The following is a 288,358-nucleotide window of genomic DNA, read 5'->3' as shown; positions in this document are numbered from 1 at the left end:
GGTTCTTTACTTCTATAGTGGTGAGGCCAAGGAAAACTAAAAGACCTTGTAAAATATTTTCACACACATGTGCAAAGATACCCTGGGACAACTAAGAGCTGTCTACTTAGCACACTTGTATGGGTTGGCACAGAATGACTCAGCAGAGGTTTAAATCCAGTTTGTTATATCCCAGCTGACAGCCCCAATCAGTAGGCTATCATCTATAAGCTAGTTGGTCGGTCTCCTGTGTGTTTCTCTCCTGTCTCATATCAATGTGGTCCTTGGTTTTCCTCCTACCCAGGCAGTCTAATCTCTGACACATGGCAAGAGGATTTCCATGTTAGTTTTTTTTTGTGCACACACACACACACACACACACACACACACACACACAAACACACACACACACACACACACACACACACACACACAAGTTCTACCAAGATTTAAAATGGAGTAGTTTTAATCTGTTTCAGGCTCTTCCCAGTTCCTGACTCCAGGGTGACTGGCTAGGCCTAACGCTCCACTGGAGTAATTTGCCTCCCTTTACTTGGACTTAGATACTTCATTTTCGATGATTGTTAGCAGCAAGTCTATTGGAAGATCTGTAGCCTAATCTTTCTGTCATCTCAGAGCAGTCCCACTTGTAAGTAAGTAATATAAGTATTTTAAAACAAAGTATTATTTTATAATTTTTTTTCAATAAAATAATATTCCAGGTGAGTGTCAAGTCACTGAAATTAAACTCTGCAGAAAAAAATCTATTAAAAATTTAGAAGTGATTTTGTGATATAAGATTATTCTAAAATATCATCTTCCCATTAAGGATTCTGATTTTATGGAACTGGGGTTTTTTTACATTAATATGTATGGTAAAAAACATATTGATGGATGTTTGTGTTTTTCTGCAGAGTCATGCGAGGTGAACATGCTGAACCATGCAAAGAAGGAGCAGGAGTTATGCTGCTGATCCTAAGTTTTTTAACCACCATTGCAATGCTCCTTCTTAGCCAAATAGGTCCAGCTGGACTGATCACTCTGGGAGCTTTCAGCTTTGCCTCTGAAAGAAAAATACATTTATGATAGCATCCCAGCTTGGTTTAATTTTCTGGATTTTAGGTATTATTTAAAGTGAGGATTATTCCAATAAACCACTGTGCTCCCACTAAACTAAGTTATAAAATTTCTCTGGGGAGGATGGAAGGCCACTTCAGAAAACCCATCTTCAAAGTCCTTGTCTTTTCTCACATGCATCTAAGATGGGTGGAACCTCAACCCTTACCTCCTTAGTTTAAGAACATCCTTGCCAGTATGAGCTCTTGGTTACCTGGCAAGCATTCCTTCTACTAGGATGAGAGCTGACTGCGCTGTAACTAACTGGACACTTCCATTTATCTCTTCATGTTGGATCAGCATGTTAAAGTGAAGGCTAAATGTTTAAAGGCAGTAAAGTTAAAAGTGGCATTTAATCAACCTGTGGAATTTTTTTGCTGTGGGACATGGAGGTAAACAGTTTGAGAGTCAGGGAAGGATTAAGCACTTGAATAGGAATAATACCTGCAGTTAACTTGGGAGGTTAAAGCACTATGAGGTTTATCGGTTCTTTTGCTTCTGGGCGTAAACTGCCATCTCAGTTTGTGCAAGAACTCCTTTCTTCTCTCTCTTACCGCTTGGAGCCATTTGTGAGATGCTTTCACAGGGTGTGGGGCACCTTGTGAGTTGATGCTGGAGGGGAGGACAGCAAACCAGAATGGTCAATAGCTCTACTGTGGAACAGGGGCTGCTGAGCTGGGTTTGATCCCCCACTTCTGAGGGATTCCACGGCTGGTGTGGGAGTCAAACAGAGTAGCCAGTGGGATGCCTTTTATTAAATCTTGTGTGCAGGAATTGTCAAGGCTGGGAAGTGATTTGTCATCCAGTGACCACATGGCCACTTTTCCATACAAAAAAGAAGCCCTCCATTAGGTGTGTGTCTTCTGACACATAAATGTATTAAAAGGAATTAAATCCTCCTGTCTTTTGGTGTGAGATCACACTTATCTGCACATTCTTTTTCTGTCTTTTTGGAAAAGAAAAGCTAGAAGGTTGCTTGAAAATTTCTGCCTTTTAAAAACTTTTCCTGTAATGTCTCTTCACAGACAGAGATTATACATGTGCATGTTATGGCTAGAAGTAAATGCACAGGCATTAACTACAGCAGCAGGTGTTTGGGGAATTGTTCACCTCTCTAATATTTGCACAACACCATTTAAACAATTAGCTGTTCACCCTCCAGGCCATGGGGTTTATAACATGGAACAGTTTACAGCAAGGGTGGTTCTGACTGGAAATGGCACCAATTAGATGAGGGGTTTTGTTCTCAGACTCAAAGATTAAGATTAAAGCTTTAAATGCCTGGTTGTACCGCAGTGGAACTTTGGATTTAGACTGCAAAACTATGTTTAGGCTGCTGGAGAGCAGAGAGACAGTACTGTTGGCAAAGATGTTACATTAGAAAACAGAGTTAAGAGTGGCTCTCTTTAGGCAGAGATGTGATGTCTTCAGATAGGCTTGCAGGAGCACATGATGGTCTTATCTCACAGTTTTTAAAAAAGGAGAACATTCTGACTCCTTCAAATGATTAAAGTAACCATGGCTGTTATTAAGAGGTCTGCTGAACTCAAACAAAGCAAGTGGTGCTTTTCCCTGAGTTGGCCACAAGGACCCAGCCAAGGTGTTAGATATGCTGGTCTCAAAGACCGAGATAAAGGGTTGGAGAACCCAAATTAAATACTTCTTTTACTCCTAAACTCCTGCAAATTTCTGTACTCCATTTGCAAGTTTATTCTTAAAGAGGGAAAGATGTTGGAGATTCCATGAAATACATGTTATCTCCCTAATGATCTGGATGTCTACATAGGTAGATACTAGGTTCTTTCACGTGCACTACTGGATTCTTGGCTGGAGGCAACAGGACAAGCACTACCTAACTGCATGTGAAGTACTACCTGGAAATTTAATATATGGATCTACTGACTTTACCAATCCTTTGAGGGACCATCCCTTTAAGACTAAATGTCCTGAGGTGAGTTGATCAATGGGACAGAGCACTACTAGTTTACAAAAAGACAGTAATTCTTTAATTTTACAAGCTCTGTTGCCAAGTTACCGTAGTCAGAGCCCTGAGTGCACCAAAAGCCCTTCGTTACCCTGACCAGCCTCACACAGGGCCTCCATCCATGCAGCCCTGCCCATTACCCCATGAGCTCTATTAAGATCAGTCCTGGGCCCCTGGAGTGCCTGGAAGATGTTGCAGATGTGCCTTTCTTTTGCTATCCCAAGTTTCTGACTAGATTTCCAAGGTGGACATAAGGCCTCTATTGTAGCCCTATTTCTGATCATGTCTCTGCTCTGAGCTACATCGTTGGTAGTCTTGTCTCTGGTTCTGTCTCGTCTTGACTAATTGGCTTGGCTTCCTGGAAGGATGCCAGACCATGTAGGTAGTTGCCTTCTCCAACTCTGTTTCCAGAGACTGTTGTGTTAGTAAACATGGAATAATCCAAAGTACATTTGGCATTGTGCTATAGCTGTGAGGATATTACCTGGCATAGTCAAAGTCAGGGAAAAAGGGAGCGAGAGAATTGCAGCTGTGGGGATGTGCTGGTTAATGTACTGTAGACTAATTTACTCATTGTGATCCACCCAATGGCATCCAGCTTCATTGTGCCTATGCCTCTTGTTCAGACATGCAGCTAAACAATGTCCTGATTCTAGCTCTGTGCCAGAAGGACAGCTTATAAACCCTTCTCAGACAATGCACGACCTCCTTCTTCCTTCCCGTGAAACCTCCCGAGGCTTAGTATGTGCGGGGGTGGTGGAAAAAGGGAGGGAGAAGAGGAGGAAGGGTGAAAGGAGCAAATATCCATTGCCAGCCATTCCCGGCGGAGAAAAAGGCTGTGATAGTAAATGATGCATTTTATGGCAGAGAGGAAATGCCTTCATCCCATGAGCTGTGGCTGCTTATGAGCAGGCTGGCCAGGGTTCTGGCTACCTGCGGAGGAGGGGGTAGGTCCCTGGCTGTATTGGGCCAGATGAGAAATCTGCACGTTGGGAGGTGTTGTCCCTGGTGGATGTAAAATACTTACAGGTGCTTCCTGCTGCCTGACTCCAGCTCCAGCTCTTATGTCAGGAGAGCTGTGAGCAGATGATGTAGTTGTGTCTGGAAGTTCTCAGATGGCAGATCACCCCTTAGAGACTGTCACAGCAAGCATGGATCAGCACTGTGAGCTGAGTCTGGAGCTGTGGAAGATTGGGAACTATAACAGGCTGTACTTTTCTTACCTGGAGAAAAAAACCCAACACAGTCAAGGAATGGTTGCAGGGTTGTTGTTTTTTGTGGAATTTCTTGCTGTTATCCTTTCATGTTATCTGAAATGCACTTTGAGCCTTGTCTTGAAATCAAAGTTTTTGACACTCATTTGGATACATGCCCAAGGGATGGTCTAAAAGCTCTACAGGAAAGATCTGTCAAGATAGCTCTTATGAAGTCTGAAGAAAAAGAGGCTTATATCAGGTTTAGCAAAGTTTCTAAGCAGAACTCTAACTCTTTTGCAAGGAAGAACATTTTCTCTAAGCCATCAGGGATTTTTATTTTTCTTTTTCTCAGTTTTCTTCTTCGTTCTATTTATAGCCTGCTCTAGTTTAATTTTTCTTGGCCATCAGACAAGTAAGCAAGACTTTTCTCTGCTGATCTGAAGGTAGAGTTTGTTTATGCGTATACAAGATCTGTAATTACACAGCAGTGTGATTCCCCACAAAACACCCCCTAGCCTCCACTCCCCAGATTCATATAGGACTTTTTTTCTGCACACTTTCAGAGTTTCTAGACAAAGCTATTTTGTGTATATATGATTGTCCCTCCCATCTGAACCATTCCCTCACAAAAAAGAAACCAAAAAGAAAGAAAGAAAAAAAAAAAAAGATGGGGCAGCTGGGAAATATTAGGCTAAGGCAGATCACATTTCAAAACACTGATCTAAAAATAACAATTCTGATTTCCCCTTCCCCCTCTTTCTCCCCCTCCCCTTTCCCTTCTCAATGTAATTCATATACTCTCAAGAAAATTTGCATCCTGTAAATACATGCTCCGTGTAGCACTTCAGTGAGATTGATTCTATTTACAATACACAGTCATGATTTAAAAAAAAATTCAGAATTGGGATAAGAGCAACCCTGAGACTATTGTGACTTGTGCAGCTTGATCTGGTGCTGTAGGTACATACACACGCATGCCTCTGTGGATTAATAAGCCCAGAATTCATGTCCCTTTCAGTTTATGTCAAGAATCAGATATTTTTATGGATTTCACATTAATTATTAATTTTTTTGACTTCGCTAACTTCTGTCTCCCAAAGGACAGTTCCTACTGAGGTTTGTGGCCCTACCCTTCTTGTATGTAGGAGAGAGGTTTGCATTTGTGTGAATTAGATTGGAGGGTTTGGATTGTTTTGGGGTTTGGTTTTGTTTTGAAGTTTCATTGGTGTTTTCAAAAGCAAAGAAGAATTTTGCACCTTTTTGAGTGCCACTCTGCTGCAGGTAAAGAATGTAACAGCTTTTGAGAGTGCAGCTAGAGCCAATAATAATTTGACTGACATGTCTTGGCACAGAAATGCCTGTTAAAACTCACTCTGTCCTTTCAAGATGGAGATTTTAATGCTGGGCACTTGTTTGAGCTGAAAATTCACCTCTTTATAGATCCAAAGAGCCTACATCCATGCTTATTTCAGGATTTAGGCTGAAGAAAGATTCTCAGAAGGATTTAATATTTCTATTGATGATAGAATAAATCCTTCAGTGTCATGGAGTTTCCAAGCCATGGAAGTTTCCGAGCCCAGTACACACTGCAAACATGTTTCCCTATGTAATGCACTGTACTTTCCTATGTAGGACCCCAAAGATTCCTTGGAAAACTGCAGTGGACAATCGACTATGATAACCTGGTAACAGTTTTAGGAAAGCATATATTTAGTTTGGAGAATTTTTAGGAAACATATCAATTCTCAGTAGGGGTTAAACTGTGGATTCTAGGTATTACAAAGTTCATAATGGGAAAAATGTCTTCAAACATTTGATGGGCTTAATTTTAATGGCAAATAAACCAGCTGTATTTGGAAAAGTTCGACAATATATATACTCATATTTCACAGACAGGCAGCTTCTTTGATTTTATGTAAGATATGCACGTTTTAAAAACATTGCAAAGTCAAATCACTGATACTCTTTCCATGGATTTGAGAGAGTTCCAGTAGGTGGGAGGTTAGCTCTCCTACCTAGACTGCCAGTAACCAGAAGAGGTTTTTTAAAGAGCTGTTTATTACATGGTATGGTAGAATAAATTTTTTCAATACAACCCCCTGTCTCCTGCAGTTTGTAGTGCTAACACAGGTTTGTGGTGCCTGCTGGAATCTGCCTGGATTTTAAGTCAGAATTTTGAAAAAACACTATCTGTTTCCCTCTTTAACACACAGTGGAATAAAAGCTTCCATTAGCATTTAGAAAATTCTGCATGTGTGAGAGACCATGACATTTGTTTGACAGAGAATCCTGTGTTGACTTTCTGCAGAACTAAAGATAATTTGTCACAGAAAGTACTGTCTGTGTGTAAGCAAATGTCTATGTGTGGGCATGGATATGATAAAGAGATTGATATCCCAAGTACTCTTACTGCTTTAATTATCTGCTCTGTGGCTGTAGCTTTTTACCTGTAATTGATCAATAGCATTTTGTCTGTGGAGACAGGACAAGGGGCAATGACTTGGAGTTGGAGCACAGGAAGTTCCGCACCAATATGGGGAAGAACTTTTTCACAGTGAGGGTGACAGAGCCCTGGGACAGGCTGCCCAGTGGGGTGTGGAGTCTCCTTCTCTGGAGATATTCAAGACCCGTCTGGATGTCTATCTGTGCAATCCGTCCTAGGGAACCTGCTTTGGCAGGGGGGTTGGACTTGATGATCTCTTGAGGTTCCTTCCAATCCCTACAATTTTGTGATTCTGTGTTCTTAATTCTGAATTGTATGCCTTCTCCAAGTGCTTTCCAATACGATGTCAAGCAGGATGAATAAATCCCAGTATCTACAACACCACCGTGCTATTTTTCAGAATCCAGACGTGTAGAGATCTGGGGTGAAATCTTCCTGTTCTGGATCAGTCTCTACTACAAAACTCTCAAGGCAGATCCACAATGACGCTATGGTCAACAATCAGATCTTTGTAGGTCTCCAGAAAATTGTGGTCTCCCTCAAAACTGTGCAACAGCTTTTATTCATCTCTCTGCTGGGATTACTCAGGAGAGCCCACTTTTAGTATCCTTTTTTAAGAACTGAGCTGAGCTGGCTAAGTTAGCTGTCTCTCTGGACTACTTGTATAGGAAAGGATGACAGGATTGTCCTGAGGCTGACACAAGGGAGGCATAACTATGTCCAGCAGCACCTGTAGAAGGGTCCCTGGGGAGCTGGGATCAGGTAGTACAATGGCTGCTGTTAGTATCAAAATCCCATGTACATGTGGACTTATCGATTCTCTGTGGAGCCTACTGAAGACTTTGATTTCTCACAGTGGGAGATGCTGTTTTGGTGGCTGTAATTTGGAATCATAAATGGTTAGGCATGAAAGACAGCATGGAAAAACCTCTTTGAATAGGGAACCTGGACTTTCTACAGCCCCCCAATTAGTCAAAACCCACGTTTATGTATCAGAGAAGAGTAATTGTTCTCCCACAGCAGCCCACGGGAGCAGCAGTAGCCGAATGCAAGATACCTCTCTGCTCTGCAATTTGCAGTGCTGTACAATATCTGCATAAAGAACAGTGAAAGTCTTTGTGATTTCCAAGAATTTGGTTACTCTTTCACGTCATTTTAGTTCTAGTTGCACTTTGTCATTTCTGCATGTATAAAATATTATTTTTTCTAAAGTAAAAACAACTTTTGAATTTCATTGTGCCTAAACAAGCATCCCTTGAGGAAAATATTATCTTACTTTTCCTGTCCAGTACACAATTTAAATAGTTTACAGATAAGTAGGTGTACTGAATACTGTACAGATTTATTTGGATTAGAAATCTTGCTTGTTGGGTGTGTAGTTTTTAAAAATACTTATTTGAATGAGCAAAAAGTGTATTTATATAAGAAAAGGAGGAAAATACAATTAGGCTGAATTAAGAAAAAACTGCATTAAGATGACACATAAAACATAGCTTATGATTTCTTTCAAAGAAGTCAGGTCATATTACTCCTAAAACAACCTGATCTTCAGGTTGTTTTGTCTGTGGGGTCTCAGATGCTCCAGTTCAGTCATTCCACACTGGTTCTAACTGTCGCACTGATACTCTATTGAGAGTTTCACAGCGTAGGTGAGAGTATATCCTGATACATGTTTTCAGGGAAGATACTAGAAACCCGTTAGCATAACGTCTCTCTGCGTTTCAGCAGCATGACCACTTTTTCCATTGGTCATTGTTCTGTGGTTGTGTTGGGAACCACCATTTTACAGTAAAGGGAGTAGAAGCTGTGAGTCCATACCCAGCATCTTCCTTGTTTCAAGCATGAAAGGGTGAGCTCATCCAGGTGTATCTCACTGCAGTATCAAAGGGCATATCTGAACGGGTCACACAGGGCTTCCATTTGCAGTCAGGGTCAAGTCAGTATAATTAGCGGTGCCTGGAGCATAACCTATTTCAACTGAAGCCAGACAACCAAAATGGCATTGGCTTAGCAAGGTTTAGAATAGAATAGAATAGAACAGAATAGAATAGAATACAATAGAATAGAATACAATAGAATAGAATAGAAAATAGAGTAACTTCAGTTTGAAGGGATTTGCAAGATCATGTAGTCCAAACAAATGGGTCTCTAAAAGCGTTACTAAAAGTGTTGCACTATTTATCAAGGGAGCTCAGAGTTACTCATTTGGCTATGGAACGAAATCTACTGCGCAAAGATTGAAAGTGGGGGGAGATGAGCCCCACCTAAACTCTAGTGCCATTGATAGGCATAGTGAATGTGAATTTCAAAGTTCAGCGTCTACATATCTCCCTAATATAGAGCATATACTAGCAAAAATAGAGTTGATAGCATTTATTGTGACAGCTGATGCTGATGACAACTTCCATTGAAAGGATGACTCATCTACAAGTTTTTTTTAGAGTGGCTAGGTTATATGTACTGAAAGTCCTGTGAGGATTTTAATTCTGCATTTCATCCATGACAAGGAAAAAAGCAGGCATGTTGAGATTATGAAGAAGCAAAAAGGAAACCTGAAGGTTTCCCAGGTTCTGTGAAACAGTCAGATGCCCTAAGAAACCAGGCAACATAGATATATAGACTCAGTGTTAGGAATCTGTTTTCTAAAGCAACAGAAGGAATATGCAGGTGGCTTTTCTAGTACTGCTGCTGTGATAGAGGCAGCTGCAGGGCAGGTCTGTTGGGATGACTCTGCCTTCCTGAGAAGAGAGAAAGAAAATGTGTGCTTTCTGATAGGAGCAGGTGGTAGAGGAAGACATCCTCAAGACACCCTAATTTTAGGATCAGAAATCCATAATGAAACTCGCCAAATATCAGCCAGCATGGAGACCTTTACCTTTGCTAAAACACCTGTTGGTTATTCAGAAATGAACTATATCCTGGGTGCTGATTTCTCCCCATTATTATTTCTGTGGTTTCAAAGACTTCACTTTCCCTGTGGCAGTGTGTGCTAGAGGCTGGAGCACATCTCTCCACTGTCCCTCCAGAGACGTACCTCTCTCTAGCAAAAAAATAAAAAAAAAAAGAAAAAAAAAGAAAACACTGAACCTTCTTTCTTCCACACTAAAAGACCTTTGTCCCAAACCACACATGTAGATTTTAAACAGAAAATAATATGAAAGCACAGTGCTTCCTTTATAGCAGACCTTATGTGCCTTATGCAGCTTTCTGAGTTCCTGTGTCCATGGATTTATGATGTGCTCTACACTTTCCACATTCTCAGTGTTGTTTTCCCACATTTGAAGGAGAAATGATCAAGAGATTTGTGCTGGAGTGAAATTTATTCTGTCTTAAGCTGTGTAAAGGTTCCAAATTCACCACAGCATGGAAAATAGAAATGCTGTAAGCATCTTGGGCCCTTCCCAGGCATGCAGACACCGTGCCTTCTGTAGAAATGAACATTACATTCTTGTAATTACTGTTCTTGTCAGAACTGCTTTTGCTTCTAATAGATCAGGTAAATATGAACTGAGCATATGTTACAATGCCCAGGGGTCGTTTCTGCATGGGAAAATAGCCCCCGACCCAAAGGAAAGGTGTGCTCCTCTGCAGAAGGGGGAAGTTGAATGGCCTTTCTGGTCATTTAGAGTGAATTACAGGGGTGGTCCATCAGCACTCTAAGGGGATCCTTTGCTTTGGGGTAGAAGAGCTGTAATTTAGTATTTTTAAAATGCATGTTAGGGTTGTGGTAAACAGGGTCACACCGTCCACCTTCCTCTGCCTGTGCGAGAAAACTGTGAGTTACCATCAGGGTTCAGGTGCTGAAGCCTCCGTCCTGCTGTGCAGACACCCTGGTAAGGCCCCCACTGCTGCAGCAATTCCTAACAACAACGCTGCCAGACTTGCCTCCATACTGCTCATGGAGAAACCACCTTCCCACCTCCACAGCAACCTCGAGTATTTCTTGGAAATATTGGTCATTACAGCTGTGGTCCTGTCCCTGCCATTGAGGAATACTCTTAATTCTGCTGAAATTCCTCAGTGGTTTGCCAACTGCCCTTTCCATGGAACAAACAAACAAGACAGAAAAAACCAACCCCAACCCACAAGCAGAAGTAAAGAATTAATTTCTTCTTACTCCAAGATTAACATAACAAATCCGCAGAAATAAAAGTAAAACAAAACCACACTTAAAATTGCCCTTTACTTAGATCACCTATTAACCACCTATTAACCAGCTGTCAAGACACTTAGGTAGCTGGGATCAGTCCTTACTCAAAATTCCTGGGCATTACTTATATAGAAAGGAACTGAGAGTGGATGAGGAACTTCTCCTTATATATCTATTTGGTCCTTGGGCAAGTAGCTCCAGCTTGAAAAGCCTTTTGTAATTCATAACTTAATTAGGATGCCAATTTTTGACAGTGCTATTAAAAGATTACTGACCTCCTCTGCCTAATTTTAGAAATATTGATGTCTCTTTGGCATGGCTAGGTAGATCTATTTTCTGATCAGAGAATAAACATAACTTGTTAATGACTGTGCTAGCGCTTAACAGGCTACAGATCTATTTATAGTAATGATGGAAATCTTCCTGCCTGGAATTGTTGAACATGCACCGGTGTTCAGACATTTGTGTATGACCAGTGTATGCAAAAGCCTGTAATTTAAAGCAGCATATAAATTGATAACCATAGTTCATTCTCATTTCTGTGTTTGCATAATGCGAATAATTCATCATTATCTCTCAAATCCAGTTGGATCCAGAGGGATATTGGATTTGTAGCTTAGAGATTGGATATTGGAAGGATATTGTGATTTGAGGCCTAATATTTTCCCCTTTCTAATCCATTCCTTTTGGGTTTTGTTATTCTGCGGGGATTTTTAGACTTCAGTTACTGGCAGCTGCAGTGCAGAGCATTCAGTTCAATATAATCCAGCCAGCTTGGAGGCAAGGGCTAGATGAGCACCTCCCTGGCTATGTTTTTATTCTAACACATATTAAAGTTAATAAGCTGGTGAGATATTGAAGAAACTTTTATTCCAAATACAGGTTTACGTTGTCAGCTGGTCACCACGTTAACTGATAAACTTTTCTTACTGTGTCTTCACTGCACCCTAAAGTTTCCCTGAAGCAGAAACAAAGCCTGGAAATCAGACCGTCAACCCCCTTCCATCCCACTGAAGTGTGGGACTTTCAAACCTTCATGGAGCAACTCGTAGTGTCATAGGGAAAAAGCATCATTCTTGTGAACCTTAGTTGCTTTGATCTTTCCTTAGCAAAGAGCCGTGACAGGCTATGCTTGAATTGTCAGTCAGTGCAGGCTCTGCTCTATTGCTCTCAAACTGAGCAGTGCTATATTTCTCTCTCTCCCCTGATTTCTTGCTCCCAAAGCCAGCAGAAGCTGCAGAGACAGCACATTTGGCTCCCTCCGGAAGGATGTTAGTGCTTTGTTTGGTTTGAATCTCTCACCTCACCCTCTGGCCAATGAACAATCATCATGGGCAGACTCCGAAGGGAATTTTCTCGAGGTCTTCTTGAAGGAAAGATGATGGCAGTGATCTGGCAAGGGGCAAGGGGGTAGTCATACCTCAGAAACCAACGTGGCTCTACCACACCTACCCACAAAAAGAAATAATAATAACATGAATGGTAAAATTAGGGTCGGAAATAAGTAGTGCAATGCTATGACCACAAGTACAGCACAAAAGTGAGCCAGAGAAACTGGCATGGTAACAAAATGCTCTGGGATCTGCGGAGAAGGGAAAGAGACCTTGGAACACATCAGGAAGGTAAGGTCAACTGGAAAAAAAGTGTATTTTATTATCAGTTATTCTAGTCCCTTGCAGTAGATGGCACTGTGGAATTCCCATGGACCACTATGGTTTATGAGACTGAAGCAGGAGTAATTTTACAATATTTTCCTCTTTAAGGGATGTGATCAAGGATATTAAAAGTAAAAATCGAGCTAATAAGAACTGATAGAAAACAACATAGAAAATGTGCATTTCAACTAAACCCATCCACATACAAACACCCCAAAAATATTAAAGGTGACTAGTTTTAAAAGCAGAAACTGAATAAGCAGGGTTTTTTTAACCTGTTGCACAGGTCCTCAGACACTGTATGGGTCTAAGCGATTTGTATATAGAACAGAAACGGAATTCAGATCAACACAAGGCAGCATTAAAAATCAAGTTCCTTTCTCTATTTTGGCTAATGATTTTTAAACAGCAGAAGCAGGTAAAGCTGGGCAAAACTACTCCGTGATGGGTTTCTAACTCCACCACAATGCTGAAGGGTTAGTCCCATGGGGTTCTGGAGCCCTAGAAAACATCACCTGATAGTAGGGTTTTCCAGAGCTCAGACAGACTTGGCAGCTCCACTTGTTGATGTAAGACGCAACTTTCAGTAGACTTTGAATTTTTTGAATTCCAATAATTGCAATTGATGCATCTTCTATATCACAGGTCTGGCTCAATGCACATGATTATGTGTGCATTTTGTTTTATCCACATTGACTAGTAGATACAGGGAATAAGGAATCTGTCTGAGGTTGGCTTTTTCCTAATAACCCAGTGACCTCCTGAGTGGTTTGTTTTGGTATGTCATTGCAATAATGCCCCCTGCAAATGTACCTCTTCATGCATGAATGTTATAATTGTGCTTGCAAATCAAGGACATGTAATTGCCGTAACATTTTCAAAAACTAAGGTTCAATGCAGATTTTTTTTTTATTTTTGTTAAGTCTAATCAATCTGGTTTTAAAGATCTATACAACAGATTTCCTGCAATGTCCTTAAGAATCTTTTCTGTAACTTTTTTTTTTTAATCAAAATAAAATGTGACCTTCTAAAACAAAACCAAAACAACTGTCCTGGTTCTAGCCAGGCTAGAGTCAACTTCCCCAAGCAGCCAGCACAGGTGAGCTGAGTTAGCCTGAGCTGTTTTCCATACTACCTGACATCACTTCCCCATAAAAGCAGCTGGTTGGGGAAGGGCATGGGCTGGGTGTTTTCAGGATGGTCTGAGTGTGGCTGGGATTGGTTGATTAGTGCTCTGTAATTGTTGGGTCAGTAAGGCACTCTGTGCTAGCACTGGGTGTGAGTGTAATTGGCCATTATTGCCATTAGTGTTGATATGTTTGCTATTGGAGATCACAATCTCTACCCCAAGGAACTTGTCATGTTAGAGCAAACAACACGGCACTTATGTACAGATACATATGCACAAGATTCCACTTCTGAGAAAATTGGAGAGCTTTATGAGGATGATTCAGGGCCTTTTGTATCAGTCATATTATAAATGAATAGATTACTGTGGTAAGGCCTTTCAGAGTTGGAGCTTTCAGAAGCGTGCAGGTGATCAAGCATACTCCATCTCCTGGTGTTTTATAGCTCAGAAGATGGTATTCTGCTTGAGAAACTGACCAGTCAAAGAGTTGTGGTAAATGGAGCTACATCCAGATGTGGTGTTCCCCAGGGGCCAGTACTGGGGCCAGTTTTGTTCAATATCTTTATCAATGACCTGGATGAAGGGATTGAATGTCCCCTCAGTAAGTTCACAGATGATACCAAGCTGGAAGTGTCAATCTGCTTGAAGATAGGGAGGCACTTCAGAGGGATCTGAACTGACTGGGTTGAGACCAACGGGATGAGATTTAACAAGGCTGAGTGCAGAGTCCCGCACCTGGGACATAATGACCCTGTGCAGGGCTACAGGCCTGGGGAAGAGTGGCTGGAAAGCTGCCTAGTGGAGAAGGACACGGGGGTGTTGATTGACTGCCGACTGAATACGAGCCAGCAGTGTGCCCAGGTGGCCAAGAAGGCTAATGGCATCTTGGCTTATATCAGAAACAGCGTGGCCAGCAGGTCCAGGGACATGATTGTACCACTGTACTCAGCATCAGTGAGGCAGCTCCTCAAATACTGAGTTCAGATTTGGGCCCCTCACTACAAGAAAGATATCGAAGTCCTAGAGCATGTCCAGAGAGGGGCAACCAGGGTGGTGAAGGGGCTGGAGGACAAACCTTATGATGAGTGACTGAAGGAACTGGGGCTGTTTATCCTGAAGAAGAGGAGGCTGAGGGGGGACCTTAACACCAACTACAATTACCTGAAAGGAGGTTGTAAAGAGATGGGTATTGATCTCTTTTCCCAAGTGACAGGTGATAGGACAAAGGGGAATGGACTCAAGCTGTGCCAGGTCAAGTTCAGATCAGATATTAGGCAAAAGTCTTTCACTGAAAGGGTTATCGGGCACTGGAACAGGCTGCCCAGGGAGGTGGTTGAGTCACAATCCCAGGATGTATTTAAAAGACAGGTAGATGAGGTGCTTACGTTATGGTTTAGTACTGGAAAGGTACGGTTGGACTTGGTGATCTCAAAGGTCTTTTCCAACCTAGTGATTCTATGATAAAGGAGGAAGCACAGGTGCTAAGTTTTTTTGGCCAGATCAATTAAACCTTGGGTGCCTTGGCTGAATAAAATAAACAAACAATAAAATCAAACCAAACAAACAGAAAACCAAGGGCAAGAAAACTCAGTGTACCTTTGCAAAACTCATATTCTACTTCAACAAGTGCAGCTGGAAAAGGATGAATAGACTGATCGTTGCTTTTTAAGGAAACCATCATCTGTCTGTCTGAAATCTCTCTCCATGCTGTAATAGCTATTAACAGGATCCCTTACTGTAAACACTATTTTTCCATCTTTATTTCTCTTTCGTATATTTTGTATATATAGAAGTTCTGGTATATAATTAGCTTTAGTCTATCCTGAGATACTTGACCACTTTTTCGTACTAGTTATGTGACCAGGCAATTGATGGAGCAATAGAAAGATTTCTTTCTCCCCATTCCCTTTTTTTTTAAGGAATGTTCACCACAGGACCAAGGGCAACTCCTTTGGCAAGTTTGCCTGTGCTTTCTGAATATTTATTTAGTATCATTGTTTAGTACTGGATTCTCTGATTAATCTTCAGTGACATTAACTTCAAGAAAAAATTACACAGCTTCAAAAAGTGTGTGGGCAAATTCATGGCAGAAAAATCTACTAAGACTATTAAATACAAAACCAGAAAGTCCCTAAACTGCAAATTGCTGGAAGTTGGAAGAGTGTTCCAAGGAAGTATCACTGTATCTTTTGCTTATAATTTTCCCTGGGCATCTGCTTTTGGCCAGCGCTGGAGACAGGGTACTGAGCCAGACGGATCTTTGGTCTGACTCAGTACTGCTACAACTTAACAGAAGTGTCATGAGAGAGACATGACAGATGCAGAGATGCAGGTGAAGAAGTGCTTTTGTCTAGGTAGCTAATATTTTTTCTTTCTTTTATTATTTTTTCCTTTTTTTTCTTTTTTCACAAGTCATTAATACGCTACACTTTGCTGTGAGAAGCCATTTAACTTCAGTCATTGTTTTGCCAGCTCTGGCCTTTACAAATTCAACCTAACTGCAAATGTTGTGGGGAAAGAGAAATCTCTCTATCCCTGGAGGAATTAAAGCTCTCAGTGAGAATTCACTGGTCTGATCCTTTGTGTAACCACAGTGTTGTTGCTGAGCTCCTGCTCTCTATTAGCCTCCCGTGCAGTCTAGGGTTTAACTTGGCAGAACTCAAGGTTTTCAGAGAAATTGGTTCAGCTCTTTAACCATCGTGTTTACCAGCCCACATGCAAAATCCCTAAATATCAAGTCACGGATACTTTGAAAGCACATGAAAATCCATGACTCACATGACAGCTGTGACAAAAATGCAGTCTTTCTTACTCCCCTCTTGTTTATGGTCTTTCAGCCAACTTCCAGCTTGACAGTATAGAAGTTCAAGTCAGTTTTCAAATAAATGAGTAAAGTTCAATAGTGCTATCTTGAAGTCTCTGCTAAAACTCATTGTGTTCACTGTGTTCACTGTATCTGCAGCTCTTTTAAAATACAGAATAATATTTTTTTTTTTTAAAAAAGGTATTGTTTGCCTGAAAAGACTTCTTTTTTACATTTATTGCATGTTTGTCGTTTTAAGACTTCTTTTTGCATGTCTGGCACTCAGGTATTTATACATAAATATTTTAACATTCTTTCTTTTAAATACATTAATATGAATGTCAACCACTGCTAAAAGGGAGAAGTCTTCAATCAGTTGTGTGATGGTGGATTAAAAGAAAATTGCAAGGGCTGTCGACATTTGTAAAAAGCTTGAGAATATGTCAGTTCATGAGCAAAATCAATAAACACAGATTTTAAGATCTCACACAGTTACTGGACTGTCACTTTAATTTGGCATCAGTCTATGCAGCCAAAATGGGGCATCTCTGCCTTCCTCCCCTCCATCTCATCCTTACCCACCTCTTTTTTCTGCCCCTGCTGTGCTGGCACTAGCTCTAATCTTCAGCCTGATGTTTCTGCCACATGACCCCATAAACTCTAGCTGTGGAACAAGGATGCACGTGGGCAGGACTGTTCCTCTGGCACAGCAAAAACCAGCATCTAATTAAAGTGGGCACGTTACCATGACCCCAGTCCTTGGCTCTTCCATCAAGTATTGTGTTCTGAACAGTTTATCTGGGTTGTCTGTGTTTCAGCTGAGGAAGGTTATACAGGGGAGGAGGCAGACTTGAACCAGCCTCACAGTACCTGCTCTGAGGTTAAGCTGAAGGCTCTGGTTGCCCCTCCAGATGGTAGGTAGCTGTGGAGTACATACAGCACAAGCATGTTGTGCTTCTGTACTGATGCCATCACCAAAACAAGCAATTTGCTTATATCTGCAGTCAATTAAACACTTAAATGGCTGCCAAGGAGCATTATTTGGACAATAATCTAATCTTAACAAGGCCAGTTGCAGCTTTTATCTGGAAAGGGGATGAGGGCAGAAAGTGAAGGCCTCCTAGTACATGCTGTGATGGGAGGTTATAGCTGTGGGCCATTGCCTTCTCTCTTCTTGACTTCCACTAACTTAACAAATGCTCAACAGGGAAGAAATAGGAGCAGTGAACTCTCAGCAGGTTTACCAGCCACAAGAAAGCAAGGATGGTGAGGAAGAGGAAGCTTGTCTGGATGTTGCTGTTAATTCACAATCCAGGAGGAGAAGAGCAGAACTGCTGTTGCTATGAGTTCCTTAAACTGAAGCACAGTCTTGCACAAAGGAAAGATGAAACATGGCTCCTGGTGGTAACTCCAAACCTTTCCACCTGTGTCAACTCCAGCTTTGTCTAGCAGCTTTTGTTTTGAGCTCCTCATCTGGAAGCAGCAACATGACTGAATCTTACCCAGAAACAACTGTTAGATGAGCTGGGCGTTCAAATGCAGCCCAAAGCATTGCAGAAGCCTCCCCAAGCTCACACAAACACGTACATTAAAAAAATTACAAGGCAGGTGGTCAAATGAAAGCCTACATGCTCCTGTGAAATAGATCTGCTGTGAGGGGGAAGGAATCATCCAAGCTCTCAGAGGATTAAATTACTCAGTTGAGCTCAGTCTCAACAATAGTAGCAATAGTCATGATTGTCCCCTGCCTCTGACACAGGACAGTTAATAGTATCTCATGAATAGCACCATAAAAGACAGTTATAACTTTGGAGGCATGAATATGGTCTACAACAAGCTTTCAGCAAGCCAAGTGACAGAATCCATCCTGATGAATGAATGAATGGATTGAAATGTGATAGTCTAGAAAGTATAAAACCTGCTTTCCCTTGAAAGGGAAAGACTTGACATCAGAAGATACTTAGCAAGAAACAAACTAGGAACCATACTTCTTACTCCTGATTCACCTACTAGCCTCTAAATGTTGAGGATGTTTTTTCTGAGCATTTGCACTTTTGTTCTAATAATGGGTTGAAATTTTATATCCTGTTAATTGGCAACTTCCTTCCTTCCTCTCTGTTTAAATAGCACTATTGATTTTATTTTATACCTTTCTCATTACCTTTCCTAATTACTTCAAAGTGTAGCTATTATCAATCTGCTTGCTAGTTAACTTGCGTCTGCAACCAGTAATGACTGCTGGGTGGTGCCTTCAAGGAACAGGTGGTGGCTATCTTTTCTTGTCATTTCTGTATTTACCCTTGCTTTTTGCCACAGTTTCCAACTTCACTTATTGTATTCTTACTAAAGGGTCTTGCAATGTCGTTTTGGATATTGTACCTCCAAGAGTGATGCTTCCCAGTTTCTGGGTTTTGAATTTATTTACCCTCTTTTTTGGATTGCTGTAGTTTTCTTCCTCTTATGACTTCTTTTCTACATCATTTTGTGTCTTGTTGGAATGTTCTTATCTGCAAGAGAAATGGAGGCAGAATGCAATTCTCCTGTTTCCATTCCAATATATTTTTTTAGAATCATATCTTTGAGCAATCCCTCTTGAAGACCTGTTGGCTTGTTCTGGGTTTGCCTTTTTTTGTTTTAGAGAAATTGTAACCTGTTGGGCCTTAATTATAATGACTCCAAGATTCTCCAGCTGCCTTGGATTTTACTGTTTCCTCTTGCTATATTTCTTCCACTGCTCCACCTCTTCTTTGCCTCCAACTCTTCTGCTCTTCTTCTGATGAACTGAATTAAAACTTTCACTAGCAGAAATTATGGTGTGCAGCTGTGCACACCATTTGCTGATTCCAGATTCTTTCCCTCTGTTTATGCTTTCCACACAGATTGTTACTGCCACTGGAAAAACAAATTAAATAAAACTGGCACCCGGCTTACTGGTGAGACTAGCAGTAAATAAGCTGGGGAATGTTGGATCTGTGTGATAGTCTTAAGAAAATGAAATTAAATAAAAAGTCCACCTGCAATGAATCATTTAGCACAAATGCCTAGAAAGTATCACGAAGGTGAGGCATCCCAGAAGGGGGTGACTGCAGGTTGATTTTTGTTGAGCCTAGTAAACTTTGGTGTCTTCTCCAGGTTAGGGAACTAGCAGGTTGGTTTGGAGGCCCCAGGAAAGATAACTTTTTCTTTCTAAAAGGGCAGGATTTCTAGTAAAGGATTTACTTCCATTCTCCGATTCTCAGTAAACCGTTTTGCTTGCTTATTAGTTAATGAGTATGGAGAATAAGGGGAAACATTCCCTACTTGGTGTTAAGATGCACATATGGCTCTACTGAGATATTTCAAGTCTGGAACCTAACTGGCAAAATGTTGGGTATCTTCCAATGCGTGTCGCCAGCTGCATGTGAATATGCATCCCTGAAATGCTAGCATTTGGCAGCCATCAAGATCTGCAAATATTAAAGTATTCATTCTTGGATCTACCTATATGTTTATAACTTGCCTCCCCCAACTGTGTGTGAGAGTCCAAAACCAAAGAATCCCCAAATACCCTTTATATGCTCTCTGGCTCTCACTCCCACACACATTCGTACGTGCATGTGCATGTATGCATAGTTATTAGTCAAAAATACATGCAGACATACACAGAAAACAAGGCAGAAAGGAAAGCTGCTCTTGAAGGAGCATCAGTTGCAAGATGTAGCCTTCGCTGCTTCATTTTTCTTCTTTTATTTGACAGCAGACATTTCATGTTTCTCTTGCTTTTGTAAAGTATTCTGTGCTGAATATGAAGTTACCAGAAACTTGTGGAGGGCAACAGGGTGGATTAAGGGCACATCAGAAACTGGTCTGAAAGAGAGACTATGGGATGGAAAGGAAGCTGCAGGTTAAAAAGGGGGCCTCTAAAGGGCAGAAAAAACAGTTTGTATAGCTCTTTGGATTCTTATTCCAAATGAACTTGCAAACCTCTTCTCCTGTGGGTCCAGCCAAGTGATTTCAGCCATTGCAAGTGATGATTGCTGTGCATACCTCTGTCGCAGAGGCAGCAGGCATCACTGGAGAAACGTGGGATTTAACAGCTGGCTGGGGGAAGGGTGAAAGGAGTCGAAAATGACCCCCTACATTTGAAGGGCGTGATGTTTCTTGCCTTGTCCCCCTCGCCCCCGCCATGCTTCCTTCCCTCCCTCCTACACACACATTAATAAAGCAAAGAAGGATTTCAAGCTATGCAGTTCTTGGAAATAGGTTGGAGAGCCGGCAGTGCTGTAACCGATGTGTGATTCTCCTTTTAGGAACGAGTCCCATGTGCTGGGTACAGGGCTGAGGAGTAAAAACCTCCCTGCCAGCCAGGGCAGAGGCGTAGTGTCTGCAGCCTTCAGTTAACATTCTCCTGGTGCTGGGAAAAATGGTATTTCTGAAAGGAAAATGGCACTATCTATTTAAGATGTAAGGTAACTTTGATTTCACAAAAGCTGCCCTTAAGCGCAGCATGGAGCAGGGAGGCTCTGAGCAGGGCAGGACTCTTCAGAGTCAGATCGAAGGTGGTAAACACATAGAGGAGATAAAAGTTTGGGATTCTTTGGAGGGAATCCCAGTGAGAATTTAAGCTTTTGATGTGGACACAAGCCTCGTCTCCTGCCTTGCTTCTGCAGCCAGTGCCTCCAAGTTCCAGTAAAGTCAGACTGGAGATGCAGTCTCTCCTCTCACCCTTTCAGCCCCGCCGCCACCACCACCACCACCACAAACGGGTGGCTAGTGCATTGAAGGTCCTGCTTTCATCTGACTCGTTCTCCTTTTCTGTCACAGTGACCTCCAGTGGTTCTCTTCATTTATGTCCTGCATGCTGCATCCTGGAGAAACTGGTCGCTTGGGGTTTTTTTGGGTTTTGTTTTTTTTTTTTTCGATCTTCTCTTTTAAACAACCACAGAGCAAAACCTGTTGAAAGGAAGAAATGAGAACACATCAGTTTTTTAATCAGACTATTGTTGCTCATGTAGGCACCGGATTCCTCCTCGCCGAACGTGCAGGAAAGGCGTGCATCTGTGAGACTGGTGAAATAATTAGCTGGTGAAACAGAACCATTATTTGTGACTATTAAATGAATGAGTAAAACTGTTCTGAGATCTGCCAAAATGTTCACATAGAAAAATCAGACTGCTCAAGGGGAGGGAGGGGGTGAGAGGCTTGGAAAAACTGATTTGCTCAAGTTTGAAGCAGGTCAGGGAAGACTGGGGGAGGGGAAGAGACTAACTTCATCTCTGAGGTGGTCCCACTTTCAAGAACTTTGTGAGCCCTCTTTCTGGAAGTGGTTCTCTTTATACATTCAGACTTGGCTGGCAGCGGTCACCTTGCTTGGCCTTCCCTTATTTAAAGAAACAGCTGCATATGTCAGTGTTTTTGTTGCTATTACTTTGTACCTTGTGCCAGAAGCTCTGAAGCTATAAGCCTGCTCACCCTATATGTGCAGCATATAAATCTGTACTTTTAAAGAGGGCTGATGGGACAGTCCTGGAGGATGAGGATGAAAGGGAAGGGCATCAGAAGCTAGGACTGAGGCACCTCTCTTTGCAAAGAAGAAACAGATAATTATAGACTGGAAGAGGAATTGTGTTGAAAACAAGTTAAACACTTTCAAACTCCGAGAGGCCCTTGGGAATGTTTTTCTGCAGGCAAAACTAACAGTGAACTCAATGCAAAATTTGCCCAATTAAGGGCATTTGAATATAACCCTAGAGCATCCTTCTCCCTACATGTCTAAGACCAACAAAAAAAGTCAGAAGTCTGGGTGTTAAAGAAAATGACTATGAATGAATTTGTAGTTTGTTGTTGAAAATAGCATCAGGAAAATTTACACTTAAATTTTATTGCTTGGAAGCACCTGTGGTGTTTGCTTCAGTTCTGAGATAGCTATGCATCTGATCTACTGTGAGATCTTCCTCCTTCTTGCTAGCCCTGTTTAGTAGCAGAAGAGAAAATATTGGTGAAATGCAGGATGACTCCCAAGAATCCAGTGTGGGATCAGCCTCTGGATTATGTGCTAGCTACTAATAATTTTTTTCCAGTTGGATGAAGAACCTGCCTTTGGACAAGCCGAGTCTGCCTGCCTACGAGGCAGATGATGGGAGGGTGAGCGCAGCCTGCAGCACAAGGTCTGATGCGTGTGTGCTGGTCCCGAGGATAGCTCCTGCTAACATCAACAAAAGATCTGCGGGGTGTTTATAGTGCACCCAGGCAAGCATTCCTTTCACAATACCTAACAGACATTGTATATACCACTGTAGATTGTTCCATATAATCCTACCTAGGCTCTGACAAATAAGACCTCAGCGCCGACTGCTCTTTCCCAGCTTCAGGCGAATTGCCAGCATGCTCCTTTTCCTCTTAATGTGTTAAAATCACCTAGGATGAGCCTCACATTGTCCTGAGGTCTTTTTTTTTTTCTTTCAGAGAATTTTAGATTAGATCCTTGTAATTGTTTTCATTATACATGCATATGTTCTTACTACAATGCTGTTTAAATAATAACATGTGCAGCAAATTATTCATTTAAGTGTGTTCTAAATTTACTGGTGATTTTGGACTGTGAGACAAACTCTTGTTATGTCTGTCTCTGTTGGTCGCTGGCTGCTGGCTTTTTTTATAAGTGTAACTATTAATGGTCCCAGTGGGTTGATCTTTGCCTGATAAAAATGTCTCTTAAATGGATTAAATATAAATGACAGATCATCTGTCATTAGAGCTGCTCAACTCTGAGTATTTACCCCGTGTCATCTTATCATTATCTGAATAACTCGAATACAGTCATAGTGATTGTGATATATTTATTTAAAGTTTTCGTTCTACTGCCAATAGGGAGCCTCTGAAAATGAGCAAAGCTGAGAGCTCTGGATCTGCTTAGCCCTATGGAGTCCTGATGTGAGAGTAAGAGCAATGTAAAAATAAAATAAAATAAAATAAAAAAAAACAGTGGATGTCAGCTGCATTTCATTAACATAGATAACATTTTCTGTATCTTATTTCATGATCTGGTGTTTCAAATATAAACAAATCTACTCTGTCCCGTAAGGAACTTCCTGTAGCAATTGCACAACAGCTAGGCTACTTGAGAAGAGACCTTTTAAAGAACAGCCTCTAGTCATCTTTCACACTTAAAGAACCCCAAAGTTTTGGCAAATTTTTGTACTGATGCCAGTTCCTCACAGTATATCACTTAGAACTGACTGTCACCCAAGAGATTATCAGTAATTCTGTCCTGTAGTGCCCAGTTGTACTGAGACATGAGGCCTCAAATATTCCCAGCCACTGCTGGTGGATTTGGCCTGTTTTTGCCAGGAATACATGGGCTTTGCAGAGTCTGTGCTTTATCATGCTTTTCCTGCATGCAAGTCACAAGTCCAGCAAACATGGAGGACCTATCTGTGAGAGGTGCTTGCAATATTGAGCACTCGTGTATGTAACAACCCCTCTGTGGTCAAGGAGACCATGCAATCGTTGCTTCCTTATTGACTGCAAGCAATCATGTGGGACTCCTTGGTGTGTTAGACTCAAACTGCTTGAGGCAGTAGAGCAAGCCTCGTCAACCCAAGGCACATTTAAGGAAACTTCTCAGTGTTGTTAGGAAACTTGTCCTTCATCTCTTGTGATTTCATACGTGTGAGTGGAATGTCATCACTACGCAATGAGAAGACTCATCATTAGCCCCAAAAGCACGAGAAGTCTATTTTGTCGTATGAAAAATTTGTTAAGTCTATGTGTTTTCCTGGTAAATCTCTCTAGGTTATTACTGGAATGGGAACTGGGGTGATACAAAAGGTAGAAAGGAAAAGGATATATTTACAGACATTTCTTGCCTGCTGACATTGAAAACTGTAGACATTTTAGGTGGGTACAGCAAAGCATTAAATCTTCCCTGTGTCATCTCAGAACTGCAAAAGCAGACTGACCTAAAAACCTGACTGAGGAATTGGTTACTAATACCCCCAGTTCCCATGTTCATGGATATGAGTACCTGCCTGGATGAGAGGAACCTTGAGGCAGTGAGCATTTCACACTGAAGGTTAATCCAGTTGCAGGACTGAATTATTGGCAAAGTGGTATACAACCAGGTTGGGGTTTTTTTTGTTTTGGTTTGTTGTTTTGGTTTGTTGGGTTTGTGGGTTGTTTGGGGTTTTTTTTGGTTGATTGGGGGGTTTTTGTTTGTTTGTTTGTTTTAATTGGATAAAGAATTGATCTTATTTGGGCCAGAGTTTAGCTGCACTCTGACATGCTTGTGTGCTTCCACATCTTTTCAGCTACTAGAGGGTCAAAGAGGGCAAGAATAATTTTCTGAACACAGGTAAAGTGACTAAAAGTGTGAAAACTTGAAATACATCAGAAAAGATCTTCTTTACTCCTCTAGGTTAGTGATATAATGGAAAATTATGACACATACTGGAGAACTCAGACTACAAGGTGGGATTTTTTTTTTCCTTTTGTCTTCCTCTAGTTTACTATTGAAGTGATCCAAATTTTATAAAATGTAGTTCTAATGGCAGTAATCCACACACATTCCTCCTGCCTCTAACATGCTTGTACATGCACACAAACGGCATGGCAAGAAAGGCCATTCCAGTTCCTTTCTGCTTAACGAAGGATTTCCCAAAGTGAATAAGTAGAGATTACCTTGCATTTCCAGTGGGAGAAAAATATCTTCAAATTTTCTGAGTTTTCCTTAGGAGAAGCTTGTACACAACACAGAGTGGTCTTGAAAGTACTCTCTAATGTCCAAACATGTATTCTAGTGTAGCAGTGCAAACGGTGAGGTGTAGAGGATGCTCACCTGCATTGTCAGAGAGCAGGATCCAGCTGTTGGAAAAGGACAGTGCATGGCAAATGCGTTACAAACCACTCTGTTGGACCGCTAACTCATTTGGAAGGAGGGGCATGGAGAGGGTTAGGTCATAGATATTTTCCACAGTAAATTAGTTAGCATTAACTATAGGAAAAAATTATTTTAGTTGTGAGGAGAAGAGTCCAGGAAACCAATTAAAATACTGGATTCTAAGTGGTATATATTAAAAGAATTGTGTGGGAAGTTGTGTACGTAATGTCCACTGAGGCCAATGTCTAGAGAGGTATCATGGTGGATGGCTAATGAGAAATGGACTGTCAGCATGGTCGTCTTTATCTGGGTGAACACTGAAATCTGTGACTCACTATCCGATGAACGTATTCATAGCCTGAAAGAACAGAGATAATCAACCATGCAAAATAATAATAATAATTAAGCCCCAAGCCCAACCCCAAGCAGGGCAGGTAATGTTTTGCCTTTCTGCACCAAGATGGACAGGTCTGAACCCTATTTTGTGTAATAACTGTGATAAAGAAGTAAAATCAATTATCCTAATGCTCCTGATGTTAAAATTGGAGGTGAATACACATGTCTCTTTCCCTGCATTGTTCTTGAAGCCCTTGGAAGAAGCTCGTGGTGGTCTTAGTAGAGCCCACCATCAATTTCTAATGAAATTGATGCTCATGTGACCTGGTTACTCATGCTGGTGGTTTCCTTTTTATAATAGGAGGTATGGTGGTGTGGTGCTTAGGAGATAGTTTGTCCTTCCTCTACTTGTATCTATTCTGTAATTAAATAAAGAACTTCAGACTCCTGAGAAAATTTTCCATCACCTTTTCTATGCATTATATTATGACCAAATAACAAAGTGCTTTAAACTCTCAAAGACTGTAACTAAATACAGCCAGCATTCCCCCACTCTCTGAATTGCTGCAAGAGAGCCAAATTCTCTATGGTGGCTCAGGAGATCAAGGGCACTTACTCATAAGTGAACACGCATGCTTACTACACTGTGGGTGCGTTGTGTGGGAATAGTGCTGTCCACATGTTGAGATGGTGAAGTCCTAAAACTAAGCCAAGTAGTTACTGTGCCTGAAATCCCTTCCTTGAGAGCATAGAGTCATTTCACAGTATAGGCGTAAACTACATTGGCTTTTTTTGAGTGTGTGTCTGTGTGTCTTGAAAGCCAAATGAATGTCTGTGTTTATGAAGGACCACGAAACAAACTCTGTGAGTGGAACTCCAATGTCAGTGAGCTACCACTGCCAAGTGAACAGAGCCTTAAAAAGCCTGTTACTGAGGTCCAGCACAGGGTAGCTGCTGTGAAGAGCTGTCATCATTTGATGTCTCTTAAAAGCTTTTAAGTTCTGTAGTAAACATGGTGACTACTTTAAAACCAGAGCAGCAGTGGGGTGCCAAATATAAGTTCCCCGTGGAGGTCTTGGGTAGTAACAAAGTTTCTGACTGTGTTAGCTGGGTCTGAGAGGCAGGACAGCTGCTCCGTGCATTTCTGAGGTATCCCACCATCTCCTAGTATGACATCCTGGCTTCAATTCTCCGCAATTCTGACTCATCTTTGACCTCTCAAGCTGAAAACTTGTCAACTGGTTTTTAGAAAATTTCAGGCAAAATAGACATATCATTTTTAAACCCAAGACAAGGAAAACACATTGTTTTGTCCATGTTAAGAATATTCTGGAATTTCTTCTGAAAAGTGTTATATTGAAGTGCACCCTCTGCATTAGGAATGTTCTTTTATCACCCTAAAGAACATCTGTACATGTTGTAACCCTCTGGAAAAACACACTCTTTGAATAAAGGCTCCTTTATCAGCAAAAGCCTTTATCACCAAGCATGACTGGATTTAGAGTGCACATCCCTTACTAAACCCCCAAAGGCACCCGGCCACCTTCCAGCTCCCACGTTGCACCAGGAGTGCAGACCCCGCTGTCTGAGCAGGTTTCTGCTCAGATGCTATGGGGGAAAATGGCTGCCTGCTTAGCCAGGAGATTGGGAAAAGGTGCTGGGATAGGGTGAACACTGAGGAGGAAGCCTCCCTGCTCTGTTGTGATTGGTTTTCCTGCTGGCAGCTGGGTAGGGAGTTGAAGAAGCTGGTGTGGGTGCTGAGGGGACAGCATAAACCAGCAGAACTAAAAGTGGGACAAAGCTTGGAGAATGTGAGGTCTGGGAATAGCTGGACAAGAGGAAGGAAGGTGGAGTGTTACTGGGGATGGTGAACACCAGGAGAAATAGAGCTGAAAGGACTTCTAGGAGTGTGGAGAGGGAAGGAGAAGTGAGGAGAGGGACAGTGACATAAATGGGGGGAGCAGAGACTGAGCCATGGAGAGCACAGGGCTGGTTTTGGTTTCAACAGAGGAAAAGGAGTGAGACATGGAGGGGGAGGCAACAGTGGAGAAAGGGAGAGGGAAGAGAAGATAGGTGGCAGAAGAACTGCAACACCTGATCATGTCATTCTAGCCCTGACTATAATGTGGGAACAAAGAAGACAAATGAAAGTTGAGAGAGTACCCTTTCTTCTGGTATTTCTACATTCTCAGAGTCCCTCCTTACCCATAAGACTGCCCGTGTTAAGCATGTTTAGGTGTGTACAAGTGTCACGTAGAATATCAAGTGGCCAGACATGCATGAATGTAAAAGCATAATCTTCCAAAAGGTCATACAATGCATAGATAGAAGCCCTAGCACCATTTTTTTCCTTCCCTGAATAACTCATACCTTACATTTGACATCATCTATGAGGATAAATCCTGATTACTGCAACGTCTCTGAGACAAGCTGAATCATTGGATTGATTCATGCCTGAGAAACTGAAATGTCTGGAAGATTTTGCCCCCCCGAAGTTAGGAAAGCAAATCTGCTCAAGTTTGTCTCAGATATTTTAATTTTTTTCCTGCAAAGCTGAGTGCTCAAAACAACTTCCATCCAGCTTTGCAGAGTTAAATCCAATGGTCTGCAGCAGTGACTTCCAAAATGTAGTCTGTGAACCACAGGACCCATAGACAACTTTTATAATGCCTGTGCAAAGATCTTGAAGGAAACAGCACCTTTGCTTAAATTTGCCACAATTGCAATTTTTACATATAGAAATTAGGGAAAAAATTGCAAGTTCTTAATGAACAGTGTAAAGACATAGGGGAGGTCAGAGGCATTTCAAAATTAGACCTCTTCTTAGGAAGTGGCCAGTTCTACAGAGCCAGGACTTAACATTTGGGTGTATGGTTTTGGTTTGCACTATTTGGGTCCCCTGTCTGACAAGGATCATCCTTTCTGATGAAGATAAATTGTCCCTGACCACTGCAGCTTTAGGTTTTAGTTCCAGCTGGGATACGCTGGTAATCCTGAGGTACAAAATCGTCTTCTGAATATATTGCAGTTAACTTCAGTTGTATAAATCCAAGCATTAGCTGGATACTATAAATAGGATGTGCAAGGACGCCAAGTTGAAAATGTGCAGGAACCATGCCTTTTTTCTTTAATGCAACCCCGAAGTTGTGCTACATTTCAGCATGTGTAATATTTTTCATCTGAAAAGGAAATGATATGTGTGTGCTTTGTGGCTGGAGTAATTAACTGGACATAATGAAGCGTTGAATTTCACACTTTAGAGAAGTGGATTGGGAGGATGGCTAAGTTTTTTGTTAAATGTTTTTGCTTTCAGTGCTTTCTTGGAGGTAGTTTTCTGCAAGATTGGGTAGAAAGCAGAAATACATCTGCTTTATATTATATGATGGCTGTACTTTGGCAATGGAAAAAGATGGCACTTGAAAAAAAAAAGGAAAGAAGAAAAAAGAAAAGCTTGGCAACTACAGAATGGAGCAACAATTACAAGAACTATCTTAAAATTCCCAGGATTTGTAATTTATTTTTCCACGCTTTCATTTTTTTTCTAATGTTGCTGATGTTAAAGGAGTGAGACGGAGGAAATTCAGTAGGACTTTACAAAGTACAGATATCTCCGTGAAACAATCTCTTTCATTCAGGTTGCCCCCACAGCAGCTGCTGTGATTAACATGTGGGTGGTAGCAAAAGGGATCGGAAGCAGGACTCGTATGTTAACTTCAAAAAAAAAGTGCTAGGAGATCTGTTGTGGGTTTTTTCCCTGTTGTTTTCTGCAGCCAGTGACCAAGAAGTAATGAAGATGGTCTCCCCTCCCCTAATGTGCAATTTTCTATGCGTGTAAGGCAGAAATAAAATTAATACAGATGTTTTTCAGAAACAGCCCTGTGGTGGGAAAAGTTATTCAAGCAATGCAAGAAAGATGTGTCACCTTCTGCGGTTTCCATTTTTTCCTTTTCTTTATGTATTCACCCAGGAAATACCCCCCTTTTTTTCCCCTTTCTCATACTAACATAAGGTGGCCCCAAAGTACAAATAGCTGAGACTCTGCTCATGTATTAGACATTTCCATCTTTGAGTAAAATTAGTGGGAGCTGAGGACACTGAGTGTCTATTTTTGAACAAGACTATGGGATGTGACATGCGAGCAACTTCCAAGAGTGTAGTAAGTGATGCATCCCTTGGGGCTGCTTTTCATATCCTCTCGCTTGGAGAGTACAACACTTCAGTTTTCACAGGGCTGGGGGGCTGGAAATGTTGGGAACCGTGTTTTTGCTGCAGTGGGGTCTGAGATACCTGACAGTACCCCCAGGTTGTTAAGCAACTTAGCCGACTTCAAATAGAGCACTGGAACAAAATATATTCCGAGTGATTTTTAAGTGAAAGCTAATGTGAAAATGTGGGAGTTTGAACCAATGTAAACACATTAAATTTAAAATGATTTTCAAATGTAGTAAAGAAAAAAAAACAGCGTTCCTGCTCTTGAAATTCCTAGAGGACACATTTTTCCTTCTGAGTCATGATTTAATTAGATTATATTTTATTATACATTCTTTACAAATTTTAAAATACTGCTATTATACATGCACAAAGGAAAATCAGTTTGAACAATTGTATATAGGCATCCATTGAAGTCAACCACAAAACAGGAACAGTTTATGTCAGTTATCAATGTACTCGATATGTATATCTAAAGTGCATTATGTTACAAAAAATATAGAAAGTCAGCAGCACCAAGATACGTTCACAAAATAAATACACCAGTCAACAAAATAAATTATGGTAAATGTGACAATAATAATTGTCTTAGCCTTAGCAAAAAAAAAAAAAAGAAAAAAAAAAGGAGGAAAATTCACAATAACCAAATGTGCAGTTTCAGAGAGCAATGGGGGAAAAAGGTTTTATTCTGAGCATTTACAATATTTACAGGTAATAAATATTTTAATACTTCCCATATGTTCACTATTACAGAATACTGCAATATGTCTTCCAAAAATCTCTTGCTGAAAATATCAGCGCCTCCTGCAATGAAAAAAAGAACAGAAAAAACAGAAAAATTAATTTTCATTTCAAATACATAGACATAACATTAATAGCAAGAGCACCACAGACTATAACAAGCGTGAATTTCTAAGAAACATCTGCAGTAATAGGGCCTCTTTAACAATGCTAAGGTTTTAGCCATCCTTTCAAGACCTCTGCTATCATTTCCTTCAATGCATCTCAGCTAACAGTACAAAGACCTACAGCTCATTACAACACTGAGGCCGTCAACTCCACTCTATGGTACACTCAGGGAAATAGGAAGGGGCTTTGGTTTTCTTTAGAGCCTTACGCAAGACCATCCCTGAGTGCTACAGGCAGAAAAATCATACCAACCTAGAGTAAAAGTACCAAATTCTAAAAAGAAAATAACACAGTTGGAGAAATGAGAATTTTGTATTGAAGATAAGAAAGTTGTTGTTGAACACACAGATAATCAAGCCCCTGCTGTCTTAAACACTTTTGGACTTCTGATTAAAACAGTCCCATGGGGCTTACTTGGTCTATCTTTCCCATGGATAGTCCACCGGTTAGAACGGGACCTGTTCATCTAAGAGGTAAATGTTCCTACGTTGGCATGTATACAAGTACTTGCAGCACTCATGCAATAAAGGCTGCTTGGGTCTTAAACTGAGCAGACCCTTGATAGCGTCTCTTTAATGAATGAAATGAGAGTTGAAGAGATGGGTCCTGATAGAAAATGAGCATCACGTTAAGCAATGACTCCTGTGGCATTCAAAGCTGAAACAGTCAGCTGCATACAGGCCTAAGGTCTGGGAGTTTTCTCAGGGATGCTGGGAGCCTGGTGTGAGTTCTGCACTCCTCCCTTCCTGGTGAACGCATGAGGACAAAAGCAGAGCCTGCTCCTATCCTGCCAGAATATTACCTTTACTATAACATTATTTTAAGTTGCTCCTTAGCAGCGCTGCGGGAAATGCTAAAGGGTTGGGCTTCTTTCCCTTCTGTCCCTGTGAATGGCACATTTCTGCAATGCACTTTGGTTCCCCAGGAGACAGCTACAGGGTGGAATGTGAAGCTATAAGATGGAACGTGATTTGCTGTGTTGCTGGACTGATCGCTGAAGCTGTGGGTAGTAGCATTCCACATGGCAGACGTGTGTGGGCATGAGATCCACACAAAAAGTAAATCCTCAAGAGTTTAAGAGGGGTTTTTTTTAAGTGCACATTGGATGTGAGACTATATTTGACATTAGGGAGTCTACTCTTTTGAAAGATTTCTTAGGAAATTAGGTAATAGCAGCTTAATTGGAATGGGAATATAGCTGGAATGTCCATGAGAAAGAATTTTTTAAGTGACTGGAGTGGAAATACAGGCATAGAGATCCTTAGTAATTAACTAGTAATATTAGGGTATATTCAGGCTATATTGCGATATGTATAATAATGGCACACAAGTCATACAGTGTGACTGTATGCACTACACAGGTCTGTTTTTAAGAGGCTGACATTTTCAATTTGGCTTGGATTTTAGGCTTTGTTTTAGAGTTTAAGCTAAGCCACATCTTGACAATGGGCTCTGTACTAATGACTACTTGCAAGCTGCTTTCTGTGATTTGGTCCCAGATTTTGCAAGATTGGTTTCTCTTACGAGATTCTTCCTGTATTAAGTCAAAAGATCTGAAAGAATATTATTTTTGGTCTTTTTTCTGACCTAAACCCCAAATTTCAGGATCAAGATTGGGCAGAGGGAACCAGCATGAGGATTTTAGTTCAGTGTGTTGAGCAGAAAAGGAGCACAGAGATGCAGTGAGAAGCAAACTTAAAGCTTATCTTTGTATTTGTTTGACATTTATCCTGCTTATCCACTCCTTCAGTGTAGTGATGCTTCTCCTAAGATGCAGCTGGCCTTAAGTGTGCTACAAAAGCAGCTTCTATCTGTGTAGCATATAGAGATCCTGTTTGCACACACCTTCCTTATTCCCTATACACAGATAGAGCAGAAGTTCCCAATTCAGCTCAGTACAGCTGAGGAATCAACCTCACTCAGATGTGGTCATCCCTCCACCTAAAATGTGCTTGCCCACCTTGTGCCAACAGCCACATAGAAAACTGCATTGAACCTGACTCCCTCCAAAGCACATATCAAGGAGCTGGCACTTGCTTTCATCTAAAGTTTAGAAATCATACCTCTTGCCAACCTACTGGCATAACTACAGGCTCATATACCAGCTGATTCTTAAGAGCTGAGCTAGCATATTATGCTCTGTAGATGTGAAGGAGGAATTTTGTTTTCCTGGTTTATGGCTTTTTTGTTTTATCATCTCCAATGAAGTATCTAAAATATAGCTCTTCTTTATGAATCTGTTTCTTGCTCTGGAGAAGTACTGCATCTTGGACAATAATATAAATGAGGTAAACCTGGACGTTGCCTTCAGCAGTCTCGACTCCACAGTGAAAGTTGACGGCCTTCAAGCCATCCAAATGTACTTGGAAGAGAAAGGCTGAACTAGGAAAATCAACAGGATTGTATCTGTCCTTTTATATATCCCATTGGATATACAACCAACAGTTGAAATGCCCTAGGATATTTTTTCCCCTACATTCAAGAATTCTTTGTGCCAAAGACAGGTGCTATTTATTGGTCACCACTGTTCCTTAATGCCTGTTGAAATGTCAGGTGGCCCCTGATTAGAATGCTGGAGCATGTCTTTCCTAAGGCGGTGAGACAAACCAGCCCCTCGTACTTCACTACTAACTCCTACAGCCAAACTGGTTTATGGTCTGGGACACAATACCTAGACCAGAATATTAGTAACTCCTGTAGATGCCAGAAGAAGTTGAGGTGATGGAGCATGCTCCAAACTGTGGCCTGTAACTGTTAATACTGGATTTTAGTAAATCCCACAGCTGGTGTCTCTCTCTAAGGGATTTACTGTGACCAAGTGGTGCTTCTCTTACGTTCCTTTTCTTCCAAAGTGAGGACACAAAAGGGTGTGGTTTTTGCATTTGGGTTAAAGCTGCAAACATCTAAGGAGAGCTGAGGGGTGGACTCTCGCAAACGTGCAGACTTCTACTCAAGCTGAGATGACTACGAGTGAATGAGTCGCTTGGGGCACCTAAGTTGAAGCCTCCAGCTCACCACTGCCCTGAAAACCCTTCATTGTCATACATGAGGGAAGCACGCCTCTCTCCAAAAGCAATGCTCAACATTTTTCAGCAGCAACGTAATTGTTTCATGAGCTGGCAAAAAGATGGAGCTGAATTAAAAAGTCCTAATGGCAGGGAAAATTTTATGGTGAAAGGCTGGTCTGCATTGTTTGCAGATATTGCTAAGAGAGAATTTTTCCGTGTTCTCCCCTAAGGTTAAACAGTAAAATGAAAAACTGTAAAGCGAGGGTAGGAAAGTTGCCAAAAAGGGGAGGCGTTGAGAGGGAGGAAAGAAAACTTCGCCATTTTATAGATGCAGAGCCTTAAATAAAACTCCGAGCTTTCAATCTGCTGAGGCCCAAGTGTGGGACCAAGATCTCAAGTGAGAGACACTATGGTTAAAACAGGAAAGGAAATTTTAATGGCCATGATGCACTTTGGTTTTTTGCAGAAATAACTCTACTTACTACTCACTCAGTTTCAGGAAGTTCATGGTGGCAATAAGGTGTTTACTTGAGTTGTTTGTCATAGGACTTTGTCACCAGTGCAAAGTGGAAAGGGTACTTACCCCCAGAGAGCACCCTGAGACTGTGCAGTACTAGGAAAGGGACTGCCCGTTTATGAGCGCATGTTTGAGCAAGGCCTCAGCCTCACACACGGAAAGACAATCGTTTCAGTACATGGTATGCCCCCCAAAAGGATGCAGCAGAATTACCTTAAAGTGTGATTATGTGTAGTAACAGAGTTGTCCAAGAGTGGGCTCTCAGTCATGCCGCTTCCATACATGCCAAAATTTAACCAGGTCGAGCGGGCTCGCCTCTTTTTCTTCTCTTGTTCCTTACGTTTTCCAGGCTTTGCTTTCTTTTTCTTCCCTGATACCTTCAGGGGCTGCTCCTTGTAGGTCTGTGATTTGTTTGTCTCCTGAGTTAGGTATCTGCCCTCATCTTCGCTACCAAATCGGACAGGGTAGTTCTTCGTGTTGGTAGCAGGCTTAGGGTTAGGTGAAACCTCTGAAGTTGCACGGATTTCGGCAGTGTTGACGCCTTCAATTAAATTTTGAAGGAATATTCGTCTTCGTAAGTCTTGGATTGACTTGCCCTTGTCATGCAATAGCTGGTGCTCTGACACAGCCCGTTTGCTAAAGAAAGAGTAGAGAGGAAGAAAGAAAAATAAAAAGGTTAGGATTTGGTATTGCCCAGTGCTTGGCAGAACTCCTCTCTCCCCTGGCAGTGGCAGCCACAGTGAGACTGTGTACCAGCTCTCAGGCTTGGAGACGTCCAGTTAAGTCAGACTGCTGGAGCAAGTCCTGCTTCTCAGTGTAGCTGCTCCCTACAGAGAAGGGAAAGACCTAAGCGGGTAATAATTCTCAGCTGACCAATCACACACCACTGGACCTGGAGTTGGATTAGTCACTGCTCTGTTCTAGGAAAGCATTACAACCCTTAATATATCACACTTCAGGCAGTAAAAGTAGGAAGGCAGTTGTCAGAGATAGGAAAGCTAAAGGATCAGATAATGCAGCACTGCAGTCAAGCAAGGGGGGAATAACAAGTACTTGTACTGAAGCCGGAAGCAGTGTTTATACAGCATCATCCTAACAATTTTCTTCTGCTCAGTCATGTACTTCAAAAACATAAATAAATACATAAAAGTGCACTTCATTTCTAAATTTAAATAGTGCAATTGCAGAGGCGTAATGGAAAAATGTTTGAATTAATGTGCCTAAAATGTAGACGCTTCAGTCCATCATGAGCCACCCAGAGAGGCAGCAGCCTGAGCATCAGCAGAGGTGAACCTCAGCCACTCCTGTTGATTTTACTCATTGGCCACTTGTGTCTAACTAGGGCTTCAGATGCCTTTCTAGTATTCTATTAAGCATGAACTTTGGGGGGGCAATTTCATGTCTGCTGTGCTCTCTGAGGTTTTTTTCTGTGCTCTCTTTATCAGACCATCTTCAAGACCATCTTAGCTTGTTTGAGTGGGTCTCTGGTATACCAGAGGTTAGTCAACCAAAAGGTCACAGATTTTGTGACCTTTTGGTTGACTAACCTCTATCTTATTTTTGAGAAACTGGGTGATGGTTAACTGTCTGTCTTTCAGAGATGTTGTACTGGCAAAGAAGGTATGAAATATCAGAGAAAAGAAGACAAAAATGTCACCTGGATAATAAACAAACATGAGAAAAAATGTGGGCTTTTATTTTTCCTTGATGTGGGACAGACGCACAGCTGCACTGTGAACCACAGAAGAAGAACAAGCTGGGATTTCAGCTATGTTCCCATGAATGATATAACAGAGTTTATCCTACTAGTTGCCCTCTTTCAGTGCACTGAGATTGGCTACATATCCCCTCATCTTGCATCAGGGTACTGCATGTGACTGGATTTTTACTGGCCAAAGAAAATGAATTTACTGCCTTGCCTGTCGTATAATCATTTGGTCAGCTAGCTGAATAAGAAGTTGTTTCTGTATGTGGGTGAAATGGGAGAAGACACATTACTGTGAGCAAGTATTCCTTCCTTCTGTCTCATCCCTAGTTATTCTGCTACATTACCAGATTTCAAAATGTGGTAGGCAAAGATAGTAATCTAAATGATAGGGAGTGTTCTGCAATTTATCTTTTTCAGTTCCTTCAGCCAAACTCTTCAGATTTGTGACCTGATCAACAGTACAGCCATTTGAAACTGGCAACTTCAAATAGCATTGGCTTAAGAACACCCCCTTCACTTTTTGTCTTTGTAGAGCTGCACTTATTGACTACTGGGTTCCAGTGATGGGTTTCAAAGCGCTATTACATTTCTATTACTCGGTGTAAAATTCTAAGCAGCTACCTCCCATTCTGCAATGCAAATGGATATAGTAGGGGTACTTGCTCAAAATCAGGCCTAGATATAGTCAGATTTGTAAACATGCATTGGACCAAACATTTTTTGGTTTAAGCATCCCAAAATCAGTTTTGGGTGGCTTTAGGACAAATATTTCATTAATGTTGCTAAGTGAAAACGTGATGTGATAACATTGAGTACTTTCTCTTCAGTGCAGCTGTGACCATTGATGCAAGCTCAAGATCTCCCCCAGGAGATTTTTTTTGACCAGTGCACTCCCTGAAGCTCTCCAATAGACATCTCTAGCAACCTTCTCATTTAGCTCAGTCTGTTTTGCAAGTATGTTGATAAAACTAGTACCTAAGGTTCCTCTGAGTGGCTTGCTTCTGTGCGGCTTGTCAAGCTGTCGATTGTGGCTCACATTATATTCCTAGCACCAGTTTTCCCAGGACATCTGCATTGGAAATGCAGTCCTTCTTTCACTCTTCTATCTTATAAAAAAGCATACAAAATCTCGGTGCTTTACTGAGTCTAAAACCAGTATGTCTCATGTGATGAGCAAAGCTTTCCTGCTGCCTCTTGTAAACTACCAAGGATAATTCCTTTTATCACAGACAAACCTAAAGCTGCCTTAATCCTATAATGTGTGTTTGGTCAATTTACCCACTGTGACAAAATCTCAAATCTCTAAAGCCTGTCATTAAAGCACTCTTGATTGAAAAGCTATTCCATTTTACAGAGCTGAAACCTAAAGGTTTTGTTCCAGCACACACAAGGCAGTCAATGCGCATTACAAGATCTACATCTTGAGTGAGTATGCATTCCCAGAATAATGCCAGGGACTGACACGGGAAGGGTTAGTGTGCCAAAGAGGGTGGGTTCCTGTTTAAATGCCTGTATGATATTTAGCATTAAGTCTGGCCCCAAATAACATTCTGCTATTCCAGATGATTGTATAACATTACGTAGTGTTACATTTCACATGACTTTTGTTACTCAGCCAGGCTTAAGGATTACATTTTGCCTACCAATTTCCTCTGTATACTCTAGATCAAAAATCTCCATAAAACAAAGAAGATGTGGTAGATACATATCTCTCTGACCTTCTGCCTCCTTCTGCCTCAGTTATTCAAACAACTCCTGTGTTTGTAAATCAGGGGAAAAAATACTTGCCCAAGAAGGCTGATGTAAGAAGTGCTTCATAATGGAGATATCAACACTATCTCACCCACACACAGAGTAGGAAGGCAATGGAAACTGGATTGATTGCATTCACATATTGGGTATGACACATAAAAAATATAAATTAGGCTGTTAGGGTTAAGATGACCCACTAGAGGTCCCTTCCATCCTTCTATAAAATGCGCCTCTCATTCAAGGAAAAAAGAGTCTGACCCCAAATCAAGTGCAGCAAATGCTAAGCTTACATGTAGTGGTGGGCACTTCTGAGAGAAGAACATTGATGGTTTGCATCTGACTAGAGTGTCCAAACTCATTACCATGTCCAAGTACACTGTGCACATATGAGATGTAATGTCTCATTACAGGGGAAAACAGTAGAAATCCATGACCTGTGACTAGTCTGACTTCATGTACTTCTAGATAAGCTGCTATTGTCAGGCACATTCTTTCCTTTTTTTTTTTTTTTTCCTCACTGGCTATCTTGCATCACTGAAAGGCAACATTCTTCAAGTGACAAGTTTCTGTCTCAGAGTTGCTCTTGCTTCACTGTTATTATCCTTGACTATTCACGTTGGGTCTGATTGTAACTGGAAAATAACTAGAAAGGATTCAGTCAGCTCTCTGTCTGGATTTTGCAATACTGAGTGCCCTTGCCACTGGCTCCAAAGGGAGTGAAAGCTGCTCAGCCTATCTCAGGGTTAGGAAAAATATTTTGAGGAGATCTGGGGACATGATGCTGCAGTGTCTGGGCATGCTGATAAAAATATCTAATTTCACTTTGAGGCATTACTGGGTTTCTCAAAAGTTCTTCAGCAGCTAAAGCATTTCTACAACAAATAAGAAGTCTGGAATCTTTTCTTGGGACAATTTGCTATTGCTTTCCATGGGAGATTTGCCTCAGTAAAGTCTGTAGAATCAGGCCTATGTCATTTTGATTACTTTTGCATGGCTATAATAATGTGCTTCAGCATTTTCATCCATTACTAGTTTAAGTCTTTGACTGAAAAAAAAAAAATCTCTAGGCTTAAGTGAGTTATTAACCATTAACTCTAGGAATGGTTTGTGGTGATATTAAAACAGGACACATGTTTGAGTGTGGTGTCTGTGTTTGTGCTGTACCCACAAATAAAACTACGTGAATGCCACTAACTGACAGCTAACTGGTTTCTCCTGTGTGTTTTACATGCCACAGCAAAGAGGGAGCTGAGAAATACATTTTTACTGTTCAGCTTCCACTTTTTTCCCCCCTCTGCCAGGCTGGAATGGGGATGTTGGGAAGACCTCTAATCCTGACCTTTAAAAACAAGTGTTAAAACAGCGCTAGCTTCAAAAAGAGAGTGTTTCTTAGCAAATCTAATTTATTTTAACAACAAGTTTGGCTTATGTCCAGTTTCCCAGCCAAGCAAATACAGTGTCTGACTGCACTTCAATTCTTTTCATTTTTTTATTTCTGCAACTGAGATTTGGTTCCTCTATATCCAAAGAAAATAGTATCAAATGAAAGAAATTGCTCAACAATAGTTTGCAGGAGTGCAAAACAGCTAAGCATGAATAGAACTGGGAAGAAATATCAGCAATAACATGTTCTACACAATTTGCTGTAGGAGATTTGTAATAGCTGTCTGCCTGATGCCAAGGTTTAGGTGTGTCTGAAGTCACTTCACCTGGGGGATTTTTTTTGTTGCTTAACTGGCAGAGGAAGTGCTATTTGGAGATCTTGTCCTTATGCATGTAATAAAACAGTTACAAGGAAACCCATCTGAAATTGTTTGCTGTGTCATGTTTCCCTATAAGTTCTGATTGGATTTTCCAACCCTCCTTCTCCAACCTGACTTCCTTTTGACCTTAGTAACAATACAGCCCTTCCCAGTATGACTGAAGTATTTCTTCCTTAAAAAATCTGATGCAAATCCAGTGAAAGCCAGTGAGTTTGATGCGTGAGACAGCTGCTCCCACACCAGCCCAGTGGCTTCTATTCTGCACTTTGCATAGGGCTATTAGTATAAACCATGCTGATTATTTTGGAAGGAACAAAAAGGTCGTTTCCTGAACAGACTCTCTTAAGTTACATTATCATTTATCAAAAAATATGCTGCTGCCTCCAAGTCAGATTCAGGACTCCCTTTGATATTTTTTTTTAATTATTTTTTTTCTCCCCCAGAAATGGCAGAAATCCAAATAAGTTGTTCAGTACTCCAGTTTCATGATGGCCCTCACTGCAGCGTGTTTCCCTTACCCTTATCAATATTGGCTCCATGCCAGTGCTAAAGTATCTGGTACATAGCGAAACACAGAGCAGTTTGATACATCGGGATGCTCCCGAGGCCCTCGCAGGGCACAGAAAGGTGCACGGACAAACCGCTGCATTGCTGCTCCCCTCGGAAGAAGAGACCCTCAGCCTTAGCATCTCCTTCCCAAAAAGCTTTCTGAGCTCAGACAGCAGAAAAGCGTCCTTTCCCTGCCCGGAACACCCTCTGCTTACCCCTTAGACACGACCACCGAGCACCTGGGGCAGGTAACCCGGGGTGGCTCCTCTGTGGAGCCGCCGCGGGAGTGCTGCCGGAGGCTGCAACACACACTCCCCCTTCCCCCCCAACTCCCGCCGCCCACCCCGAGCTGCTCCCGGCACCGGCCTGGGGGACCCGGACACCTCCCTCCCTACCCGCACCATCACCGAAGCAAGAGGAAAGGAAAAAAAAAAAAGAAAAAAAGAAAGGAAAAAAAAAAAGAGGAACTCACAGTCTGCGGCTGATCCCTTCTACTGATCTCCCGTACGAGGGCACGGAGTAACTCAGCAGAAACACTGCGAAACTCCACTGCTGGAAGAGTTTAGTGAACATTGTATCCTCCGGGTCTTAAAACCTGCAAGGAAAGGGAGATCAGATCCCGAGCGTGACATGCGCCAGCGCCGTCCTCAAGCGTACCCGCTTTCGGCTCTACCAGCTCCGAGGTTGGGAAGGAAAAGCAAACTTCCTGAGCTCTCGGCAGCGGGCTCACTTCTTCCAAACTTCGCTCCGTCTCTCTCCCTTCCTTGCTGTCTGCCTCTCTCTCTCTCTCTCCCTCCCTCTTTCCCTCCCTCTCTCCCTCCCTCCCTGTCTCTCGCTGCCCGGAGGCAAGATCTCTCTCAATATTAGTTTAAAAGCAAAAATATAACAATAAAAAATACCACCTAGCTCATCTCTGAACCGGGTTAGAGAGCACGCCCGTCTAGCTCCCTGAGCCGTGGTCAATTGTAGTCCGCTAAGCCGCTGTCTCAGGGCTTTAAGTTAGAGGAAAAACTCTCTTTGCAGATAAGGCAAGCTTCCCAAAAGTCAGCTCAGCTACCCTCTTCCCTGTAAACACACGCGCGGGGACACACACACGCGCACACACACACACACAGATTCAGCGGGGAGGGGGATGCCTCTATACATCTGTCTTTATACCTCTGAAAAGGAGGAAAAAAAAAAGAAAAACGAGCTCAGGTTCACGTCCTCTGTTTCCGGCAAGTTGGGTCCAGAGCCGTGACAAGGAAAGGGAACTCAAGCAAAAAACGCTGCCCGGCTGGAGAGCCCGAGAAGTCTAAGAGGAGCTGTAGGTAGCCCGCGGAGGCTCAGAGGCTGGGAAGCATGCTTGTGGCTCCGCAGGTTGGATTGGGCTGGAGCCTGCGATGTTCACACGCTCCGAAGCAGCCTCTGGGAGACCTGCGGGAGGACGGAGGGTTTTTGCAAAGAGATGGCGCCCTAGGAACATGTGCGGAGAGAGCGAGAGCCCAGGCGGGATACCCACAGCCAAAACGGAGAGTAGAAGTCAGCGCTTCCTGGGACCGGAATCAAAAAGGACAGAAGGGAAACACCCGACAGCAGGCGCACTCGGCAGACCCTGAGGATTCTGGCTAAGCTCTTCGCATCTTCTGCAGCCGGGCTCCTCTCTCCCTCCTCTCGCTCTGCCTGCACCTCTCCCTTTTTGTTTTTACCCCCTAGGTCAGTGTCGTCGTCGTCCCGTCCCCCCGTTCGTTCCCCCCACCCCCGCGCCGTAGCACCGTGGAAAGGGCGATCCCCCCCCCCATCAGTAGGACCACTTTTTAGATCAATCCCAAAAGCTCAACCTGGGATCGTTGCCGCCTTTCCTTTCACACACCTACCGTTGTTCGTCGCAGCTCCCCTATTAGCTGGAGGGCTGATTCTTAATGATGTTAATTGTACGCTAGTAAAAGGGGTGGGTGTGTGTGTGTGTAGGGGGGGAGGGCTAAGGGGGAGGGCTGGGGGAAGGATTCGCAGTCTATGAACACAGGCGCTCCTAGCCAAAAAAAGTAAATTAGTGGAAAGTTTTCTCCTCCTCTCCCTCTTTCGCCTTCCACTTCTCCCTCCGTCAATCTGGCCAGGGCGTTGCAAGTATCTGTGTCAGGTTGCGCTGCCGTGTGAGCCGGGCAGCGACCCGGGGCTGCGGCGGCAGCGGCGGCGGTGTCCGGAGCGGCGGTGGGCTCGGCCAGCCCCCCTGCGCCCCGCAGGGACAGACTGCTGTCCCTGCGCCCCACCGGCAGCCCCGCACAGACAACCCCCCGCGGAGGGACCACATTTTTCCACCGCAGGAAAACACTCATGCAAAAACACAAAGGTAACAGGAATCCGCCCCTTTATACAGACTGCTTGTGCCAGAAACTGCCCCCGGCTACTACGAAGTGAAGCTCAGGGAGAAAGCTCGGGGGGGGGGGGGGTGGGGTGGTGAGGGGTGTTATTGCGCCCCTTGCCCCTACCCCCGACGGCTCTTGGCACGGGAAATACCTCGCAAGCCAATCTCCTCTTTGCCGGCAGAGGATGGGCTCTCCCGCAGCTCCTGTGGCCCTGCCCAAGCGGGCAGCAAAGAACACCTGGGGACACCGGCGACGTCCCGGCACCTTCCCGGGAACTCTCACCGCTCCGCGGCCGCGCACTCTCCGTTCCGCGCCCCCCCGCCGAAACCTCCTGGGAGCGACCTGCCGGCGGGCAGCGCCGTTGCCCTCGGGTACGGAGGGGTCGCTCGTTTCTGCCCCTGACAGCCTGATTTACAGCAGTGCTTTCCCAACGCCCTCGCAAGCCGCAACACAACACCGAGGTGTGCCGGCTGCTCGCTCCTTCTCATCTTCTTCTCCCCGTACCGAGGAACGCTCTCTGAAGAAAGCTTTGGTGCGAAGCAAGCGATTTTTTTTTATTTTCTTTCTACCTGCAGGTCATTCCGCGTTAAACGACGCCCGCTGCCACGCTTTAAAAGCCCAGCTCCTCAGCCAAATTTCATACCGCATAGGCAAATAAAACCCAACACATAAGAGCTGAAATAGAAATCATGCTGAAAACATTAAATCGTTTACGCTGTAAATAAATTCCCCGAACACCTGGTAGGCTATAAATTAAAATGTATAGCTAATAGGCTTCTTTGATTTACACTGCCCTTTCGACTAATTAAAAATAATTGTGACATCCCCCGAAAACAGCCCCCACACAGCAACAGGTCTACTGCTCATGTTAAAGGTAAAACGTCCATCAAATATTATTTTTAGAATTTCCTTTCCCCCAGAAATAAAAATATAAAAAAAATAAAAAAGAAGAAAGCCCAACCCTTACAGACTCAGGAAAAATAAATAGCCTTTATAAACTTGGAATACTGAAGTTTCTTCACAATTTATTACTTCACCTTTTCCTTGAGTTACAGCCCTCTGTGCCTCTCAGAGATCACCCTGGCCAACAGTGGTTGATCTTCTCAGCAATCGCTTCCAAAACTATGTTCTATCCTTAAGAAAAAGAAAAGGAAAAAAAAAAAGTGAAACAAATAAAAAATAAAAGTAATACTTTTCAAAAGAAATCCAGTCTACAGATTTTATTCTGCCTGGAATAGATGAGTGCTAAGTAAAGGGTCTTAAAAGCAGGTGCTTTTCTCCCTTGATGCTCTTTTTATCATGAGGAACAGAAGCTTCTCCTAATATATATAGTGAGGGAGACCCTTCTCTATTGCTTTTATTGAAAAGACCAAACTTGTGACATCACTAACCACCTTCCTATGGCTGAGTTTGCCTCATCTCTGTCTCAGTGGGCTTGGAGGAAAAAAAAAAATACAACCCAACTATGGCTTTGCTAATATGGCAGGAACTGAGCAGTGCCAAATCCGTTTAGGAGACTTACTATCATACCACGATACCATACCCTCCTCCTCCTCCTCCTTCCCCCTCCTCCGCCCCCCCCCCCCCCCCCGAAGCATGTCTGTCATCTGTAACAACCGGCACAGCGCTTTTTCTTCTGCCACCTACACAAATGCTTAACTCGTGAGCAAACTCCTCCTGGTACCTAGCCTCACCGCAAGCCTGAGCCCTCCTCCGTGGCAAGACGAGGTGAAGAAGCCCCTCTACCTGGGAGTAGAGGGGGGTACCCGTCGGATGGTACCCAGCCGGCTGCGCGGAGCCGGGGATGCGCCTCCCGGGAGGGACCCGGCGCCACCTGCAGCATCTCACATCAGCGGACCCGGGAGCTCCTCCCTGCCAGCTCCGGGTGTCCCCCGGCTTCGGGAGTGCGTGTATGAGAGAAAGAAGGGTGTGTGTGTCTGTGTGTGAGGCTGGAAGAGGGAAAGGACCGGCGGAGCGATGCTTTGGCGCAGGTGTGCGTGCGTGATTCCCATCCCACCTGCGCCAAAGCATCGCTCCGCGCAAAGGGCACCACCGGGCACGGCTGGTCCCGTGTCTAGGAGCGGGGAAAAGGCACAAGTTTGTTCCAGTTTCACCTGCCGGGGCCTCGGTGACGGCAGGGCTCCCGGCCAAGACAAGGCGCTTGCGGCAGCCGGTTGTTTTCCCAGACAGAACGACCGGTCGTTTTGTCGGACCCGGGAAAGGGTTCAGCCGCGGGAAAGCGAGGCAACCCCCTGTTTTTGCCTTCCTTATCAAGTCCTCCCTGCCGCGACGAGGCAAACCTTATCATTTTATGTTTTCTGCCTCCCCATTCTCCCCCCTTCCCGCCTCAAAGACAATGAGATTTTGGAGGGATGCCGCGCTTGGCTTCTGCCTCCTTTTTCCATACGTATAAACAGGCATAAATCAGCTTTCCTACGAGGAAGTTGACCTGGGAGCTTGGTTAGGAATGTAAGTCCCGGCTCCAGGTTTGGCACGTAATTCCCAAGCGGGGAATAGGGCCAGGGGCTGTGGACGGTTGGGCGACCGGGCTCCCCCAAAAGTCGCTCAGGAAGGAAACCTTCCCCTGAAAAAAAAATAAATAAAAGGAAGAAGCGCACTCCAAAAAGTCCAACAACAACAGAAAAAGCCCCGACTCAACAACCAGACAACTGGGACAGGTTCAGCTAATTGATGAGGAGTTGCCATTGCAGCCTCAGAGAGACAAAAGGAAATAATGACTAACACCCCCCCCCCCCCCCCCCCCCCCCCCGACCGGTGCTCGGTAACAGGCTGAGTCCTCAGCTCTGCAAATTTCCCATCCTTCACCTTTGTTGAAGTTCCGCCTCTCCCTCCTCCCTCTTGTTTTATTCACAATAAAACTTGTTCGTCATTTTCCCTCCCGGATTTCAATAACCTCAGTTGCACTCGTCCAGGGCTTCGGTTCAGACGGGGAGTTTAACCTCCCCAATCTTTCCAGGGTGGAAAAAATGGTATTCAGAAAAAAAACCCCAAAAAATCACCAAAACCCCAAACCCAAAAAAACCCACCCCGACACAGGCGTGCTGACTGCTTGAGAATCTGGCGGGGAAGGGAAGGGAGCGGCAGGACACCGATTGCCGGACTCTTCCTGCGAGGACCAGAAATCCCTTGAGACTGGCAGAACCCCTGGGATTTAGCAAGGTGCAAAGCCAGCAAGCGCAGCTCCCTGCGGGCAAGGTGCGAAGTCCCGGTTGTTCTGGTTTTGTTTGGGGGTTTGTTTTTTTATCTTTTCAAAGCTCCCGGGGTGGTCTTGAGGGCAAGGCTTTTATACAGCTAGTAGCAAACGCAATTGTTTGCAGATTTAGGCGGACCTGCTAGCACAGACTCATTCTTTCCCGCAAACTAGCCCTGTAGTGCTCTGTTGTCCCCCCTCCTCCCATAAAGGTTGCCTTCCTCCCCTCTGACTCTCCCGTGGCTGTCGGGGATGAGAAACTCCTCAGTCCACGTCTGACTTAGAGTAATCTCCTAATTGGGTGAAAAGATTGCTCGGGGAGAAAGGGAAAACCGTGGGTTTTTTCCCTCCCCATCAGCAAGACCCAGACGTTCCGTGGCACGCCATCTGCGCACACTAATCTCCTTTATTAAACAATGATAGAGTAGCTGAGCAGAACTGCCTCTCCCCACCCGAGAGGCGGCTGGAGCTCCCCAAGTTCAGCTATTGACACAATGCGCGGTTTATTTAGACAATATGCATTTAATTTAATGCTCCCGGGGAAAAAAAATAAAAAGAAAAAAAAAAAGAAAAAAAAAACCCCAAGGAGGAAAAAAAAAAAAGCTGTGTGGAGCTGAAGGAGGTTTTGCCAAATCTTCTGTCTGGTTCCTAGAATCCAGTAGACACCGAAAGGAATAATTTTCAAATTTGAGGGCAAAGAGTCAGTTATTAATTCATAAAGCCTTGTCCCTACTATCTATAGCTCCGCGGTGCAGGCGGCTGGCACCCCGCGGCGGCGCAGGCGGCGGAGCAAGGATGGGCTCCGGCGGGCGGCGGCAGCGGCGGCGGGGCCGGTGAGCCCCAGTGAGCTGTCCATGGTGGTGCCGGGCCCCGGCTTCCCTCTCCGCCCGACCGCCGCCGGCCACCTGCCCCCGGGCGCCCCCCGGCCTCCAGCCCGGCCCCCGGCCCGGAGAGGCGCAGGCGCTCCGGCTCCGGCTAGGTGAGGAGCAGGGTCGCAGGCCGACGCGTCCTGTGCTACCGGCTCCCTGACTCTCCCAAGGTGCAGCGGTCTGGCCGGTACACGCCGTTTTCCTCAGGACAGCCTACACGTAGGTAGTTAGCCTGGAAGATGGAGGCAGCGAGCTTAGACCATCGTTGGAGGGAGACTTTTAGGAACAGCCCGGCTCCGAACGTACGTGTGATTGAAATGCTGGCAGCAACCGTGCTCTCAGCGCTCCATGTATTTTCGCTCAGTGCTCTGAAACCTTAAGCCGTTAAGCTGCCTCTCTCTAGGTCTAGTCTAGAGTTCAGCTTTTAACGTATCTCAACATATATTGTTTTATTTGTTCCATTTTTGTGTCCGAATATCTATTAAATACCAACAGGAACAAACGTGTCTGGTCTATTTAACTTACACAAAACTATTACCAAGCTGGGCTGGCTTGAGAACAAGAATTCAATTTAAAGGACGGGGGTGGGGTGGGGCGGGGGGGGGGGAAGAAGCTTTGCAATTTGTTTTTGTGCTATGTTGGAACAAAATCCAGCCCTTTGGACATTTTTTCTGAGAGGAGACAGACTCACCTCCTGCCTTGGAATAGCTTAGTGGTTAGTGTACTCATCTGGGATGTGGGACACCAGAGTTCAAGTTCTTCCCTTCTCTGATTCAGAGCTCTAATCCCTGGACTGTTGGCTTCTCTCAGCTCCATCCCAGACCTAAAAACCTTTCCGATGACATTTACGATGAATTGATATTTTCCAATGGGTGAAAAATGAATGTTTAGTTAAGGAAATATTCCCATCTAACAGTTATGCTCAGCAGCCAGGGATTTTTGGTTAAAGAAGGAGAAGTCCAGGCAGCCATCTCACAACAATGGAAGGGGATTGCAAGTCGTGAAAAGAAGTGGTTTGCTAGGATAAAAGGAGCTTTCTTCTCCAGTGGTACACAGGGCTGGTATAGTTAAGGCTTACCTTCTTTAGCTGTAGGTTTCCAGATGATTTGAGAAAAGGAGGACTCTCTCCTTTCCCCATGGGTACATGCGGCTAGTATGGTTGAAATAAGCTTTCCTTGGATATAGATTTGGTTTGGGGTTTTTTGTTTTCCTATTCCTTTAGCAAACAGAACACAAGAGAAAGTTTCACCTAGGATCATATCTATCCTCATTTGACTTCTGAGCTCAACAGAGAGGCTGCATTTCCATACCTGGACTGATGGAAAACATGCTTGTGTGAAACTTGAAGTTATACCTATGAATTTGGACAGCAAGGTATATGTTCTACCATCAGCATTACCTTTACTTGCTAGCATTTCTTAAATACATATCTTGGGTTTTTTTTAAATACATTTTAGTTTTTATTAATCAAATTATTTTTGGTACTCTCAGTCTGCCTTCCAGGGATTTTGCTTCTTTTTGCTGTTTGTTTTAAAACACAGAGATGACTGGAACTGTTAGGTGCATCCTCCGCTTTGACTCAGATGTGCTTTGCTCCTTCGTAAGTAAAAGGATCTTGTGTTCTCTCCTTTCATACTGCATTAAATACCCATTTTCATATCCCAGTGGAACAAACCTCATCTTTAAAAATTTCCCAGAAGTCACGGGATCTGATCCAGCTCTCACCAAAGCCAAACTGATTCTCTTTGTTCATTTTATTTGGATGATGGTCATCACCTTGCATGGCCACCCATTCCCCGAATCCTGAACGCTCTTTGATCTCACAGTGTGGTTACTTTTTCAGACATGATGTCCCATAGGGTGTGAAGCCTAAGCAAATAAGCAAAGTGGAATGACCGCCTGACTTGCTTTAAGCAGGCCATGAGTAGTAAAGTGTAGCCTGTAGAGCTGCCCATGGCACACTGAATAATCAGCTTGGACAGCAGGAGATGAGAGCAAACACAATTTAGGGGAGCTTCAATTAACCCTTGCGAGTTAGTGTTCTAAATTTACTGGCTTATCAAATGTGAAATTCAATTAACCCGATGAAATAAATAAGGATCAACTATAAAAGTTAAATATTGGCTGTTATTTGTTTATCCCAAGATTATTAAATCATCCCAAAATGATTAAACAGTTTCTTATATCATTCTAACACCTTGTCTAATGCTGAGGTTAAGTTAATTGCTCTTTCACCTCCAGATTTGAAATCTCTCAAAACCAGACACAAAACTCCATGTGTTTGGTCTGACCTATCAATGGTGCTCTCTAAAAGCGGGTTTTTCTTTCTTAGGAATATTGACTATTTCTCCCAAGTGCTTGAAGCAGTTTCAGCAGCTGTGGGAGACAGAAGTGTAAAGGTGCCAAAAAGTTTATGAAGCAATAGTTGGCTTCAACAAGCCAAAATGGCAAGGTCTGATTTTCTGCTAAAAATCAAGAAATTGTCTTGACTGAGCAGGACTGGACACTGACAGTTCCTGGGTTCTGCTGCCATTAGTGAAATCACGTGGTCTTCCAAACCCTTGAGAGGACTGGAGTCTTATACAGGTCCTTGAGCTGGCAAATGAGGGAATGACACATGGGAGAGCTTTCTGAGAGCATCCTGTATGACTCAGGGGTGGCCTCTGTAGTCATAGCACATGTAAAAACAAAGCAAGCTATACTTAGTGCAGGTGGAGGACAGCTTTAGGAAGGATCTGTAGGTTGCTATGCTGGCAGGACTGAGATTCAAGGTTGTAGTACACAACCTTGACAAAAGGAGGCTGTAGTCATCACTTCAACCTGTTGATCAGAATAGCAGCAAAGGGTTAGCTTCTATTTTTTTGGAAATATTTCAATTGTTCAGTTGCTTTGCATACTACCAGGTTAGGAGAAAAAAAATCATTAAGTGGTTTTCCCATCTTTGTTTTGCACTTGCCATCCAGCTAACTGTACCCTCTTGAAGTAGCCTTGCCCCTGCAGTGTGACAAGTATGCCTGAAGTAACCTTAAGGTACCTGCTGGATGGTGTTCTGGAAAGGGCCAGTAACCAAACACGGAAATGTGAGAAGCTTCTTGCTTCCAGCCCTTAGTGATGTATCGGATTCAAAATGATGCACACGCAGAGACAGAAAAGGCTCCTGGGCTTCCCACAAAGAGTCAAGTAATTCAGGGCATGTGGCTGTTCCCATCCCTTTCAGACTCCTCAGACCCTAGTCATTGCAGAAATTCCTCACATGTGCCCAAGGCCTGGCAGAGCTCTTCCTCACTTTATCATTTTCCATCTCTGAAAGCACAGCACCAGAACCTTGTGTCAGGACCAGTAGAACAGAAAAACTGGCATTAAAATTGAGGGATCCCATTTGTATGGGGAGAAGGAGTTTGCAGGACTCAGGGGGAAATGTCAGACCTGATTACATCTGTATGATTTTTCGTTAACAGTCCATGGAGTCACAGGCAGGATTGGGGAAAAATTTCTGCAGCAGGTGGTGAGGCTTACCAGACAGTTGATTATCACTAATTACACCTGGGAAACTTTCATCCTCTTTTCACCAGACATCACTATTTTTGCAATATCAGGCCAAAAGGTAATCAGTGATAACAACAGCCTGTCCTGTCACAAAGGCAGGATTTGTTAGGCTCAGCGTTTGTGTGTCATTTGACTGTCGGACTCTCCCTCAACCACCGCTTTGAGGGCACACTCATAAACTCCTTTCATAAAGCATAAAGGGTTGGGTCTGTGTGTGGGAGGAAGGGAAACAAACTATTTCAGTGACTACAGCTATCAGAAATGTCAGCAGCCAGTGCTATGAAGGCCGTCTGCATGCCGTGCAATCTGTCCTTCCAACAGCTTCAGAGCAGGTGTCTTTTAGTCAAGGTCTCCAGGTGCTTGTTTATGAAATACTTTATTTGGAGGGACACATGCGCAGTCTGAGGAGGAGTATGATATCTGTGCAGTCCTCTGGAATCCTGTACTCATTAGTAAGTAGTGATGATGGGCTTGTCAACACCTATAGGAAAGCCAATTTGTACTAAATTATTTAAACCCTACTCAAACAATGACGATCTTATTTAAGTTGCAGGTGCTCAGCTTCAGGCCCAGGCTTGTGTAAGCTGTTTACTTCTTATGTCTCAAAATGCATTTACCCCCAAAAAAAAAGAAGAAAAAGTGCATGTAAGAATGTGCAAAACAGTGTCTTTGTTAACTTTTAGGGCCTGTCTCCATAAACAAGCAAAAAACTGAACCACGACAGCCTTGTTAAGTTTTGCCAAGCACGGGGGCCTCCGACATCGCGTGCATGTTCTACAGAGCTTTTGCGCAGCAGATAGCATCTACAGGCTGCAAATGAGCATAAAGCCTCTGCTCTGTTTGGTGCTATACCAGCCTGTGGTATAAAAATAGCGTCTGCTTAACAATCCAGTTTAAGCACAAGTTGCAACAGGGAAACAAAACAAGCAAATAGGGGGAGGACAAAAGAGACAATAATAAACCCAAATTGATTTTGGTTAGCTTTGTATCAGTCCAGCCCACCGTCTATAAGGCATTAACTGCTAGGCACCAAGGCAGAAGTAAGGTTTCCAGTGGAACTTAAAGGAAATGGCTGAATGGTGTAAGGGACACAAGGAGAGAAAGCACAGGTTGGTTGCAAGGTAGATGTGGATGAAAAGGCAGGGAAAGCTGGCAGTGTTTGTAGACTGAAATTGTGAAAGGATATAAAGGGAGGGATAAAACATGGGGGTATGGTTTTGTTTTGTTGTTGATTCTAAGGAAGAGGGGGTGACAGAAACAGAAGGCCATTAATGATACAAATTATAGGATTGAAATAACTACCAAAGCGGAGGATTTGGGCAGTTTTTTGAGTGGTGAACATCTTACAATATGTTAAGATGCAGGGGTGAAGATCCCAGGTGAAAGCTTTTGTATTCAGAATACATTTTGGAGATGTTGAAAGAGGAAAACAAATATTTGAGTGTAAGCCAAATACTATATGAGCATAAAAATGCCTCACCTCTCCCTCAACACCGAAATCAAAATCCATAACCATGGACCCAAGGGACTGTGTGTTTGATAAGACTCTTATCAAAGGGGAAAAATAGCAAAAAAATGTGTGGGTTTGGAGAAGAGCTCGGCTGAGATCTTAACTGTGTTTAGCTTAAGATCAACCCTGTAAAAGTGAGAGATGGAATAAATAATGTAATTGGATGGATGTAATTTCATGTATCATCATCCTAAAGATAGCTTGAGAGTGTTCTGTGTTTAGAGAGGCCTCATGCTGTGGGTCCTGGTCCATAGGTGAGTTTTTAGCTGTTATAGAGGTGCAAACACATAATAATAAAAAAAAAAAAATCTGTGACAGCACAGAGCAGAGCCCAAAGAAAAGGATGGGGTAATAAGAGGAAAGGTCATCTGGATAAAGCTCTAAACGGCCAAGAAAATAAGTGTCATGTAACGCAATGTCCCAATACAACATGGAATTTAAACAGGGTGCTGCTGAACAGAAGAACTGAAGAGTTTATGAGGATGCGGATAGAAGAGGAGATTTGGGACTTAGCCAAGTGAAAGAGATTGGAAACTTATCTGAGAGCTGCATTAGTCAAATGAAGAGGCTAGAAGTCAAACTAGAGACAGCTGTGAATGGTATTAGTGAGAAGGATTCTAGGGTTTTTTTGGTGTTGCAAAAGGCATGCCTTCTCTTTTGAGGGGAAAAGGAAAATGGGAATGCTGTCAAGTATGGAACTACAGCTTTAAAACAATGCTGTGGCTTTCTCTGTCTTATTTCAACCCAGTAGTGTAGTACAGGAATATTTTGCCAAGTGCAAAGTTCACAGGTATGTAATCTTGCCTGTATACTGTAATTGTTATAATGAACTTCAATCTATTTTAGTTGGGTTATGACACAGCATATTTCAGTCTCCCTATTCCTGAACTTTAACCTTAGTATGAAATAGATGTTTTCTGTCTTTTTTTTTTTTTTTAAACCCTTGGGACCATCATTGTCCTTTGTATATGTCTCACTTCTGTGATAAATTTGCCGCCTACAGTTGATTTATACCTTGATCCTCCACCTTTTCTATCCTGGCTTAGTTTTGTCTACAGTTGGATTATACCTATCTACTATCATGGCTATTTTAGAAACATTCTAAGTTTTACATTACCTCCTGAAGTCATTCATATGTAAAGATACTGAGTCTTTCAAGTTGCATCAAAGAATGAAACCAAGCCAACTAGTTCACTGACCTGAAACCATTCTCTCAAATACAAGTTAAAGCTGATTGCTTCACCTCTACTCAGTATAGGAAGGTTCCCTAAGAATACTGGCCAGGGGACACATCTGAAGTTTTTCTCAATTTCTATTGTCATTTCCAGCGTCTTCCTGGAAGCACTTTATAAATGATGTAATCACACCTTTAAGTCCAAAAATTCCATGTGCAGAGTTCCATGAAAACTCTGCTGTGTGAAGAAATACTGGATTTCCACCCCCACCCCCCCCCGCCCCGGTCTCTTTTGCAGAAGTTTCATTTTAAATTTCATATAACCGACTGAATATGAGTCAGCAGAGTGCCCAGGTGTCCAAGAAGGCCAACGTCATCCTGACTTGTATCAAAAATATTGTGGCCAGTAGGTCTAGGGAGGTGATTGTGCCCCTGTACACAGCATTGGTGAGGCCGCACCTGGAGTACTGTGTGCAGTGCTGGGCTCCTCACCATAAGAAGGACATTGAGGTCCTCGAGCAAGTGCAGAGAAGGGCAACCAGGCTGGTAAAGGGGCTGGAGGGCAAAACCTATGAGGAGTGGCTGAGGGAGCTGGGGCTGTTTAGCCTGGAGAAGAGGGGGCTGAGGGGAGACCTTATCACTGCCTACAACTATCTGAAGGGAGGTTGTAGAGAGGTGGGCGATGGTCTCTTCAGCCAGGTGACAGGAGATAGGACAAGGGGAAATGGCATGAAGCTGCGCCAGGGCAGGGTCAGATTGGATGTTAGGGAAAAAGTTCTTCACTGAAAGAGTTGTCAGGGGCTGGAACAGGCTGCCCTGGGAGGGGGTTGAATCACCATCCCTGGATGTGTTCAAAAAAAGGGTAGATGAGTTACTTAGGAATATGGTTTAGCATAGGACAGGAATGGTTGGACTTGGTGATCTTCAAAGGTCTTTTGCAACTTTGTAATTCTGTGATTTTGTGATGCAGTATGTTGTGACAAGGTATGTGACAGTGCTCGGCCAGAAACAAAAGGACAGACTTTGTGACAAAATGTATTAATTATGATTTATTTATGTCATCTTGTTTATTTTGCTCTGTTTGTCATGCTGCTACATTTTTTGTCCTTTTTATGCTATCACAGAACAGATAAACTCCACCTTTCAGTGATATGGGAAAGGCAACAAGTGACCTTCTACTGAAAAAACCAGTAACGGTGGTGTTGGACTTCTTTGAATAAAGAATTAAATTATATGTTTTTGTGAAAGACACCAAAACCAGTCTGAATGTAGGTCCTTGCTTTACTTCACAAATTCTCTTTCCCTAAGTGTACTACAGTGTAAAGCACAGACAGCATTACTCTAGCTCTCTGATTAGAAACAGTTTTCCCCAAGACCATATTTGATTTTAAGTGTTGAAATCTGTTTTTATTTATCATCTATAAGAGCTCAGTCCTGTAATGGGGGCTGTTTTAAAAGATGAAGCTATGCATGCTTAAATAAAAAAAGATAAATAATTTAGTTATTATTTATAGTATTGTCAACAGGTTGATTATTTAATCAAAACAAGCTCTTTAATAGGGTCACATGTACAGTAAATGCATAGCTAAAAAGAAAGAAGTCTATTGATACAGTTTCCTTGCTAATCAGAAGCATGGCAAGTTTTCAGGCTCAGGAAATTCATTTAGGTTACAACAAGGCAATAGTATATAGATATATTGTTCAGCTTAATTCCCCCCTTCCCAAGTAATAACAGAATCTTCAGTCCCAGTGTGACAGAATAAGAGGATTCAGAATTTAAGAATATTTTTTTCTAACACTTCTATGAGACTACCATTTGCAAAGTAAAGCAAAGTGTTTGGAGATGTATCGTTCGAGCTGCTGACATAATTAATGATTTCATTAAGAGCATGAAAGGAGGCTCTTGTATTTCTCTGGCATTAGCAAGCCAAGTTCATGTCCTAACTCTAATAACCAAAGTTGCTTTTGCCCATCTAGACTGTTGGTCCTCTTGTTGCAAAACAAAAATCTGAAAGCCAAATATTATACTGGGCTGTGATACTTCCTAATGTGTCAGGAGTGTGACATGCTTTAAATATGAGCAGCTACTGTGGATTACAGGCTGGCAGAAAACTTACCAACATTTCATATAACAATGCAAATGGGAAGAATGTAAACAGAATAATGTTCTTGCAGAAGTTCAAAGGAAACCAATTTAAAAATTACCACTTATCCCTTCCAGTTTTAATATAAGATCCTTGCTTAGGCAGTCTGCACTCCAGAAGTAATGTTGATCCTTGAAAATTTATGGCAATCCTAAGAAAACTGCAGTAGGATTTGTTAGGAATAAATTATGAATTTGGGACGGTGCCCTTTTAGTTATGCCCTGACTGACTTTTCATCTCATGAGAGCTGGGCTAACATCCTGAATAAGTTGACATGAGTTTGGTTTCTTCATCTTGATACCTAATGAATAATAAAGATACAGCTGCTACAAAATCCATACTTTGAAGTAGTCCAGAGGAGTGGAACAGAAAGTGTGCTGAAAGCCAGATTTGTGCTCTAGACCTATGAGAAAACAAAGCACGTAGGAAGTACAAATAGCCAAACTGACTTCACAGAGACTATCCAAGTGCTTAAGTTAAGGAAAAGGCTGCTGAGCTTTTCTGGTTCAGAACCAAGCACAACAGGAGCTAAAATACTAAGAGGGCTGGTACCTCTGTCAGGATTGAGAGGCATTGTGGGACTACCTGGAAAACTTTGAGTGCATGCCTGGCCTCAGACAGCATTAGACTCTTCAAGGAACACCAAGGCCACACAATGCCCTGCATCAATCTATAGTGCATATTTGTTGATTTTATAAAGAAACCAACTCTTTGATGATGTTGCAGTTGTGAAATCAATGATAGAAACCAGCCTAAGAATATACTTAGCTTGCAAGTAGTCCTCTTTAAGCCAGTATTCGAACGTTACAACTTGCACGCATATCAGAAGTAAGGAAAATGTGACAATGTGTGGAGATTAAAGGGGAAAATGACCTCATATCATATGACTGGAAGTCTTCTGCTGATTTATGTTAACGTCTTTGGTATCTTCATCTCTTCATCAATTTGAGGGTATTACGTTGCAATCAGAATGAAAGGAAAATGTCAGAGTTCTCTGGTTCTGTGTATTTTTTCATAGGACTTATGCTTACACAGACCTTGATATCTAAGTTTTCAGAGAGGATAAGAATAACCATATTAGGGCAGAAACAAGGTGCAGCTAGCCCATTGGACTGCCTGTGGCGGGGGCCAGCAGCAGACACACATGTTAACGTGAAGTGAATCATCTCCAGTTAAATTCTCCCATCTCTCAGTAATCATTGATTTAGAGGGTGACTGGAGGATGCATTTCTACCATCATTTCGAGTAGCCACGAACAGACTTTTTCTTTCTGAGTCTTACTAAAACCTTTTCTGACCTCGGTTACAGAGCTGGCTTCCACAACATCTTGTGGTGGACTTCCACAGTTTAATTATTATGTTGTATGAAAAAAATACTTCCTTTTGTTTGTTTTTAATGTAGAAGGAACCGAATTCTCCCTAATTTTGAATGTTATGAGAAATAAGGAATAGTCATTTTCTGCTCATCTTCTCTTTGCCATTCATAATATTGTACACCCTATTATATTTCCTCTCTGTCATCTCTTTTTCCAGCAGGGAAGTTGTAGTCCATGTTGTTTCTCTTCCTGTGAAAACCTTTCCTTAATTCAAGTTGTTTTTCTCAGAATAGTTATGTTCTGTATCATCTTTTCTACCTCTACTGTATCATTATTAACAAAGGCCAATCAGAATTATGATATTATTCAAAAGAGTGCAGACATACCATGTAGCATTATGCAGAACTTGGATTGCTTTTTCCTTACACATTTGTAGTATTTCATTTTCACAATAATGTCCAGCTATTCACTGTTGTTCTCCAGCTTTTATATGCAGCTTTAATGCTTCTTCTCCTGAATTGTCTGTGTTTTCTGTCCTACTGGAGTTTTTATAAAGAAAAAATAAAATTATGTTTCCCTTCTAAGCAACCCAAAGAGACCACAAATACAGATTAAAAAAAATAAATAAATTATTTGGTTTTATAGGTTTGAGTATGAAAAGGGAGAAAAAAAGAAAGTATAAAACAAGCCTGCAAATTCTTTATGTAGTTTTCAAAGGTCTTGAAGAACCACCATCAGGCATTACCTTTAGAAAGTAATTTGGATCCTGAAATCCATATTTAGTTACCTTTCTTTGGAAGTCCTGTTCCTGAAAGTCTATCTCTTAGTTTTTGCTGGGCTGTTTTGTTGCATGTGTTTGTATTTGTTAGCATGGGAGCGTGTGTGCGTGTGTGTATGCTTGTGTGTGTGTGTGAGCTCATTCACTTTGTGCCTGGGTTAATAAGATATGAGGTCATTCTTTCTTGAGAAAGGGTTTTGTGGTCTGGCTAGAGAAAAAAAGCCATATTCAGCATTTTAAGCTGTCTCTTGCTGGGGAAAAGCTCAACTTTCTTTAGAACCCCACTTATCACTTATGTGGGCATGGAATGAAGTGCTGTACTTCAGGTTGCTCAATCTTAATCCTCTGAATTTATAGGACCTATATATAATATATATGTAAAGAAAATATGATTATTCATATATATACATATTCATGTGTCTAGATAGCTTGTGCTTTATATGTAATTTTAAAAAAGTTTAATATGTATTTTACATGTATATAGTATACATGTACATATGCTTATACTTGATATATACATTCTATATATATGTTTATGTAGGCCTACCTATTTCTGAACAGCAATAAGTCAGCAGTGTAACAGGAAGCTCTTTCTAGGGTGACTCTTTTTGAAGTAAACAACTGAGGTATAGTGCTTATGTTAATGCAAAGCTCTGGTTTGAGAAGCTGAGATAATTTGACATATTGCTCAACAGAGCTGTGGTTTGGTGATGAGTGCCTTACAGTCCTCGACTACATTCATTCTCTCTCCTCTCCTGTCTCTTTTTAGGTTTGTTGTTTGTTTGTTTGGTTTTTTTTTTTCCTTTAATTCAGGGTATTATGTTATTCTTAGCTTCTGGCTCCTTGTAGTGGATATCCGTTAACCAATTTACTTTGAGCTGTCCCATGAAATTTGTAGCAATATTCATGTTGGAAGGAGATGCAGGAATATCTATGTGTATCCACGTGCAAAAGGCACGGCTTTGCTTGTGATTTTTAGCTATGAGTGGAAGACTTGGCTTTGAACATATGGGAAACGTGAGTTTAGAGGACAGTTATAAATATATGAGATTTGCTCGGACTAAAACTAAGCTAAATGCTCTCTGGTAGAAAGTGGGAACAGGGTGCTTCATCCCAAAGGGGTGTTGGGAAAGTTTTAAGCAACTGAAAATCCAAGATTAAAAAATGTGTATAGAAGGAGAGGACTCAGGACTGATTTGGTTAGTGAGAAAGGATTGGCAAGGGGTTATGAAACCTCATGTCTGGGACTGCATCTTGTGGTAGGGAAACATTTACCACAGCAACCAATGCGTACTGGAGGGAGCCGAAAGTCCTTTCCCATTCCCTCCTTTCTCTCAGTAAGTTTACTTTAAATGAACTTTATCTTTTACTAATCAGAATGCTAAACTTTATTTCTGCAAACTGCACGTCTTCACCAAGAAAGCATCTGTTGAGATGTTTTCCCAGTATGTCACACACCTGGCAGTATATAGTACTAGTGAGCAAGAAGATTAACAGGTGTGGCTATAATGTATGATTAAATAATAAAATCTTAAACAAAGCTGAGATTTTATGGGAAGGTAGACTGACAGTAAAAAAAAAAATTACCATCAGCATCAGGTTCTGACTACGTGCCTCTTTACATATACTCTGACTTCAGAGTTGCATTGCAATTGCAATAGGCTCACTTTTCTGTTGACACATCCAAAGAGGAACACCTCATAGAACCACACGCTGAGTCAGTACTAACGTTCAGTGGGAAAATAGTAGTTGTTACCCTTTAGGTATTAAAACAATAACTGATGTATTAATCATTCTACATTTAATGCAGAGATGAACAAGCCTTTCCCCTAAAATTAAATATATTTTTTTTGGGCATTATTTCCATGTCATAACTGATTCAGTTCTGCTACGCTCTGACTGCTAAATGGAGAGAATTAATTTAAATTTATAAAAGCTACTGTTTTGTTATGTTGCAAAACTGTCATTAAAGTATACTTTAAAATTGTTTTCTTTTGTATTTTTATTTGGTGGTTTTGGAGTTTCTTTTAGTTTGGTATTTGTTGGGTTTGGGGTTTCTTTTATTTTGTTGTGCACAGTTCTGTAAGAATTGTATTACATATTCTATTCTTGAAGAATCACTTATGCTGTAGGAACAGCTACACCCTACAATGATTTTTTTCTTTTTTCAGACCACCCTTCTTCCAGAAGCTTTCAAAATATTGTGCAGACTTAAAAAATAACAAATCTTAACCTGATCTTGTTTTAAAGCCCGAGGAATGACTTCCATTCGTTTTGATGGCTCTGTCTTAGATGCTGTAGGTTTACCTGTTGTTAAAATGGGATGGAATAGAAAAGCTTTTAAACACTGCGTGGCAGTACTTGGTAACCTTTCTGGAAAATACACACAGGAAAATAATATAACAGCCACCAAAACCTGCAGTGCAATTTCATTGCAATACCTAGAGAGAAATTTGAGTGAGACATGAACATTATCTTCTCCTAGTCTATGTACAAACGCTGTGGAATTTTACATAGCGAAAGAGCTTACCTCTAAATTATCAAATCTTTGTGCAGTCTTGGTTTGGCATATACTGACTAAAAATGTAGTTCCGGAAGGTTATATTCATGCAGACCCTTGGGAAAAAATTTGGAACATTGCCTTGAAATAATTAATATGTAAGCATTGCTGGGAAATGAGTAAACAGCAATCTCAGAGGTAATCCTAATAGTCTCTGATGGAATGGGAATCACTAGATTCTCTTATTTTCAGAATTAATCCTTTTTGTTACATTGATCGAGGAAGTTCAGAATGCCGCCCAAGATTTGTATGAATCTCTGCTTATACTCAGCATGCTGAGTTTCAGACTCTTATAAAAATGGGTCTAGAGATGACATGGAAACCATAAGAATAGAGTTTTTTCCCTCCTTGCCAAAGCAGGCCACTGCTACTTCTGACTTGGAATGCTTTTTGTTCAACCCCTGCTGAACAACTGCAAAATCTTACTGCAGGCTATCATCATATCTAGAAATCTTAGCTAAGCCAGATGTAGCACTCAATTACTATAACTTCTGTTATAGCAACTCCATAACTGACTCTGCAGTTGGAAACATGCAATCGAAGTCCTAGAGCTCCTGAATTTTGAAGACAGTAGCAGACGAGCAGTGTGCGCCAGAGCACTCCAAGCACAACCACGGTGCCTGTTCAAATGATGGGAAGGCAAAGGCTAGAAAATTGCATGTAGGCTGAAGGTGGATGTGAGTCCCCAGGGGTGTATTAGGATGCTCAGCTACATGACTAATTGGGCTAAAAGCAACAGTTCTGTCTAGTTCAGAGCAGACCAGGTTTCAAACTTGCTTCCCGTTTTCTTAAGTGTAGGCGTTGTGCCTAGTTCATGATGACTTGAGGGTTTGCCACTGACTCCACCTTCCATCAGTGATATGATCGCCTCACAGTTCACTGCTTTCTAGTAACCTTGTGCTCCCCTATTCTTCCTCATCAGTCTGTTGGTCTCTGGGGTCGACCTTTAAGCATTTAAGCACAAAAAATGCAAACTAATGAACGGAACCGTGGCCACATATATGACTTAAGGAATTTTCCTTAATCTATTTTTTCTTCCTCCTACCCCCCCTTTATTTTTTCGGTCAGCATTTGGTGTATTAGGTCCAAGTTCATTTTCTGTATTGAGTTCAACTTGCTACCTCCTCAGGGTGACTAGGAGATAACTTGTTTTCCAGCTTGACACAGAGTTTCTATGAGAAAATATAAATGTTTTCCTGTCACTAATGTTTGCAATACGTAGGTTTACACAAGGCAATTGCAAATTTGTTTTTTCTCTATGTTTGGAAGCCTTCAGATGGCAACAAAAATATATTTCTATCACCGTGTATGTAATTTGACATTAATTGTGGGCTTTTAATTAATAAACACAACAAAAATGCTCTAGTCTAGCAGTCATTTATCATTCTCCATTGATAAAATTTGACCTCCGGGCATAACAACACAAGCAATTTCTGAACTGAGTATCATCAAGCAGAAATAGGTTATTCAGTTCATTTCAAAATATGTGAACTGGACATCTGAGGGATATGCAGAGTGAGCTCTATTCCTTTGAGTTAGCTTTCCTTTGAAATGATGTCTTCTTCATAACTTTACCCATAAGCCTCTCTCTTCCTTTCATTTCAATCTCTGTTCTTCATCAACTGCTCCAACACTCTGGGTACCTCATCCTAGTGACTTGTTCTGTCTTCCTTGTTTCTTGGTTTACCTGCCGCCATACCATGTCCCCACAATGGCCTTTGTGGCCTGTGCTTGTTTTTAAGTTCCCTTGGTGGACTGGCAGAGCCTTTTTGTCTGTGCCAGCCTAAGACAGCCACTCATGCAGATATTGTGGGTGAAGCATGGAGGCAGATGCCTCAAATCTCTAGGGGTTTTAGCTAGATGCCAAAATAACTACGGGCTCTGGAAAACACAGTAAAAAAAATTGTGATTTTCAACACCTTTATAACCTGTCCAAATCTGACTTTATTAACAGTATCAGCAAAAGGCATGACATTGGCCCTAAGGCAATCCCTGCTTCTGCCAGATTTCAAAGGCAAACAATAGAGGTGTTAACGTTGTTCAGAAATTGATTGCAATAATCTTATAATGCAAAGCATTAGGCAATTTATGTACAGGGGCTGGTGCCAGCTCCCACTACAGTAAGTCTCCTTTGTCTCACCATGCCCAGGCACTATAGGATCAGATTCAGGGCAAAGTGTCAGTTGCAGTCTGATTTTTATTTATCTTCCAACTTTTCTCACACACTCTTTTTGCTTAACCAAGAGATCTAACCTTAGGGAGAAAAATGAGGAGACAGGGATGAGGAGGACAGTTCCAGGTCAGCACCTCAGAAGAACAGGCACTAGTAGGGCATGTGGAATAGGATACCCTTGCAGAGAACACAGTTGAAGACCATGTAGGTTGCTTGCTGTTTCTCTTTGTGAATGTTTTCTCCTCTTTGGCCTCATTAGGACAGGATGATTATTGTGTTTCATTCAAATGTCATTAATTAGTCTGCCTTTTGCTTTGTGACTGGATTCTCTTCTCAGTTATTTCAAAACTTGCCTGTTGTACTTCCTATCAGCTATAGGACTGGGATGCCTGTCTGGGACAAATGCGGTTAAGAGATCAGGAAACACAACCCTGCTACACATGAGCACCTCCACAACGAAGAAAAAAGCCCCCCATAGTACGTATGGTAAATGACCACGCTCTTTTCACAGTTTTCTTTGAGGATGAGTTTCACTGGAAAGCTGAATTTGCCAACTGTGTTTCACATTCTATGTATTAATCCCATCTAATTTAATGACAGGAAATGAGTAACGAAACTCATCAGTGACAGGCTGATTATTTAGGGCAAGTGATTTGCATCTGAACAAAAAGGGGCCCAATCCACTATTTCGCAAAAAGTTTTGTTCTACCTATTACTAACACATATTCAAACAGATAAAATTTAAAAGATGTTATGACAACTTTAAAGGATTACTGGGAGGTGATATTAGAAAATATTGGCTTTTTAGAGTCTGCTGTAGTGGGTTCTGACAGCCACATCCACTGCCATTGGTGGCAATGGGATACTATACTAAGTTGGAGAGAAAGAGTTTGTGGCAAGATGGGCAGAGCTAAGTTAGCAATATTTACTACTTCTCATAAATTCCAAGTAAAACATGCACACCTGCTGGGATAATGTCTAAAATGGTGATTTTAAAGTTTGTTTCCATACTCCTTCATCTGTTGTATGTCACTTCCAGGCTACAATAAGGGGGAAGGAGGAACAGAAGAAACCAGATGAAGTGAGATATTTTTTTAATTTAAATGTGAAGGTATTGCCTGGAGGTATTTTCAGCTACAACCCGAGGTTTCGGAATAGAAGTTTAATTGATGTGATGTCATAAAATAAATAGAATAAATTTATGAATTGATGGTCTCTCAGTCTGGCTCTCTGTGGGTGGCAGGTATCTACATTATAAAGACCATCAAGACTGGCACCTCTCTTGGCAGTGTCAGCTAGGAACCTAAGCATTAATTTGGCATGGGGATTACACTGTTCTTCAAGGTGGTCTCTCCAGGTGATGGCTTCAGCACGATGTCGTATTCATGAGGGTAGGTCTGGGGGGTGGTACAGGAGGCAAAGTGGACTATCACCAGAACCTGTGCATGCATCAGTCTTCTCCAGTGGTGTCAATCTGATGTCTGTCACCACTACTGAGCTATAAAATTTTTAAGGAAGATACTTGTTTGTTCACTTTTAATATTAGGGTATTTTTGAAGTGTTAAAGGGCCCCTTGTTAAGAAAGTGATGGTGAGATCAGAAGGGTTTGCTCTGCCATATTAAACATGGTCCCCATGCTGGTTGTCTGCCACTGCTGTGGAATAAGTTAGTACTGGAGGGATGGAGGCCGTCAGGGAAGGTAGCAAAGTAAGGTATTGAAAGGGTCTTCGGTCCACAGAGAAAGGGTGATACCTAGGAAATGTACTGGTCTGAGAAGAAGGTGGACTATCTGAGAAGAGAGCTGACAAGCTAGTTGCTGAAGTGACAGTTAAGCATTCAAGGGGACAGGGCTTGTTCTAGAATGACTACTGCCAGAACATAATCTGGAAATGTAAGCCATGCAGATGTCTAAAGACCCAATTATATAGATAATAGGGTTTATCCCCATTTTTGTAAGATGAAACTGCCTCTCTGTGGGTGGGGTCAGATGTTGTGAAAGCTGAAGTGCTGCAACCAAACCCAAATAAGTATTTGCCTTTATTACTCCAAATTAGGGTCTGCAATTCCAGCTGTTGTGAATGTAATAGCAGGCTACTGACACTCTGCATCCCTGTGAAGTATATGCCAATATCCTCAACACAGATGTACAGAGTGAGGTCCGAAGCTTGGTTTTATTTTTTTTTGTTTTGTTTTGTTTATTTTTTTCTTTATTTTATTTGGCAAGGAGTGAAATCTACAGCTTCAAGGGGAGGGGAATTTTCCATCAGTAGTACTCAGTGCTGGGTTTTAAGTTTATGGAAATGCTGTGATAACACATGGTAAGGACAAGGAAATAACTGCAAACTAACATTTGGTGCCTTAATGAGGCTATGTTTGAAAATGTCTATATGCTGAAAAACACTGACATTCAAGCAACACGTAGCACAAGCTTTTTGTGTAACTCTATAACATTCAGCTTCTTTGCCCAGGCAAGCATGAGTGTGTGGGAAAGCTTTGTCTGCCTACGTTGATCCATAGATGCCTATGACTATATGCATCATTATTACTAAATATAACCTGTGTCCTAATAGAAATTTTGATGCAAAGAGTGATGGAGACAGATGATTGGTATGGTTGGGGATGTTGCTCACTGTTCAAAAAATAACCCAAACCCCAAAATTCCCAACCTTATGAAAGTCTCAGAATTAATACTTGACTGAAGAAACACAACTGTCATAATTATGCCAGGTCTGCCCTATTACTTTACGACTTCTCAGTACAATGAGGAATTATAGGATTCCAGTGAATGCTGCCATGACCATTTCAGCACAGACGTACATTAGAGTTACTAGCTTCATTTATTTTTGGTAAAATTACTGTTCCCTACAAATCAAACAAAAGAAAATTATTAGATGTGGGAGATAGTAAATCCTAGGAATTAGCTGTACAGGTCTCAGTTCCCTGTGTTTTTCCCATCCTCTCATTTCTTTGTCTGTTTAATTTGTGAAGAAGCCTCTTGAAATGTCAATTATAACTTCTTTTAAAATTTGCACAATTTAAATAAAAACTATCAAACTTCATTAACAGGAAAGACAAACATGTTAAACCATGCCATTGCTAAAGTTTCCATGGCTAGGTCAACGATACATGCTGAGTCTTGATTTCTCTTTCAGAAGACTTTTTTTTTTCCAAGGAGGTGGAAATGGGGGTGCCTCTGGCCATGGGTGCCCACCCACATAAAAGTCTGGGAGAATTATTCTATTTATTCCTTTTTGCCACACCTCTTCTGAATCCTGCTTTTGTCTTCTCAAGTCTTAATCTTTGCATCAGCTAATGGCTCTTGAAACTCTGCTTTGCTGCCATACTTAAGAGTTAATCAATGCATATTTCCTTTAATGTTTGGCATTTGCTAAGGTTATACATATGTGTGCATTTGCATGTGTGTATGAAGATAAATATATGAAGGAAACCTTTTTATAAATAATATATGTAAAATGCAGTGAATTGAACTGCTAGCATTCAGAAATAGATTAATATCTGTGCTGTAGATCAGAATAAGGCTCATGAAACACTTGAATCTCAGAAATATGCTTAAGGTAGAATTTAAATGAGATTAAAAATATAAATACGTAATAAAACCACAGGGATATTTCCCTGATTGTGATTAGTTGTACTGGGCTGATCAGAACTCATTCTAAATTTTCTGGCAGGTTATATTCTAAGACAACAATTTATAGCAAGATGTAATGAAAGAAATTATTTTTTCTACAACACCACGGAAGGCAAAATGAGGACTCATCCCCACCATTGGTCTTCACAAATAAAACCACATGTGATACCTAATTGAGGAAAAATGAAGAAGGTGCCTAAATGCCATTTGTATTCTAGGCAGAAGCTCTGCTGTCAAAATGACACCTTTATTTTTGTATTTTTTTTCTTTTTTTTTCAGCAGGAAGAATTTCCCCTGCTTGGTGACAGTTAAGGAGGTTAAGGTTCATTTAGACTCCCAAACAGTGCAATACCTTAGTATGTGTACTGATTTTAAAAGGATAAGATACTGGTGCACTAGAGAAAAAAGCAGTCAGGATCTACAAATAGATATGCATAAAAATGAAAACAGGTAAACCCAGGAACTGTACAGTTTTACATTTCATCTTGGCTACAACTCTAGTTTTGCATTTGCTTTCCCAGTCTTTTTCTGTGCTTGCCTTTTCCCTCCTCTCCCTTTCTGTTCCCCTCCAACTTGTCTTCCTTTTTCTTCTTTCTTGCTTCCTCACCCTTCCTTTCTCCTTTTCCTTTGTGTCCATTTTCTCACCCTTCATGCCATTTTCTACCTTATTCTCCCACTTTCTCATCTTTTTATCATTTCATAGAATTATAGAATCATAGAATAGTCTGGGTTGGAAGGGACCCCAAGGATCATAGAGTTCCAACTGCCCTGCCACAGGCAGGGACACCAACCTCCAGCCCTGCATCTACACAAGGTTGCCCAGGGCCCCATCCAAGCTGGCCTTGAACACCTCCAGGGATGGGGCATCCACCACCTCTCTGGGCAGCCCATTCTTGCACCTTACCACTCTCTGTAAAAACTTCCCCCAATATCTGATCTAAACCTTCCCTCCTTTAACTTCAATCCATTCCCCGTTGTGCTGCCATTGTCTACCCTTTTAAAAAGTTAATTTCCCTCTTGTTTGTATGCTCATTTCAGGTACTGGAAGGCTGCAATGAGGTCATGCTACAGCCTTCTCTTCTCCAGGCTGAACAAGCCCAGCTCCTTCAGCCTCTTTTTGTAGGGGAGATGCTCCAGCTCTCTAACCATCTTTGTGGCCCTGTCTGAATCCTCTCTAACAGTTCCACATCTTCCTTGTATTGGAGCCCCCAGATCTGGACACAGTACTCCAGATGGGGCCTCACGAGGGCAAAGTAGAGAGGGACAATCACCTCCCTGTCTCTGCTGGCCACCCCTCTTCTGATGGAGCCCAGGATACCACTGACGGAGCTGCAAGAGCGCACTGATGGCTTATGTTATGTTTCTCATCCGCCATGACACCCAAGTCCTTTTGCATCCCCTTTTTTCTTTTGCTTTTTCTCATTTTTTTGAGGTTCATCAAGACTTGACTTCAGCCCAGTTCAAGACTCACAAGTCCTCAGGAAACTGTGCCTGGTTTCCTCTTCTACTAGTAATGGTCTACTGCATTTACTGCAGAGGGTAATTTTTCAGAATTCATAGGAAATGGACTGTTACTATTTCTCTCAAGGAGATGGTACCCAGTCTGATTTACATGGAAAATTAGCAAACTTGGCAAAAAGGAAGCATTTAACTCCCTCTCTCAGGGGAAGGGTGGAGAAGTTGTTTCACTTGGTTAAGAGCACATTTAAATGCAAAATTTAGATTGCTGGAAAAGTATCCGCTTCAGTTTTCTTGTTTTCTAGGAAAGGTCAGCCACTGCTGAGCTTCAGCCTTTCCAGTGAGCATAGAACAGTACTGAGAGGCATAAGAAAGAACTACTGGCAGGTATCTTCCTTGAAAATATTGTATTTATTTTGAACCTTGAAGACAAAGCAGAGAAATTTTTCTTGCAAAGAGTTCTGTTCACTTGTAGTGCTGAAAATGTACGTATGATCCAACTTATGACAATGAGAGAGTCAAAACCACACATTATGGAGCAGATCAGCTTTAGTGCCATCACATGGAATGTACAGGACAACCAGGTGATCAGGCCTAGTCAGCATGGGTTTATGAAAGGCAGGTCCTGCTTGACTAACCTGACCTCCTTCTATGCCAAGGTGACCTGTTTAGTGGATGAGGGAAAGGCTGTGCATGTTGTTTACCTGAACTGTAGTAAAGCCTTTGACACAATTTCCCACAGCACTCTCCTGGAGAAACTGTCTGCTCATGGCTTGGACACGCATCCTCTTAGCTGGGTAAAAACCACATTGGATGTCCATGCCCAAAGAGTTGTGGTGAATGAAGTTAAATCCACTTGGGAGCTGGTCACAAGTGGTGTTCCACAGGGCTTAGTACTGGGTTCAGTTCTCTTTAGTATCTCTATCAGTGATCTGGACTAGGGTATCAAGTGCACCCTCAGTAAATTTGCAGACAACATCAAGTTGGGTGGGAGTGTTGATCTGCTTGAGGGTAGGTAAGCTCAACAGAGGGATCCACATAGGCTGGGTCAATGGCTGAATCCAACTGTATGAGGTTCAACAAGGCCTAGTGCTGGGTCCTGCACTTGAGTCACAACAACCTGGAGTTACAGGCTTAGGGAAGAGTGGCTTGAAAGCTGCTCAGAGAAAAAGGACTTGGGGATGTCGGTCAACAGCTGGCTGACTATGAGCCAGCAGTATGTCCAGGTGGGCAAGAAAGTGACCAGCATCCTGTCTTGTATCAGAAATAGTGTCACCAGCAGGACTTAGGGAAGTGATCATCTCCTTGTACTCAGCATTGGTGAGGCTGCATTTTGAGTACTGTGTTCAGTTTTGGGCTCCTTGCTACAAGACAAACATTGAGGTGCTGGAGAGTGTCCAAAGAACAGCAGTGAACCCACTGAAGAGTCTAGAGCTCAAGTGCTATGAGGAGCAGCTGGGGGAACTGGGGTTGTTTAGCCTGGAGAAAAGGAGGCTGAGGGGACACCTTATGGCTCTCTCTAGAGGTACCTGAAAGGACGTTGTAGCCAGGTGTGTGTTGGTCTCTTCTCCTAAGTAACAAGCCATAGGAGAAGAGGAAATGGTCTCAATTTGTTCCAGGAGAGGTTTAGCTTAGTTTGGATATTTCTTCACTGAAAGGGTTGTCAAACACTGGAACAGGCTGCCCAGTGAAGTGGTTGAGTCACAACCCCTTGATATATTTAACATATGTGTAGACATGACACTTAGGGACATGGTCAAGTGGTGGACTAAGTAGTATTGGACTAATGGTTGGACTCAGTGATCTTAAGGGTCTTTTCCAAACTTAGCAATTCTATTCTATTAGAAAACAAAGGCACTAGAATTTATGCATATTTGATAGTTGTATGCTCTGTTGGGTAACCAGGAGCAAATTGAAGGTGCTAAGGGGGCTGTCTACTGTCCCTTGATGTTCTTCTGCATAATATGTCCATTGTAACCTACACAATGCAATAGATAGTAATGGCATTTTGCTGTCCACCAGATAAGGTTAGCATACATTTTGTAGTCTTTAATCTTAAAAACAGGGGACATAATTAAAATGTGTGTTTGTCTATATGTGAGGGACAGTGCTGAAGGTCATCTATGGTTGTGGGGTTTTTTTTGAATTTGAGAAGGTCCTAGGAATTTCAGTATGCTTGTTAGTGTTCATGAAAATTGACTCTTCATAGTTGGGGTTTTTTTCATTCTTAAAGAGCTTTATTAGTTGGTAGCTGAGCAGTTTTACTGGTTTAATTTTCAAAAAAATGTTAACCTAATATTTTTTCTTCATGCAGCATCTATTTCTTCCCAAGATGCCATATACACATGTGAGTTCACGGATTTAACCTAAAGAAATGAGGGAAAAATATCTCTGTCTTAAAGTCTGCTACGACAATGGGAACAGGCATTGTTCACTCATGTATATGTTCAAAGGTGCGTGCATAGACAAGTGCACATGCACTTTTGCTTTATACTTTGAAGGCTTTCTGCAAGGGTATAGACAGTGTTAACGTTGTTACTTTAGGGGTGTTAGGACTACTTTGTGAAATACTTATTTTCTAAAGTTGAAAGCATCACCAGGATTCACAAATTTACAGATAGCAGTAATAAAGATTATTATAATGTCCCAGGTTTCCCAGAGAAGCTGTGGCTGCCCCCTCCTTGTCAGTGTTCAAGGCCAGGTTGGATGGGACTTTGGCTAACCTGTTCTAGTGGAGTGTGTCTCTGCCCATGGCAGGGGGGTTGGAACTGGACGATCTTTAAGGTCCAGCCTAACCCACTCTGTGATTCTATGGTTCTGTGAGATCTGGTCCTTGTTAATCACATGAAAAATGGTATGGAAAAAAGGAGGGAAAAGGACCATCTGAACAAAAGCTGTGGCTGATTGTTCAAGTGAAGCTTACGTTTCCCTTAGAAATTTGCCTCAGTCAGCAATTGTTGTTTAAATCCCTACATAGAGGGAACATTAAGTAAAGGTATAATTTCTGTTCATACTGTATTTGAATATTTAATGGAACTTAAATGGATTGTGTTGGTCCATTGCACAGGCCTGTATTTCATCTATGTTTGTGATAAACTGGAATAGAATTTGAAGGTCATTTACCAGATATCTAGACCAGTGAGTATTATTTTGACTCTGTGAACTAAAAAATAATCATTACTGAGTAACAGATACACAGTCATATTTGGCTTTCAGATAAGGGATAATTCAAAATAACTTTTAAAAGTATAGGTATTGCTATAGAAAATTGAGAAGAGATTTTTCTTCTGTGAAGCATTACAAAGGCAGTGTGAGTGTGGCCATTTTAAACTCCAAAACCAGGGTCTTACTTTGCGAAGAGGGATTTGGGTCGGTCTGGCTTCCACTTGAAGTCTCTGGTCATGTTCCCATTACAATTTCACTAGCTGAGATGTACCATCTACTATAATAGACACTTTCCCAGGGATTATATGTGTTTACATTTGTGGTTACTTTGAAAGCAGTATGAAGCCCTTTTATTTAATTAAATTAACATTTATTCTCTTTAGTGAAACATAATGTGTATTCTCTCTTCATATTCATTCTTTACCTTAGGCAATTTGGATAACATTGTTAGGTTGTTAGAAAAGATTAGCTTCATGTTGGATTGTGCTAGCTTTGCAAAATGTATTCTTTCATATCTTTTCAACTCTGGAGTTTGTTTAGTAAAGAATGAATAAAACATATCATCCTGTAGGCTAGAATACATCTAATTGCCATCTATCATATTTCAAGGGAGTTCAATCAAACAAGTTATTTCCTTATGCTTTAAATATGTTGCTTAACTTTTTAATTCCTTAAAACAAAAGAAGTATCCTAACAGTACAGTGTGTTATAAATAAAAAAAAGTATTAAACTTATTTTTGTTTCAATCCCTCTCTATTTCTCCCCCTCTGAGAATGTGTTGATAAAGTAATAATAACTGTTCAGACTTCACCAGTCTGGTACATGGTGAACTCAAAAACTTTAAGGACAAAAAAAGGCTTAATGGATGCTTTTATTAGGCAGAGTTCAGAACTGTCCCGGTTTATTGCATGTTTGTTATCCTGTTTGTATTTTATGCTTTCCATTTCCCACCACTATTTTTATAGGCTAGCAATATGGGTTTGCTGTCGATGTTTCACAATCTCAGTTAGAGCAGATGGAATTGCCTGTTTCCTTGAATGGAAAAAGCAGCATAAATCTCCGCTTCTCTCTCTGCCTTGTGCAGTATCGAGAAAGAGAAGAACAGTAGGAATTGAAACTATTTTTTTCTTCTGTAGTAAACAGTTTAGCAAACTAAATGCCTGAGATACTGAACTGAGTAACAGTCTGTAAGGGTATTTCCTAGGAACTGATAACTGGGAAAACCCAATTAAGGCTGTGGCCAGGCATGAGAGCACCCTTTAAAATACGGGCTGGAAAAAGGATTTTATTTTCCAGCTTTCTCAGCGCTCACCTGGCTGTAATACAGATTTAAAGGTTAGCATGTTTTGAAGTAATCCAGTTCCCCTTTAAATTTGCCACTATGAAAGTAGGCTTCAAAAATCTCTCACCAGTTTTTAAACATCGCGGTGGCTATTTCTGAAGACATGGCTGAAGTCGTTGCTGCTCTGAATGAGCACAGGATAGTGGTATGGGAAATTTCATAACTGAGGCAACTTCACTGTGGTATGTGTAATAAATGGGATTTCTAGATAATACATTTCCTGTACTATTAGGTAAGTCCTGCTCGGAATTGGATGAACACACTCTCAAGGATTTTTTGTCTTTCCCAGATTTCCTGTTCTTCTTCCTCCTCTGCCACTACCTCTTGTCAGTCTGTCCATCAAAAGAAAAAAAAAATATCTCCACCCAAATCTTCACCATTTGTTACTACCTCACCTTTCTGCATGGCCTTTGCAGGCAGAAGAAAAGAGGCGTTTTCCTTGTGGTAGTGTTTAGGTTTCAGGAGAAAGAATGTTTGACTTGTTGATTAATGATGCCACTGTTAATTCTGAGATGTACCCATATTATTGAAGAAAAGCAAGTACTTTGCAGCAGACATCCTTTCCATTCAGCTGCAGGGACCAAATTCTGCTCCCTTATTCCAACTAAATAGAACTCCCCTATTCCATACGAACTAAACAGAAAGCTTCTTTCCAAGCATTCATGGGGACAATATCAGTTACCCAAGAAGAGATTTCAGGAGAAACACATACAGAGCTAGCAGAGAAATATCTGACACTACTTATTTTGTTGTTTATGGAAAATGCTGACCTCTTGAAGTTAATCTTTCCAAGAAACTATCAGTTGAGAAGAAATCTGAGTTGGGAAAATATGCTCAGAAATTGAAAGAGAAATAGAAAAAGGGATTGTAAGGATAAGACTACTTGGACCACGTGGATCCTATCAGAAACAGATGATCCAGGCTCAAGAGGCTGAATTGAAGTGGGCAGCACATGGATCTGCTCCTGGATCTTGCAGTCTCTGTGTGAAATTCATGATTACTGAGCAAAGCAGTTTGTTTTCAAAACATATTGGAAAAGTTCCCAGCTCTAGCCTATTGAAAGCTGGAACAAGAAAGGAAGAAAGAGGAAGGGAGGGAAGGAAGAGAGAAAATTGATTGATTGATTGATTGATATGTAGGACAGCTTACCATGCAAGTATCTTTCAGTAAGGGTTTAAACTTGAAGACAATGTGTGACAGGTCTCTCCCCAAATAAACTTCCCTCTGACTTCTCTCCCCTTTCAAATCATCTTCTGTCGTCATGTCTCTTTTCTGGGGGTGAAAAATACCTCAAACAGAGTGTATATATCGCATATCTTCTGCTTTCCCTTCACATCTTTTCTACCTTATGTGTAAAAAGAAAAAAAAGAAGTGTGTGGCGGGGTGGTGGGGGCGGAGGGAGGAGACTAACCATTTGCCTGATATGAGTTATAGTCCAGTAATATTTCTTACAAGATTGTGAAAAGTGCTCATCTGACTATTGAAATCTTTAGGAACTAACTAGTCACAAAGTAAAATTACTACACAGGTACTCTGATATAGTCTGTGCTTCCAAAAGCTGGAGATGCACTGTTCCACTGTTCTAAAGAAATTTTATGATATTTGAAGAACCCCATTCTTTAGTGTAATTTAGTAACTGATACTAGTACAATGCAGCTGGAAATTCTTAGTCCTTCTGTATAAATTCCTAAGAATCCCATGAAAGGAAAGAGAGGTAGAAAATAGCTGTGGAAAAGATCAGATCAGAACTAAATTATAATGCAACTGTCAGTAATTTTTGTATCTGGATGAATAAGAGGTGCTCACGCAAAAGTGACACAGGCCATATTAAACTGCAGGCTTGCAAATGGCAGTCGTGAAGATGACATACCAGACAAATGGGAAACATTTTATACCTGGTCTGGCAAAAGGCAGATTAAAATGTATATACATTTAGTTATGGTGTTTCCAGAAGAATCCGTCCCAGAAAGGTGCTGCTTGTGTCTGTACATGTTTGAATTTATTGGATTATATTTTCAAAACAGTTATAGTTTCATGTTACAGCACTTCAGAAAATTTAATCTATAGCACATCACTTTCATGTAAATCAACAGCATGCATGAAGATCTATGTAAAGTATTTGCATATATGCTGTGATCAAGTACATGGGCATGGGTAAATCTAAGGTTGGATCAGGGAGAATAAGCAATGTTAACTATTTAGACATTCCCAGCTGAGTAATTACAAGAATTTGTAAATTTGTTTTCAAGTTATTAAAATAAATGTATAAAAAGTCTTAAAATACTTTTTTTTTTCTGTTTTGAGCATATAATTCCTAGCTATTATAAGTGTATGTGTAACTCAAGAGCAGAACAGAATAATACATCTCTTTCAGACTAGGCTATTTTTGGTTATTTTAAAAAGAATTTTACTTCATTGATTTTAGTCTTTAATTAGTTTTATTTTGGGCCCTTATATCGCTAGAAGCAACAGTTGTGTGTTTCACTGGGATGCTGGGAAATTCCCTCCTCTAAGAGATAAAAGTTCCCTTATCTAACCCTGGAGGGCTTTAATTTATCAAACTTTAAGATAATTAAATGTTTATATGTATATGTAGGTACAAAAGCCTTCCACAGAACCCTGCCTAAGCTGAGCATCCTGCAGAAAATCAGAACTTTTTGTGGTTTCCCTCTCCTATATTAAGAAAGATAGATTTGTGTGTTGAGAGCAAATTATGTGGCTGAAACTAAATTAGTGTATCGATTGCAACACCTTTCAAAATAGAGGAGAAATTCTTCAGAATGTTTTCAGAAGAATGAAATAAAGCTGACATTTGAAATGATCAGAGTTGCAATAGATAATATGCTATAGATTGAAAACAAGAAAATAATAATCTAGTTGCAAAAAAGGCAGAAGTCCTACTGGGTTGCATGAATCAGTATGTTACATCTCCTGCTCTCTTTAGCTCTGCACAGGCAGACAAAGTCAACAGGACAGCAGCAAAAGTGACTGGAGGTTCAGAAAAAATCTAACGTGAAGAAAATTAAGTGAGTTGTGGGTGAATGTCCTACAGAAAAAATGACACAGCTCATCTAGAGACTGCTGGAAAAACAAAGTGAATAATTTATTTTCTCATGTCTATGACGGATAGGACTAAAAACAATAGGCCTAACTATAGGAAGGAGTGTTCAATCTGGATACTAGGAAAAATCTTTCCAATATTGCAAGGAGTTTCTTGTGGGGGTTATAGACTATGAAAAGAGATTGGAGACACCTCAGCCAACGTTAAGTCAGCTGGTCTTGTCTTGGGCAGCAAGATAAACTGTAGAACCCCGTGAGGCCTCTTCTGGGAGTTTTTTGGTATGGCTTTAATAACATTTTGGTGTGTAATCTGACATTTTTTCTATAAAGTGCATCATAGTGAGTTGGTCCCAGTTAATGAAAGGGGCCTCTTGAGAGTCACTCATTCATGATCTATGTTTAATCTGCCAGAGCTAAGCAAATTTCCATGCACAGACCTGTTGTATTTTCTTTACAGAAGATTCTGCATATTTGAAGACCATATCGAATGAGTTTAATAAATGTGCTTATGCACTGCACAAAAAAAAGAGGAGAGGAAGTCAGCTAAGAGGCTGTCTTAATAAAACTTTGGCTAAAATATGGTCAGTTTAAAGCTATAATACAGCATTCCTGTGTGTCTAACCATATGTAAGTGCTTCCACTGACTTCACTGATGCTCACCTAAGCTTCAGCTGTTTGACTTTTGTGGTACAACTGTCTGTAAATATGTCTCTAACATATAACAAAACTATGCATGCATGGTTTTGTTAACACTTCAATAATCTGATAACATGCTATTTTTCTTTCCTATGGGACATGAATATTGTCCCTACAGTTCCATGCATTGTCATACCTGCTTTTTGGCCCCAGCAAGACTCATGGCTATGAGTTTTCTTGAGCTGAAATGACATAAAAACATAAAAGAGAAATATTACCTTTTCATTTTATTTAATGGAAAACATCCAAAAGTGTTCCTCTGGGAGTCAGCATTGAAATGGCTAGTTTTGGCTAATAAGTTTCTAGGATTCAAAAGTAACTATGTATGTCTTCAACTCTTGTACTATGGAGCAAAGAGGGATACTAAAACCTCTTTCTTTCCTATTTTTTTTTAATGTGAGAATGTCCTTCTGGTATCATGTCTTAAGAGTCCCACAGTATTTTCAGATCAGAAGTTAAGAGCATAGATAGCCTGAATAACTGAGATCCAGATTGCAAAAAAGTTACTGATGAACTGGTTCACCGAGAGTGCCTAGATCTGCACACTAGAGTGTTTTAAATGAAGTGAATAATAGGAAATGCATGACTGCTGTAGCAAGACATAGTTCAGATAGCCAGAGCAGCTTCATTTGCATCACATGTGATAAATTACTTGGTGGTATGTAAAGGCCCTGTTCTTCTGCCTATGAGCACATACATTTCTTGCCTTCTTTGAAAGCTGCTCTGGGTTTATCTACGTGGTATTTTTCAGGCTGAGGAGAGTCTGCTTGGGCCAGCCTGTGAGCCACCATGAAGCTTCCATTAGCTCAGCTGGGAGAGAAGAGTTATTAGCTTTGGCCCAGCAACATTAGCTCCAGCTCAGCACTGACCACATTCTGGTCACTGACTGCCTCTGGTCTGGGCAACTCAAGAGACAGAGAAGGCTGGGCTGGCAGTTGGTCAAGGCACATGCAATCCTGGCTCTTGTCTGCACACTAAATGTCATGTCGGCATTCCCGCTATTTTAGGCTGGAGCACTGGAAGAAAATGAAAGATTGCTCAAAAGCTGAAAGAAGTGGTTGGCTTTATCTAATGCTTGCTGTGAAATGGCACACAAGGTGAAGGCATGGATTCACAGTTTGAGTAATAGTTTACTGAGGTGTACCTAAAAGATAGGGTGGATTTGTGTAACTACAAGCTTACCCTTTAGATCTTGTCCTCCTTCACTTGAGAAGATTTCCTCAGAGGGTAAAAGATCTGAGTTTGGTACGAAAGCAATTGTTCATTGTGTGGTTTCTTTATTTTCTGTTGGCATGAATCAGAGCCAAGCTTCCTCAGGTTTTCTGGGCAACCAATGACTATGCTATTGTGCTTTCACCAGTCAAGGAGGATTTTCATAACCCTTGGTGTGCTAGATATCTATGTGTGAAATCCGATTTTAATCTGTCTCCATAAACATACTAACATATCTCCAGCTAGCCCTTAGGGCATTAATGCCTGAGGTAACGTCTGGATTTGATGCCACTCCCCTCCACTGCTCCCTGCTTCCTCTTTCACACAAAAGCTTCTTGGCTCAGCAGTGAGTCTAGTCCCTCACATTCATGAGATTTTTTTTTTTTTTTTCTCAAGAGAGCTTCCATTTCTATTTGGCTTGTGCATAATGAACACCACCAATGCACCTGCGGAAGGAGAAGATGTAAATTTTTCTGAGGTGACATTTTAGCCCCAGTGGCAGAGCCTCTACCAAAGAAGAAAGGGTCTTTGGGGTACCTCATAAGATTCCAATGTGCTAGTGCTCTGCCTAGACTATGTGATGACTGAAGCTGCTTTTGAAACATGTTTTATGCCCAGTTAATCAGCTCTCTGAAAATGGTAGAAATATGCTAGTAAGTATTAAAGAATTATATGTTTGGCAGAACTAATCTTAGTGAAAAAAACTGAGCCCACTACTATAAGGAGTCCAAAGTAGCACCTGTTGGTGAATAAAAAGTCAGCTCCAAGGACAGCAGTACAGTTGGTCTGATGCTAGCAGCACTCTGTCAAATCTTGCAAAGAGTAGGAAACAACAAAGTTCCCTAGCTCATGCACACATACTATTCCAGCTGAAATATTCCAGCTGAAAATTCCCATGATTTTTTTTGCCTATTGTTGAACTCAAAAGCAGGTGCAAGGACTGACAAACTCTACTTCCAGATGATGAAAAAAATGAATCTCAAAGTCATTCTGGTCCTTTTGTACTATCTATTTTCTTTTTCGGCCAATATGCAGGTGGTGTCACTTTGTTACATCACCCAACTTGCAAGCCCTGCTCTTTAATTACTGCTGTACCTGCACAAGCATTAGGCTCTCTAAACCTACAAGGTGGTGACTGATACTTGGGCCCATTGTACTAATTAAGCACTTGCTTTTCTCGTAGGGAGAGGTTAGATCGTTTCTAACGAGTCTAGTTAGTCCTTCTGTCGTAACAGTGCCCAGTCTTGCACACATATGTTGTAACACCTTATCATCACCCTTTCATTAATGTACGAAAATCATAGAACGTAGAAAGGTTTATCGTCCTTCTGTTGTGCAACTCAACACTGATGAGCAGAAGCGTGTTTCATCACCATTCCTTAGGGAGGGCAGCAGAGAGGAGCTGCTATTTGGATCGTCAAATTTGGGCCATTTCTCCAGACATAAAGTCTCCTCTGCTTTACATCAGGTAGATTAGAAGAATAACCCTTTCAATGAATAATTGAAAGTTGGAAACGTAATCATCAAAGTGGAATATGTAAAAAGCAACAGTTGCATGTTGCTGCTTTTCACTGAACCACAATAAAGGGCTTCAAGACTCCATTACGGGCCATGGAGGGGTTCAGATTTGCTTCAAGAGTAAAAATACAGCGAAGATAATTACTAGACATCTTTAAGACCTCTCAAGCAGTGTTTTCTGCTTGACTAAGGTGGGGAAAGCTAGAAGTTTGGTGGTTGAAGAATTACCATATAGAAAGAAATAGTTTTTGCAGCTGATGAAGGATCTATTCTCTTTCTCTGAAGTTCACAGAATTCCCAATTGATTTGAGTGGAAGGAGAATTTGGCCCTAACTACTAAAGCAAGACTGAGACATTAAAGAACCACAAGATCACTTGGTGTAAGACACTCTTTATTATTATTGTGTTGCTTAATGACAACTAAATAGTATTGACTCTTACAAAATGTGTTTTTCTTTAGAAATGTTTACATTGTCATCCAGAAAGGGGTTTGTAACAAAGATCTGTCCCACAACTATTAGAATTTCTTAGACATAACAGTATTTTAGTGTGCAGCACCAGTGTATAAAACTGAGCATAATTCTATGTATTATAAAACAATGTACACATTCATTGTAAATTTAATTGTACAACAGCAAAAGACATTTAGTGTAGACACTTTCATCACACTTTGTTTCATATAAGAAATAACAGGTAAAATAATGTAAATTTAATCTATAAGCACACAGGATGTTTCACATAAATTAAAGATATCTTTAGAGGGGAAATTCCTGAACCCAAACTCCTTGGCTATGGTCTGCAGTGGTTGTGTAAAGAAAAAGAGCCCTTGGCACCACCACATTGGGTAGTGACCTGTGATACGAAGTGAGAGCAAGATAGACTTCATTTATCTGAAGCACAGTATGAGACAGGCCTAGGAGCAAATTCATTTTTTCCCACTTTTCAGGTAATTAATAAGAACTGGTAAAGTAGTTTTCATAGAAAGAACTTTTATGGAGCATGTGACCTTGCCTTGCTCAGGATTTCATCAGACCATATATAGAAGTTCCACTTATTACTTATTTACTTATTTAACAACTTTTTTTAAGAATTTAACATCGGCTGAGTGAGATAAACCTGTGAATCCTCGGCACTGCAGGTGTTCTGTAGGGAAAGTTGTCAAAGTGTATCTTAATTAATTTTAGAGAGATATTGTGGGCTTATGAACTCCAGTGAGATGCCCTTATTAAGGAGTGGTAGTGTGGTTTGCTGAGTCATATCATACCTTCTCACTATATCCTGTACACCAGATCTAGTGAGAATTAAAATTTTCTGGAAGTCTTAGGAAATTTTCTTTGCCCATATCATTTCAGTTGCGGACATCCCCATCCGTAGGTATGAAGTCTGATGCATTCTCTTCCGTACAACCCATGGCATTAAAGCTGAGAAAAGGGGGAGCACATTTGCTGTTTGAATTTGAGAGGTACATGAAAACAGGGGCACAGGAGTTGCAAAATAGAAAACACATAAAAATATTTATGTTTACCACTTGGCTTTCAAATAAGAAGTAATGTTAAATAATATTAAAGTTCTATGTGACTGATAATCATAGACTCATAGGATGGTCTGGGTTGGAAGGGACCCCAAAGATCATAGAGTTCTGAACCTCTGCCACAGGCAGGGACACCAACCTCCAGCCCTCCACCACAAGGTTGCCCAGGGCCCCATCGAACCTGTCCTTGAACACCTCCAGGCATGGGGCATCCACCACCAAACTGGGCAGCCCATTCTTGCACCTCACCACTCTCTCTGTAAAAAACTTTCCCCAATATCTAATCTAAACCTTCCCTCCTTTAACTTCAATCCATTCCCTGTTGTCCTATCATTGTCTACCCTTTTAAAAAGTTGATTCCCCTCCTGTTTATATGCTCCCTTCAGGTACTGGAAGGCTGCAATGAGGTCGCCCTGCAGCCTTCTCTTCTCTAGGCTGAAAGATGTCATCCTCTGGGATGATTTTATTACCTGGCAGTTACATGAGATGCTACCTGTCTTGTGGTATGTCGGCCATGAAGCAGAGCCATAGGTCTTCTTTTCCTTGATGGTGTAGTTTTGCATAGCTGGGTTCTGGTGGAGAAGGTGGGGGCTGCTGATGTGGCTTCTGCAAGAAGCAGCTAGAAGCTCTCTGTAGGCCCAAGCAAGTAAACACCAGCCAGCTCAAGGCCAGAGTCATTGTTGACCAAGGCCAAGACAATTGGTGATGGTCATAGCACCTCTGGAAATCATATTTAGGAGAAAAAAACCACAAGCAGCTGCTTCTTGCCACCAGAGAAAGGAGTGAGAAGATGTAAAAAACTGTGCAGACACCCAGGTCACTGAAGTGGGGGGTCGAGGAGCTGCACCAGGTGTCTGAGAGATTCCCCTGCAGCCCATGGAGAAACCCATGGTGGAGCAGGTGTCCCCCTGCAGCCCATGGAGAAGTCCAAGACCACACCTGCAGCCCATGGAGATGCCCCACACTGGAGCAGGTGAAAACATACAGAAAATGCTGTGACCCATATTGGAGCAAGCCCCTGACAGCACTTGCAGCCCGTGGAGAGAGATAGAGACACAGAGATGAGGGACAGAGAGAGATCCATGCCGCAGCAGGTTTGCTGGGGGGACTTTTGACTCTCTCAGTCTGAGAGACTGAGAGACATTCTATGATTTATGACTGCACCCCATAGAAGTGACCCACGCTGGGGCACGTGGTGAAGAGTTGAAGCCCTGTGGAAGAGGACTCACAATGGAGAAGTTCATGAAGGACTGTCTCCCATGGGTGGGGCCCCACAGTGCAGCAGCGGAAGGGTGTGAAGAATGCCCCTCCTGGCTAAGAAGGAGACCAACTTGTGAGGAACTGACTGAAAGCCCCATTCTTCCAGTCCCTGCCCCTCCCCGTGCCACAACATAGGGGGAAGAAGGGAGTGGAATCATGACTAAAGTCTGCTAAGAAGGGAGGGGTAGGGGGAGGTGTAAGAAGACCTGACCACACTTCTCATTACCAGACTCTGGTGTCACTGGGTGTGCAGGGCAGTGTCATAAATTAAGAGTTCTCTTTCCTTTATTCTGTGTTGAGTCTGTTTTGCGGGTGATGCTGATTGCAGAATCATCTCTCCCTGTCCTTATCTTGACTCCTAAGCCTCTCAGTATATATTTTCTCCCCCACCAAAGTTGCTCTGTCACTCCCCAGTTGAAAAGGGGAGTGATAGAGTGACTATGGTGGGTATCTGGCTTACAGCCAGGGCCAAACTACCACACTTACACTTTTCATCTCTGAAAGAATGACACTGATGGTACAGCCAAATGTTGTGCGTGTCAAGGTGATGTGCTGTTAAGCATGTTCTCTAAGCTGTGGATGGCAGTGAGAAGCAAATTCACCGTTAATCATGTAACAAAGAGTTTGAGAAGTGGCAAACTCTTTGCAGAATTGAAGGAATTTTAATGGAGGAAGCAAGAAACTCTAGCATGAGCAGTGCAACTAATCTGCTTCTCAACATCATGGCAATGGTGGAGGGAAATTTCCTGTCAAGAAGGAGGAGAGAAAAGACTCTAGAGGTGAGGCAAAGCCAACTTATGGGGCCATGACAGAGTGGTGGAGGCAAGCCCACCAGCACATACAGAACATGTTGCAAAACCAGTTATTGAGCAGAGCTGTGTCTGCTAAGGACAACCAACCCAGGGCCTCTGCCAGTAAGATGGAGGGTCTACAAAGCACTCAGACTTCCAGTATTTGCTCAGGTTGGACAATTTTGCTGCTGTCATCATGAAGACTATGGAGAGAAGATAAACAGGTTACTGTGATCCTGCTTTTGCTCTCCATTCTGATGTCCATATAACCGAGCAGGAGGCAACAGCTGTCCTTAAAGACTCCACGGGTGTACTCAGAGGTCAGTAGGTAGAAGCTGACAGCCAAGCTGCACTACATATTAGTGTCAGTGCTGTCACAAACATAAAGCAGCAGAGAATTGGAAGACATACATGTAACTCTAACCATAAGACTTAAAACATGATACCAACAGTTGCGGCTGGATTTTATTGCAAAATAGACATTGGATTTGGGGGAAAAAAGGGCCATATGAAAGGTGAGGCAACCTTCTGTGATTGAGAAGCACAGATCATTGAGACTCTGAAGATGGCATCATTTGAATAGTTAGAATAATTTGGAGACTCTGCTGGCATACACTAAATAGGAATTATTTAAGGCTGCTGCAGAGCTGAGTGTGCTAAATGGTAAGACAGTCTCCTGATGAGCAGCCACTCATGGGCAGGCCTGCCAGCCCGTAACCACTGTAATGATTACAGCAAAATGGACTGGTAATGCCCAGCTGCTATACCTCTGATCTGCATGAGCATGCCTGTGGGGTTATATCCATATGCTAGATATTTAGGCACAACCACTAGGACACAGTGAATATCAGCTTGGTAGTAGCAGCTTGAAAAACCTAGTTGCAGTTTTGACGTATGAGTGGTCTTCTTGGAAGAGGCCTGGGCAGCACAGCATTTAAGATGCTTGTACCCCTGTTTGACCTTCTGAGGAACCTCTATAACTTACTCAATGTGTTTTTTCAGTTCCAGTGCTCCTGGTAGAGTACGCTGAGGTAACAAGAGCACTGTGAATGCTGATGGACGGCACCAGATAGGACTTGTGCAGTAGCTCTAACAGCTGAAGACAAAGTAGACTACTAAGCATGAGTGGCAGAAAGTCTGTTCAGTGTATTGCAAAGACTTAGAGGGCTGTATGTACTCCCAAGGGCAGCTCAGCTTTGATCCATGCCTGAGGCTTGCTGGGGGACAGAGACTACCAGAAGCAGGTTGGAAACATACAGTAAGGCAATTCTAGCAGAGGAGGTCAGTTGTTTACACTATGCCTGGGCCAGAAATCAAAATCTATGCTGATAAATTGTGTGGTTCAAAGTGGAGCCAGTAGAATGATGAACAGTAAATAGACAAGATCTCACACTGCTCAGTTTATCAAAAAGCACAATATGGAAAGACTTTTTAACAGGTTATATGCACCTAATTGATGAGAAGAAAATTGCTAATAGAGAGAACATGGTCCTGGAGATGGCACTTTAATGTGATGAAGCTGAACATGAATGCAGTCTGGAAGTTATGAATTCTGACAACAGTATACCAGAGACTTCCGTTGATGGAATTGTGCAAATCATTGGATAACAATCAGTCAAGACCTTACAAAGAGAGAGAGCAAGCTGGATACTGTTCTCTCATTCTCCATTTTACATGGCTATTTGAAACACCAGTATTATAGCATCTCTGTTCTTATCAGCCTCTGAAGTTCATAATACAAAGAAGTGGAATCTGTTTGCTAAACTTGTCTGAAGATTTACGTTCTTATTAACTTCACATAGGCAGTGCCGCTAGTGGGAAGAGAATGCCTTTTCCAGATACGTTTCCTTTACTACACCCCCTGTAGGAAACTTAAGTCTCTACTCCAAAAAAAAGTATAATTTATAGAAGAGGCTGATTGCTTTACAGTATGAAACTGAAAGCTACATTTCATTAAAACGAGTTGGCTGTTCTGGGAATGGGACTGTTACAGTTATAAATCATAAAAAGCCGTAGCAGCATTGGTCTGCTCTAACAGCTGTTAGATTTTACAGTGTTTACAGGTAAAATTTGCCAGCGATTAAAACAGAGGCACTTTAATGATGCTGCCATTTTCACTAATCTGATTGTTCACTTGAAAACTTTGAGTAGTCAAACCAATTTCAAAAGGCTTGCATTCTGTAAAAGCAAAGGATTACGCCCCTGAAAGACACAGGATAGCCTTTTCCATCAGACTAACATTTATTTATCTTAAGAATGGCCTAAGTAGAATCAAGATAATTTCTTATGTTCTGTATGTTATTCATAGACTAGTGAGATATGACATGAAACACATTGAAAAATTGTCTTGCTTCTTAGAGGAAGATCTGATCATATAATTGCATTCTTTATTTGTGTTTTCTTTGTCTGAAGAGTCCTGTTAACTTGAACAGCAAATGTACCTTTTCTTTTTTTCCCATGGAGGCATATCAAGAGCACTTGATCACCTGCATAGATCTGATTGCAGGACTGGGATTTTGGTTCAGCTACTTGTATTTATATTTTTTTCTAAAATGAAGTACCATTATTTCCCATTCCCAAGTTTTCAAACTCCTGTCAAATATACAGCCCGTCAATAGGTAATCATTTCAGACCTGTTACAAGACTTCCCCAATTAAAGAAAAAAAAGCATTGTAGGCAGGGTGGAAAGAAGTATTTTTACCTTCCCTTTAAAACTTCTAAGTAATTATCATCTGGGACATAATCAAAAACTTAGTTTCCCCTTGAGAATCTGAACTGGTTATGTTGACACATAAAATCAAGTGTTGTGACTGTTACTGTTTGTGCTGTACCATCTGGAGATGATTATATATTGTATATTATATAGGATATTTCTGTTGCCCCATATGTACTTAAAGCAGAAGAAAGAACTGCAGCCTTTTCAGGTAGGCAATCTGTACTAGTCAATCTGTTCATCATTTAATCTGTACATTTCTTGTCCCATAACAATAAGCATAATTAATGGATAGAATTGTGGCTGGTATAGGTGGCAGATACTGCACACTGAGTTTAATATAAAGGAAAAAACCAATACAGGTTATAAGTAATGCCACAGTAACTTTACCTAATAGATAAACAAATAAATACTACACAATCTCTTCCCTTTGACCCAATTCCGATTCAGATTGCCTCCCTACACAAGACTGTACTTGTCCCAAATAAATAAACCCCATGCCATATGCAATAAACATGTTGAACAAAACCTACCTCAACTGAAAGAAACAGAGCTTGCTGAAAGTTATTTCACTAAATAAGTAATATCTCAATTATGCCTATCAGAATCAAAGGAGAAAGCAAATTACCAGATCATTAAAAAAACTCCTAACATTTTATTTTGTTGTCATTTAAGCAAGGAAAGCAAGCAGCACGTTTACAAAAGAGCTTTTGTGTACAGCTAAATATAAAGAAATAATTTCAAGTGGCTTTTTAAAAATATCTGATAACGTACCAGAAAATTTTGTTTGCAATGCACTTTGGATGTATTTGTATTGTTTTATAAATAGAAATCAAGTGTAGTGGCTCTTCATCCATTGGGATCGTCTTTGGCTTTATCACATTAAGAATGATAAGACCTTTATAGGGGTAGATACATTCCCTGAAGTCCAGTGGTTTTATTGTGTATTTCTGCTAATGTTAAGTGAGAGTATTTTGGCATCTATGTTTTCTATAAAATACAAGGGTTTAGTAGGCAACATTGTTGCTTACTTCTTGTCTATCTTCTTGTCTTCTCTTTATCCTTTATTTTATCTCTGAGCTATACTCAAGATCCGCTGGAATTTAAATGGGAAAAAAAAAAAAGGTACCTCTTCACAACAGATGAATGTGTTCAAGCAAGCTGAATGCGCCTTCCTTACCCCAAAGACGTGGAACAAAGAAACTTGAAAATGGCCTTGTGGTCAGGATTTCAAGCCAGGAGCTTTTGAAATGCTAGGCAAACAAATGCAATATCTAATATCAGAGCTGGTGTTGCATCACAAGTCATCGGGAAGCTATTTAGTGTATTTAGTGCTTTTATTCACTGTATTTTTTGTTAGAAGAATGGTATTTACTGTTGCATCTCCATGCATGCGAGCACACATAAACTCATCCTGTTTTTATTATCCTAATATTTCTATCATTCACAGTATGATTGAAAATTTCCTGGAAGGATAAATCTGGACTCAGGGAGGTGCCTTTTGTGGGTTTCAAAAATGTCAGTTTACATTTGGTTGATTTATAATTGTGGAACAGGCATTTTTCAGCCCACAGTTTGAATATTAGAGGAGGTTTGGGTTTGGGTTTTTTTTTGGGGGGGGGGGGGGAGTGGGGATTGGAAACATGTCAAAACCCTTCCATGCTACATTCAGTAGCATTAAGCATGCCCTATTGTGGTGTTTCACATCCCCATTTTAGCAGAGTCCAGACTCTGTGGCTATGTGAAAAATGGCCCCTCCATTTCCTTCTGTGCATATGCACTGCAGAGTGCTGACAAGTATTCCGCAGCAGGGATGACACTGCATTTCCATCTTGGTGTGTGAGTCGATGAGTGATGAGACAAGTAGGCTATGTTGGCACTTGGGCTCAGAAACCTCTTAAAAGGTTTGTGGTGCCGCCTGCCTATCTCACCTCAATGAGCAGAGAGGCAAGAATAAGAATTTTGCAGATGTAACTTCCAAGAAAAAGAAAAAAATTCTGGGTTACGTTGCCCAGAGTAAAAACAACAGCTGTTTGAGGGTGCTGAGATGTATGGAATGGTGGAAATAGTCCCAGAAGAGGTAGGTTAGTAGGGAAAGGCCAGATGAGGTGTTCAGAAGCACATAATAAATTGTGAAGCCATGTAATAAATATTATTTAGTGCATGGTTCTGCACTTTATCTTATGATTCTAAGCTTACCGTGAGGATAACACCATCCATATATTTATGCATATGCTGTATATAATATTCACATAGACACATAAAATACTTCTGTGAGTAGAACCTTATTTATACATAAACATCCTGCTGTGTTTTGAAATACTACTGACTTTTTTTTGGTATTACTAGTATAAAGATAACAGTGGAATGAATAAATGTTCCTTGGCATTGGAATCGCTTCATCTTTGGCTGTTTACAACTTTTGCACACTTGTCTAAACCAGCTGGTATCAAGTTTAAAAGGAAATCGTATCAATGACTGAGAAAAATCAAAACAGATGCTCATTACATTTGTCTAAGATAAAATTAACTAAACCTGTCATATTTGGTGGGCAATTCTTCTAACATCTGCACAACAAAGCAAATACACTTAATTCACTACAGCCTTTAGTTTATAGGTCAGATATGGCCTCTCAGGGCTATTGTGTTTGTGTTTAAAAGGCATAGAGTAAGTTTGAAAACAAAAAAGCTGGAAATGTTTATTTTTGTGGCCTGAGATAATCATCCTTCCTGAGTTTCAGTTATTCTAATTTAAGGTTTACACTTGGATGGAATAACCAGACTCGGCACGAATAATTCATATGCAGCTGGATGGGGGAAAGGGAACTCATGCAGGGAATTAATGAATTTAACTGTTACCTCCTGAGACTGGAGACGAACCTCTGTCTTAAATAGATCTGTTTCAGAAGAAAGACATGCCTATGTCTCTTCAGAGAAGGCATCTGTCTTCATTGCTGAACACTGGCTTGACTGGAGAAATTGATATTTCTGCCATATAAGAGAAAGGTATGCTGGCAGGTCTGTAACAATTCCTGCTGTTAGTTTTTCTTCATGTCTCAAATTTTCTAAACAATAGAATAGCTCAAATGTTTATTTCTCATTAGGCAACTAGCCACTCCCTCCCACCCCCATACAAATTTTGCGGTGGTGTCACTGTAACTGAACTCAAGTAGAGTACTTGAAAACACTGAGATGAAATTCAAGGTGAAACCTTGATATCAGCAAGGCTTTCCATACAGCTTCACATAAGCAGGCTTGTTAGAAAACTGCAGCAGACAGGACTGGACATATAGATTACAAGGTGGGTGAAAATCTGCCTGGAGTCTTTGGCTTGTGGTGGCTGGTTACAGGGGCTGATATTGTTCCACATCTTCACTAACAACCAGGCTGACAGGATGACATCAAACTGGAGGAGTGGGTAACCTACTGGAGGGGAGCACTGTCACTCAGCACCATGTCAACAGGCTGGAGAAAATGGCAGACACAAACTTGATGAAGCCCAACAAAGGCGAATGCAGGGACTTGCTTGTGGGCCAGTGTGAATCCCATGCTCACACATGGAAGAACGTACAAGAGAGCATGTCCCAGTACAGGCTAGAACTCACTGACTGGAGAGCTGCTCTTCTAGGCTGGTGGTAAGTTGAACCAGAGTCAGCAATGTGTCCCAGTGATGACAAAGGCCAAACACATTTAGGGCTATATGAGCAGGAGTGTTGCTAGTGAACAGAAGTGATTCCTCCCTTCTGCCTAGCCTCTGTGAATCTGCTCCTGCAGTACCATATCCCATTTTGGGCTTCCATGGAAGAAAACTGTTGGCATATGATTCTATCATTCTATGATACTATGATTCTATGATTCTATGATACTGCAGTTTGTTCATGGAGCACATGATGTATGAGAAAGACTATGAGAGTTGGATTTGTTCACCACAGAGAAGAAAAGGCTAAGTGGAGAATGGGAAGGGAATCTCATTTTTGTCTCAATTATCCGAAGGAGGATTATAGAGGAAACAGAACTAGACTCTTCTCAAACTTCTGCAGTGAATTGTAATGGATTTCAGTGAAGGACAAGAAAATGTATTTACTTGAGAGAGGTGCAGCACTGGGAAAGGTACCCACAAAGGCTGTTGGATTTCCTTCTATTTTTAAAATTCAGTCAGATGAGGCCCAGAGCAACCAATTCTAGCTTCAAAACAGGCCCTGCTTTGAGCAAGAGGTTGATCTAGAGACTTCCACAACTTCTTTCCAAGCTCAACTGTCCTATGTCTCTATGGAGGTGGCCCTGGGTTACTGCCACAGAGTTGGTTGGGAATTTCCCCACCTCTTCTTCTTTATCTTCACATCTCTCAAATTTGGCATCTTCCTCGCTATGCTCTTCCAGTTAAAACAACCTTAAGTTTGGAGACAGCAAATACAAGTCAAGAGATTAGAAGTCAGGTATTTCATGCACCATTCAGACCCTAGAAATGGGAACTGTATCTTTGACCTTATTCACAATTTTCTACCTATTCCTAATGTGTCACCACATCAACACCTTACCCAGTCCTACATTCTGTGTAGATTTTTTAATCTTTCGAAAAATAATTCCTTCAAATCTGTAGTTACATGGGCCAGACAGTGTTTGGTTGTTTTACGAGAAGGAAGGAAGTTGGTGTAAAGGATATAATCAATACAAGACTTCTTTGTGAGGAGTTAATATCCTTGGGGGAAAGCCAGAGAGGGTCAGAAGAGAGGTGGTTCTGATTTTGCTTATCACTGAGTTTGGAGCCAGTCCTATTGTATTTTGACAAATAAATTGCACAAGACAAACAGTAAACAGTGAATCATAGAATCATAGAATTGTTTGGGCTGGAAGGGACCTCAGAGATCACCTATTTCTACACCCCCCGCCATGGGCAGGGACACAACCCATTAGATGAAGTTGCCCAAAGCCCCATCTTACCTGGACTTAAACTCTTACAGGGAGCGGAAGTGGCAACCAGTTCCAGTGGCAACTGGTTCCAGTGCCTCACAACACTCACAGTAAGGAATTTTTTTCCTAAAGTCTAATCTATATCTCTATCTTTTACTCTAAACCCATTACCCTTTGTCCCACCACTTCAATCCCTCCCCAGCTTTCCTGCAGGCCCTCATTAGGTACTGGAAAGCTACTCCCTAGTCTTTTCTTCTACAGGCTAAAATTGTAATTTCCATGTGTGCCTGGAAACTCAGGAAGGAATCCCCCTCTCAGGACGGTAAGACAGCACCTGATAGAGTCCTCTAAACAGCTTTTGCTGTTATTGTCCACACTTCCTTTCACTGTGTCATCATTTGTGGTAATTTCAAGGAATTACGTATGTTTTTATAATGTGGAAATTGATGACTTGCTGATGGATTTGCTTGGCTTAATTCTTTTACCTTACTGAATCTTTGTGATTGAGTAGTACCACCCATGGGCAGAGGTTTTCAGAAGCATAAACCTTCAACATATGTGAAGCTGAATAGATCTTTAAGGACTTTAAAAAACATTTTGCATTTGGTAGATTCCTAATATAAAATAAGTGTAAATAAAACAATTCTTTAAGTACAATCTAAGCCATTTATGGGATATTGTTCCCTTTTTATGGTACTCTTAGTTTTGAAACAGAATCATTGGGGTTTATTAAACACAAGAGCCTTCAGGGTTCTTTTCTGGTAATTAGACACATAGCAAATTCATAAAAGTGCTTTCTTGGATGATTGTTGCTAACGGGGTGACACAATTTACTTTTGTGCTTGGCATGAGTCCTTCAAGCAATATATACAACTTTATTTCAGGATTCATAAACTACACATTATTGTCAGCGGTATAAACAATTATAACAAGACTTGCTTTTTCACGTTAACCCATAACATCATTATGGAATGATTTGAGGGTGAAGCTAAGAATACTAAAAAACCCACATTTTATTTTTATACAGAATCTGTAACAAATGCTGCCAGAAAAATCTCTGCAGACGGTCAACAGAAAGATTTAATAGGGAAGGGCAAATTTATGTGTGCAACCAGAAATAGCTTTGCTATATACTATGGTTTGTGAGGGAATGGAAGAATATCAGTTATTTATGAGAGAGGGTAGAACACCTTATGTTTATAAAGTTGTACTTCTACCAGTTGAAAGCTTTTCCCACAGCTTCTACAGATATATGTCAGCCCTGACTTCCTCCTGTTGGAATGAACACAAGCAACAATTTTTCAAGAATGAGTGTGCCTCACTTCTCTCTGAGGTCGTGTGACTGGAAGATCACATTTCAAAATAAAGTAAGGATTTTCCAATGTTACCCTTTTGAACCAGCATTTTTTTATAAGCTCTGAACTGTGCCTTGCAAATGGCAGTGCTCAAGTTCTTGTCACATCTAAGTGCAGACAGATCTTGACTTCTAACTAGTTGCAGACCAGCTACACTAGGCCTTGGTCATTACTTACTACAAAGATCTTGAATTTCTTTCCTAAGGCAGAGAAATAAAGGCAGGCACCTGACCCAAATCAGCTCATGGAACCCTTTCACAGATACTGAGTACTGCACAGTTGAAGAAGATATCTGAAGTATTTCAGATTTGGAAAATCTGATTTAGGATGCAATTCCAATAGAGAAACCAGCAATGGGATCAGGGATTCGAGGAGGAAAATAATCTAAAGCAGCATTTAAATGCACTTTTTAGAAAATGATAGATAATTGTATCTATCAAAAGACCTGAGAGCTTTCACCTCTGTTTTGATACATACTTTCTCATATCAAGCACTGCTTCACTCTTTGGGAGCCTGCAAAAGAGTGATTCAAGTGCTAGCACAAGGTTGTCTGTGCCATAAATAAAAAGATCCGTGTTGAAATCTGCGAGTTTCTCCACAGGCAGCCTCAAAGAAAACAATGGTTTAATGAGTAAGGGGATGTGGTCTGTAATGGTAAATTTCTGGTGCCTTGTCAAAATAATGGTGAGGGAGCCTATGCTTCTGATCCTTGTGTCACACAGCTCCTGCAATAGGTTCACTATCGGGACATCTCAGATTTATATTTTTTCACTTCAGAATCAGTTTTATATTTCTTTAGAGAAAACCATGGAAATATGAGTACTTAAATTGCCAATCTCTGTTTCCTAAAGCTGATAGTATTACTGAAAGATTCTCCCTAAGGCACTCTGAGGCACAGTCCCACTGTTGCTCTGCTCAAGGCATAGCTGTGACTCAATAAAAACATAGCCAGAGCCTGCTGCCACTGCTATGCCAGTGCTTCAGCACATTGTTTATAAAAAATCTTCTACTACTGCAAGCAGAGTGCTTTTCCAAGGCTCCTGGCAAACACTAAAGCACTGATTTGAAATATTAAAACCTGTGCATGCAGGTGCCACCTGAAAGGAAGACAGCAGAAAATAAGTCATGAAAGGAAGAAGAACCCTTAAATTCAGAATATCTAGGGTCCGAATCAGGGCAGAAATAGGAAACAGATCACATGAAGCAGGAATAAGAAAACACCTAAGTGTAGTGTCAGAAGACAAAATCTGAAAGTACAGGACCCAAAAGCGACAGATGAAGGCTTGAAGCACCAGTTAGCTAGAGAACAATGTGACCTGCTCTAAAGGTTACCTGTGGTTAAGGCTGTGGTTACCAAAGCTCAAGCGGAAAAGAGCAGTTCTTTGATCTTGGTTAACGAACCCCAGCTAGTGAGAGCCGAGGCCAAACTCAGATACCCAGCAACAAGCCACAGTAGAGCAGGCTTTTAGTTTAAGAGTATAGCTTGATAGAGCAGTTGGGGTAAACTGCATAATTTGAGAGGCTAAGTCAATGACAGCTGCACTGTGCTTTGGTGCAGTATTCTGTTCAAGTTTTTTCCTATCTATTTCTCCAGTAAGAATCATATATTGAAGAGAATGTGAATACCAGTTCAGTGTTCCTGATCCAGAAAGACATGGAAAGGATTTCGTTCCTTTCCACAGACTTTGGATCAGGTTCACAAAGCCTTTAGGAGCTCAGTTTGTTGGGTGATCATGAATCATTTTCTTTCTTATCCTACAGGTACATCCTCTACTTTGGCAGACTGTCTGCTGCTGGTTTTTGAAAATCTTGAGAAACTGAATAAAAGGAAGTAAGCATTAGACAAGGTAATTTTCCGTGATGAATTAGTGTTGGGCATTCATTTATTCTATTGAGAAATCTTTGATCTGGTTTTATATCTTAGTTGTCCTTGATGGGAAACAAACTGAGTCTTTGTCAAGTAGTCATGAGTGGGATAATACCTGTACCTTAAGATGCTTACCTACTTCCAGTAGGCTTAATGATCGTCTGCCTTCCTCAGACTCCTGAGAACTTCTGTAACATGCCATAAGGGTGAAAAGAAGGGAGCAAGAATAATACAGATCAGCACTTTAGGCCATTTTATAAACTATGTGGTAATTTGGACTGCTGCATTTACAGCTAAGTTCTACCAGATGACACATACAGAATGAATCATAACATGCCTGAGTCTGCACACCCTTCTGACTGTAGTGAGCTCAGGGCAAGAAGGGGCAAAAGGATTAAGTACTCAGTTGCCTCCTTCCTCAAGAAGCCAAATCAAATTTTCAGATCTCTGCTTTTTGCCACATCTCACTCTAGTCCAAAAGCTCAGCATTAGTAGTTTTATATATATTTACTTGCAGAAGTATTACATACATTTATATATTTATATATACATTTATATATTTATACAGACACACACATACAGAAATAATACTAACTTCCACGGTTTCAACATTGTTTGCATGCATCAGATGTGTGACCAGTGTTAAAAGGAACATTACCATATGACTGCAAGGGAAAGAGTTGCCATTGCTGCAAGTAAGCTGCTGATGAAAGTAATCACTTCTTCCCTCCCCTTCCCGAAAGCTTATGTCACAAAATGATAGCAAGGAGGACAAAGATCAGCAGACTTTTCTGAAATGACATTATTGCCCTTGCGCTGACCTCTTTACTGTTCTTGAGTGACTGGCAGCACTGAGCTATTAAGAAACAGGGCGTGCACGTTGCACCCAAAAATCTTTCATAAACATCCGTCTATCATGGCTTCTTGGGAGGAAAATGTACTTTTGCCATTGCTCCTGGCATCTTGGAACAACACTGCACACCATTTTGTTCTCTGACCTTATCAACTGGGTCTAGCTGCATGTAGAGTTCAGCAAAAAAGAAAACACGATTCAGTCTAGAGTGTGTCCCACTGCTCTTTTTCTTCTCTTCATGGATTTCTACCAACAGTGTTCTTCCATGAGTAACTTTTTCAGCATTCCTACAGTCTCATTCAGTTTTTCCCTGTAGGTCTTGTTGAGACACTTCTGGTGGGTGAACAGATAACTTGCAGTAGGATGTAAGAGATTTCTTTTTTTGCTGTTTTCAGTCCTGGCTAGACCTCTGTTGCATATGTAGTGATTGCCTTCTGAAATAGAACTGGACATGAGTGTTTAAGAATAATTTTTTATGTCACAGCCTATGGAACATACTTTGAATATTCTTTTGAAAACACAAGCTTCAGTCTTTGAGTTACACCAAACCTAAATGAGAGCCTGGGCACAACAAGACTTATTCTCTTCAGCTGAAAAAACCCTGGGGTGAATAGATGAGGTCTTGATCATAGGAAAAATACATAATGCACCCTCTGAAGGAGCTCATTCCCCATTTTGCTTCTTCCCCACTGCTACCACCATCTGCCATTGGATGGTGACTAAAATGGGAAGCTACAGCATCTCGTGTAGAAGGAAAGGGTAGTTCAGAGAATTCAGTGAGCTCAGTTTATACCCTCATACTTCCAGTAAGGCCTGCCTGGGGCCGTCTTGCAAGGGCTTAGTTAGTTTAGCCCAGTGACAGCTGTTTCTTTCATCATCTGTTTTATATACGTTACATTTCCATTTAACATTGCTCTCTGTCAGGTCTAATCATTCTTTTCTTTTGAGGGTCTGCTTTCTGAAAGGGGCTAAAGAATTTATTCTCCAGGCTAAAAAAGTCCTGCATTGAAAAACAACTAGAGAGAAGTATATTACCCCGAAAGCAAATTTCATTTTGGCTTTAGTGCCTGGAAATAGGGTAGCAGAAATGGAGGTGAATACCTTATTGGAATTAGTCATTAGCCTCTTCACTTCCCCTCTTACAAGAAGACAGAAAGCTTGAGGCAAGTCCCTGGCAGCAGTTGCAAAGTTGGGTGGGGATTCCCTTCCACAGCAGAAAGAGCAATTATTCGCTATCATTACTTGATCCTTTTTAATTAGCCTTTGGACATCTATTTTACATCTCGATTTCTCTCCAATGGCATGAAGTAGTGTTGGGGTTATGAGAGTGGCACTGTTCCTTCTTTCTTTTCCGTTCCTCTGAAAGCCCAACTCCCACACATAGGATCATCAAGCAGTGATGGAATAATTATTAAAAAAAACCCCAACAAGTTAACCCTAATGACATGTGTACTAAACTCTAAGCTTAAAATTTTATGCTGCAATTGCAAGTCAGTACTTGAGCAGATTAGGTTCACACGCAAGATTTTCTAGCTGTACCAACAGAAATCATATTCAATTTCTGCACCAGCAGAAAAACAGGAAAGTTGAGGAGAAAAACAAGAGGCCAGGAAAGCTTCTGAGGAGAGAAGTCAGTAGGGGTGGAGGTAGCTAACAAGAAGATAAGAATCTAGGGCAAGGTTTTGCTAAGGTTTGATATATTGGTTTTATTTGTTAAAGGCAGGCTAATTTTGTGTCAGAATGACCCAGAATTACAGAGACTTTTCCATCTATGTACTAAGGGGCTATATTTCATGCAATTTTTATGTATTAGAGTTCTTGTATCTCGTTTCACTACCTCCTGCATAAAATAAGCTTTATGCAAATAAAAGCTTGAGATTTCTGGATTGCTCTATGTTTTCAAAAGTCTGACAGATCACGAATCATTAAAAGAAGATAATGATCTTTCATAACAATTTTTCTACACCATAATTCAGAAGAAGTCCCTGTAAACTTCACAGATCTGACCTAATTAAATCCAGCATCAAACACATGCTTCTTCAGTTCAGATTCCGATTTCTGAGTATAAATAAGAAGCTGATTCCATAATCGTGAACCATAAATATGAAAGGCTCCAGCCACCAAACGTTTTCAATTTATACTTAGGACAAGCTAATAAATCAGACTCTGACCTCAAAGTATAACTGGAAACATAAAATGAAAGTCAGTTCTAAGGATATTCTGGAGTAATGTGAAGAACCGGATAGGTAAACAAAAATACTTTAAAAATACCAGTATAAAGTATTACTGCTAACTGATGAAAGGTTTTCAGCTCCAGGGTGTTTTATTCCAAGACTTTTCCAGACTTTTTTTTTTCTTTACAGTAAAACAGCTGTGCTTACTTATGCAATCTAGCAGGCTACAGTATTGTATCAGTAAGTGAACTTAAACTTTTTGCAAGGTACCAGTTGTGAGTTTTCTTAAACCAGCACACAAAGTTTTGAGGTCTAACTGCTACTGAGTAGTTGCAAATTGCAACTAGGGATGTGTCCCAACAGCATCGTTATAAAAATTTCAGAGTGATCCTTTATGAATGGCATCTTCTGTGATCTCTCTACACCTTATGCCAGAAATATTTTTTTAATCTACTGTTTAAGTATTAATTTCTAATCTTTGCTGAGGTAAGCAGAGAAGTTCTTCATCTAGAACTTCCCTGTGGTCATTCTTGTAGAATGCAGAATTCACCCTTGTTTTTCCATTGTTCAATGACAATGAAAAAAGCCCTGCTCTTTAACTTACTTCATTTTCCTTTACAGTTCTCCAAAGAGAAGGAAGAGTTCCTTGCCAAATACTGCTGTCAGTCTGACATAACTGTGGGCTTGATCACATGAAAATTGAAAGTGTTTCTCTTTTCAATTGATGAAATGATTAAGTACAGACTTCTTTAATAGAGCAGTCAGCATAACTCATCCATAAACTCAGCATGGAGCACTGTGTTCACCATGCTCTGAATTGCTGACAAACAGTTTATGGTTTGTCACACTTGGCAATGCATGAACAGAAAAAAGGCTGGTCTTAAACTGAAATAAAAATAGGTGTTTTAACCAGAACATGGAAACAACTGGTAGGAAGAGAGGTTGTCCAAACACGTATCAAAAATGGTCAGGTTTTAATTTCTCATCTTACTAACTTTAGTCTGTCTTTTACAGTCAAGTACCATCTGTAAACAATGCAATGTAAACAATGTTAAGATTTTCTATTCTGTAATTAGAGAAGTTTTCTTGCATATTCAGCTAATGCTGGACACTTGTAAAATAGAATGGTAGCTAGAGAAGTGAGGAAGGTGAACTTGAAACATCTTGAGTCTATTATCTTACTCTTATAAACCTCCCTGTCTCAGCTGACAAAGACATTAGAATGTTTTTTTCTACCTCTCCACCTTCTGACAAATTTTTGAAAGTTGACAACTGTGATTTTTCTTTTTTATTGAAGTGTTTTGTTTTGACTTTCTGCAGGCATCTAATATTAAAAAAAAAACAACCCAGAACCGAACCATGGCCAATTGTTTTAATTATTCAGACATATATAGCGTGCCATTTACATTACTCTTGAGTTTTGCAGAAGCCCTGGAGAACCAGGGTGTCAAGTTGCTATGTGCTTTACAAACTTCTAGGAGAAGATGCAATTTCACACCAATTGATTTCATCCTTCTCAGTCCCATCTCTTCTAAGATGATCTAGATGAACAGGTCTTCATGGTGACAAAAAGCTCTGCTGAGATTAGTCAAACCACAGCTGGGCACATAGCACCTTCCACTTACAGTAGTTCACTGAATCACAACCCAAATTGCAGCAAGCTGTAAAAACAAAGTGTTGCAAAAGCCAGTAGTAATGTAAGTGGCATATGCATATGGTTGGTGCATGCTTTTGCTTTGTAAAGTAAGAAAGAGACATCTGAGCATCCATGGGTGGTATCTGACTCTTCACTGGCAGCTAATGTGTCTTGGTTAAAATTATGACACTCCAGCAAAGCCAATTGAGGATTAAAGATTAGAGCAGCAGAAGTGTCACAGATTAGAATTAATTTGCTTCTCCATATACTAGACATACCTTAAAAAGACAAAATATTCTTGACCTGATTAAATGCACTGAAAATATGCATGGCAGAAAACTGCCCCAAGAACAACATTTCTGGAAAGTCTTATCTCTGCTTAAGGAGAATATAGACCCAGGGAAGGATTACTGGGTTTATTTTTCTTTGTTTATTTAAAGCAATAACTGTAGAGGTTATGATAAACACTACCTTTCAGTTTCTGTTGCTATATGACGAGGATGAAGAAGAATTATCTAACCTTGAACATGGGCTGGCATTGTAGTATATTTGGCCATTAGATGATACTAGGAGCTCACAGACTGGATGCAGTACTTCACTGGCTGACAGACATTTACAGCTCTATTGAGAATGAAAACTGACAGATGAGGATGTCAGGAGCTAAGATAGGACAAAGAAAGGTCTTCACTGTTTCTCCTAGCGTTTTTGCTGCCTTTAAATCCAGGGAAACTGTTTTATATGTACAACTGCCCTTTCACCATTTAGAGGCATACCAGAAAGCTGTGGATTTTTGGGGATAAGGGGTTTACAAAAGCCATCTTTGCTACCTTATGGTTTATCTTTGGCCTACCAGTAGTTCTAGATTCGAAGTTCTTTTCCTGCATCGGGAATCTACATCCTAACATGTAAAAAACATGTTTGCTTGCCAAACCCCTTTTCTTCGTCTATCAGCAATCCTGGCAGACTGGGGAAGTTCCACTTGACTGGAGCCTGGCAGATGTTACCCCCATACATAAGAATGGCCGGAAGGAGGATCTGGGGAACTACAGGCCTGTCAGCCTGACCTCAGTCCCGGGGAAAATCATGGAGAGGGTCATCTTGGGCGCTATCATGCAGCACATGAGTGATGGCCAGGGGATCAGGCCTAGTCAACATGGGTTTACAAAAGATAGATCCTGTCAAACTAACCTGATCACCTTCTATGACAATGTGGCCCTCTTAATGGACAAGGGGAAGGCTGTGGATGTGGTCTACCCAGACTTCAATAAAGCCTTTGACATGGTTTCTCACAGCATTCTGACCGAGAAACTGGCTGCCACTGGCCTTGACAGGTGGACCCTCAGCTGGGTTAAAAACTGGCTGGATGGACGGGCCCAAAGGGTGGTGGTGAATGGAACCAAATCAAGCTGGAGGCCGGTCACGAGTGGCGTCCCCCAGGGCTCAGTCCTGGGTCCAGTCTTATTTAACATCTTTATCAATGACCTCGATGAAGGGATTGAATGCTCCCTCAGTAAGTTTGCAGATGACACTGAACTAGGAGGAAGTGTTGATCTGCCTGAGGGTTGGGAGGCTCTTCAGAGGGATCTGAACAGACTGGACCGATGGGCTGAGACCAATGGGATGAAGTTTAACAAGGCCAAGTGTAGAGTGCTGCACATGGGACATAACAACCCCATGCAGCACTACAGGCTCAGGGGAGACTGGCTGGAGAGCTGTCAGGCAGAGCAGGACCTGGGGGTGTTGGTTGACTGCAGGCTGAATATGAGTCAGCAGTGTGCCCAGGCAGCCAAGAAGGCCAATGGCATCCTGGCTTGTACCAAAGAGTATGGCCAGTAGCTCAAGGGAAGTAATTGTGCCCATGTACTCGGTATTGGTGAGGCCACACCTCGAGTACTGTGTCCAGTTCTGGGCTCCTCACCATAAGAAGGACATTGAGGTCCTTGAGCAAGTGCAGAGAAGGGCAACCAGGCTGGTAAAGGGGCTGGAGGGCAAATCCTATGAGGAGTGGCTGAGGGAGCTGGGGCTGTTTAGCCTGGAGAAGAGGAGGCTGAGGGGAGACCTTATCACTGCCTACACCTACCTGCAGGGAGTTTGTAGAGAGGTGCGTGATGGTCTCTTCACCTGAGTAACAGGAGATAGGACAAGGGGAAATGGCATGAAGCTGTGCCAGGGCAAGTTTAGACTGGACATTAGAAAAAAAATTCTTCACTGAAACAGTTGTCAGGGCCTGGAACAGGCTGCCCAGGGAGGGGGTTGAGTCACCTTCCCTGGATGTGTTCAAAAAAAAGGGTAGATGAGGTACTTAAGGATATGGTTTAGCTTAGGATGGGAACAGTTGGACTTGATGATCTGCAAAGGTCTTTCCCAACCTTGTGATTCTGTGATTCTGTGAGAGGGTGGTCGGGCACTGGAACAGGCTCCTCAGGGAAGTGGTCACAGCACTGAGCTTGACTGAGTTCAAAAAGCATCTGGATGATGCACTCAGTCACATGCTCTGACCTGGCTCGTCCTGTGTGGAGCCTGGAGTTGGACTTGATGATCCTTATGGGTCCCTTCCAACTCTGTATACTCCAAAAGGCCATAATATTTCAAGAATCTGAATAGTACAGTGATATTTGCAAAATGCTTCCTCTTTCAGAAGCTTCTATGAGCCTGAAATGTGCAATAGTGTCAAATCACAAATGGTAATTGCCTGATTTTGCGAGTATTCTTCATAATAAACTGGATCTCCTTTACACCATTTAGTACAACTTCTCTATCCAGTCACAAGGAAACAACTTTCTGTACTGTGATCCCTGATTCCTGAAGAGTACAATGTGCTTTTTAAAACCTTTGCTTCCATCTACCCCTCACATATGTTAATAAGATGCTTCTTGACATAGAAATACATTCTTTGCTTCTGACACAAAGAATGAGAGGAACAGCTCCCCAACTGACCATATTCCTTACATCATCTATTTTTAAAGAATTTTATAGATGTTAATAGAGTGTTATGGGTGTCATCCAAATTTTAGTGACATAAGTGAAAAAACTCCCACTATTTCAGTGACTTCAGTGAGCTTTGGATGTTACATGAGTCAAGTTCATTGCATAAATCTGGATAGATTTCATTCAGAGAGCATTTTTAGATTTCAAACTTCACTTTTTTTCCAATTATCTTCAGTGTTGTTTCTGTTCCATGTAGAATTTTCACGTTTGGTTTCTGATCCAAATTAGAATAAATTCAAACAGCTTTGATAATTTCATGACAGTTGTGATATTTCTCAATGTCTGATCTGTAGAACTACTAATCAAGAAGTCAGTGTAGTCCAAGATTCATATACTGAAGAGATTAAAACTATAATTCGATATTTCCCTATTTTTTGTAAAACATTGCATTTCACTCACAGATGAAAGTCATGTTTTTAAATATATATCATTCTTCTGTTGTGAGATATATATAAATGACTACCTCAAAATATAGAGAATAGAACTACATGATCATTTGACTTAATTTAAATTTGCTTATTCTGATCATCTATTATAGAAGAGCTAATAGATGTTCAAAAAAGGGCAGAAGCACAAATGAGGAAAAAACTCCAGACTACTTTTGGAGTTAAGATTTTATTTAAATAGAATAATGGTTTGCTAAACAGTTTTCAAATTGTTTTAGTTGCAAAAGGTACTTAAACAAAAATTGGAGATCAGTGACAAGTAATGTTCCTTTGGGGTTGGTATTGGGATCAGCACTGTTAAACATCTTTGTCAGTAGCATGGACGATCGGATCGAGTGCACCCTCAGTAACTTTGTTGATGACACCAAGCTGTGTGGTGAGGTCAACATGCTGGAGAGAAGAAATGCCGTCCAGAGGAACCTTGACAGCCTTGTCTAGTGGAGGTTGTCCCTACCCATGGCAGGGGGCGGGGGAGAAGGTTGGAAGTAGATGTTTTTTGAGGTCCCTTCCAACCCAAATCATTCTGTCATTCTATGAAACATTATCTCTTTCCCAGCTGCAGGTTCTTCAATCTAGTTAAATATTTCTAAGTGAACTGTCTAATAACACAGACTAGAATGAAAAATATGCTATTTTAGAATGTGCCTGCATTAGACCAGCTTCTGGACAGTCAATTTAAAAGTTTCAGAAAATGCTTATTACATTTGAGGCAATCCTTCTAGGAATAAGAAACCATAAGCATAATCTGGAAATCAGGCTTTCAGCTGTAAGTCTGTACAATTAAAGCAATTTTGTAGATAGTAGTATCACTGAAAAATGGGAATGATCTTCATAAATGGATGTCTGAATGTTTTTAATTCTCTCTAAATTTATGATTCAGTATTCTGTAAACATTACCTAAATTATTAACAGAGATCCTACATCAGCAAAATACTTACAACATTGTCATACATGAAGAATAATTGAAAGCAGCAGTAAAAATACTTTTCTGATATCCTTTTATGGCATCTGATGGAAAACGTTGACTTGTTTTTTCTTTTAAAGGTGACCATTCAATCACTACGTAACTTGATAGAAATACCCAGTTTGGATTAGTCCAGGTAGAAGAAACTTAACATGACTGTGTGCATATCATGCTCTGAACTGAAACCTTGAGTCATGGGTCAGAATCATAAAATGTTGGTCAAATGAAGCTGTCACATGGTTGATACTAGAGTCAGCTTCTAAATGTTTGCAGTGGTCTGAGTCTTTGAAAACAGCTCCCATGCCATAGAGAAATCCAGCAACCAAAAGGAGTGAATTTTTTTTCTTTTTTTTTTTTTATTCCTGGGGTACTTCCTTGGCATTACTGATGCCTTCAAGCAAAGACTGGTCATAGAAAGACCAGTATTGGGAGCTAAGGTAGAGGTCCAGAAGATCCCATTTCATGCTACAGAATTCCATAAAAAACTTAGCATTTTTAATTTTTTTTTAAATTCTGGGACAAAACTCTATTCAATTTAGCATTGCTTCTTCTATATATGATGCAAATGGCAAAATAGCACATGACAGTTTGAAAGTTGAGAGCATTGCTACATCTGCTTCATTTCCTATGCAAATGATAATACACAAATATAACTTCTTAGCTTAGTTATGACTTATTTGGAAACAAGACTTTCCCTTTTATCCAACAACTGAAGCACACGAATCACAAAAAGAGAAAAGTTTTATTTGGTGTTTTTAATTTTCTGCTTTATGTTCTATTTTTGATAGTGTTTCCAAATTTCCATTAGCTTTTACATACTGGTTCACCTAACAACACCTTTACAACAGAGTTATTATGGGTGGTATCATGAGGTATCTACCTTTATTTATTAGGCTTAAGTATTCCAGTAGAGGGTGGAAGTCATAGGAAATGAGATGAAAAAGGGACTGGCAAAATAAAAATGTGTATCACTGTGGTGGGTTGACCTTTGTTGCTGGCCAGATTTCTACTCCACTGCTTTCTCATGACCCATCCTCAGTGGACAGGGGAGTAAGTAAGATGAAAAAGCTTGTGGGTTGAGACAGATACAGAGAACACTTCCCAATTATTGTCAAAAGGCAAAAGAGACTCAACTTGGAGAAAATTAATTTAATTTATTGCACAATGAAATCAACTTGGATGGTGAGAAGCAAAGACGAAAAATTAAAATGCTTTTTTTCCTAGGCTCAACTTCACTCCTTTAGTCCCAATACCTCTACACACTCCGTCTAATCCTCCCCAGGGCTATGTAAAAGGGATAGGGAATGGGCGGTTATGGGGCTAATCCATTACAGCTCCTTTCTGTAGGTCTTTCCTCCTAACACTTTTTCTCTGTGGGTCCTATCCACAAGCTATAGTCCTTCAGGACAAACCTTCACCAGCATGGTATAATCTGTGGGCTGCAGTGTGGTATCCTTTGATATGGTCCTCTTCATCAGCTTCAAGGGAATATCTGCTCCACTGTGGTCTATTCCACAGGCTGTTGGAGAATCTCTGCTCTGGCACCTAGAGCACCTCCTCTTCCTCCTTCCTCTCTGACCTTGATATTCACAGGGTTGTATCTCACAGTTATTATCCTCACTCCTCACACTTTAGAAAAGATTTTTCTCACAGAGTTGGCACCAGCTTGGCTGATGTTCTCAGCAGTGTATGGTGATGGGCAGTCACTGGTCTCTTCCCATAGAGACCACTCCTGCAGCTCCCCCATTACCAAAACCTTGTCATGTAAACCTAATGCAATTTGATCACTCGTGTATTTCTCTACAAGTGAAGTACAAGAAGGAGAGAGGCAGGAAGGGATAAGCCAACAAAGACCTTTGGGAGGGTGGTCATTATACACTATCACAGTCAAAGAAAATTCCAGCTACAATTGTTACAAGAACCATCTGCTTGCTGTTCATTAAAATTCAGAAAAGTGAGAAAATCTAGTTGAAAAATCCTTGAAAAAAATATTCTGGGGAGAGACACAGCACAAACTGACTTTCTGCTCACCCAACTTTCTTCACATACCTCCAAAGGAAAAATGGAGCCACAAAAGACCACACTGGATGTTTCCGATAACCTCTCAGACTCTCTTTAGGCAGAAGCAGCAATTATGCTTTGTTTAAAAAAGGTGTAACAGACAAAACTGCTTTCTAAAGATCGCATTAATCTTCTGCAGCCAAATCATCCAGGTAAGAAAAATGAAGGTAAGTAGATCAGTTATGACTACTGTCAGCTTGATTCTCTGCATGAAGTTAAATCACTGCACAACAGTTGACAAGAGGTTGTTGTGCATCCTCTCACCTCATTTCAGACTCTTGTTCAGGTATCTCTTTTTCCCTTTCATATCTCCTCCTGCTTCATCTCTTCTCAGGTCTGGCTTCTTCTGAAGGCTTTCCTCGTCTCTTCTCTTTACTGCTTGCTCCAGCTATTTCCTTCATTCTTTTACCTGGTATTGTCCTTGTTTTGTGCTCTGGCACCTTCACAGGCATTATTCTTATCTTGCTCTTTTGACTGCTTTCTGGGAAATCTTTTCTCTTTTCTGGCTCGTATCACTATGCCTTCCAGCCTCCGCTACCTTCTTGGCTTGGCAGTCGTAGCAGTAGATGAAAAACAGGCATCAGAAACACTTACCCCTATATGGCATCCCTTGTGTGATGCTCATGATGTTTATCCCACCCTTTCTGTGGACTGGTCAGCATATGTGTTTACTTGGCCAGTTGTTCTAAAAAGAAAACAAAACCAAACCTCAGGCACTGTAAATCAGATTAATACAATAGGAGTGTTTCTAATCTTTTTTATGTCAGTTGTTCAAAATTGACGTAAGTGTGGTCACCCCTGGTCTACCTGGTTGTTTGTGAAATTTGAGTAAATAGCTGTGAAAATGAACTGTCATGGAAGAATAAGGTGAGCTTGGACTTAATTCCTGACTCCAGCATTACACCAATATAATGCCTCTGAATTCAGTGGCATTTCTCTAGCACATAAATGTAGTAAGCTGTAGGGAATGAAATACTGTTTTGTTGCCGCTGAGAATTTTCGGAGTCTGCCTGATATGGCATGAGTCAAAAATATTTTGTTATTCACTGCTTTTTCTAATTATCAGATTTGTCTCCAGTCCATTTTGCGGTGTTGGCCAGCACTTGATCTGAGTCAAATTTTCCATACAATCCACACTGCTTTATGTTTCAGTGTTTTTTTTCTTCTGCCTTAAAACCAGAACAGAAGAGCTGGCTAAGCATGTACAAACCTGCCTGATGAAAAGACTTGTTTTTCCTTTTCCCTCACCCCTTCTTCTCCATTTAATGTTAGTACCAAGATAAAACACAGTTTAAGCAGAATAGCGGTTAGAATTATGAATTTGACAAAGTGATTAGCAAATCATCTATCTGTTTACTTGCCAGTAGACCACTTAATCCACACAAGTCATCTTATTTAAAGAAGCCAATCTCTTGGAGGTAGAATGAAGTTTTATAATCAGGAACTGTGGTATATGTCTGCTATTGTTTTGAGAATGCTCATTTTTCAGCACCCCTTTACTGCTGGGGTTAGTCTATGGAGAGTTATTTAGGGTTGAAAAACAACTCTAGTTCCATAAAAGCATATGAGAAATATGAAACAACTGGAATGAATAAGTAAAAAGTCCTCCAGTTCCTCAGGAATATTCAGCGAATGGTCTTATCACTTGGCTCAAGATGCTACTTATATTCTTCCCATTACATACCTGATGTTGTCTCCACCCATTTCTGCATTTGGAGGAAGGATTTTTGCTTTTGAAGTTTAGGTGAAATTTCATCTGCAAGATGCTTGCTGTCAGTTTTGTGCACTACAGTTTGGATCCGTGACAGATAATATGATGGAAGGAGATTACTTTGTCTGGGTAACCTGATAGATTCATTGAATTTCCTGAGCATATTGTAGCCCTAAGATGCATCATTGCAACTACTTATTCAGAAAAAAAACATTTCCTACTGAAGAGCACAGCAATAGCTAGGTGGCTCCCATGCTTGGTATGTTGTCTTGTTTAGTAAAAAGACACATAAAAGCCTGCTTTGGTTTACAGGCCATGGCTAAAGGAGCTGTATTGATGAAACCATAGCTTTTGGACAAAAAGGGAATGGTCTTGTTCCTACATGTTATACTAAAAAATGTCATTGTTGCAGGCTTTGCTAGAAAAACCCCAGTGGTGTTGGCTTTGGACATCAGATTATCAGAAGCCTGACTTAAAAACCTGCTGTTCTAAACTGGCTTTTCCTGAAATTTCCAACTCACCAGGAATAAAAGAATTAGAAGAAGCTCTTGTTGCATTGCAGTTCCTTTTATTTTTCTGATTGTGTCTTGTGTTACCTTTGTCTTATCCAGGGTCAAAACAAACCAAATGTTTCTGAAGTTGAAAAAAACATTAAACTTCTGGTCCAGGTGGAACAGAATTTTTTTTTCAGGACACCAAGTAGATCTGAGTGTTACATCTGGCCTTAAAAGCTCTGTTTTAGTTCTACACTTTTGAACTAAAATCTTTTTCTTACCCTGACTGATGTCAGCTGAAAGCAAGTTCCAAGTAAAACGCCCTTTACACTGCTATTTTAGGGCTGAGGCCATTCTTTCTCTCTTCTCTTCATCTTTCCATTTTCCTGATGCAATCCTCAGTCTGGCCTTGGGCTCACCTCACAGACATTAAAAAAAAAAAAAACAAAAAACAAAAAAAAGTAAAACCAGAGGGACCCTTTAAACCTCAAAGTTTTGCTTTCAGAATGGGCACAGAACCTAGTGATTGCCTTCCTCTGACACAGATTTTCTGAATACTGAGCTTAAAAAAATTTGAATCATTGAAAAGGCCTGGTGGCAGATGCATTTTTTTCTTCATTGAACCTACAACCCAAACTGGCAATGGAGAAGTCTACAAATGAAACACTGCAGAGAGAGGAAGGAGCTCAGTAAGTCTTGGCAAATACCTTCAAAGAATAACACTTCTTCCAAGTCTGATCACTACAGAAACAAGCAAACACATATTAGACTATTGACTTATCTAGGCTTTTTCTGATGAGCAGAGGGGGTGCTTAGGGGGTAATATCCTACCAAAGTGACTCAGTTCTTTTTGCAGCAATTAATCTTCCATGTTTGGTTTTACACTGTATTGCAGTTGGCCTCACCAAAGTGCCAGAAGGTCAGGTTGCTTGTCCAAGGTCACCAAATGACTCAGTAGATTAAGTGAAAACTGAACTCAGAGGACCACCCTGCTTTATAGTGTTCATTTTAGAGATTCAACCTCCACAGTTTCTCTGGCATTTCACACATTTCATTAATTCCACTGGCTATCAGCCATAAAGATATTGCAGAAAGATTCAACATGTAAATGCACACAGTGATATATAACTTCAATATGATGGAAAATTACATTGGAGAAGCATGATTTAGTTCCTCTACATTAAAAATACCTTTTAGGCCCGTGACTCAAAAAGAAAAGAATATGAGAACACTATTTGTGGCTTTCCCTGCATTATTAAGATTAATAAGATGAATCTTTCATCTTATTTCACTCACACTAACCACACATATTCAAAATCCCATGTTTTTCTTTCCAACTTCTCAAGTTACTCCTATCTGAAAATGAAATTAGTAGATTGGGTGTTATGACTACTCTCCTGCTGATGTCCTCTGGATGCAAAATGGATAAAGGTATTTATTTACAGCTTCCCCATTTGTGAAAACTGAGAGCTAGAGATGTGATTAAGTTCTCAGTAACTTAATAGAGCAAGCAAGGCAAACTTGTTCGCTAGCCAGTTGTGAAAATCTTGCAAAAATGAGAAACTGCCTCATTCTAAAGCACATCTTATTCTAAGGAAACTGGATTTGGAAATGGAAGAGTTAAGAAGCAGCTACTTGGTACTACATTTCATTAAGGAGCAACAGCAGTAACTGACCCTTGTGAAGCTGTGCAACAGGATAAAGTCCTGTGCTTCCACCTTACCGTCATTTCCTTCTTTATGACAGCATCCTTTGACCTCTTAGCGTAAGCACTAAGCGTCTCCCTGACCTGACAGTTTGCAAAAACTCTCAAAACAGTCATTATATCATTTGGATTAAAGAATTATGTTTCCTGTCTAAGGTTCTGTATGTTTCACTTCATGCACCCCTCTGCAAACCCAAGTCCAATCTCACTGATAAGCCTCTTCCTTTTGGAAACATTGGTGAGAATCTCACAAGATTGGGCTTTCTACTGCCATTTCCAGTACTTCCAGGTTTTTTTGCTTTGGGTTCTGAGTGAGTTCTGGAAAAGCTACTGATCGGTTCAGATGTTTTCTGAGCCAGTTTGCTGCTTCATTTCCTTCCATAAGAAATACTCCCATCAGCCAATGGTGGTAATAAGTTTCTAGAGACGTGTTCAGTGAGGTTTTCTTACATTGGAGTGTCCTTGCTGCATGGTGACAGGGCAAGGAAAACAGTATAAAAAACATTTGAAATATTTTGAAAGGAATGAAGGTGATTACCTGTTATCCAGAAAAGGTAGTCTCTGTGTGTTGCCTAAGTACTCTACTTCTGCGCGAATGGAATAGATAAAGTGCCAGTAGATGGTGGTCAGAATTGGTAGCAGAGTTCCTGAGTTTTATAGTACCGTTAAAATGTGTGTAAATTGTTTCCTTGATTTATGTCAGCTATTAGTATATAGCATGCCCTCTTGGAACCCCCACTGCTTCCCACATCCCCATGAAGAAACACTGCCATTTCCTCTCCACTGAAAATCTCTGCATCTACCCCTCAGATTCATCTGTAAGTCAGATGTTCCTAGAGGGCCATAAGCAAAGCTCCAGGGAGGAACAGACTTGCAGAAAATTCTGCTGTAAGTTATGTGACCCTCCTTACTTAGGGATCAAAATATTTGAGCAGAAGTACTGCGGGAATGTGGTGTGCAGTGGAAGTGCACAGGAACTTCTGTTGATCTCCCAGGCAACATTTCACTCTTCATAGCTCGTTGTAGGAGTCATAGAGTACAGCCTACCATGTGATGTCAGTCAGTTAAAGCGAGCAAGCTTGAGTATAATTGCAGTCATGCAGCCCTGTCTAGGAATTCACAAAGTGGGAACAACCTCAATCTTCAGTACTGTGGATCCCAGTCTTTGCTCCATTCATTCTCTCTGCCCTTTTCTATCCCTTCTGTCTTTTTTAGCAGCTAGGTGGCTTGGGATACTTCATGTGATTGTCTGCTTTGTATAAACATTTCTCTTTAAATGGAGTCAGTTAAAGATCAAAACATGAATTACCATGATTTTCTATGGCATGTGAAAGTGAAAACGAGTCCTGTTTAGAATTTTTTCTTTTTTTCTGGGACAGCTAGAAGTAGCATAGCTGAAAACCAGCTGTATTAGAAGAGCTTACCTGTATGTGGAGGTTTCCAGGTTTACTGTGAAAGAGTATCACAGTATTTATCCATTCATGGCTTTATTTGACTTGTTTAGGTTACATTTCTTGCTAGCTTTGGAAAAATGTTTTAGTAGCCAAAAAATCTGTACTTAATTAGACACACAAAAACCAGCAGACAGGAAGTCTATTTCCTCATAGAGATACTGTGGTTTATATACTCTGCTCTAATGTGAACAAGTCTACTATTATTTTCTGATCTCCTTCTTGTTTAAGATGCTCTGAGTAATATGAAAGCTCTTTTTTACACCAATCATGAAAGGAGACTTTTCAACAAGATACAGGTATGCAAGATGTTTCAGTATTGGATGCTTCCTAATTCCATTTGAAAAAAACCCCAAACTTCTTTCTGGTTTTATTTTATATATGTTTATCTCATTTAAAAGTATTTAACCATGGATTTGTGTGCCGGCTTAGGGGGAAAATCTAATAAATATTCTATACCAGTGCTCCCATCCTGAACTTCATCAGTGTTCTAAATGGTGGGTTTATTTCTTGTTACTTGAGGTTAGTCCAAATATTCAGTGATTGGGAGCTGTTTAGGACAAGAACCCTGTGTTCATGAAGTATCTCATAGAAAGACCCACCAGAAAGCTGTGATTATATAATATATGATAATAACAATAATTCTTATAAAGGACATTGATTCTCTTCACTTAAATTGAGAAGTTGTGTGGGAAAATTAAAATTTGTACAAAAAAAAAAAGTGGTTTAGGTTGTTGTATATTCTGTTCAGAAAACACTCGGATCTTAGGCGATGAGCTGCCATACAACACCCACTCCCTCCAAGCCAAGGAGGAAATTATTGCAGGTTAGAAACTAGCACTATTTCTTAAATATTAGATGCAAATAGAGGTATGCAGCATGACTTACATGGCATGACAGCTATAATTAACATACTCTCACTGTGTTACTGCTTTCTTTTGGGAGGTGGGGTGTTAGTTTTGGTGTTGAGGGAGGGGGTTCTTCCCCCTTTGAGCTTGTTTTCCTTAGATTAATATAGTTTGTTATGCCTTTGAATGTTCTGAATTTGTTTATTTTTTAAGCCATTTCTTGTGAATCCACAGATCTTCCCACCCTACTGTAAAGGTTTCTCGTATCCAACAATTGCTCTACATTTTCTCCTTCCTCTATTCTAGGATTTTATCTCGGTTACTGTAATCTTTCAGTGTTTATTGTTCTGATTTCATTCTTCCTGCCACAGAACTGAGATAGAGCGAGTAGTATATTCCATGATCATCATGAAGGGAATACAGGGACTAAAAAAACTTGAAGATTAGTCGTGTTGACAGTGCTGGAATAAGAACTCTTGCAAATCTGATCCATGCCAGGAGATGTGGAAACAAAGATGAGTCTCTTACCTAGATATCATCCTACTCCATCAATATTATAAACATATCTAACTAGATGTGAAGTTAAAAATAAAACCCCCTGAAATCATTACACTGCATTGCTTGAATTTCTTCTAAAGAACAATCTCTTTACTCAAACTAAAATCACCTAGTTGATATTTCCCACCTGAAATCACAGCCTTAACCATACCCAAAGCAAATCTTCTAGAGCATGTGGGACTGCTCTCTATACCCCATGTCCAAATGCATAAATACATTAATTTGCCAAATTGCTTTGGCTGTCTGTATTGTAGCCATGTGGCTGGAAAACAGCCATGACCTGGAGGAGGCCAGTGTTCATGGCTCCTCTGCAAGTCATCCTTGATTAGGGTAGCCAGTAAGAATAGAACACAAATAATTAGTGAGGAGATATAGTCTCGTGTCTTCTTTCATCTTACATCTGCCTGATGTGGCCATGGGGAGATCTCTACCAGTAGAAAGGATATGCGTGTGGAAGAGTTCTGGTCTCTCAATGACTCGTGAGACACATTTGGTGTAGGTGCCAGAAATTCTCAGAGAGGATTAGTCTTCTTAATATGTATTTTTCCAGGTACTAAAAAAATAAAATAGTTAAGCCCATTTATTGTTACATTCATGCCTATGTGTAAAGGGGACTGACTTCAGAAGAAAGTTAAGCCCTTATGGATGGGGAGCTAGTCCTCTGCAAGGCAGAAGATAGTCTGGCAATGCTTGGCTTTCATAATGCCCTCTTTCCATATGCTTTTTAGATCCAATGTGGCCTATGTCTGAGGAGGCTTTGAGAACTACAAAAGTATTTAAGTTTTCTTAGCATCTCAGATTTTCCCCCTTTCTTTTTCCAGAATTTCTTATTGATGGCATATGAAAATATAATCACTACCCTGCGTGACCACCATAGATCCCCCAGTGCTCTTTTATCATCACTGAAGGAAAGATGGGAGAAAGGTGGAACTTTTAACCACATTGTTTTTGAGAAAGAAGGAAAAAATATAGCTACCAAAATACCAGTGGACTCTACAGTCCTTAACTTGATAATGACAGCACAGATGAATGATGCTTTTCTCCAAAAAGAAGCATGCTCTAAAGTAATCACTCAAGATTATTTTGTGACTTAGCGTATTGCAATCTGCTCTCACAGACCTACCTCTGTGGTATGTCTAAATTCTAGTATATTCTTTGCTACAGGCGAGATAAGTGATGTGAAGAAAACAGACCCAGTGGTAAGATTATTGGAAAGCAGATTCCTGTTCAAACAAGCTGGAGATTAGTAAGATAGATTTCTAGTGACTAGACTCATCCCTGGCTTTTGTCTTACTTCAGTGTAAAATAGAAGACAGATAGTCTGATAGAGGAAAGTCTGGCAAAGGTAAATAGTAATGATGGAGCAAAGGAGTCATAACATTCTGACGAAGCCCGGATGCCTCAAGAGTGAAACACAGAGGAACGTTGATTAAGGTGACTGTCAAGCTTCCCATAGGCTGCCAGCAGTAGCTATAGTATCGTCCCAAAGGCAGACAATGAAGTCAGCTCAGATCTTTCTTTTCTCTGCACAAACTTCTCCAAAATACAATTATCCCATCTCATAGAGGGATGTTCCATTATAACTCCTCTTTGTTAGCTGTGCGAACGTCACCTGCTCCTCATGTTTTGCAAAGAAAAAGGCAGGCTAGTCCTTGTGGCTATTTCTTAAGACTAAAGTTCTTCCTAGCAATTTCCACATTTCACAGTTCTGTGAAATCTAAACTGACCTTTAATGAAAATGCCATTCTCTTGTCTTCACAGTTTAAAAAAAATTACAACCGCTCCATGTGTCAAAATAATCTGACAAAGTATGTTATGCCTATTTTAGATGTAGATTTCTTCTTTCATATTAAGTAGAATATACAGTAATTGCAGGAATGTAGACTACACAATTGTCTTTCCTAAGGATATCTTCAGGTACAGCAGTAAAGCACAAAAAGATGTAAAGCACTAGTTCACTGTTTTGCAAAGCCAAATTGTTGTGCAATTTTTACAGCTATAAAGAAAAGAGATGTAAAATTTATTAATGTATTTTCTGGAGAAAACAAAATGCATTTTTAATATTGGATAGAATGCCAAAACGACCTAGGATGAGATAATGATCTAGTAACTCAGAATCCATTTTCAGTGGAAAAAACCAATATACTTGGAATGTCTTGACTTGATCTCCAAATGACATATTAGGTAACCTTTTTTTTTTCTTGTTGATAGACATTTGTAATGTGAGGGGGAGGATATTTCCATAGCCATATCATTTATATGAGCATAAAAGCAATACTGAGCCATAGATTAGACTGACTCAGCACTTCTATACATTTTAAAAGGCATTCCTTCTTGTTATCATGTGGTAACTATTTCAATACACTCAATTGTCAGAAGAGGTAAATATGAACAATATTCCTTTTAGATTGACAAGCAAGATGGAGTTAAAACACAGTGGATAAAGGAAGAGAACCTGACATCTTCTATCTGGACTTCTTCAAAGTGTTTGACACTGTCCCACACAACATCCTTGTCAATAAATTGAATAAATATGGTTTTGATGGATGAACTACTTGCTGGATAATGAATTGGCTGGATGGTCACACTTGGAGAGTTGTGGTCAACGGCTCAATGTCCAAACAGACATCAGTGACAAGTGGTGTTCCCCCAGGGATCAGTAATGGGACCAGCACTATTCAATATCTTTGTCAGAAACATGGACAATGGGATCGACTGCACCCTCAGCAACTCTGTGGATGAGATGAAGCTGTGGTGCACGCAGTCAAAATGATAGAAGGAAGAGATTCTATCCAGAAAGACCTGGACAGGCTTGAGAGGTGGGCCCATGCCAACCTTATGAAGTTCAACAAGGTCAAGTGCAAGGTTCTGCACCTGGGTTGGCACAATCCCAATCACAGGCTGGGTGGGAAATGGTTTGGGAGCAGCCCTGAGGAGGACTTGGGGGTGTTGACTGATATAAAGCTCAACATGAGCTGGCAATATATTCTTGCAGCCCAAAAGGCCAACCGGATCCTGGGCTGCATCAGGAGAAGAATGGCCAGCAGGTTGAGGGGAATGATTCTGCCCCTCTACTCTGCTCCCATGAGACCCCACCTGGAGTACTCCATCCAGTTCTGGAGCCCCCAACTTAAGAAGGACATAGAGCTGTTGGAGTGGGTCTGAAGTAGTGCCATGAAGATGTTCAGAGGGCTGGAGTACCTCCCCAAAAAGGGCAGGCTGAGAGTTGAGCTTGTTCAGCCTGGAGAAGAAAAGGTTCTGATGGGCCCTTATAGCAGCCTTCCAGTACCTGAAAGGGCCTCCAGGAAAGCTGGGGAGAAACTTTTCACAAAGGCATGTAATGCTAGGATGACAGATAATGGCTATAAGCTAGAAGACGTTAGATTTAGACTAGATATAGGAAGAAATTTTTCACTGTGAGGGCGGTGAGGCTCTGGCCTCTGGCTGCCCAGAGAAGCTGTGGTTGCCCCCTCCCTGGCAGTGTTCAAGGCCAGGTTGGATGGGGCTTTGGGCAACCTGGTCTAGTGCAAGGTGTCCTTGCAGGGGGGTTGGAACAAGATGACATCTCAGGTCCCTTCCAACCCAAACCACTCTGATTCTATGAAGACAGGTATTCAATATCAAGCAAACTAGTACAAGTAATTGCTTAACATTAAGCAGAAGCATTGAACAGTTGTTACCTTTTAATGTAGAATCTTTGAACTCAAATTTGAACCCTATTCATAAGAACTACACCAAACAATGTTGATTCTGTGTGTGAGGATCACATCACACTTTAAGGCAGCTGCAAATGAATCTGTAACTTCCCTCTCTCCCTCCCCCCAAGTCCCTTAAATATGATTTGATTTTGGCAAATAAGACTCCCAATCTGCAAATCACAGAATCATAGAATGGTCTGGGTTGGAAGGGACCACAAAGATCATAGACTTCCGACCTCCCTGCAACAGGCAGGGCCACTAACCTCCAGGCATGATCTAGACAAGGTTGCCCAGGGCCCCTTCCAACCTGGCCTTGAACACCTCCAGGGATGGGGCATCCACCACCTCTCTGGGCAGCCCATTCCAGCACCTAACCACTCTCTCAGTAAAGAATGTTTATATCTTTGTATAAACTTATGAATTGCTGGAATTAGGATCAGGTAACATAAATGAACCAATTATGGTGCCTAAAGACGAGCACACACTGAAGTATTTACAGCCTCAAAGTTTTAGATATCAGCATTTTATTTTAAGTGGTGTAATTACTGAAAAATTCAGATACAACATGATAGGAAGTACAAAATGGACCAAGGTACCCAACCTCCACTGAATCGAAGCACTGCATTGCCTTTAAGAATGTAGGAGTAAAGAGAAACTTCCTGATGCCCTTTTAATCACACCGAGTTATACCTTATTTTGCAACAGTTACCCTGACTTCTCAACATCAAGGTTATAGAACATAGCTTAGAGAAGTCACATGGCTTTCTGTTCAGTGAATCAGAGGAGGAAGAAACAGGAATGAGATCTTTGTGCCCCTTGACCTAAAATATTAACCTCTGCAAGAACATCTCTACTGCATGAATTCTCTTACATTATTCTAATTGGTCAGTTTCAGAGACTTTGGTAGTTTAGGTTTGGTAAAGTACTTAAGCTAGTACACATTTCCCAAATTTCTTGGGCATACAGCTTTGGAATTTTAGGAGAAAAAAATTACAGGAATATTTTCAAACAAATCTGTATTATTTCTTATGAGATGTTTCAGTATTAGTTCTTCTAATATTAGATGAAACCAGGAAGCACAGATGATTGCAAAAAAAAAAGGGGTCAACCAGAGAAATATGCAAATTTCCTTAGAGTTCATAGGAGAACTGAGGCTATGCTCAAACTTCATTACAATTGGTTGATACTCAAATTACAAGCATAATATACATGTGGCGCTCAGACTTTTTTTTTCCACTGGAGTAAAAATAGTTGTGCATTCAAAGGAAAGTTGTAAATTTTGATGCTGTATTAAAAGAAAGCTTTTGACTTAAACAAAATGGAGCAAATTTGTAAAAGATATGCCTTAAAATTGCACCACTTTCACAAGAGGATTATAATTTTGCCTCTACCTTGCAGTCACCATCACGGCTTTCTTTTTAGACATGCATCTGTTAGCTTAAAAATACGTTCAATAATGTAAGAGGCAAGCTAATCTGTGAAAAGAAAAGAAGCAGTAAACTCTATTCACAAAATAAAATGTCATCTGAAGCAGATATAAGTATATGCAAGTTACAACAGACTCCCTTAGGCATATATAACTCGTACACTTACAACAAGAGATAACTTAAAATGATGTTCAATTTGCCAGTTTATTGCAGGGGTGCTATTTTGACTACTATTAAACAGTCTTGAATGATGACCTCTCTAATTTGTTTGGTGCAAACACTTTCTTTCAACATCAGACACTTAGGGGTTTTTGTTTTTTTGACAATCTACTTATTTAAGAGAAAAATCTATCGTGGCCTGTGCAGACAATCCTGCTTTTTAATTGTGTTAAGTTTTTTCTGCATCTGCTAGACAATGTATGAGAGCATTTGATGATGAGAGCATTGATTAACCTTGAAACACATAATCAGGTTCCCAGGCTTGGTTTTAAAGGGGTTTTGGCTCTACTTTCAAACATAATTTGCCAAAAAGCAATTACTAGGGAGCTGCAAAAAAACCTCACCTTCTGGATTTTAAATTCAGTTTCTTCTTTAATGTATTAGGAATCTGAGCATGCTGTCTCCTGCTTCTTATCAGTTAAATATATGCAATGATACCTGAATAAGAAACTGCAAATGCTGCAATTCTAATTCATTAGAAGTCGTCATATAGGGAACATCTATAAAAGCAAACAGTGCCAAGCAGACAGCCAAGGCTGCTCATCGACTCTGGATTTATTAACTACCTTATTTATATTCCACGTACTAGAAAAATATTGTAATTGAGGTGGATTATGTATAACATAAGGAATGGAATAATTAATGGAATAATTAAAAAAGCCCAAACCCCAGACTGCTTTGCTTCGAAGCTGTTTGTTTGAGACTGCTTGATTCAGTGGTAAAAATGGAATAACGTTAGGGTCCAATTCCTTCTACTTTCCTGTGTGACACTGGTGTGCAGATATTTGTGAAGAGAACCTTTTAACTTCTGTCTCTAGTCAGTGGGAGTCTGCCCAGCTTGCTCAAGATTTCTGTCACAGAGTGCTTCTCTCAGCAGCTGGGCAAACCTGAACATGTGCATCACTCATGCTCTGCATCGACACCTTAAGACTCTCAGAGAGTACAGCCAAGCAGGACAGGAGGGTGATGTCCTGACTTTCACATTTCATCCTGTCTGGGTTTTGCAGGTTAAGGGAAGTTTTGTGTCCCTGATTGTCAGAGAGCCATCTTTTGTCAGTACTAATCAGCCCTGGAAACAATGGAAAGTATACAGTAGTGTGTTAGGACTTGCACAGGTATCTGATGCAATCTAAATATGAGACAGTCCTGTTGCATTACCTAATATGTCTAAATGAATGTCCCATAACCCATATTTTTATGCTGGGGAAGTGCTGATTGCAGTAGCTGTTCGTTACATACACCTACATGTATCCAGGTGATAATCCAGCAAATTAAGAACTTTTTAATCAGATACATTTACGATACATCCTTCTTATTTAAGGACACCAAGAGTATTGAGTGGTGCTCCAGCAAAGGAGAACTTGCACTGAAGTTCAATGGGTGAAGGCTTCCGCAGAGTGGGGAGGAACCTTGCACTGTCAGGATCCTTCACCTTGCAAAAGTGCTCATTTCAGCTTTTAGCATAAATAAGAACCAAACTTTTGTTTTGAATATCAGCTGAGAAGGGCACAAGATATTGTTTAACCTAAAATAAAACCAATCAAAAGATGTTCCACATTTTAAATAGTTTTCTTGGTATTTTTATTTTATTTTAAAGTGGAGAATGGATACAGCAGATTAAGGAAGCAAAAACATGAAGAGATACATGGCTGTGCAATGAAATACTTGAAACACTCCCTGAACCTTTATTAATATGCTTATTAAAGATTTACATTTTATAATGTTCCTATCTGGAATCAGCACTTTTTGTTGTAGACAGAGTATTTTTAAAAAAACCCAACAAATTGGGTATTTGATCATGGAGACAAAAAAGCAGAGAAAGTAGTGTGTCTGCACATTATGATTATATTATCAAGGCTTTCTGTAATGTTATTATATGCTGTTCCAAGTTACCATGTATGAAAACAAACCACACTGATTCCAAGCCCCAAAATGAGAGAAGTTAGGGAAATATAATCAGTGCAGCTGTGGCAACAATACCATTGTTAAAGTACAGGGAAATTTCATAAACAGTGAGTAAGAAGTCAAGAAGGAAATAGTTGTAGACAAAATCATTGCTAGAAAACATGAAAGCAACTCTTTTTTTCCCATCCCATCCCCTCTCCACCCTGTGAAAAGATTATCCATGGAAGGGGAAAAAAGGGTGAGGTTGTGGGTGGTGTCCTACATAAGGCCATAACACACAAAAAGTACATTTGCTTTTTTCTCTCTTGGAAGATGAGGAAAAAAAAAAGAGCCTGGAATTTCTTTTGGAACAGATACTGTACTTTCAGGTGCCATCTGTGAGCCATGCGTTGTATGAAATAAGCAAAACAAGAATGAAAGAGATAAAGGACATTTGATGATCTATCACAGGCTTGCAGCATGACAAACTGGTTATAAACTGCCTAGCTGTAAAAAGTAGTGGCACTTCAACTTCTGTGCCAGCAACGTGTAATAAACAAATATTTCAACAAATGCTAATTTATCCTGCTTCTTACTGGCAAATCTACAGATGCCTTAGTCAAAAAAGAAATGCCACTGAGTCAACAGCTGTTCTTTGCAGTGGTTTTCATTTACTTTGCTTTGACATTATGTTAAGAACTCCAATGGCATTGCTCTTGCTTGACATCACTGCAGAAGAATCACTCAAACTCTGATCCCCTAAGAAACACTATTTCAAAAGAAATTGATGCTGCAACTCCCCTTAGCGTAAGAGAGACCGGGCTTTAACCCACACATTTTAAACTACTTCCATGAACCGTTCAGTGATGTGTCAGTTGAAGCAAAAGAGATGAAGCTTGACTATAGTATCATCCAAATTTACAATAAATAAAATGTAATTTTTCCATCTGCAGGGAAATTTCCTTACAATGAGCTGCAAACTTATGAAATGTGTGAGCAGGTGTTTCCTGATATCACCAAAACTACAGGGATATGAAAAGAGGTTCCCAGTCTAGCCAAGTTTTACCTGACAATTTTTAACAGTGTTTGGATCATACATTTCAATTTAAAGCATTTCTAGATTGTAGCTTGGGAGTATGGAAGTACTGTTTTTCCTCTCTGCCAAGACAAAAAGGAGATTTTTGTCATTTCTTTTGAAGTTTAGACTCCATTAAGTACCAATATAACATTTTTTGGAAAAAAAAGGGTTCTTGTGAACTGGCAGGAAGCATAACATGTCTTGCTGGTAATTATTTCCATGCCATTAAGTTATTCCCTTTGGAGGTTTGCTTAGAATATATGTATTTGGCATGGCTAGAAAAGTTTATTGAGCAAATGTGCATACTGATGAGTGGCAATGAAATTTTAAAATGAAGAACTGTGACTGTTTCTTCAGATCACTTTGATAGGATGCTGATATTCCAGGCCAGATCCTTGAGGTGAGACGTACAATGTCGATTCAATACTGGAAGCTGAAAGGCTAAATGTAACTTAACCCTGCAGACAGTAAGAGGCATTCTCCATAAATACTGCTGCATCTCTTTGCAGCAAAGATCATACCATTGTTTTTATCTATCTTCTTACCGTTTGCAGAATCAGATTATGTCCCCTCCCACCCAGTCAATTCACAAACTCCAATCAAAGAATTTCAGCCCACTGTGATTGTGTTTTCTCTCTTCTACCTTCAGCATTTTCTCTGTCTTCTCCCTGCCAAAAATATTTCCTGTCCCCTAGACATATAAAACTGGCAGCAAAGAGGTTGGGTCAGCTGTGAGAGGATTTCCATGGAATCAATTAAAGCTTTCTGGCAGCAGGAAGGCAGACACTGTGGGATGCGATGGGACTCACTTCACACAGGATTTTGACCTCATTCAGTTTCTTTGACCTCCAACCCAGTACCTCCACGGCTACTACTGCCCAGAACTTCTGAACACAGAGTTCCCAGACAGACCAGGTGTGCAATGAGGGCTTTTTGCCTCCCTTTGGTGCCGGAAACTTTGGGGTTCAGTGGAATCCCAGAGCAGCAATTAACGCTACTAATTTTTCTGACATGAATATAAATGGCTTAGGGCCAGACATCAATACAGTTACTGCCAACTACTAAACACAAATAAATCAAACACAATTTACTAGCATTCCTGTCTCTTTTTCTGAATTAGATTAGGACAATTTGGGAGTTTTCAGAGAATATTTAAGAAAATTCAGCTGGAGATGGAGCAAGAGTTGTTTCACTGACATAATTTACTTGGATTTTTAAAGTGCTTTTGACAGCATACCTCACAAGAGGCTAGTAAGGAAACTATGAAGTTGTAAGATGGGAGGTGTAGTTGTGATTTGATCACAAAATGGCTAAGAGAAAACAGAATATAATACAATGGTCAGTTTTCAGTATGGCAGCAGTTCGCAGCAGAACACTGTAGGAGTAACAGATCTTCCCTCTATTCACTTAAGTTCTGGAAAAGGGCTTAATCAGCATGGTGGCAAGATCTGCCATGGAACTATTTTTTTAACAAGTGACATTTATTTAACTGAGCAGCTATTGAAGTTAGTCAAGACAAACCAAGGCAATTAGGCAGCACAATGGCAGAGGAAGTTCATGATGGAAAATTCAAAACAAGGTGTGTTGGAAGGATATTACTAATACACATTGTTGGATTTTGAATTAACAGTAACCACCCAAGAAAATGACCTGTGTGTCACCTTGGAGAGCTTAATAAAAACATCTGCTTAATGTGGAAAGGCAATCAAAAGAATATGAAATGTTACCATGAATAAAGAAAGGGGTGAGGTCCCACAGAACCTGCCCTGGCCAAGACTGCCCAGGATGTACGGTGAATCAGTACACTTTGTCACTGTGCTGTGCAATTTCTAGGATGAGTTGGCTGGTCCCCTGGAGGAGAGGAAAAGGTTGAGTACCTTTGATATCACTTCCCGCTCTCTGCCAGCAACATTCTCCAAAAAGCCTTCCTGTTGCTGAGGACCAGCTGTCTGTAGACTTCTGCTGTTGGAAAGAAACAGGTTTCATAAAGCAGGCCCACTGAAAAGTAGCCATTTAACAACATGCAGCATTTCAAACCAAACTCATTAATTACACTATATTCACTTAAAAATAATAATAAAAAAAATGCAAGGAGTATTATTCAGTTAAATTGTGTTGAAAATTGCTCTAAATGCAATGGATAATGCTCCCAAATACCATGTCCAACCTTTCTTTGTTGTCTTTTTTCTCAATTGAAACCATGATAAGCAGTATCTATGTTCAGTACTTACTATTTTGTGATGAAGAAAGATTATTTACCACAGGGCGGCAGGGCACTCTAATTTCTAAATATTAAAAACATTAAGCATCCACAATATCTAATTAATCACCAGGGTTTGTGATGGGAATTTCTTTGCATTTCTGTGTAAATATTCCATTGCCTCTAATTTAACACACTGTCAGAATGTAAAATGTTAGTGTCTTTGCAGTGAAGTGATACAGGGTGGAGGCTAGACAGACTGATAGAACCAGCCTTGTTCAAATTTACAGCACGAGGAAAAAATCAAACCTTGATAATATCTATTTGAGAATGCAATTTTTATTCTTTATATAATCCGCAACACGGTAAGTGTTTTGTACATGCATGAAAGCATAAAAATCAAAATAGTGCTGAACACTAGTAAAACTTTCCAACGCAAATCATTCTGTGATCCTATGAAAACAAGAAAGCAGTTGTTCAAAACGCATTGTAAAAAAACCCAAAACAACCAAAAGAACCTCCGACACCAAACCCTAAGATTATCTTTTTACAGATCTTGTGAGAAACAGGTGCACCGGGAAGAAAACCAGTGACCCGATTCTTTCATTTGCCAAGATTGTTTTGTGCTAATCATACAGGTCAGGTTCATGTATCTGACGAGAGATGCTCTGAAATATTTTGTCCCTTCCGCAAGGGAGAAGGAAGGAGGATGCATGAATGTGTGTAAGAGTTTTAAGTGTTTGGAGAAGGGACTGGAATTTAACTGGTCTTTGACAGGAAGGAAAGAGACCCTGGGAGATATTTGTGAAGTTTGGGCACAGGAGAAGAAATTGATAAGCAGACATTCTTATCAACGTGGAGCTGCCTGAAGCTACGACTTAAGTGCTTAGCAGGAAGGCTCTGCTTAGACATTTCCAGGCTGCTGCATGCAGACAAGCAGAAGGGAAGGGAGAAGGAAGAGCTAGAAGAACTGTCCACTGAATATCAGCTGGGTCTTTCAGTAGTCCTATAAGGAAACTAAGTCTGGGATAAAAAAAATCCCAGGGGAAGGCAGGGAGGAAACTGCAGAAGGCAGTCCTGAGTGGAATCAGGAATTGCCAGACATTATGCTGTTGCTTTGCTAGAAAAAATGTATTATTTTTGGTTGTGCTGGTTCACCTAGACAATCATTAGTCATCCTGCAATCAATTACTCCGTGAGTTTATGTAGGACAAAGCAGTACAGTGGATCTAGATTCCAATCCTGCTGACATTTCACATGCTGCCAAAATACAGTAATTTTTTTCCAGTTCATTTCTTAAAACGTTAAGAAGAAATAAAACATTACATGAGAATTATGCAGTATCGTCATAAAGTCAAATGTTAACATTTATGAAAAACCCAAGCTAGAAACTAGAATTATTTATGCAACCTGAATTTGGCCACCAAATACATAATCATAATATCAGCTTTAATTACATAGCCAAAGAGTTATTTATACACAAGTTCCCATTTATTTTTCAATATAACAAAGGAAACTTTAGCTATAGCAGTAGTCCAAGGCAAAGGGAGTCATAAGGCAAAAAACAGAGTGTAAGAGAAAGAATGTCTTCATGGCTATCAAATACTGATTTGGGCAATTCTCTTCTAGACTCTACTACTTCCCATGTAGTAACAGACAGCTGAATGAAATCTGTCATTTCCCAGGTAATCAGTAAGCATATTCTCTGTTTTCTAGGTGTCTGCCTTAGATCTGACTTACAGAATTGCCTAAAGCTCAGTACCATATTTGACATGCATGGGACCTGTGCTTGCAGCACATTAAGCAGTAGGTAACTATGTTCTGAAAAGTTTTACTCCTAGACATGCACGACCTGACCCACATAATAATTGAAAACCTTTTATCTTGGTATCTTTGTGCTTCATTTCTTTACCTACAATACTGTGTTCCCTGAGATTGCCTTGTGAAAATAATGCCACTAAAATTTGTGAAGAATTTAAAAACAGTAGACATGGATATTAAACAGAAACCCAGAGAGAAACATGCAATTCAGCTTTTACATCATGAATCCAAGAGTTTGCAATAAACAGGGCATGAAATCACATGCAGAAAAAAAGCCCTTGTTATGGATGTGCCATGCCTGTTCATTAACTGAAGATTGTCCACCTTGTGCCTCAATGAGACAGAGATTCCCGTGGTGAAAATAAAAAAACCAATATGGTCTTTGATGTCATGTTCTCAATGGATATACAAAAGATGACCTGAAATTCTTATAGTCCCTTAGTTTGAGTATTTGATGATTTCACAAACTTACATGATCTTTTAAGCCTTTCAAATCAATTTTACATGTGTGAGATATATGTAATAACTGGCTTTGTAACAAAGAACAATGGAAACGATGCTGAGTGACTTGATGATACCTATTATATGCATTCTGTTTTTCATTAAAATCACAGCAGAGCCTGTGATAAATTCCCAAAGATCTACTTATCTCAGAGCTCCTTGATCCTTCTCAATCACTTTATTTGCATTGGTATGGGTTGGAAATTGCACTGCTTTCAGCCATCTGAGACTGAAGCATGACTGTATGTCCATGGTGATACTATTAGACTTCTCTTCCAAGTTTCACTGATTTTCACAACAGTCTTGAGCACTGCTTTTGAATTGTTGTTTTCTCTCCTAAATTGCTTTTCCCTGAATGCCAATTCTCTTCCTCCCCCTTAAGGCACTGTGATGGAGGACAATACTGGATATTTGCATTGTCATATTCTCTGTTAAATGTGTATTTGAGGTTTTTGGGTGAGTGGGAGTGATAAGATCCAGGTATTGTTTCTAGGATGTTATCATAATTTTATCACTCCTCTAACAGTCAGTGCAGTAGCGTCTTGCCAAAAGTCTACGGAAACTGCAGAAGGATGAAATCTTGCTGATTCATCCAGTGCAAGTGGGATGAAACTGATGACATGGTTGGGCATAGCAACAGGATCGTAAATCCACTGAATCCTTCATTGTTTCACTGTTTCTCACGTATGTTTGCAAATCTGCCATTATGTTGGATACCAGCTGCTCTCTAATCAGGTAGAAGCAGCTAGCAAAAATACTGTATTGTCTGTGCTTGAAGCACAGAACCTTTGACTGAAATTTGCTATTAGTATACTTGTTTTCATACCCCAGGACCAGGTTATGTGAAAATTAACTAGACAGAGTGCAATCAAAAATCCTACAAAACTGAATACCTAAAGAAGAGCTGCTGTTTGCAGCAATATTTGCCCCCTGTGTCACTTGCTGTGCAATGGTTCCTAATGGGAACTGTTGGCTTTGGCTCTAAAGTAATGGCAGTGAGTCCTGAGAGCCTGGGTTCTTGGGGCCTGATTAAACTCACTCTTTGTGGCAAGTCACCTAAGGTTGTCTAAGTAGAAGTACTCTAAGTCTTTCTTGACTTGAAAGACAAAAGGCTAGTCACAGAGTATCCTCTGTTAGCAGCTTCAGCTTTGGAATGATGTGGTGTCCTCTTCTATTGATCACTACTATATGCTAGATGTAGTCTGCAGCTGGCAGCCACAGAAAAGGAATTTCGAGGGAGATTTGGGACTTCACATTATTTGTATAATATATGGAAGGGATAGCCAGAGACTTTAGAGTTTTCCTCTTCTGCTTTTCTGTAAGTCTTATTAAACACAAATGTTAGAGATAGAAGACATCTTTACAGAAGAAATGGAAGACCTCTGGCCTGTGCCATTACATGAGTATCCTCAGGAAATGGAAGGTGCAAAAAGGGATTCATAGTGTAACCCCAAGGATTAAAAAAAAGGGGGAAAGGAATCCTTCTATAGGGAGAGAACACCACGGTGGAATTTTTTTTTCTTCTGTCATTTCTTCCTTTGGATCAATAAAACCCTGGATAGTTATGAGAACCTGCACTTGTTATTTCATCACTTATGAGCAATGTAGTAATTCCAAACTCATGTTTATAAAACTGTTCCACCCTTCAACATCTGTTTCCAATATATATGAGAACTAGATTTATCTTTGTTGTCTAGTGCAGTCTGGCAGTTTTACTTTGGATTAAAATCTCTATCAAATACACTGTTTTGATGATCTGTTCTGAAACTTTTGACCAACATGATGAAGCTTACCTGGAAATGATATATCCTTGGCTTTTAGCCGAGGAATATACAAATTTTTTTGAACTTTAAGTAAAGTTCATTTCACTAATTGATGAGAATATCTAGTTATCCTTTCTATCCTTTTTTCTTCTGCTGTTTTCCTCTGTTATGATTATGGGTTCAGAATCCATTTTATGGTGGCTTGGCTGCTTAGCTCCAATGTTATGAATTAGCTATTTTAACCCTTACTTAACCTTGTACAAATATGTAAGTACAGATTTGTCACTTCCTAGAGAATTATTTCATAGTAGATAATATGTTGTAAAAACGAAGGCTGGATGATCTGAGGTAAATAGAACAGGTCTGATCATGTGAGATTTAAACAACTGAGAGTTAAAAGAATAAAAGCAATTTTGCCTTCTTATACTCTACAGTTTTCATCATACTGACAGGTACTATTTCAAAAATATTTAATTACATTACTTTTACAATGGTTTGCCCAAGTAAAGTTTTAAATTAATATATTTGTGTGAGCTTATTCTTCCTTTCCTAACCCATTGTTTACTATTATTTTTTTTCTTACTAGCCACATTGTTACTGTGTGTTTGTCAGACTGGCTGGGCTTATAATCACAATGGGACAAATAAAGAGAACAGAAAGAGTGTTTGCTTCAACATGACTTGTGCCTGGTAGCACAAATATAGGCCTGAGATTGGAGAGACAATTTACATCATTTTTAAAAATCAGTCAAGGACCGACAACATATCAATTGATGAAGGTTGAATGAGAAGCTCCAAAATGTAGATGATCAGAGACAAAAGGAGTAAGACTGAATTTGATTTAACATACAGTAATACACTGAGATGATTTCTTTTGTAACCACCTGGGATAGGTTCTGACAGCTTTTCCTAATTTTTATTCATTTCTTACTCAGGCAAAACTCCCACTAACTTCTCTCCCACGGTATTTTTTCTGACTAATATTTAAGTACATTATCTTTATGTCGTCTTGTATGGATCACATAGAACATCATCTTACTCATTTAGCTTCAGGAGACAGTGTATTTCATATTCAGAGACAGGCAGAGCTGTTATAGCCTAAACATGAAAAAGGATTAGAAACTTTATTACACTAATTACTACTTCACTATGGAACTTTATACTTCCTTACATAACAATGTTTCTTTTAAAATGGAGAACGGATTTCATTATACCATTCTGACAAATAAGTCTGTAACCATATGATGGCAGCAATATGCTTAAATATGTGAATTCCAACATGCAATATGTTTTAACTTGTCTAAAAAAGATATGACTCAAACCAGTGTTCCGAAGAGTAAGACTTGCAGCAGTCAAATATAATGTTCAAACTGAAGGTTTCGCAACTTCTGACTGCAAAATAAAAATCAGCAACAATTTTAGCTGCTGAGTACAATTATAATGGCTCTGGTCATTCATTCCAAGGCCATTTTTAGCTCTTTAAATGTGGACATAAGCATTTAACATCAAAATTTACCTTACATAATACAGTTCCCAGAGATCTTAAGGGGGGTTGTGCATATTCAGGAAAGGGATAACCATTTTATTTCTTCAATATTAGATACACATTGTTCCCATAATACATGTACTAGATGCCATGGAATTACCTATGCACTTCCCCTTCCATAGTAACTGAAGGAAGATTATAATGAACAACTGTATATGAAACCGAGATGATTAAGGTGCTGGAAATTTCAATAAAATTCATCCAGTTGAGCTAGATCTACGCAAAAATTCATTTTTTAAAAGCTGATGGAAGTGAATGAATACTAAATAAGAGTCAGAGTGGAAGGCAATTTTATAAACGTGTCATGCTTGATAAATGATTTACAATTAGTTTCCAATTCTTGAATTGCAGATGGTATGAAAAACAGTAGTATGCAAAGTCTGTGTGGACATACAATCATTTCTATAAAGGTTGGATAAATAATTACAGCACTGGTGTAGAACAACTTTGTCATTATCTGAAACTATAGGGTTCTGTCAGCTTGTTAAATATTGAATTGGCTTCTTCAGTAGTTGGATCACAGCTATCTTGTCTGTATGCGAGAGAGAGATTTTAAGACTGAAAGTACAAAAAAAAGTGGATATACTATCTGAACAGGATAAGGGGACACTGGAAGCCTGTTCTTTTATCCCTCATAGTAATTTACTGAGATTGATTGATTAAGGCAATTTTGCTGAAACTTAAGCAAGCATGTATTTCTATCCAGTGAACTGGAGTTTCTAGGATTTTGTGGGGGGAAAAATGTTGCAGGGAAAGGATGTGGCATGCTATAACTGGACAATGAGTTATTCTTTAGATAACTACATATAAGGTCAATCAAGGTAATCCTTAAATGATACTTAGGTTCCCTCTAGATTTTAGTTTAGACTAAAGATAAGACTGAATCAGAAGTTGAGGGGTCAATCCTCTCTAGTACCTGCTGTATAACTCCAGATAGGCCTAATGGAGCATAAAAATTTTAAATGACTTCACGGAAACATGGTTATACAACTTGACACTTTTATTTTGTTTATTTTAACTTGCTCACTCAAGCTTTTTTGACTAATCCATTACTAATTTGTGGTATTATTAAACAAGGAAGAATATTATTCAAAACCAGCCAAAACAAAATAAAACATACTTAAGAATCATAGAATCATAGAATTTTCTTGGTTGGAAGGAACCTTTCAGATGATCAAGTCCAACCATCAACATAACCTGCCAAAACCACCACTAAACCCTGTTCTTTTTAATACCTCCAGGGATGGCAACCGTACCATCTCTTTGGACAGCCCATTCCAATGACTACAACTCTATCCATGAAGAAATTTTTCCTAACATCCAATCTAAGCCTCCCCTGGTGCAACTTGAGGCCATTTCCTCTTATACTATCACTTGTCACCAGGGAGAAGAGGTCAGCCCTCACCTCTCTGCAGCCTCCCTTTAACTAGTTGTAGAGAGCGATTAGGTCTCCCAAGAGCAGTAGTTGTAGAGAGGGATAAGCCTCCTCTTCTCCAGTTTTCTACAAACTTTCACGGATTTGATTTTTAAATAGAGGAAAGAAGCATTTTTTAATGAATAGATTACAATAGATTTAATATCTTAAGAATGTTAGAACATAATTTCTCATCCAGGGATCTTAATAATTTCTGGAAACAACTCTGTCTCTAAGTTTCATCTATTTATTGTAGGAGATACTATATGGAGAAGATCAAAGGTGTTTTTAAAAAGTACAGATATCCATTTGGTCTGGAGAAGTCAGAGAATTAAGAAAATCAGATACTTTTTTTTTAATGTGTAAAACAGATCATTTTGAGGATGCATCTGTATTGTCTTCTTTCATGGCCACGAAAAAATGCAATTCAAAAAGAAATGGAAAAAAGCAAAACTTTACAGCTTACTAGATATAAGTAAAATCCAAAAAGGTCCTGGATACCATTTTGTGTCTTACTCTTGACAAACACGTTTTCATGCATTTATCAGCAACTGAACACAGAATATATCTTGAATGCTAAAGATGTCTAGCAATTGACCAATAGGTTTCACCAAGTGAAAAAAACCTGAAACAAAATTATTTTCTTTAAAAAAAGAGTGACTTTTAGACAACTTAATTGACTTTCAGTGAACCTTTCAGATTTTAAGTATTTGTACAGATTTTACAAATTAATTCTTGGTATCAATGTGAGTTTGCAAGCTAACAAAAAAGTCAGTTAATTCCAGTGAAATTTCACTTTTTATTAACCTCTTTCACATTAACTTGTCCTATATAAGGGAGATATTTAGCTTCCATAGTTTTTGCACTACACACTCATCTGATTCTGCAAGTTGCAGCTCAAAAGATCAGAGCTCAAAGTCTTTCTACATGAGTTCTAATTCTCTAGAATAGTTTGAAGGAGATAGGGACTTGTACATTCATTCTCCAGTTGGGCCTAAATCTCACCTATCAGCATCTTCACCTTTTTTTCATGAGCCTCAGTTCTTCACTTGAAAAATACAGACTAGATCTTGAAAAAGATCAGGTCTTGTGTTGATAAGCTTTCCAAGAAAAATAAGTAATTTGCACTTAAGCAATTTACCATTTTATCATTGTCCCATTTCTTATTTGTATCTCAAACTTCCCAGCATACGTAGCCTCTGATCAACAAGTTCTGAATACTATATATCAAATAAAACTGGAAGAGGCAAGAATAGCAAATCATCAGAGAACCTAGGTGACTAGACTGCAGCAATGCCTGGCTTGCTTTCTTCCATGAGCTCTTCATTCAATTCTCGATCACCATCTAATATTCCCAGCTTTCCCAAATCTTCACCTTTGTCCATTTAAAAATCACAAAATTGATAACTGTCCCACTGACATTGCTGGCCTTTCGATCAGGTCTCACGTGTAAAGGAAGTGTGTCAGTGGTATGCTTAGAACTGAATAATGCCTATATAATAAGACAGCAGTTTCACTGACATGTTACCAAAGATTTACTCTACACTTAATTAAGACTTCATGTGTGCTTCCACTGTATTCAATTTTTTCCTTTGTGTCTTGACCTTTTCTTCTTAGAATATTACTTCTAATTTTCAGTCATTTACTGTGTGAGATAAAATCCACATAGAGTTCATACAAGACTCAGAGTTTCTGCTGTTTCTGTTTTCTTTTTATTTAGGTTTATTTTTCTAAACCACATGTTACCTTATACCTTGCCAATGTAACTCGTTTGGAAATAATGTATTAATTCAAACAATGTTTGTTTGGAGGAAGTCTCTGATAGCTTTCAGCTGGCTAAACACACTTAGATAGCATCCTGTTGGTTTCTAAGACAGAATTGAAAGGCTGATATGGTTACCAAGTGACAGCTTTGATGCAAAATCCTTACAATGTATGAGTACTTACAGTCCTATATTACTAGAGATAGCTTTTCCCCAAGAGTCCTCCAAGTGCCAAAGTTCATGCAGTTCATGTTTAGATTCAATTAAAACCTCAACTAAAATATTTGCAGACAAATGCTGCATTCTCAAGCTCTACGGAAGCCATTCAGACACATCTTCTACAGTGATAACAGGGTGGGTGAAGTAGATAATTCTATGGCAAATTAGCTCTGCTGCTGTTTATTTTGGTAGAAAGAAGTTGCTAAAATTGTTTTCATGCATCCAAAATGAAATGTAACTTGATAATACACCCACTGAAAATATAAAGCAGGTTCAGAAAAGTAAACTGCAATTCAGATTTGTTTTAAAGCATTTCCGAAACTGCCCGATTATTTTGTTTTCTGGGGGAAACAAAAAGCTAAATGTGACATATCCAATACCCAATGAAATTCCATGTACTTCTAAGATGAACTTGAAATTCTACTAGTTAAATATAATAATTTATAACCATGTTTTGATAGTGTTTTTCTCTTTTACTACTCCCTGAAATACTTGTAGAAGCAATCAAGGAAAGTAGTTACATATAAATGAATGTTAAATGCATTATGAATAACAGTATGCCTCTTTAGCATAATAAACTTTCCTCCTCCTTTGAAAAAAATGAAGTTATTTTACTAGTGTTGCAGCAGCATATTTTATTATCTACCTAAGCTAAAAATCCCTAGAGTTTAGCAAGAGAATGGTCTAATAATATAAAATATCTTTATTATGTCACACCCAGACATCAAATATTTGCTTTTCTAGCTGTCCTCAAAAATAGCACTACTTTAAAGTAATTTGTAAAGGAAACATACTTAATAGTAAATAAGCATTTTGATGCGTAGGTAGATATAATCATTATTAAAGCACTATGATGTTTGCTGCTAAACCACTGATGGTCCAGGGTGATCTGGGCAGCATAATCAGCTGGCCACTAATTAATAATAATTAAGGTTATCTGGGTTCCATGCTGTTAAGACAAACTAATTGTAGAAAAAACAACATTTCTTGTATCATTAGCCAACACTGGCCTGTCTTACAAATGTCTTATCCTATTTATAAGTCTTACAGAGTAGAAAAACATCTTTTAAGAATTGTGGGCAGGGTATTTGCTTTCCTGAAAGGGAAAGGCCTCTTTCAACTATTAGTACTATAATCTTTAAAAAAAAAAAAAAAACAACCAAAAAACCCCAACCAAAAAAAAAAAGTTAAATTGTAGATAAGTAATGCAAACAATGCAGAAAATGAGTAATTTGAAGAATCTTCAGTTTCAGTAGAGTAAGGTTATCTCCCACTTCTGGAAATTGTATGCAATTTCTCACTAAAAATATCTACTGTATGCCTTTGAGAGTCTTCTGGGAACGACTATGGTATGACTATCATAATTTGATAATTCCATTCCTTTCAAAGCTCTGATAAGAAGCTATGATTGCCACTGACAAGCTTTCACAACCAGACTCTGTCTACACTTACACAAGATTCATGAGGGTTTTCTTCTCTCATTTCATCTTTTGGTTCACCAAGGAATCATAACTGGCAGTGTTGATGTAGCCTCATAATTTGCTTCAAAAGAATGTGCTTAATGAACGCCATTTTTTTTAAATTGTAAATTTTGACTGAAGAGAAACTTCAGTCAAACCTCAGGATATTCACTGGAGAGAAGCCAAAATCAACCCACCCTAAATAAAATCCCTGAGAACAAATCCCTTCCCAAAACTAAGAACAGGTTTGGTCCTGTGTTCCTGAAGCTGGATAGATTCTATCAGTACCACATAATTACCTTCATGGCTTCCTACTATATCTGCTACAACAAAACAATAGACATTAAATGTGTCTTCACAGTGGACTTAAACTGACACTCATCTCCTAAATAAAGGATGTTTTCTGTCAGTAGCCTCTGCTCTGGAGCATAAACTTTCCTGGTTCCTCAGGATACATCTGCACTGTCAGGTTTGCATAATCTCAAACTGAAAATTTAGTTCTTGTAACACCTTTATTATCTACATGTTAATGCATGTTCAGACTCAAATTTAGCGTATGCCAGCTTGTTCACTGGCAGAGAAATGCGAGGTTGGAGAACGAACAAGAACAAAGGATTGAAATATGATTTATGCTTACAGGAGGTAATGGTCATGGCTGAATTAAGCTGTCCTGGCTCCAGTCCTCTAAAAGTGTATCAGCTTGCCATGTCCTTCCGCCATGACTCAATATCAACGTAATCTCACTGTTCTGCTCAAAATCTGTTCATCAGGAAACCGACTTTTGCTTCCTGAGGGAGCCATTATATAATTACGTAGCTACTATGTGAAACAGGTTATTAAATGACAATATAGAAAGGAACAATATGGGCCTAGGAGGAAAAAAAATAAGATCTGGAAATATTTGAAGGAAAAAAAAAGTTTTCTTCTAACAAATCTCTAACCAGCATACAAAGGCCACAGAAGGAATATGACTCCAATCTGGATGCAACAGAAAACAAATTCAAGTTTAAAAAAATCAAGAATTTATACTTGTACATGCAGAACCTCAACTAGCCCTGCAGGGAGTCACTTGCCTTTTCCATGATAAGCAGGCTGGATATAATCCACATGACATAATTCTTGAGCACCTGTGGTTCACTTGCATGACTGCAAGTGAAACAGGCAAGTTAGGCCACAGACTCCATCGTGCATTCAAGGTGTGAGTCCACAGGGCATTGGCCCCTAACCTGACAGCTGTAAGGTTGATTTCGGAAATCCCCTTACCACAGGTGCATATCTTACACATGCTTCAGTTGCAGACCATTACTGAAGGTCTTGTAGATCAAATCAGGCTGACCACCCAGGGATAATGTAGATGTTTGCAGACGTGAGCACAGATGGAGTGTCTGTCATGAAAGAGGCAGGGTATACAGAATAACTGTCAAGTCCAAGCTCCTACTGCAAATATTCTCGAAGTACTTGAGCCTAGGATGAGTCTAAACAGGAACTATTGGGGCGGTCGGTGCACCAACTCCAGAGGCTGTACCTGTGCAGGTCTTTCATATTTCTGAGAGACACAGAGAAACAAAGACATACCAGAAGGGCAAGGTACAAGAGGATAGACACCATACTATAGAAAACATGTATTTAAACAAATATCTGATAAAAAACCCTATCATACATTGTTTTTAATTTCCTTGAAATGTGCCTGGAAATGAGTTTTCTATAATCCCAGCTAGAATATAATTATTAAATAAATACCCTCACAAAGAAAACCTGAGCGAATAGAAAATGCAAATAGAAATGGAAGTAACTTTTTGCTTTATGAATAGGTGTTTATGTCGAAGAACATCTATGATAATGTTATCAGAATTTTAAAATGTACAGGCATGCTTAGTAGTGTCAATTAGATGTATCCACACCATGTCTATGGAATGTGAAAAGTTTGGTGGTGGCAAGTCTTACAGCCTGTGGGGTCAAACTTGCCCCTAGACACACATGTATGTGTCATTTATCTGCTACAATGCTAGCCAACACTTGCTGATTTTAAAAAGTATGTGCACACAACAGTGGGCAAGACTGAACAGTGACTTTTCAATTTGAAGTTTCTTCATACAAATGCAAACTTTTTTTGCAATCTGATTCTAATTAACAATAGAGTCATTCATTCATTTTCTAACAAATGAGCAGAAATCCCCTTCCTTTAGCAATATGCAGACATTTGATAGTAACAAAATATTTGAGGTGTTTATGTGTTACAAGATCTGATTGTGTTGTACTTAAACTCAAGTCCTGTTTCCATTTCAGCTATAGGCCACAAAACCACTATGCTCTATTACTTGCTCAGAGGTATTAGAAGAAGAAATCTTCCATCTACAGCTGCAAAGACAGAAGCGGAGCCATTTGGTCACAACAAAGACAACTTCAGGGTTGGCCTAATACTTTGCTCATATTCTACATAACAGAAAATTAGCAACTGAATGTCAGCAGTAACAACTAGGGTAGCCTTTTCATGGTCTGAGTTCACCGTTATATGAAACTACTCAGTGATTCCATTAATCCCAATTAATAAAAGCAGATTTGTGTAGAAGTGCTCCTCAATCTGCTGGCAACATTCCCGTTAATGCAGCCCAGTATGCAGTTGGCCTTCCTCCCCACAAGAATCTAGTGTTAGGTTCAATTTCTTGTCCACTGGGACTCCCAGGTATTTCTTATCATAACTGCTTCTTTGAGACTCTTCTTTAAGAGCAGAGGCAAGAAGCGCAAAACCCATGATTTTTTATTCAGACAACTGCTACTACAGTGGTTACTTTGTGCAAGAGTGTCCAAAGAAGGGCAATGAAGGTGGTGAAGGGTCTAGAGCACAAGACTTATGAGAAGCAGCTAAGGGAACTGGGGTGTTTACACTGGAGAAAAGGAGACTGAGGTGAGACAATATTGCTCACTACAACTACCTGAAAGGAGGTTGTAGCCAGGTGGGTGTTGGTCTCTCCTCCCAAGTTACAAGTGATAGGACAAGAGGAAATGGCCTCAAGTTGTGCCAAGGGAGGTTTAGATTGAAAGTTAGGAAAATTAGTTCACAAAAAGGGTTTTCAAGCATTGGAAGTGGATGCCCAGGGAAGTAGTTGAATCACCATCCCTTGAGGTATTTAAAAGATAGGTAGACATGGTGCTTAGGGACATGATTTAGTGGTGAACTTGGCAATGCTAAGTTAACAATTTGCTCTAAGAGTCTTTTCCAACCTAAATAATTCCTATTATTCTACAATTCTGTGACTAGCTCTATCCAGTCTTATAGACTTATTAACAGCTGGGGCATATTAGGTACACTACCTGGCAGGCATTTTACGGTTTAGTTTCATTCAAAAGGAATTCAGCTCATGTGTTCCAAGACAATTTCATGATGTGAGTTGAAGTGCTTTACGAGGGGACAATTGAGAGACTCACTTCAAAAACACACTCCTGATCTAAACTAAAAGGCTTATATGGACACACGTATAGGATCCTCCCTAGAACCTCGAGGGAATGGGAATCCTGTTGTATTAACTAAGTGCTAGAAGGAAACACCATAGCTTGAAATATATTCCATGAAGACTCATTAAGGCCTGAAAAATATGAGTAGGATGGTATGGGAGTCTCCAGTGATTTTTAACCCTAGCAAAGGATCTATCTCTGCAACAATAAAAATCCAAAGTTCCATTCTAGTCAGAGAAGTGGCAAGAAAAAGATTTTGGATTTTAGTGTTTTAAATAATCATCATCATCATCTGAAGGTGTTTAAATTACCATAACTGATGGTCTTTTGCACAAGAAATCTACAGTGTCAGTGCTCAGAATCAGAGAATTGTTTGGGTTGGAAAGGACCTTTAAAGATCATCCAGTTTTAACCCCCTTTAATGGCTAGGGACTTCATCAACTAGATCAGGTTGCTCAGAGACATGTCCAAACTGACTTTGAATGTCTGCAAGAAGGATGCATCCACACCTTATCTGGGAAACCTGTTCCAGTGTTTCACCTAGTAAAAAAAAAAAAAAAATTCTTCCTTGTATCTAGTCTGAATCTACCCTCCTCTAGTTTAAAAACATTACCCCTTGTCCTATCACAACAGGCCCTACTAAAAAGCCCCTCTCCATCTTTCTTATAAGCCCCTTTTTTAGTCACTCCACCATAGAAAGCCACGAGGTTGGTCAGGAAAGACTTCCCTTGGTGAAAACATGCAGGCTGTGTCAAATCACCTCCCTGTCTTCCATGTGCCTCAGCATACCTTCTAGGAGGATCTGTTCCATGATCTTCCCAGGCACAGAGGTGAGGCTGATAAGTTGCTAGTTCCCAGGGTCCCCCTCTCTACACAGTATGCAATCTGGGAATGTTGACAGAACCGTTTTTAACAGAAGAGTCAGTAGTGAGCTGGAAGTCTGTGTTGCACAAATCAGCACTACAGCAAGCAGCAGTGATTTCCTCTATGCAATCTGGCTAATACTGGGCAGTCTTAGACATGGTTTTGTATGAGATGCAGAAACAGTTTAACAAATATGTATGTGATACTGGGAGAGCCCTTCTGAGGTTCATAACCTGCCCTTCCACCCCAGCATTCTAGAAGACTTGAGAACTTTTGCTATGTCACCATTACCTCTGTACCTCATCGTCTTACATCTTTTACACATATAGGTAATCTGCCAATAAGGAAGCACAGTCCTATGGACATATCTGGTTATGGAGATCAAAACTTTTAAATAACAATGATATCAAACAATAGAAAAGAGCAAGATTCTCAAGAGAACAATAAAAGACTGTAAGAAAAATAAACACCAAAGGAAATTGAAATGTGAAGAGTGGCTGTGGTATCTACATATGAGATGTAGCAAGGAAAATGTACAGCAAGCATGTCCTCAGGTGATGCTGTTGTGTAGGGTGAAGAAGACGGTTTGGATTTTGTGATCAATCAACTTTGCTGTCTATTTGAAGAAAGTCTTTCTTTTTCCCTTATCTCAGTTGTGGAGAAACTGTTCCAGAAGGCCCAGTGACTTGAAAAAAATTTATCCTACTGCCCACCTGTGCAGACCATGATTTCAGATATTAGAAGTAGGCATTCCCCTACTCCAGAAAAATCTGGAGTCTTTCTGTGGTTCTGTCTGCACGACCATGGTGAAAACATGGGAACCCTGCTTCAGCCCTGTGAGCATGACTAAACTCTTTTCAATTCAATTTACTATTTAAATTTATTGTTTAATGTTTGAAAAACAAGTCATAGAGTTGAATCATGGAGTCATTCAGCTTGGAAAAGACCTTTAAGATCGTAGAGCACAACTGTTAACCTAGCACTGCCAAGTCCATTGCTAAACGATGTCCCTAAGCAGCTCATCTACACCTCTTTTAAATACATCCAGGGATGGTGACTCTACCACTTCCCTGGTCAGTCACTTCGAACACTTGAAAACTCTTTTGATGAAGAAATCTTTCCTAACATTCAATCTAAACCTCTTCTGGTGCAACTTGAGGCGATTTCCTCTTGTCCTATCACTTGTTACTTGGGAGAAGAGACTGACAAGCTACAACCAGCTATAGAGAGCTTGTGATAAACAAGCAAAGGGATAATTTTTGTACCTAATGTGCATGACAGCATTCTTTTAAATGCCTATGACACAGGTTATCATATAATTTAAAAATTATTTCCAAGATCTTCCATCTAAATTATTCCAATTCAAGGTTAATTCCATTTGCAATGAAGGACATGGAAAGAATTCAGTTAATTTTAAAGCAATTTGATTTAGCACTGGATGACACCAAATATCATAATAGTTAAGAACTTTCTATTCTAGCTATCTGGGTGAAGGCCATGAAAAGCAGATATGCAGATATACAGAAATACAGTGTTTCTATCTATCAAAAAGAAAAATGCAATTTAGGAGCATGTATCTTAAATCTTGGTGTCTGGCCAATGACACTGATTAAAAATTAGTTACTAATGTAACTTAGCATGCTTACCAATTCTTCCAGACTATTATATTCTTTGTCTAAATATTTCTTTGCTGGCCATTGTTTAAAAGAGCCACGCAAGCAGCAAGATGAATGACTAAGGATAATGAAACTGATTAAGTATGGTATTCTATCAAGTCCACAAAACACAGAAAGTTAGAAAGCTGAAAACTAGTTCCCTTTTAATCTCTGCCACAATAATCTGTAGTACTATATTGAGGATATGTAAATTTACTTTGAGTACAGTCCTCTGAATACTTTTTTCTTTTGTTATTTCTTTTTCCAAAATGAATGAGGATCTTAAAGTTACTTGAAGTATATAGATTAATTTTCCACAATCTTTGTTTACTTGCAGTAAGCATTAATATCAGTTTACTGTTTGTCTTGGTTGAACATCACAGCCAAAACCAGCATGCTGTTTTACCATGTAGTTCTACCTCTAAACAAACAGAAAGTCAATAGAAGCCTAATTTATCCACATTTAAGAAATGTACATATTTCTATGATTTATTTAAATGTAAACCCAGTTACCCTCCCTCATAGTAGCTCACAATAAATCAGAAAATCTTTGGGTTTGGAATTATGTTTTCTCTTTCTTCACTCTGGCAAATAATATACTGTTGTGATATGCTATAATAATATGCTAATAAATAATGCTGTATTTAATGTATATGGTATCGTAAAGTGTGGATCAATGGATTAAGGTTAAAATTCTCCTAGGGAATTCTGTAAATATTTGTATAATTTTTCCCCACATTTTTAAATGGACACATTTTTAAAGACATATTTTCAAAAGACGGATGTTTCCACTACTTTAAATGTTTAATAATAGCCCATCCAATGGAGAAATGCAAGTAATTTACATATGCATAAGTTGTTTCATAAACATCTTGCAAGTAAATTCTCAGAGTCCACAACATTTCAGACCATACCATGTGTTCGGTACTTTCTCATGAGTTTCATGATTGCCCAAATAAATTCTGTGCAACAAATGTTGGCATTTTAATAGGGAAGATAATACCAAATAGGGGACAGAACTTTCTGGTGTTGTGAATATCTTTGCAATCTGAACATTCCTTAGCTTATTAATGAAAGTAAAGTGTTGGTTAATGAAAACGACCAATAGTAGTGGCTACCACATTTTGCAATTTTGCAAAACACCTCACCAGAAAGCCAGAGTCTTGTTTTGATTACAATTTAAAGTACCATTGGCAAATTATAATTAGAGGTATTTTTCTGATGTTATATTGGCATTTTTGAGGTTAAGATGCAAACACTCTTAGTTAATAGTGTAACAAAATTTTATCTTGTCTTTGTAATTAAAATACTTGTGAAATGGTCAACACGCCTTTCTCTGGAGTGGTGATAGCTTGATAGCTGCATCAAAATAATTGTGACCAGCAGGTCAAGGGAGGTGATTTTACCCCTCTATGCTCTCATGAGACCCCACCTGCAGCACTGCATCCAGCTCTGGGGTCCCTTGTACAAGAAAGATAGGGAATTGCTAGAGCGAGTCCAGAGGGGGGCCACAAAAATGATCTGAAGGTGGAGCACTTGTCCAGATGTAAGTATGAAAATCTTCCTTGTGAAGGTGGTGAGGCCCTGGCACAGGCTGCCCAGAGAAGCTGTGGCTGCCCCCTCCCTGGCAGTGTTCAAGGCCAGGTTGGATGGGGCTTTGGGCAACCTGGTCTAGTGGAGGGTGTCCCTGCCCATAGAAGGGGGTTGGAACTAGATGATCTTTAAGCTCACTTCCAATCCATATTATTCTGTGACTCTACTCTGATTCTATTATTTGAGGACAAAAGGGAAAATCAATGCAAGAAAATTAAGCATAGGATAATACTAGATCTTAATGTGTTTGACAGCCAGTTTTTCCACTGAAAGCAGTAAAAGCTGGGAACACTTATAACCTGCTTATCATCTTTCCAAGTTTGCCCAATGAGTAATTTTTAAAAGAAAAATAAGGGGTCTCTTGTAATAATTTCCACAAGGCGATAATGTATTTTATGAACATCAAAAGTCTTTAATGCTACTTGTACTCTTTTGCCTGTCAGGTTCTCTGCTACAGTTTCACATTAGCAAACATTCAAAGCTTTCAATTAAAATACCCAGTCAAGCTATCATTTCATGTTTTAATTAATTTTTCACATAGCAGCTGGATTATTTAGGAGTGCTTTTAATGGAAAACCAAGCTATAGTAGATAGATAAATAGTCAGGATTTGGATAGTAACTGCTTACTTGCTTAGTGATTATTGCTACAAGGCTATGCCAAAGAAGGGCTTATCACGTGGTTGCACAATAAGATAAAATTTATTAAAAAAAATACTATATGCATGTAATTACTTTTCTGCATCAGTAATATAAGAACTTATTATTATTTCAGGTATTAATTTCACAATTTTTTCTTTCCATAATGAAACAACTTCATGGGTTAAGTGAGTTCTTGGCTAAACAGTTTCAGTTAGCATCATTAAAGCCACTTTAATAAAATAGAGATTAATTTATCTAGGACTGAAAGAGAAATGTAATTGTCTATTGCTACATTTCAACTATCTGCATGTTTGGATAAATTATGCTGAACTCTAATATGAATGAATCCCTACTGTGGCTATTTTGCCAAGTGGTCAACCAGCAAAAATGACTGATTGCTTCTAATTCCAGAGGCAGATCATTCTCCCTTAAGTTTAGTGTGAAGAGATGGAAAAAATGTTTTCATTCAGGAAACAGGAAGTCAGAAAGTCTTGTGTTCCTTTTAGTGTTGTAATTTCAAACTCAATCTTTGACTATATCTAGACATGGATACATAAACCCAGACTGAAATTCTTTCAGGGCTCCCATTTGGTGCAATTGAATGACACTGTTGGATTACTGCTGAAGAAAGGAATGGTCAGTCCCTTCTGACTGTCGGTGGAAAGAATGTCATTCCCTATGTAATAGCTGTCCAACATTAATGGGTGCAGCCACCATTGCTGACAAAGTCCAGGACTTGGAAAAGGATGCACACATTTTATAAAGAGAACTGATTGAGGAATTTTTGTTCCAGAACATTTCTGGCAGTTTGCCTGCATTTGTCTCAAACACAACAGTCGTCATAGTCAATTATAAATAACTCCAGGATTGTGCATTGGTGAGTCTGAAGGCTTTAATGTGAGATAGTAAGGAACCTTCCTGGAATAACTTTTGGAGTTCATCTGCAATACAACTGGGTCTTACTGCAAGCTATTTTTAACGGCAGATATTAAATTACTCATAAGGAATGATATGCTAATATGCTGACCAATCTGATGCAGTACTAGGAAATATGGTGAGAGAAGATTCCAGGATCGACTAACGTCGTACTGCATCTGATTCTACTACTGTTCTAAAGTCATACTTTGCACTTTATGGCATGCAATTCCAAGTAGCCATTCTGTAATAACAGTTTTTGTCCTTCCTTGGTGCTCAGAAGATGACTTCATTTACAGAATCCTGTCATTGCCCACTTGTAGCCTTCCAGCTCAGCCACCTGAGTCAGTAATTGGGACTTTGTTCACTCAAGGTCTCTGAAAAATCCTGTGCCTAGCTTTTAGTTGTTTGACCATCTACCTGAGATTTCTGAGTCTGTATCAATTAAATTTTTGCAAACCATTTGCAAGGTTTTGGGGGGGGGGGGGGGGGGCGGGGCGGGGCATGGCGTGAGGGCGTGAGAAAGACTCTGACAAGATTTGCTAAGGTCAGTAATAACTATAGTCTAGATATGGACAGTACTGCACATGATTAAAGAAAGTGCTTCACATTGTAATGCCACACTTGTACCATATTATGTGAATGATTCCAAAGGGTGTATTTTTTTCACTTTCTTCAGTCCCAAGGCCAGAATTTAAACCTATGGTAAAACTGTGTTGGTCCCCCAGGTGCATCATAAGACCCATTGGTTTATACTGTCAGCCCTGGCTTTCCACAGGTTAGAATGAACTGTGTCAGTTCCAGCTTATGGGAAGTTCACAACTGTCTGCATGAATCTCTAGGTTGCTTAGTATCTGTATCAAGTTATTGATATTATTAATACAGCAAGCTTACTATAAACTTTCTCAGAAATTTTAGCAAAATATAAACAATCAAAATCTTTATGATAAAGGTCTACCTTTAAAATATAGGTACTCTGAGTACAGGTACTAAGTTAAGTGGCATGACTTGACCGTTCTCTCATACCTTTAGGTAGTCTCTGAAAAGCATGTTAATGGGATAAATCCAGTAGTGATGCAAAACCTGTCCTTTTTTTTTTATATATTCAGTAAAAATTAAAATAAATACAAAAAAAAAACCCAAACAAATCACCACAACACAGTAAAAACTTAGGAACAGGACCAAAAGCTTTAGGGATTCTGCCCCATTGAATTTATCTCCTGCTGGGGTTCTGCCCCATTGAATTTATCTCCTGCTGGGGTTAACCCACAACAACCACTTAACTTTATGTATTTTGGCAACATCATGGAGAATGTACTGATTATAGTAAAAATAAAATTATATTTCAGAACAATCCATAGAATGCTGAAGTTCTAAGAAATCTGAGTGGAAAAGCAGAATTATTTTCAAATGGCAATACTTTTGTCCTCAGAAACTATTGGTTTTGGGCAAAGTTCAGAGTTCTTGAACTTGGTGTTGAGAGATTTTATGGACCTTGTTTGTCCACTCTTTGAAATCCCCACAAAATGTGTGTACATTAGCTACCAGCTGAAGAATACAGTCCTAGTTCTTGTTGATGAGGTTTGACTGATTTAAAGTGCTGCAAGCATGCTTGTAATGGCTTTAAAAAGGACTACTCTGTCATTTCCCTCACAGCTCAACCAAATTCACAACACTTGTGCAGTTTTCCATGATTAACTAGGTGATTTCTTTGTGCAATATTGTTTTCTCAAGCATTTCTATGAACTCAAATATTTATTTATTTTAACATTAAATAAGGGAAACTAAAATACCGTAGAAAAATACCACTTGAAGTACAAGCACTGTTCATAAATTGCTCTTGCAGATGCACGCAAAGACTGCTTTAAAAAGAGTTGCTCTTGTGAATCAAAAAATCTGTCTTAAACCTTTTAACATGATTGCACAAAGACGTCTCCAGTGTAGCATTACTGCTTATACAGACACACTTAACAATTAAACCTGGAAAAAGGTAGCTGAAAAACAGATCACTGATCGCAAATTCAAAAGTACTTCCACAGGATTTAAAAAACAGCAAGACCAAATGTTTAAAACAAAACCACCCAACACAGAAAAACACCAAGTCACCTAGTATGGTGTCTGTTTAGATGCCTAAAGACTGTAACAATTAGAGAAGGTTAGTAAAGTGGATACTCCCAGTTCACTGCATATGCAGGACTGCGTGACTTGAGGTGGCAGGTACAGCAAAATACTTATTAGAATGCTTACTTGATGAACCCAGAGAAAACTTTATATTTCTGTCTAAAGAGTTTGCCAACAGACAGTCTATAAATAGGGAAAAAATACTTTAGAACTTGGCCTATGTGTTCTGCTACTGTCACCTGCAAGGAGAAATACATTACAATAGGTTGGGAAAGAAAGGTATTCTACAGCAGGCTTTTTGTTTCACAGCAGGAGTTTTAAATGTCTGCTTTGTAGTAAGTTTTCTTGAAAGAAAAGTGTAATAATTTCTATATGATTATTTTTTTCCATAAAACCTTAAAAGGCAAACCAGTATAGTATGCTTTGACTGTGGGGTTTTTTTAGTGGGTAGAAAAGGGTGGCAGAGTTTTTCTAAGCAGACGGATTGTGGTCTAGCAACAAATATGGTTTTTGCTTTACTGCGAGTTGTGGTAATACCAGTGAGGACTGAACTAGGTGGTGATGGGAGTAGTGACTTCAGTGAAGTCCCCACTGACTGGAAAAGGGGAAACGTAGCTCCCATTTTTAAAAAGGGAAAAAAGGAAGAACTGGAGAACTACAAACCAGACAGCATCACTTCTGTGCCTGAAGATCATGGAGCATATCCTCCTGGAAACTATGCTCAGAAGAGTGGCAGACATCGTTTACCTGGACTTGTACGAAGCCTTTGACACTGTCCTGCATTATGTCCTTGTCTTTAAATTGGAGAGACATGCATTTGATGGATGGACCACTGTGTGGGTAAGGAATTTGCTGGATGGTCACACTCAATCGAGACCAGTGATGAGTGGCATTTGGCAGGGGTTGGTCTTGGGACTGGAACTGTTTAACATCTTTGTCAGAGACATGGACAGTGGAATTGAGTGCATCCTCAGCAAGTCTGCTGATGACACCAAGCTGTGTGGTGTAGTTGACATGCTGAAGTATGATGTCCTGTACATGGGTTGGTGCAATCCCAAGCACCAATGCAGGCTGGGTGGAGAATGGCTTAAGAGCAGCCCTGAGAAGGCGTGTTAACTGCTGTAAACCTTAACATGAGATGGCAATGTGCATTTGCAGCCCAGAAAGCCAACTGCATCCTGGGCTGCATCAAAACCAGCATGACCATGGAGGTGATTCTGCCCCTCTCCTCTGCTTGTACCCCATACCTGCTGTACTTTGTGGTCCCAAATACAAGAAAAGAGTGAGTCCAGAGGAGAGACACAAAGATGATGAGAGGGCTGGAGCACTTCTGCGAAGACAGGCTGAGAGTTGGGCTTGTTCAGCCTGAAGAATAGGCTCCAGGGAAACCTTACTGCAGCCTTCCAGTACCTAAAGGGGGCCTACAGGAAAGCTGAAGAGAGACTGTTTAAAAGAGCAGGGAGTGATAGGACAAGGGGCAATGGCTTCAAACTACAAAATGGTAGATTTAGATTAGACACTGGGAAAAAATTCTTCTTTGTTAGGGCGGTGAAACACTGGCAGTGTGCAAGGTCAGGTTGGATGGGGCTTTGATCAACCTGGTCTAGTGGAGGGTGTTCCTGCCCATGTCAAGGGGATGGAACTGGATGGGCTTTGAGGTCCCTTCTAATCCAAACCGTTCTATAATTCTGATTCTGTAACATCAGAGATTTAAGTACATCAAACAGCCTGAATTATTTTACATGTGATGGCTAGTTCCAGGGATGACACAGTATTTTCTTCTCCTGCCTATTCAAAATGTTTCATCATTTGGATCTTACTCCTAATATTGACCATAAGAATGAGAGAGTATGCTGGTCCTTATCATGGAACCAATGGTTTGCTAACAAGATGAACTTGGTCCATTCTTTCCTGCTGATCACCAAACATCAGATCCTAAAGACTTTAGATGCTCTAAGACTTGACTGCATTTGAAAATGTTGAATGGCACAGTATTAAAATAGTGGTAATATTTCATATAAAGAAGCTGACTGTCCATCATCCCATTGTCTCAATCTGCTTCAGAATAAGAAAAGTGTATACTTCACTTAGTTGTCAGTTATATCACCGACTTCTGTCTGTAAGGAGGTCATCTCTTTAGGTTAATGATGGCATTTAACAGTGGTAAATCAATCTGTACCCACTTTACAAATCAGGCTTGTTCCACAGCGTTTTTTCTTATTTCTCTACACAGATTTTTTAAAAGCATCGAGTCCAATAACATTACAAGCATTGTTTGATTTGGAAGGGCCACAAATATGACTGGCTTCATACCACACAAACTGCTATACTGAAGGGTGGTATTACCCACTTATTTATAACCACCTAATGTTACCATGTAAGGCTGAATCAATTAAAAAAAAAAGTTTCAGAACTGACAGGAATCTCTATAAACTTTGCTCTCTAGGAGACATAACAATAACATTCAGCCCAAATTAAGAAGTTTTTGGTCTTAGATTGGTTCAAACTATTTTTGGTGCAATTATACTGGACTTCTAGTTTTCCTGTAACCTAAGTGTTACGAAAGGCCTTTTTCTTTTTTTTTTGTATTTCATAAAACTCTAGAGAGCAACGTACTTTAAAGTGGAGTACAGCTACCAAATATAAACAATCAACATTTTGCTAATTGCTACATTCAATCTTAAGTCAAAATATAAGCCTCTCATACATCTACTTCCTGATTCCTTCTCAAGTCTGTAATCAGTGTACAGCTTGCAATGTGTTTCCCCCTCTTGTTTTTTCTCTACTTCTTGAATTTATATTTATTAAATTGTCCGTTTCAGGCTTCAGGGAATGAGGCCCAGAGTGAGACAAATGGATTTTCTAGTCTCCTCTTGCTGCTTTGTTTTTTCGTTTCCCTGAATATGGTGGCTGACAGGAATTGCTATTTTAGAAGAATGCCCACAATTTCAACTCATGGTCTCTCCAAAGTGGGTTACTCAACGAACTGAGGTGTTCGTCACTAAGAAAGGCTTTGTTCTGTTTCCTTGGGGTGCATTACAACTGGAAATACTCCTAAAATATAAGGGGCGTTATTTGGGGAGATTCAAAATCAACTGACGAGTACCTTGAGGCAGGTCAGCTGAAGTAGATTCACCAATAGGCAGATATTTCAGTGGCTGCAGTGTGACAGCTCAGCAGGGAAGATGATTATCAAAACCAAACCATATCAGACCCCAAGGAAACCATAAAATGGAGATATTTAGAAAATATTTATAGAGGTAAAGGACTTTTCCCATGAGTTAATTTGGGGAAAAAAATAAACAAAGAGAGAACCTCATGTTACAAAAAATCTGAATTGGTCAGAATCAATGCTGAAACTGATTTTTGGACAAGATAATCATCATTGTACATGAAAAACATTAGGGTGTTTTTTTATTTTTGGAACTGTTTTAGTATACAAGGGACACTTTCCTCTCCTGTGATGATGATTCATGAATTAAGGATAGAAGACATTTTTGCATACTGTTTTAAGAAATTTTTGAATGCTACAAGGAAACAGAAATTTAATAGTTTATGAATTTGTTTTCTAGACTAATGTTAGTTTAATATACGTGGATATGGCAGTTTTATACTCAGCTTTTACAGAGACTAAACCAGAACATTAGTGACTATCTAGACTGCAGGCTTCAAGCAATTTGGTAAGAAACTGTATATCTACTTAAAAAAAATCACAGTATAATTTTTAGCAGTTTTTTTCAGTTACCAAGAGAATGGCATTAGTGGTATCGTTCTCCTAGCACAGAGAACGCTGGGTAACCAAATGTCATCTTTCATTGGTATTTATTACCTGTCATTAAAAGAGTACTGAAAAGTATTGAGGCACAATATTACTGTAATTATTCTAGTGGAAAATCCCAACAAAAGTGATTTGATTTTTTTTTGCCTCATCTACCAAATTCTGACACAGAAAATGACACCTGATAATGACCACTAAAAAACATTAAACCTGGGAAAATTAATAATAAAAATTACTACAGGCAATGCATTTACATTTACTGATTTTCAAAATGGAGAAAATGAGCTAATTAGAGAAGTCTGCATTTTGAAGGGATATTTTCCCTTACATAAGAAGAAAAGTATAAAGTTTAGTGTATTATATACTAATTCTCATAACCCAAAAGATACAGCTGTGCTTTAAAAAACACAGTGAAAATGTAATTACCTAATTTAGCTTGGTAAGAGCTACTTTTTCTTGGCTTTTTGCCCAGAATATGCTTATTCCTTCTGCAAAAACAGTATGGCAAACTCTTGAAATGAAAAGGAACATGTTGACGAGAGGCAAAACAGAGTATGTTCACTATAAACACAACACACTTAAGGATTACTGCCTAGAAACCAGTAATAGAAATTAGCATCAATCTGTACAAAGTGAGTAATACCTTGACAGTCAACAAAGTGAAATCATCAGTTTATTATTGACAAAACAGAAGCAGCCCTGGCCTGAGAGTATGTTTTAACACCATTCTGGAAAGGATCTCCTGAAGTCCTAAGAATCTGAAGGTAGTTTACTCACTAAAACTTCAAGGAAATTCTTGAATATCCATATATTAATATAAAATATTCAAAAGGTTAACTTATGAAGAGCTTTTTCCCTTGTACATCCAAGAAGAAACACTACCATCTGACTGACCTATGTACCATTTTTTAGCTGGGATACTTCTGTAGTGGAAGATTAACTAATGCAAAAAACCAGGAGCTCGTAGAATTGCTATTTTTGTCTGCTGAGGATGAATGTTTCAGAAATGTCCATCAAACTTTCTAATTTTACAGTGATTCAGGCAAAACTTTTTTTTTTTTTAAATGTGTGGCATAACTTGTAAAAAGTCTGATAAAAGGGCATATGTTATTTAAGAAAAATTCATTGCCACCTTTGGGAACCCTGCAGTCAGTTCTAATGGGTCATATAGCCTAAATCATCTTATTTTCTGTTTAAGTAGTATGGAAAATGAAAATTACTGAAGCACACTTTTCCAGTGCCATAGTGCTAAATCGTTTTCATTCTCCGTCTCTTAATGCACTGTTCATTAAATAAGTATTTATTCTATTACATACTGAAACAGTTTTGCCCACAGAATAGGTTTAGCAGTGAAAGTAATCATTTAAGTTTCTCCAGTGCATCACACTATGGTATGACATTCACCACTTGGATGCTCTGCCCTAGTTTTTGCCATTCTACGCCAAGTCTTCTCAGCACCTTAAAGCAACCGCAGGGGGAACCGTCCAAAAGCTTATCTTCTTCTGTCCAGACCGGGAGTCTGTGGTTTGATCGTCACTGTCCAGCCAGTTCTTGATTCATTTTCCGCGGTAACGCAGCCGGGTGGCAGCCGGTGCTAACTAAGGTTGCCGCTGCTGTCTGAGGACAAGGCTTGAGGGAGCGGGCCTGAGGTCACCACGCAGGCTGGGCGCGCAAACGCGTTCTGACTGCAAAGGCCGAGAGGCCTGGGGCCGGGACTGCCCCACACCTGCGCCAGCCCGTGTGGCGGCGGGTTCCGTGACTGGCTGGGTAAGAGAGAATAAGGTGCCGTAGCGGCCGGGGGAACCGTCCGAGGATGACCAGCCACTCCCGGAGGCACCCATGGTCGGCAGGGCCCCGAGCCACCGGTTACCGCAAAGCCCTGCCGGGCTCCCGCCTTCCCCCCGGCCTCAGGCGGCGGCGGCGGCGGCGGCAGCGGCGCCCCGCGCGCGGGCCCTCACCGGCACCCAATCAGCGGCCGCCGGCTGCTAACGCGCGCGTGCAGGGCCAAGGCCACGTGACTGGCGGGGTGCCGGGGAGGGGTGGGAGGGAGCAGCGTGACATCCACATCCGGGTGAGGCCGCGCTGGCTGGGGCTCGCGCGCGCGGGGGCGGTTTTCCCGTGGCGGGGGTGGCGGGAGGAGGGGGGGCCGGCGACCCTGTGGCGGCCGCCGCGCGGCGGTTAGTGGCGGCTGCGGCCTCCCGGTCCTACCGGCCGCGGAGCCGGCTGAAAGCGAGAGGGGAAAGCCGCCTCCCGCCCTCCTGTCAAGGCTGCCCGCCCGCGCCGAGCACGCCTGGCGGGGGGGCGCGGGCGCTGTGTCCAGTTAGTTCCCCGCTCTCCCTTCATCGGGGCTGCGGGGCGAGGAGCAGGCCGGGTACGGCGGTAGTAGAGCCTGGCGGCTCTCGGCCGGGCTCCTCTGATGCTCCACCCTCCCCCGCGCCTGCCCGTCCAAGCCTTACCTGTGCCATAGCTACAACCCACCAGTGTTGGTATCTGTGTGCTGTGTTCTTACTGATGTGACCTCAGGGTTGCTACAAGGTGGGGGGGCGGGGGGGAGGGTGCTTTAAAGTAGTTCGGAGGAACAAGAGGAGCTTTCCTTCTCTGCACCCGAAAAACGATAGCCCTGTCAACAGGAAGGAGAACCTTGTGAATAGTTCTCCGGCCCAGAGATCTGGAAATCTTGGCAGTGATTTCTCTTGCTCCTCCCCTTCAGAGGCCAAGCTGTGCATGGTCAAGTTTTCAAGCCTTGTCCGAATCTTTAAGTTGTAGGGAAATACTTTGATTTTTTTTTTTTTTTTTTAATGAAGTGCCTACTCTCTTACTAAAATGGAGTCAGTTGTTGAAGTTTTTCTGAAGATCTATCTGAATTTTCAGGCATCTAAAACATTCTCTATAAATCTGGTCTTCAAAGAGGTTAGGGTTTGATCCTTCTTATCAGTAGAACAGGGTTGACTCTATCCTCTTGATAGCTCAGCACCTGAGCTTAACCCTTTCCTCTGGGTTATTTCCTTGATGAACTTTCTCTGCAGGTTTGATTCTTCTCAGGAGGCTACAGTTTCTCTTAAAAGCAATTTTCCTTTCCTGTCTTAGCAGTTCTTTTTGCCTGTCAAATGCACAGTGCACTGCATTTCTTGCCATCTTCTTGCAGCATTATAGTGAAACTTTGTATAGTTTTTGTCACAGTTCTTCAACACCTGTTTTTGTAGCCTCACCTAATTAGTTTTCTGCTCTTCATATTTTGCTTTTGTGCACACATTTCTTAAACTTACAACTTTCTTCTGAGTCCACCTGTATTTATGACTTGAATGTCTAACTAACTGTTGGTGCAAGTGTTCTAGTACTGGTTTGTTTGGGGTTTTTTTGAGGATGTTAGTTTCACAGTCACTAATACAGGGAACAGATAGCTGAGCATTTTCACACTGTTTGTGGAGTAGTCAAAGTCTGTTAACAGCAGTGAACTCCATGCTGGTAGGACATGAAGTAAGAAAAATCACAGCAGTGTTTAAACAGGTGATGCCTGGATGCTTAATGAATAAGTGCAAACTTATTTTGCAAACTGTTTGGAAGGGAAGATGACGAAACCCAGGAGACTAGGAGAGTAATTTACATGTCTTTGGGATTACCTTCACCAATAAGGCTGTTAGTCTGGGACATCACAACATCCACACGCACATTCCTTCTCCTTTAAACTTGTGATGGTATTTTACTGTAGCTCATCGAAGTAAGTAGGTACATTTTGTACCCACCAGCTTGAGACAGTGAAGATTAAAATAGAGTCTGTCACCTTTGGACATGTTTTTTATCCAACTCTTTATTTTGACCATTGTTACATTTAAGGCTTTATTTCAGTTTAATTCTACCTACAGATAGAAATGATTGAAAACAGTACACCTGGTGACACATTTACATCTGTGATATTCACACATACACATCTAAAAGCATTTTGAGACCCATTGATCAGTCAGTGCCATCCTGGTACTCAATTCAGTTTAAGTATTTTATTGGGGGTTGGATTAGATGACCTTTAATGTCCTTTCCAACCTAACACATTCTATGGTTCTATGATATGTGCTCCCTGATTGCCTTCTGCATGTCTTTGAATACCGTGGGCTGTTAGACCATCTCCTTTGCATTTCTTTGCAAGTGAGACAACTACTGTCAGAGCTTGGTGAAGAATCTATGTCTAGACAGTGTTAGCTGTGTATGTGGTGTCAGGCTGACGTTCAGGATGATGATAGCTGTATAGATTTGTAGGTGCCAAAATACAGTTGTGCTGTAGCACATATTTCTGGTCCAGAGGAACAACTGGATTGCAGTCTTAAGGGCGATAACTGGCATTCTCCAAGTGTTTACAGAACTGCTAAGACATCTAAGTATGGTGTGTATCTGAGCAGTTGGCTTGATTCCTCCTGGCTTACTGAAACCAACTTCCAGGAAAACTTGCAACACCAAATGGAAAAAAGTTTGTGGTGTGATGGAACCAAGCTTTTTATGAATCTTGAAGTGTAAAGTTCACAATACCTCTTGCCCTTGTTTACTTGAGCCTGTTCAGGTTCATGAAGTGGTTTTTCAGTCTGCAGGGGTCTGATATGCTTGTGTGTTTTACAGTCTGATATTGCCAGTTTGTGCCATTTTGGACTCTTCAATGGCCGTACAGGAACATTCTTTCTGCTTATGTAAAACTAATTTGTTCCTAATAATGAAGGAAAAAAATCTTCTGTTAAAGAAATCTTTATTTTAGTTTTTTTCAGCTATATTTTTTGTGTAGGGCATTTTCCCTAGAATGCTAGGGATTTCAGGTTGCTGACAGTTGTAAATTTAAAGTCATGCAGACTAAATCTACCTTTAAGTGCATTGTAAATGGTCGTTTATCTATAAAGTGTTGCAAGATGTGTTTCAGACATTGTATTTTAACATCTGTTACATTTCACTACTTTGTTACTTTGAAATATATACAATGTATATATGAAATATATGTGTATTAGACATTCAAGGTATGGGCTGTTTTCCCATTTTGGTTATCTCACAGTTTTAATGGCTGAAGATTTATTTGGAAATAACCCTTGCTTGAGTTAGCAAAAATAAATACCTTAAATTTTAAAGTTGGATTTAGCTTTTCTTATAAGGTCTGGTATGACCTCAGTCTTAGCTCAGCTGCTGGTGTCCCTTAAGCAATGATACCTGTTCTCTGGACCTGTGTCTCCAGAAGTGGTGCTCTTTCTGTGGAAAGTTATTTGTAGTTTTCTTCATGTAAAATAAAACAGTACGTAGCCTTTTTAAATGTACAGTGGTATCCATGTTCTTTCTTCCTGCAGAGTCTGGGATTGTCCAATATGAAGACTTTCGCTCTTCTGACGTAGTGGGCTCTTTTACATTGTTCAGTTGACACATTTATTTTTGGAGTGACTGAAATGAATTCTGGGGGTTCTGTCCACTCTTTTGATGAAGGCAAGACTTAAATATGTAAATTCCATTATAGGATATAGTTGGAGAAGCAGATTTACGTTCACATAAATTTCTTTCTAAGCAATCGCAGCGAACGTTTTGAATTAAAGTGAATTAAATTTTTTACTTTACATGTACTTGCTTGTTAAAGGGATGATGGATATTCCTAAAGATATTTTTAGGGATGGCATTTTTATAGAACTGTTCTGCAGTTTTTTAGGAGTTGGATATGGCATCTATGTGCCTTAGTTTTTGTACATGAGGCAAATATTTCCTGTTGATCACATTGTTACAGATACTGTCTAGTAAACTTTTCAAGCCTTTTGTAACAGAGCTGAAGGAATGGTCATAATATTTATAAAGGCATTTCGGATCCTTGGAAAGAAAATGTTACTCATGCCTGTACAATGCCTCTATAAGAAAAGTGGGTTTTGCTATTTGTCATTAAAGGGACCACAGTTTGGTTTTTGTATGACTTCTGGAGAAGATTCTGGAAATGGCTTTACTTCAAGTTGGTAATTTCAACTGATATAAAATATGTCTTCTGTCACACTTGCACCAAGTTGTAAGTTGTAGTTTTAAGTAAATCAAGCATGTCCAAACTGTAGTGCTAACTTAGTATCAAAAGATTTAAAATTTTAGGCAGTTCATTGGAAGCTGAATTTAAAAATGTCGACTTAAAATGGTAAAGGATTAAATTCTGATTTTTAAGGTTCCCACTAGCAAATATGGTAATAGTTTTACCAGTAGATCAAAGAACCAAATTGGGATGTTTTAGCTAATTTTTGTGAATCTCCTTGTCTGGTAACATATGGCATGGTGATACTCCAATATTAACTAGTCAGACAAGTTTTAAAGTGCAGTGAAACATAAGTCACATCTTGTCCATTTCATCCACCTTTAGACTCCAGGACTATTGCTTCTGTTATTTGAGTGCAGTCCTTCTGGAAAAGATGACAGGTTTTTATGCATATATGTGAAATAATTTTAGGTGACTATGCAACAGTAATGCTTTGAGCTTTTTGTTTGTTTGCTTTAGGAAAAAGTAGTTAAAATAATTATGCTGGTAACATGGGTGGTTCCAAATTGTGGCTCTTGCTTCTATTCATCTTCCCATTGGCTTAAAAGGCTGTTGTAGATACTGTACAGGGCAAAGCAATCTGTACTGGCGCACAATGCTTGTAGTCCATGGAATACAGTTGGAAATTGGCAGTAAGGGCTGAAAATATTAAAAACTATTTTCTTTGGAAACTGGATATAGGGTGTGCAAGCACATGCTAAGCTACAAAATGTCCAAACACAATTTTTTCCAGTTGGAAAACTGCTAATTTCAAGGCTGTAGCCCTAAATCTGTTGCAAGAGCTGTTGCTTTATTGCTTTTACTTCAAAAAAGGACTTAAAAAGAGATTTATTGTGGTGTGTTATTTCTATAGAAGCAGTTCACAGTGACAGAGGATATCAATATATGAGTATGCTTATTGGTTATGTTTCAATTTTTGTACATATTTTGAAGAATTTTACTCTGATTATGAGGTATTGTATTCTTAAAAGTTGTTGTGTGACAAACATGGTCATGGCAAGGCACTATAGTCCTTGTGCTTCTGTTCATATCAAAAATCATACAATTTGCCCTCATCACACTTCTGGTGAGCCCTGAAGTGTTCAGGCAGTTGGACCAGATGGTTATGGTAGTTCCCCTCCAAGTGAAATAGTCTGTTCTATGAACATTTTGGGAAAGAGAGGCAGCTCTGGGTGAGGGTACTGAATGAATGGGAACTGAAAGGAGTGACAAGTATTTATTCTAAGCTATGGACTTTTCAAGAAAATAACTGCTGAAGAGATACTTGCTGTTGTGTTTGTTCTTTTGGGCATACTAAAGTAGGAGAAGTAGTACAAATATCTGGGGAAGGACCATGTAGCAAGGACATGTAGCAGTAGGACCAGGGGTGGTGATTTTAAACCAGAAAAGGGTAAATTTAGGTTGGATATTAGAAAAAAAGTTCTTCAATATCAGGGTAGTACATCACTGGAACAGGTTGCCCAGAGAGGCAGTGGGGGCCCCATCCCTGGCAATATTCAAGGTCAGGCTCAATGGGGCTCTGAGCAACCTGATCTAGTGAAGATGTCCCTGCTCACTGCAGGGGGGTTGGGCTAGGTGACCTCTAAAGGTCCCTTCCCACCTAACGCATCCTGTGATTCTATGAGATCTGTAAGGTGAGTGGGTTTAGACAGACTTCACCTATTCTAATATATACAGAATAGGTACTTGCTTTCTGGGAAAAGCTCATCATTATCCTTGCTGAGGTTGGGGCCCATGCTTGGTGTCCTGGTGCTATGTTTGGCTTTTCACAGTGTCCAGAGGTCTCTTTGTCAGGCACTACCCCCTGAGCCTAGTTGCAGAGGATTACTGTTACTGTCTGTAAAGGCTCTTTAAAAAGGACTGGGAATTGTTCAGCGATTGCCCTGTGCCTTCATTGGGCAAAGTATATTAAAGACTTATTCTTAAAGGGTGTAGATGCCTCCTACAAATGGAGTGGGCTTCTGAACTCTCTGTCCATATATTTGTATGAGACATATCTTCTCTAATGCTGAAGAAAGCTTAAAGCCATGAAAATGTCGAGACAAATGGGGTTTCCTCTGGCTTTATGTAGCCATCTAAAGGGAATGGTAACACCAGGGCAAAGTGATTCTGCAGTATATAATCATATAAACTAATCTCAGTTTGATTCAGGCTGTAAGGAAAAACATTAGGAAAAATGTAAAGGATGCAATGTATTTATCCCCCCCCCCAAATTATCTTTGAAATGAGCTGACTCCGTTTAGAATGGGACTGTTTATAACCAGAGGGTTAGCAGTTCTCTGAGAGTCTGGTGGATTTCAGTTTGTTATTACAGAATTTGTACTTCTTTTCACTAATTACAGTAAGCTTAGCTAATGTTTTCTGTATCATTAATGTTATTAATAATGAATTAGTGAAAGGTAAATCCCCAAAATTTAAATATTATTTTTTATTAAAGTTCTTATTTATATTTTTAAAGTACATTTAAAAAAAAAAAGAAAAGTTTTGCTAATTGGAAAACTCATTCAAACTTACAGGATCACTCATGTTAGAGAGGAATAGAATAGAGATTTTAATTTGCATTCAACAATATGTGGAGATGTAAGAAAGTATTGATAGGAGCACGTTGTCATTGTGCCTGTGAAGACCTTGTTCTGAAAAATAATTAAGGGACTCAAATTTTTCTAAGGGTCTTTGTTTTCTAAATTTTTTTTTGGATGCTCATTGAGTTTTTAATCATGTGATTGTGATGAAAATGTTTTCAGTATTTAAAATAAAAGTTACTGCAGAAAGTGTAAATATTTCTCTATGAAATTGAAGTTCTTTTCTTATGGAATAGAATGAATAATTTTATATTACAATTCTTTAAAATGTTTTATATTCTTAAAATGAGAACAGATTATAATATGGTTTTACAATTAGATTTCCATCTAATTACAAACTAGATTTATAATTAGCCCAGGGAAGCTGGACACTCTTCAAGAAAGAAAATCTTAAAGGCACGGAAGCAGACCGTCCCTGTGTGTCAAAAGATGAGTCAGCAGGTAAGAAGATTGACCTGGCTGAATAGACAGCTTTGACTGGAACTCAGGAAAAGAAAGGAAGCTCCCATAATCCAAGGGGAAATTATTATTGACCTGCTACACCACTTAGACATACACATAAGTCTGTGGAGCCAGATAAGATCCAGCCAGGGGTACTGAGGGACCTGGCAGAAGTGCTCACCAAGCTACTCTGAATCATTTCTCATCAGTCCTGGCTAAGTGGGGAGGTCCTGGTTGACTGGAGGTTATCAAATGTGACAAGAAAGGCTGTAAGGAGGATCCAGGGAACTACAGGCCTCTCAGTCTGACCTTGGTGCTGGAGAAGGTCATAGAGTATATCATCTTGAGTGCCATCGCGTGGCATGTACAGGACAACCAGGTGATCAGTCCCAGTCAGCATGGGTTTCTGAAAGGCAGGTCGTGCTTGACTAACCTGTCCTCCTTCTGTGCCAAGTTGATGCACTTAGTGGATGAAGGAAAGACTGTGTATGTTGTTTACCTGAACTTTAGTAATGCCTTTTCCCACAGCACTCTCCTGGAGAAACTGGCTGCTAATGACTTGGACACGCATCCTCCTCACTGTGCCCAAAGAATTGTGATGAATGGAGTTAAATCTACTTGACTGCTGGTCACAAGTTTGTGTTCCCCAGGGCTCAGTACTGGGGCCAATTCTCTTTTGTATATATCAGTGATCTGGACAGGTGCATTGAGTGCACCCTCAGTAAGGTTATAGACACCAAGTTGTATGGGAGTGGTGGTTGTCTTGAGGGTAGGAAGGCTTTACAGAGGGATCTGATAGGCTGGATTGGTGGGGTGAAGCCAAGTGTATGAGGTTTGACAAGGGTCAGTGCTGGGTTCTACACTTGTGTCACAATCACACCGTGCAACATTACAGGCTTGGGGAAGAGTAGCTAAAATGCTCCCCAGAGGAAAAGGACCTGGGCATGTTGGTTACATGCTAAGCATGAGTCAACAGTGTGCTCAGGTGTTCAGGAAGACCAATGGTATCCTGTCTTTTATCAGAAATAGTGTGGCCAGCAGGACTAGAGAAGTGATGATCCCCCTGTACTTGGCGCTAGTGAAGTTGCACCTCTAGTACTGTGTTCAGTTTGGGCCTCAGACTACAAGAAGGACATTGAGGTGCTGCTGGAGCACATCCAAAGGACGATGAAATTGCTGAAGAGTCTTTCTGCAAGTCTTATGAGGAGTGGCTGAGGGACCTGGGATTGCTTAGGCTGGAGAAAAGGAGACTGAGGGTAGACCTTTTCACTATGTGCTGAAAGGAGGCTTTATCCAGGTGAGTGTTGGTCTCTTTTCCCCAGTAATAAGGGATGAGACAAGAGGAAATGGCTTCAGGGTGCACCAGAAGGGATGCTAAGCATTGGAAGTGGCTGACCAGGGAAGTGGTAGAGTCACCATCCCTGGAGGTATTTAATGTGGAGTTTTGGGACATGGTTTAGTGGTGGACTTGGCAATGCTAGGTTAATGGTTGGACTCTATTATCTCAAGGGTCTTTTCCAACCTATATGATCCTGTAATTCTACTCTGTATATCTCTACAGCAATTTCCTTATTGGTCGTGCAAGAGACTTACAGTGATTTTTAGTTAATGTGTGTCTGTGGTAAGTTAGGTAGTAAATTATTTGGGTTTTTGTTTGGCTGCTGTTAAGCCTGCACCGAGGACTTTAGTCAATGTGTAATATTAATGCTGCAGTTACAACTTTTTTCTCATGCTCTTCTCCTCTGAGAAGTTTGTCCAAGTAGCAAAGTTATAGTCCATTTTCTGTTTTGTCTATTCAGGCTGAATATGTGGGCGTTATTTTTCTGACTGCTCACCCACACACTAGAGCAAGGGGCTAAAAGGTTGCTGATTAAATATACTTCTCATTGTGATGGTATGTGCAAAGTATGAGCTGTGAAGATCAGTATTATTAATTTAAGTTGCCGTTAATGCTGTGCCATCTGCCTCCTGCAGGTGTTTGTGTCTGGTCACAGTCCATTGAAATACACACGAAAGCCATACTTTGCTACCAGAAGCGTAGCTTGTATTTAAAAGACTGTTACTCCTGGAGAGTAGCAGTTCTGATTATGTTTGCTAGAAGACATCCATTGGCGTAATAGAGAAAGTTATATTCAGAGTGCCATCTAGATCAGAGAAGTAAGTGGATTTGGACATTATGTGTTATGGTTGAGAATTAATGTGTGTGTGAGAGAGTAATAACAGCAGTAGATGACACTGATTAATTGAGCTAGGCTGAAGGTTAAATTTGAAAATTCAAACCAGAAAACTTCCAGAGATTTGTTTTGTTTGGTTTTTTTTTTTTTTTTAAATTACTGAGTGGTTGTAGACACTTTCAGGACCAAACTAAATTTGAACTTCAATTAGGGACCTTTAAATAATACTTATTCATTGCAAGTCAGTTCTTGCTGTCTTCCAGGGTGCAAAAAGATAGCTTTTTATTCAAAGGAAAATAGCACTAGCTGTGCTTTTCTATTAATACTTCTGAAAAGCCTCTAAGGCAGTTTGCACTTAAGAGGTTATTTAGTGATTGTGACAAGGAGTTCTTTGGTCAGTTGGCAGTGGAAATGGCAAACTTAGTCAAATTGCAGTATGAAACTACTAAATCGAAACTGAAGTGCTTTGAATATTGATGTAGAAGTCCCTACTAACAGTGTACTTCTGAAACAGTCTTGGTGTCTATGTGTATATATGCCCTTGAAAAACAGACAAATGTTAAATTCACTCTTATGTCACTCCTCTTCTGCTTTCCATTAGGGGTCCTTCAGAGCCAATTGAAGTCTTGGCAGGATGGGGGTCACAAATATATACATATCAAAAGTAATTGGGAAAATACTGATCTGAGCTTGGTCTGTTTGAAATATACTTCTAGTACCATCAGAAGATTTTGTTGCTTACAGTGCTTTCTGTATATGCTCTAGATTCTGAAGTTCAGTTTGCTTGTAAATAAATTAATATACTTAATAACTGCTAAATATACCAAATAATGTATTAAATTATTATAAGTTAATTCCAGGTCTCTTTAAAGTTTTTGAATAAGGTGAATGCAGGTATAAGCTATCTGATATTCTATGTATTGTTGCCAAAACTTGGTCTTACAGTTCTTTACAGCTGAATTTTTCCTCATAAATATTTAGCCAGAACATACTGCTAGAATTTATTTCCTTTATTTCGAAGCTTGAAGGAAAGATGGGAAACTGCATTACTTTGAATTTGTTTTAATAGTCTTTTATATTATATAGCTACATTTTTACTTAGCTATCTTTTATGTATTTGCAGAACGCAATCCAGTCTCTTTGGTGTTTTGGGATTTTTTTTCTATTTTCTGAGGAAAAGACCTACAGTCACTTATTTGCACTAGGCTTGCTCTTTTTTCAAAATTTTAACAGCACTTTCCTATGTTACAGTTCTTCAGTTTAGTGTGTGTGTATAGAGAGAAATAAACTGGAAATCCTGTCTCTGAGGATTGGAATTTAGTGTAGTTTTAGATGGAAAACAAAATATTTTAACATATACTTGCCAGTTAAGCTTTTAAAAGTACTTTCCATGGGGTACAACTTCTGAAATAATGCAGAGCTTCTAAAGATGTTTCCATTCTATAGACTTGCCACGGTCAACTTGCTTTTTGTTTATGAGCTGTTGGAGCAACAATCAGTATCTTGGCCTGATCAACTATCGATTGGAGAAAAGCTAGAGTTAGATTGAAATGCTGGTTTTCAGCCAAGTCTTGTGGCCCGTGATGTGTTCTGCTGTTGGGTTCTCAAGTTTTTCTGGTGTTTCTATATGTTATATGGTAAACGTCAACTAGTTTATGTTACTTCTTTTACTTTATTTTTTTTCCCCTGAACAAGTTTTTGCACACTTTATTAGCCCTAAGGTAAAGTAACATTAAATGACTGTGGAAAGGGTCTCAGAAACTGAATTTAAAACCACATTTGTTTGAAAGTTACAGTCCTCTTAATATTCAATTTTTGTATAAATTATTTTAAATTACTGTATCATGAATGTTAAAATAAGATACTGATACTCCAGGATCAGATTAATTTTATTGTTGGAAGATTAAAATGTAGGATTAAAAAAGGATTTCCATGAATACTCTTTTTATAGTGTAATGATGCTTAAAAAGTGATACAGCTATCTAACTTCATAGTATATGAGATTTGGTATGGTTATCCTTATAAATATATGCATAAGGCTGCCTTTAATGTTTATAAGGAGGGTGGACTTGCCATTTGTTGAGGTTGAAACAGCAATACTGGCTCTAGAATCACAGTTTCTTTAAAAGGAGAAGAGACAGGAATTAATATGTTTGAAAATTTAAAAAAAATAGAGGCAAATTATATTTAATTTTGGAAAGTATTACATTAAAATTGACTGTGTGCCTTGAAGAGTTTGATATACATAGATCCTTTTTGTTTTACTGTCTGAAAATAAGTGCTTACACTCTCTCTTTGCATATATACACACACTTATATGTTGCTGCAGTGGTGCATACATGGTTGAGCAAAGTTAATAGCTGGCTTTTTTTTGTTGTGGTGAATTTTTTTAATTATAGCAAGCAGAAATTATGTTACATAAATGATTAATACTTTAAGGGCACACTTTTAGAAGTAAAACACCTTTGTCATGCGTTTGAAGTGGGACATGGAAATATTGTTAGAAAATTAACTTACCGTTCAAAGGTTTAAAAATGTTTTTACATGGGTGAAGGTACTGACCGGCTGGATTATTGACTTAAAGTATTCGAGAATGTGTTTAAGACAGATTTTGGAAGTTAATCTATCCGGTTATTGTAGTGTGAACTGTATTAAAAAACCTGTTTTGGTAAAATGGATGCCTATCAAATTCGAGTAAAGAATACTGAGTAGCAAGTATGGGTAGTGTGGTCAAAAAAAAAAGTAACTTTTTATTACTGCTTTGCTATGTAAAACAGAGAAATGAAATTATTATCTAATATAACTCAATCATTTTTCTTAAAGTTGTTGCAAAAACATAACACATTTTTAAATGGTCGTCTTCATGTAGCAGCTAGGTTTAAATTGTTCAGATTTCCCCATAGTGTAAATACACTGATCTGATTGCAGTGTCTAGTGTAGAAGACTAGATAAGAAGAGTTTGTATTAAAAAAAAAATAATTGTATGTCAACATTGGATCCTATGGAAAAGTATACACATCTGTATTTAACCTGGTTAAGCTACAAATGGCTATGGAACATCTGGAGTTTGTAAAACTGATGAAGGATAGAATACTGGCAGTATCTTTGTTACAGCAGGGGCTACTCTATAGTTCTTGCTTATTAATCCTGGTTCCCCCACTAGGTTTGAATTGTAGAACCACATGCTAAGTAAAGAAGTGAGGGAAGGGTGAAAGACCAACAGTTTGCAGAGTTGTATTTAGTTTTAGTCTTCTGGCAGACTGCACCTCCCGTTCAGTATCCTGGTGACAGACAGTCAGGCTGTGTTCTGAGCTGCTCTCAGTAAACGAACTAGGCTTCAATTTCTTAAAATTATTTTGGCATTTTGGATTTTAAAAAATATTTTTCTTTGTTCTTATTTAGTGAAATATTTATGGTAATAATTTTCCATACAAGTTCTACACTCAGCAATATTTGTCCTGGGAAAATAGTGGTTTGAGTATAGAAGTAGCCTAACATACTACTCATAATGTGTGAAGGAAAATGACGGTGATTTTTCTGTTAATATCTCTTTAACAATCTGAGATTTTTAGAAAATTATTAATTACCTGAAATTGTCCATTCAAAGAATGTTTATTTCCTTAAAGTCTCTAAAGAAAATTACAGTAATTACCCGTAACTTTTAATTGTTAAATGCGTGTTTGTATTTTATTGTTTATATTATTAAGTGTAAGTGTAGGGTATTAATGGTTATTGTTCAGTTATTCATGCTTTCTCTCACTGACTTTAGTCAAGGTAAATTTGTTTTCATCAGTAATTTTGCTGACTAAAGACTGCATAATTACCCAGTAATTAATGTAGTTAAAAGATATCACTCTACATCTAGTTTGCTCTTTGGAGTCTGAATGTTCTGCCTGTTTTCTCAGTGTTGCCAGAAGGGATCACTTCTGCATAGTAACTTTTGGATAAATTTCAGTAGTTCTTGTTAAATAGTGCTGGTTTCTAAAGTTGTTAAGCTCTGTGAATATATAAAGGCCTTGTTAACTTAAATAATTCCATGAGTTCAAGTGTATTATATACAAGTTCACTACGGTTATTATTTTGTTCTTGTATATGTATTCTACATGCATGGTAGTTTTATACTTTAGGATGAATATCTGTTGGTTATGCATTTATTTCCAGTTTAACAAAGGTCTTGGAGGATATACAAAACTGATTTAAAAGAAGTTCCATGGGAGAAAGAAAAAATAGTTTTTGATAGGCTGGGAAGATGTGGGAGCATTTTGAATTAGGCTCATCTGTGATGAATGGAGGCTTGTCTGCATGTATTGCCCATACTGCACAAACTTTGTGCATCCTCTTTATTCTTCGTCTTAGCTGGGAGGCAATGTATGCTTTAAGAATTTCATGGGTTTGGAGTGTATGCTTGCTAGTGTAATATGGGGAGGGATATCCTTACTCTTCTAATACCACGTTGCCATCAGTACCCTCATGGCTGCAAAGAGAAGCACTGTAGAAGGCAGAAGCGTTTTGACAGTGATCAGCATCGGCTCAATAGCGCGGAATGTTTTTTCTTGGTTTGGAAGGACGTGCTTGCTAAGCTGTGTGCATGACAGCATTTTAACTGCTAGTAGAATTGAAGTTCTACAGATCTTGGAAAAGAAAGTTGTTGGTTTTGTGCTTCCAGGGCATGCCTGGCATGCTTCCTGCCTGGCTTTGTAGGCTAGCTAGGAAGGAGACGGAATTTAATAGATTGTAGGATGGGTGGAGAATCTGGTTGGTATCTTGTCTGTTTGGGGTGGGGGAAGTTTAACTCCTTTAGAATGACAAATAATTTTTGCTTAACTGTTACTCATCAGTAAACATTCTTGATATCAGTGTCCTCATCACATACTTTTATTTAAATGTCGTACAATTATTTAAATGTCCTGGTAACTTGCTGAATATCAGACCCCTTAGAAAACATCTTCATCTTTTTGAAATGTGCATGGTAGTGCTTACCTATCCTTGTCAAAAGCTTTGGGACTAGAGAAGAGTGTTCTAGAATTTCTATAGTAGGTATAAAGAATCAACTTGGGAGAAAGAAATTATTTTAAAGCATTGTGCTCTGATTGAAAAGGATTTAGCTGTTGAGCCCTAGTATCATTTGCATTCTGGCCTGATCTGTGAGCTCTGCTCCCAGCTTCTTCATCATATTACCAAGGCATCAATGGCAATCAAACTTTTCTGTTAGAAGTAAATATATTTTTCTTGATTGCAACAGAGAACATACAATTATGATAATATCTATTTGATCAAAGGTCGTATGATGAAAGTGTTGTGTTACATGCTTAGGAGTACACCAAAATGAAGAAAAAAAAAAGGAAAGATAATGTATTCTGGCAGCAGTGTTTTCTGTTGGAAAGCAAATTAGTGTTTTTGTTATTTTTTTTCAAGATCCGGAGTTGGGCAATGTGAAACCTGTCCAGTTTGCTTCATAAGAGTCATATGAAAAAGAATTTAAAATCATATGTTGGGCTGCTTCTCCATGAATTAAATGGGTATTTTTAGGACAATATGAAAAAGAAAATTCATTGGTTTGGCATATGGGGAAAAAAAAAGATATCAATTCATCTTTTCAAGTATTGCTAAAGGAAGAAAAAGGTGTGACGATGATGCATTCTTATTTCTGTGTGGGAGGGAGTTATGCCTGGTCTTTTCTCCTTCTAACTATATATTCAGAACTTGAAAAACAAAGCATTAGAGGTTTTTAAAATGACCAGTTATGTTTTATTGTTGCATTTTCATTAAACTTTCATTGAATCTGAATTTCTAGTAGAAGGAAAATAGTATGGTTATTGAATATGTTCTCTTTCAAGACTAGCAACGGAAGTATGTAAAATCAGTAAGACTTGAAAATCAAAATTTTTATTACTTTTGATAATATAATCTCATGTCAGAAAAATAGGTTGATATCATTTTCCTGCCTTAAATTAATACCATGCCCCTATGAGAAATACAGTACTTCCAGGGTTTGGAGGAAGCTGAGGGGAGTAGTTTTATTAATCGGAAAAGTGAGCCTTCTTGTTTACTAGACATACAGTAAAGGAATGCTATTTATTTTTATTTAGTATAATTGATATCACATCCTGTTCTGCATAATCGGGTAACCATGTGCTAGTTTGGTTTTTATTCTCCATGTATGCATGGTCACCTGTCAGCTTTTCTAACATAAAGATAGAATAGTATTCTGTAAACTGGGACATTTGGTAGTTTTTGCAAACTGCTTATGTACAATTTAAAAAAACCCCAATATCCTTTTCATAATAGATAACTATGAGATTTACTGACCATCCTTTATATTTTGACTTTTACTATGTTTTCTTTTTAATTGAAAGAAAAAGCTGGATTTCAACTCTGCATCAAGGTAGTCTTGTGAATCTTTGTTGTTTACATGAAATTTTTTTTTTCTGGTGGAAGTAGTGCTGGGTTTTAGGATTAGGGATTAACCTGGCACCACATTTTCCTAGGCATCATGCCAAAAAATAGCCTCTTTCTTGCTTGTGTTCTGTTTGGGTTTTTTGTTTGTAGAGTTTTTTTGTTATTGTTTGGTTGGTTTTTGGGGCTTTTTTTTAAAAAAACCCTTTTTTCTGTAAAGGTGATATTTTTTCTTAATATGTAAGGAATTAAGCACTCTTTTATTAGCATTAATTAAATTGATTTGTACAAGTTACCACAAGTTCATATGAGTATGTATCCAAAGACATGTTTTTGTTTGACGTGTTGTCATGTCAAATTGTTGCTATGATGCTCTGTTACTAAGACTCTGCAAAACCTCCTATTTTCAGGTATCCAATTCTGTGACAAAGTTCCGTTGAGGTTGAACGTGGAGGTTTTTACTCTTCAAATGCTTCTCCCCGCATCATACAGTCACCACTTTCTAAGTTCTAGTAAAAGACATTAGTGTGATTTTTTTCAATTTAAAAATAATTTATTGCATTTAGGAATGCTGGATATTAACAGAAAAGAATAGAGGAGCAGAAATGTTTCAATTGTTAATCTAAGTTCTTGAAGCTTAGTAATATTTTAAGTGGAAATACATTTGAAATGCCTGTTATCCTTCTGCTTTACTTTTAAAGCCTTAATTTCTTAGGTTTATCAAGCATAGACTGTAGAAGCAAGATCACTCTGTCCTAGCATTCCCAAAGCCTTAACGATAGATTGTTTTTACCATTAATTTCTTTGCTTCAAAGTAAAAAGATTGCATTGCATGAACAAGCACTTCACTGAAATAAAGTATATAGTTGGAGTACCCAACTGCACGAGTCTGCAACTCTTTAGACAAAAGCACTATATTTATCAAAGCCAAGAGGAAGATGTAGGCTGAGACTACTAAAACTGGCTGAAAAAAACTCAATTCAGTATGAAATGTTGAACTTTTCTTTTTGAAAACAGAATTGATATTGTAGATATCTTACCATATTCACAGCCAAATCGTGCAATTTGATGATTTTTAGGGAGGTTTTTGAACAAATTTATGAATTAACTGTTTTATGTTACTTCCAGAGAAGAACCATCCCCACAAAACTTGTCTTTCTTGTCAAAACGTTTTTTATTAATGCTAAGTTCACTTCAGCCTTCTTCAAGAAAAATCTCTGAGTACAAAGACTTTTGTATGACATTTTTTCTTTGAACTTGTGATGAAAAAATGTCATCAGGGATTATTTTCTACTTTTGTTCCTCTTACAGTAGTGAAGATTTTGAGAGGTACTCTTTCATGATTCTCTCTTGAAGTTGGTCAATTTGTCATTAGCAAACCCAACCCTAAAGTGATTCTGGACTGATATTGGTAGTTATTAGAACAGTTCACTTGAGTAACAGTCTCAAAGATAGATCAATTCTTTTACACCCTCTATTTCTATGATTATGTATTTTTATTTTCCAACTACTTTATGTTGGATAAAACAATGCATGAAAGGGATATTAGGAGGTTTTCCAATGCAAAGCTCTGCAGGTCAGACGAGAACAGGTGGCTCAAAGCCATGTCTGGTTGAGTTTTGAATATCTTTAGGGATGAAGAGTCCACAAGGTCTGTGGTCAACCTGTTCCAACATTTGTTAAGAATTTTCATTGCTCAAATTTTTATCCTCTGGATCTTGCCCTAATCCTTGTTCATCTACAAAAAAAAGCTACTTTTTGAAGGCTTTTAAGGGGAGTATGGGAGATGGCTTGGTGAGGGGAGAGGTTTTTACTAAAGAGAACATGTGTTTGAATGGTATCAACTTCATCAGATTTTGCGCAGCAGTGTGTATACATTTTGTAAAAGTTTGTTGCTTCTGAGGTAAAAAGATTTTTATGATCAAATTTATAGAAAGACATTAGAGAAATTAAAAAAAATAGGTAACTTTGTGTTCCCTCATTTTTATATTGAAACAAAAAATAGTCTTTCCATGTTCTGGTCACAAGAAACAAATTATGGTGAAGACTGAAGACCTTGGAAGTACTTTCTATAAAGTCCTGAGTTACTCAAGTTGTTAGAATTCAGTCTTGAGAAAGTGTCTATAGATCTGGAGACAAAGAAACATATTGAATAATATGGTAATATACTTCTGGTGGAGTTGATAATGAAAAACTTGGAATTTTCTAAGTGGAAAATTCTTGAAGTTGGAAGAATCATGAGCAAAAATGTAAAAAAGAGATTCAGTCAAGAAGTACATGTGTTACTATAGTTACTCATGTCAATAGTTAACCCTCTGGAATGAAATCCATATTTGTCTTGTTAAAGATTTTTTTTTTTCTTTTGAACCTGGCTATAGATAGATCTCAGTGACGAAGACCTTTTGGGAGTCAAAATATACAGACTTTTCCTCTTTTCAGCCTTTTAATTGAAAATCTGTGCCAAAAATACCACTGTGATACTTGCAAAGTCTTTTCTTCTCAATGATGCTGTTCTCAGAGTACTTAACGGTTACGCATGGAATCCCCATGTGGTCCATGGGTTGTGGTCTGGTATAAAGACAAAAATGGTACGTGCATGTGGTAGAACTCTACCTCAGGAAATACTCTGAAGTCAAACTTGGCAATTATTTCTGAATCACAAGCAGAATACTATTTTTGATGTTGGCCTAGAGTTCACACCTTTTTATTGATCTAGGAGAAAGCACTTCTCTCCCAATTTATATTCATTATTTCCTACAGATAAATGCACACCATGTATTTGGTGATTTTACATATATGTACAGTTTGGAAACTGTTAGTGGAAGGCAGTTCCTATGAGCCTGCATTTACTTATTTATAGTTTTTTTCCCCTCACATTCTATATCCTCTTGTTTGCTGTCACTCACAGAGCACCATTCTAGAGTATTTCAGGACGCCATACCTTTTACAAAAACATTTCTTAATAGCTTATCAGAGATCAGATTTCACAGATCTTGGTGAATTTGAAAATCAGTACCTGCCTTCTCTGTAGGAGCTGTCAGAGCACCTCTTGTGGGCAAAACCAGAATTCTTGAAACTCTTCCTTTCTTTTTTGAGAATCTGTGTCTGATCTAGGGAGGTGAAATGGACTTGGAAATTTGCACTTCACTGCTTTTTCCTGTTTTAAGTGCTGTTTAAAAAGAAGTGTATGCTGAAGAAGGGGACCCACAAGTTCTGAACCATAGATTTTTTTTGTGGAATTAATTTTGCAGATTATCCTAATACCTATTTTCCTGGAATTTCAGAGAGTTTTGCTCATATAAGTTTAGTAACTTTCAGATGAGAATATGATTTCTAAAGAATTTTTGTAAAGAATTTATTCTAATTTATTCTAATTTCTTTAATAAAGATTATATCCAGATAAAGAAGTGTTTTGCTTGTGATTTTTTACAGTTAGTGAACGTTTTGCCACCCTTCTTATAAAAGGTGTATTTATTGGTGCTTAAACATATGTTGTGGTTCATCATTCTTCTTAAAAGAATCCCTCTGTTTTCATGTCCTTGTGGTCTTATGATGTTACCTCCTACTCAGCTGTACACTTTCCTTATTAGATACAAATGATAACTACAGAAAATTTAATGAAGAATTTATCTGTTAAGAGTTTTCTCATTGAAAACCAATACAGAATACTCTTTCTCTAACAAGATTGAACTCTGTTCATTAAACATCAAACCACTAAGTCAATGTTAACTACATGGATCATGCAATTTTTTAGGAAAGTTTTCTATTCAATTTTAATGTATAGTCATCTGCTTTGTTAAGGAAAAAAAAGTCTGATGAAAATTTTCATTGCAAACAAGATACTTCTATGAGGCAAATTCTGAAAGGATTGAACTTTGATTCAAAGGATTGGTAATTACTGCATCATGATGTATCATTCTTTTTGAAGAAAAAAATTTAAAAATCACCTACATTTCAGTACCTTGAAACAGCTACCATTTTTAGAAATTGATGCCTCACAAGTATGTTTAACGAATTTAGCTTTACTGTTAGGAAGGGAAGCTAGAACTCCTCAATCACAAAAAGAAAAATAAAATCTGCCAGTAGAATATATGTAATTTTTGTTTTGATGGTGGTCTTTGGTAATATTTATATTTTTTTCAGGCCACTTAATTCCTGGCCATAATAAATGAAATGTATTCCTCTGTTTATGGCCTAAGTGCTACTTTTAGCGCTGAGATCTCAAGCAAATGTGAAATGAGAAATACAAGGGTTTGGGGTTGGTTGGTTGGTTTGCTTTTTGGAAAATTCTACAGATGTCCTAACATTATTTTATTCATGCTGTACATTCATATTATGATCTTGGGATATGGATCCTTTGGGATATGTATATTCTGTAATCAAATATGTCCAAGTAATGTCATAGTAGCGACTAGAAGTTATTTAAAACACCACATGCTTATCCTGAAGCTGCAATTGGTGTAGATCAGGAGAAAAGTCTGCACCAGCTAGTTTGTACTGGTTTTAAAATGGCTAAGAAGAGGTGCTTGGAGTTCTGACAGAAGAGCCATGAGGAGAAGTACATGCGAGCTTTGAGAATCAGAAACTGGTTAGAACTTTGTGAATCAGAAATTTATCATCCATTCTGCTCTTTATCACAGAGGTATTGCCAGTACATATACTTTCTAAATGGTTATTTTTTTTAAAAAGAGAAAGATACACATATATATTTTACTAATCTCATACTTATCTTGGATAGGCTTTTTGGAGCCTGCACTTTCGGCCAAAGATTTATTCTACAAATAATGCGGTCTATGTTATGTCCGGTGAAGAAACAGCTAATAAGCCTGTCCTAGATTGAACAGATTGAATGAGTCATTTAGTAAGCATAAACATGCAAGTAAAACTGATACTTGTCATAGGTAGGGGTTAACCACCAACAGCATTTGCCAGGAATACAAATGTGGCAGCCCCACCCTCAGCCAGCTCCACACAAACTGTTCTGACAAAACAAACAGCAATGTGCTTTGTAAATTGTTCCTCTAAAATGCTCACTGTTCTGGAAGTCAGCTGCTTACTCAGAATTACGGGCCAGGTGATGCAGTGTCTAGCTGAATGTACCTGGCAACATTAGTTATCTTTATCACTAAAGTAAATTTATCTTTGATTTATCAGGCTAGAGATCAGGACTTGATTGATTTGAGTTTTTACTGACCAGAGGTAGATGTTTAAGTGAATGAAGAATCCTTAATTCACTGTTTAGTCTCTCTACCACTTTTGCTTTTTGGATATGAAGAATACTGGGATTTCTGGTGGCAATACAGCATTCCATCTTGTTCTAACAGTTGAACTAGGGAAGAGGGATTTTTTTTTTCCTAGCTTACATGTTTCTGTCTTACTCTTTGTGAAGAGCTCCTGATTTTCCTGTATATAAAATCATGTTTTTGTTACCTCTCTTAGGTAAGTGCTTTTCACAAAATTCTCATGACCTATGTTAAACTGATAGTCAGACTTTGGTGACTTCACACATCTATCTGTACTTGACTACATTAACTATGTATTGTCAGTCATAGAGAAGGAAGTCTTGAGCAACCTGATCCAAATGCAGCAATGACCCTGCTTTGAGCAGGAGCTTGGATTTTATGACCTGCTGGTCTCAATTCTGGCCTAAATTATTGTCTGATTTCATTAATACAAACTTGTTGATAAAATCTGCTGAAAATGCAGTGGGTTACATATTCGTGCTCCATGAAAAGTTTCCTTATTTTCTCAGGAGTGTGGCTGGAGAGCTTCTCAAGTCTTTTAGGATATGTCTGTCTTGAGAACTGTTAAGTTTTGGAAATGGCCTGGGCTGGATGACCTACTGTGTCTTTTCCAACCGTAATTTCTATGAATCTGTAATTTTGAGGTTGACTTCTTGTTGCCCAATTTTACAGTTACTTAATTCCAGTATCAGGCATATTTTAAGAGACCGCATTTAGTCATGGTAAGACCATGTGGGTTGTTTCTTCTTTTTGTGTTATTTTTTGAATCCTTCTGCAGATTGTCAGCACTTAATGTATTCTTTCCTATTCCGGTGCCACAAATAATGTTCCTAGTCTGCGAGGAAAGAAAAGTCTTATTACCCATTTTGGAGTAGATGAGTGATTCAAAAAAAGCTGTTCCCAGAATTGTTGCAGCTCTGTGTGAGATGTTAGGCTAATTCTATTCTTTAATTATGCCAGAAATGCATTTCTATCACCTGAATAAGGGGTGGAATTGAGAAATTGTGTATTTGGTCATATTTTCAGCATTGCTATCGTTTAAGTTTATAACAAATTATTCAAACATTTCTTCAGACCTAAATGCACTTGTACTTTTGAGGGTTGTGAAAGACTCCTAGCTAAAAATAAGCTTGATTACTTTTTTTTTCTAGACAGTTCTTAAAACATCAGTATGGTCCTGTACCCCTCTCCTTGCAGAAAGCACCCTTTTTATGCATGACATATCCTAGGTGAACAGAGCACCCCAGCCTTTGATTTTTTTGAAATGCCCTGTGTCAGCATCAATCAGAACTTAATGATTGCTTTCCATACTATTTTTCTGCTTGCTTGTGATGTGTGTTAGGTTTCCCAGTTTCATTATGATTTTTTTCTCCCCTACAAATAACAAAGCATGTAAACAAATCACTATTTCTTTTTAGCAGAGTAGAAACTTAGCTTTTTCTTTGAACAGAGGTGTGTGTACATCTCTAAATACACAAACAGAAATCAGTCCTTTCTGGCTGGTTGGGAATCACTTAGTTTAGAATTCCTGCGGGAACTCCAAAGCACTGGAAATTGGAGGATTAGCAGTTAGATGTGAAAACACCATTGATACTACTGAGACTTGCTTGCGGTCTGTTTCTTTTTTATTCCATTTAAATGATGTGTGGAATAATTCATAGATTAATCATGCTGTTACAGCCGTGAAATGTCTGTGTTAAAATTTGTGGAGTAAGGTAATCTTAGGTCAAAATAGTCTTGTGATCATTACCAGGCTTATGAAAACTGTATATGAAATGTAATAACAAAGATGATGGATTCAAAACAGGTTGTTCTCCATTTTTTCTTTCCCCTTGCATCCTCTATCTGTATCAAAAGTTACTTTTTTATGTATACATAAGTTGTTCTGAATTTTCTTGTAGGGGTTTATAGTCCTTTCTGGAAATCCTCACTAGCATTTAACACGTTTTGACTACAGTGGTTTCTGTACTGGTCTGCCTTATGTTCCTGCTGCATTTGATGATAAATGAAAGTAGTTAATCACTTCTTAGAATGTTACTTTTCATATTTTATAGATATTTTTTCCTTCTTTAATTTAAAAAAAGCCTATTTCAGTGTGCCTTTCCAAAATTGTTTTAATTCCTGTTTGCACTCCTCTGAACTTGTTCCAGTTTGTCTTTTTAAAACAGTGCTGAATATGGAATGTACTTTCTTCGGTTGAGACTTAACCAGTTCTGACATTGTGGCAATACTGTCTCTGGCTCTTTGGGGAGCAAATCTGATGTGGTCCTTTAAAGTAACTTTCGATAGAGCCTGTAGGACCTGTTGGTGTAATACATAGACTATAGATAAACTACCTACTTTCTTCAGCTGATTGATTGCTACTTGAATGCTGCGTTTTGCAGTAGTTGCATACATCACCATTCTGATTTGGATGGTGTTTAATAGTAGGTTGTGTGAATACATTGATGCTCTCAATTGTTTGCATGTTTTTGTCTGCTTCAGCAGTGGTGTTCTATCGATACAACTTCCATTGCCATCATTTGTGTGTGCTTGTGTTTTGAGGTTTTTTTCAGTTATGTATTAAAGCTCCAAATGTCAAGGGAATGTGTGAATGTTTGACTGGTTAAGGCTAATATTAATGGGAAAAATTACCCAATTACCTCCTTTCTCTCTTAAAAAAGATAAAACAATACAAAGCCTGAGAACCACAAAGCCAACAAAACCCCTCGCAGTCCCTAAAAAGATATAGTTTTTATACCACATGTGACTGATTATTGGACAATACTCTATTTAGCCCAATCTGTCCGCTTACAATGCAATACTGGTTATTTATACTAAGTTAATCAATTAAAAACTTGGAAATGATTCTATTAACCTTTGGAAGATGTGTGCTTGAATTGAAATCTTTCATGGTATTGTTTTACAGCAGTGGATATAAATGGAAAGTGTCCCCTTATGACATTCTAATACTTTAATTTGGAGATTTCCTCCAAACTTTTTGAATTCTTCTGTTTCTGAGCATGTGTTTTCACAGTAATAAAAGTTTTGCCAGAGTATAGTCTATTTTAACTAAAATCAATTACTTTACAAACATTTTGACATTCTGTAAAGACCCTAAAGGTTTTTTGGATCATCCCTCATTCATGTATTAGAATGAGATATATATAAATATATTTTGAAATACATATAATACCCTTCTTTGAACAGCCATGTGTATCTTGAGTTACTTTCATTAACTGAGTAACTTATCCTGCATTTTTGTAAAAGGAACTGCAGTTTAACTATAAATATAACAAAATGCCACAGAATTCAGGGCTACAACTCAAAAATGCTGATCAGTTTGTAAAATCTAAATCAGCCCCTCCATGAAACCTTGGGAAGGACCTCTGTGGTGGCAGAAAAATTTCCAGAAATTCACCACAGTCTTTTTCTAAGTTGCAGTTTGTGCTGATGTTGCCAGACAGCTAAGAAGAGATGGGAAAAGCAGGAAATCTTTTGGGATTTAATCACAGTGCTGATTTGGAAAAGCAACTTACAATGGAAAATACATTTTAAATCTTAAACACAAAGCTACAAAGTATACGGTAGATCATGATTACATTAAATTGAATTGTCTTCATTGCTAATGAAAAAATTCTCCACTTTGGAATCTGATGATCAGAAATCCTACTTCCTGAACTGTTTTCTTTTTTTAAAACTTCCAGATTAGGTTTTCGGGGTCGATTTCTGAAGTACTGGGCACTTGACTGCTATACTTGAGAACAATAGATACAGTTTTTAAAGTTCCATTTTTCTGTTTTCTTATCTTGAAAAGCTTTTTCTTCATTCTTGCCATCAAAAGATCATTGACAGTATTGATGGGCAGCGCTTATCCCTTGAAGATACTAAAATTCCATTGTAAAATACCCATTTTTTCAGCTATCTTGGTCAGTTAAAAAGTGTTTCTTAAGAGATATCTTGCCATTTGAGCTCTTGTATCCATTAGGTGGAAAAGTTCTTGTTTTTAGGTTCCTTCAACTTTTCTAGAGCCTGTAAATAGGGAAGACTTCACCTAACTGATGGAGATGAGTGCTTGAATGAAAGACTAAAGCTCATCACCTTCTAATTTAGAAATTAGTATTATGAAGAGCACATAAATGAGCTAGGTAGCAGTTATATCCAAGTGAAGGTCTCTACTCATCTGCTATGTAACTGTGTAGCAAATACATGAGTCCTTTTGTCTTTTGACTCCTAGTTGATCATAAAATCAGCACATTCCTCTTACAAGACTGGCCAGTGAAATATACCTGTTTTCCTGTGGTATAAAACATTCTGTTGCTTTATATTACTGGGCTTTTAGGGTTTGAGCACAGTGACTTGTTCTACCCAAGCCTGTCCTTTGAAATTAATGCCATACCTTCCTTTGATTTTAAAAAGTATTTATTGCTATTTTATGAGTAAAGGGGATATAACAAATCAGTCATTTGTTTTTTTGTCTTAAATCAATATTTCTGCTATATTCTAGTACCAGTTGAAAGATGGATGACGATGACTTTGGAGGATTTGAGGTATGTTATTTGGATTAGTTAATTTCGATAGTTAACTATTGTCAACTCTTTTTATAATAATTTATAGAATTTTGTAAAATATGTAACAAGAACTTCTTAATATTTCCAGGCAGCAGAGAGTTACGAGTGTGGAAATGGTGAAACCCAGACTACATCCCCCGCTATTGCGTGGGCAGCATTTCCTACAGGTATTGGTAACATCACTATTAAAACTCTTAATAACGTATTGCTGGCCTGTATTCAGTGTAAATACTTGTAACCAGAAGGATGTATACACACAACGAAAGAATGGACAACAGTGAAAACCTATTAGAATGTTCCTGACAGTTATTTCGGGAAGCTGCATTCTCAAAGTTGAACTTTCTTGAGGCACAAAAGAGAAGTGCAGTTTATCCAGTTCAAAGGCTGGTTGGCATCTCGTGGGATGAGGAAATGGAGCTTCTTCACTCAGAGGATATTTTGAGTATGGACCGTCTGTTGAAAATGATGGGAGAACATACAAAAAGTAAACTTAAAAATATGACTTGAGTATGTTGCTTCCTCCATTAGTCTTCTTTCACTCTCCTTAAGTCTTACGTGCTTTGGGGGGTGGGGAAAACTTAAGCAGTTTTTGAAGTTGCAAAATGTTACACATACTTTGTCTCAAGCAGAGGCTGTGTAGAGCTACTTTTGTTGATTTGTATAAATACCTGGTGTCCGTCTGCATTTTAGGACCTTAATGAAAGTTAATTGATAGTGGATAAACGTACAAATCAGTAGAACTAAATAAATAAATGAAGTGTTACAGATTGGCAGTTGATTTTGTTGTGGGAATTCAGTTTAGATTTCACTGCTTTTGCAAAAACATCACTTCAGCAGCGTTAGGAAAAAAAAAATCCACATTTTATTCTCTGGTTAGAAATAAAGATTTCTGCCTGTTACTGTATCAATGTGCAAACTACTTATAGTTTTAAAAATAAGGAAGGGATTTGTCTCAATATGAGTTCTCCATAAATTATGTTCTAAAATTGGATTTTATTTATTTATTTATTTATAGCACTACTGGCTTTCATCCATTACAGAATAATTTGTTTGTCATTCAAAATATGGAAAACAAATAATAAGGAAATTATATGTTCCCAAATAACTTGATTATTCATCTTGTCGTTTTGACTGTTATTCAAAAATACAATTTAATTTCATTAGCGTATTCAAATGTATTTAAATTAAACTAAATTGAGCTGTGCAGCTTCTATCTCATGAAATTTAATTTAAATCTAATAAGGAATGTGGAAGGTTTTTATATGATTTGTAGATGACACAGAAGTATTTGTGTAGGTTTTACCAAAGTGGTATTGAAAAAAATATTAAAAAAATATTGAAAGTATTGAAAAAATAAAGGAAAAAATATTGCATTCGGAATATTTTATTACTGTAAAGTCTTTATGTGACTTTTTCATGCTGGTGTTGCTGTGAATAAATTAACTTATTGCAAGAGGCAAGATTTATTAGGATTGATCAAAATGCCTGTTATGCGTTGACTTACAGGTTAATGTTTTTAGGAAAAGAAGTAACTGAATTTTCTAGCCAATGCTATTTATATGTATTGTGCTTGTCTTACCCTAGATGTCAGTAAGGTGTATTGAAAAATGTCAGGAATTTAAGTGTATTATGGTGCTATTGAAATTATTTTGATAAATTTGGAGTGTGATACCATTACATATACCTAAGAATCTGTAAGCTTTATAAAGGAGTATGCTATTCGTCTCATCCATTTCCTGCATATCTGATGTTTTGTTTAGAAGCAGTTCTAAAACAAAACACTGAAACTTGTTGCAGTATTTTCTCAGCTTGCAAGAAGAAACCAGAAATTTTTTCTGAGGCCCCAGTGTTGATTTCAGTAGACAATTTTGTCCTTGAAATTTGTCTTAGACAACTTACTATCTTTTTGAATGTTGACTTAACTTTTTCTGTAGACTTTTAGTACTATAAAATGTTTACTGGTATGTGCAAATAGTCTTTTGGATGCTGTACTTCAAATCAGAAGTTGCGGTTGCTGGTTCAGAATGGTAGAAAAACAAGAATTTGTACAACAGAAGTGTAATACCATTTTTCCCACCATTTTCCCCATGTCAGAGAGCATGTCCTTCCTTCTGTTAGGCTTCTCTAGCAGTATCACCTAATAGGAAAACACTGTGTTTATTCTAAATGGTAAAGGTGAGAAGAAATTAATTTTTTCTCTCTCATACAAGGTGCTGAATAAACACTGAAATAGAATGTGGGGGTGATTCATGATGAGTGTGAAGGAATGAGCAAATAGTGAGAGAAAAATAATGTGCATTTTTGCAGTCCTATTACCTGCATATCTCCACTACTACTGTTAGCAAAGTCCAAGGAACCACCCGTTGCATTGGGTCTGTTCCTTCTGATTGTTAAACTGAGATAGGAGCAAGTAGTCATTCTTAATTTGTGTGTCTCTATATATGTGATGGATCTCTACTTTTCTTTCCTTACAGTCACTGGGCTGCCTTTAAAGACAGTCATGTTGGCTGAATATTTTGGCAGTTTCCTGGAAACCATTTGCTTTAGTAGAACAACAACCAACAGAAACTAATGGGAATGAGTTCTAAGTTTTCTTTTGTTGTATAGGGATGTTGTATGGGATGCAGAGGGAAATGGCCAGCCCCTTTTCAGTGGTCTGTGAGGACAGGACAAGGGGCAATGGCTGCAAGTTGGAGTGCAGGAAGTTCCGCATCAACATGGGGAAGAACTTTTACACAGTGAGGGTGACAGAGCCCTGGGACAGGCTGCACAGGGAGGTGATGGAATCTCCTTCTCTGGAGATATTCAAGACCCGTCTGGATGTCTATCTGTGCAATATGAACTAGGGAGCTGCTTTGTCAGGGGGGTTGGACCCGATGATGTCTCGAGGTCCCTTCCAACCCCTACAATTCTGTGATTCTATAGTCATTGAATGTTGCAAGATTTGTTTCAGAAGCTGAACTCTTTTGAGTTACAACAGCAATGTGTAAAAATTTTGGTAGCTGTATATAAGTTTTGCTTAAATAAGAAGTTAGGAAATTAAATTACTATTTGCATATGGCCTTAGATTTATGAATTTGGAATAGAATATGTAATAATATATTTTCTAGGATAGTTTGGCTTTGGAAGAATACAGTGTGAGGAAGCGTTTACTTCTGTGATCTGTAAGAAATCATCCTGAAAGCCCATTAGAGCATTTTTTTCTTCCTTTCTGTGTGTCCATGTACCCCTGTAAACTGTGACAAAAAGCAGCCAAGTGTTTTCTGTTGATAGGACATTCTTGCTCATTGAAGTCAACAGAGAAATTATTTTAAATTTCAGCATTATGTAGACATTTACCTGTTGATCCTAATTCTAGTTACACTTTTGAAATGAACACTGAGTTACATTTTGCTTGGTTTTGAAAACTCTATTCCCCAACAGATGTGGAAATGGACATACTGCAGCAAATCAATGATCTGCAAATAGAATGATTAAAAGTGTTTTTGGAAGGGGATAGTTGTTAAGGAAAGTACCGAAAGTCCTACATCTTTGCAGAATGCCGTCTAAGACTCTTGCAACACTTACTAAGGGCATACTGGGTGTCAGTTGATATCTATTACTGTATCTGTCCACTCATTCTTTAGGCCATTTAACCCTTTCTACTAGATACACAATTACACTGAGCTAAAAGCAGTGGAAATACAGGAATTATTTCATTTGTAGTTAAAGCTACAAGTTGTTGCTTTTTGTTTGGCAGGAAAAGATTCATTTTTTTCTTAAACAGATGCTGCTGCTGTTCTTTTGTAAATCGTTTCCACCGACAATGACATTAATTTTATTGGGTATTTATTCCTTATGTATTTTAGAATGCATTTGGTGTGTTCTATTGTGTGCTAGTTTGCTATGTATTGACAAAAATACTTTGGTTGATGTCTGTGAATACAGTGATTTTCAGTTTGTTTTTCGCCAAGCTGCTTATTCAATGTTATTTAGGATGTAGATCCCTGTGTTCTAGTTCTGACATTAGTTTTCTGTCTCTTACAGTTATACTTCAGCAGCCATATGTGGAGGTGGAATTACTAGGATAAAGATAGAGCACTTTTCTTGCATGAGCAAGATTGCAGGCTGTTAATGATGTCTGCTTCTATTTACAATCTTCATGTTTTTGTAATATCTTGTATACAAACCCATGATAGAATACTCTTAATATTGTGAAGCCAATGGTTCAGAAATTATGAGATTTTTCTTTTTTTAAAAAAAAAGTACAGTTCTGGCAGTATTTGCAGCTTACTTCAACCTTCATGGGCATATGGCTTTTAATATACCTGTAATTGAGTACATGCAACTTTTCTAGTCTCATTCACATAGTTTTATCAGAAGCAAGTTTTTGTATTGAGGGTTTTGAAACTGTTCCATTATGATAACTAAGGCACAATATGCAGGAATGATTGAAGGGTTGTCTTCATAAGCGAATTTTGAGCTGAACTAAAATGCTAATGCAATTTTACCCATATGTGCACAAGAGGAATGAATTAAGAGCTTGAACTGCAGGCATAGCACATGTAATTCTAGGAATGTCTAATTTATGAATCTTTAAAATTGCTGAAAGTGAGAAGAAGGTTTTGTAAAAAAGATATTTGAATGATACCTTGGAGAGCTGCTGCATTTTCTTGTCTTCTGCAAGGTCATGTATTTTGTTGAATAATTTTAAACCACAGTGTTTAGAGGTGGTCACCGGTTGTTGCTCCTCATTTCCTAGGCTTTATTTTGACAACTTTTTTTTGACAAGAGGTGGGTTTTTGATTTTTTTTTTCTTCCTCCTTGAAATGCTAAGTATTCATTACTATAACTGAAATATCTGCAAGCTCAATTTGATTATATAATGCTCCGTGTGAAACTGTATTATTTGAAAAATGAAGTCTTATGCTTAGTATCAGATGCTCTAAAATATGTGAATACCTCAAGCTTTAATCTCTTTGAGTCTTCATTCCTCATCTGTATCCAGACCAGTTTTCTTTTATTACTTTTGTCATAAATTATTTATGTGGGAACTATGCTTGTATTATGGTGGTTATCACTAAAGGATGGATGCTAACGCTATAAGGATCAGTGTCATGTTAGGTTTTTTTCTTGTCAGTTGAGAGTTTTAATCAGAGAAACAGTTTTTCTGCTTATTCAGAATTGCCTGATGTAGAATCACAGACTGGGTTGGGTTAGAAGTGACCTCAAATACCATCTAGTTCGAAACCCTTGCCATGGGCAGGGACATCCTCCACTAGACCAGGTTGCCCAAAGCCCCATCCAGCCTGGCCTTGAACACTGCCAGGGAGGAGGCAACCACAGCTTCTCTGGGCAGCCTGTGCCAGGGCCTCACCACCTTCACAGGGAAGGATATTTTTTTTTTTTACGTCTAGTCTAAATCTATCTTCTTTTAATCTAAAACCCCTTCCCTGTAATACCTCCCCTTGTAAACAGTCCCTTTCCAGATTTCATGTAGTCCTCTGGCTACTGTAAGGCTGCAGTAAGGTCTCCCTGGAATGTTCTCTTCTTCAGGCTGAACAAGACCGACTTTCAGCCTATCTTCATTGGAGAGGTGATTTTCTGTCTGGTGGAAATTGATTTAAAGATTAAATTCAGGGTATTAAGTGATAGCATAAAACGGAGACATTACTGACTATTTTACAAGCAAAAAGGCCATCTTTGTCATCTCTGATATTTGAACTAGCAGAGTAGGTGAAGGTTACAGGAAACTTCCTTTTTACGCAGACATTTGGAAGGGAAGGGGAGGGATGAACAGAACATTTCAGTGGGTTTCACAGGTATCTTGTGGTACATAAAGGAAGCCTAAAAGTCCCATTTCCAATTCTGGAGAATCATTAAAAGTTCAATACAGTTGTGCCCCAGTCCTGTTTTGTTTTGTCCTGGTTACCTGAATGGGTTCCTGTTCTGTTTGCTTCTGCCCTCTGGGCTTTTCAGCTAAGTTTCCGTATTTTCTGCTCAGCTGTTTTTCTCCCCCCATGTCCAAATCTAGTATTGCTGCACTTAGCAGAAATTCCAGTATTTTCTGTCTTAAAGACTGTTTTCTTTCTTCTTTTTGTTACATAAGGTTAGCATGGTCTTCTATGTTAACCTGATTCCCAGAACTGGGAAGTAAAGGAGCTGAGACATGGAGCACCTCGATTCAAGGATTGGTGTGTCCTTTGAATGTCCTTAGGCCGATGTATGCACTTGTTTGTGTGTAAAGCTGAAAGATTACACGAGTGCAAAGAGAGAAGTTAGAACTTGTGCTTTTGATGGCAGTTGTCCTATGAAAGCTCTGTGTAAGTTACAAGTGTCAATTTCGGGTGACTGCAATTTTGAAGTTGATAGTACTCAAAAGACACGGAACGTTGAATGGAATTATTCTTCAGTGTGATTGGATTGGGAGAGTTACTTAACATTACATTAGTGTGACTATACTTGCTGCTACTTTGACGAGTTTTCCTAGGTAAACATTTAAGAAAGAATTAATTTTTGACAGCTGCTTCATTTTGCATGTGTGTCTTCTTATTTCTTGCATTAGTATCAGAAGTCCATATAGCGCCTGATGTTCTCCGGGAGCACGCTGTGCATGCTTCCTGCCTGCTTCCTTCCGACTCACTCACTTTATCAACTGATCATGTGGCATCAGCTCTTCAAACCGCCAACAACGTTATAAACCAAGCTGTTCTTGAAGAACAGGTAAAACTACAATTTTTGTGTTTCAGTATGGGAACTTGATGTATTAAATATCTTAGCATTGTACCTTTCCTGTGTGAATTATAGATTGGTTTGCCTTTTAAAAGCAAAAGGTGGTCCTTGGATTTCTGTGATAGATTTGAAGTAAAATAATATTTAAATTGTGTTTAAATCTTCTAACTGGGAGACAATGTACTATTTTGATATGGACTGCAAGAGAGGAAAGTGTGTTGGAGTCACCAAAAATTAAAGGAGTGGTGATAGTGCTAGTAGGAAACAATAGCAGGAAGGTTCTCTAAAAAATGTGTCACTGTTAGAGCTCTAAATATTATGGCTGTACATATATAGCATACTTTTATTCAAGTGGTTTTAGGACTGAAGAATTTAACTATTTTTTTACTTAATAACTGAATTAATTTTAGAGGTTTTTTAATTATATTTTACTATATTTTTCTTCCATTACTTTTAATGTTTGCTTGTTTGCTGCTTGTTTTAATCTGATGCAGTCATAATTATGTGATCTTGATCTCTCTCTGTAATTGTAATACTGCTTAGCTGCTTTTTGGGGAAGTAGAAGTGTTCACTTTTTAACTTAATGAAATGAGCAAGGGAAGGAAAAGAATTTCTACCTTGAGTTTAGCACAAGAATGCAAGATTGCTGTGCATGAAAACTAAATAGATTTTTTATTGGCATTGGTTGCAGTGACACCTATTTGAAGGAGTTTATTGCTTGTAAAGTTCCTTTTTTCAGGATGCATAGTAGTATATACTTGATTTTAAAAGCGATATTGTCTTTCTCTAAACCAATCCATATTTTGGGCTAGTTTGCAACCCTACTGTGCTGTCCTGTGCATCCTGCTCTAGGTGATCCTTCTCTAGCAGAGGAGGTTTGGACTTGATGATCTCCAGAGGTCCCTTCCAACCCTTATCATCCAGTGATTCTGTGACTGACTTGGTTTATTATTATTTGGATAATCTCATTGAGGCCTAAGGTTACTCATGGTGAAACTTGAATTTTGTGATTAAGTCAGATTTCTATAATCTGACCATTTAAAACATTTTGCTAGAACTATCTAAACAACTTGTACTTGTTTTGATTAAACTGCCACTTACTGTTTTTTCTTGGAGCAGCATTTGTATATTCACACTTCCAGGAAGACTGTGGCTGGTACGGCTCCGATAGTTCAGTCTTAGTGAAGAATTAGTTACTGGTTTGTCTTTATTCCCAGCCTAATGTTGTGGGGAATGCCAATAAAAGGAGAAGTGATTTGCCTGGATGCAAATAATACCTAAGAAATGTTCTTAGAAATCCAAAAGCTGTGGGATTTTTTTCTTGAGAGGGGGAAGCATTTGGTTTCTTTTTTGACTAATGTCAGCCAAGGTAATTTTCTGTGTTGAAAGCTCTTCATCTCTCTCTCTCTCTGACAATGTTTTGATAAGTAAATTTCTATTGCTGGCAGAATGATCGAAATGTTCTTTTCTTCAGCCACCACAGATCCTACCTTTCTTAATCTTGGCTGATGATGAAACATGAGTGACCTGTATTCTCTTTTCTTTGAGCTGGGCCAGCAACTTTAGCTTGCAGAAAGAGCTAGTCCAGAATACTAAGGCTTAAGTGTATTTTTTAAAAACTAAAAAGTAATTTGTTTAGGTAATGTTACTAAAAATAAGAAATACATTTTGTTGCTTCCGAATAATTATGTATGTGAAATCTAGTTGTAGAACATGTTTCAGTCTTTCTCATTCTAGTCAGCTACTGACAGACCCATGGTTCCATACCCTCTTTTTAATGGAGGGAATACTACAAACTAAAGAATAAAGATTAGCAAGTATTAGCAAAGGGAGAGAGGAGGTTGAAATGAAGTACTTTAACATTATTTTGAAAGGGTGATCAGATTTTGTACTTTTGGAAAAAGCTAAGGGGAAAATGTTGGCCATAAAACTATAATAAGATATTCTTACACCTGTTAGAGGAGGATGTTAGGAGAACTGTATTTTTCTATAATTGTGTCTATGGAGCCTCTAGAGGTTTTATGTTAAAAAAAAAAAAAGAAAGAACTTTCCAGATATCAACATCACAATTTTTGGTGGTGCCAGACTCTAATCTTGAGTAGTACTCAGAAGTATAATTAGTTCTCTGCTTCTTACCTAAGGGGAATTCAGAGCACAAACTGCAGTTTTCTTTCTGGTTGTTTTATCATCTGGGTCTCATATATCCCTGTACAATCAAGATGTCAGCTATTAATTTTTTTCTTTCTTCCTTTGAATCCTTCAAGAGATATTTATTGAAAAGTCCATTATTTGAATGTCTGTTTGGAATAAAAGGTATTAAGTGAATGGATTATATTATATCAGTCTTAATAAACACGGAAATGTTCCTTTCACCAGCACTCCCCAAATCTCAAGTGTTCTTGGCTTTCAAATTATTGAAAATGTGGCAGCTGAAATTAATTTACCATCTTTTTCCTTCGAATTTCCTTTACTCTGATATAAACAAGATTTTCCTTTTTTTTTAAGAAGGAAAAAAACTCCAAAGAAGCTGTGGCTTTTGTTAATTATACCAAAAATATTTTAAACCTTTCCTAATTTATTTTTATGCTGATAGATATTTTATCTGAAAATACGAGCTTCTCAGTGGTGTTTCATCTAGTTTAGTTTGTGTGTTCCAGAAGCCTCCCTTTCAGCTTTTGTACTCCAGCAATTCACTGAAACACCATTAACTAAATGTTGTAGACATGTCCCAATTACTCTTATTCTGTTGGACTAGCCTCAAGATGAGATATTTATTTTAGCACAGAAAAAATTGTATTACCTTTCCATGGCTACTGTTTTCAGTCTGCATTGGGTGAAAACATAGGATGTCTAATTCAAAGGGAGTTTATTTCCTTGTAATTGATGCTTTGAGACACGTGATTGAACATCATTTCTGCCCTTTTTCACTCCTTTTTGAGTACTTTTACCTTGTTGGAAACTGAGGTATCTGTGCCATCCTCCTTTTAAAGCCTTCTAAACTATTCTTGAAAAGCAGTTAAGGAGATTGGAACTATTGATGTGGCTCCATCTAGAATTACTAGCTACTGTTCCATTGTTGGAGCTTTCTTTTCGGCCAGCTCCTCCTACATAGGAGAGCATGCATGGCCAATTTCAGAAGTGTGGTTTCAAAAACGTAACCTTAGTATTTAAGTTCTTAAGTTCCGTAATGTCACCTGGAAATGAAATTTGACTTAACTGGAATGTTAAATTCCCTTTACCATTTCCTTTACTGCTTTATTTCTTGTATGAATCAGGTTCAAGCAGATATTCCAGTTGCCTCTTTGAATGTAATTGAAGACAAGACTTCGGTTACATCAGGCATTGCTTTGGTTGATGCTGAGGCTCAGAGAGCAAATGAACCGAAAAGCTACCTTCAACAAGCTGTTGCAAACCTAGAAGTCAAGCTTTGCTCTGCTGAAGAAGAAAAATTAAAAATTAAAAAGGTATGAATAACTTTTTAATAAAAGTATTTGGCATTTATATAGGGTTAAAATATAGTTAGAACCGGCAGAGATTTGCAATGCATTTTTTGCAGAAGTTACCCAAATACCTGATAAATTGGCCAAATTTAGTCTTTTTTTTTTTCTCGTATCTAGTGTGGGTTTTTAGTCCGAAGTTTTGTAAAGCTTCAGGGAAAAAAAATACTGTTTTCATGGATGGGAGAAAAAAGAAGAGAAATTTTCTTAGCGCACAGAATGCTATAAATAGCATTTGGCTATCTTTTTTTAGGGGAAGGAGGGGGAGGTCTGGTAACAATTTTTAATCTTCCTTCTGACCTGAATATGATAGAGTACCAAGCAGGCCCCTGCCTGTAGTCTGAGTTAGCAAAAAAATCACTGAGACATGAGCAAGTAAGTTTAATTTCTGGGATTCTTAATACTGTTCCTTGGTAGCTATCAAGGTGTTTTTTGGAAGGAGGAAATGAAAATGAAGAATAACTAGAGCTAAAGATGCGGAGACTTGGAATGGATTGATTTTGCTAGGAATTAAGTGTATATAGGAAGTATGAACACAGACTCTAAGAAGAGATAGGTTGAGAGCTAGGCTCTGAATTCAGGAAGTGTTAGACGGTTTCTATCTTTACAGTTGAATCAAAGACTGAATCTCAAGAACTATTTTTGTTATTTCAGCCAAAAGCAGGATTGAACTAAGCAGACCTGCTCTTTTTGTCCTCCTTATGACCCTCTCAGTTGTGCATTTGTTTGAATAGCTGTGCAGCAATTTGGCAGGTCATTTGTTTCTATGCTGGCTTCCTGCATGGCTGCAGAAGTAGTTGTTCTTGAGCAACTGAAAGGATGCCAACAGCTTATGTATAGTAAGAATGAGTTTGGTAGAAGCAACAGCTGCATTAAGAAAAAATAAAAATCTTGAGCTCTTTGTATTACAAATAATGTTGTAGTTTATTATTAGTTGTGTCATGCTCCTTCCTCTTTATTGCTTTGTGTTGGGCAGGCTTCTAGACTGGCAGAGTACAAGATCACAGAATATTTTAAAATTTTCCTTTTGGAGAGGTAGGTAGAGATCCTTAGGGCTTTATGTAATGGGATTTCTGCCTTTTTAGTGAAACCATTTGCTAAAAGTATATTTATTATGCTGCTTTTCAAATACAGAAAGACAGAACAAGCTATTAAAAATAAGGAAATAATTAGAATAGAATAGTTCCAGTTGGAAGGGCTCTACAACAAACATCTGGACCAACTGCCTGAGCACTTCAGGGCTCACCAGAAGTTAAAGCATATTACTGTGGACATTGTCCAAATGCCTCTTAAACACTGGCAGGGATGGGGCATTGAACACCTAAGAAATCTGTTCCAGTGTCTGACCACCCTCTTGGTCTTCCTAACGTCAGGTCTGAATGTCCCCTGACACACCTTTGAACCATTCACACAGGTCCTGTCACTGGATCCCAGAAGAGCTCAACAGTTTCCTTTCCACTTCCCCTCCTCAGGAAGCTGTCGAAAGCAGTGAGCTCGCCTCAGCCTCACTTTCTCCAAACTAGACAAACCCAGTGACCATAGGTGCTCTTCATAGGGCAGGACTTTTACTTTAAATACTGTCTACTTCTTGAAAATATTGTCTCAGTTCAAACATTGCAGTTGGAGTTTTCTTGCACAGCCCTTTATCTCTGTGTATGCTATGAGAGCAAGCTTCATAGTCTTCAGAAATTAAATTAGTTGTAATCATTAACTGGACCTGTATTTTCACAGTTCACAAATGTTTGTAACTTCACGTATTTTATTTTGTAAACTTTATAGGAGTTAGATTATTTACTGGAAAAGCACAGTATTCTAGAAATGGATTTCTTGAAGGTGAAAAAGGAAAAAGGAATTTCACATCAAGACCATTACAAGACACTCCAGGTAATTTCTTTCTTTTAGTATTGGACTTTATTTTAGGAGGGTTTTGTATGGATTATACTTATGTCCAACAAATACTCTGTTCAAAGCATCTACATACCTGCTCCAAAGCCTTTTGAATTTAAAGAATTTCTGAGGTCTTTAGATCAGAGTCTTGACTTTTGACATTAGCTATTTAATAGCCCACCTGCATAAGTACATTAATGTAACTCGAATCACTCATCCTCATTATAATCTCTTTCACAGAACAGATGAACAGGAAAACACTGCACAGTAGTTGTGTGTTTAACAGTATGACTTAGCATGTTCTTGAGTTGCTATTGCCAATTATTTGTAAATTATTGGCTGACTTGAATATGGAGTAATTTGTGTTCCTTAATAAAATTCTGTAAAGTGTAATAAGATGCTAGACAATTGAATTAAAACTGCTTCCATTGCAAAAATAAACATTGTTCATTAAATACTACTTTGAAGTCTCAAATAGAATAGAAACATTTCATTGAAGTTTTCAGTCGTTTTTCAGTGTTGTAGCAGGACAAACTAAGTGTTACAGACTTAAAGCACTTAAAAAGTTTCTTGTTGGTAATTCAGCTTCATTTATTTTTTACCCCCCTGGATAGCTTTTAAGTACCTACTGTATTGTTTCCCATTTGTTCTTAAGGGTTGCTCTTGTGTTTTTGTATTGGATTCCTGACTGCAGTACTTCCTAAAATTTATTGTTATATAATAATCTAATCCTTTATTTCTTGTTTATATGTGTAACATCCTACTCAGTGACTGAAATGTTTGCTTAGTTATGTTATAAAAATAAGTTTTGCTTAAAAACCTGATTTATGGAGTAGCATACTGGCTAAAGTTAAGAATCATCATAAACTCCTGACAATGGAATTAGTGGATTTTATTTTTTTAATACTTTCAGGATGCTTGACAAGCAGAAGTATTTAAGTAGTGGAAATGTTATTAAGGTTTGCAAGTCTCGGTCTGCCTGCAACATACCTCTTTGAGTCAGGTACAGTTTTCAGGATTGCAAATGAAAGGGTCATAACCTTTAACTTACTTTGTAGAAGAGTTTGTGTACTTCCTCTTGTTGTCTTCTGGATATAGCTTCTCATGAGCAATGACTCATGCTTCTAAGAGCGAAAAGTTAAAATCACTGAAGACTTCTGTTAGTGCAGCTTTTAATGCCAATTCTTTTTGTCTTCCTCCTTTGGCTCCTACACCACCAGGGTCAACACCTGTGACCACACACTGGGTCAGTCTGGCAGCTACACACTACAGATGTCTGTCTCACTAGCATTTCTTTTTCCAGTAGAAACAGTTGGTTACTGGTGTTGTTGACTTGGAAAACTGAAAAGCAGAATGTAGTGGTGACTCTGGCATAGCTTTGGGAACTCTCAGGATTAATCTTCCAACTGAACTGATCCTAGCATTCTAAACTGTAGGTGTGCATTGACTCAGTTCCTCTTAAATGTAATATTTGAGTATATTATGTAAAACAAATGCCCCATGAGATGCTTTTAACTGCTTTTCACATTAACATGTGTTATTTCATGTACCTTTACATTTACTAGTTAACTGACTTCCAGCACTTATGGCAGGGAATTCTCAAGAGATGATTTGGAGGCAATAGTGGCAGTCAGTTAGTCAAATCTTGAACAAGGTGATATTTAGATTAGACTGGGGGGTTTTGGTGAAATTCTTGTGTTTAGTTCAGAGAATAAATCATTAATCTTTGACAACTAAGGCAATATTTTTTTTGTCTTTTTATCTTTTCCTATTGCTTTGTGTCGCAGTCAAGGTGAAAGTTATGTTACCACAGTTTGTTGTCACAAGATTGTTTCAAGAAATTATGCTTTCAGGTTTTTTGATAAAAAATAATATTGAAAGACAAGGTAGGAAAGTAAAGCATATTAGAATCATAGATTATCCTGAGTTGGAAGGGATTCATAAGGATCATCGAGTCCAACTCCTGGCTCCACGCAGGGCCAGCCTAGTCAGAGCATGTGACTGGAGCATCATCCAGGCACTTGAACTCAGTCAGGCTCAGTGCTTTGACCTCTTCCCTGGGGAGCCTGTTCCAGTGCTCGACCACTCTCTCAGGAAAGAGCATCTTCATAATATTCAACCTAAACCTCCCCTGTTGCAGCTTTATGATGTTCCCTTGGGTCCTATCACAGGTGCCTGCCTGTTTTCTGAGTTGGGTTAGCATGCTGATGAAGTGACTTCTGTTCTGGACTAGTGACAAACTTTCTTCATTATAGGTGTGAAAAAAGTCTTATACTTAATTTGATAATACTGAAAATGGAAGAATTGAAGGGGAATGATAATCAGTGCTCCTAATCAGGGTGGGGGCAAGAGGCAGAATTCCAAGTCTTTGCTGTAGTATTAGCATTTAACTGATGGATGACTGTGGAGTGTTGCCAGCTTTATAAAATGTAAAAAGTTCTGTGTTTTGTCTAAATAAAATTAGCTTTAAAAAATCAAGATTGAACAGAGCATGTAGTAATTTCAGATTCTTAATATTGTTTCCATATGTTACTACAACAATCAGAGACAGAAGAGGAGCAGCAGTGGGTTCATAAAAAGAATAAACAAATTGCTGTTAACTACTGTTATAGACTTGTTTGGGTATTTAATGGGATGCTCTCTTTGAGATCTTGAATTCATATAAACTGGTAAAATTAGAGTTATGATTCCCACATTCCCACTTCAGTGTTTGTAGTATTTAAAAGGCAGAATAACATACTTCAATTCTAACTCCTTTGCATACAAAATGTAGCTCAGTTGAAATTGCTGTGGGAAGCGTAATTTTAGTTTTCTTGTGTGCAGTGTTGCAGCCATAAAGTTGCATGAATACCGTTTTAGCCTTGTAATTCCTTGCTTATTTAGACATAAAGGAAACAGGTGCAAATGTGTATTTGATTTTGTGTCTGTGTGTCAGTCTTATTTTTCCCATTTTTTATCAGTCATGCACATATTCATCTCAACTTTTAACACCTCAGTTCTTTAAATATTAGGTGCCACATATTTTCAAGACATTTAATACTAGTAGTACATGGTTTTGACTTTACTGCAGAATTAGTAGCCATTTTAATCCTATAAATCTAATTTTTTTTTTTTGCTGTGACCTCATTTCAATATGTTGTAGAAATGAATGCTGCATTTTAAAACTACTGCACCCCAATTTCTAATATAGTCAAAAGCCATCAGTACTGAAATGAATGCTCCGGTTTAGTAGGTGAGGTTCCCTTATTTGAAAATCAGAGATGGAACTTTTAGTTCGAGAAAGGAAAATAGTGTCTGGGTTCTAGTGCTCTGAGTTTGAAATTAATTTTGGAAAGATCATTTAGGTGATAAGACTTCTGATGTTTGGTCTATCTGCAGACAAGTGTTTTTGATGATTCACTAAGAAATGGATCATACTTTCCCCCTGCTATTTCTTTGATTTACCACATAGTCGTATTTGAAGTGAGACTGCATTGCTGTTGGAAAATTCTATTTGCGGTTGTACACATTTTTCTCCATCATCAACCCTTTCTAGAAGTTAAGCAGGCTGTTGTTTGGTTTTTTTAAAAGAACAATGTAGTTGATCCTTCTTTTTCATATAGATTTCTCTTTTTTTGGCAACTGGCACCTATTCTTCAAAATTAATCTATAGTTGCTTTGAAAGCACCAAAAATGTTTTCTTTTTTAAACCTTTATTTCTGTTCTGCCTTTGGTTTTTTAGGAATGTCTCTTAGATTTTTATAGAAAAAGTGCTTTGAATGTTCTTATTTTATTTAACAATATTCCTGTTGTTGCAAAAAGTCATGATTAGAAATGAATTACCATAATACTATAACATCATTTTCAATTTTATTTTTTTGCATAAAAATAGCAGGTCAGATAGTGTTTAAATGATGCTTTGGAAAGGTAAAAGAAGGAACTTATATTGAAGAAAACTTAGACAAATCAGTACTTATCCAAAGAAACTTCACTATGTCATGAAGTAACACTTAGGCATAGAAACCTAAGTACAACCATTGCTGGTATTAGATGTTTAATGTATTTATAACTGTATGTCTTGATTTTTTTGGGAATCTTTCATTTGAGTACCTGTGCAAATGTAACATTAAATTACAAAACTTCAAATTATGATGAAAATATGCTAAGTCTGGTTAAGATAAAAAAAGGTAAACTTATGATATTGAGATAATTTCTTCCCTTCCCTATTCTCAGTGATAAGGGTGTTTTAATTCTATTTAACATTGTGTGATGATTTTGGTTTTTTAAAAAAATATATTGGACCCATATATCACACATGTTCATATAAAACAGAATGCATATTTCATTGTAGTCTGTCTCATTGTTTTGGGAGATGATACTTCAAAACTTTAAAATATTTTGTAAAATGTGTAAGGATTAAAAGTTTAGATTAATGCTATGTTCATCATACAAGTTTGCCTTTAAGTAGAAACAAATAGTCATTTTGATGTACTTGGAATTTAGGACTGAACATAGTAAGTATCCTAGAAATTGCACCCGATATGTGTAAAATTTTTTGTCATAAGCTTTTGAAAAAGGAATGTTAAATAATGTGTCTTAATGTGATGACACCTGATTTTATGTGTGCGGATTCTTTTAATTTTTCCCCTGCCTCTTTTAGTATTTAAAATGATGTGTCCTAACTGTTGCCCCACTGCCACACTTCATGGAATTTCTTGCTTTCAGAATTGAATTAAGGCTCATAATGTATCTTAAAATCTTTGATTTTTAGATTAAAACTGTCATAGTAATCTCTATATTATTGGAAGAAATGAGTGAATAAGTAAGCTGTAGCTCTAGTGGTTACATGTTAAACTTCCTGTAATGAAAAGAATTTCTTTTGAAGAGTTGGCGTTACATTTTTTGATTCTGAGAACTGCTGTTTTGTCTTGATGGCATAATTCAGATTTGCAATGATGACAGAAGATGTTCCAGAAGCAAGTAGGGATGTTGATTCTGAGTAGTGTAAAGCAGCTTTGGAGAGCTGTGGTTTTGAGGGCTGGAAGTTCAGTGGTGTTCCAGGAAGGGAAGAATGACAGCAGTTAAAATTGAATAAAAGGTACTAATTGGGATTAAGGAGTGAGAAAGTAATCATAGATATCACCCCTCCTCCCTACTCCCTGTGTGATCTTGTCCAAGGGTTAGTATTTCTTCTCCTGTAACAGTGATGCCATGCAATGCTGATCTGGACACAGGATGGCTGGTGTGCATAGGGCACAGATGACTGTGAATTGGGGGTAACTCTTACAGTTTGCGCCTTTCCCAAGGCACCTTTTTCCTTCCTGGCTGCCTGCACCATGGGATTTTTGCCCCCTCCTCCTTTTTTATGCATTCTTCTATTTCCTCACTTTTTCCTGACCTTCCTTTCCTAACAGATACTCAGCCCTTCTGTGCCTTCGATCTGCCTTCACCTCTTCTTTTCTTATCCAGTGTTGGCAACTGGGGAGTATGATTTTGCCTCAGATATGGGTATTTCTGAGCATTTGAGAGAATAACTGTGTTGTGTCTCCAGCAAATACTGGGCTGGGTAATGTCTCTCCTGAGGACCAGGACCTGTGAATTTGGGGTGCCTTCCTGTTGTCTAAAGAAGGCTTCAACTACATTATCTTCCTGTAGACTGTCTGGTCTATAGCAGGCAGCTGCAGCAATGTCCACTGTGCTGGTCTGCCTGCTAATCCTGACCCACAAATTCTTGGCTGATCACCTATCCCAAGCTAGAGCTCCATGCTTTCCAACTCCTCTCTCACATAAAAGGCTACACCCTTTTGTTGCCTCCCTGGTCTTTCCTTCCAGAAGAGTACACCCAAACCATTCTATGAATCTATGATTTATGATTTTGGAAAAGGTGTCCTGCATGAGATTGGAAACATGTCTCGGAGGTAGGTGCTTTTTGTGGCTGCAGTACTAGAAAATGTATGTTTTCTTACAAAACTAATATATGACTTACATCCTGTTAAATACCATCTTCTAAGAAAATATTTAGGTTGGATATAGGTGCAGACATAGAGGAGACGGAATGCTAATAACAAAAAATAGGTGTGAAAAAGTTATCTACTGTACCTGCAGCTAAATTTATAAATGAGATTCCAGGAAATTTCACAGGTCACAGCAGGGTTTAAAATTAGAGAACACTGAAAATGGGGCATTTCAGAAAAGGCAACTTCACAGATAGTGATGCGTCTTTTTTGCTGAACTGTTAATAGTATTTATGGATATGGCAACAGTCCCTTGCCCACCTCTTTTTCAAGTGTGTGCCAGATACCTCACGTTTATTTCTTCACCTTTTAATGTTTTTTTTAATGTTGTTCTATGTACTCTTCTTTCAGGCACAAATTTTTATTCAAAGTCTCTATTTTATTAATAATTTCAGAACTGTTTGTCTTTTGACCTCTTTTTTCCCCCCCACCACAGTTTTGATGTCGTCTTTCCTTTAAATTATTTTTCCACAGTATGAGGAAAAATAACTTATTTCTGTTAGGAAAAGATTCTGCTCTCTTCCCTTTAAGTTTTCCTCTTAAACTTAAGTTCTCTTGTTATGAATTATTTAATTCTCTTTTTCCAGAATGTTTAATTAAAAGAGTGGATATAAGGCTGAGCATCCTAATTTTGTTTTAAAAATACACTATGTTCAAATATACCTCTGTTATGCTATTGTGCTGTTACTTAACAGCTTTGAATGACTAAGTTGCCTTGTAGAATTCAGTTACAGTCATATACCGTACCTGTTATTCTTTTATGGTTCTCTTCCTCTTGTGGCTCCCTGATTTTAAAGATATGCAAGAAATTGTGCTTAGACAACTTTCATTTTTCTGGTTTGTAAGTATGTGGAGTAATATTCTCTGGAAACAAAATTCCTGTCCTCTCTGCTTTATAACCGTCCTGACCAGTTTTATGCCAGCGTATCCTAGACTTACCCGAACGCACTGACTCATCTACACTCAGTGTGTTACAAGTCGCAGCTGTTGCACATCTCCATTTGTGCATTCACAGTGAGTGTGCTTAGGATGATTCATCTTTTTCTCTTTAATAAGGAAATTCTAACTGAAATGGTTTGAAATATCCAATATGCAATACTGGGAAGCTGGATTTCTTTACTACCAAGCTCATCTCATTGACATTTTCACTGTATCTAGTTTCAGTAAAAATAGTATTTTGGAGGATAATAGAAATGTTCAAAAGGACTGAGTTCAAAGCTCTCAGTCCCATGCTCTGACTTGGCTGGCCCTGTGTGGAGCCAGGAGTTGGACCTGGTGATCCTTATGGGTCCTTTCCAACTCAGTAGATTCTATGATTCTACTCAAAAGTAAGAAATCCTTGTTTGGATACCCGTGTACTCGGGTAATTGTACTGTTAAGGTAGTGCTCCTGGGTTGATTATCTATTACTTGGTTTGCACTTAAAAATGTGGGGAATGTTACCAAAAGAACTCCATATCTCTGCATCCACTTGAGTCCTATTTGTGTTTAATATAAGGTGTCTGAGACAGTGTAATTATTGTTAGTACTTGGCCACTGCTCGTTATCAAAACACTAAATCTTAGCTACCATCATTCAAAATGAGACAATACTTGTAAGAAAATTTTGTATTTCATGTTTATATACTTGGGGGAAATAAGATACATAGCAAACATTAGGATGATATTTTGGGAACTGTTTTGAAGAATTGTCCCTCTATTGACATTTAACTACAAATCATCTTATTTGGTTTATAGTTAATTAATAAGCTATGAACTATTGTTTAATTAACCTATTACTTAAACACCTTCAAACCTACTGCTTCATTCCCTATTAATTTTTATATTTAATACATGCTTGATGTTGGAATAGTTTGGTCAGTTGAAATATACAGTTTGTCAGGTATTAAACAACTTTTCTATAACTGTATTCTTATCTAATTAATTCATACACTGGAGTTTAATACTACATAAATAAGAAAAACTCAAGCTTACACATCGGAGTTAAATGTATTTATGCATTCGCTGTGAACTCGTAAAGTTCTTTAATAATTACACCTTTAAGATTTAGGCTTTTTTTAATTGAGTAAACTGCTGAAATATTAGTATGTAGGCAAAATGTATAGCATCTTAATTTCAACAAATAACTAGTGTTGTAAACTACTGCAGAGTTGTGTAGCAGGTCATTTATGTATAGCTCCCGATATTGGGAAGTCGGTTGAGAGTGGTAAAGGATTAGTTATTGCAGTGATCACTGTAGAATATAAATACAGCAACTTTTTATCATCAAGAATTTTAAACTACCATCTGATTATGAGACATTTCAAAGGATAAAATAATGTTTGGGAGATGGAGGAGACAAGGGAAGATAAAAGTTTTAATAATATTAAATATTATAATTCTATACATAACTAGATTACTGTTCCATTTTTCCCTTCAAATAAAAATACTTGTTTATAAGGTCAAAGCAATTTTCTGGTGTATATTCTTGCACTGATTATTTTTGATTCTGCTTACAGATAACCATAGTGACACTATAATTACTTTGATCACTGTTACAGTTCCTAAAAAAACCAACAAAACAAACCAAAAAAACTTTGCTGCTGTATATTTTTTTCATTAAAAGCTTAAAAGATCCAGAACAGCATGTGACATTTAAAATAATCATGTACTTAAACTACTGAGAACTCTTCTACTTTTCTTGGCTAAGGTTTTATCATTTAAAGAAAACTGATACGAATGAAAACTAGAACATCTGTTCTTAAACCTGAAGGCTGGTGAGGCAAAACAGACGTTCCTAGTCCTATGCAATTCCTTAAAAATAAGCCTAGTACTTGAATGTATTGCAAGACAAAATATTTTGGTTTTGGATATACATTACAAATTTAAGCATCCTCGAGCAAATAATTATGTAGGATGATCAACATTAATTTTCGGAAAAAAACCCCATAATGAAATTGAATTTAATCAAACTTTTCACATTTACTGCTCAAAAATCCAAGATACTGTGATAAAGGACTGAGAACAATTTTAAATATCTTACAGTTTTATACTATTTTTCTGTGTATTAAGAATAATTTCAGGTAGCAATTCTTTGCCTAATGTACCTCCTTTTTATGTAGGAAGAGCAATCCAAGTTCCTGTGCTAGGTTTTCAAAGGTCTGAGGTTTGAGGTAAGTCTATAGAAAGGAGTGTGTCATTGAAATGTAAATTTTCATTCATCTGCTATCTAGAGAATTTGAAATAAGGCTAGGTAACTTCAGGGAGGCTAAGAAGGAAGACCATACTTTGCGCTAGTAAGCAAGAAGTAATGAAAAAATATTCTGGATCTCCCTTTTTATTCAACCTGTGGAATTGGAAAAGTAATTTTTATGATTGAAGAGCATTCTTTTTAGTGATAAAGGAGAAAAGGAGATATGTGTTTCCATCTTCATGAACTAAACCATAAATTCAAGCAGTGTTTCAATTTGTTGCCTGATTTTGTGGTACTATTTTGTCAAATATTATGTTTAAAAGACAATACATCACACCAACCTCCCCCCCGTAAGTAACTGTACTATTTAATAATGAATTTTTAAAACTACTAAAAAGATATTGTTACACTACTAAAAAGATATTATTACAGTTCTATGATAGTGTAATTTTTGTAATTATTTTTGTAAGTTAGAAGATAATTGATACATGTTCTTATTAAGTATTATATTAAACTCATGCTTTTTATGTTATTGCAATTTTCATTGGCAGTTTTAATACTGAGTAAGTAAACACTTCAGCTTTAACATAAGAAAATCTGTAGTAGATTATGGTGAAATTTTCTTCTAGGGATATTTTGCTCTCCTTCCTGCTTGAGTATTCCAGTGCTCATCCGGTATTTTTCAATATTGTTATCGATTTCTTTAGATCTGCTTAATTTATCCTCTGGTAAATAAAGACATGTAATTTTGGTCACTAGAGGAGAACAATTCCTGATTTTCATATGGGGTGAGATCATATCTCTGCCACCCGGGAATTCCATTACCTGCACGGAATCCCCTGATGACCAGCCAGAAAAGCAGCTGCCTGCAGCTGGAATGGTGAGAAGTTTTTTTCAGTGGATGTGTCTTGGATCTACTGCTTATAAAGATCAATTTTTTGGCCATGTATCGCTTTACCACAGTCAGTGTTGTTGTTTTAAGATAGATTAAGTAGGTTTTAGGTATCCTAAACTGTTATTTACTAAAAATATGGTGACAACGTTAACAAAGGAGAATTATTCAAAGCTTTATGGTATTCAGCCAAAACTGCAGTAGACATCTCACATGCCTGGAAAGAATATTGTAGCTATCCTGAAACAAAGACTACAGTAGTCATCTGAAGATACCTCGTATTTCATTTAATATTTTAATGAGTTCTTACATTGACAAGAGTCTAGGGGCACTTGGCCACTTCTTACAGCAAAGGTGTCTGTCTTTACTTGCACATTTTTTTGAGAACAGAATATTTATTAAAAAAAACCCCAGCTTTTTGAGACATGTTGCAATTCCTTATTACAGTATTTCATAAACTTTCAACATATTCCTATTCTGTCACCACCAATTAAATTATCGGATACCAATCACTGCCATAGCTGCCATAGCTGATGAATCTTAAATTGCACAATAGAGACCTGTCGTGGTTTTACCCCGGCTGAGAGCTGAGAGCCACGCAGCTGCCTGCTCCTTAAAGGAAAAGAACAGGGGAAGAGGGAAGGGGGTGGGGTGAGAGATAAGGGAAGGGAAAAGGAAGAGGATGGGGCAGATAACCCCAGAACCAAGAAACTAAAAGGCCCGTGGGTTGGGATAAGGATAGTTTACTAAGATAACAGAAAGATACAATATAACAATGCTAACATGACTTTAGAACACAAATATATGAAGCTGTTGATACGCAATGCAGTTTCTCACTGAACCCACAGCTCAGGCCGTGCCACCCAGAGCCGTCCCAGAACCCGACCGTCCCCCAAGAACCGCGCGTCCCGGAGCCGCCCTCAGCCTTCCTCCCGTCAGCCCCCGATATCCTGGGCAGGACGTAACTGGCGTGGAATACTCTCTTTGGTCAGTTCGGTCACCTGTCCTGGCTTCTCCCCTCCTTTCTCATGAAGAGCTGAGAAAGTCCTTGACTGTCTGACAGCAATTAACAACATCAGGGTGTTATCAGCACTACTCCCATTTTAACTCTCAAACACAGCATTCCATCCGCTGCTACAAATGAAGTTAACTCCATCCTGACCAAAACCAGGACAAGACCGAATAGTATTTTGTTGGACAAAACATTTTTTTGATTCTTTTAAAATATTTTTTAATGTCTGCTGCTCTACTTGAGGTTTTTAAATGTGGCCTTCAGTCTTATAAATACCTTTACATATGCTTAGTAAATCTGTATGCATTCAGCTGAAGAAGGTTGTATTCCAGCAGGATTTGTTTTCACTTTTTGAAAAGACTTTTAGCCAAGAGCCTTACTGTAAGCAACGTTTGTGCCTCTCTGAAAAGGGGAGCTGCTCGGAACAAGAACGTGTCTTAATCATGGTTTTTCTCATCTGGATTAGCCAATCTGTGGGAGGTCTGACGTAGTGTAAAATACCAAGAAGTTTCAAACAAAGTTAAAATACAGTTAAAGCTTTCCATCAAATTCAGTCCTAACTCTACAGGCTGTTAAAATATATTTACATTTTAATTTTCCTTGTACAACAAAAAAAAGTGTGAACTTGTTTCTGCATCCCTGCCAGCTGGCTTGTAGAAAGGAACCAATGAACTCTTGAAAGGGGTGGTGTATGTATGGGCTTTGTAGAGTTGGAGGAAGTGATATTTCTCTCTGAATTAGAGTCCCTTTAGTTCTTCCTCTCACTTCTTCAGAACAAGAAGAAAGGTCTGAAGGTCTGTTCTGATTGAGTTGGGGTTTTTTTTCCCCTCTTGTAGTGTTTTGGACAGGATTTTTTTGAAATGCATCATACTGAATAGATGAAAAAGGTAGCTGTGGAGAGAGTTGCTGTTCTACAAAGAAAAAAGTATCAAAGATGACAACCATGGTTTTACCATCATTGAAAGGCAGGAAGAGTGTGTGTGGGAGAAGAGTGTATTCTAGAAACAATGTAATTGCAAAATGAAAATAACCTTGAGAATGAATTAATGTCATATACAGTAATGAGAAAATCAGTCACTACCTCAAAATTATGCATGTGCAGATTTTGGGATGAGAGTGCAGTTCTCAAAGTGAGACAATGGGAAAAGGAAATATTCTAAGATGACAAAAATGAAATTTTATCCATGTTAATTCTGTTCATGTCACTTTATCTCTGATCTTCGTTTGGGCAGGAAAGAAGTTGCTAGGCAGGTTTGGGTTTTTGTTTTTAGTTCTTTCCTGGTTGAACACTTTCTCTAGTAGGCAAGTTCTTTGCATATTCATGTACAGCTTCAACTGAAGTTAATAAATTTTCAGTTGAAGGATAGATTTGACTTAAATATATTTTTTTTCTAACATGGTCCCAAATTTCATGTTTCATACTTCAATTAATACTATGCTCTTATGCTTTCAAAAAGACTGATTCCTAAAACCAAAGAAATGGTATTGTTTCTGAAAGAATCTTTCTCACAATTTTCTTTGAGTGTTGCTTTCATCAAAATCAAGAAGTAAATAGAGTGTGTAAAGAAAAAACAGTCACATCAGGAATCTTGAGTTTTATTCCTTGTAGAGTATCTTTTGAAAAGCATGGGTAATGTCTGTTGTTTTCACTATAGATTTAGAATTCTGAGTATTTATCTCTATGAATCCATTTTCCTTTTGTCATCAATTTACACAAAATTAGCTTTTTGTTTTTAATTAATTAGATGGCATATTTTAATGATCTGTAGCTTTTAAAATGTAGCAGGTCTTTTTGTTTTTCAATTTGCAGTTACATTTATTAAAAAAACAAAAAAAACCCAAAAAACAAACAAAAAAGCCCAAACAATTAAAACCCGACATTATATATTATGTATTATTACATTATACAAGCTTTTAATTAGCTGTAAGTAAATGAATGTGTTATCAACCATTGCTGACTTTCTCCAGAAAGTTGTATCTATTAAAAAAAAAATAGATTTTTTGTGATTCAAGAGACCTCTTTGCTTAGAGAAGAGAATAAATTAACTGTAATGCCTATTTAATAGATTGTTTAGATTTTGCACCCACACCGCCTCCAGACATGTAACTTTACTCCTCTGGAGTAAGTAGTTTGGCTTTTAGTTCAACATCATCAGTGTGTCACAGTAAGTAAAAGTCTCTTTCTGCTTATATCTCCTTCCATTAGCTCACAAGTTAATAAATAAATGCACGTTACAGTTTTCCATGGGGATGCTTTTTAGATGCATGAGTTTAGTATCTATTTCTTTTTAAGAAGTATGAGTGTAGTTGCCTTGGAGGTGGAGAATGGTAAATGAAGTAACCCAAACCAGACCCCCTCTCACCAAGCAACACAAAAATTGAATCATTTTTCACGGGCCAGTGTCAAATGTGCATATGAAAATACATGTAATCTGGGAAACAAGCAGGAGAACCTAGAACTTCATGTGCTGAGGCTGAACAACGACACTTTTGAAATAACTGATATGTGGGGTACTTTGTGTGGCTGTATCTCTAGCATGGATGGTGAATATCAGCTCATTAGAAAGGCAGAGAAGATGAGGAGGTGAAGTCATCATTTATAAAACTGAGCCATTTCAGGGGACAAAGCATAGGAGAGAAGAGACAACAGAGTTCAGGAGGGTAGACTGGTTTAGTTGGGTTATAAGGGCTGGTTGTCACCATGACCTAGTTCTGTATCAACTCAGAGACTGAGGAGAGTCTCTGATTGTCTAAAAAAGACAAGAAGTATGATGGCTAGATCTGCAGGCTTCATAGTCTTTTGGTCTTCTAGAAAATCATGGTGCAAATGTTCTTGGCAGCTAGTTCTGAACACATTAAGAAGGTGATTGGGAATAGCCCACATGGATTTACCAACTGATGTAAAACCATGCCTCACCAGTGATGAAACACCTAGATTGTGAATGAGAGGAATGCAGTAGACATTATATCTTGACCTCAACCTGGAGAAGAGTAGGTGTAGGGGGAACCTAATAGCAGATGTCAAATACATGCAAGGATGTCAGAAAAATGGATCCAGGCAGGGTCTGCAGAACTGCATAGCAGGAGGACGAGTGGAAATGGTTGTAAATTGAAACATGAGAAATTACAGCCTGGTTTGTGGGAAAGGTAAGCTTTGGGATGTTTTAGCCAGCAAGTTTGTGAAATCACTATCCTCAGAGGTTTTCAGGGTCTGACTGAATGAGAATCTGAATGATCTTGTCTGAATTCAGTGTTGATCTTGCTTTTAGCAGGAGGTTCAACTAGATGACCTCCAGAGGTTCCTTCCAACCTGAATTGATTGTGTGATTTTGTGGTTTAATACTTTGGTCATAAACAGAGAAAAATAAATAGCCCACTCCCAGTCACTAAGGTCATAACTCAAATCCAGGGAGTACTCCCCAGGCTGAATTATTTGGAATATTTTACTCCGATCTGGCCTATCTCACTGCCAGCAAAAAGACTTTAGCAATCAAGGGCAGGGCCAGGAATGCCTGAACCAAACATCTGATTAATGCAGTATTTGAATTGTTACACTAAACACAATATCAGTTACTGTAAACTTAAATCACTGCTGTACAGAATATTTTTCATGGTTTTAAATAAAATCTGTCTGCCTGTGATTTGGGTACCTTTATCTGTGGGAGATGCTTCCTTCTAATTGGAATTTTTGCCATGCTAGGCAGCAAACCATTACCTTCAGAAAACATACAACTATTGTATCTTAAAATAAGGGAGAAGTTAGTTCTCATGCTTTCTTGGTTTACTTTCTTGTCTTCTCTGGTGAGGGTGTAAATTTGGTCTCTTTGGGTCTGTGTCGTGTCCGTGTCCGTGTCCCCCCCTCCCCCCCCCCCCCGCATGCTTAGATTATTTATTAATTTGTCAGGTATGTAAAACAAATATCCAACTATTTAATCTTCCAAGTTTACAAATCGATAGCAATTCTCTGGATGCAAGGACAATGTTGGAGTAAGGGAGTAAGCTGCAGATAGTTTTCATTGTGGGTTGGTGAGCATGGTCTAACTGACACGTGTTTGGCTTCTCTCTTGAACAACAAGGTCAAGAGAGGCTTGTCTTGCAGATCTTCAGCTGAACAAATCTATATAAGGCTTTGCTGTCATCTTCCTCAGCACCTGTTTGTCTTGGCATTTGTGTTATCCCAAAGTCTGATGTGATCCTCAGATTCCTAAACTGTTCTTCATTTTGTCTCTTGATCTAAATTCTTGTCACCCTTCTAACGGAACAATACAGTGGCCCAATGAAAAGGTGATTATTTGTGTCTCTGGTTGTCCTGTAAGTTCTGTCATTATCGTTCAACTTCCACATCATACCCTTCATCCATCGTCTTCAACTAACAAGCGAAAAAACACTTGTAGCCCTGAATAAATACAGCAACCACTTTGTGTTGGAGCTGCTTTACTTGTACTGGGAAAATAGCTGTTGATCAACTGTTTTTCACATAGCATGTCTGATTTGGAATGGGTTTAGTGTTCCAAAATGTATTTACGAATCAGAGTTAAGATTGGAAAGAGGTGTTATGTCCACTGTTTGGTTCCTAAACTTTGTATCAAGAGGCAGCCAAAGAAAGTAGTTCAGATGCTGAAAATGAAAAAGGATATTCAAATAAAAAGGTATAACTTTGTTGATTTTGTAGTAAGTAGGATTGTTTGTTACACTTCAATTTACTTTCTATACTGCAAAACCAAGGAAGAAAACAATTTGTTTTTTCATTACGTTGGAAAAATTTCAAAGATAATCTTAGAGTCTTTACATACAACGATGCCATGAATTGTTACCTTATCTTCTAGAAGTAAATCTTAGAAAGTTTTTATTAATGCTTAAGTGGAATTTCTGCCTGAATGCATTTGAAGCTATTGGACTGAGAGTCAGGTTTCTTTGTAGTCATCTTGGGGTTTTAAATATACATGAAAAGACTAAAGCTGTGCCCTAGGAATGTGCTATGAACATCAGTATGCGTTATGAATACTACAACTCTATGAAAATTTGATATGCATTGTTTCAGTTAGTTATATTTCCAAAACATACATCGATGACTTCTTAAAGGTTAACAAAGCTGCAGATGGAAATGTTACCAGATTTTGGCACAGAAGGTATCCTTAGTTCAATTATAGGTTGTTTTTTTGATATAAATGGTGGTTTTAATTAGTACTCACTGTGAAGTTTGAAGTTTTGTATGTTTAAATCTAGGAAGAAAAGGTTGTATCCAGAATAAACATTAGAAAACAGCATATATACTTTACAGAACTGTAGGCAATCAGTCCTTTGTGAGAGTTCACCTGTGATAGGTGCATAAATGTGTTTGCTTTGTAATACAATAGCAAGGTTTTTTTCACTACTTTCTGTGCAAAATTTTTGAGGATTAAAACGAACACCTAGTAGATTAGCGCTTGGTAAATACAATTGTGGTTCACAGAATAATTGAGGTTGGAAAAGACCTCTGGAGATCATCAACTTCAACCTACCTGCTCAAGCAGGGCTATTTATCCAGTTGCCCAGGACTTCATTCAGATAGCTTTTGAACATGTCCAAGAAGGGAGACTCCACTCTGTCTCTTGGCAGTCTGTGCCACTGCACAGATTGTTTCCTGATTATCAAATGGAAGCTCCTCCTGTGTTTCAGTTTGTGCCCACTGCCTCTTGTCCTGTCATTTGCACCACTGAAGAGAGCCTGGCTCATTCCACTTTGCACCTTCCATTCAGGTATATGTATAAATTGATAAGACATCTCTGAGCCTTCTCTTCTCCAGGCTAAATAGGCCCAGGTCTCTGTCTCTCCTCTTCTGAGAGATATTCCAGTCCTGTCATCATTCTTGGTATTCTACTGGACTCTTGCCAGTATGTCTGTTTATTTTTTGTACTGGGGAGCCCAGAGTTTGATACAGTTCTTAAGGTATGGTCTCATCAGTGCTGAGTATAAGAGAAGGATCACCTCCCTTGACCTGGGGCCAATGCTTGCATAATGTAGGTCAGGATATTGTTGGCCTTCTGTGTGATAAGGGCATGTTGCTGGCTCGTGTTCAACGTCTTGTCCCCTGAGACATTTCAGGTCCTTTTCTGCAAAGCTGCTTTCCAGCTGTGCAGCCCCTGAGTATAGTTGTGGTTGGGGTTATTCTCCCCAGGTACAGGACTTTGCACTTTTCCTTCTTGAACTTCACAAGGTTCCTGCCTGCTAAGTCCCTCTGGATGGCAGTTTGACCCTCTGGTATATCAACCACTTCTCCCAGTTTTCTCATCTGCAGACTTGCTCTAGGTACACTCTGCCCCACCATCCAGATCATTAATGAAGATATTAAACAGGATCAGACCCAGCATTTGCCCCTGGGGTACGTTGCTTGTTTCTGGCCTTCAGCTACAGACTTCATGCCACTGACAGCCACCCTTTGGTCCTCATGATTCATCCCAGTTATTTAGGTGAAGTTCATCAGCTTGTAGTTCATTGGGTCTTTTTTTCCAAGATATGAGTGATGTTTTCTTACTTCCAGTCCACAAACACTTCTCCCAATCTCCATGATCGATCTAAGAGTATTGAGGGGGTCCTTGCAGAGATATCAGGCAGCTCCCCCAGCACATGTGAGTGCATGTCATCAGGCCTTATGTATTTAATTATGTCCAGTTTGCTTAAATATTTCTTGTCCTGATTCTCTTTCACTAAGGCTGGTCTTGCTAGTAAGGATATTTAGTACCTCAGCTTTTTCCATGTCTTGTGACCAGGTCAACCATCTCCTTCAGTAGTGGGTCCATATTTTCCTTAGCCTTCCTTTTGCCATCTCTGCTTACAGAATCCTTTCTTGTTGTCTTTGAAATCCCTTGCCAGATTCAATTCCAGCTGGGCTTTGGGTTTCCTAACCTCATCCCTGCATGCTTGGATAATGTCTTTGTATTCCTCTCAGGTTACATGTTCTTGCTTCCAACCTGTGTATGCTTTCTGTTTGGTTCTGAGTTTTGTCAGGAACTCCTTGTTTATCCCCACAGGCCTCCTGGCAGTTCTGCTTGACTTCCTCCTCATTGAGTTAACTTAATCTTCCGCAGTCTTTTTTCTTTTTTTTTTTTGGTCCCTTTGCAGGCTGTAGGTCAGTTTCCTATCTAAAGAACAAAATATCTTCTCCTGAAGTTCTTTCATACATATTTATTTATAATAATATGCTACATTACAGTAATACATAAATACTATATTAGTAAATATATGGAATATAACAATTTGCGTTGGGTATTATATCAGTATCAGTAGCTGTTGATGACAGCTGGCAACTTTTTCCAACTTAATATTTCGTTCTTTACGAACAATGGTGGAATTTAATTTAATGTGAAGAGTGATGCTCTTGAGATAAGACATGAGAATGTCCTAATGAAGATAAGAATTCTTTTCATGCTTACTGAATTGTTTAATGGAAGCATTCTCTTCTGTGAACTTCCCTGGGATTGTTCTTGTTTTTGCTGCTGTTCTTTGCTTTCATTTACTTTTATGTACTGTCATTTAGATTTTATGGAGAAGTATGAAAGCATTAGTGGCATAAGATGCCCTGGCACAGTTGTAACTCTGTCCCACAGAAGTAACTATAAAGTGTTTTTGAAACCTGAAGGCAGTCAGAGGATGCTTTCTGAGCCAAATGTGTACTGTTCTATTTACCATATGGCACAGTTTTACTAGCAAAACATATATTAATACTAAGAACACTAGTTATTAATTAACACATTGCTCTGCGTGCAAATTAACTCCTGTTTTTCTTGTTAAATGTCCTCTTCAGTGGAGAGTCTCTATATTTACATCCTGTAGAATAAAGGAACAGATATAAACTGTAGTGTTCTTCACACAGTATTAATGTCTTACATGTGATGGGGTAGAGATCCATGTTATACACTGAAGAGTTTACTTACATGCAGCATGGGAGCTATAATTATGTATCAGTTCAGGGCATGTACAGGCTCTTCCTTACTATTCCCTTTACTTTGTTTTTCACATTTAATCAGTCATAACCTCTCCCAGCAGGCTGGTCCATTCACACTCACTCACCTGAGGGGATGTTTTAGGAGGAGTGGCTGAAGTCCCTCTGTTTGTTCAGCCTGGAGAAAAGGAGGCTGAGAGGAGACCTCATTGCGGTATTATGACTTCCTTATGGGGCAGCAGTGATATTTATGTGTATAAAATAAATTATAATATCAAATAAATTATATTATTGGTTCCTGTGGTAAATTTATGGTTGTACATTATACTATGTTCTTTTATTTTCAGTTAAATCTGAAATCTTTCTTTCCTTCCTAGAAAAAAATTCCTTGTCTTTAGGTTCTCAGCTGTATCTTTCACTAAGTTGTCGGTAATACAACCAAAATGAAAATACTTGCATGGCTATCTATACATGTGGAGGCAATTCTGTGTCTTGATTTTGGAGAGCTCACATACTTAGTTCACATGAACAGAGAAATAGTGACAATTTGTATTTTATATACAATAGCACACTCTAGTGTGTATATTAATTAGCCATTGTGGGCTTTCTCTCGTCATGTTCCACTCAATTTTTTAGTGATCCAGTTCTGTTGTATTCAGTCATACTGTTTTTTCTCTACACTTGTGTGCCCTGGAGGAAATGCACATCTTCAAATGAGGAGTTCTTAACAGAATCATTATGATACTACATGTAATTTATGTTTTACAGTCATGCTTTGAAAAAAAAAAAAAGGTCGGATAATTTTTGTGGAGAGGAAAATCTTGATGTAATGGAAGAATTGAGTCCAATGTGGGGAGTCTTAGTGATGTAATCGTATACATCAAACTGTGTAAGGTGGATTTGAATTTTGTGTTCTAATTTAGTTGTCTGCAAGGCACTACAGTTTGCTTTTTTACATTAGCACACAAATAAGGAGGGGAAAAGAGTATGTCACTTTCTAAGGTCTTGACTTAGGCTTGCAGCAAAATCTGAAGATACCACAGCCTTACCGAAGATAAGTAGTCAGCATCAGCTCAGATAACTGGCTTGCATGTTACATATATATTTATATATATATGTATAAAAGTATTATAAGACTCTGAACATGTGTTACAGAAACATTTCCACAGTTAAAATGTGGACACTTTCCATTAACTTAGTATTTTATTGGCGTGTTTTCCCTGAGTTTTTCTTTTAAACGAGGTTTATGAATAAATTATATAAACTGTAAAAAGCACATCATTTCAGTTGACACTAAAATATAGGATTTTATTTCATGGATCACATTTTATTATTTGGGAAAGTGGGCAAAAATCTGGGATTTTCTCCTGAATTGATTTTATTTCGTCTATCATTGTTTCCCTCATGTAAATGAGATCTCACAGTGCTGCTTTGCAGTACTGGCTTTTGCTTTATCTGTGTATTACTGTTCTATATTTTTTTTAAATGTTAGAAATTATAAATATTGATAACCTGTTGAAAAAATGAGGAAGATCTAAATTAAATTGCATTTGCTCTGACCACAGGAAAAAAGATCAGGGTGGAAAAATACCTGTGGAGACAATGTCATAAGCACAATAGGCATGATATAAATTTCTTCAGTTATTTAGAAAATGTTGGGTTTTTTTGGTGTTAGTTATGCCCACTATAGCACCATGATTGTGAAATTATTATGGTATTTATTGTTGGGGGATGATTACAATCAATTGATACTTTAATATGTAGCTATTTGCTTCCTTTTTGGGTGACTGGTGGCCCTAATTTGCAATACTGAGTCTCTTTTTTTTGGTGCTAGTTTTGACATGTGTTAGGAGTACTGACACAAAATTATTTTTCTAAGCATCCAGTTTTGATAATGACTGCAGTTCCTTTGAATTAGACGAAAAGAAAGTGAGACAGATAGTACCTGTTTGTTCCCTCCTTGCATATGCATTCACTTATTGCTATTATCATATGTGTGACTTGGAACCATGCCAGACTAGGTGGTTAGTAGTGAATCTGTGCAGAGTCTGTGAAAGGCACATACCCAACATTTCAGAACAGTCTACCCGTTAAGTAAGCGGAAAAATGTTTCAACTTAAGGGTAAATAAATGCATGAAATACAACAAGTTTGAGGCCTTTGTCTTCTTTCCACATCAGATCTCATAAATCCTCTTATTGTGGATCTAACGTAGTACTCTGAGTGGTGTTGCCCTTACACTGCCGAGTATATACAGTCACATACCCTGCATTTCTGTTGAAATGTTGTGTGTTAACAAAAAACCTGCTTAAACTCTTTGTACTAACAATGGTTCACTTATACAGAAATGATTTAGAAAGCAATTCAGCTGAAGTTCTAAAATCACAGAAAGTTCGTAGTCGGAAGGGGCCTCAAAAGATCATCTAGTCCAACCCCTCTACCAGAGCAAGATCACCTAGATTAAATGACACAGGAATGCATCCAGGCGGGTTTTGAATGTCTCCAGAGAGGGGAACTCCACAATCTCTCTGGGCAGCCTGTTTCAGTGTTCCGTCACCCTCACAGTGAAAAATTTTCTCCTTATATTCGCATAGAATTGCCTGTGCTCCAACTTGCACCCATTGCCCCTTGTCCTATTGCTGGCCATTACCGAGAAGAGCCTGGCTCCGTTGTCCTGACTCTCACCATTTACATACTTATAAATAAGGTGACCCCTCAGTCTCTTCCAAGCTAAAGAAGCCCATCTCCCTCAGCCTCTCCTTATAAGGAAGATGTTCCACTCCCTTAATCATCTTGGTGGCCCTGTGCTGGACTTTTTCAATGAGTTCTATATCCTTGAACTGAGGGGCCCAGAACTGGACACAATATTCCAGAGGCAGTCTCCCCAGGACAGAGCAAAGGGGGAGAAGGACCTCTTGACCTGCTGAAAGAAGTGCTGATGCAATTGGCAGGCAGTGACAAGTTGTGACAGGTGGTCAACAACATTTCCTGCTGTCATGGCTGCTTCAGAAGGCTTCTCTGCGCAGCCATGTCCTTGGAAACTGCATCCCTTGGAAGCTCACCAGGCATTTGGATCCATCTTCCAGAGTGGTTTGATTCACAGGACTCTGGTAAAAGAAAAGGAGAGTCTGGAGTCACTTGGATTTCACATTGTGAGAAAATGTTAAAGGTTTGGTCCCATTTTCTCATTCTTGTCATTCAAGTTTTATATTATGTATTTCTGAATACATGTAAATTCGGTATCATTAAAGAGTGTATTCTTACAGATAGATTGTTTCCTCATAAGAGTTCCAAAATGGAGAAAATTGAAACCTTGATAGCAGGTAATTTAATGCTCAATGGTTTCACACTGTGTCCACACAGAATGCCTAATGGTGTCTGGAACGATTGTCAAGATTTTGATCACAAAATAAACCTAATATTTCTTTTTACTGAATTTATGTTTAATTCCTGCCAGTGTTCTGATGTAAGATTCTGTCCATCAGAAGGCACAAGAGGAGGGTGTGAAAGTCATCTGAAGATGTTTTTGCTTAAATTTCAAGTCATGTTTAATTCCTTTCTTAAAAGCATTTATTAAATAAAGGAACAACAACATTCTTAAAAAAACTCTCTGAAGTCATGTAAACCATGCAGGAGACTTCTTCAAGAGCCAGAAAACACAAAACACTTCTCTTTGATAGGAAATCTGAATATTACATTTTCAGGTCTGCACCATCCTTTACTTTTAGAAAGTAAGTACTATAAAATGTGTTGGGTGGAATCTACGTGTTTGCAATTATACCTTGGTGTTGTTGCTTCAGCTGTTTTCATCAGTTATAAGAGGGCAAACTGCATTTTTTGCTCTGTGTCTTGATTTACCTGGTAATGCTAGTGAGAGATGCTGTACTTTTTACTAGAATTAAATGTTACTTCCTCACACACTTAATCTACTTTGTCTCATAATTGCGCTCAAGGTACTTCTGACAGATCTTAAATGGAAATCTTACTGTTTTAACTTTTCTTTAAAGACTTTTCTCAACATCAAATCTTTTCAGTTTTGGCTTTTTGTGGATTGTTTCCCAGACAGAATAATTAATGACCATTACCACCTTCTTTCAAGGGAATTCTTTTTTCATATTTGTGAATCCAGGATATGCCACTACAGTAATTAATTTTTTTCTCATTTTTCATCTGTGTTCACTTTTCAAATGGAGCATATTTGTGAATGATTTGTGAAGTTTTGGATTTAAGCACTGGATCACATTTCTCCTTCCTATACCAGTCCTGTAGCTTTGTACTGTAAAAATATTTCTAGCTCAGCACTTTTTTTGTTCATGTGTAACATCTGAGTTTAACTTGCTTGTGGTATTGGTGATATCAATGCATCACAATGCGATTAAACTGATTTACCCAGATGTTGTGCATTGTTATCTGATGTAGCAGTTTAAGCATCAGAATATTTACATCTTAAATTCTGCATCATATCAGTTATTCTTGAAGGGCTTCACAAAACCCAGTAGTGCTCAGGAGATTCTGGATGTTCCGTTATAGTTCAGCCAATTATAAGAGGTTTCTATAGCTATAATCTCAAACATTTTGCTAAAATGTCCCTTTCAGAAGAAAGGAACTGAATGTCAGAACAGAAACTTCTAATTAAATATAAAGTTTCAGAACAATTAATTTATTTTTAAGGGTGTTATATGGCCTTTTATGATAAAACAGAAAATGCAGTAAGTAGGTAAGTTGTGTCTGGTTTTGCCCTGTAATTACTGCAAGGTAACATTCGTGATGAATGTCTTTCTACTTTCTGTGCCGAATTTCCAAGGTGTTTTAAAGCACTTTGGCCTGCTTTACTAGCTGATTTAAGAACAGATCCTTGAAACAGAGAATGAAGGAGGACGCAGTTTTTCATCATCTTACTAACTGGTGATTTGAAAAAGTGGCACTGCTCATAGATAAGCATGAAAAGCTGCTAGGAATCTAATGAGGTGTTCACATTGAGGACTCAGAAAACCACAAGCAAACATTTTTATGTAAAGGCAAAAATATTAGAATGTTCCTGTCTGCATTATTTTTACATAAAATAAACAGCAGAGCTTTATTTGAAAAACACATTCAGGATGTCTTATGCAAAATCACTTTTCTGTGAATCTTAGGAATTAAAGCAGATATATATTGAGTAGGAGAAGGGTGTGCTTTTCTGATGAAGCTGAATCTGATATTAGTCCATTTCAACATTTTTATTAATATAGGCAGTAAATAACATTACTAAGAAAGTTATGTGGAAGCCTTGCAATCCACAGGTATACCAAGAAATCAGAAAAATCAGAGTAACAAAATGAAAAAAACCCAACCCTAACATCAAAGAACAACTTAGAATTATTTGGGAATTAAGTAAAATGAAGACATAAAGAAAAATAAGTTTAATGCTAGGTCAAATTGAATTGATTATCTGTGCAATATCTAAGCCATTTTTTCATGAGGGATACCAAAAAAGAAGAAAATAATTGGTCTTTACTCTCCTGATTAAAAATCTTAGGTGTCTATGTTGCTTATAATCTTTCCATGTTTTTTGTACAGGAAAAACATAAGGAGGAGTTAGAAGATATGAGAAAAGCTGGACATGAAGCCTTGAGTATTATTGTTGAAGAATTCAAGGTAAATGAGTTACCAGGATATCACTATTTCCAAATAATATTATTTTAATTGTATATAACAAGTATGTACTGCAGGCAGTCTTCTTTAGTACTGCTTATTCCGATTGCTCAACCTCTTTCATTTAAAGCCTGTCTTATCTGTTACTTCCAATTTAGACTGGCCTGAAATTAGCCACTTTCAGTAATGAAACTTACAACCAGAACCAGCCAAAAATGCTCAGTCGTGTGGTTATCTTCAGGTTTGATTATTTATCACATATCCCCATTTTGGACCTCGTCATTCTCAACAAACTGCACTTGCAGGAAAGCAGCCTCACAGAGTAAATCAGCAGGTTTTTACCTGCACAGCAGTAATAAGAGAAGTTAAGGATGAAATAAGGCTTTTTCTCTCATGTTGTTTCTAGTTCCCTCTCAGTAGGTAAGATGAAAGAACTGGATGCTGTCATGGAGGGTGAATCTTTTGTCTTTTGTGGTGTTACAGAAACTTTCTAGTAAGAAATCCACAGATGACAAAAATTGAATCAGGTTTGGAGAAGGAGTAGTTAACGTGAAGAATTGTAATTAGACTTAAAGAGGTAAAGAAGATCCAACAGGGGAAAAACTTCATAATGGGAAATGGAAAAGAAGGTTTTGAGCATGAGAAAGGAACCATGAGGACTGGTAGACAGTTGTGAGCTGGGAACACAAATCTCACGATGTAGTTAATGAAGGGGAAATTCAATTTGTAACTGTTCAGCAGTGGTAATTCATGACCAAGGGATAATCTGGCATGGAGGATGAAAAGGGCCAACTGCTGAATGGTTTAAACTTGCTAGAAGCAAGAATGCCAGAGACGAGACTTGAGGTAAGGGAGTGAGGTTTCCTTTGGTAATGAGATAAGAAATATCGAAGCATTGTCCTGTAGCAAGCCATCCTGGCTGGTTTTCAGTAAATACCCAAAACTTAACTTGCAAAGTATGTTTCTTTCTGGGCTGTAAGGATATGCAGATCCAGGAGAGTCATCTGTGACAGAGAGTCAATCTGCTGCAAAATTTGGGAGCTAAATATTACGCAAAGCTTTTTACTTACTTTTTTTTTTTAAATGAGGTTCTATGGGGCTTCTCACATGTAAGGTAGGTGTATGAAGCTTCAAGTCTGAGAGCTGCCACTCTGTAGATGACCTCATGATGCTTCAAGGTAGTCCATGGTGTAGGCTCAGAAAAGTCTGAATTAATTCTAGTCATCGTACATGTTTGCAACAACTCATAATAAAACATTTAATAATTTTGCTAGTAACTGTCTGTAGTGTTCTAGCTGATACTGAAACTGTAAGATTTCTAGAAAAATGTCTGTCTCCATCACTGCAACTTATATTCATTTCATCTCAAGGAAACCTATCCAGAAAAATTTTTAGAAGTTTCTATTCCAGAGGAAAGTTACTCATGTCCCTTAATGATATTTGAAAAAATATTTTACCTGCCAACTGGGAAGAACTGATGTGCCATTTAGAAGAGGAGATTTATGTTTAGCGGTTTCTATGATTTGGCACCAAAAATGAGATATTTAATCGAATATTGTGATTCTAAGAATTATGCATATTTATCATGTTATTTCTTAGAGACTATATTCAAGTTATGTAAAGACATTCTTTAACATCAGGGAACCATGGCATGTTTATACTTCATACAGATATTCCTGTTGTCTTATGTAGCTAGTTGCCATATTTTGGTCAAAAAGATCACAGTACTCTGAGGAGAAATAACATCAGATAGGCAGTCTCTGAGTAAAATACTGCAACCAACCTTGTCTGAAAACATGCAGTGAGTTGTTCTTCAGGGTAGCAAGAAAAATTCAAAAAAGTGTGTTAGGTTTAAAAAAAAAAAACAAGCTTTTTTGGCTCTTTGTCTATAGTTTAAATATCTTTCTAGAAACTTTTACCATGTTCTTAGAAAAACCCATACAAAACCCAAAAAACAGTCATTCATCAGAGAATTTGGTGTGGGGAAAAAAACTGATCTAAACTTTTGTTTGAGAAAATAATCTCATGGATTCTTTTAAAATGTTAGTTCATGATTAATATTTCAGTATGAAATAGGTTTAAGATATATGTTTTTCTTAAGTAAATGTGTAAAATATAATTGTGGTTGTGGAAATAATATGTCACATTTTGTATACTTTTTAACTACTCATATCTTTTACTCACAACCAAATAAGGAGGCTTACTTACAGCATTTGTTAAGAATGTAAAGTAAATCTGATTAGTCCTTGAATAAATCATTGATTCTTTTAATTGACTTACAATTAACTATGCTTAATTTTATGCTGAAATCTGTCTTCTTTAACATTAAGATTATGTTACACTAATATATATCATTTATATGTAGAAGTGATTTCCATTTTCAGTATTTTTTTAAAGTGCTATCTAATCTCCAACTTACCTTGGCTGTGGAAATTCACTTAAGCAAGTCTACTGAATTATTTAAAAGGCATGGCAAGGAGAATATTTATGATGAATACAGTCATATTTTGCATTACTTGGGTTTTAGTAAACCTAACCGGTGGAGGTTATTCCAATCAAGTCCCTGCTCATGGCCCTAACCAGATTCTGTTGGAATTATGGCTGTTCCCCTCTGATGCTAGCCACATTGATCTTCAATTACATCATCCCTTGGAAGACCAACACTCAAGTTTAAGACGACACCCTCTCAATTCCTAGCCTTGTTGTGACTAGTCCTTTTTAATATGGCAACAGTGTCTAAAATGGATTTTATACAAGATGTCAAATACCGAATGTTTTGATCTTAAGGATCTTAATATACCAAAGCTCCTTGAATTACTGCAGTTGTCTTTGGAATATTAGCTTGCTGGATGTGCTGGGAAATCTATTAACAGAGACAATTAGATACTTTGTAGCACAAAGCTTCAGAAACTTTGGCCATTGTTAAGTCTTACATTCTTATCTTCCCTTCAACAAATAAACTGTTTAAAATAAAGTCACAAAATTTGTATTAGAAAAACATGGGAAAACAAATTTCCCCTTCTCATGTTTACATACTTTTGTTTAATTTCTGTCTTTCATGTCATTATTTTTTTAAACTTTTATCCCTGGTAATTAACTGCACTAAAGAAAAGTAAATGTAGATCTTGGAAATGATGCCTGTGGGATCATGTCACATTTTAAGATATTTACCATTAGCAACATAAGGATTTTTCCTCTGCTTGTTTAATCAGGCTTTTGTTCTAAAATTGTCACAGTTCTGTAAATAGACGAGTTAAGATTTTTAATCTGTTTTGTTTACATTTCTCACCATATAAAATATCCTTTTATGTAAGTTTTAAAGAATATGAGGTTACAGGCAGGTGTATTTATTTGCTGGTATTTGTTTACTTAGACTGTTTTATGCAATTATTAAACTTTTGAAAGACAGCTTGCATTAATCAGATATGTGTTTCCTTTTATGGACATTAACTTCATGATTCAAAGTCCCTTCCAGCCCTTCCACCCTACAGTGGGTGTTTTGCCTATCAGTTTTCAGTGTTAGGTGGTTGGGGTTTTTCAGCTTCCCAGAATGTAGGAACAGGCAGATTTGTGAAGTATGGCATATGTGGGGGCTGACAGATTGTCTTTCAGAAATGTTTGTGTCAGTAATAGACCTCTAAACTTAAAGGTTACCCTCCAATAAACAAAGGAAAATTTAAAATATTTCATTGCACAAGTAGGATATCTGTTTTAGATGTAGCTTATCCCTGCTGAGGAGGGAGAAGTCTTGAAATGTGGCTCATTCTCAGCTCTTCAAAAGGCCGGCTTAGGTTACTAAGTTTCCAAGATGACATACTGGCTCAGAAAGGCCTCACACATAGGATAAATTCACAAGTTGTTACAAGGGCTTGTATTTCACTTCCAACTTCTATACCTGACCATGTGTAAATTGGAATAGAATTCAAGTGGTCCTTGAATATAATTCAGCATCACTTTCGTCACGATGAGCTGATGACTAGGAAAGGAGACATACCTTGTCATTTTTACAATATAGAGGTACTCATGTGCAACAGTAATGCTACTATAAAAATGTCTCTACAAAATTCTGATAAAAGTACAGTCAAGTCTCAATCTTCCAAAGATATGGCTATGAAAAATATTTCATTCTTGATTAAAGCATCTTGATATTTTTAAAGTAATTGTGAAAATGTCTCCCTCCCTTTTTAGTAATGAAAACTTCTTATATGTGGTTCTGTCTATAGAAAAATAAATATGGTGTTGAATATTACAGTAACTGAAAGTTTTGATTAAGAGTGAGTTTGCAGTTTGTTTCTGGCATGAGTCTGGGAAGAACAGTGTTTTGTGGAAAATAAATCATTTAAATTCAGATGCCAGTAAAACTGAGATACCTACATAAACTGAGCATTGTATTCAAACAGTAAGTTGTTGATCATTACTGCTGTACCAAAAGCAGTGGAAAATCAAACTGAAGTTGTTCTGCCAATTTGCAGAATCCAAGTTGCTCTATTACTGTATTTGATTCAGATGTCTTTTGTGTTACATCCTTGAAACACCTGACAAAAATTCAGTTCATATCTAACCAGGACAGTGGTTAGTGAAACTATGAGGCTTCTTCTACCCTGATGCACATCAAAATATGTTGACCTTTAATAAAGAATAACTTGTGAGAAGAATTTTCCAGAGGAAATACTTTTTGACTTGATATGTAAAATTTCACAGCACAAGATCTCTTTAAACCTTTGGTAGCATTCTATGACTATGAGTGGAAACAATTTAGGAAATTGAGCCCAACATGTTGGTTTATTTCATTTTGAACATACTTTATTGTAAATTGCGAGTTGATTCTGACCTATGTAGGAATTTGTTTTCATTTTGATTAATACTCACCTGTACATAACGCCCCTTTATTCCATAACACCTAAATGGTCATTTTTCCTTTTCACCTAGGGAAGCTCACCTGAAAATAGCCTGATCATGAAAATATACAATGTCTTGAGCTGAAGTAGATAAGTTGGATTCAGTTGAAAAAGACATTCTCAAAAATATTTTAAATATTTAATAAGTAACTAGTGAGTAGGTAGTAGGAGTACTAGCTAAGAATGGAGTTATGATGTAACCAGTGAAAGATTATGTTTTATAGAGCTAATGTATCTTCTCCAAGGGTCAAGAAAGAATTTAATAGTGTCCTGCTCCCTGTTTTCTTGTTCAATGTTTGGTTAAGTTATTTTGACCTAAAGTAAAGTAGTAGAAATTAATTCGTGGTGGAGACAGGATGATGAATTAGATGAATCATTTTCTAATGCTATGAAGCTCAGAAATTCTTATGTACTATTGCTGAATCAACGCTGGTGCTTAGTTCATATTTTTGAAGTTGTATGTTTACTTTTCACTAGGTAACTTTATTTTTAAGATAAGTGACTCAGCAATTTTGAAGTAAAAAAAAAAAAGAAAAAGGTGTTTGATTTATTGGCTTGTATTTAGTTACTCAAGTAAGTTAATGATGTTCGAGCAGGGAAGAGAAGCCAAAGAGGATGGCCTGTTTGATTGACTAAGGGTTTTGAGGCAGTGCTTTTAAGTAACATTGCAGAACATAATGCAGCATCCTGTACACCCGGATGTACATCTTCTATACCGCTGTTTCATGTGAGTTGGTTTAATGTTTTCAAACACATCTGAGAAGTCCGTTTTTTGCACAGATTAGAATTGCTTTTGTACTGTTTTTCAGAAGGGATGTGAGGATATCATAAACTCTGATCTGTTTTTCTTGTTTTTCTTCTTTTCTTTTTTTTTCTGACTAGATTTTTTTCCTCATGAAAAGAGGGAGTTCGGAAAAAGACATTTGACGATTTGTTACTGTTAGAGAATTTGGGGTAACAGTCTATACTTTGGCTGTATAATTCAGAAAGATTCTCATAAACTCTAGCTTTTGGCCATACAATAAATCCTGTTCAGGGCAAGCAGCTGTGGTTTCTACTGCCCGTAGGATTAAGAGAGTATGCACTAGAGCTGGGCAAATAAGTTTGTATTAAAAATGGTCTATAGTGTCTGTGCTGTAGTTTTGGCAAAATCTTCGTCATTCCACCTTTGTCTTTCTGGGGATGACAACAAACTTTAGAAAGCATCAAATACTCTATACAAATTGTACAAATACAGGATTAAATTCTGTAATTATTTGTATTTTCTGACCTTTAAACTTTTCTTTTTGGACTGGTTACAATACAGCTTTTCAGTCTCTAGTCTGTATGCAGTGATACTGTTCTCTTGTTTTCCCACTGTAAATGTAGTGTGTTGTCAATAACATTCCATGACTACTTAATTCTCTGACCATTGCTGAAACATATAATGGACTAATTAAGATATGTATTCCCTTAAGGACACCCCAAAGTGATTATGGATAAAGATCTTATTTGGATGTTTAGATCTAGTTTCAACTTGGGGTCTTCCAAAGTTATTCTACTGTATAAAAACATAAAGCTAAGGTTAGCTCTTTTACTGATCTCACTAATTTAGTTACTCACTAACTTAGTTATTAATGACACTAATTTAGTTAAGTTTATTTTCTTTCAATAAAACTCCAGTCTATAAAATTAAGATGGATTCACTTTTAGTCTTTCTGCAATTTTAATTTAAAAATGTACTGTCATTTAAATATGTAAAATTTTTAAAATGATTTGGAAGGATAATGGCTTCTGTGATTTGTAAAACTCATATAAAACTAAAATGGGTAAAAAGACTATTTAGAGACCTTGTTTTTAAGGGTTTTTCATTCTCTTTGTTCTGTCAGATGCCAACAGGCATTTTTTGTTACTGAAGGAAAAGTAGGATCATTCTCTAATAACCTTTTTGGGTTAGGAGAGATATGAGAAAGGAGGAAAGAAGCAGCATTTCTCGAATGATTTGGAAGGTTTCTCATAGTTTAAGCCTCAGAAGAAAGCTTGCTTTGCCTTCATTGTCAAGTCCTGTTATTTGGACCAGTCGTGCTGTAGATAGTTTCTTTTAAATGTGACCATGTATGTTATGGTGTAGCTTTCCTGTTAACAATATGAATTTATTCTGAACTTCCCAAACTTGTTCATGTATGTATGTCCAGAAACAACGAATAGAAAACATAAGACAGTTTTTTGATGGAGTATTAATGTGCACTGGGAATAGAAATTATTTCCAAGTAGCAAAATAATGAGCAGATCTTCTCTCAGATGAGTTATAACATTTTAATTACCTTTATCATACAGCTAAACTGTATTGTTTACAGACACCTGAACATGGTCCACTGCTCCCTTTCCCCTCCTAGGGATCTACAAGGTTCTAGAACATTCTACAGTTCTTTTATGTTGTTATTCCTTGCACCTAGCCTTGTAAAGGCTGCTTTACTAGCAAGTATCCAGAGAGTAAGGATATGACAATAAAAACTATAACTGACAAATCTTTGAAATTCAAAACTTAAAAAAAATAGCTTAATCTGTAGTGGATTAAAAGCCTCTACCCTGTTCTCTGTGAGAGGAAAACCAGGACTGAGGCATAGTACAGACTCCTATTTTTTTGTTGTTGTTAAATTCCATTTTTCTTGTCTTGATGGGAGGAGCATTCAGAGATTTATGTAGTTTTGTTTTTTGAAAGAAAGTATAACTGTTCATCAGACTGATAAATTTGATACCTCATGAGGAACTGACCGAAACCCCCATTCCCCCATCCCCTGCCCCTCCCCGTGACACAATGGGGAGGAAGAAGGGAGCGAAATCATGACTAAAGTGAAGTCTGCTAAGAAGGGAGGGGTGGGAGGATGTGCTTTAAGATCTGGCCTCACTTCTCATTACCCAACTCTGGTGTCACTGAGTGTGCAGTACTGGGTAGTAAATTAGAGTTTTCTTTCCTTTATTCTGTGTTGAGTCTGTTTTGCTCATGACACTAATTGTGGAATGATCTTTCCCTGCCCTTATCTCAACTCCTAAGCCTCTCAATATATATTTTCTCCCCTGTCCAACTGAAAAGGGGAGTGGTAGAGTGGCTTTTGGTGGGCATCTCCACCACGTGTACTCATGATCATAATTATGATTACACAGCCGCTGTAGCAGATGCAGTTTGTTCTTATATTCATTCATGGCTTTGTATTTGAATTATAAGCAAGCTGCTTTAAGTAGTCATTTATCTAAGGTACTGCAGCCCTTTAATCTGTTCTCTGACATAAAGACTTACTTAAAAAATTGTGAGGCAGAAGATTTTTGAAAGCCAAGGAAATGACAAATGGGAAAAGAAGACCTAGTAACTCCCTGAAAAAATATGACTGTTTGGCTTTAGTAAACACCTAAAAACTGACCTCACTTTTAGTTGCAGACAAGTGCAGTTGGTGCTTGTGAAGTGTGTTTTGCTGGGGAGAAGAGGGTAGAAAGAAAAAAAAAAAAAGTAGTAAGAAGGACTAATTGATAAATGTACAGAAATCCTGAAAATCTGAACCCACCTCTTCCTTCCTCTGTGATGATAGCAAGTGTAGTCCAAGACAAAAACTGTGATAGGTGTGTAGAAACAGATCCATATCAAAACTGATGCCTCTTTCCATCACAGTCCTAAAACTGGCTGTTGGTATAGGATGACCCTCACTGCAGAAAATACAGAAGAAATTGATTACCAAGAGCACCTGTATTAAAATCCTACCCTTTGACTTCAGCGCAACAGATACCATAGGTTAAATTCTGCTGTAATCTTACTTGAAATGATTTAATGAGGTATTAAAAGGAGACTGACTCAAGAAATCTAGCTTGAGAGTAGGTCAGTGGACACAGATGTATGGACCATCAGACCATCAGGATAATTGCATAATTCATTAAGAAAATGGTATTTCAGCAGTGATAAGTAATTGCCCAGAATAGTAATTAGTGCTGTTGTTCTGAAGGAAGGATGTAACTGTAAGACTTAGAGATGCCTATCATTAGATGTCTGTATTTTTTAGTTTAGTAAATCAGTTAATTAGTAATTCAGGTTTTTAAGTAGCAATTTCAGTTTATTGTCTTGAAATTTGCAGGTTTTTTCTCTAGATTTCATGCATCTCTGCTTTATTTAAACCATCAAGAAACCTGAAATGGTGGCTGTGATCAGCCAAAGAAGAGTTACCTCATCTTTTAACTTTATGGGTTTTCTTTTTTTTTTCTTTTTTTTACAATCTTGGAAGGGCATTGGTTTATGACATCTTTAAGTTTTTAGTTACATTTTATAGTGACCTGGTGCTAGGCAGATGTAGGATATATGCAATGAACATTGTAGTGTCCTAGGCAACAACTACATTTTAGCCTAGAACTGAAGGGAATTGTCAAATTTGGCTTTTATTTTCTTTTTCAAATTACTTTATTTCTGATAATTTATTAATATGGGACAAGATTTCAATGAAAATCAAGAATAAAGAAATATTTAATTTAATGGACAAGATATGTTTGTCTAGTCATGCCTATTTTCTATGACACTTCCCTCTTCATGCTTCAGAAGAGTAGACTTTCTATTTTATAGAAGTGCCATATCTGACAGTACTGACAATTATGATTAAACCTGAGCATAAATATTTTCTCATGAGAATAAAAACGTTCTATACTTTTAAATAAATTGGAGCTCAGCATTCTGTTTTGATTCTAAGGGTATCTTAAAACCATAAGGTTCTGAGAATTTTCAGATACTTCTTGAAAGGGGAAATCTTATTTTTATAATAAGTAGTTACTGCTATTTCAGGGTATTATCACACATATTATGTGACATACCTCACCCTCTTTTAAGTCACTTGAAAAGATATGGCCCTGGGCATAGATAATATATTCTGTATTTTAAAAGCCTACATGTCTCCATAGAAAATTATTTTTGGAGATTTTCATATGGCAAAACTTGGAAGCAGTTGCTGAAGTGCTGTGCCACATAGGGGATTTTTCTCTCTGTTTCCGTATTTGGCCAATAAGTGAAATAGTCAAGCACAAGATCAATTCAGTGGTACTATTTAAACTACATTAGTAGCATGTGATAGAAAAGACAGGCTTTTGTTTCCTAACATGGAATTTTATGTATTTGCTACAGAAAATAATTATAGTAATAGTAGTAGTAATAATAATAGTAATAATAATAATAGTAGTAATGATGATAATAATAATGATAATAATAATAATAATAGTAACAACAACAGAAAAATTAAAAATCTTTTCATACCATCCAATGAATAATAATTATTCCCTTGATAACTGAAAGTTTCTTGTAATGTAATTTGGCAGATAAGTTTGCATAGTAAAGTGCATAAAGTGGCTCAACCCTTGGTATGAGCAAGAAGCTATCTGAGAAACGGCATCACAACTTAATGACCATTCTGTTACTATTTTCCCTATGTTCAATATTTGATTTTTTCCTTTTTGTTCCAGTTATAAGAAACAATTCTTGTCACAATAGTGTAGGCAAAAAAACCCTCTGAAATACAGACTTATTTTTTGCCAGTGATATGTGACAATTCTGGTTTACATGTAGTAGGATTTAGTATAGAACATTTCACATATGAATGTTTTATACTTTGAGAGTTAAGTTTTTGTGATTGTCTTTATATCAATAAAAGAACTAAACTTAATTAGAAAGAAATTAGCTTTTTAGAAAGTAAACTTATGGTTAGCTAAATCCCTTGCAAACACCTGTAAATGTATTCTTATGCTTTGATTATAGTATATGTTAGGGACCATTTTTCACCTCTTATATCTCTGAACCTGTGCTGAACACTATTTCCATGCTATAGCACTATGGGAGGACACCAATTTTGGCATGAGGCTAATAAGTGGAAAATTTTGAAAAATAGTTCAAAACTTTTCTGAAGGTTTTTGTATACATCTTTTTTTTTAAAAAGTACTCAAAATTGTATTTAGTGTGTGTTATGTTCCGCGAAATAAATACATCTCTAAAACAGAGATTGTTTGAAAGATTTTTTTTTTCTTTGTCTGCATTTGGGCCAAAGGTCTGCTTTCTATAAAATGTATGTCTGTTTTAATTTACACAGTAATTTCATCTGTTTCGCTATATTGATTACTAGTTAAAAATAGTTTGCTACATTATGTATAAATAGCCCAATGAATATTTGGAAAGTGACATAAATATTTTAATAGGGAAAATGTGTAGCATAACTTAAGTAAATCTTGCATTGAAACACCATCATTGTTCAAGGAAACCCTAGTGTAATTCCACAAATGGTAATTTAATTTTTCAAATATCTTATTTTTTTTTAATTTTTTCTTTTAGTGCTCAGAAGGTGGAAATTCTGCAGATTTCAGTCAAGTGCATGTGAACACACACATGTGCATGCACATGTGCTCACACACAGGGAGTTCCTAATTTTATCATCTTTTTGTTACTGTCTTGGTACTTTGATTTTCCACACTTCGACTTCCACTGCTTCACATTGGAGTGTGAACTTCCTGGGGGGGCGTTCTTTTATGTTTTAAATTACTCAGAATTTCCATCTGCTTTTACTTGACTTGTGGTTGTGAAGATCATGCTTGGCCCATGGGATCTTATGCTGTGCCGAGAGGATGTGGAGTTTTGTCAGCCAGGGAAATATGTCTGGCTTTTTTTTTTTTTTTAACTTTTTTTTTTTTTTTTAATTCAGCAGCTTTCATATGCTTCTCTTCTTGTGTGGTCCTACTAAACTGAGTATACTTGACAGAAATACTCTCCTTCTCTATCTTCTGTGTACTGCTCTCTTTTAAGCAGACTGTGTATAAGAAATCCGAGATCCAAAAAATTCTAGTCTGAAAATAAGGTAGTGTTACATAGAAAGGTACTTTAATAGTTGCACATTCCAAATTTATAACAGCATTCCACATGCTGGTTGTACACAAGTATTAGTAGATCTTCAGTTACCAGTAAACATCCCAGTTATATCTTTGTTGAATATTCTGTGCTTTCATTTTGCAGGCACTGCTACAGTCTACAGTTCAACAGCAAGAAGTGGCTATTGAAAAACAGTATATACTAGCAATTGAAAAACATTCTCACAAATGTGAAGAACTTCTTAATGCTCAGGTATGGATGTGCACATACAAAAATCTTTTCATTTCAACTCTTTTCTGTTTGAAAAAATACTAACATATATGATAAACTGGCCGATCTTTCACCTTGTGTCCTCAGCATAACAGCATTTAAAACTGCAAAATAAGTAACAAGTCATCTGTTGGGCTCAAAGATGTTTTATAACATTTAAACCTGCTTTAAGCAGCTTTGAGAGTGTAACATTAAGAAGAAGTCTCAGAGCAACTTAATACTCCTTTAATAGCTGTCATTTCCTTTAATCTTGCAGAAAATGTGCAACTAGTTTTAATTTATGGAGTTAAATGTAGGATTTGATTGTATGGGATTTGCACTAATCTTTGGTCCATTTTTTTGATGTTGCTTAGATAGTAGAAACAAACATGTTCTCCAAACCTATTTTTATTTCATAGATATCTTCCATTAAAAAAATGACCCTAGCCCTGAGGAATCCCATAATATTCAGAAATATATGCACATCAATGGCTTATATTGGCTTATTTAATATGACTTGAATAAAAGCACACTGTATAGCAAGTATTTGGAATCACATCGATTACTGACAAGTATCTGAACAGCATAAACCTGTTTACCTTAGAATTATAGTATTGACAGTTACCTTTTAAGTGCTGTTCACAGCGATTCTACTAAAAATCCAAAGGGTAATAGTTTACTTAAGGTTTTGGGGATTTTTTTAGACCTGAATGCATCATTTCACTGTTCTGACCATATCAATTACCACTTAGTGCAAACATGTATTAGATATATAAGGATCTGTATAAACATTATGAAGGAAAGATGTAATAGTTTGGAGAAAATGAGGAGTTTGCTACACAGAACAACAGGTTTTTATGCTTACCATAAAATTCTACCTAGAAAAAAGCGAGTAAAAATTGATTTTAAGAAAATGTTTTGTATTTCTTAAATGAACATACTATTTACTGACTAGATGTAATTTTCTGAATGCTAAAAAGGAGCCAATCTCATGAAATCTGGAAATGAGGTTTGGTTTTTTTTTTGAGGTTGTATTTACAGATTGAGCAAAATTATTGCCTCTTTGATCTGTTAAGATTTTCATTGCAAACCAAAAGGTGGAGGTGGAAACGTTAAAATATATTCTGGAAGTTCAGTTTTACCTGAGAAGAAGCAACAATATAAGGGACCTATTCTTAGTTGCAGGAGAGTACTTTTGCCATGACACTGTACCCAGTTCACATCATTCCTACATTTAACGCAATTTAATGCTCCCATTGGATCCCAGAAAAGTTCTACATTTTGTTCACAAACGTCAAAGTCATTTGTCATTCAACTCAAGGCAGGTATACCACCTTTAATTGTAATATAAAACCGGGATTTTGAAGCCTAAGAAAATAGACAAAGTCAGTCCTTATGGTAGAACTACCAGGTTTCATAAAATACATTTTACGCTGGCAAATCTTGTTTACTTCTAAATCTTGTGCAGTAAGTTTGGGTTTTGTTTTGGTTTTGTTTGTTTTTTTGATATATATCTATATATTACTATTAAATGTATGCTTTGGTGTTTGTTTTAATGTTTGGGGGTTTTTTAAAGGATTTTGTTTTGTGCTAACAGTTAATATTACCAAAATGATTGCTAATGGTTATACACAAAGTTGATTAATATTCTCTGGGAATATTTTTACGGGATTGTACATGCATTTCACCTTTGCATGGAGAGTTATGAGTATCTGTATCACTGTAAAGAACTTTCTTTTTTGCACAGCACTAATCATACAGTGCAAGTATATTCTGTGCACAAAAATAGCTTTTAATTTTTGTTCCCATCTAATATTCTTGCCTTACAAGGAGTATTTTGCCTTCGGACTTTTAAGCCCACTTAAAACTTTGTCAACACACATAATTTTTTGCCCTCATTTGCCATTCCTTATAAACTTTCTGCTGTTTTATTTCCAGTGCTACAAAATCAAGTTTATTTCATGTAATAACTCCTTCCTCATACTTTCTCCTAATCCCATTTTACCCCTAAATTCCTGTACCACTCCCACCGAAAAAATGTCAATCCAAGAAGGAGGAAAGGCTGGTTTTCTCTAATTGTCTTTAACCTATTCATTACATGTTATTTAGGTTTGTGACTTTGACTCTGTATTTTATGAGGATGCTGTTCCTGTGATGGAGATGCAAGTTAAAAGTCTGTCTAGAGAGGTACTATACTGCTGATAAGGTCAGCGTACAAGTCTATGTCTGCCAGGATAGGGGAAGATGGGAAAGGCCTAGTTCTTCAGTTCTGTTTCCTGCTCAACAAATTTCTGCAATTCATCTTTGAACATTACATGTAAGGACTTTCAGCATACTGGCTATCTATAGGCAACATTATTATCATCATCCTGTACAGGAGGGAACCACAACCCATAGAATCATAGAATGGTTTCAGTTGGAAAAGATCTTCAGGTTCATTGCGTTCAACCATCTATGCAGCCCTGCTAGGTCCAACACCAAGTACAACATACTTTCATATCAGCATTTCAAAAAGCAAACTGGACATTTCAAGGGCACCAATGTCATGGTGTCCTTCTTCAATGAACAGGACAATGAGAACTCCTCTATGCCAGGAATCCGTGATGTCATATGCTGAATATTTAATAAAGCAATGCATGTTATTGGAAAACACACAGTGATTTATTACAAGTTGGAAAATCACAAATGTCGTCTTTATCTTTTCTGAGATGAAAACATATTTAATGTTGCCTCCTGAAAATGACCACCAACTTTGATCTTGTGGTTTAACTCCTGCTGTATGAAAACGCATACTGAAAAACATGATCAACAGCCTTTTCAATAGAAATTTTAATACTCAGAAAATGAAGGCACAGCAAACAGCAAGTTAACAAAAGTGCTTCAGTATAGCTAGGTGTTGGTCAGTGCCAGAAATGAGATGCCACATGAGGTAGAACAATAAATAACTTGTAAAGTATGAGTATTAAAAAAAGCCCAAACAAACAAAACACCCTCAAACAAAACCCAAAACCAAACCAGACATCTTACAGTGAAATTTGTGTTTCTGTGAGATTATTGACAGATTTAGGTCACAGTTCTACCTTCTTTAGTAATTTCCTAGCAATCTTTTATGACAAATGAGGCATGGAAAAGGTCTGCAGTCTATGCGTGCTTTGACATTTAGTGGGAAAGAGAAGCAGTTTCATATGTGTGTCTGTTTATATATAAAGTTTATTAAATATCTCTCATACTTACGGAGAAATATGGTTTCATCACTGAGATTTTGTAACTAAACAATTGTCTGGGCTGGATGAAGCTAGCAGAGACAGGCATCACTGCCAGTGTTCTGCTGTTCCATACTTCAGTATGTGGAATAGAGTGTCTTTCAGCTTTCCCTGTTTTCCAGTGTTTGAATAGAAACAGCCTGTTCAAAAGTCAAAATATGTTTTGTTCTGAATGTAGAGAAGGCATAGAGACAATAACTAAAAATATGGACCATAAAAGGCACCATAAAAAGATGGAGTAAGTAAGCCTCAATTATACAAAAGTTTTTACTGTGTAGGACTAGGATGTTCTGAGGCATTTTCTCATTAACGTTGCTAGACCCTGAGCATGATAATGTAAAAGGAATGACCGGTTTGCACTGGAAGCCCTAGAAATGATGATATAACAGAAAATTCTCTCACTATTCAATCAAAATAGATGGAGTTAAAAATGTAGACTCTATTAGGTTGATTTTTATATTCTTTTTTAAACAGTCAATGATCGGTTGATTACGTAAAATAAAATCTTAAATACCTGCAGCAAATCACTTATCGTTCATGAGAAAACATTTACTCTCTGTTTATGTTGCACTTCTATTTCCTTACTGTCTTCTAAACTGAGTGAAACAGGCATTCTTGGATGGAAAGGGATTAAAGTATATATGAAGTGAGGCTCAGATCACACATTTCCGTATCTCAATTGTGACATGACCAGATTCCTTTTTTGGTCTATCTATTCTGTGGAAACAGTATCAATCAAGAGTGATGCAACTGGACATTCTGTGTAGTTATTTTCATCCCTGGATGTAGTTAAGGGGGAATATACTTCACTGTCGTCCTTGATTATGTTAGTCTGCCTAATATCCATTTTGGTAGAAGAGTAAAAAAAGACAAGGAACAGAAATCTTTAATTCTGTAGTTCATTTACATGCATATTGCTTTCCCAAGCTGGAAAAAAGCCCTTAAGGATGTGTCGCCTGCAATTTTCCTTTGTATAGAGTATTTTATGCTGAAACTTTTTCCATAGTTTAAGAAATCAAATGAGCTGCTAGTGTAATTGCTGAGATAGAACAGTAGTGGAAGCACATACAAAAAGAAAAGAACTCAGTTAAATGCTTCCTCTGCACTTTTGCATGTTGATATTTTTATGATAGTTTTATGTGAGGCTATGAAACATACAACAATGCTTAAGGTAAGTAGAATTGGCCCCATGGCCTTAATTCTTTTTCCACTCTATCATGATGTTGGCTTGCATTTGTATGATGTAGTAGTTCAAAATCTGGTGGATGGTGCATGAAATTGTGTGCCCTTTTTTTGAGACATGGTGAAAGAAGTGCTGGTTTAGTTTCAATTTGAAAACAAATTGCTGAAAGGTCAGTCAGAATAGAAGCTCCATTTGCTAGAACTCCAGTTTTTGAAATGTTATGATTCTTCCAATAACATGTTGTGGACAAGCAGAAAACTGGTGTGATAAAAGGAATGTTGTAGAATCCTTACCATCTCCGTTATGTTGATGATGCACTTTGATACGTTTTGCATAGTCTTCCGTGAAGAGTACTACTAAGTCCTCTGACAGTTCCAATGGAAAAAATACATGTTTTGTACAGCAAGTGATAGTTTATATGTCAGAGAAAATGTTTATTTTATCCAGCAACTTAATTCAACCATTCCACAGATAGGAAGTATAATTTTTTATTGTTTGAAAATTGTTCTTACATCTAGTCATAATGTGCAGCATGTCTATATAATAATGCTTATTTTATGGACTTTGGTTATTTTTTTCCCCTCTTGTAAATAAAGGGGGGTCTGGTTTTGCCATCTAATGGTAGTAATTTTGAAATCTGTTTGATACCACATTTTGGAGGGAGCATATGTGAATTACAGTTTTAAAGAATTTTGAATATTTGCATTTTTAAGAGAGAATCACCAGTTTTTGCAGTGAGGGTAGTGGGTACTTGAGTAATCCTGAAGACTCACAGACTGAAATAATGACAACTGTGGTGGACATCACCTTTCAGGTTCATTAATTCCAACTATGATCATTTTGGAAATCCTTGAGAGTATTTATGTCCCCTTCTCTGCGCATTTCCTCTCAGTTGTCAGCAAACTTGCAGCTTGCTGCTGTGAGAATAATTGTTTATTCACTCTCTCTAAAACTCTTCCAATCAGCTACTTCCATTAAATTTTCATCTAATTCACTTTACACCTAACCTCACATCCTTAAACGTCTAGATGTCTCTTTTCAGGTCTGTTGTTCTTCTGCCAAGAGCAAATTTAGACTTTCTCAGAACTTCGTTTTTCTCTGGTAGTTCCTGATTATGTAAAGCGGGCAAAAAGTATTTATTTGAATCCTGTTGTCAGTTTGAGTCATTTATTCCTGAATTCATAATAACTCCTATATTTCTGCATATACAGAGAGAATTAGAGTGAAAAGATCAAGAATCAACTCTTCCTGTGCTGAGAAGACTTTTGTTTGCTGGTTTCTCTTAAATCTGAGAAAGTTGATCTATCCTCCCTCTGTGTTTTGTTTTCGTGTATGTTGATTTTATATCCAGTGCTGCTTAGTATTTACCCACCAAAGAAAAAGTTACATCCCTATGCTCCAAAAACGAGTATCAGGGAGGTGGGGCTTGGAAAAAATGTTAATCCTTATCAGAGTATTCTAACTTCATTTGAATCTTCCCACTACTGAAAGATAGAGGATGACTTTACAGTCCCTTTCAGCTGTTAATTCAGCCAATATACTTTCAGAGCCCCAACCTAAAATCTTACTTGGAAATTACGTTTGCTTCCTCAGATTTGTCAAGTTTCACTTGAAAGAGACTCTTTAGTGTGATTTTAGCTTTCTGCCTGTTGCTTATATAACAAGTATCTTTAAAATCTTCCTTACTTCTTATGAATTTATATCATCAATCCTTATCAATACTGAACAATCAAGTAACATGGTATGATTTTTCTCCTCGCTTATTTTTCTACCAGCTATTGCTGAAAAATATTTTTCCTCCTTTTTGCTATCTTCCATTGCTGAATGTATTGCTCATATTTTGGGCATTTATTTCCTTTTGTTTTTCCTGATAGCTGGAGCAACTCTGTGAGAATATATGGGTTGTGAAATGAATTAGATCACAGTAATAGACTAAACAATACTTTTTTTTTTTCCTTTGCATTTTTACGCAAGTTCCTTATCTCTGTATCCTTAGGACTTGACATTTCTGGGGTTTATAGGAGTCTCCATTTCTATGTGTGCTTTCTGAGAAAAGTATTTGTGTTATTAGATGAATTTGAGTAGCTTGCTTTGTTTATAAAAGCAGTGAGGCACATACGCAGCAAAATGCTTTAAGTTTAATGTCAGCCTCTGACGTGCCTCAAATGACACACTTTGCATACTGTCTGTATACTGCTGAGCAGAGCCCCGAGTATGAGTACAGGATTAGTTATTTATTACCGGTATTATAATTTTTCTTTGTTTTAACTTTTCTGGTTTAATAATGTTTTGCTGATTCCTGAGCTTTCTTTTAGAAAAGTTTTGCTGCTTTGTTAGCCACTTGGACCTCAAACTGGCAAAAAGATACAGTTCAACCATGCAGTAATAAGTTATAATTTGAGGAAGTGGAAATATGTAACAGATGTTGGAATTCTTCAGACAGATTTTCCACCTTGCGCTGCCAAACACTCAGATGCCACAGATAGTGAGGACAGTGTAGGAAACCAGTTATGATTACCAGATCTTGTCATTTGACTTAGACATAGTTTAGCAGTGGTGAAGAAAAGGTGTGGTATAAAAGAATACACTGTTAAATATAGTTAGTCTTTCTACAGGAGCAGAAAGATATTTTTAGTGTTTTAATAAGGTTGCCTTTTTCCTCAGGATAATATTTTGAATGGGATGTAGAAATTGACAGATTTTGATGGCATTCCAAAATCGTGATGCTATAACTGTGTATTTTTGTTATGTCATCTCCCTCTCACATAGAGATAATGTTTCCCACAACCTGTGTTATTTCTTCCTACTGTTAGATTCCTTCATGAGAGACAGAAATAAAAGTAGGACTTTGTGGGTTAAGAAAAGTTTCTTGTTAAAGTAGATGAATAAATTTAAATTGGTTAATTCTTAAAAAGCCCACTCCAGTAGTTTATTATTCCTGTTGAATAAAGTACTGAAACATTTGCTGTTTCTAAAGATAACTTTTCCCCAGTCTCCAGGGACAGGGATTGTTCTATATTCATATATAGCAAAGGTACAAATACTGGAGATGAGACTAAGTCTTATGTCATTATTTATTCTCTTAAACTATGAACTACAATGCAGTTTCATTAGATCAAAAACATTCAGATTTTCTTTTTTTGAATGGTCAATTGCTGAGGGTGTATTAAACCTACATGTCTTAATATGCTGCTTTTCAGAATTATATCATTAAAATAAGGTCATTTCAGTAGTGTATGAAAATTGTTTCCACAGATGAAAGATCTGTGAAAGTGTGAAATACCATTACTTTGTTGCAGTGATACTAAAAGTAATGCAAACCTTTTTTTCTGTTTACTGTTAGGATATCTGTGGTGATGTTTGTTGGGGGTTTTTTTTGAATGATTATCTGACTACTGTTACATAAGCTATGAATAGTAACTAAGCAAATTAATTTATCTGTACTGAATTTGGAGATGAGTGCATGATGATTTACTAAATATTGTGAAGAAACCAATTTGTAAAAACCTAAATTCAATGCCTATTAGTTATAGCAAAATAACTGAATCCTCATTTTGGATGAAATCCTTTACATTTTTCCTTTTAAATGAGCCTAAAGGGCGCAAGAAGAAGCTATCTATATTCTTTAAAAGCATTTCAGTTTATGTAAGGCACCCTGTTTTACATTTTTCTTTAGATTTAGTTTAGGATTAATGGGAATATGCAAGGAATGGTAAGTGTGCTAAATTACAACTAGTTATTAATAGCTTTCATACAGTGTTTTATCTGTAAAATAGCTCATATCCTGTATTATTTCATTCACTCCATGAATTATTATAATATATACCATGTAAGCCTTCAAAAGATGCTTACCTGAAAGAAAAATGTCATGATACTTCAGAAATAAATTTAATATATAAAAATAACAAAAAAAGACTGACTAGTTGCTATTGTGATTAAATCTGTTTACAATGTCTTCTGTGACTCACATTCCAGGAAAAAAAAGAAAGATTTTTTTAATTTCTTTTTTACAGGAATCAAGAAAAACCACAGGGCCTCTGTATTTATATTTGAATCTACATCAAACGATTTTCATTTGGAACCACTGCTTAGTGAACTTCTTGCAAGGAGGAAAACATTATAACCTATTTTTGAATGCCTTTTGTTTTAAGTTGATTTTCAGAATACTCTTCTTGACCCTCTCGTGCTATTTTCCAGAGAGTAGGGTAGAGATACTGGTATTTACTCCACTTTGGAATACCACATTTTAGAAAATTTTGGGGTTTTTTTCTTTTATTGGAAAACACTTTTTTGTGTCTCATTGGACCATCTTTGCTCTTCAGATTTTTTAACCATCAGAATCTTGCCTTCTTAACGCTATACCCCCACTCTAAGGAATGAAAGCAAGCAAATTATAGCTCTGGCTAAAAGAGGGCTTGGTAAGGGTGCTAGGCTATGGAAATAACTTCAGGCAAAGTGATCCATTAAAGAGCTATACTATTCGTTGTACCTAAGCTAAATTTTTTCGATCTGGCCGAGTGTCTCCACTTAACATTCTAACATGCTTTATAGATAACACGCACAATGTAAACATGCAGCCAAATAAGCTGATACTAGCTGAAAACTTTCTTCTTGTATTTAAGTGGAGTTTTCACTGAGATTTACTTTGGCCTCACACAGATTCATCCACCATGTTTCTAGTTTAGGACTTTATTATAAGATTATCTATTACCATAACTTTTCATCAATTTCCTGTTTTGCTCCTTACTCCAGAGAGTCATTAAGGTGTATTTGTTAAATAACAGCTGGGTAATTGGATTCAGAACCCAAACATGTTAAGAATTTTCTTACCTGTTTTCTGGTTCTTGGATTGTTGATTGATAATGTAAACCCTCACTTCAACTTCCATGTAAAAACTTCACAGATTCTGACTGGTAGACTACACAGGTGCTTTTTTCCAAACATAAGGCTCCATAAGTAGTCTTCATCATAACTTTCACAGGAAAACCAGTATAGACTTGATGATATTTCCTAGGACTTTTAGATCTGATGAACCCATTAGCCTGTTCAGAGGAGGCTGATCACTCTTTCATGAAAGCTTTTATTAGGTGTACTCGTTGAAGCATGGGCACCGTGCTCTTCACTGGTACAATTACCAGGAGACCTCCCAAGTCTGATGTCCAGATAAGCTTAAGAGGAAGTGGCCTCTACAATGTTTGGGAACCAAAATTCACTGTACAGATATCTGGAAGTATATTATATAGTTATGCCTTAACTCTCACCACTCTTCCTTTATTTCTTTAATACTGTCTAACAGAGAAAGGAAAGTGTTCATAATTCATACCTGACAAAACTGGAAATGCTCAATGATATTCAACTCACATACTTTCTATAGCTTTTATGCCTGTTGAGGAGAGGGTTATGAGATAAGTTTGCTTAGCTGTCAGCATTTATCTATGCATATATGATATTTATATCAGCAGTGGTCTGTATTGCTAACAGACCTTTGCTATAGTTGAACAAAAAGCCAATTAAATGAACCTAAAACATGATTATATCCTGTTAGCTAAAAATAAAGCTCTCAAATGTGTAAGCGCTGAAATGAAACTGTCACCTTTTATGCATTTTTATCCTTCAGCTCCGTTTAATAACTTCACCTGAAAGGTCAGCTGAGGAAGCACGGACTGTACATTAAGTTCATTGTGGCCATTTAGTAAGTCTAGAAAGGCTTCTGTGTAATAACTAACACTTTGAAGGCGTATGGATAATATTAAAATCTGAAGTGCAAAGCTAGTTGCCCTAATTTAAAGACCAGCTCTGTAAGGCTTACGATAGCTTGCTGTGCAGCGACACTTAAACAAACAGCTTGGAATTCTGTTCATACATTTATTTATAATTTCCTTTACATTACTGATTTTTTTTATCAAAGTCTATCAGAACACTGTCATTCTACAGGCTGTAAGATTGCTGTAATACGAGCAAATGCACAGAAACCTTTACTATCCATAACTTCCTATATTTTTGGCTCAAGTATTATGTATAAATAGCCTAGATACCCAAGTATGCCTTTGTGTACTGGCTCTGGCTGAGATACAGTTAATTTTCCCCATAGCACCCCTCATACCCTGCTGTTCTGTGTATTGATGGCCAGCAAGGTGTTGATAACACACCAGTGTTTTGGCTATTACTTAACAGTGATGGCACATGTCAACACTGTCTCTCCAACATTTTTCCTCAACTCAGCAGTAGGTTAGTAGGCGAGTATCTGGGAGGGGACAAAGAACAGCTGACCCAAACTGACCAACAGGATGTTCCATACGTATGATGACTGCTCAGCAATAAGTAGCTGAGAGATAAGGGGAGGAAGCAGCAGGCATTTGTTGTTTGGTTGGGTTTCTGTAATGTTTGTCTTGTGGAGCAATCACTATGCGTACTGAAGCCCTGCTTCCTGGGAAATGGCTGGACATTGCCTTTGCTTCTGAATGTGGCCTTTTACTTTTGCCATATTAAGCTGCTTTTATCTTGACCCACATGTTTAGGGTTGTTTTTTCCATTTTATTTTTCTCCCCTCACGGTCCTGCTGAGGAGAGGAGTGATAATGTGGGTTGGTGGACACCTGGCATCCAGCCAAGGTTAATCCACCACACTTTGAAAGATCTGTGCTTCTACAGAAAGGAATTCAGATGACAAGGTGTGCATGCTTTTTTTAATATAAAATGGCTTAATAATACCATAATTTTAATAAGCACAGCTTTTAAGGAGATTCCATAGCTTTGTGTGAGAGCTAGTACTACTGTGGGGCACAGTACCTTGGAAAATCAAGTTCTTGATAAGTAATTAAACTGTATATTAATTACATGCATAATAGAAGCTTTCATCCTTTTTGTTGTATCTATGCTAACTATGTAGTATAAACTTTGGGATTCAAGATCTGTTTCAGGGAGAAGCGGTTCACATAATATTTTATTCTACTTTCTCTATTTCCAGTTACTTATTTCTTTTCATGTAATTTGTGTAATTTAATATCTTAAGGTATGTTTCTCTCTGAAAGAGAAGACTATTTGGCCAAAAATAAATTCTGAAACCAAATAAACTGTTCTTCAAGGTATTTCTCTAGGACTAATACAAGAGAATTTGCTTTAATGGGTTGTATGGACAGCTGTTGCAACATTTTTTATGATATATGAACTTTTGGAAGTTCAGATATGAAGGTAACCATTTATGTAAGGATTATTCCACATGAATAAACATTTACATTATAATAGGAGAGGACATGCCAAGCTATTCAGAGGAGGCATACAATCTTGAAATTATAAATTTTACACTTCCACGGGAAATGTAGATGCTACTTAAGGTAAAAGAAGTTGTATTGAAATATGCCAGAAGACATTAGCTTCCTTAAAGTGCTTAGTTACCTCTGGTATCTTGAAAAGAATTAGTTCGGTTTTATACACAGATACAATTTTTAATACCGTTCTTACTGTATTTCTGTGAATTCCATAAGACTCAAATTGTAATACCATACAGAATTTTCTAATCTATCAAGGAAATAGGAGATCCTAAGTTCAAAGTAGTCATACTGCAAATGGCAGTCACAGCAGCCCTAACTTTTATGGTGCTTGTTTACTTATTAGGCAAAAGTATGCAAAAGAGTATATTGTATTTTATAGATTTCTCTTTCCTGCTTCCAGAAGCCGCAAACTGATATATCTTGCACTGCTATCTGTGTCCTGTAGTCCCATGGAACTGTGATATGGCCTGGTGTTGTTAAACTCTTTATTACTGTAACAACCAACTGGAATAATGTTTTCTTGTTTTGTACAAAGAGTTGATCTTTGGATTTAGCTGCGTGCTCTTTTTTGCATCAAAGGGGATACATTTTCACTTCACAGATGTATTAAAAAATCAAAACTTTTCAGGTTTCTGTATTATAAAAAAGTTTAGGTCCCAATATCTGTATTTGTCAGGTTTGTAGGTCTACCACATATTTGTGAATAAAATGCAGTGGAGGAAGGTTTGGTTCACACAGAAGGATTTATTCATTAAATGATTTCATATGCAGGGAGAATAGACATTTGTGTTCTCCATTAGCCATTAGTTCTATATTGTATTTATGCAAATGTATGCATTGTTTCAGGCCTACCAGGGTGGGTTTCAATGTCTTCTTATACACACATGTAAAATAAAATCTCTAAAATTGCCCTGAAGTTTAGAGGTTGAAAACTGTTGTAAATGCAACAAAGAGTGTGGTAAAGTACATCCTGTAGCTGGCCCATTGTGGGAACTTGAAACATGCATACACAGTGTTCATAGGTAACCTAGAAATCTGGCGGTCAGAGTCAAATTGGGATTAACTGGCAGCAAGTTTTACAATTGCAATCTGCAATTCTAATCTTGCTGAACAAGTTGGCCGCCATTCTTCGTAGATGTGCTAAATAAAGAGGAGTTTTCTCTAATGAGCTCTCCTTAGAATGTCCCTCACTGATTCTTGACTGAAGCAAATAAAGTTTTAGTCCTTTAATTGGCATTAGTAAACTTTGATTTATGGCATATGTCTGATAAAATGTTTGCATGTTTGTCTTCTATTGTGTCATTCTTTCAGAAACTAACAGATCTGTAGTGTGTGCAGTCAGTCAAGTGAAGTGTCATGGCGATTGTTTAACTAACAACATCCATATATTGTTTCACCTTTGAGGTAGTGGGAAAAAATAATTTCTGTAAGTGCTCTAATAATTAAAGCTAATGTCTCAAAATACTAGCTCAGTAGAAAAGTTTGTTACACATTATTAGGTATAACCATGATGTGCATTTCCCCACTCCTTCCACAGGTGTTTTCCATTAGAATATGTCTGCTCCACTCAGACCTATTTTAAGTAAATTCACAAGGAAATGCCTCTTTACATGTTTATCCTGGAAGGGCAGATAGGTGTCTTATTTTATAAAGCAGTCTAGAAGTTTTCTATTCTATTCTTCAAAAGAAAAAATATTTTTCAGAACATAGTATTGCAGTTTGGTAATGTACTTCTAGCTGCCATTAGAGACACTTACAATTAAAACATAATAAAATTCATGAAACAGAAATGACCGTTTCTTAGAAATTCTGGTGAAAGGGTGTTTGCCTGCATAAATGTTTCTGTAAAAAACTTTGTTTGTTATATAAACTTTTATTAATATTAAGCTCTACTGTTATGCTTTCTTTTTTAGTTACCTTGTAAAAATATTGCTATGTTTATATGCAATCATTATTATGATTATTGATACTATAAGGTTATTATATATCATCTCTTAAATGACATGCAAAAGAAGTATACCAGCTTGCTAACAATTATCTGATGACAGATACCCAACACCAGTTTTTAGTTTTGGAAAATAACTTCACTCTTACAGACAAAACCCACATCTTTGGAAATGCTTTATTTGGTTTAGAGAAAAACAGATAAATGAGTTGTGATTAAGAACAATGACAGATTATACATCTACGTATAGGCTACCTGGTCACTTCAGTGTTCATCTTCTCCCTACAAAAATTGGAGGTTGCAAGAAGATTAAAACAAAGCAGCATTCTCTTTTACTCTTCTTTCCTAAGTTTCAAAGTTCATGGTATCGCAAATGGTTGACAGAAATACTTTTGCCTTCTGATCTGTAGAAATATAACTGAGAGGTAGTACAAACAAAATTTAATTCTGCAACTGATTAAATGAAATGTTAAAGTGTGGTGTTGCTTAGATTATCTTGATAAATTTTCTAAGTGTTGTTTTTACATAGTGATTAATTTTGTTATCAAGTTCTTTCCTAATCTACTTCAGCTTGAGAGGAAATATTAGGTAATCAGGAAACAAAATATTTTATTAGTGCAATTTTTTTTCATCATATGAAATCAATTTAAGGAGTGCAGTGTGTGTCATTTAAATGAATCTACCTTTTAAGTCAATCTGTAAGAAATGGAAAACCTAGGTGTCTTGGATGAGTTCTTTTTGCAGCAGACTACATCTACAACAACATGTATGTTTTCTCTCAATAGCATCAGCGACTTCTTGATATTTTGGAAGCAGAGAAGCAAGTATTATCAGAAAAGATAGAAGAAGCTTTGATGCAGCAGTCGCAAAAACACAAGGTATTGCTTTTGTTTACAAAAAAAAGGGGATGCTGATCTGCACCATGGAGTTCATTTGGAATAATAGAATGCTTTGGGTTTGAAGGGACCTCAGAGATCATCTGGTTCCAAACCCCCTGCCATGGACAGGGACACCCTCATTAGACCAGATTGCCGAGAGCCCCATCTGACCTTTCCTTAAACATTTCCAGGGATAGGATTTCCACAACCTCTCTGGGCAACCTGTTCCAGTTCCTCACCACCCTCACAGTAAATAATTTCTTCCTAACATCTAACCTAAACCTTCCCTCTTTCAGCTTGAAGCTGAAGTTTGAAATGATTTTTAGCCACTCCTTTGTTGTGTATCACAATTTAATTTTTCATAATACTTACAGGAATTGCTTGACAAATGTTTGGATGAAGAAAGGCAAAGAAGTAAGGAGGCTGTGGCAGCGGCTGCAAAGGTATCTCTTGTTAAGTAGTAGACATGCAATGTGGATTCCAGGTGTGTCATTACAAATGCCAAGTTCAGCAACTCATTTCATAACTACATTTGTTATACTCTGTGTTCTCATCTGTGTTTAAAAGAATCTAGTTGTATAAATCGTAAACATATCTGCCATATCCTGTGACTTAATACAGATAGTCTATATAGCTTATATCTACCTAAGTCTCTGAATTACTTCGAAGTCAGAATATTGCAGTTCAGTTGGGTTACCTAAATATCCAGTTTCATGGTCTTGCAGTTAAAAGCATTAATACATCTTGATATGAAGAGTTAGATGACGGAGCAACTAATGATCTTAATAAAGCACTTAGCATTGTGTCTTACTTAACTTTTATTAAATATGGAGACACTCAGTGGGTGCAGAACAGTGTTATAAATTGTTTAAAAATATGGATTTTAACAGTTTTTAAGTTATTTTGTTTAAGTTGATGTTTGACTAAAAGTGAGTATTCAGTTATTAATTAAATTGATAGAAGGAATTATATTTTATTAAGTTTATTGGGGTTAGGACAGTAATTTTGTAAATATTAAGCTTTCTTTTGTTTCTAATTCTGATACAGAATCCAGTACAAAAGTTTAGTTGCATGTAATGATCTGTGAAAATTAGTGATGTAAGTTAGCACTTACTGCTACTACAGTTGGTTACTTTGTATCATTATTTCCACTATATCTTCATATGTAGTATGATGAGCCTATCACCTCTCTGAATAACATTCAGTAACACAAGAAACATCTGCTGCATAGATGATATCTAGGGGAAAATATATTTATAATAAAATAATTTAATAGGACATTTTTAACTTATATTTTTATTATATTTTACAAAAATATTTATTTATAAAAATATAAATTTTATATCTTTATTAAAAAATCAAGTACCAGTGAATTGGAAGAAACAGTTCTATTTGTAAGTGTGGGTATTTGAGGAACCCCAGAACTTGGACGGTTCCATAATTACTACTAAAGGACATTGAAATGACCTGGAAGCTTATTAAAATTGAGGGGGATGTGGGTGTGTTTTGTCAGCCCATGTTTGTTTCTTTTAAACTTCAGCCTGCCATTCCTTATTTGTAGATGATATGTGACGACTGTCTTGCTGATAATTATATTTGTGTAGCTCCACATTTGTAGAGCTGGGCTTGTAACTTCAAATTCAGTGTGTGTTTTCAGATGATTTCATATAATGTTTAAATATAAACGGTTTTGGAAGGAAAAAAGAAGAAACAGTATTTCTTATAGAATGCATAGCTAAGGAGTGTTGGGAGGTAAAAAGCATTTGCTTTAAGCATTTATTGGTTACTTTACCACAGAAAGTACTCACACTGTTTTTGGAGTTCAGATACCTGTAAATAAGAGCAGCAGTGTCTCATACCTGGGAACATCAAGTTACGTAGCAAGGCTTCTGTTGTACCTACTCTTACATTGTTTCTGCTGCATGTTTTTGTGTTGGTGTTAAGGAAACTAATGATGAAATACTGTGTTTTCAGTAGGTGTAACTTTTTCTTTCTGTAACTGCAAACTCCTTGTCCAGTGATAATACCCATTTGGTAGCACCTTAAGAAAAATTTAAACTAGCAATTCAGAAATTTAAATACTCACATACCATATCTTGTCAGCTGATAGATCTCATTAGGAATAGTAATATATGTGAGTTAAGCACCCATTTTGGGTATTTTTTTCATTTATTTGTGCTTGATTTGTTTCAAAGGCTGAAAAAGAAGTAGTCCAGGAGGCTGTTTTGAAAGCAGTAGAGGAGGAGAGAAGAAATATGGAGAAGCTTCACGGAGAGGAAAGAAAAATGTGGGAAGCAGAACGTGAGAGACATAAAGAGAAGATTGCCCAGGCTGTTAGGGAAGCCATGCAAGAACAAAGAAAGCATAATCAAGTTAGTATATTTTACCCTTCCATGTACATGCTTTCATTTATCATTGTGGGGATTACAAATTAAATAAATTATAATAGCAGTTAAATTACTGTTCCAAAGGTTAATCTTGGTAGTCTTTGATGCTGGAGGTATTTGGGGGAACAGTCTGTAAAGTCACAGATTTCTTGCTGACATACTTGAATATTATAGTCTGAAGAATTTTAAGCAAGATATGTTTCGTTCAGGTGGTGGAATTGGATATTACTATATTTTTACATCCTAAAAAACAACAAAAATGACCTTTAGAATTTGAAGGAAAAAAGAATTTGAAGGAAAATAGCTCAACTCTTTGAAAACAGACCCTATTTCCCTTTCCAGCATTAAACAGAATTATTAACCTAATGCATAATCAATTAGACAAGAAGTTAGTTTTTGATGCTAAGTCATTGTTATACTGTATTGTTTACATTGATATTGTAAATAGAATTATTGTACTTCATATATTTCTTGTTGTCTTCTTTTGAATATAAAGGTGTCAAGTGGTAAGATGCCAGTTTTTAAGATGGTAATTTTACTATGCTGATAAGCCTTCAGGCTCTCATACTCTTCTGTATAAAGAAACCAAGCAGCTGACATCAAAACTAAACTCAAGCTGAGAAAAATTGTTCTCGGTTTAGTTATAAAAAAATCATTTAGATCATCCAGAATGAGAATTGGTACTGGTGGTGTAGAGGATCTGTTAATAGAAGGGAGAGCAATAAGGTAGTTCTTCACTACAGTAAAGAAAAAGACAACAATTTAATAGCTCGTGGGACATGAAGAGGTTGATAGAAGGACAACTATTATAGTGAAGTTTGAGGAGAGTTTTGATGAACCCTGAAGACATTTGGTGAAGCAGTCCCTATAGCTGGATGCATAAGATTGGCCAAGGTTCTATATGTACAGATTCTTCTACTTGTGATAGTGAGTAGCACTGAGGTATTTGACTGTTGTGATTGATTCTACTATAAGTGTCTTGCTCTGGATGTAGTCATATGGCATTAGTTAATTCCATCTTTACATACTGAATAACTCTTGCAACTTTGATAGTAACAGGAATAATTTATCTCAGTTATAATATACGATCCTTTGAGTTAAGTTCATTTTTCAAATACCTAATCTATTTTCAATTAAAGAAAATACAGATTTTTCTTGAGATTTCCATAATTGTCTCACGTAAATATAAAGCATATGTGAAGTTAAGCTCTCTATTCTCTGATTAATGAGTACAAATTCTTTGTCAAGGATGGACTTTCATATAGAAATTTGTTTCTTGTAGAAATTTTCACTTGTTACCTCTGCCAAGAACTTGCCTGCCTCCTTTAGGCCATTGCTATTATAAACATAAAACAACTACTGAAATTTTCTGACAAGAAAAGAAATCCTGCAGAGCTATTGTGACAACTGAGAGGTTACATTACGGGGTCAAATGTGACTTCAGTTTAGCAATGGAAAACACTTGGGAGTAAAGGAGTTTGTGTGTGGGCATTAATTTTTCTGAGTTCCACTCAGAGTTGCTTCTTATTTATAGTTTTTTTACTACAAGATTTTTCTTTCGAGAGCTGCAACTGAACTATTGACTTTCCTGCTGTTATTGTTTAGACAACATCATCTGTCAAGCCATCTCTGTAAGGGTGAGAAGTAAAGCATGCAGTCAAACATTTCAGACCATAAAATGTAAAACGCTGGCTGTGTAACACTTGTCTCATTTAATTTTTTATGTTGTGCTGTATAATACTTCATGATTCCTGCTTCAGAATTGTCACCTGATAGAATTACTATATTTAGTACCAAGTAAACAACTGAGAGGAGTTGAATGTAAGGGAACATGCAAGATATTTTTTTTTATCTGACCTACAAAAAGAGCTTTAGGAGCAATGCTGTTATTTCAAGAAAGATAACTAATGCACGATTTTAGAACGTAACACTAGGAAAGGGTAGCCAGACTTGTTTTTAACAAAATCTCTTTTCATTTATTTTCAGTTTATCACCTGAGGAAATAACCTGTGTGTCAGAAAGAGCAGCAAATATAAAAAAAACTTTTCCATCTCTTTCTTCAGTTTATCAAATTAATAATTGTCAGAGAAACATAGATTAAAATTTAATTTTATTCTGCCATAAATTAATTTGAAGAGAATTGTGTTACTGCTTTGAACTGAAACAAATTAAGCATAATATGAGAGAAGAGAAATTTTCCTTCACTAGTACTTGTAAGACTGCAAAATTGAGAGGTCAGAAAGGGTCAGTGTAGTCTTCTGCAAGTAAGTGAGGCAGAATGGCTTCCAGTCATGGGAACCCATAAGTAACTCTAGGAATAATTAATGGAAAAATTTGAAGATATTTAAATCATATAATTGTATTTGAGATACAAACCCACTTCATAATCCATGTGTTTTAAATATACTTTGGTCTGTGTCTGAGTAGAGTAAGAGCAAACCAGAAGAAACCGAGATCCCAAGTTTGACAGCCAAACAGAACCTCGAGAGAATTGTGAATCTGGTTTTAGAAGCTGGGATACAGTGTCAGCAGGCACAAGAATCATCACTGTGAACCTATAACCCTGGCCTTAAGAAAAAGAATTTCTGCCAAATGGTTGTCAATTAGAGATGTCGCACATCCGTGTAAAATGCTGAAAAGGATAAGTGTTAGGGGAAAGGACATTGTCATATGTATCAGGCAAGAGTTGGTAAACTAAATGGGAAAAACTTATTTTAAAAACTCAGCACCATTGTTTAGCTGTGTAAAAAACTTAAAAGGTGAAAATGAGGGAAAATAAATTCCTGTGTCGTAATGGTATGAATTTGTTGGCTTCTCATTTGCCTTCTAGGGTAGAAAATAGATTTAGGATTTTTAATTCTTTATTTTAAATCAGTAATTTACTATCCACTAAGTTTCTTTATAAAATAAAAGGTCAGGTTTATTCCCCAGGTTTTAAACACATACACTAGAGGACCTGTACAGAACTTGGTTGTTTATGAGAAAGCAATTGGAAAAAAAACCTTAAGAAACACTAGTTGACTTTTCTTTCAGGCAATTTTAGTAGAAAAACAATGATGCTTTGAAAATCACAGTACTGTTGAATCAGGTGACGATATTCATGAATGTTAGATATTCATGCTTGACAAATTTTGTCCTTAAAAAAATGTTTGTCTTCAGTCAGAGAGATTTGTGTCTGCAGATAAGGAGATGCTACTTCCATATAGGGTATATCCTATTAATATAACTGCCAGAGAAAACTCTGGGCACTTGGGAACGTTTTAATAAATATAAAATACTTTGTTAACAAATGAGAATCAGCACAGTAAAGATACACTCTGTCAGTAGGAAGTAAGACATACTGAGTTATCATCTTGGTTTGGTGGAACAACTTTGATATGCCACCTTCTTTTTTTTTTTAAGAAATTAAAGGATTAAAGTAACATGTATATTGCATTTGTTTTCATTTAAAAATTGACTGTTTCAGTGACTTGGGGTCTTCACTTAGAGACACGAGATTGTTAATTAAATTGGATATTATATTCTTTATATAACTTTGAAGGGACAAATGAAATATATTACATCACCATGGTAAAAGTTTTTCTAGATCACTGCCTCAAAAAGACTTTTGGTTGAGACTGGCAGTGGCTTTAGGTTTTATGCATGTGTTATCCTGGTTCTTAGTGGTTTTATAAAACAGATCTTTTTTTATACTGCTGTGTTGGCGAGGGGGTTGGACTTGATCTCTTGAGATCCTTTCCAACCTCTACAATTCTATGATTCTTGATTTTGGGAAGGGTGGGTTTGCATAAGAATAAGTACTTCTTGAAAGAAACGAGTAGTCTTGATTAAAGATAATGTTCATTTGCACAGTAACCTCATGATCCTTTTACAACACATTGGAAAGTCGTTATAGATAAGGAACTCATACATTCAGCAGCCTAGATGTAGCCTGGCATGTCTCCAGTATTTTTTTTCTATTTTTGTTTCATCAAATGGCTTTTTTTACAGTGGCAGTGTTTACAGAGTTTAATATGTCTGGTAGATATCAGTGTGGAGAGGAAGGCTTGGGGAAGTTCTTCCGCTAGAATGCTTTTTCTAGAGCACTTAGTGACTAAAGAAGTGGTTGCCCTCTAGATAAGGAGAAGCTATTAACAGGTAATTTGGCTGAAACGAAAGCTTTTTCCCCAAAATTCAAAATTACAATGAAACTTCATTGAAAAAACAGTGGACATTGTCATCTTAATTCTGCTAATTTTTACTGTTTGAATAAAGCTAAACATGATGGGGGATGTAGGATGATGAGATCCATACATTTTTGGATAAAATCGAAGGATTGTATGCTGCATTTACAATTAGTGGGCAATGCAGAGTAGCTACAGCAGTAACTACCATAGTTATAATGATATTATACACATAACTCTCTGCATGATAGTTGTTGTCATTTTAAAAAAGCTAAATACTCGATTACAGACATTAGGTGAAATTGGGGCAGGGGGCAGTAGGAAAGAAGCAGAAAAATAAACTAAAGAGAATGTATGTGCCATTATTTTTGTTTTGAAGAAAATTTATTAGAAGTAAAATGAAAGCTGGCAGCAGCAGGGTGAGCCCTGGAAATTGAGGTCCCTGTCATAGCTTGAAATTAATAACTCTCACAAAACACTCGAAGCAAAGAATCACCTTTGTCATTTCCTGGAGATTTGAATTTAAAATACAGCGTATAATCTACTGCAGTTTACCCCACATCTCAAGGGAAAAAGAGCCTGAGTTCATCATTTCCATAATCTGCACAGCAGATACATGAGAGACTCAAGTGTTCTGAAGGCTGCAAATAATTAGAAAAAAAAAAAGTTTAATTTATTAAAAGAACTAACATAAACTCTGTTTCCTCTTGGACATGAGCAAAATGATCTTACCAATGGGAAAGTATTCCAGGAAAACTGAGGCTGTAGTGTTTAATTCATTCAGCCAAGCCACAACTGAGATATACTGAGATATAGAAAGAAAAAATATTTTTGCAAGAAAAGTGAACTAAAAGTCTTATGGGGAAAAAAAAAAACCCGAAAAAAAGGTTATCTTCCCACTAGTCTTTGCTAAGTAAATCTCTAAGCATTCAAGGCAGTTGAATGTATTCACACTCCTGAAGGTTCATGTGGTGGTGTGTTCTTTGATGAACAATAAGTTTGTAGTTTAGTATTTTGGAATGTACGAATATAGCTTTACTGGCAAATACCTAAATAGTAGGAAAAAATTATTCTTTTGTACTGTATGGGCTTTAAAGTATTTTTGGCGGTTTTTTCCCTCAATTATTCCATTGCCTAGAAGGTAAAAGCCAAATGTCTAGAATACATTTGATCCTAAAAGAATTAATCATGACTTACCTGCTATATTATTAAAACTTTTGTGGTATTCCTTATCATCTGCTTGAGGGGATGCCTCTGTTGACAGTTTTGTCAATCCTGCATCAATTTTGTATTGAATGCCTTAAGGATTTCCACACCCATTCATATGTAAGTGAAGACATGAAGGCATTGATTTTATAAAGAACTGGCTTTTGTTTCTTTTCTAATATTACTTGTTAATTTTGTGTTGAAAATATTATTTGTCTAAATATTTTCCTTGTTGCCCTCTATTTGAGAAGTTTGGAAGATCTAATAAAATAAAAAAGTTATTTCCCACCCTAGCTTTCAGTCAGATTTATTAGCTGTAGAATGACTCTCAGCCCTACAATCTGTAAAAAATGCTCTTTTTTACTCATGCATCAAATCATCATGTATATAATGAATATTTTAAAGGACAATATGAAGAAAAAATAAAGTATTTGGGGATTAAACATGTATCTAATTATTTTACTGCCCAGTAAGACTTCTTTTGCATATAGAGTCTGTGTAATACCTTTTTTAACTTGTCAAAACCTTGGGATTTTTTTTTTTAATTGGCACCACGTTTCCTTACCTGAAAAAAAATAAATAACACTGAGTGCAGGTGCATGTCCTTTTCCTGATTTTTAAATATCTGAATGAATTTCATATTGTGAATATATTGATTCCTTTTATTTTCTGCATTTGTTGTACACAGTAGTTTTCAAGGTTGTCTGTGCAGGGCTTTTCTCCTTTGATCTCCTGTAATCTCTTTCTAGCCTATCTGTTCATCTCTTTCATGCATACACTTTCTCCTGAACTGCTTACATGTAAACATGCATACAGTTGCTATTCCTACGAGCATGGTGCTTTCACTTTAAGTGATATACTATATGGCATTATGATGCTCCCTACAACTTAGTTATGAAATCATCTTACTCTTTGTAAGATGGAGCTGTTTCCCAATGACCTTTCTGTAACTCACAGAACTTGCATCTTCTTCTTTCTGTGTGATTCAACAAGCAATTTGTTGTTCTTGGCAAGACATGATAAAGGCTACTTTGGGAAACCCTGTATTGTGGAGACGCGGGGTAAGACTGGGTATCTGATCAGCAGCAGTTTTCTGTTGTATCTTCAGCAGTATTGGGAGCTGTTGCCTCTTGGCTTGCATCAGATTTGGGAGCCTAACTCACTTTTTCCTCCATGGCCACTTTGAGCATTATTTCTGTCTACACTAAAAGCACTGATAAATCTCTTTGATGTCACTTTAGGAAAGTATCACTATAATTTGAGATTCAGTATGACTCTTAGTCTTCCTTTTCTTCTTTTCCACACTCCAGATACTTTGTTGTACCTTCAGTCCCATTCATGTTGCTTACTGCTCTCGACTGTGTTGTGGTTTTGTGCCAGATTTAATTGTAAACACAGGTGTTCACGTGTTCCTTCTCATTTAGGCATCCTATCAGTAAGAGATGACATATGTTATCTAGCAGCATAGGTCCAATCTTCATTCAGGTTCCTTGTATTTTTATTAATGAAATTTTTTTTTTCCTGCCTTAACAATTATAGTTTGTCCTTTCAGAATAATGCTGTAATGGCCACCTTCCAGCCCTTTACTTTGGGATTTCCATCACTTTTCTTTGTTAAATGGGCTATAAAGTGCTTTTTTCTCTTTCTCATCATTATTTGCTCTATTTATAGTATTTATTATTAGTAGATCAACTTTTACCTATGAAATCTTCATGGAGTTGCCATTGCTTTCCCTTCAGATACTTTATTACTTGGTAGTATTTTTGCGTGGCACATTTAATTTCCTTAAATGGATCCTCAAAACTCTTCTCAACTACATTATACAGAGCATTAAGCACACTGCCTGTTAAGGGAATACAAAATAGTTTCAGTTTATGAATCTTTGTCTACTTGTTATTTCTTTAATCTTATATACAGGTTACAGAATCCCCAAAAGGAGGCAGAGTTTGAAATACTCTATGTTTCTGAGGTATTCATCAAAATGGCATATTTGATACAGTAATTCCAGGAATAACTTAGATTTTGATTGGTTGGGGGAATTTTAATATTTGAAAGAAAAAATGGTATTTTTTTCAGCAACAGGCTTGGACTATCATAAATGCTGCTATTCATATTCAGTATCTTGTGGATTCGTAAAAGAAGTTATTGGGTTTTTTTTTTCTTAATATGATTCCTACACAAATAGACTTTTGATAAATAGACTATTGATAATATAGTATCACATAATGTGCTGGAGAAGAACTTGCTTTTCACAGGACTTCTCCAATTTCTATTGCCTTTACCATACTGTTCAACTTTCAGTGGGAATATTTGCTTACGTTTCTCCCAAGAGGATATCCAACCATTATTTTCAGGATCACTTTCTTCGTGTTTTTCCATTTTCTTGCAGGAACTTTAGTGTGTCCACTGTTTATGGAGACCATGGTGAAAAACATTTTTCATTTGGAAAAAAAAAAAAAAAAAGAAGAAGTTATATAATCTTGAGTATGTGAGGAAGCACACAACTTAATAGCACTCAGTGGAAAGAGATCCCTGCAATTAGATCAGTTTATTTTTAATATGCTTGCAAAGTCTGGAAAAGGAATAGTCCACTACATACAGACTTTAACCATGTCTGACTTCAGAAGTAGTTCGTAGTAGTTTATAACCACAGACATTATAATTTGAGGGTTACTGTTTTCTAAAAAACCACTAACATTGCAGTCTGTGGTTGCATTTCCTAGATAAAATTTAGTAGTGCCACCTGATCCTTGTGTGGAAAGAAAAGAATTTTCCTATAAAATCACAAACCATCATATGGCGCTTTCTGTTGTTTTAAACACTGACTGGTACAGTACAGTGGTTTTTTTCTTTCTGTCTTCCTGCAGATACATATAGTGTGATTCCTAATGTGGTTGAAAATGATTTGTCAGTAGAAGAACTTTCTGTTGAGCTTTTATTTGGTGTCAAGTACATGTATATAAAGTCTAACTTTGTAACCAAAATGTACTCCAGTCTCTGATCAGATATTTAAAAAAAAAGAAAAAGAAAAAAAGTTGCACCTCAAGTGCATAAAACTTTTCAAGACCTGCTAGAAATGCAGTGTTAGGCCTAATCAACAAATAGTAATAGTATTTTTTTTTTCAAAGAGTTTTGAATTTAAAAAAATATATGTATACATGTGAATAAATACACTGGATGTCCTGGTATGTTCCTTTTTGAACAATTTTTTTCTTCCATTATTTCCATTTTTTAATTATTTCCACTCTTTCCATGGATGGATTGCTTTGAGGTTTGTGAAAGTCTGCACATGGAGGAAACAGATTCTTCTTTTCCATGTGCTGCCCTCCAAAGCCTGTCTCAGAGCAGCTGCAAGCTGACTTCAACGGCTATCTGTTTTACTTAAACATTTACTTTATTATGCACTGGATCTTTAATCCAGCTATCTCTGTGTTGCACAACTGTGCTACAGTAATAGGGGAGATGAATTTTGGCCTGTAGAAAAAAAAAAATGGAACAACATTATTTTTATTATTTTTTTCTGTGCCTAATGAACAGTTCTCAGAATTTTGTCATCCAATTGTCATGCTTTTTTTTTTTAAAGAAGTAATATTTCTGAATAGTTATAAATAATACATATATGCTATATTTTTATTCTTAAAAAATAAAATCATTTCTATGAAATTGTGATTACAAATTACTGTTTGTGCTAAATGTGAATGCATTAAGTAAGCCTCATGATATTGTTGATAGAAACACGTGTCACAAGTTCATCCTCCTGTCTGCAGATACAACACTAGTGTTTCTGTTATTTCCCCTGTTGACTACCTAGCACAAAAACGTAAGAATTGCAAAGTCTGCTGCCTGATTTCTGATTTGTTCTTGGTTGCCTCTCCAAGTCATTTGACATGGTGTGATTATTTTTACTGAATGTTTTGTAGTTTTCTGAAAATGTTACATTTTTCTATGGAATCTTATGGTTGTCACTCCATTTGCCTGAATTTTGGAAGGAAAATACTTGGCTAAATAATGTTATTACTTGTTTCATGAGTGGCTGTGGGATGTTGGGGCTTAAGTTTTAGGTCAGTGATTTTGGGAAGTTTCTCCCAGAGCTGATAACTTAACCATTTCTCCTGGAGGTGACAGAGGTGTTTTTAAAAGTGCTTCCTGCCTTTCTCTGCTGTGGCACATTTCCTGTACTGAATCAGACTTGATGTAGGGTAATGTTAATGTGGGCTTGGATGGATATCCATTGTTGCATTTTACTGCTGTGTATAGAGTGTCTCTGTAGGAATTTCTTGTCGTTAGGACTGTGCTTCCAGTGATGTTAGAACAGTCCTTACGGAAGTTCTGAACAGCCGTGCAGTACGGAGAGGAGGAGACCAAGGAGCAACTTCATTGCTCCCTCCAGTTTCCAGAGGAGGGGAAGTGGAGAGGGAGGTGCTGAGCTCTTCTTCCTGAGATTCAATGGCAGGACAAATGGGAACAGTTCAAAATTATGTCAAGGAGGGGTTCAGACCTAATGTTAAGAAGTATTCCTTTACCAAGGGGGAGGTCAGACACTGGAACAGGTTTCCTAGAAAGGTGGTTGATGCCCCATCCCTTTCAGTGTTTAAGAGGCATTTGGCCAAGTGCCCTGGCTGACATGCTTTACCTTTTGGTCAACCCTGAAGTGGTCCAGCAGTAGGACTTGTTGATCATTGTATGTCCCTTCCAGAGGGAACTATTCTATCAATAGCAATTAGTATATCCCTGCTTCTGTTGGAATGCAATATCTGCATTTCTTCCTCTTCTTCTGCTGTCAAGGAACATTGTATACCTATTAACACTGATTTGAACTGACTATTTCACTCTTCTTTAGGCCCTTTAGTTATTAAAGTACTGAATTTACAAGTTTTTGTAAAGATATCACATACATTTAGGCTAATTATCATTTAGAAAGGAGTGTGGTGATGATAAAATTTTAATAGGAGGGAAAAGGATGACCTGTATTACACTTGTGAAATGCTTTTAACATTTATACTTACATGTTTTCCTTTTAAAAAGGAAATTGTCAAGGAAGCATTAATGGAGGAGCAAAAACGAAGTGAAAAGGCAATTGAAGAAGCAGTGAAAAGGACAAGAGAGGAGATGATGGAATATATTAAAGAGCAGAAAAGGGTGAGTTACCAGTGGCTAATGGGTTTCATTTCCTGGAGTGAGAAATAGGTGAATTTTATTAATCCTAAAAACTGTCTTACAATGCACAAAAAAAACCTAGAATCAGGAGTTATGTTTTCATATTTATCACTCCTTTTTTTGCACAATTTTTTACTATAATATATAGCTTCATTGGTGGCCCTGCCTGGCATGGAGGTTGGAACTCTATGATCCTTGGGGTCCCTTGTAACCCAGACTATTCTATGATTCTATGATATATTTAGGGAATTTTAAGTTCGCCACAAGCCAAAAAGCAGAAATTGGTTGAAATTTACAGTATTTCTTACTACATTGACTTAAAAATGGGGCATAAATGCAGCCTGTCAAGATTAAATTGTTATCTGAGTTTAGCTCATCGAAAACATTTCCGTATCAAGAACATAGGCTCTTTTATGTTCACAAATGAACTTTATTGTGCGGTCTGCATGCACAGAGAAGCCATTAACTTTTCCTTTCAACCCATATTATATGTCAGTGTGACAATGATTGGTAATTTATTGAGAATGATTTATAGCCAGTGCACTGGTCTTGTTACGAAATGTTGTAATTTTCTGAAACTTGGTTTCAGATGTTCTATTAATGCTACATACTTGTAGTTTAATGCTTGTGTATAAGCAGTAAAATGTAACTTTAAAGAAGGTTTGAGTCACTTTCCGTAGGAGGAGAAAAAATTGACATGCTTCTCTTTGAGGGTCTTTACAAAAATAAAACAAATAAATTAAATTTTAAAAACCCACTTGTGTATGGTGGTAACAGCCTGAGATCAGATTCAATTGTTTCAGTATTCTCAATAAACAAAGCTTGAATCTAATTGATAATGTTTTCCTGAGAAGGAAGAAAAATAATGTGTTTGGACTTTTCTCTTCCCCGCTTTTATAGGTGGTATAGTATTATGGTAAATGGGATTTAACTTCAGAAGTTTCACTCTACTGCTACCTAAGATTAGTTTTGGATGAGTCACTGTTGACAGCTAGATCATGCCATTTTGAATTGGTAGTAATTTCCTGCAGGCACTTCAGTGGCAACTCATCTGCCCTTAATTTCTTAGATTTCCATTGGCATCAAGAATGGTCACTCCAATTTTCTTTCAACCTACACACACACAGTTGGAGCTCGTTGCTGTTAGTCCATTGTCTGACTAATGATAGTCTGTCTTGAACTTCTGAACTTTTTACATATCAGTGAAACAATGAAAATAACATCTTGAAAGAAACAAAATACTCTTCAGTTTATCTAGTAGGAGCATTATTTCCATTCACTCCATAGAATTCTTGATTATCAAAGTATTTCAGTCAACTTTTTTCCATTATTGATCAACTGACATACATTTCCATACATTAAAAAAAAGCAACCACACAAACAAAAAAAATCCAAACCCACAAAAACTGTGTAAAGATAGCTAGCTTTTTCTGGCATAAGATTTAGAATGTCTGTCTGTATTTAAGTTGAGAGTGGAGGATGTTTTATCTCTAAATACTTTGGCATAATAGCTTTTATATGATTACATAAGAGACAGAGTAAATGGATCTTGATTACAGCCAATGGACCTGTTAGACTAGTAAAGATGCTTATGAAAGTTATTTCTAGAAAGAACTCAGGTAAAATGCCTCACTTTTCTGGCTGAGATTCAGTGATTTTTTTTTTTTTTCCTTAGAGTGACATAGTCCCAGTTATGCACTTGGAAAGGTAGCATACACCACATATGTTTAATCATTGTTTTGAAAATAAGTTTATAGAATCCTTCAAACCTCAAGACATGGCCACAACAATACTTGTACTTGGTTAGCAGTGGTTAAATATGACAGAAAAACACTCATAAACAGATTATTATCCATCTTATTTTGTAATAGTAAAAAGTATATTTAATTCATCAAACTAAATGTAGTATAATTTTCAAGTAGCTTGCAACTTGCTTAGTCACTGATTCCATTGAAGCTTTCTTTCAGTAAAAGGGAAATAGTTGTGATATCAGTAAGAAAATTATTGTGTATTTGTCTGGTTATGTATTTGGTTCAAATAATATTTTAAAATATTAACGAGCACTTGTAGTTGTGTTTGTACTTGGATGCTTAGAAAAATATCTATAACAGTTCACAAAAGTGAGAACTGGCAGTCCCACAGTTTTACAGGACATTATGAACGTAGTTCGGCATTATGTTGTAATATATATAATAGTAAATATTTACTTTGAGTTAGAAAACAAAATTGTGAATAAGTATTTTTAAAAATAATCTGATAAATATTTTTAGAAAAAAAAATGTGTCTGTGTAACATGTACATTGAACCATAGAAATCTCCTGTTGCTATTCCAAAACTGACTTTTGTTGTAGTCTAGCTATGCTAGTGCTAAAATCATTGTTACTTTTGAGAGCCAAGATGCTACAGGATTTTATGTATTCAGAGATTTACCAGCTATGAGCCTATGTCGCTTATTATATGGGACATATGCATGGGATTGTTGAAATTGGTAGAAAGTTACTTAGCAAGAGGCAAGTAATTGATGTTCCTTTGTCCTTACACAGCACTTTTCAACCCTTTTCTTTCCTGATTAGTAATCTTCCAGTGGGAATTCTCTAGAGCTGAGGGAACTAAATGTCTTGCCTTTCAAAATTCTTTTGCAAATTTTTCATACCTAGGGTGTTCATAGATCCAACATATTACAAAGCCTCTTTCAGATAAATAGCACAGAGCTAAAGTAATTAGTTTTACATATAATATGTTTGACATTGTTATCTACAAATGAGCTACGAAGTGACTCAACCTGTAATGGCAACATATATTTTCACACAATACATGGAAGATGGGCAATGCATTGTGATTAGGCCTTATTCATACTTCAAATATATTCCCAAGTTTTTAAATTATTATTTTTAAAAAGTGTATAAAGTATATGTTTTCTAATTATGATTTTTAAAAGTATATAAAGTGTATATATATAGGCAGCAGTTCACCCTATGCACTGCAATCTTAGTTTTATTTTTTCTGTTCTATATAAAATGAAGACTTTTGCACTAGAAGATTGATTTTTTTATGTTGTCACAGGTATCATCTTAAAGATGAAGGAAATTTCAGTCAGGAATTTGACTCTATTTCATAATTATCTCTTATCCACCACCATTCTGAAGCAAGCTTTAAAACGTCAATAGAATAAGGCTGTTGTACCTGTTCAAAAGCATCTTCCATAGGTATCAAACTCTTAGAGGTTCATATAAACATTCATGCCACATTGAAGGATTCTTCTGAGTCAAATGTGCATACACTGGCTATAACTATTAGCTAGACTTGCTTTCTCCAGCAAAAGTACATTCACATTATCTCCAGAGAGTTATCTTTATTAGGTGCCTGAAAGCATATTTGAGCCTTCAGTATTTGTATGTCTCTGCATATATTTATCAGGAAGGTAAAACAATGCTTTACCTTTCTGCTACTGGGGTGGGAAATGAAAGAGGAGTAGCATGCAGGTAAAGTGGAAATAGGCACTGAAGTTCAATTAAATGGCAAGACACTATTTTTACTTTTGTGTTGTAAAAATAAGTGTTATTCTTTCTTTCTGTCCAGTGTATGGATAAGGCTCAGTACTGCCTACCACCTATATCCATGAGACATGGATGTAGAGGGAAGCAACATCTTTCAGTGAGTTGAGAGTAAGACGAATATCCAACTCATTTGTCAGTGCCATGTTTTGTTGCCTGATGTTCATAATCCTATAACCTCTGGCCCTGCATTGTGGTCTTTGGTCATCTGACTGCTCTGAAAACAGACAGTATTGTGATAGGCCCCCTGCATGTCCAGTGCCCTGAGATACAGTGAATCACTGGCCATCCATTGAGACTCACTGTGCCTCTGTTTCTGATTGGACTAAGAAACATTTACCAGGTTTTTTTTCATTAATTCTTTTAAAATTCTATTGTTTGCTTTTTTACTGTATATACGTGAAGAGGTTCCCCATGATTAGATGGAACAGCAATGGGTTAACAGTTTCCTTTTGATAAAACATCATGCTGATATGATAGCATACATTTGTATCTGTATGTAGGCTCTTAGGTGTATGTGTGTGCATACATTCATATTTATTACCTGGACATCAGGGCGAGCAGTAGAGTCTAATGATCTGCGAACTATAGCCTAGTGTTATAATTCCCAAACTGTGATCCCTGGACTATGAGACAGATGCACAGCAGTGCCTGAACCCTGACCTGTAGATCTATATTGCTTTTAGAATAGTTTTGGTTAAAGACTTGGTTAATGGGTACATGATTCTCTGTTAGGAATGTAAAAGCAGCCCAGGCCCATCCCTGCTCCACTTTGCATGGGCCTCATGTGGAGATTTAGCCCATTCACGGAACATTCTTTCCTTCAGTTTGCTAGCACTTAATTATGTGAACATAACCATAGCTTTGTCCCAGAATGCAAGTACTTTCATGTTTCCTGTTTGCTCCTGCGTGCAATGTAATTATAAAATTGACTGAAATTTTGTAGGTATGTTCAAAGAATTCCAAATATGTGAGTGGAAGAACAAGAAAAGTATGTCAGCTTCATGTATACAGTAATGTTTGGACAATACTGGCCCTTTGCTTAGACTCAGTCGCCTTTCACTGATCCACGATGTGAAGAAAATGAGGTGCAGCCTGCACCAGTTTCACCCGTCCATGAATGCATAGCTTAGCCATACACCACAAAAATCGCCCCAGCAATTTCATAATTATTGGTCAAAATAGGATATTTCACCAGTCCAGGTTTTGTTTAAAAATCATGCAGTGATGGTTGTGGGGGTTCTGTTCATTCTGTGTCAGATTCTGATTTTGAACATTGACTTCTGAAAGGATTTTTTTTTTATAACTTGATTTTCTGAAATAGGAATGGACTTTGTGCCACTATATGCAATTCATTTCCCAAGTGTTATTTTGAAGGATGAGCTGTATTAGGAATCAGTTAGTCATAAATTTTCCATTCAAATGGAGTTACTGTAGGAGCCAGGATGATCCTTGGCAGCATGGAATATTTTATTTTATTTTTTTTTTCCTAATACATTTTCTAGCCTAGTCCTCTCTCTGGTCACAAGGTCAACCACTTCTCACTTTGCTGTTTTCTTCTCTAGAGAGTCACTGAGTCCTGACAGGGCAGTTATTATTTTCCCAATAGCTGTTTATTTCTGTCCATTGTATATACCTGTAAAAGTATTAGGAGACAAAATAAAACAGTAGTAATAATTTGTGTCAGGTTTTTCTGCATCCATGCGGAGTGATTAACATTTGATGACAAAGTTGGGAGGTTTTTGCCCTTCTGATATGGTCTCTTCTGTAATGTGGCCATAGTGTAATTCAGCCTTATTTTGCATATGGAATTGTTCGGAAATTCTTTCTGTAATCATCAATGAAGAGTTTTATGACCCATTTTGTGGAAGGAGTTTTACCCAGTACCCCTTCAAATAAACAATAAAAGTCCCATTTGATTTTAGTGTGAATACAAGTGCCACAAAAATGCCGGCTTTATTCCGAAACATAAAACTTTAATTGACTTTTCCTAGCTGTTTTACAGGAAATCTTACCCTTTGAGTTATACATTTTGGGGTTTTTACTGTGGGGGTCATTTGATATTTTAAATAATTCAATTACCTGCACTTTTTTCTCGCTTTGAGGCTACTTATTCATTCTAGACTTTGCACAACACTTTTATGCGCTGTTTTTTCTTTGTGCTTTTTTTTCCACTTCATTCCTGTGGTTGACTTTCTAATGTCTATGGTAATGTGCATTTTGTGTTTTAAAACATTTAATGTCACTGGAAATAATTAACGAATTGAACTGGGTTCTGAAAGGGTGACCACATTAATTGGAGATAGATTAGATCCAGTGTGATCTGAGATAATATCCTGGTCCTGAAATTTCTATTTCCTGTAGTTTTTCAGATGTCTTTATTGTCCTCTTTTTTACCAGCTTTTCATGTATAAAGTGTATTAAGATGTGTTTGGCTTTTTTTTAATTAAGCCAAATGAGGAGGGGATTCTAACTTATGTTCCTTCCTACTTTCAAAACAGTGGAAAACTACTAAATTTTGTGGGAGGATTTGTTTGAGAGAAATTGGACTAGAATGGATACATTCTCGATGTATTTAGATGCTGGGTCTGCTGTTGACTAAAGGTTGAAATAAGTAGAAGAAAAGGCACAAAGATGCATTTTACTATCTGTCAATCATGTTTAGTTTCACCTCAGTTCAGTTCAGACCATGTCTTGATTTTTTTTTCCATTTTACATTGAAGGCAAATTAAAATTTATTCTTCATGTTTCATTTGAAATGCCCTTCTATTTTTGTATTTCTATTTATACATAATTTTGATGTTCTATTTTCTGTTTTTAAAAAGGGATCTTTCAGTAAGATCCAAGCAGTCCTATCTGTAGGTCACTTCATGCCTTTTTTTTTTTTTACAGCTGTTTTTTTAACATATGACTGACAGTTGTTTATGGTTAAGTGTTAAAATGGAAATGATAAAACTTTGAAATACCAATGCTTTGCCAGAACTGTGTAGAGCTAGTTTTATAAATACTGAATCATGCACTAGGGAAACAATAGTAAATCTTTGGTATAACTAAAGCCAATCTCAAAAATATTAATAGATCCAGTCTTTCAATGCATTTTAGTCTCGAAAAATTTAGTCCCTACCATATAGTCCTTAATTTAATGGTTAAGGTTGCTTTTCAGAGAATTATCAAGTAGACAATTCATTAAATTACTTTTTATCATGAACAATGAGTGATTTTTTTGCCTTCAACAAACTAGACATATAGTAAGGAACTTACTTTATTTAAACTTAAAGCTATGTTGGAAATTTGTAAATAATACTGTTTTGGATATATTGTTACATTTCCTCTTTTTCTAGGCCACAAGAGGAACTTGATTTAGCTTTATTTACTACTCAGTATGTTCAATTTCTCATTCACTATATTTTGGTACCTGTTGGATCATTTTAATCAACATGGCTGTGGTGGAGAAGAAGAAATACAAACATCAGGGGTTCAGTGCCAAAAAAAAAAAAGAGAAATCACTCAGAATATTATTTTTCTTTAAGAAGGGTTGAAAATTAATTGCTTTTTTTAAAAATATGGAAACACTGTGTATGTTTATAAAGTGTCAATAAGGAAATTATTGATCAGTATTGATTTTTACATTTAAAGATACTCTATCACAATTATTATTGTGTTGATAACTCATAACTCTTGCAACATTTGTGGTACCCTGAATACTTCAATTTTTTCACATCTTGGTTGAAAGACATTGCTTAGATAGTCCAGAGGGCATTTCTCTGAAACAAATCTTTGGCACTTGCAAAAATGCTAGTCAATATTTTCCATTAGTTTTAATTTTACTAATTTTTTTTTGTTGTTTAAAAAAAAGAAGTACTGTAATGTGGTTTTGTTTCCTGCAGATATCATGAAGAAGCAGTCTTGGGTTAACCCCCTAGTCTGTACTTGACCAGATCTTTTGTGCAGTTGAAACACTTAAGTAAAGATTAAGCAATTTTTTTCCTTACTTTGTGGACATGCTTGAATTTTCCTTCCTAGGTTAATGGGTTTTATTCTATCATATTGTAAAAGCATACTTTCTAAAAACCAAGGAAAAGTACAAGCATTTGTGTTTGCTGTATTATATCTGTATCATATCTGTTCCAAAAACTTCCTATGATCTTAATTAACCAGAAGCTTCAAAACCATTATCTTCTAATTTGGTCAATACAGAAGAGTCTTCTGATCTCGCAGTTCATTCTGTTTCCATGCAAACACATTTGCATTCAAGCGCTGCATCATGCAATTAATGAAATCCTGCAATTAACAGTGCTTAAAATATGACATTAATGATTATAAAGTGGAATAGCAAATACAATCAGAAGATGTCACCTGCAAAAAAAAAAAGCAGAAAGATACACTTATCCTCTAATACATAACTCCTTGCCCCCAGATGTTGCAGATAAAAGAATAAATGATACTTAAAGAAACCAACCAAACAAACACAAAAAACAAACCTATAAAGACTAGACAAATTTATCAAAAGACAATCCCATCCAGAGCTGTTAAATGCAAATATATTTTGCTCTGGTTAAGGTAGTAACTAAGTCAGTGCATGTTTCTCCTGTTATACTCTTTTCTGGATACCTGCTGCTTGCCTCTGATAAAGAGATTCTGTGCTAGGTGGGCATTGGTCTGACATCTACTGATACATTGCGTGCAGCCTATTCTTATGTTTCTTCTTGTTATGAAAACAAAGTGAAAAGAGAGTAACAATAGTTAACACAGCTATATCTTTTCTTTTAAGAAATAAAATGTAATGCCTGCAAGGAATGCCAAATCCACTGGCTATGTGCTACATCACGGGGAAGTACAAAAGGAGGCCCTGGGGTTTTTCCCATTTCAAGCAAACAAGTGTAGTAGCAGAAGCTACCACATTTGTGGGACCCACATGTGGCTCGTGTACCGTTTGTTGCCTTAGTACTAAATACGGACATTTCTGATCTGAGTTCTTATTTTGGCATATGTGTAATCAATTCTTACATGTCTACCAGAAAGGTAAAAAAAAGAAGGATTTGTGGAAAGTGGTAGGATCCTAAAAATTAAGTTATGACTCAAGGTCTAATTCCAAATATTTCTGCTTTTAATTGTCTGAGGAAGCCAAGCTCTGAATAAATCCATTATGCTTTCATGCCATGAAGTAATATGTACACGGACTTGATTGAAACTCTTTTTAAAATTCAGTAATGAAATTAAAACCTGGTACTTACAAGTAAGAAAACTACTTGTGATGTGCATGCCTTTAGCACATAATCCAGGACAAGAGAGTCATATGTTACTTTAAAGCATTTCTGTAAACATTTGTAGGAATGAAAACAAGTAATGATTTCAAAAGCTTATCAATTTGAGAGCCTGTTTTAGATGTTGCATTTTCCTGGAATACGTTTTTTTCATGAAACATATATCTTGTTAGGCAACGTAAATGAGATTTGCTTTGAAACAGAAGTTAATATCTCTGGGCAACTCTATGAACCTGTGTTTGGGAGAATTAACATGTGTTCCTATGTGTTACTTCAGTAATTTTATTCTCTGTATACTCCTGTGTATTTTCAATGGAAGATACAGAGTCACAGCAAGATTAGATGAATAAATGCACTTGGTATTATTCCAAGCTTTCAACCTCACCACTCTCATCTTTTTTTGATCAGCAGCTGCAGCAGCAAGTCAAGCTTGGTGTAGTTATCCCTGTTTGGTTCCTTGTTCATGCTACCCATGCTGTGGATCCCACAAGCTGCAGAGTTTTCATGTGTTACACCATTTATTTTTGGTGGAAAATAATAAGGATTGGGAGAGTGGGGGGTGAGGGGGCCATAAAAAATGCCTCCCAAGAGCCATTTTCAAAATTTCTTTCATTGTGCCACAAGAGTACAGTTCTGTTTGGAGATGTGAAAGCTGCACAGAAGGCAGCTTTACACAGAGGAATATATACAGTGCTGATTGAGCTTTCCTTAGAAAGAACAAGGAACAAAAATAAAAAGGGTAAAATTCCTCTATTATGACAGCAGCAAATGGATTTAAGGAATATTTTTGCTCCCAAAGGATCTCTTCTCCCTGGAGAGCACTCACTTAAAGAATCTGTTCTTCTGGGCTCCTAACTCAGGTATTCAGATCATTTAAGTGTTCCTAATTTCAAGCTGCTGTGACATACTGACTTAAGCAAGTATATATCTGTTTGTCAGAGAAAACATCTATACAGACTGGAGTGCCACCCAGGGAGAGCAGTCTGAGTTGTAGTTCTCCTAATATCTATCAATTACTGTTGTATGAAACAGTTCAAGACTACCACCATCGTACTTGCTTCCTACCTGTTTTGTGCATGCCTGCTTCTCTGCCAGAGGCTACCTCATGCTAAGTAAGGTCTCACAACACCTGCCTCGTCACTTCAGATGTAGAGCTGGGAAAGGAAGAACCTAGCTGATATATTATGCAATAGTTAGCTACTCTCTTGACTTCATGCTGAACTGCGGACAGTAAGAGAATTTTCCTTCCAGTCTCCTGTTGTTCCTTCACTCATGGTCAGTAAGTGAACAGTAGGCAAACTGAGAGAAATAGCACAGTGGTTTGAGTTGTTTTAACAACTGCACTTAATTTTTAGTCACCTTAGGGCTTACCTACAAGTAGGTATGAAACTTTTGGACAGAAATGTGATTTTTCATGTTAACAGTGTCCTTGTAAACTGTCCAGAAACTGAGTGAGGCTGAAGTCAATGAAAGAAAAAAACCCAAAATATTTCCAGGTGTCTTATAAAAATTGTAATGATCAAAGCAATTAATTGGTCACTACTGTACTTCAAACTAAGATCTGTTTCCAATTACTTGTTAGAAAGGTCAGGAAATTCTTTGCTTCGTATGTTTTTTAAAACTTGGATAGTATTCAGGCTGCTTCTACATTATCTGCAAATGTCATTTGTCTTTTGTTAAGAACTAGGTATTGTTAACCTTTACAAACAGAAATATTAGGAAATTTTGTGGAATAGAGGCGTACAAAAGTATCCTCTTGTCCAATTCCAATGTTTTTATTGTCAGTACTACAGATCAAAAGTTTTATAAATCTCATAGTTCAGTATAGAAATGTAGACTGGTTTGGGTTGGAAAGGACCTTAGAGATCATCTTGTTCCAAGTTCCCACCGTGGGCAGGGACACCCTCCACTAGACCAGGTTGCCCAAAGCCCCATCCAACCTGGCCTTGGACACCGCCAGGGAGGGGGCAGCCACAGCTTCTCTGGGCAACCTGTGCCAGGGCCTCACCAGTAACTTTCTGCCTGTTCATTCATATTGAGAGCTTCAAAAATATTCACTGCTTATGTTCCAGTTTGCATGTTTAGAGTAGACAAAAACACAGTACATTTTAATTTGTGTGACTGTTAGGCGTGCAAAGAAGAGAAGAATTATTGTAGTTGTCAGACAAAGGAGAAGGTAAGTCACAAGACAGAAAATTCTCTACCAAATAAATCTTATGCTGAATAGGGTTATTTAAAGAAATGATCTATAGGACAAAGACTTATTTCATGAGATAAGTACTTAGAGTAAGCTTTTGATATATTTGTAGTTCCTGAACTACTACCTACATAGCCAGCCAGCAAGCAAAGTTTAATTTTCACTGTTTACATTGACATTTATCTCCCTTCAGGAAATTTTACTGCTTGTTTTCTGAAAGCAAAACTAATTGTATGAAGCAGTCACATGTTGTCTGCTACATCATACACAACTCTCATTGACTTTAAAGGGCATATTTTGGCCAACTGGGGAAAGCTTAACTGTGAGGACTCAAATAATTGTTCGAATGTTTCTTTGCAGCCTTTGGATCCCTGAAATGACACAGGCACTTGTCACAAACGCACTCCCATCCTGACTTAAGGGACAGAAGCTGGGAACAAAGATAAAACCGTTGTAATGAAAATCACTGTACTGCTGCCTGTTCCCATATGATTTGTGCAGCTGTGCCTCATAACCTTTAGAAGAAAGCATAACCAAACACAGTGTTTCTCTGACTAATCTTTACCAAAATATAAGTGCACGCTTCAGAATTTCAAATATCCAAATGAGATATTTTTGAGGGTTTAGTATTACATAGATCATTTTTTCCAATATTATGGAAACTAAGGACCTACTTCAACAACAGTATTTTATTTATAATTAAGAATCGCTGTCAAGCTGGTATGAGCCACATCTCTCTTACTGTAAAGAAAAAGCTGGCAAGTTTGTCTTCTGGCTTTCTATAGAGAAATTATTCCTTCAGCTCGGTAATGATACAACAGCTTTTGGAAACTAGAATTCCAGGCACATTTCCTGCTAGCCTGATCAACTGCTTTCTGTGCAGATTCGTCTAGCCAGCAGGATGTATGGGTGGATACCTCTATGGGGGTTTGGTTATGTGTTACAACAGTCAGCTTAGCTGTTTACCATGTAACTAGAAGAGCTAGGAATATTTTTTGTTCTTTTCTGAAAAAGACTTGTATTATTTGGAAAATATTAGTTTACCCAAATAACATCTTGGGCTATCCCTTAAAGTGCAAGTCATACGTTTTCCCAGTTTCTAGTGGGAATATTCTGGAAATAAACAAGTATTTAATGTTTGGAGAGGGAATTATGCATTTCATTCTGTACACAGATGAATTGTAGTCGCAGTGATTTTTAAGGGAAGAAAAATAGTGATCAAGTTATACCCAAGCTAGGAAGCACCTCTAATTTTCTCCATGACTATTCTTGTGCATCAGGGTTATTTTTAATAATGTACTAGATTTCTGGAGTGTATTTTGTATGTTTAATTTGTCTGAAGAAAACAGCTAAACCTTTGTATTGGCCTATTGATTATTCTTCTATCTGGTGCCTTGTTTTGGGGGGTTTGATTGTGGTATGAAATCTCATTTCAGTTTTTTTTAAGTTCGTGTGTTACATACATAATTACATACAGTCATATGGATTTGATTGATCATTAATGAACTTCTGGAACTGAGTATAATTCTTTAACTTTGATTTTGTAGATCATCTACAAAGCCTCCAAAAATCTATCTTGAAAGCACCTTTGCTAATATGGATTGTGGAAGATGGTCCAGTGGTACAATTGCTATAACCCTTGTTATCTCTCTAGATTTTTTTTTCCTAGTATGTGAAGTATTTTCTTTGCAATGTTCACAGAAAATATTGCATTCTTTCAAATCAGAAATGCATGGGTAGCTGGATATTCTGCAAAGCTACCTGTCTTAATTCCCATCACCTGCCTGATCTTTGAGTCATATAAAATGGAGTGCAATACTAATTTATGTTCAATACTTGTTTGCTGGCACCATACTTAATGGTTTTTATTGCTTGCAGAAAATTTAAAATAGCTGGAGTTCTAGTGTACAGTATTAAGTTTTTTTAACAAATCAGACTAAAGTTCTCCCTTTATATGTTATAGTGCTGCAGTTGAAATAATATTTTTGTTCTTTACAATATTGGCAAAAATGCCGTAGCTTATAGGCCATCTAGTCTTCCTAAGGATCTTGTAGTTTATGACCCTTTTTATATTAAGAGTTAGATCAAATTGATGGAAAAGATCAGCACAGTAGAAGAGAAATAAAATGTCTGGTAGCTGAAATTAGCTGTGATTGTAAAAATTCATTTGAAAACAATATTATAATCAGTCAACACCTCCAAACCTCACTTATTTAGAAAACAATGGCTTATTGGCCCTTCTTATCAGACAGATAAAAGTCTATTTTTTTTTCTTTATATTTCTGTTAATTATTTTTAATTTTCTACTTTCAAAGTCAAGATTATTGCTGTAGAAAAATCTATATATGTAATTAGTGTTTCTGCCACTGCAGAAATGTCACAGGGCTGGAACCATTTTCATCTTACCCATGCATCAGTCTTCAAGCTTATTATCGTAATTGTGACACATTGCAATTAAAGCAGTTTTTATAGCAATTTGGCTTTCTATCCAGAAAGCTATAACAAGCTTTCTCTCTTAGTTGATATAGAGTTCAGCTATTGCTTATCTATATTTTTTCTGTCCTGAAATTAAGCTGGTTGCCTTCTGGACATTTATTATATAGTTAGCATCTCTCAGCTTTATTTAGCTAAGAATTCCTTAACCTTCTCTCTTTGACGGTACCTTGGCATTGCTCTCCATCCTTCCTTCCTATGCATGCGCATGTCTACTTCTGTGACACGTCTGTTGGGACTCAACATTGCCACTCTGCAATATCTCCTCTTGAAATGTAAAGCCTGATGTAACTTTAAATCCACAATGATAACTACAAGAGCTCAGCTTCTTGGGGTGACAATCACATTTAGATTTTAAGTTTTCTTTATTTATATTGCCTGATCTTCCAAATTGTGGCCATCCAGTCTTTTTTTTTTTACTCATATTAAATTGCAAAATTATTCAGTTATTCACAATTTCTGATAAAGTATGTATTTGTAAAACTGACTGATGATGAGTGGAAGTAACAGAAGAAACCCTTTACCCGCCTTTCAGAAATATGCTGCATGTGAATGTAGAATGATGTGCTTTGGAAGGCCTTGCATCGAACAGCAAGTAACTGTTACCATAAACTACTAGGGCAACTTCAGTAACTAGACCATACGCATATAATGGGAAGGGTTTTTAAATATGTAGTTGACTTTATGGTTCCATCAAGAGTGCTGATGTGCTCGTATGGATAAAAAGCATTTGCTGACAACCCTTTTCAGCTCTAGCTTAGAGCATGATTAAAGATCCAGCACTCTGCCTTTATTTCCATTATTTACTTCAGGAAAGGGGTCACAAACCCATACAGCATCTACTTATCCACTGCTTTCAGACTGAAATCAAGGAAGTCCGCAAATGAAAGTGGGAAGTTTCTATGCAGTGATGTAGGCTAGGCCATGAATTTGCACCTACTTGCTCACACTTTGTGATTCATTGCAGAGCTGATTTTAATGGTTACTTTTGAAAATAATGGCCAAATAAAAAGCTTGGAATTTACTCAGTATATTTTGTTGAAGTCTAGAGTGTATCATAGTTTTATATTCTTCAAGGGATCTCTGTGCAACAGTAGAACATTTCCTAGTACATCCTGTTAGGAGTCCTTGCACACCCTCTCCTCTGTTTCCTTGGTAAATTGGTAATTTCACGGTCTTCAAATTTTCCATTTCTCAAGTGGCAGGTGAGATATCTTTAATCGCTGCTTTGAGTCACATTTACAGTATACTCTTTGAATCAGATTAATTTGCAACCCAAATTTCCATCTGGGAGAAATGTATTAGACCAGTGGTGAAAGAAGTTGCCCCCTACATCACATGTAATTCCAAACTGCAATTTTGCCTGTAAAGGGGATAGTACCTCTGTGCCATGTGAAATTAAGGAAGCTGAGGGTAGGATACAAAGAGCTGACCATTCGCTTGTTGGGCAAGAGATGCCAATTCCTTACCTGGGACAGAGGATACTGTATGTTTTATCTGGTACTCTTCATTCATCTACGTTGTGAGCTTACAGAAGGCTACTGCTAGAGTCTCAGAAGAGAGAGAGATAAGGAAAAAACTAATAGCTGGAGCAGCACACTGTCACCTTGAATGCAGTGTGTATAGGAAAAGTAGGTGAGAATAAGAGAGAACTTAAACAGATGATGGTAATATTATATTTATATAATATAAATATAATATTTATGTAAGAGAGTTATGAAGTTAGTATATCACTTCACTGTGAAGAGGAAAAAGCCTTCTTGAAAAACTTGTGTTACAGATTGGTGACTTCAAATTATCTATCCATTTGTGTTAACTCACTTGCAAATGATACATCAAACCCAGAGAATTTATTTTTGAACTCTTGTAGGTAAGATTTTTGCCTTTCACTGTTAGCCATTTGTTATCAGAATTTTGATATGTGCTATTGTTTTGCAAGTGTGCTTGATTTCAAACTTCAAGCACAACTTTCTCCTGAAGGCTTGTTATTTGAAGACAAGTGCAAGTGGGAGAGCTTATGAAAATCGGTTTCTTTTAAGTTATTAATCTTAAATGAGTGATTTATTTTTTTTAATACTTGCTATATTTTAATATGTCTTAGAACAAAATAGGGTGTCATTACCATTCTTGTTTCTGAATGTTTGGCTTGGCATTTGATGCAAGGCCTCAATTGCAGGCTGAAGTGCCAGCAGCCGAAGCTGAAAACAAGACTGCGGTGGGCAAACTCAAGATTTAATTTCAGAAAGAGTGTTTATATTTTCCCTGGGGCCACATTAATGAGAGTCCAAACCCTAAATGTTACCACCAACACATTTTAACAGACCGGTTTCCCAGTTTTAAAGTGTGGTGTCACCTTGAGTATTTTTCTTCTGACTTTTCCCCTTCTTCTGACTTTAAAAGAAAACCAATAAAGCTGTATCATTTTTGGCTGAATTCAGTGTCATGTTTGGGGAACACAAAGTTCTGTGTAGTGCAACAAAGCCGCATTGAAAAATATTTAATCCTATCTTCCATTTCTGTATCAACTATCTTAATAATTCGGCTTTAAGTTACCAATGCAGAACTTCATGTTGCTGCAAAACACACGACCATCTGTTTGTACATATGCGTTATAGGGGTCCAGATATTGGTGTCCTTAATCAGCCTGATGTCAGAACATCTGTGCCATGCCTAGGATGAACTTGTGACCAATAGGTCAGTGCCAAGAGAGACAGTAGTGATAGGGTCACTGAGAGTTCCTTAGCTCATTTTCCTGCTCCTTCAGCTGGGCCTGTTTTGTGGCTTTAATAGGATTAAAGAAACATTTACATTGAGGCTTTAGGAGCATTTTCACACTGCTCCTTTACCCAACTCAAAGAGCAGTATAAATCCAAAGGATTAAATAAGGGATTTATGTGGAGTTGTAGTGTAAGAAGAGTTGGTGCACCTGGCTCTCCTTTTTCTCCTCTGTGAGTAAGGCATACTGAGACAGTGTGCTGCATGTGATGCAGAAGTGAGCTTGGCATTTTTTTCCTGAACTTCTAAGTCTTTATAAACTTTGAAATTATTCTTTCTAAATATTAAAATGAAATGTTAGTTTCTGATGAAGGAATATAGCATTTCAATCCATAGATCCAGTGAGTCATTTTTCTTTAGAGGGGCTTATGGCATTTTTCTGCTGCTTTTCAATACTGAAGCATCATACATTTAAGAAAATGTTTAATTTCCTGGAAATTATAGTGCTCCACATTTAAAAATGGAAAGGGGAAAAATACAAATCTCTCCCACTTTGCTTAAGTTCATTAAAATCCAAAGGAAATTGTTAAATAACCAAAATTATCATTTTCAGATTCCTTGAGTAATCATTTATGCCGATGAAAGCAATTTAGTTCAAACTGCATACATAACCTATTGTATTTTCTTTTTGCAATTACTTTAGAGTAAAATTGCCAGAGCTTGAAATTGTTTACTTAAGTTAAAACTGTTTCATATATCCTTTTGTGCCTCACTGTATAAATCTACAAAGACCGAGATTATGCCTGTACTCTTTAGTCAGGCAGGATTCCAGTTGAAACTGAAATCAAGTGGTGTTATTGCTATCAAAGCCAAAAGGGGAAAAAATAACAGGATGAATTATAATGTTCAACAGTGAGATGACTGGTTACTACACTGTTTCAAAACTACTCTTGCGATGTAGATATATCGTGATTTTAATCCAACGTGCATCATTAGAATTACTGTAAAAGATACCTGAACTTTGGATTTGGTCTGCAATCACATAATCATTCAACTTGCTCTGTGTATATAGTCTGTTCACATTAATAAAGATTTGCAGGGTACCCTGTACTAATGTCACCCAGATGTATCCATCGGTGGATCATGGAGGTTTTCACATTATTAGGTGATTAAGCAACACTTGAAGTCCAGGGAAATGCAACATCTGTCATCCAGGGTCCCTCTATTCTGCAAGTATTTGTTGAGGAAACGGAAGAGGCTTCCATATTTCTTTCTGTTGTCCATTAGGAAGGCTGTGTGTGACAGGAGGAAGCAATGCATCCTTACACACCTCACACCTCGTGTCCTTTCTGAGGGTCTCCTGTATTATGCCTGTTTTGTCCTTCGGTGTTATAACTGGACAGTATTTCATACTGTACTTCTGGAACTATGACAATTACAAACATCATTTGTTTTGAGATTGGTTATTTTGCATTCTGTAAATCTTTCTCAGAATCTGTTTTGAGATTAAGTAGAGAAAAATTTCAAAGTTTTAGTTAGATGTGTAGAATTACTAATTTTTCATGCAACTTGATACTCTTGCCTATAGGCATTTTCATTACAATTTTAGATTAACTAAGAGAAGCTAATAAAAACAACCCCATATAAAAACTATGGGTCTGTGTGTATGAATGAGCATTCATACACTTATGTTGTCATCCTAGTGAGAAGATTAGTTATATTAGCTGAATTTTAGAGGTTAGACATTTAATAGACTGAATAAGTGAATGCTTTGAGGAAAAGGATTTGGTGAACCTTTTATCATTCCTATTAAAATAAAATCTTTATTAATTTGATGTATTTTTCTGGCAAATTCATCTATCTGCTTGTAACCAAATTTACATTCTACTAATTGTATGACAGTGACCTTCCTTAATTGAGAATTTTTGAGGATATATAATTTGTGCCGCCACAAAGTCCCATTACTTATCAAATTCTGTTCCTTGTACAGTTTGGAGAGGGAATTGGTTTGTTGTTGTTGTTGTTCACTGTAGATGGTTTATTCTGTTCCTAAGCATGTTTTGCTACAGCAAAGGATTATTTGGGGATTTTTGTACTGTTGCTCATTTACACCCAAGTCCTATGTGGAGATACTTTAATCTCAGTAGTTTTATCTGATTGATTTTTCCATTGGGTTTTAGTTTAGGAATTATTGGAAACATTTCAGAACTGGCTACAATTAGAAATTTTCAAGCTATTTTTATCTCAAGTCTTGCAGGTTCTTTGGTCCATTTTTCAGGTATGTCTTTTGCTGTTTTTTACCCTTCTGCTGAACTTTGATTTGTAAAAAGTGAATGGGAGAGTTGGCCTTACCATATGTGTTTTGATGAGTCTTTCCTATTATTATTTCCTGCAATTGGATTCCTTCAGCAAAGCCAGTGGGATCAAAAATTGAGACTTCATCAAGTTGTCTATGTAGCTGGAGAAACATGTAAAGAAGTAAATTTTCTTACCTACAACAACAGTAAGATTAGATTGATGAAGCAACACAATGTGGTTTACTTTTTGTATTCCAGTCAGAATCAATAATAAAAAGACTAAACAGACTTTACCCATCTGTTGGAAGTTTAGCAAGATGCATTAGTGACTTTATATATATAGTTAATACATTTATCTGTTATTTTTCTGCTTTGGCTGCAGACTGGCAACTTGTATTACTTGGTCAAGGGTACTTTTCCCTCCCTCCCCATCCCCTACGGATGCAACGGACTCCTGTCTTTTTTTTTAATATTGTAAAATAAATTATTGCCAATTTTAAAATACAACTGTTCTATTTGCAGTTTTATGTTCTTCTTGTTATTTCAATTTGAAGCCTTAACACAAATCTGCGTTTGGAAAAGAAGAAGAAAGCTAGTGTAGTATCCAAAGGAAGCTGCTTTGGGAATATACTGTACTCATGTTGTTGAGAAGTGTCTGCTGGCTGACCATTGCAGGGCTAATTTTGAGTTGTGCAGACCATAACGGCTGTGGATTATTATGTTTTGCTGGTGATTTTTTTTCTTCTTCCTGCTGAGAGCAGGGGATACTCAAATCTGTGTATGTTTTAAAACTAGGTGGTCTTGTCTTTGATGCATTGTTGCAGCTACAGCTTTATGAAGTGTTCCTCCAGCAGCTGTCCTAAATGTTGCTGCAGTAGTTTGTCTTCAAATTCTAAAATGAGGTTTCCTGTAAAATGCATCTGTCAGTAAAAAGCATTAGTCAAAGCTGCAGTCTTCTCAATATTGAGGAATTCTAGTAGAAAGTGTGGTCTCAAAAGTGCCTGTCTGAATAGCAGAAAATCAGGTTTCTGTACCCTGAAACTTAATGCTTAATTACTTATTTTAATGCATATATATGCTTACCACCTTCTTAGTGCTAAATTTATGACAGATCCACGTAAGATTTTTTTTGAATGGAAACTAAACCTGACTGTTGAATCAGGTGTTTGGTACTTCAGTACCAAATTCTAGTGTGTTGTTAGGGGACACTTTGCTTTAGAGATAACTAGTGGCATGTAGAATCACAATTCCACAGGAACCTTCAGATAATCATGATACAACTCCAGTCTCATTGATATCTAAGTACAATAACTACATTCAGACTATGGTATCTGTAGTTTCAGCTTTGTACCCAGTATCATTTTTCACCTCCCAGGCTAAAACAGTGATTCTCTGTGATGTGTATTATTTGCGGCTTCTTATATTTCTTCTTAGAGGCAAGGAAATTGTGCTCCTGGTGAATCTCCTGTCAAAGAACAATCACATTAGATATAGCTATCTAGAAAGCACTCATGGCACTGGAATAGCAGTTAGTTATATAACTGTGGAAAGTTTTACCCTATGGCTGCCCACCCATGCTAGGTAGTTTTTTTCAGTTTGTATCCACTGCAGACACTTATGATGCAATGAGTATTTTTGTTTTAACTACTTATTCCCTGACAGTGCAAAATACATTCTCAGAGTAATTAAAAATATTATACTTATTTATGCCTTTATTTGCTGTTCACTTTTCAGTTAGGCTTAATTTATCTAGGACCATAGATATCATCTTAAAACTGCAAGGCAGTTCTATGAGCATGACTCACCATAAGCCCATCAGATAATTCTTTTTTTTTTTTTTTATTTGATAGCAATAACAGTTTATATATGTAGGAAAATTGCTGTTGCTTTTAACAAAATATGCTTATCTTGGATTAATTTGTAGCATGCATGCATCCTAAGAATGAAACCGATCTTTGGTACCAGATCTAGAACCTAAACCTGCACTCAGGGCTTTTCAGGAAGACTACTCTAAAAGTCTTCAGGCACTTTCCTGGAGAGATGGTAATTTGTGGTTATGAAACTCCACAGAAGCCCTGTGTAATCTCTGCCAAGTCATTTGTAGCCATATTAAAACAGTATGTGATGATGCTCAAGAATGATTCGGGTATGTACTTATAGTTCAAAATAATAAAAAAACCCCAACTATTAAGGACTTCCACCCTCTATGAGAACTCAGGATCTGAGAAGCCTGCATAGAAAGCAGTCTGAGTCGCTTACAGATCCTTTATTTAGGGGGTGTTACATGTCTTGCATTCCTCCTTCCATATCAGAGGAGGTGATCTGATGAATTTGGCCCTTAGTTGCATTAGTCTTTGCTTTGTGCCTATTTTCTGGGGGCTGTGATATAGTGTCTATCAGAAGCCCTACAGACACTTGCCTGAAAGAAATTCTAATGATTTATCATTCAAAGATCTTGCCATCACTGCCAAGTTTCATGCTGGGTAGAGTCAGATCTTGCTCGGTAAGACACACAGCGTAGATTCACTTGCATATCTCCCTTTGCAGAGCAATCATAATTGTATTCACAGAGGTATAATGAGAGTTAAGATGCTGAGTATCAACAAGGCTAGCATTAAATCATTTTGAATAAATAGGGAATGTTCAATATCACTGTGATTTGTTTCAGTATCAAATAATTTCTTGCCTTTTTTTTTTCCTTTTTTTCCCATATTCTCATGACCAGTAGAAAATAATCGTGCCCAGAGGAAAGTACGAATTGGTCCTGCGTGGCATAATACATGGGAAGCTATGTTTATTTGAAACCAGCCCAGTTTAAGCCAGTGTTATTCAGCCTGTAGTCTATAAAATGTTAGAAGCAGTCTGCAAAATAATTCCCTCTTCTACTTTTTTATTGATTCAGATATGTGTATTTTTCATTTAATGTATGGGTACCAATTGTAATTGCTTTATTATTTGTTTGTTTGGTGGTGGAATCTCTTTTTTTTCCTATTTTTTTTTAGTCTATGTAAAATTCTTCAATCATTAAACAAGAGAAGGGAAAAAGTAGTGATATAGCTTTTTTTTGGTAATTATTTAGAATAAGAAGCAGGATGTATTGTCCTTGAAGGTGATGCATACTTGTGTAGAGGTTTGCTCGTAAGAGGGAACCAGGAATGGCAGAGTGCACTTTGTTTCAATGCCTGTAAATCAAAGTGAATTTTAATAACTTCACGATTCCCTGTAGCTTTCATGTCCACATTATAAGATCCTATGACCTTTGAAAGAACAGTCAGAGGCTGTGCATATTGATGGACGTCACTCCACAACAGTGATGAGAAAGGAAAAGATTGGTATGAAAAAAATCTGACTTCCATCTTATATTTAGTCAGCATTTTCCATGTATCTTGATACTAAGCCATAAGGAAGACACTTGTAGAAAACAAGTTTTTGCAAAAAGCTTCATTATGGAAACCTTTCTAAATCAATCAAATCTCATTCCACATAGTATACATGGGTGACTTATTAGTGGGAGCAGCTCAACTGTGGTCCAAGTGTTGCACGCATCCAAAATTTTGCAGCTTCGGGGCCTCAATTTGTAAGATTAGGCAAGTGCATTTCATTGTATAAGATATTCAGATGCTTAAGTACGGTATGCATATATTTCTACATGTTTGTCTTACATATGTTGAGTATGATTGCTAGACCAATCAGCAACTATGGTAGCAATTATGGTAACTCCCTATATTTAGTGTATGGTAATAGACTATAAATACACTGGTCGGGGAAACCTGTATTCCTAATCTGTTAAGTACGTAGGTCACCCCAGAGGTTACTTGTGTGTTTCTATACTTAAATATATCCCTTATTATATTTGTGGGTTTAAATAATGCCCACTTTTCACCTTTTGCAGTAGTCTGAACAGGTGCTGCAACCATTTTTAGTTCCTTTATGCTCTCAATCTGGTTTTCTCGATTGAAAGCAAATTTCCTTCTCTTATTTATATGAAGGAAAGTTAGTATTTTCTTACATTCCTGTGTCCAGCTGGGAGACAGTGGAGATTCTGAGTGGGTTGACAGGGTGTTTTCCCACCGCCTTCAGCAGACTAGGCAAATCTGTTTTAAAGATGTGTCCAACATATGGTATTATTTTAATGGTTTCATTGATCAAGTTCAGAGCGTAAAATCCTTAAGGTTTAGAAGTTGCAGCATTATTTATTTAAGGAGAAAGAAACATTTTCACATGGCAATATAATTTATTAAACATCACTCTTTCCTAGAGGTTCATTCTTGAACACTGATGGCTTTCTAATGTGTAGCAGATACTGTATAAATTACAGCCATGAAGAGCCTTGTTTTTATATACTTAGTAAGTGTTATCAATAGTAGAAATTCACAGGTGGACAGACAAAAATGTCCTGTTCTGGGATTAACTCTAAAATAAGCTCTGCTACACATATGCACCATATGGATCTGTTTTCTTTCTCATCCATTATAGAAATGAGAGGAAGTAGTTCATTGTTTCCTCATCCAACTCTCAGATTTGCAGGTTCCTCAAGGTAATAATTTTTTTATATGGTCTATTTAATGTGCTAGGGAATTTTTTAAAGCCTTCTGTTGAATCTATAGGGAGAAGTTCATGTTAGTGCACTGGGAAAGCTTTCTGAGCCCATCGTTTTACTAGAATATATAATCGCATAGCTGAACTTCTGCAGCTACAGAATTTTTCAGAATCATGCCAGGCTCACTCACTAGTGTGGGTTAGTTGTGGGGGAAAAACCCCAAGCAACAAGACATATATATCATAAAAATTATACTAAACAAACCCCTCATCTTTGACTTTTCCTGAGGGGCATCTACCGTTCAAAATATAAGATGACATTTATGAGTCTGTAATTATAGTGTAATGTCCTGCTGAGCACTGGCTTTGTTAGCCAATATCCAGAACCATATTCTCAAAAACTCCTAGCACTAATTTGCAATAGTCCACTTCAATTGATTATTGCCCACCGTGAATGGGGGCAGGAGGAGTCTGCAAAGGCTAAGGTTTTAATCATGCAAGAAAACCTGTAATTTTTCAGAAATATTTTTTCTATAAAAACATTTGGAAAGTGGCTACACATTTAAAATGACATCATTTATCCACCTGGCACTGAAGTTCACACTATTGCAGGGGGCTTGGACTAGATGATCTCTAGACGCCCCTTCCAACTCCTGTCATTCTGTGATTCTGTGGTTGTTCAGGAAAAGTATAACTAGTTTATAGTGCAGGCTGATGCTAAAATAATTTTTTAAATATATTACAGATTATTACAGATGTGCATACAATTAGGCCAAAGAGAAATACCTAAAAGTGAATTCAGTTGCAATGTCAATGGTTGACTCTAAACACACAGTTGCATCACGTATGGATTAACTGTTCCGTGAGCAATCCAGTATAATATTTAACATCATATTGGTTATGTGGAGTGAGTCCATGCACAAAGTGCCACTGACAAAATTTTTTAGTAAATTACATATGTGCATGAAGAAATCGTCATAATACTTTTTCCTTTGTACTTAACTAAAGAATATTCTCTATTCCACTGGTTTCAAAGGGACTTGATTTTTTTTTTCCTCTGGTCCTTAATCATTAAGTACATAAATTTTTAGGAAAGCATTCATCCATCTTCAGTGCTTTTGACTACTATTCTGTTCTTCATGGACAAATCCATCTAAAAGTTTACTTTTTTTAAAAAAGTTCTTTAATTAGTAAATTCACATAATAAAAAAATATAGAAAAATAGGAAGTAGAAATTCCTTATAGTTTGCGAACAGCAAATAGACAAAGTTTTGGTATATTTGTCAGTAATGAAAACACATAGAGAAATGCAGACTAAATTAAAGGAAGATAAATTTTGGCAAATATTAGAACAAAATCTCAATTTCTTTTTTAACTTACAATGTTAAAATGTCCCGTTTCAACTGAGCAAGACTTAGAATGGGGACAGGAAATACATAGACTTGCTCACACTACTAGTTCTTTGAGAAAAATGTAATGATGGCATGATGATGTCTATAAGTAATTGCTTGTGGCTAATCAATATTCAAGTTCAAAGAAGTACCTCAGCAATGAATCTTATTCAACAGCTACCAAGCAGATACTTGTAAACACTAAATAAATGGAAAGCCTTTATATCAGCCTTAACTAATCTAGAACTGCCAATTGCGATCTTCAGAATGCATTCTCTTACACATCTATTTGTGTGCTTTAGATTCCCCAAAACATTTATATTGCATTTGAAATTTCCTGTCTTTGCATGAACATAATTTTCTTTGTGCAGCAAGGGTACTTCACAGGAGTCTTTAGAGAAGTCTTCCCCCACCTCTATCCCTTTTATGGAGGAATATAAACATATATATCACTGTCCTGTAATGTTTTCTTGATGTACTATTTTACATGACTTCCATAAGGAAGCGCTAAGACTCAAAAGCTGATCTCTGATTTTACAGTATTCAAGGGAACCACTCTATTTCATTAAATTGTAATAGTTTTTATTTATTTTACAGTGCACATATGTGTGATCAACTATGAAAAATACTAGTAATAAAAGTAAAACTAAAAGCTGTTTACTCAACAGCATTGCTCTTTTTTAAATCTGTGTTCATTTTATTTGTTGAATCTCATGATAAAAAAAAAAGATTGCAACTTTTACTCCTGTAAGACTAGTGAACTGAACCGCATTAATCATCAGATTATCATTTGAAGTACAGGTAAATCATTCGATACATATTTGTATAAATGTAGGTACAATTTTGCACTGCTACAAATATATTTGGTGTTAGAAAAAAGTGTTGTCTGAGAAATAGTTTTGAAAATACATTTTTAAACATCTTAATGATTATACAAAAGGGAAAATTGAAGAGCAATATGTAACATTAATTTTGCTTACTTCACTCTTCTGGGTGAACTTCAGGCCATGGTGAGATTAATAATAAAACATCTCTTTACTTTGATGAGATCAAAATTTCATCCTTAAATCTTCAGTGCTTAACCTAAAATTTTATCTTCAGTTGTATATTTGATTAGTTGCCAGTAATGTACAGTATAATTCTGACATATAGTAGTTATTTTTAGGGTTTTGACTGGGTTTCTCTTCTAGCAATTTGAAATGTTTCACAGGTTGGAGAATATTCAGCAGAGGAAGCTAAGCACATATGCCATGAAAATACAGCTACTTGCAGGTAGATATTACAAGGGTAAAATATGGAAAACATGCTCAGTTATTTCTGTAAGAAACTATTTTTTAATTTAGGCATCAGCGATGTAGAATTTCATTGCATTTTACAGAAAATTTGAGCTGTGGGATAAAAGCTAAGAAAAGTAAGAGCTGAGAATAATTATTGCATTTGATTTGAGCTATGGGTTCATGAAGTGATACAGGGGAAGATGGATTGACCTGAAGTAAAAGAGTACCCTGGAATGAAAGCAGTCGCCTGGTGGCAGCGTTCTGCGCAGTTACATGCGAGCCTTCCTTTTTCTTTCCCAAGTCAAATTCTTACATCCAGTGTTAGAAGTTCTGCTAAGACCTATGCCTCCCTTCAGGACATGCCTTGTGTGGCTCAAAGGTACATCATTCTGGGTGGTCTAGGGATACGACTGAGGTGGGACCCCACAGGGAGTCTCATCCAGTCATCTTTCGCCAGAAGGTTGTTGGAATCACACTTAGACCTCAGAAGTGGACTGAAGGTTTAAACAGAAGGGAAAAACCAGCAGTGAATGTATCAGCTCATTTTTTGAAAATTAATGTGTCTCAGTCATTGTGGGAATTTCAGGTGTGGTATAGAAGTTCAGGAAGTTTTTTTCCAAATCTTACATAGCTGTTTCCATACAAATAGGTTCCATACAAGTACATAGAGACCCAACCTGTGGTTCTTCAAAAGAAAAAAAAATCATCTGTACAGAGTTAAAAAGATACTATTGAGTAACATAAAATAGTGAACCTTAGGAATATTGAAACTTTAATTTAATTAAAGCTGTGACAGTAGGACACAATGTACAGATCTGGCAACTTCGAACTAGGTAGATTTCATATGGTGGAAGAGAAATATTGATTAGCAGTAACAGTGATGGTGTGATGTAGAAAATCGCCCTCTTCTGGTAGGTCTAGACCAACACGGGGTATTTTCCAGTATCTATAGAATTAGAGTAGTTGAGTTGGTTTGGTTGTGTGTATGCTCTGTCCCTAAAATGTTACTCATACTGATTACATTTGCATATGAGTCATATTCAGTTTGAATTTGCCAGATGTCCATTTATGTTTGTTTAAATAATGAGATCATTCCATGAAGTGAGCAGGACCTAAAAATATAGAGGGAAGACTGTTTAGAAAAACAAGATTTAAAATGCCTTACTTAGATATTTTCACATCTCATGGTATATTATGCAAGAAGCACGGCAATGTTGAGGCATTGTTCTAAAAAAATGTGTCTGTTGCTAATGCTTCATTAAACAATGTATTATATATCATAGCTTCATTAGATTTGTTTCTATTTCCCATTCAGTCTCTCCATTAATGGAAATGTTTTTCTTCTGAATGCATTCACATATACCATTTTCAAAGCCAGCATCATTTTGCTGCTTCTCATTTTGGGTTGTGTGAAGTTCCCAAGTCTTTTCAGAGTGTTTAGTCATTCACTGTAGCATAGAAGAATTTTTAAGTGTACTGCTCGAGGCAAAGCTTGTACATAAACTGAGCAGACAAGGGGCAACTGAATTCTGAATTTTTATGTTATTGAATTTACATAAAATTTTTACAAGCAATAAAGTTTTCTTATGCACAAAGGGAGACTACCAACTCACTTGAGTTCAAGAAAAACTCCTCAAATGTTTACTCAATTCATTTGAGACTTTTAAAATCTTTCTCAAGCCTCAAGAAATTCTTTTTCCTTCGTATTGCAGCCAATCTTTACACACATTAAACATTGACATTAGTACTTCGTGAAATACATTTAACCGTATACAATTTGAGATTGCTACCTTCGTAAAGAAAGTTAACAGCACCATATCAAAACATGCATCTGATGAGCTACTTTGATCTCAAGAGCAGCATCTTGCAAGGAAAGGCTGCAAGAAAAGAAAACAGAGTTTGGCCAAGCCTCTTGGTCAAAGCCCTGTGAAGAACTATCTAGGAGTGTAGATGATATAATATGCAATAAAAAGAAACCGTTGCAAATCAGTTTCATGCTAAGCTGCTTCAACTGATACATCTACCAGAAGCAACAAAATTTGATGACATAATATGTTTAGAGAAAGAGGTTTCTCATGTTCTGTCTTAAGACATAACAGATGATATTATGTGAATCGCACTTTATCTGCCCATTCCCCAGAGAAATATGGGTCACAGTCACAAAAACATCTGCAAGCTTCCCCACACAGAATAATCTTTGCATTTCGCACCAGAGAAGAGGAAGGAGGCAAGACCTCTTTCAAATCAGAATAAATGCACCATCACAACAGTGTGTACACATTGTTCATTTGTTCCAGACCATCTTTTCTAGATGCAGGTTCTTCAGAGCTTAATTTGCTGTTTCTAAGTCTTTCCTTTTCTTGTCAGAAGCAGCTGTTACTTAAATATATCAAGAGCAGACTTCTCTGAAGTTTATTTGAACTAGATGTGCTTTAAAATCTGTTGTGAATCAGTGGGCTAGGTTCACGTCAGGCTATCTACGGAGCGCTAACGTCTGCTTTTGCTAAGAGAGATGCAAAAACTCTGCACAGGAGACGTAGAAGTACAAGCAGACACATTACTGAAGGAGAGTTTTTATGATTGTGTGGCTTCTAGAAAATATGTGTGTGTTCTGCTGGTGACCAGACTCCACGCATTCATGTCTGTTGAAAGAAAATGCCAAAATACTCAAAAGTACCTGGTTTTGCATGTTAGTAGAGGAGCTTAAAGAGCAGCAAAGCACAGGGTCGTAAAAACGTGTTTCTGTGAATTCAATCACAGCACTGCAGCTACAGCCTGTGCAAATTTTCAAAGTAAAGCAGAAAGGTATAGACAGCTTTGCCTTGCATTCTGTATTGATATTTTTTTTTAAAGTCTGTCTGTTATAAATTCAAGTATCCATTTAAGTGGTTAATTATTAAAACAACTAATTGGACTGCTAAATGATGAGTATATATGTGCAGGGAGATACCATAGGATCACAGGCTTGGTTGAAAGCTACAGTTAAAGATGCAAGTGCTAGATACATGAAGCACAATATATTTATTTTTTTTTTAAGAATAGGACCATTTGCAGAAGATTGCCACCAGTCTGATATGCTGGTTTCTCTAGTCTGCTGGGCCACATGGCCACACATTAGCATTTTGTTAGTGTTACAGAGTTGGAGACATTGCTTATGGATGGCTTGTGCACAACAATCTGACAGATGTGTGGAGTTGGGCATTTTCCAAATTCCATAACTTCCTTTTTATTGAGTGGAATAACTTTTATGTCCTGTTAGCCTTGTACCTTTACCTTTCGGTCTTGCCCTACATCATTATTATGTATGTATTTAGTTCCATTTGTGGCTGATTAAACCTCAAGTTCAAAACGTCTCTCAGTCGTGATAGTTTGTTCAACATCTGAACTTTACAATTCTAATGAAAAGCATTCTGTAGTACATTTTATTTATTAATGTTATGATATTAAAAAAATTCAAATACCTTTCTGTAAGCTCTATTTTTATGTCATTTATATGACAAAACCTTCCAAGTCTTGTTATTGTGTTCTTATCATTTTTGGCGGAGGAAGAAAGGGCCATTGTCCTTACTTGCAAGTCAGTATATAGTTCACATTGTTTGACAGTAGGGGACTCCAATAAAATGTTGGAATAAACAAAGTAGGCAGAAAATATTACCACTTTTCCTCTGGGAACATGCTGCCATTTAAATTTACAGTAGACTTTGAATTTTGAATATGCAGTTGCATGTAGTGAAGCAGAAGCAGTGTCATGTATAAAAGCAGCAGCTGTGATTTTAAAAGATGCTGTGGAGATTTATCTAGTGTGGCAGCAAGACTGTTTAACTTTTTCAGATTTCTTGTGTAGAGTTTGACAGCTGTTTTATTTTGAAGAAACTCAAATGCTTCATTAAAAAGTTGTTAGTACATTACATGTATAGAAGTCATTTAGGTTATTTTGCTGTTGCATCTGGTTATTGAATATGGTTGAATTTTTGCTGTAAAACCTTGCCATTTATTTCCAGGTTTTCTTAAAGTTGATCTGTATTTTTTTTTCTTAATTTCAACAGCTTGATCAAGTTGTCCGTCAGAGAAATCTGCATAGTTTGGAACTTTTCCTCTCATGTGCACAGAAACAGTTAAGTGTTTTATTAAAGGAAGAGCCAACGACTACAGAGGAAAGCAGAGACTGACATTCTCAATACTGCTGATACAGTGTGATTCTTGAAGCTGCAAGTCTTAATCCAGCAGATGATGAATATATTATAATCTTTTGGGATTGTATCATTGATTCAAGATTGATCTGATACTATGATTGATAGAAGCTTTGGTGGAAGATGTTATTTTATTTGCTTATTTATTTAACTACTATTATCAGATTGCAAATATGGGAGGAAAAAAATCCCTGGAAAAGATAGGGCTTATTTACAATTTTTCTTTCATTTTCCTAGTAGCCCATGATAGAAGTTCTAGATAACTGCAGCAATGATAAAAATGGTATGTGTATTTTAAATTGGGCATCGTGTGTTGATGTAATTTATAGGTAATCTTGATATTTTTAAAAAAATTGAGAAAAACATGAAATTGAATATAGATATAAATCCGTCTCTCTTTTGAAAGTCTGTGCCCAGGTAGAATGCATTGCCTCAGGTGAGCCTGAGGAGTTTATTACTACTTACTGCATTTGGTGTATAACGGAAGGACTAGTACTGAAAAGTAACTGGTGAGAGGCATTTCTGGAGTCATTTATAAACAACTCCAAGTCTAGTAATAGAAAAGTTTTAAAACTAAACAGTGAATCCTTTTAGAATAGTGCAGAGCATTGCCATAACCAATGTATAGTATATATTTTATTTCTGTTTTACAAAGCTAGTTTGATTCCAAAAGTAATTTTCTCATGAAAGTACGATTAATGTGACTGACCTCAGTTTCAGGAAGAAGATGTATGTAATTATGTGTAGACTGATACTGCACTGCCTCAGTGGAATTTCTGACAGAGTAAGGAGTGCAGCTTGCTGACCTCAGATGCCCTCTCTAAGCCCATTGAAGGAAGTAGAAAAACTTCCCACTGACATTACTGGACTTTGAATCAAGTTGTAGGTCTTTTTGTTGTTGCTAACATCACCATGGAGGGGAAATTCTGTGCCTACACTCTATTGATTGTAGATATGGAGCCTTAGTTATAACAATTCTGAATGAAATAAAGGAAAATAAATGTTCATGTGTAGGAATGTAAATAAATTGAGAATGATATTTCTTATGGTGAGCTTGTCATTCAATGGGGGACTTACGGGCATTTCTTGGTGTGGTTCTTGTTATTCAGTGGTGTCTGGGATTTTTTTTTTCATCAGCAGCCACTTTTTTTATAAATTGCTTTTGTATAGCAATAAGGAAACAGAAAATGGTTGCATATGTTTTTGGCTGTGTGAAATATGTATTGCAGACAGTTTAGGGTTTTATGTAAAATTTTTTCCATGCTTCATTTTTGTAATCAAAACCAAAGGATTTTTCCATTTCTTCTGGCAGACAGAAAGTTACTTTAGTGTTAATGAGTCACCTACTTATTTATCATTTCTAAACCAAATTCTTGTCTTTGTCAATTGCACCAAAGATGATACAGATGTCCACATGGGGCCTTTTGGAATGTACAGGCAGTGTAAAATGAAATTGATTGTCTAGTGCTGTCTCACAATCTGTTTAATTGTGGAAAAGTGGTATGAGCAGGTTCCTAGATGAACTTCAACATTTTTGGTTTTACTTCTAGGCCTCTACATGGAATCATATTCATTTTTACTAAAGTCCTCAAAATGTTCCCCATCAAAGCCAGAGCCATGACTGTGTATCAGCATTCTCCTAAAGAAGAGTTTTGTTTTCTGACTTGCAATGGTGTTTTAAAGCACTTGTTCCAGAAGTTTATGGTTGGAGTCAGAAGATTTCACTTGCAACTACAATGTATCTCTCCCATTAGGTCACCATGTGTTGTTTCATTTTAGAGGGTTTTTCCAGTCTTTGACAGTTTTAGTCCTTTAAATCTTTCTCTCTACCCTGCAAGAAAAATTGCAGAATTAGACCACAGACATACAAGATCAGATTGGGAGCTTGGATTACATTCAAAACTCCAAGTCTCAGAGTAGAAATTTAGTTATCCAGCAGAAGACCTATCCAGTATGCAAGCTTGGAGTATCGAATAACCTCAATCTTCTCCATATCACATCCAAAGCTTTAAAGCTTGGTTTTGTTTTCAATTATTTCTGCCTAACCATAGGAGAATGCAGTTTGTTGAAATTTGGAAGAAGGGAAGACAAAGAGAAGTTGGCAAACCCCAGTGTAGTTCCCAGAAGGTGACATCACAGTTATACATATTGTTTTATTATTTATTTCTAATTACAGGCTGAAGAATGACATATAGGAGAAAACCATATGTTCGAGGCCTACAGGGCAGAACTTTTCTGCCTATGACACATCTTTGCTAGTGTAACAATTTTGGCAAGACTAATATGTCATGGGAGGAATAAGAAGCCCTAGAACTAATCCTTAGAATCAAAATGCAAGAACTAAAATGTTCCAGCCAGTGAGCCTGCAGTTTAGAACATCACTACAGCTCATATAATATACATGTTATATGTGATTATATACTTAATATTGGAAACAAACCGTTACTCTTGTAATGTAAAGATGTGTTTTAAACAATCAGTTGTGTGTATTACTGTTACCCTGTCTTTTAGGTAACGTTAGATCCAGTGTATGTAACAGTGTCGTTCATTGGTGTCAGGCCCATGCTATTTTAACACTCCTACTTGATGGTCTAGAACAGAGAAGATGAGAACAGTGGAGTTTGTAACCAACAGCTTACTAAGTTAATATTGTGGTGTCATACAGTCCTACATATTTTTGTTTTATTTCTCTGTGTTTCTGTTGGCTCCCTATCTGCTTCCATTACAGAATCCTAGATGAGCTCTGAGACTGTGTGTACAAGTCGTTAACAAAGCAGAAACCATTTGCCATGCACTTTTTGTACACTGTTTATAGTTAAGATGTGGGAACACTTGAATTTTTTGCCTTGCTCTAAGAATGTCATTGACAAATGACACTGGAATTCCTAGAAGCATTGAATTCCTTCACTCCATCATAAGAAGGCAGAACAAAGAAAAAGCAGTAGTCGTTCCAGAGGCTGAGATCGCATTGGTGTTTAGAGATTTTTGTGCATCTTTACATTGGCATCTGTTCAAAAGTTGCCTCATGTCCTGCCAGCTCAGTAAATGGCAATGTTAATTCCTGACTGTCTGAAATTATCCGTGCAGACATGACCTTAAAGAGCCTAATTCCTCTTCACACTGAAACTCCCTTAAAGCACTCTAGACCCTCCTTTTCCACCCTGTATTTTCTGTGTCCACGTATTTGATCTGACAGATTTTTCCCTGCTGCTTGGGTGGAGTGAATATGTGATAAGATTTCATCTTGTTTCCTAGCAGGAAATAGCCACCCATGAAAACTGTTCATCAAGAGGACAGATACAATCTATGCTCACTTTCAGATCATGCACAGTGTCAGTGCAGTTATCAGTTGGACTTAGTGCAAATGTAAAATGAGCTGCATTGGGCCATACACAATCGAGCTTTCAACTGGTGTGCTTTCTTGATGCCTGATTGGTAGCTGTGGAAGCATAGAGAACACGGTCCAACTAGCTATGTACATCTTGCTGCTTCTCCAGACACACTGCAGCCCACATTTAACTACCTGAAGTATGTAGTTTCATTTAACTAGTTTAGGTACTGTAAACTCTGTTGTGGGAGTGACTAACTTGTGGATGACATTGTCTTAAAAGTTTTTACGTGGCCATTCGGAATACTCTATAGAAGAATTTATAACATCTCTGGTATTCCTTTTTCATCAGTGGATTTTAAACATGTCAGAGAAACGTTTGTCTGGGAAACACTTTTTACATGGGTATAATTTAGGCTTTCAATTCATTTCAGTCTGCTCACAGCAACTGTCAAAACAAATGTTGCCTTTTCTGCAGTCTGTCCAGGAATGTTATTCTTCTAAGACTTTAAGAATCGATGGCTTATCTGCTAGTATAGCTTAAGCACAGCTTCCTTTTTTGATTTTTAAGCCTACATAAAACTAATAATACTGCTGCTGAATTAGGGTCACATTGGAACAGTTGAGTATCACGGGGAAATCATCTCAGTTGCACTCTCTTTGGCTCAAGTTTTGTGTTTGCCTTTAAAAGTATATGCTTCGTTAGCTAAAGAAGAACACTGAGGTGTGTAGACTTCTCATTGTAGACATTACCTAAGCAGTTCACTTGCCATGGTGATGTAATAGCTAAAAATGCCTTCATCAAGCTACCTCATACCTGGAGCAAAAGTTCAGTCTTACTTTATGCCATTTATGACCCATGATAGAATCACAAAATCACAGCGTTCTAGGGGTTGGAAGGGACCTCAAGAGATCATCAAATCCAACACCCCTGCTAAAGGAGATTCCTTCGGACAGATCGCACAGATAAAGGTCACGGTGTTTACGTCTGAGGAAGCATCACTAGTATTACATTATAAAGACCTATTGTGACATTCTGGAAGTGTTAAGGGTCAGCTGTAGGTGCAGATGACAACACAGTATTTAGCAACACAAAATAAAGCTGGATAATTTTTTTTTGACTGGTCTTATTTATGGTGCAATATGTATTTAAAACTTGTATCTTCTTTTAGTGATACAATATTCCTGGGATGATGATTACAACACCACTAACAATTTCCTGTGGTAGATGTGCTACCAGGTTTTTGTCCACCTCTTACATATTGTGTAATTATAGCCTTTTTAATGTGCGTCACAGATTCACATTTGTTTATATTGCCTGTAATTCCTCACATTTCAGACTTACAAACCCCGCATTTTTTAGGTGCTTTCCATTGTCCGACTTGAATAATATGATACAGAAAGAAAGTATTCTTGAATAAACAGACTAGTCAGATGGCATTTTTAAAGTTTGACAGTGAACACTAGTAATAAAAATAAAATGTTTATTAATACATATATCATAAAAATACAATTATCAATAAAACCATACCATTTTTTTCCTCCCAGATTTGGTAATAAATCTGTATCAATAGATAAAGATCATTTAAAAAGAAGCTTGTCTTAACTGATCCCCTCTACGGTATAGTGGTAGAGGCCCCTTAGCCAAGGGAGAGAAAGAATTCTTTTTGCTGAGAGAACTTTGAAGGACGTTGCAGTTCTTGCACTACTACCAAATTAGGGCTTCAGTTAAGATTTCACATCAATCTTACTACGTAAATTTTCTGAAAGATAGCTGGTCATGATAATCCATGGCCAGTCTCTATTTTTGTGGCAATAATTTTAAAAATTCCATTAATTAAACATCCTGCTCTTTTATTATGACCACAGATTACATATTTAGAGAGTGATTACAAAGTTCTGTCTCTCAGGAAGTTAGTAGGAATTCTGCTGTTGGTTATTTCCAGGTCAAAATTTCATCCTTCCTTATGTTTCATGCAGTTGCAGCTACAATGAATATAATGCACACAGCTTTGTCTCTATATAGTACTGGAAGTGTACCCAAGAATTTATTTCCAGAGAAAATTTAATAATCAGTTCTTAGAAAGAAAGTGTTAGCATTTGTTATGTCCATTCTATAGTGGGAAAGGGGCATAAATTTGTTAGCTGAGACCTCAGTGAGGAGATACATGTGTATCATTAACACTGTATTACTACTAGGAAGAATAATATATACTATTACAGAATCATAGACTGTCCTGAGCTGGAAGGGACACATAAGGATCATCGAGTCCAACTCCTGGCTCCGCACAGGGACAGACAAGTCAGAGCTGAGTGCATCGTCCAGACACTTCTTGAACTCAGCCAAGCTCAGTGCTGTGACCACTTCCCCAGGAAGTCTGTTCCAGTGCCCCACCACTCTCTCAGCAACAACCTCTTCCTAATATCCAGCCTAAACCTTCGCTGTCGCAGATTCGTGCTGTTCCCTTGGATTCTATCACTGGTCACTAAAGAGAGGAGATCGGCACCTGCCCCTTCCCTCCCCCTCGTCAGGAAGCCATAGACCATGATGAGGTCTCCCCTCACCTTCCTCTTCTCCAGGCTGAACAAACCAAAGGACTTCAGCCTCTCCTCATAAGACTTCCCTGCCAGACCCTTCACCATCCTCATTGCCCTCCTTTGGACACTCTCCAGTATTTTTATGTCCCTCTTGTACTGTGGCACCCAAAACTGCACACAGCAATCAAGGTAAGGCCACACTAATACAGTGTAGAGCAGGACAATCCCCTCCCAGGACCAGCTGGCGATGCTGTGCTTGACGCACCCCAGGATACAGTTGGCCCTCCCAGCTGCCTGGGCACACTGCTGGTTCATGTTTAACTTGCTGTCAACCAAGACCCCAAAATCCCTCTCAGCATGGATGGCCTCCAGCATCTGACCCCCCAGTCTGTATGTGTGGCCAGGGTTGCCCCTTCCCAGGTGCAGAATCTGGCACTGGCCCTTATTAAACTTCATGTGGTTGGTGATTCCCAGCTCTCTGCAAGGCCTCTCCAGCCTCAACAGAGTCAACAACTCCTCCCAATTTGGTGTCATCTGCAAATTTACCTAAGACACCCTCTAGTCCTCAATCCAAACCATTTATGAAAACATTAAAAAGAACTAAAGCTAAAATGGAGCCCTGGGGAACCCCACTAGTGACTGGCCACCTGTCTGATGTTTCCCCATTTACTATCACCCTCTGGGCTCAAACCACCAGCCCATTGCCCACCCAATGCATTATGGCTTTGTCTGGTTGTATGCTGGACATTTTTTCCTGCAAGATACTGTGAGACACAGTATCAAAAGACTTACTGAAATACAGAAACATAACAGGGACTCGTTTCCCTTGGTCAACCAGTTAGGTGACCTTGTCATTACAGCCTCCACTGTATTTGAGATGGTTGATTGGTTCATTGTCTGTTCGGGACAAATGTTAATATCTGTTCTGATGTGTAGGCACCCAGAAGTGTATGCTGGTTTTCACAGAGCAATCCTATAGCACAATTGTCTATACCAGTTATATGTTTTAATCATATTTTTTTCTATCAGTTAAATTTGAATAAATCAAGCTGGTGAGTGGATTGAAGTCCTTTAGTTGCCTTGTATACTGTTGGTTTCATGATAAATTATATTAAGGCTGTCTCCAGAGCAAAGCTCAGAAATGTCTGTTAACACCTTTAAACCAGACTTTTTATGTTGTGCTGAGTTAATTTACACTTGCTACACATTCTGTTGCTGAGTTCAGTGAAATGGATACTGTTCTCCTTTAAAGAAGACAGGACTGGGATGCCTGATCTGCTTGGTTTTAAAAATTAGGAAAGCCTGTTGGTCAGTAATTTTTTTATAATGCTCTGAAAAAATACATATTATGAAAGAGTCCAGACAAATGTAATCTTTGTTGACTTGCAGGTCAAATTTTGTTAGCAGGTTTTTCCCCTGCTGCTAAATCAATGAGGCCAGGATTTTACTCGTTTCTAGCTAATACTTTGCCTTCTTGACTGTAGAGCTTTGGAGGAAAATCAGCTATACCACCCTCAAAAAGGACTCTTTGACAAGGAAAGCGAGAAACACTGAAAAGCATTCCAGCCTGGAGTCCAGCTGGGGACATGGTGCTTCCATCTCCAAATACATCATCTGCCAATTTCTCTCACCAGATCTATCAGCCTACTCAACATTTGCAGGGACCTCCCAACCCTTACATAGATAATAATGTGTTGTGAGTCTTTGAGGGAAAAGTTTTATCACTCTTGCACAGTGACAATACATCTTGTACTCAGCAATGGGTCGTGACAAGCTGTGCTTCTGTGTTGGCTGTTCAATGATGAATTTTACATAGCTGCCTGTCTAACATTGTGTTAAAGGCACTTCAGATAATATTCTGAAAGGAGAACAACTGTATGAAAAGATCTTGAATTTTATTTCCTGTTTCATTAGTGAAAGTTGCTGAAATGTCTTCGCATAGAGGAGGAGATTGCTAGTACAGGAAAACTTTCAGCATTCCTTTAACAACAGGTATTCTATGTATCTTAGTGTGCATCTTCGAGCAAGAATCCAGTGCCCTTAGCACTCAAAGTTGGCTGATGAGACAGTATCACTCAGAAGACTAGTTTTCACCTCCCTTCTCAATTTAGGGATTTATTTCACAGGCAAGTTTGATTAGCTCTAAAGCATGTGAAACAAGTACCTGTTGAAAAGGTACAATAGCACAACCACTGCTTGGTTTGCAGAGATGAGATAGTGAAGTAGCATCATTCCTTTCTGTCTGGAAGTCTTGAGGATTAGTCTTAGCCTGACCCATAAGAGTAATCGAAACAAGGGATTTTCCTCTCCATTGCATTGGCAGATAAAATGCAATCCCTACATAACCCAGTTCTCCTCCCCTCATGTTTTCCCATGCCATAATGTTCCAGATTCATGCAAACCAGGAGCAGGATGCTAACAAGGTACTCGTGGACACCTGCAAATGAGCTGAATGTTAGCTGTCATCATTACTACCAAGCACTTGTCACTTTTTCTAGCATGTATCAGCATATCTTGCAGAAATGGCAACACGTACCTTTCAGTTTTAGGTTCTGCTCTGGTATAGAGGTGATGCATACAAATCTTATGACATGTTTGAGGGATTGACTGCTTTCTACCCTTATGTGTTGGCCTGTCATTAAATGATTGGCAACCTAGTGCACCAACATGTAGATGTTTGACAATACTATATAGTCCTAAGTAATCAAACTTTATCATCAAATATTCTAAAAATGTTCAGAAATTTTTGGAAGTCATGGAGTGGGTTCACTGGGTTGTGTGGGGTTTTTTATTTTAATAATAAATAATTATCCTTTTTAGTGTGCCTTATAGTTTTGAATTCCTTAATATTAAAGTTTCCCCTGGAAATATAAGTGCTAGA

At 38.1% G+C, this 288,358-nt stretch overlaps 2 protein-coding genes across 2 annotated transcripts; one reads left to right on the top strand and one right to left on the bottom strand.

Annotated features, from left to right (window-relative positions):
• Positions 1-34,500: 34,500 nt before the first annotated feature.
• PTHLH (parathyroid hormone like hormone) lies at positions 34,501-40,636 on the bottom strand (the record flags this gene model as incomplete). Its single annotated transcript, XM_084279633.1, has 2 exons — positions 34,501-34,927; positions 40,536-40,636. The coding sequence occupies 2 exons, from the start codon at positions 40,634-40,636 to the stop codon at positions 34,501-34,503; spliced, it is 528 nt and encodes a 175-aa protein (XP_084135759.1).
• A 132,836-nt stretch (positions 40,637-173,472) lies between these two features.
• CCDC91 (coiled-coil domain containing 91) lies at positions 173,473-280,568 on the top strand (the record flags this gene model as incomplete). Its single annotated transcript, XM_084275369.1, has 12 exons — positions 173,473-173,502; positions 173,612-173,690; positions 180,068-180,225; positions 183,510-183,698; positions 185,511-185,615; positions 210,165-210,242; positions 222,138-222,245; positions 236,689-236,781; positions 237,156-237,224; positions 238,977-239,153; positions 249,563-249,676; positions 279,468-280,568. The coding sequence occupies 12 exons, from the start codon at positions 173,473-173,475 to the stop codon at positions 279,588-279,590; spliced, it is 1,323 nt and encodes a 440-aa protein (XP_084131495.1). The 3' UTR covers positions 279,591-280,568.
• Positions 280,569-288,358: the final 7,790 nt, after the last annotated feature.

This window comes from Gallinula chloropus, assembly GCF_964237585.1.
Source record: "Gallinula chloropus genome assembly, chromosome: 1".
Classification (NCBI taxonomy): Eukaryota; Metazoa; Chordata; class Aves; order Gruiformes; family Rallidae; genus Gallinula; species Gallinula chloropus.
The sequence above is the reverse complement of the archived record's forward strand: the minus strand, read 5'-3'. Positions and strand labels throughout refer to the sequence as shown.